Here is a 288,358-nt window from a genome sequence, read left to right as displayed (position 1 = left end):
TGTGGAGATAGATGATTGCAGGTGAGGAGAGGTGAGGTAATTGATGACCTGCACAAGCATAATCAGACTTCATGCCTCTTCATAGGATGCATGTTCACAAATTGGCAATGTTAGCATGACCTGAGGGTGGAGTTTTTAGCCTCTTGACGTCAAAAGGTCACTTATCGGACATCCGCGCGGGCCCAGTTGATGGTTTGGTGGTTTCGATCAGTCTGAAGTGGACAAGGGGTTCTAATTCCTGAAAAACAGCTCAAACAGCCATTACCATGATGACCCAGGCTCCTAGGTTATCTATAGGAACCTAGTGGGGATCAGATAGCATATTGCCTAAACGGCACAGTTAACAATGGGTGGGTAAACAGCTAAAACCTATAACCAGTAATTGCAAAAAGGAGAAAAAACTTTAGTTCCGAGCTACTTAATCATCAATGGCTAACTATTACCTGTTCTGTCTAGGATTGCCTATGGAAAAATACAAATAAACAATGATTAAAAAAAACCTGGAATCTATGAATCAAGAGAAATAACATGCAAGCTACGTAATTATAATTATGCATAGAATAGAGATGTATCACAACTGAAATAGTTCCCTCTGTGTATGTGATTTAGCCACACACATTACTTTGAGAAGTTAAGAGTCACTTTGAGAGCCAGAGTCAAGATCTCTGTCTCTCATGAGTTTGATTTAATAATCAGATCTGTTGTGTTATCTCATCAAGAGAAATAATTCATGGCTGCCCCCTTTTGTCCTGAGAGGGCTCTGATCCTATATTGTCCATGTGAATTGTTGACATTTTATGATCCTCAGCATTCATCCACACACCCCAGGAATTCTAGACTTTTGCAGACATTTTGGTGCTCTATTTCAAAATTCAAAGTTCCCAATTTCTAGATTTTTATGTACCAGAGGCTGGAACACGTAAATCCTTGCATTTTACTGCCAAGCCTACTTTTGTTGGGGATTCTGGTTAAGCCACAGTCTTAAATTATGTTTGTTTTACATGGATATTCTAATTCAGTTAGAACAAAGCAGATAATAGCCATTCAGAACATTTCTGCCTTTGACAGCACCCTTCTAATGAAAGAAGGACGAAGTTTTCTGCCCCTACTATTTCTAATTTTATTTTAATATTAGATTTCTGTGCAATTAATAATATTCTAACTGATAATTTTGTATGAGATTGTAAGCTTGGTAAATCAATATTAGTCATTTTGAATGTTAATAGTATATTGATACACAAAAATTTAGATACTCAATTATTCATAAAGCATTTATTTTCCTCTTACTATGTGGCAGATACGGTACCATGCTAAAAGCTATGGCAAATATACAATCATAATCCTTTCTTGGAAGAGTGTTTAATATGTATAGAGAGTAAATCAGGTAATCAGGTAATTAAAGTAAAATGTGCCAGATGTTAGCATATTTCTAACTATGGGAACACAGAACAAGAACTGATGAGTAGGAAGGAGGAGTCAATGAGATTCCTCTGAATGGATGACTGTTGGTCTGGGTTTTGGAGACTGAATACGAAGTCAGGTCATCACATGCAGGAGGATAGAAGGGCTGTTTGCTGAGAGAAAAGAGCAGGCATGCAAGCAAAGCATGAATGATGATTTTTCAGAAACAGATAAGAGAGTGTACGGAGTGACTGGAAGGCAAAGGATGTGCTGGAGTACAACCAGTCTCTAGTGCGATGCCATTTAGAGACTATTACAGTAGCTCTGGCTCGAGATTTTGATGGGCCCATTTAAGGCAGTGGCAGAGAATTTTTTTAAAAAAGGAGAAAAACAGGAAAGATTCAGTAGGTGCACTAAGTTGATATGAGTGAAAAACAAAGGAAGAAAGAAGGAGGATTTGTAGCAAGAGCAGGCCTCTCGGACTTTGGGTTGAACACCTTGGGTGATGAGATGAGTTGCAGAGGGATTACAGGAAGAAAAGCGGGGGTGTTGAAAGGCAGGCACACCACAATTCCGTCCACTGAATTCCTCCCAGTTCTTTGAACAAACTGAAAGTTTGTATACCTCTGAATCCTTGTCCATGCTATTCCCTCTGTCTGGGATACAGTGTCACCTCTCACCCTTCTTCTCAACACACTTTCACAGGACTTTCAGACGCAGACCAAATATCATCTTCCAAATATTTCACAGGGGGGTAAGCACTTTACTGTTCATATATCTCCCTCTGTTATATGCCTTCTTCACATGCCATCATCATTATTCCTTAGCTTTTCTTCTTCCTCCACTCAAACTGTAAGGCCCTCTAGGGCAGAAGCCACACTCATTCCTTTAAACTCAGCACCTATCACAAAGTAAACACACAAGCATTACTATTTTGTGTTTTTAGTATTTGTTATGCCTTTTCTAAATTAATGTTAATAGTACCAAAATCGATTAGCTTCAAATTACGTTTTATGTCAGTAGAAAAACCTGCATATATCTTAAGAACCAGATATAGGCATGGTTATTCATCTGTGCCTATAAATATTGTCACATTTTTTCTTGTGTGCATATAAGCATACAGTTAGTTTATGTATAAGTACCTTGAATAGCCAGGATAAGAAACTATAATAATTATAATGGTAAGTCCTTTGATGATTCTCCGAGCACCCAAAACATTTGAAGAGACAATTAGTTATTGTTATTGTTGGAAATGCTGTCTGAATTTTTATAATTCTAGTCAGGCAGTGAATCAAGAATCAATGAATGTGTCACTTTCTATCTTCCAGCTTGGTTGCTTTCGTGCTCCATTTTTCCACCAATGTAAAGTGTTAATGCTATTGACTAGTAGTACCTACACAATAAACTCTTTCTCTCCTCTTTATAATAGACCATGGTTTTAAGAGCTAAATTGTAAATCTTTTTGATCTAAACAGTTTTAATTATCTTACTAAAAAAATGTGTGCCCCTTTACTTGATTACATTTCTTAGTTCTCTCTCTAGGAACATGCCATTCTTTTTCTTTACTAAGCTCTGTTTCTTTCAACTACTCTCCAGATTTTCAAACGAATTATTAAAAACCCATAGTGTGCAAAAACTTTTCAATTTCCACTGGGTTCAATGCCAATTAACTCAAATTTTGAAATCCGTCTTAAAGGCTGCATACTATGTCTATGTTAGAACAAACTAATAAGTGAAACGAAAACATCAACAGCTCACATCACAAGCCTGGAGAATTATGGAAAGGGGAACTTTTCCTGAAACACTTATAATCTGAATATGAGCTCTAATGACCATTTTGATTAATTTCCAACAGAGAGGGCTACCTAGGCTGGAGTATTTTCCTACTCCTGCCTGCTCAAAAAAGATTTCTGTGTTTTGAAACAATATAACAATTAGCACTCCTGGCTGCTGCTTCTTGTTGCTCTATTTTTCTAGAAAAGCACTTCTTTTGGTGTTTGATGTTCTTTGATTTTTAGACATTCTGTCAAAAGTATTTCTTAAGAAAAGAAGTCCGTGGATACTGACTTCACTCCCACACTCTCATTTGAAAGCTAACAGAGGGTCTTAGCAGGCTTTCGTTGACTCTCAAGCACCATTACTGCTGAGTACATTAAATAATACCCCCCTTTTTAGTGCATTTTCAATCTGAAAGAGAAACCCTGGATTTTAATGTGTGACGCTCTCTTGTACTGGAGAATTTTCTTTAAAAAAAACCCTCAAAAACTTCAAAATTATAAATGGCTACAAACTGCTTTATCAAGACTGTTTTGAAGCAACCAAGGATTTCGGGGCATAAAACTGCTGGAAATTTCCATTACGAGGCCTGACGTGGCTTCAAGCAGTTTTTTGCCTGTGAAGCAGCACTCAGGGTGCTTAGAGGATTTTAATATGATATGATTTCTTGAGGGATTTCTAGGTAATTATAATTAACCCCAAACCAAATACAAATTTCCCAAAGCGGTTCTATATCATGGTAGGCCTCCCAGATTTAGGCCTGTCCAATCAAGTTACCAGCCTGGATATCCTGGGTATCTCTGACGGCCAGAGCACATCAAGGATGTCATTGTGATAATATCAGGCTTCCCTCCTTAATGAGTGGCTCAAGGATGCTCCCAACACGGAAAGTCATATTCTTGAAAAGCTTCTATTTCTTTTCCCTAGCAATGCCAGTCAGTGAGCATTAACTTACTATTACATAAGAAATTGGGAAATGGACTGCTGATTTTACTTATCTAGGATTAAGAAGGAAAATAACATTTAAGAGCCTATAATGTACCAGAAACCATGTGAAGCACTATATAGTTAATCTTCCCAAGAATCCTAAAATGAAGTTATCATTATTTTCATTTTTCATATGAGGAAATTCCAAATCACAGAAGACAATGTCCTAAATATGATGTTGTTTTCTTTGTACGGTGTTTCATTTCCTAGTTTTGTGTTCATTTTTTTAATACTTTAAATAAAGAGAGATCCTTCAAAGAATTCATGCCTGTTCATGTCACTCATCTATTTACAACCATTTACTAGTTTTCATAAAAGAATGAAAACTAAACCCTTAACACGGTCCTGAGGTTCTTTATACCATCTCTCCAGCCTCTCCAGGGGCCACATTCCTTTCTTCTCTCTAATGTTCCAGATAAAGTCTTCTGCTTCCAGTTCTCCCAGTGTGCTGGCTCCTTCCTATCCTAGGTTGCATACGCTATCCTTTCCATTCAGGAAGATCTCTCGAATCCACTTCACTACCAACTCATCGAGCTAACTTCTGTTCATTCCTTAACATCATTTCTGCAAGACTATTGAAATACATATTTTGGTAGTATGAGGGCACATACTAAATCTTGTTATATATTGCATAACAAGATGCCCTATTATATGACCTCAAAGCATCCTTTATTTTGTCTCCAGAGTATGTATTTCCATTTCAATTAATTAACTTTTCTTAATCACATACTTTCATATCACCTATAACTGCAAGGTCTAAGGGGGCATGGGCTCCCTCTGCTTCATCTACTGCTGTGTCCTCATGACCTAGAACAGTCTTTGGCACATAGTAGGTGCTGAGTGAATTTTTGTTGAATGAATGAATAAAGCACTGTTCTACAGAATTAGCTTACTTATTTCACTTAAAAAAATCTTAGATGAGTTTACTCTGAGTTAACATTTCCAAGGATTTTGTTTTCACTTTTTTTCCATATCATAGAAACATTTAGCTATCTTTCTGAGAAATATGGGAATTCACAGGGTTGTAACAAGTTAAAAAATAAAATAAAAGACTGTTGTTTTCACTTTTGAGGCCGCAGATTGCATTTGCATCTGTATATCGTATTATTGATTATATAATTTAACCTACATTCAACAAAATATCATTTTGCTTCTTGACACTCTCATTTAAAGTACATTTGTTGGTTCTGATAAATATGTACCTTAGAGAGTTATAAAGAACATTTGAGGTTGAGGAAAAAGAAATCCATCTAACAAAAACATAGCCTGACATTCCTTCTACTACTAAGATTTTATAAAATGTAAATAAAAATGAAATACATGTATTTGGGTTTCTATATAAAAAAAGAACAGTATATGTTCTGGTTTTACAATTTCTGTCTTGTGTGACCCCTTTGCAGGATTAAACATTGTTGACAAGTCCTTTCTTGAACCTCTCCTCTCTGGCTTTCCGTGACACCAAGCTTTTCCTCCTAATCATCCTCCTTTTTCTCTTATTTTTCCCCATCACTCTGTTTTCTGGCTTCTCTTCAGCTATTTGTTCCTTAAACAAGCATATATTGAAAGGTCACTATGTATCTGGTGCTGGCTGCATCCTGGAAATACAATGCGGAGGAAGACAAATACAGTCTTTATCCTCCTAAATCTTACTCTCTTTCATCTCACTAAATCCCCGTGAAGGATGTCAACACAATTTTTGCTAACATCCTTATGTTGATAACCCAAAATCTGTATCTGGCCTAGACTGCTCTCCTAAGCTTGAGGATCACATAACCACCTGTGTAATGGGTATAAACCACCTACATGTCTCACAGCGTCTCAGACTCAGCATGTCCAAACTGAACTCGCCATTCTTCTCCTAAAACAAGCTCACACTCTATTTTCTAACTGGATAATGGTGCCTGTCTCACAATCTCCCAAACAAGGAACATGGATTTCATTCTGACTTTCCCTCTCCTTTATTCTTCAAATGCAATTTGTCCTCAAGTCCTATCTGGTTAACTTTTTCCTTATATCCTTTCTCACTGTCACTGTCCTAATTTAAACTCTCATCACCTTTATTCTGGATTACAATATTTATCTCAGAACTGGTCTTCTCTTTTTCATTTCTTTTTATCTCTTGCCCATCTTTCACACTGACACCAAAGTGATATTTCTAAAATTCAAATGCAGCCCGTGCTTAAAACCCATTGATGGCTTCTCATTTGCCGAGCTTCGTAGTATCATGTGTGTCCTGATCTGATCATGAATTGCTCCTTCAGCTTCCCATTCCTTACCTTGCACCTATGATGCCATCATATCATCAAGTTCTCTCAATGAAACATGATATTTTATATTTCTGTACTTTTACAATGCTTTCTCTCCTCTGTCAGAAATACCTTCCCCACCTTGTCCACCAGTCAAACTTCACCACCAGAATTCAGTTCAAATTAGACACCTTTTCTGTGAAGCCTTCCCTGACTTCTTCAGAAAATGCTCTGCCACCACAAATTTTCACAAATGTAGAACATATTATCTTCTACTGCAATTATAAATTTACACATTTGCCACATAATAGATTAGAGTGCTCCTCTGACAAAAATCCCTGCAATGAAAAGTCCACTAAGAAAGCAAAATGGGTATCACTAAACCATATTTATGGTAATTCAAACTAATATTTTATTAACTATTATAAATCAGAAGAGAAGTTGCAGAAAGTGTTTTCACTTTTGGTAAGGAGGGGAAGAGGTCATCCTTGGGTATTACCAGGTGTTAAAGTTTGGTGTTTTGTTTCTGAAATACCACCTACTTCCTGTCTTAGTCTCTGAATGATTACCTCTAATCTCCCTTGGATAGACTTTAGCTTGGGCATTTTATTAAGACCTACTATGTTCTTGACTACACTTCCTTATTGTTCATCTGTATGTTTCTTAACTCCAACCTGGTAACTTGAGTCTGATTCTTGACTGTTGCTTTACTTGACCTTACATTGTAGCAGAGGATACTATTGTTTGGCTACCCCAAATCCATCTTTCTCCCTTCTTTCTTTGAAACAGAACATCGGGGAGCTTATGGAAGTTTCCTCACTGGTACAAGTGGATATCCAGGAAGATTTGTTCCTCCTTCTTCCAATGGAGATATACATGAAAATTTTTATGTATGAGATAATTGTTTCTGTCTGAACCTTTTTTCAAGATTTAATTTTCCGGAAGACATGAATCATTTTCTGTTAATGTTAATCACATTATAGTCTTGGCCATAAAGATGATGATAGCAATAAAGATTGCTTGGCAATAAAGATTCTAAGGGTTCTAAGAATCTTTAACTCCTATCCAAAACTTGCTGTAAATGAATTGTGTGTTGGTTTTCTTGATCAAAAGTTACAACTAGAATATTTTTTTGAAATTGATGTTATTTGCACAGAAAAAAGTCATAGCTAGTAAGTGCTTAATGATTTCCTACAAAAAATGTCATTTTATCTCACTTTGGGAAAAAGGAAAACTGAGAGTCATGCTGAAAACCTTTTGGTTTGGGATTTACTTCTCTTGGAAAATTCATTAGAGGTAATCTTATGCTGGTACATGTGACAGGAACACAAAAATGTGAAGGTTCCTAATATTAATTAAACTTTGTATCCCTAAGCAAGAAAATGATTTGATCCATAAAAAATTAGGCCTGCACTTCTTTGAAAGATCTTAGGGAAAAATGAGAAGTAAGCCTTACCTTCTGATGTAACAGCCTTGGGGAGATGGACCAGTGGGAAGCTGATCTTGCCCTAATGAACAGGAATAAGAGAATACTATAGGAGGACTCAGTTATGAAATAGAATTGCTGCTACCAGTTAATAGCATCTATCTCGTTTGGGTGCCTCTGTAGGCTCAAATCTTCTCCTCTGTAGCCAGTCTAATCCACCTCTAGAGGAAGAGTTCCTGGAACCTGAAAACATCCTGCCCTGGGAAAATAGGATGAGCAGTTTGCTAATGCCACTTCCTTCTTTGTCCAGTGTGCTAATAAATTTGCCTTTTTTCCTTTTTTAAAGCCTCAGTATAGTGTGCTCTCTCCATTCAGAATGTATAGATGGATTAGAGAGAATTAAAACAGGCTGTCCTTAATATCTCAAAATAATTCAGAAGTCTGCAACAATGATGATGAAAATGACAGTGAAATCTGGGATACTGCTTCAATCCCAGGATAACGAAAAAACAGGTGAAAACTCCCAATAAAATTCCTAAATGAAAGGATCCCCAGAAACCCCCATGACCTTTTCAATATATTTCAAGCTCCTTAATGATGCTTATTTATTTATTTTGATTAATCAAATAAATTAGCTTTGAACATCTACCTTGCTGTAAGGGAAATTTAGTTAGTCCCAGTATTGTTTTATTTAAAAGAAAGTATTAAACTAAGATATATATAAAAGGTACCAAATAATAAATAAAAATCTATTATAAAAATTAACTCAGTTACAAAGGAAATTTGATATTAATGGAACTCTCCAAATCTAAGATTTAGTAATTTAGACAAGTATATTATAGACTAGAGATCAAGATACAGTTATAACTACATATAAAACTAAGTTTTATTATATAAATCCATACTAAGTACACTTTATCACAATGTAAAATCAAATCATCCCAATATAAATTTACAACATTAAAAAAGTTATAAAAGAGAGTTACTATGAATTCAGAAAGGATAGACGATCAGTATAAATCTGATGAATTTTTGCAACTTTAAATTGCCTGAGATTATTACTAAAACACTTGAAATCTTCTTTGTAATTCTGCTCTCATTTCTCTAGATCCCCTAAGAGCTGTCAGGTGCACCCTTGGAAACATCATTGCTTTTGTTTTCATCAGTTCACATATTCCTGGCATTTCCCCATTGCTTGTCAAAATAATTAATATCTGGAGCGGAAGAAATAGGTATACTGCATTTTAATAGAAACTTTTTGAGAGAAACATGGTTAAAGGAATAGTCTATTAAAAGTGAGCTTTCTGTCTTTGACCTTTTGTTGCATTGCAAAAACATTTCTGATCTGCTTAAAGAACTATGGACACAGCTGTAATCTCTGTAGAGTTAATGAAGGGTTTATTTTCAACAGAATATCTCGCCAAAGTTTTCAAAGTTTGGATATTAATCAATTTAGGGTCTACCTCACAGTCAATGAGAATAAATATAACAAATCCATTCTACAGATAAGGCTGAATGCTTATGAAAACAAGTGCTTATCACTTTGAATATACAATTTTTGCTTCTTTATCAATAGACATATGTAAGCCAATTGTATATTCTTACCAGCTACAAATAGACTATTGACCACTTCACTGTGTGACCATGGAGTCAAAATAGCTTGGTAAATTAGAAGGTCTAATTCTTTTCACAATCCACTATAAAATACAGTGGCTTACTTTCCCAGGTACAACAACTACTGTACATCTTGCATCCTCCTCTACAGATGCTAAGTGCATTTAGCATTACATCATCCTCCATATAACACAACTGGAATTTTTAGGACCCACTGCCTCTGCTTTTAGTCTATGGTTAGGAACTTTTGTCCTTTTATGTAAAGTCACTATCAAGAGTTACTTAAATCAACACAAGTACACAATGCCATAAAATGGGCAAATGGAATATAGTATTCCAGGAACCAAACACCAAAAGTCCTAGTAAAATGGGGCCGACCCAGTGGCATAGTGGTTAAGTGCATGTGCTCCACTTTGGCGGCCCGGGGTTGGCAGGTTTGGATCCTGGACACACACCAATGCACCGCTTGTCAAGCCATGCTGTGGCGGCGTCCCATATAAAGTAGAGGAAGATGGGCAGGAATGTTAGCCCAGGGCCAATCTTCCTCTACAAAAAGAGGATTGGCAACAGATGTTAGCTCAGGGCCAATCTTCCTCACACACACAAAAAAAGTACTCACAAAATCACAAATATTTGGAAAAAAGAGAATATCTTTTTTTCTCTAAATAATATTATATTTTCTAAAAAATTCAATCTTTTACAAATTGAAAATAATTAAACAATGAAAAGAGTTGCAAATATCACACAGGTTCTTAGAGCATTTCATAACACATACTTTTCTCTATTGGAAGACTCTAACAACATAAAGGCAAAAGAGGTGTTTGATGCATTTAAAAGGTTCCTAATTTTATACAGTCTGTAAGACTTTTGCTTCAAAATTTCAGATAATTGAAAAAAATGTGTTAAAAATAGCTCTTGATTCCAGGAATTCTTAAAAATAATTCATGTACCACTTTTTAAAAAAAAGAAGTAATTAATAAAGTAAAAAAATTATGTTTGTAAAAGTGTCTGGGAGAGCGTCTGACACAGAGCAGACAGGGAAATCAACAGTCTCATTTCTTATCCCTCTTTTACCAAAAGAATGTGGAGAAAATTTTGCAATACACAAGCATAGAGATGTTCAGAAATGCTAAAATCTCGTCTTCAAATAGTAGTTTTCACATCCTGGAATTTTATTCTATTTTTACTTATTACTGACCTTTAAAATCTTAATTGATATTACAGATGGCAATTACATCAAAGCAGATAATAGTTTTATATCCTTTCATGAAAGTCTAAGGTAAACCAACGTAGAATTCAATTTAGCTTTCTTTTTGAAGTATGTAATTTCATACTGCTACACAATATCCCAAATAATAAACCTTCCTCCAGTTGCCTGTTGATGCCCCAAAATTCTTTAACAGAAGACAGACCTTTTATTCCACAATTATAGATTAGGCTTAAATATGCAAATGTAATTTGAAAAGACTAGCAATTTAGCTTCAACTCACCTCAAAGTTAAAGAGACTGATTTGTGAGGCTCTCTGGAAGCCAGTTTTGACAGGCGTGAGAGGAAAAGAGAAGATTAAAGAGTGCAGTAGGGTAAGGAGAGAAGGTGAGGAGTTGAAGGGGAAATGAGTTAATCAAGGGAAAAGTTTGCCTTTTACCAACAGTCTCCTCTTCTGCCTTTCCGTTTTCCTGTCTCTTTCTTTCCCTCTGTCTTAGATCTCAAACACTCCTTTTCTTGTGAGAGTGACAGCCCCGTGCATATTTTCAGGATTGTAAAAGTCAAGAGGCACCAAGCTAGACATTTCTCCATGCATTCTTTTTAGATGTTCTAGATAAAAGAGTTGGTCTAGATTGATGGGATTTAAAAGACTGAAAGAAAAAGAACCATCGCAATCCCCTTATGGTTCTACCTAGACTTGAAATTATAGAAAGTGATACTTCCTCCTTTTCTTTTCTTTTCTTTATTTTTGGTGAGGAAGATTAGCCCTGAGCTAACATCTGTTGCCAATCCTCCTCTTTTTGCTGAGGAGGATTGGCCCTTGGCTAACATCCATGCCCATCTTCCTCTACTTTATATGTGGGACGCCTGCCACAGCATGGCTTGATAAGCCATGTGTAGGTTGACACCCAGGATGCGGGCCTGTGAATCCCCAGCTGCAGAGTTGGAATGTATGAACTTAACTGCTACACCACTGGGTGGGCCCCTCGCCTCCCTTTTTTAAAAGAAGCTTTGCCACTCTAGTAACATGTTTACATTTAGTCTTAATGTATGCAAGTCAGGAAAACTGAATTCACAGGTAGTTTCCAGGGCTATAATATAAATTTTCAAACTTAAAAGCCAATTTCTTTTTATAATTCTTACTCTCTCCCTTTCCCAGTTAAAATAAGACCAAAAAAATTACATCTATTTCTGAGATTTACAAGACGTGGTCGCTATTTTACTCCCTCTCTGAATTCTCTTGCCCTTCTAGAATTCTTGCAGTTTGCTGAAGGTCAGGTTCCATGAATATTTGCTTCTATTGATTAGAATCGAATAACCGGTAGGTGGTAAAGTTGAGTAAAGTTCAGAAAATTGCACGGCAGACACAACAAGACAGAGATGCAAGGTACAATGGATTTGCGGCACAGCATGGGCCTGTGTAATTTAGCGTGACCTTTCTGGTTTTCTATGCGGAAGTGTACTATTCATTAACAATTAGGGGAATTTAGTACGAACTGTGTGAGATTTATTGAATTTGAAGTTTTATATTGAATTTCTTGGCCTGACTGCATAGCAGGTGCAAAGTTTGCTATCAAGAGATATTTGAATTTTTGTTCATAAGAAAATTATCTAGATCATAATTTCTCTTCTGCTCCTTTTCTGCTCTTTTCCTCACTTCCAACACTACCACCATGGGAAGAGCCCACATAAGAATACTTTCCTGAAGATTAAAACTCCTTCAAGGGCATCTTAGAATTTAACATTTATAATGAGAGAATTCTTTCCCTTTGGTCCAAGAAAGATTGCAGTTAAAAATGACTAAATACAAAAGGATGCCAAAAAAAAAAATACATATATAAGAGAAAAGGAATATATGAACATTCAGATTTTTTTCTAGGAAGGAGGATCATATATCTTGTTAATTTATGCTTACAGCATAAAATTTAGTTATACTATATTTATTGTGGATCAATATTTACCCTAGCAACTGTAAATAAAAGTTAATTGCTGGGGCCTGCCAGGTGGCGTAACGGTTAAGTACACAGCTCTCCACTCCTGGCGGCCCAGGTTCGGATCCTGGGCGCGCACTGACGTACCGCTTGCCAGGCCATGCTGTGGCGGCGTCTCACATAAAGTGGAGGAAGATGGGCATGGATGTTAGCCCAGGGCCAGTCTTCCTCAGCAAAAAGAGGAGGACTGGCATGGATGTTAGCTCAGGGCTGATCTTCCTCACAAAAAAAAAAAAAAAGTTGATTGTTTTTTAGGATTCTCTCTCTGTGACTGACCACAGTTCCCTGCCGAATGTCATTAATCTTACTTTAGTTATTCTTTCCAGTGTATATTCTCAAGCTCTTTGGTATTATTACTCTGATTTATAAAGTGACAGAGATTTTACCACCTGAGTTTTGTATACGCCCAAGCATTAATTACAACTATTTTTTAAAATATATGTTTTTTATTTTCTAAAATATATATTTTTTATTTTGAAAAAATTCAAGATTTCTTAAAGAATAATGATTCCTTCCCAAAAAGTGCAAAAGTAGATAGACAGAAATAACTGTGAAGAAGTCATTTGACTGCATTTATCATAAATGTCTCTCTTTTCTATTTTGCAATTGGAAAAAGTCCAAGGCAGTAGGGCTGAACCATTCAGAGAAATACTGTGCTTATTGTGTTTAAAAAGCTTTGAAAGGAGGGAAATAATTTTTCCTTTTCTTGAAGCTTTGGAAGTTGAGCCCAAGAGGACTATGGTTGTGATATGAATTGTGTTGGAAATAAAAGTTTGTACATTGAATTAATCTTTAAAGATGTTTAAATGTTATTATAATTTATTGACAGTGTAAGGGTAGCATATGATAAAAAATTAGATAGCACCTCCACCAAGAAATTGAATGAAAATTTGGATTATAGCTCAGTATTCCATTAGTACTAACTGATCTTTATTTAAAAACTGAAAATTTTCTGTTTTTATTTTTAGTATTAAAGAAAAGAGTAGCAGCATCTACCTTCTTGGAACTCCAGTGTTCTGTTTTGTTTTCATTTAATCTTGCCATTAAGAAATCGAGAACTAATTAGAATTTTGGCGACAGGTGAAGTATGATAATTTTCCCTAGCAGAAATAAAAATGGTCTTTTCCAAGTTCAAATTATTAATATAGTTATTTCAACTGCTCACTCTGCCTTCCATTTGTACGTTGAAATTAAAACGAAAAGAACAATCTTGATTTAGGGAACTCCAGAAATAATTGTATAGATTCCTCAGGCTGTCTCTAAGTTTATACTAAATTTTTTTTTACCAATTCAAGTAAATTATAAGGCAGTTAAGCTGTGAAGTAAGTCAAATTAAGGATTTGGTTTACTTAGATGTTTCTAGATTGATTTGGCTGGCCATGTTGATCAAATAAGTGCTCTTATTTGTTAAAGACAGTGAACAACACAAGGTCACAAGCAGCTCAGGCTGACACTGTCAGAGATTTAAAAAAAAAATGGGGGTCTGACATGGAAATGTTAATTCCTCATTCACCTACCCACACAGCCCTGCCTAAAATAGTTACATCCACTGTCACAGAGCAACAGTCTTCCTTCAGCACTTAGAATAAGTTTTCAAGTCAAGGTGATATTAAGAGTTGAGTTCAGTAGAAAGAGCACTGAACGTGGAGTCATGAGGACTGTGTTTCAGTGTCACCATTAAATAACTCAACGCTCTTAGATAAATGACGACGTCTCTTGACCACGCTTTCTCTCTCAGCTCGAAAATGAGAGGTCCCACTAAATGATTTATAGAGACTCTTGCAGCTCATATTCCTGTGACTTGTTCCAACCATACTCTTTTACCCAATCCATCTTCTGTCATTTGTAAGATCACTGGCCAAGCGATATTAGGGGTAAAACCAAAAGTGAAATAAACTTAATTTTGATTGGAAAACTCAAACTAGAAATTCTATTTCTATCTTATTAACTTATTGTATAATCAAGGCAGAGAGAAACAAAGAGACAGAGAGCAACAGAGACAGATGCAGGCAGAGACAGAGACAGAGGAAATAGAGGCAGCGCTTAAAAAGTTATTTATATATTTCTTCCCCACAATTTTTAGAAATTAAATATCTTCAATGTCTAGCCTGTAAGGATGCTCAAGAGAAAAACCAACATATAAAAGAATTTTTGTAATGGGGTAAAAATTTATAAGATAATTTACAAAAATTATTGAATATAAACTACTCAGATATAACTGAATTTTTATTGCAGATCATGGATCATATATAGTACACATTAGTGTTTTATCTTAATTTTCCAAGAATATGAAACTAAAATGTAGACAATCATAACTTCTTTTATTAGGTACAATATGTTCTTTATTATGTATTCCTGCTAGAGAACTGGCTTTTGAGAAATATTTGGTTATGAGGTTTGGGGACTTAAAGAACTCCATTAATCTAGGTTCATGAGCTGATGAGCAGCGTTCTTACACCATCGTTTCAAAGTAACTTCTTATTGCTAACACTAGTTTTTCCATTACAGTTAGAATTAAAGACTAAGGAAGCTTGTTTGAAGGAAGCTTAATGTGGTTTTTTTACACCCAAAGACTGCTAATTTGCCACTGCAAATATATGACTAAGTACAGCAGTTATTCATCATTTTGACTCAACAACAAAATGAGCATTTGTGGCCATGCTATTAAAAGGCACAGAGAGCATCATGTAATGTCTTTTTCTCCTCTCAGACTTCCAGATACATTAAGATACTAAAGAGACACAGCCTTAGAATATTCAGTGGTCTTTAGAAAACAACTTGGGGGCTGGTCATGGGAGATGATGAATAAGCTATTCATTAAGTCAGTCATGAATATGAAAGGAAATTAGGAGTTGTCTACGTGTAAGTAAATAAGAACATAAACATTGAATCTAAATTGAAAAATATTGAACGATGAAACTATGTAAATGTTTCTCTATTTCTTAGAGTAGCAGAAATCTTTATCCTCTTAAAAAGCTTAAAATAGTTAATGTATGAAAGATTCAAGAAAACTATATCTTTTGTTGTTGTTTTTCTGAATATCTGATCTTTTAAAGAGTGAAATTAACAGGTACTAATTGTCTATTAGATGTCAAATCCTTATGTTGTTTTGGTTGTTGATGTTAAAAAATAAATTAGGCTGAAAAAGGAAAGGAAATAACCTTTACTGAGCATCTAGTGTGAGCCTAGCCCTATGCTAAGTGTTCAAAATTCATCCCATCTAATTTATGTTCATCAAAGGACGATGAGGGAAGATTTGCTCTTTAGATCCATAGGTCAGAGCTCTTACAGTTCATGAGAAACTAAAATGGCTTTGACTGATTATACACACTGAGAGCAACAATAATTTAGAGGCTTTCAGGTTTTTTAATATTCAATTTTTAAAATAACTTTTTATCAGTTTATACAAAGTACATAGCCAGATTGATTGCATTATTAACACTTCATCAGTTGTATCTGACCCATGATTGATTGCATTATTAACACTTCATCAGTTGTATCTGACCCTTGGGCGTGAAACCAATGCATAGTGGCCATGAAAGAGTTAAGAGATAATTAGTAAAGCTGTTGCAGTAGGTAGTCATATGTGTGACAGGGAGGGGGCTAGGGTGGCAACACGGGAATACCTTCCAATTACTTTGGTGAGTGGAGGGGCAAGTATTAACTAGAATTTCTTCTTTTTTGTATTTTTGATGCTCTGGCATCTTGGGGCTTGCTGAATAGGGATTGACTGCCTCTCCCAGGGCTCTGCAGTTCTTAGAGATAGCAAACAACTTGCCAGGAGCACACCTTTCATTTACAGACCAACCAATCCGGAGCCCATACCTCTAACCATCTCCTTTATCTAACTCGCACTCACCAAGCCAGTATTCCTCTTGCCCTAAATCACCCCGGCCTGGAACCAGAAACTTAGGGACCACTAAGACAGCCCAGAGCCTGCCAAAATGATTCAAACCATCCAATCCTATTCAAGCATGCTCAGGTGCTTAACCTGCTTCACCCAGTCCTTCCCGCAAAAACCATAATAGAGGTTCTAACCCATGCTTTCCTCTCGCTCCTTCCGCCTCCTGACCAACCCTGGTGCTTCCCCCAGGAGCCCCAGCATGGCGTGGCATGCCGTCTCCTCTTGGGAACTGTGAGTAACAAACCATCTGAACAATGGCAATCATCTCCTGATTTTTGTCCTCACCAAATCTGAATAAAAATAAAATCCCAGGTACATTTTAAAACAGAGTAATATTCAGATCACAGTCAGTCCTGAAGATGCTTTCTTCCAGCCAAAATGTCAAGGAGTAGGGAGGGAAAAAGCCTTCCCATGCTACCACTGCAGCTCCTTGTAACAGGAGACAGCTGAAGACAGGCCAAGAAATCACAGCGAAGTTCAGAAGAGCTATTCCTGGAGTAACTGAGTAACTAGTTGCAAAGATCTTTGAAAGAATATTGGGCATCTCCATATATTTTTATGCAATTGAGATTGGTGATCTCTAGAGCTGTAGAACTACAGTTAACAAAAACTTTGTACTCAGGACTTAACATGTATAAATTTGAGCATTTACAAAAGAAGACAGAGAATTAGCTGTAATTTGTATAAAAGCCCTGGTGCAGTTAGGCAACAGATAATGCAGAACTCGGAAATACGTCACTGAAGAATATTGAAATTATGAAAGAATGGGGGGGTTCTTTCTGAGATTTGAAGAAAGAAACGCCCCCCTACACCACAGGCCCATTATTCTAATGGGGAGGGTTTGGAAGAAAATACCAGAATCACATTAAATATGAATTGTAGCCATTCTACATAGTTCTCCTTCCTCAGCATAGGGTTAGCCACTTAATTATTCTTTAGTCATAATGAATTTTTTGGTTCTGTTAAAAAATAAGTATCTAAACCAGATGGACCCACTTGACAATTATAGTCATCATACTAATGCCCAGCCTAAACACATCAGGTAGGCATTTACCTTCATCCACACTGCCTTAATAAAGAATTATGCCATCTAGCTACCAGTAATTTTGTTTGGTCCTAGTGAACAGACAACCAAAGAAGCAATCTCTTCATTTTAATTTGTCAAATCACTGGTGAATAAGGGCGGGGTGAAGGCTACCTGGGGAACAAATTAATTGTTTGAATGTATTGACCATTGATTTTATTTACTGACTTGACTAGATCACATATTTATTTGTTCATCCAAGAGCAAATATTGATGAAGCACTACTTTGTGCCAAGCGCTCTGCTACCTTCTAGGTAACAACTGTACACAAACTGAGCATGTTCTTTTGGAGGTGCAAGCCTAGCAGGAAAAAACATTGAAAAAGCAACCTCACAAAAACTTAATCTAGCATTATGATAAGTGCTATAAAGGCAAAGAAAGGGTCTATGAAATTGTGTAGTTAGGACACTGTGGGTAGATATAGCCCAAGTCAAAAATGAACCAATCAGCCATAAAAGTGATTTGATGTCACAGAATATTTTCTTAAAGAATGACTGAATTTTGTATTTCATAAGTATATGCTTTGCCTTTTGGAGATTTTGGTGAGTGAGAAACCCACTCAATCTAACAGTTCTTTTTATCTCTTACTGGTCTTTCTTCATGCCCAACAGAGTTTTGCTGTTTATCTTTTTTCGATTTTTTTATCAAAATCTAATAGCTTGACTTAAGATTTCTCAAGCATTTTATAGGGCAAGAAGATGATATAAATTATTCACTTTGTAAACGTTAAGGAATTCTGCCAATACCAGCAGGAATATGTGTTTTAGGAATTATTTTATGGATCAATAAATATGCTATATCATTCATAATCTATCCATCTAATAATATGTGTTAATATTTCTGTGGTGTGTGTTGAGCTTTTGTTTCTGTTTAGGTAACTAATAATCTTCATAACAACAATAATGATGATAAAGTATCCTATAATTTAATAGTTATTTGGAAGATCTACACGATTATATGCTTTTAACAAAAGGAACATAGACAGTATAAGATTTATAGAGGCTCTACTCTATGATGTGTACTGAGGATCTTCTGATTAAACATAGTTTGATTACTCAAGCTTAAAGATCTTGTCTTTTATACTAGCAAATTACCAATAATTCAATAGTGTGTGTATATATGGGTTTAATAGAATTCTCTACAATCACATTTAGTGTAATGACTTACACAATTGATTTCATTACTTCCATCTTATTTCATTTACGCTTATTAGCTATTTTCAGAATTTTTTCTCTTCTCACAACAACTCTGAAATGTAGCGTTATTATATTCGCTGTCAAATTGAAGGACTCTGCTTTTGATGGGAATGCTTTGGGTTTTTAATCTTTGAGTATGATTTCGCTTTTTCATGTTAAGAAAAAGTTTGCAGGATGTTCCTATTAGGGTTTGAAGTTAAATTTTATCAAATACACTTGGCACTATTATAATAACTACATTTAATTTTTCTTTGCTCTATTGATGAGCAACTCTATTGATGAGTTTCTAATATTGACCATCTGCCTAATCCTGAAATAAAATCTCCTTGGTCATAGCATGGTATACTTTTAATATGCACTGAGTTTTCAACTGCATTATTTTGTTAGTATTTTTACATCTGTAATCATGAGAGAAATTGGTCTTTGGTTTGCTTTTTGTGCTTTCTCAGGTTTGGGTTTCAAATAAGTAGCCCCTGTGGCATCTTCATATAAATTCCTGCTGACCGGCACGGTCCTGTGCAGGGCCCGCAGCCTGGCAAGCAGGATGCAAACTATATATAACATCCTCTTCCACACTTCTCCTTGGCGAGGTGCTCCTGGGCAGTGAACACCTGTACAGCCTTACGTGGTGACCCCAGCATCAAGCTCATATTAGCTTCCTTAAAAGCTTGGCAACTTTTCCACCTTTATCTATGCTCTGAAACAGTTTGTATAGCCTTAGATCCATCTGTTGTTACTTAAGGTTTGAATAAAAAGTGACTGTATAACCATTGGTACATGGTTTTCTTCAAATAATGCTTCTATGACCTTTTATATTTCTTCTTTGACTCAGAGTTTTATTTTAATTTTTATTTTGAACTAATTTTAGACATAGAAAACTTTTAAGAACAGTACAAACTCCCAATATTCATAATCCAGATTCACCACATTTTAATATTTTGTAGAATTTTCCTTATCATTCTATCTAGCTATACCCATATATTTTCTGTACCATTTGAGAGTAGGTTGCATACGTCAAGTCCTTTACCCCTTTAATGCTTCAGTGTGCATTTCCTAATGTATCAGTTGCCCCAAATCTTTATAGCATTTTTTTCTTCTGGTACAGGTTGCAGGCCAGGACCAGGTGTTACAGTTAGAATGTCTTTTCTGTCTTCTTTATTCTTTGTTTTCATGACATTGGCAATTTTTTTTTCTCAGTGAGGAAGATTAACCCTGAGCTAACATCTGTTGCCAATCCTCCTCTTTTTGCTGAGGGAGATTGGCCCTGGGCTAACATCCATGCCCATCTTCCTCTACTTTATATGTGGGACGCCTGCCACAGCGTGGTTTGATAAGTGATGCGTAGGTCCGTGCCCAGGATCCGAACCTGCAAATCCTGGGCCACTGAAGAAGGAGCCTGCGAACTTAACCACTACACCACTAGGCCAGCCCCAACATTGGCAATTTTGAAGAATGTGCCAATCACCTTATAGATCCCTTAATGTGTGTTTTCTGATTTTTCTTCATGATTAGATTTATATTAGACAACTTGCCTAGAGTACTACATGAGTGATACCATGTGCTTCTCAGAGTATCACATCCAGATGCACGTGATACACTTTCTCCTTAATGGAGATGTTAATTTTATCACTTCTTGTCTGTCTTGTTTTCTCCACTGCATAGTTAACTATTTTTCTTTTTTTCTTAGTAAATAATTTATTGGGAGATACTTTGGGACTATGTAAATATATATTCCTCATTAAAATCTCCCACCCACAGAATCTACTTATTATTCTTACCTGAATTACTTTTTATTATTATGGTTGTAAAGTGGTAATGTTTTAAATTCTATCATCCCTTTTATATTTGTTTGCTGACATTCTTCTCTTGTCATTGTCAAGACTTAAAAAAAAGTGGGATCTTTTGTCTGAGCAAGTTGTCAATGTCTCTATACTTGAGTTTCCTTACCTCCAGAATGGTCAAGAATTATATTTCTTAGAGTTTCTGTGAAATTGAAATAAGATAGTGTGTGTAAGTAAATTAACATAATGGCTAATATAAAGTAGCATGCAATCAATGTTAGTCTACCTGATTTATTCTGCCCAAGAGGGTTTCTAATTTATTCACTTTAAAAACCCCTGCCACGTTTAATGTATAATAAATGTTCTAATAAATGATAATGCTCTAATAAAATGATTTCTAGATAAAAATCATTCTGCAAATCATGCAGTTTGATCTCCCTTGAATTAAGCACGTTGTTAATGTGACCATTTTATTGAAACAATGATAGCTTTGTCTGACACTAATCTTTGGATTTTCCTGTATAGTAGATGTGGGGTTTCCAAAATTCTGTAATGCAGCTGTTATTAGAAAAGTCAATATAAGTTCAGTTGCAGTTGGAAATAGATTTTATTATGTTTTATTTTTAGATGGTTCTTTAATTTCTGTCCCCTTTCTAAAGAAAGACTCAATTTCACTGTCCCTGGTATGTATTATTCCTATTCTCTTGCTCAATATTTTCTATTATTTATTTTCCCAAGTGTATAACTCCATTTGTGGTAACCCCTGAGGTCATGGATATCAGAAACAAAAGGACTTAAATAAGTATGTGGAAAATATTGGACTCACAGACCACATTGGTCAGCAAACTACAATAACCCAGTGAGGGGTTGTAAAGGGCACGTATTTTAAAGGTCCCAGGGTCATCGTAGATATCAAAGATCTCTGAGTTCTTTCAATTTGCCTTGGGCCCTTTGCTAACACACCACACAAATCAGTCAACAGTCTTTGAACTTTTGCTTCCCCTCTGGTTTTGTGAATGTGAGCCATGCCAAACCTGGGGAAACCATGTTCCTACCTTACCTATGTGTCCCTATTCCTAAAAGTCACACCTGTTGGGAAATGAGTGAATGCAATGTGTTTTTTTTCCTAGTAAAGAACTATTTTTGGGAGTGATGTTGGCAAAAGGGTAGCATAGGCATTTCTAGCGCTTGTCCCCCCAACGCACACACATCAATCTGAACAACCATCCGTACATGAAAATAAATACCTTCACAAGAGCCAAGAATTCCAGGTAAAGGATTACAGCACCTGGGTAAAGTACAAAAATAAGAAAAGATGCATTGAGGAGAATAGTAATAGAGTCACGTTACCCCCATCACCCATTCCCCAAGCTGGGACAGCCCAGCTGGAAGAAAGACACCCTCCTCCATGGAAAAAACAGAGTGACATGAGTGCTTGACTTCACTGCATACCCCAGAGCTGGCCTGCCCTACCACCAGGCCAACTCCAGTGGCCCTAAGCGGTTTCCTGTAGATTCCGACGAATCCAAGACCCTGGCTCACCCTGGCATCTTCCGGCTCTAGGGGCCCCAGGAGGCTCCCTGTGGCCCCAGGCTCCCAATAAGCCCCCAGAAACCCAGGTTCCCCATGGGGCTGAGCCCAGGCTGACTATTAGGGACCTAGGCTTTCAACCCATCCTAGCACCAGACTTGGTCCCATGGCCCCAGGCCCCTGGCCCACCCTAGCACCAGGCAGACCTAGACTCCACACCAGCTCTCTCAAACCTAGGCTCCGAGCCTGCCACAGCACCAGGCCAGCCCTGACAGACCCAATGCTCAGGCCAGCCCCGTGGCACCAGGCTCCAGGCTTGCCCTAGAACCAGGTCAACTCCCACAGACCGAGACACTAGGCTCACCCCAGTGGTCTCTGGCACGTGGTTGGCCCCTGTTGACCCATGACCCAGGCCCATCCCAGTGAACCCAGGCTCCACAGGTACCCCCTTCAGACACAAGCACCAGGCCTGCCTACCTGCCGACACCAGACCTGCCCACCCAAAAACTCTAGCAGCAAACCCCCTGTAGATACCACCACCCAACCCAACCAGAATCTCTGGACCAGCTGATTTATGAAGGGCTTTAGCTGCTGAAGCCAGTCTGCAAAGAGTGGAATAAGTGCTTACTTCCGCAAATGTACAGTAAAGTTATAGGATAAAAAATCAATACACAATAATCATTTGTGTTGCTATACACTAACAATGAATCATCTGGAAAAGAAATAAAGAAAACAATCCCATTTACAATAGCATCATAAACAACAAAATACTTAAGAATAAATTTAACCAAAGAGGTGAAAGATCTGTACACTGAAAATTATGAGACACTGATGAAAAAAAATTGAAGAAGACACCAATAAATGGAAAAATATCCTGTGTTGATGGACTGGAAAAATTAATATTGTTAAAATGCCCATACTACACAAAGCAGTCTATATATTCAACATAATCTCTATCAAAATTCCAAAAACATTTTTCATGGAAACAGGAAAAATAATCCTAAAATTCATATGGAACCACAAAAGTCCTGAATAGCCAAAGCAATCATGAGAAAGAAGAACGAAGCTGGAGGCAACACACATTGTGATTTCAAACTATATTACAAAGCTATAGTGATCAAAACATTATGGTACTGGCATAAACATAGACACGCAGACCAATAGAAGAGAATCAAGAGCCCAGAAATAGACTCTCAAATGTACAGTTAACTAATATTTGAGAAGGGAGCCAAGAATACTCAATGAGGAAAGGATAGTTTCTTCAATAAATGGTCTTGGGAAAACTGGATGTTCACATGCAAAAGAATGAAACTGGACCCCTATTTTATACCACTTACAAAAATCAACTTGAAATGTAGTAAAGACTTAAATGTAAGACCCAAAACTGTAAAACTACTAGAAGAAAACAGGGAAAACACTCCTTGACATTGGTCTTGGCAATGATGTTTTGGACATGACACCAAAACCGAAAGCAACAAAAGCAAAAATAAACAAATGCGACTACATCAGACTAAAAAGCTTCTGCACAGCAAAAGAAATAACCAGCAACATTAAAAGGCAACCTACTGAAGGGAGAAATATATTCGCCAACCATACATCTAATAAAGAGTTAATATCCAAAATATATAAGAAACTCATACAACTCAATAGCAAAAGAACAAATAATCCAATTTAAAAATAGTCAAAGGACTTAGATGTTTTTCCAAAGAAGACATTTAAATGGCCAACAGGTACATGAAAAGATGATCAACATCACTAATCATCAGGGAAATGCAAATCAAAACCACAGTGAGTTATCACCTCACACCTACTAGAATGGCTATCTGCAAAAAGGCAAGAGACAACAAGTAATGGCGAGACTGTGGAGAAAACGGTACCCTTGTGCACTGCTGGTATGAATGTAAATTAGTATAGCCACTATAAAAAACATTATGGAGGTTGCCCAAAAATATAAAAACAGAACTACCATGTGATCCAGCAATCCCACTTCTGGTTATATATCCGAAGGAAACGACGTCACTATCTGGAAGAGGTATCTGCACCCTCATGTTCATTTCAGCATTAGTCACAATAGCCAAGACATGCAAAAAACCCAATGATGAATGGATAAAGAAAATTTGGTCTATATATATAGTGGAATATTATTCAGTCATAAAAAAGAAGGAAATCCTGCATTTTATGGCAACACAGATGGACCTTGTGGGCATTATGCTAACCGAAAGAAATCAGACAGAGTAAGACAAATACTGTATGTTCTCACTTATATGTAAAACCTAAAAAAGCTAAACTCATAGAAATAAATAAAAAAATAAAATTTACTATCTTAACTATTAAAAAAATAAAAGAAGATAAAATTGCTAAAAATAGGAGAAATATTTCATGCTCAAGTGACCATTTCAGCAGGTCCCTTCCTATGACATCCCATTATAGGAAACATAAAAGAGGCTGCTTCCTATACAGCCATTCTAAAATGTTCTCTCAAAGGACAGCCCCCTACCAATCAGCTTATCAGTTTCCTATCAATCTTCCTATGAACTAACCTGAAAAAAGATACTTTTTCCTTTCAACTGGCTACAATCCATTTATCTCCTTGTTGAATTCATTCTTTCCCAATTTTTCCCACTGAATGTGCCCTCTCCAGCACCATTCCCACCCATATACATCGGTAGCCCCATTCACACCAGGTGATGGTAACTGGAGTTGACGTTGCATAAATAGGGGCTTAGTTTCCTTCCCCTCTTGCGTCACCCTGATCGATGAGACCATCCTCGGCTCATCTACATCAAGTTTACACTTGCTGTGGTCCTGCTTCTATGCAGTCAACCTCACTTGAACCAAGGCACTGGCCTCTGACCTTCTAAAAAAGCTATCTCTGCCTAGAGAGTTCTGCCACTCTGCCTCCCTCCTCAGACTGGACTGGAACCTTGCAGTTCTCTTTCATGCCCAGACCAAACGGTGGTCTTCCATTACCGCTGTGAAATAGGATTTGGAAGCTTTTTTCCTCTCCCAGGAGCCAGCTCTACACCTGACCTTCTAATCATTTATTGTACTCCCTCATCCCTGCTGGTCATAAAGAGGAAAGTGGAACCCAGGGGATGGCAGCAATTTATATCTCAAAATAACATAATTCTTCCCTGTCCAAAAAAAGGACACAGTTCAAGCCTTTCCACAAGTGCAAATTGAAGGAAAAAAAACAAAAATGGAACTAGTTCAGTCCAATGTGTGCGCACATTAAATCTCTTCATCTCTTAGCTGGTGATGGGAAATTCTTAAGTAGACACCAGTTAAGCACATGGGGCTTTGTATTCCAATCAGTTTGCTTAAAAGGATGGTGAGACATTCATCAACACACCCCAAGATAAATAATTCTACAATAATGAAAAAAATACTCTGGTTGCTGAAGTTTCTTCAGTCAGCTTCCTTTACAGCTCCAGGATCCTATGATGCAAATACAAGTGACCCAGCGGCATCCTGTTAAAAATTTTCTGTGGCCTTTGCCCTCATAAGGCAAAGACATTCACTGCCTTTGCACCAAAATATAACAAGCTGTAAGCCAATGTCTCCCTAGGTGGAAGGAACTTTTTGCTCTGTCTCCATCCCTCTAGAGGAATAAGAAGCTCCCACAAAAACCATGGGTGTTTAATAAATGTTTGCTAAAAATAACACTGGTATTTGGAATTCATTATTAGGAACTTGTTCTAATGGATTTCTCAGACTGTTCCTCAGATAAATCCTTGACTACCCCCTGATGAGCCGGAGAAATGCAGCAACTCTTAAATTGCCATGATTAACCTGATTTCTAAGTTGCCAAAATGTTCTATGGTATATATCTTTTCCAACTTGGAAGCTAATAAGCCTTTCCCTGAAAAACACAAGAATGCCACGCATTTTATCACTTTTAACACACGATTATTTATCACATCACTTCTCTTGATTCTCAGGAGTGAGATCTGCATACATAACTCTGGAATAATCTACATAAACTGTAAACTGCTACACAAATGTAAACTATCATCCTCATTGCTAACACCATCATCATCACATTATTCATAACAACCTGTCGTTTTTCTCTTTAGAATCTCCTGCCAATCACCATTTACTCTCCTGTACACAGTCACGGCCCTTCTCGACCCTTTTTGCCTCATGCCTAAATATCACAATGTGTTTATAAACATTTTTTTCTAACTCCATGACCTCCCAGCCCCCAACCCATCACTCTATAGAACCACAAGATTTACCTTGCTAAAAAAAATGCACTCTCCATGTTTCAAAAACTCTAATTCAATTCCATATTCACTTATTGAGAACATACCATGTGCAAACATTCACTATGAGTAAAGCAAAGACGAACAAGACAGGAAAGCAAAAATGTATACACAAATTATTATAGTCCTAGGCAGAACTGATAGATGACAGAGCAGAATTAAAACGCAGTGCTATGGAAATTCAGAGGTGGTAAAGCTTAATTTTGGTTGAATAGTTTTGGAAAAGTTTCATAGAGGTGATGGGATCTGGAGGCAGTTTCAAAGGAAAGGATGAATTCTGAAAGGTAGAGATAGATAAGAAGAGCTATACGAGAAGGAACTACAGGAGGGAGGCCCTCAATCAGAAGAGTATAGGTTGTATATTGCAAACAGCAATTGAACGATAATGCTGAGCATGCAGAGTCTGTGAGAGGCAGTGTCCTCCATGTTCATTTCCATTGTAAATCTGTAGATCACATAGCCTCCTTAGGCCATCCACTATTCAGCACCCAGATTAGAAATAATAAAGGGAGAGTTCAAGAAAATGGAGAAAAAGTTAGGGTTCCTTTACTCTTTTATATCATCTGTTGGATGAAGGTTTTTTTCAATTTTACCAGACCAAAATTTTTACCTTATCTTAAAATGGAGCAAAGCAGTTGCCAAGAGAGAGATCCTCAGTTCTTTTTGAAGAAAGCAAATGATAATTTAGATGACTAGTCAGAAAAATGTTGGGGATAGTTGCCTTCCTTATAAGTTGGATGTCTTGCTGCTCTGTGAGTTTAATCTAATAACCTACCTCTGCTTCTAAGAGTCACAAGCAACCGTGGGCACCTCCAAGCAAGAAACAGGTCACATTCTCTTTGGAGCACTGCCGTTTGCATTTGCATTGTACTGCTCCAACTCTGACACAGATTGTTCCCACTGCCTAATCTCCAGTTGCCGTGCATTTGTGTACTCAAAAACGTGGAATGAAAAATACTCAACAATTTACTTCATTTTGTTCTGTGAGTTTTATTTTGTTTGGCATTCACTGATCATTGTCAATTTTTTGCTCATATCAAAACTCCTGGTATTAGCAGGCATATGACAAGAATTCAAACACAGAACAAATCTTTATTTGAATTAGATGCGTGGCTGTTGAATGAGGACAGGACTGATGTAAAGATGTTGAAATTGGGTACAGAAGAGATAAGAAATTCTGCTCTTGGCACTCCTTGTTATTCAAATGACAGAGGCTGACTTTTGATTAAGGTAAGAAAAATTGTTTAAGTGTTCAACTGTGAACTCCTCATTGTTCTGTATTAAGACAAAACCAATAAAATGTCCAGTTCCTTCTCACCAAAGTGGCTAAGCATATATTCTTTGTTATCATCTTGCTTCTTCTTCTTCAGTTTTCTGCTGCTTCTCTCTGTGTCTCGTGTTGTCCTTACTCACTGGCATCTGCCCATCACACCTGCTACTGTTTCAGGGCTCCTGCTGGAGCTACTTCTTGGTCTTTCCTTATATCAATGCTTGAAAAACTATGTTTAAGTACAAAACCTTTATAAGTTAAATTTACTTACTCTCACATGCTCAAAGGGTTAAATTAATCCTACTCCTCCATTTAGCGCACACTTTCATCACTGGATTGCAAAAGAATCCTCTCTTGATGTATTTATTTAATTATTTCCTTTTATTTCCATTCTAATGTGTTTTGACATCCCTTAATATTAATGTAATCTACAAAGCTATGTATTGTAGTTTGGTGCGTATGAATTTTTTATCTCCACTAATGGTATTGTTCTATAGCTCTCATTGCAGTTCCTGGGCATATAATGATTGCTTGAGAACAAGAATTCTGCAGCCAGATTGGCCAAGTTCAAATCCCAGCACATAACACTTACTGTGTGACATTATGTACCTCGGTTTCTTCATCTGTAAAATGTGGATAATAATAATACACCACAGGGTTGTTATGAGCTCAGAACAGTAATTGGCACATAGTAAATACTACATAAGTGCTACCTATTACTATCAACATTATTGGTATTTTTTACATAATAGTGTTTCATAAGCTCTCTCCATGTTATTATGTATAGCTGGGCTGTTGATCCTAACGCCTGCACCCTATCCCATAGCACATGTGTCCACCACATGTCACTTCTCCATTCTTTCAGCTAAACTGCCTCCAACTCTCCACCATCACGATGCCCCTGGTATATGCCCCTGTGGACCTTTGTAAAAATATCTCTGATACCCAGGAGCAAGATTCCTAGATTATAGGTCATGTGCACATTTAGTCTGAGTAAATACTCTCAGGTTGATCTCAGAATAGCTACCTGCCCCAGATTACAGGCCCACTAGTAACACAGGAGGGTTCATGCATCCTTGCATTCTCAGCAAATTTTCATTATCTGTAGCCAATCTGCTGAGCATAAAGTAATGCTTCATTGTTGCTTCAACTGTATTTCTCTAAATACCAATGAGACTGAACATCTCTTTATATGCCTGATAACTTTTGGGGTACATTTTCTGTGAGTAGCCTCTTCTGGCCTTTGCCTATATTTCATTGTGGTTCTAGATAACATGTCTTGTCAGTTTTAGACCACTGCAAATAATTTTCCCATTCTTATATCTGTCAGTGAATGTTTTTCATAATGCCTATAATTAAAAAGAAATCTTCAATTTTTGTGTAAATTAATTCATTTTTTACTTCATGATTTGTGCTTTTGAGATTATCTCTATGAAGTCTTTCCTCAACATTAGGCGACAAGGGCCGGCCCCATGGCTTAGCGGTTAAGTGCACGCGCTCCGCTGCTGGCAGCCCGGGTTCGGATCCCGGGCGCGCACCGCTTCTCCGGCCATGCTGGGGCCGTGTCCCACATACAGCAACTGGAAGGATGTGCAGCTATGACATACAACTATCTACTGGGGCTTTGGGGGGAAAAAAATAAATAAATAAATAAAAATCTTTAAAAAAACATTAGGCGACAAAAGTAGTCTCCTCCCATTAACTTTGCAGAATTAGTCTACCTGGAGTCCAACTTTGTAGTATTAGGTGGAAATTCAGTTTTATTTTTCCACAGAGTGAGCCAGTTTTTCCAACATTATTTACCAAACAATCTGTCCTTTCTTCATTAATTTGGGATGAGATGATTTCTATGAAACACTTTGCATGGCCAAATGCTGGCGCCTGCTATATAAAGGCTATTATAATGTTCAATTCTGGATGTTTCTCTCTAAGCAGATTACAGAGTTTTTTTGAGTCAGGTGCACAATCAAAGTTTATATGCTTAATCGCCTCATCTCAAATTTATGTGGGCATTTCTTTTACCCAGCTACCATGGGAAAATAAACTCAAAGGAAATATTCATTTCACCTTCCCACTCACTCTCTCTTCCACTTGTTTAAAGGACAGACTTAAACAGGGCCTAGTTTGACCCTGGCTTTGAATTCCATTTCTGAGAAATGGCCCTCAGTGTTTCCTGTGCCAAAATTTGCTTAGAAGCCCGTCTTGAATTTCTATTCTTCTAGCTACTGTTGCCTCTCTTCCTTCTGACTCTCCACCTCACAGGATTTTATTCATTCAACAAATTTTGAACACCTGCTAAGTACTAGTTAAACTGTGTCAACAGTACAGTGAACAACTGTGAACAGTACAGACAGGGTCTCTGATCTTATGGAGCTAACAGTCGGGAAGACATTCATTAAATGAATAACCAAATACGTACATAAATTGCAAACTGTGGTAAGTGCTGAGAAGGAAGTCTATAAGGTACTATGTAAGTATATAATGGGGAGGCAGGGGTCTCATTTAGATTAGAGATTAGGGAAAGCATTTTTGAAGCAGTGGATTTCAAACTGTGAGCTGATGTAGATGTAAGAATTTGCCAGAAACAGTAGAGTGGGAATGAGAGATCCAGGCAGAGGAGCCACATATGATGGCCCTGAAGAGCGAAAGAACTTGATGGTATCCAAGTCTGAGGCCCTGGGAGAGGTCCAGGTGGCTACCAGGAAAGTTTTATATTGTGTTCTGGGGCTGTGGTCGGAGGTAATTGGAATTTGAACCGACTTAATATTTCTAAAATGGAATTCTCACCAAGACCAAGATTCCATGGTGTTTCTAGAAGCACTTGCAGATTAAGTAAATTTTTAAAAGATCTTCTTATATTTTTAGATGTTCCCTATAATAAGAGTCCTAAATCAGAATACAAAGAAGAACAAGACAGATAGTTTTTCCACTTGGGATGTAGAGAGAGACAGGAGAATGTCACTCCCACCCTAACTACAAAGAAAGGCCAGACAATCTTTATTTGAGCCTATCAGAGGGTCAAGATTTCAAAGCAACCGAGTGTACAGAATTCCAAAGTGTGACAAGGTCTTCCAAGGAAAATTGGGAACCACAAACTATTTTGCTCTTTGTAGAGCATGCGAGGAAGAGGCGGCAAACGTAAAAGTGAATAAAAAGGAAACAACTAGACTATTAGTTTTAACAAATCTTAAAGGCTTGCTATAGGCTAGCATGACAATTTAGAATTCCTGGGAGCCAAAGACACAAGGGGAGTCTGCAATACCAACAATTTAACGTTACCTTCTACCAGTTACTCACAAGAAAGACTGGGGGCAGCACAGGAGACCTAGAAGAGCCGTTCTCATGGGCATAGGCATAGAGATAAGCAACCAGCTGTAGAGATAGGTAATTGGCACAAAGCCAGGAGTATCTTAGACTCATCTCATACAAAGTAAAACCCTACCCCATCCCAGACAAATGTTGATAGCCAGTAGAAGAGGGTTAGAAATAAACACCTTGTGGTGTTAGGAAAAGGCCAGAAAGCACACCTACCTCCAAATCCCATGAAAATGACTTCAGTTGCTGGCGGAAGAGTAGAAAACCCACACTCCCCACTCTGCACTGAACCTAAGAAAAACCCATCTGTCACTGGGGGAAGGACAGGAAATGCGCTTATCCTCAGGATCTGAAGCTGACGCAAAGCAGAGGTCTGCTACATTAAGGGAAGAGCAGAAAATTTGTTTGTACCCAAGACTCTTCAAAGACACAAGGCAGAGTTCAGCTGCCATAGAGGGGAAAGTGAGGTATATTAAGAAAACTCACTCCTCAGGCTAGAGATACAAAGCCCTACTCAGGCTGGAGACGAAAAAGGGACGCCCCCTCCACTGCCACTATAAGTAGCCTTGAAGCAAGTGAAAAACACCGGCACTCTACCACTGAGGGAGGTCAAAGAGCTGAGAGCAACCCATCTGTGGTGCAAGCAGGTAAGGCCTGCTAAAAACTGAAGATGGGTCTAAGATGGATGGGTAACATTCAGAACCACCACCACTTTCTCCCCCACCATGTAAATCCATAACTTGCTTTAACAACAAAATGGCAGCAGTCTCCCACTATAAGAAATTGAAGTCAGTGGTGTATTAAAATAACCAGCAATAACAAAATCCATACCCAGTCCAACTACTGAAATTAATTAAACTACCCACACTATTAATAGCCCCATTGGAAAAGAGGTGTGACCATTGCAAGGCATAAACACTATTTACCTTAGTTGCTACTGATCTTTTATACACAATATCAGCAATAAAAAATTATGAGACACAACATATCAGCAAGAAAAATAGATTCATATTCATTGTCAAGAAATCAAGAAGTAAAAATAAACAGACCCAGAGATGCTTCAGATGTTACCACTGTCAGAGAGAGACTTTAAAATGAATATGATTAACATGTTAAAAGATAGATGAAATGGACAAACTCTTGAAAGGAATAGGTAATCCTAATAGTCCTCTCTCTATAGAAGCCCTCTATCTATTAAAGAAACTGAAACTTCTCCCAAGCAAAACTCCAGGCTAAAATGGCTTGACAGATAAAAGATTTAATACTAATTTAGGTAAAACTATTTCATAAAGTAGGAGAGTGGGGAACAGTAGCCAATTCATTTTATTAGGCCAGCCGATTACTATTACCCTGTTACTAAAACCAGAAAAAAGCACTACAAGAAAAGAAAACTACATATAAATATACTTCATGAATATAGATGCAAAAATACTTTTTAAAAGTATTAGTAATAAATCCAGCAACAAATAAAAAGGATAATAGATCACAAAGAACTTTGGTTTATCCTAGGAAAGAAAAGTTGTTTTAACATTGAAAAAAATCTATCAATATATATCACCGTATCAATTACTGAGAATGTACATGACCATCTTTATAGATACAGAAAAAATATTTGACAAAATTCACATCTATTCATAATTAAAATTCTGAGCAAACTAGAATCAGAAAGGAATTTCCTCAACTCTGTAAAGGGCATCTATAAAACAACTACAAACACATATGCAATGGTGAAAGACAGAAGTCTTCTTTCCCCCTAAGATCAGAAACAAAGCAAGGTTATCTGCTCTCATCACTCCTAGCCAATGTTGAACAGCAGTAAGAATTTAAAAAAAAAAGAAAAAGGATAGATTAGAAAGGAAGTAGAGCTGTCTCTCTCCACAGACAGCATGTTTGTTTACATAGTAAATCCCAGGGAATCTACAACAAAGCTGCCAGAACTAATAACTAAATTTAGCAAGGTCACAGGATGCAAGGTAAATATTTTTAAAAAGTTGCATTTTCATATACTAACAACAAACAATTGGAAACTAAAATTTTAAAAACAATATCATTTACACTAGCATCAAAACAACATGAAATAGAGATAATTTCACAAAATATGTGTAATACTTGTACTCTGAAAACTAAAATGCTGCTGAGAAAATTTAAAGACATGAATAAATGGAGAGATATACTATGTTCATAAATTAGAAGACTGACTCTGTTAAGGTGTCAATTCCCCACAAATTGATCTACCAGTTAAACATAATCCCAATCAAAACGCCAGGAAGCTCTTTTGTAGAAATTAATAAGCTAATTCTAAAACTTACACCAAAATGCACAGGAACTACCTAGAATATCCAAAACAATTTTGAAGAATAATAAAGGCCTAAAACTTCTGCATCAAGACCTCATACAAAGTTATAGTAACTAGACTATTGTTTGGTGTAAGGATAGACACAGAGATCAATGAAAGAGAATAGAGAGTTCATAAATAGATCAATGTATATAATCAACTGATTTTCAATAAATGTGCCCAAGTAATTCACTGGGAAAAGGATAGTCTTTTCAATAAACTGTGCTGGAACAATTGGACATCTGTATGTAAATATGAACTTCAACTCATACTTCCTAACAGATATAAAAATTAATCCTAAACAGATCATGGACTTAAATGTGAGAGCTATAACTATAAAACTTCTAGAAAACAACGTAGAAGAAAAGTTTTGTGACCTTAAGGTAGTCAAATATTTCTTTGATAGGACACACAAAGCACAAACCACAAAAGAGAAATGTGACTTCATCAAATTTAATAACTTTTCTTCCTCAAAAGACCCACTAAATAAAGGAAAAAAAAAAAAGAAAACAAGCCATAGATAGAGAAAATATTTACAAAACTCATATGTGATAAAGGACTTATATCTAAAATATCTAAAAAACAAAAACAAAAACAAAAACACAACAGCTGGCCTTGTGGCGTGATGGTTAAGTTCAGCGTGCTCCATTTTGGTGGCCCGGGTCGCAGGTTCAGATCCCAGGTGTAGACATACACCACTTGTCAGCCATGCTCTGGCAGTGACCCACATACAAAATAGAGGAAGACTGGCACAGATGTTAGCCCAGGGCTAATTTTCCTCAACCAAAAAAAGAGGAAGATTGGCAACAAATGTTAGCTCAGGGCAAATCTCCCTCAGCAAAAAACACAAAAAAAACAACAAAAACAAAACTCTTAGAACTCAATAATAACTTTATTTATCTAATTTAATTTTATTTATTTAATTTATCTAATACAAAATATGTAAAAGATCTGTACAGACACTTCACTAAAGAATATATATGAATGGAAAGAAAATAAGCATATGAAAAGATGCATAACCTCATTAGTCATGAGGAAAATAAAAATTAAAAATCTCAATGATATTTCACTGCACATCTACAACAAATGCTAAAATTAAAAAGAGTTATATTACTAAGTGCTGGCAGTAATGCAGAGCGATGGGAACTAATGTATAGTTGATAATATTACAAATTGGTACTGACACTTTAGAAAACAGCTTGGCATTTTCATATAAATTTAATCATACAGTTATCTTAACCCAGCAATCCCTCCTAGTCATTTATCCAAGAGAAATGAAACATATATCCACACAAAGACTTCTGCCCAAATGTTCATAGTAGATTTATTCATAATATCCAAAATCTGGAAATAATCAAATGTCAATTAACTGGGGAAAGGTTAAACAAACTGTGTTACATCAATACAGTGGAATACTCCTCATCAACATTAGGTAAAAACAATTGGTACATACAACGTGGATAAATCTCAAAATCATTATGGTAAGTGAAAGAAGCCAGACTTGAAAGGCTGTGTACTGTATGATATCTTTTATATGATACTCTAAAAAAAAAAAGCAAAACCAAAGTTTAGAAAGTTTATCAGTGTTCCTCAGGGACTGAGGTAGAGAGAAGGTATTGACCACAAAGGGGCATAGTGAACTTTTTGAGGTAATGGCTGTATTCTGTATCTTGATTGTGGTGGTGGTTACATGACTATATATATCTGTCAAAACTTTTTGTAACAGAGAGTTTCATACATACACAAAAGTACAAACACTAGTATAGTACCAATCATCCAGGTTTAACAATTATCAATATTTAGCTAATCCTATTTCATCTATCTCTTCCCGTATTCTTAAAGCATATCTTAAGCATCATATCATTTCACCTAAAAATACTTCAGTATGTATTTCCAAGTGATGAGGACTTTTTAGCATTGTCATACGAAACAAAATTTATGGCAAGTCTTTAATACCATCTAACAGTTAATAAGTTTTGTTTTGCTTTGTTTTTTGAGATGGGGAAATGATAGAATGTTTCCATGGTAATAAGAATAATGCAGTAGAGGCGAAAAATGATGATGTAAGAGAGATAAAACAATATTGTTGGAGCAACATCCTTTTTATTTTTTGCCCTGAGTTAACATCAGATGCCAATCTTTCACTTTTTTTACTGAGGAAGATTGGCCCTGGGCTAACATCCGTGCCCATCTTCCTCTACTTTATATGGGACGTCGCCACAGCATGGCTTGACAAGCGGTGCGTCAGCACGCGCCCAGGATCTGAACCTGCGAACTCCGGGCCACCGAAGCTGAGCGCACGCGCTTCTGCAGAGCATGCGCACTTAACCTCTGCGCCACCAGCCGGCCCCAGGAGCAACATCCTTAAGTAGGCAAGAGAGCCATGGGATCTAGTGCGCAAGTATAGGAATTAGCTTTAGATAAGAACATGGGTAGTTCATCTATGGTGACAGGTGAGAAGGCACAGTGTTTGCTGTGGTGACAGATGCTGGGTTCCTTGACAAATGGGGTGGTAAGAGGGTGTGGAATTTCTCTTCCCTCTGCTTCTATTTTTTAGTGAATAATATTTGAGGTCATTAGCTGAAATGGAGGATGGACTGGATGATGTTGAGAATTTGCAGAGATAAGATAATGTGCCAAATAACAATCCAAGAAAATCAGAGAATAAATAACTAGGAGCATCCACTATGATTTTAAGAGCCCGCATGAAAGTTCTGGTCATAGATTTAAGGTGAGACTCATCAATGTGGTTGGGCATTTTCCTCCCACCACATTCAGTTCCAGGATGGTGAAGCTATCCACAGGATATTAGAGATTTTTGTGGATTAGCTGATTAATCCCAATAGTCAGATAAAACGTATTTTGGATGATGCAGCACTCAATCTGAGTCTAAAAGAATAAGTAGAGGTTGATCAGAAGAAGAAATGTGGTGAAAGGGAGAGTAGGACACACAAAGAGGCATTGAAAATACACAAAGGAAAAGAGGTGAGAAATAAGTGTTTGAGTTTAAGAAAGTATAGCAGTTTGATTTTGCTGAAATTTAAAATGGAAAAGATGAAATGGTAACACATCAAGCTAGAAAGGGATGTCGATAATGGAGAGCTTTTAACAGAGCTTAGTTTTATCCTGTAGGCAATGAAAGGTTAACGACTGGTTTTAAGCAGGGGAGTGAAAAGATTTAGTTGTATAGTTTGGATAAAATATTAAAATAAGATAAAACATATGTAAAGATCTGGAGAAAACAGATACAGAGTCGAGAAACCACAAAATGAGGCATTCGCAGCAGTCCAGGCAAGAAATAATGAGAGTTGAACCAGAGTACTAGAAAGTGGCATGAAATGAGAGGAGTTCAATCAAACAACTACTTAGGAGGTAGAATTAGCAGGATTTAGCATGACATATAGTGGTTGTGGGAAATAAATGCTAAAACTTTTAATTTTTATCTTAAAACAAAAGATAGGCTTTCTTTACATTTAATATGTGGACTAATAATACATGTAAATAATATCTAAATTAACTCATTGGAGTGCCTGCTTAGTATATTTTACTAAGGGCAAAGATCAAAAAAGTTTGGAGACCACTGATTTATTAGATATGGGTAGAAAGTGGGAGGGAAAAGGAATATGAAAGACTGTAGTTTCCGCTTGAGTAACAAAATGTCCTTTTTGTTGTTGTTGTTACCAAATGAGATTGAAAATAACAGATCAGAAGCCAGTTTTAGGGAGGAATGACACTACTGTCATTTAATTTTGCATGTGTGTTGAGGTAACTGAGGAACATCTTGATAGAGCTTTCTATCTGATAGTTGAATAAATGGGTTTAAAACTCACAAACTGAAGATACAGATTTGGAAACAATGTACAATAGTCATTAAAACTCTGAGAGTAGGTACGTGGAAGGTCATTGGGTAGGGGTAATAACAAAATGTTTGGTGGCAGAGATGGTAGTGTTGTTGGTGATGAGTGGTGCACGGACGAAAAGATGCTCACGATGAAAATCAAAAAGAAATACAGATGCGTGAAGAGAATTGGAAAAACTGGATACAGAAAAGTGTAGAATATTTCAAGGAGTATGTGACCAACAGTGTCAATGCAGGAAAAGACCAATGAGAATAAAAAGTGTCAATTGAGTTTTTACAATTGATACATTCACATCCTTTATGAGAGCAGCATTTCAGGAACGTAATTGGTAGCAGAAAGAAAACTAGTTGGTTGAGAAGTAAATAGGAGGAAGAAAGAGGAGAGAGTGAATATAGACTTTTTTTGAGAACTTTGGAAGAGTAGGGGAAGAAAGAGATTAATTTTACATATATCCCCTTCAATTCTTCTTTATCTCCATACCCATAGATCCTCATCATCTTTAACTGAACTATTACAATAATACTGTCTCCTGATAACGAAAGAAATGAAGAAAGAAAAAAGAGAAACAGTATCAGTAATAATAGTAGTAATAACAACTACAATGACGATATTTAAAATTTAATTCCCATTGGGGCAACCCATTTAGATAGGTCCAGTTTTTATTCCACTTTTGTAGATGAACAGAGACTGAAAGTGGTGAAGTTATGTGATCAAAGTCACACAGCTAGCAATGTAGAAATAATTGCTGTGTACCTTGAGATCCAACTACGTGTAACCCAGCGTCTGCTTGGCGCACTCTGCCTCTCAGATCCTCGATAAGATTGGACGGAAAGCCCAGGGGACTTTCCCAGAGCCACCTCTGGCTGTCATTTACTCTGTCTACTGAATTTTTAGTCTTGGTCCTATGTCATGAAGTTGTTCGTTTCTGTCCACTCTGTACTAGTAAAGAGGAGAAACTCAACCCTCTTCTTTAGCTTTCACAAAAAGAAACTCCATGGCAGGTGTGTTGAAAGGACATACTTTACAGAAAGTTTGGCTAAGTGGAGAGCAAGAAGTAATATCACAGCAAAGAGAACAACTATATATTCTGTATCCTTGCTTTTTTTTTCTTTTTTGTGAGGAAGATCAGCCCTGAGCTAACATCCACGCCAATCCTCCTCTTTTTGCTGAGGAAGACTGGCCCTGAGCTAACATTACTGTGCCCATCTTTCTCCACTTTATGTGAGACGCCGCCAAATCATGGCCTGACAAGCGTGCATCGGTGCACACCCAGGATCCGAACCCGGGCCGCCAGCAGCCGAGCCTGTGCACTTAACCGCTACCCCATGGGGCTGGCCCCTCTGTATCCTTGTTTTTTAAAAGTCCTTTGAACAATTCTGCCAGTTCAGGCCTCTCTCCATGTTGCTTGATTCCTCTATCTCTTCTTCTCAAACACATACCCAGAATATGTGTTGATTCCATCCTGGATCTGCTCTGAGCCTCAGTTAAAGCTAAAATCTTCCGGTCGCTTACAAACGAGTCAGAGCACTTTGTCCAAGTTTTGAGAATTATGAGATGCAAAAATTTGAAGGGATGACCCAGCAGGCCCCAGACCACTCTCTAAGTAAAAATTTTATTGACATAATGGACCAATGAATTTTTGTAGGTTTTAAGTCCCATCTCTAGGAATTGCCATCTTCTGTTAACTATTTCCATAGATCTCTATGAATCAAGTCTCTGTGAGTCAGTAAACATACGCGTACCTCTCTGACATTGCCACTACTATCTTGCTTCAGATGGTGAAGTGCTATGACTTGGACTCTATTATTTCAGAATTCTATCATTTCTATTGCTAGGGTTCCATTGAAGGAACCCAGTTCTGTGACACCATCTCCTATCATCAGCTGTGATCTACAGAGGACAGCCACCAGTGAACTTCTCAGTGACGCTGGCTCCTTTCACTAGAACATTTCTTTTTGCTTTGGAAAATGGAGTGGCCTCTGTACTCACATAGTACATCTCTCTAGCATGCTCACTTCTCTGTGTCTTTTGATTTCTTCTTCCATTATCTGCGATGGCAATTCTGTCATTTCCACTTCACTTAGTGTGGACCATTGCCTTCTCCAAGCTTATAAGAGCCAACTTAGCTGCATTTTAGTAGCATTTCCTGGGGTCTTTGACAGTGTTAATTCCTATATCAAAAGAGAGCACTTCCATATCAATAAACTGCCTGATCTAACTTAATGTTCTGTTCTCTCTTGATTTAGTTATCTCCAGAACCCAGTCCCACACATATTCTCCAGACTCTTGCTCGTGCATGTTGGCTAGGTCCTTTCTCTTACATAGTGAGCCCACCATTAGCCTGGTTGAATTATGTGGACACTTGACAAGAGGAGAGATGGAGGAGAACATTTGTTGTCTATATCATATTCAGGAAGCGGTGGAATGCTAGTCTTCAAAATGGAAGAGTAGGCCACTTCTGTATGTTCAGAGAATTCAGGGAATGTGAGGATTTAAGGTTTTCAAGTGTGTAGACGCAGATGTTCCCATCTCAAATCTCAGTATTCCATATCTTCCCAATAAGAGGCTTTACCTTGATATAGCAGACTTGCAGGGTTGAAAAGAAAGTATTCTCTGGAGATCTACTTCCTTTATGATTAAGTCTAGGCCTGATGCTTGGTATGTCCTGTCCTCCATCTGTAGATGTGTTTACTCTTGTGGAGTTTACCATTTACCTTTACTCAACGTGAGCAATAAACCTGGGAATCAGTATTACCCTCAATATCCATACCCCTGAAATCTCAAACTATTGAAATTCCTTTCTCTGATTTAACTTTCTCCTCCTAAAGCCAGATCTATGGATCCTGCTCTAACCTCAACATAATTTAATATTGAGTCTATTATCCCTTCTTAATTTCATTTCCTTCCCTATCCAGTCCAAATCCCATTTCAACTCTTCTCTTACAAACGTTCACAAATCCCATGGCCTTCCCAACTTTCCCAACTTCTCTAATCAACCCTAAAGAACCAAAATATCTTTTCTCCTATTTATTTCCTCTGGATTATTGCACATTGCTGGAGAAAACTCACACTACAGTAGGGATCAGCTACAATAAAATTTTTGATTTTCATCTTCAATAGAGTCCGCAATGTTTTCTACCAATGATTGTACTTACTAATCTCTCATAATTCTCTTTGTCAATGGAGTAAAGATGCTTCAAACCGAATATAACATGATTAAATCCTCATTCTTAATAAGTAATTAAACTTTCTTCCTTGTAAAAACAAAAACAAAAACAAAACAAAACTTGAGTCCATCTGATATTTTCTCCTTCACCTTCAGCTTACCTCCTACACATAGTCTCCAAAATTATCAGTCCTATCTTTCTCAGTAAAAAAAATGTTTCTGTTCTTTTGCACACCAACGTCTCCATCTATGAGTTTTATTTGGGAGTTTTCTAACAATAAAAATAATAATAGCTGTTATCTAATGAATGTTAACCATGTGCCAGTCACTAGGATAAGCACTTTAAATTAATCGTAACATTTAATCTTCACCATAATCCTAAATTATCCTCATTTAATAAGTGACAAAACTGAGGCTTGCCCAAGTTTACACAGCTAATAAAAGATAAATCCAAGTTTCAAACTCTAGTGGTCTAGTACCAGATCACACAAGATTATCATCAACCAATACTGCCTGCTCTCTTGCTTATCCACAATCTATTTCTATTCTCTTGTTCCTGTGGATCTCTAAACATGCTTAAGTATTTTTATCCTAAAACGACTTTTCTTTAGTCTTGATTTCCCTTCAAACCACTACTCTAGCTTCTTCTACTCCTGTATGATCAAGCTTCTTAGAAAAATAAGATAATATACACTTTATGCCTCCACTTTCTCATCTCCAATTCATTCATCAATCCTCTATAGTCTGCCTTATTCTCTCATCACTCTAAGAAAATTACCATCAATCACTTGAATGTAAGACCTGAAGCCATGAAACTTCTAGAAGAAAACGTAGGCAGTATGCTCTTTGACACTGGTTTTAGCAACATATTTTCAAGCACCATGTCCGACCAGGCAAGAGAAACAATAGAAAAAATAAATAAATGGGACTACATCAAACTAAAAAGTTTCTGCACAGCAAAGGAAACCATCAACAAAACGAAAAGACAACCTAACAATTGGGAGAAGATATTTGCAAACCACACATCTGATAAGGGGTTAATCTCCAAAATATATAAAGAACTCATGCATCTCAACAAGAAAAAAACTAACAACCCAATTAAAAAATAGGCAAAAGACCTGAACAGACATTTCTCTAAAGAAGATAGACAGATGGCCAACAAGCACATGAAAAGATGTTCAACATCATTAACTATCAGGGAAATGCAAATCAAAACTACATGAGATATCACCTCACGCCCGTCAGAATGGCTATAATTAACAAGACAGGAAACAACAAGTGTTGGAGAGGATGTGGAAAGAAGGGAACTCTCATACACTGCTGGTGGGAGTGCAAACTGGTGCAGCCACTGTGGAAAACAGTATGGAGATTCCTCAAAAAATTAAGCATAGAACTACCATACGATCCAGCTATTCCACTGTTGGGTATTTATCCAAAGAACGTGCAAACACCAATGCGTAAAGATACACACACCCCTGTGTTCATTGCAGCGTTATTCACAATAGCCAAGACTCAGAAGCAACCTAAGTGCCCATCAGGAGACAAATGGATAAAGGAGACGTGGTATATACACACAATGGAATACTACTCAGCCATAAGAAAGGATGAAATCCAGCCATTTGTGACAATATGGATGGACATTGAGGGTATTATGCAAAGTGAAATAAGTCAGAGGGAGAAGGTCAAATACTGTATGATCTCACTCATTAAGTAATAGATAATAACAACATCAAGCAAACACATAGAGACAGATGTTGGATTGGTGGTTACCAGAGAAGAAGGTGGGGGGAGGAAGGCAAAAGGGATAATTAGGCACATGTATGTGGTGATGGATTGTAATTAGTATTTGGGTGGTGAACATGAGAACATGATGTAATCCATGCAGAAGTAGTATAATGATGTACACCTGAAATTTATACAATGTTATAAACCAATGTTACCGCAATAAACAAAAAATAAAAGATAAATCAACATAAACTAAAAAAAATAAATAAAAATAAAAAATCACTCCCTTGAAAACCAGTAGCATCCTGTCAATCCCATCCTCCTCAACCTCTCTGTGGTGTTTGATTCTTCTCTCATTCTAGAATCTCCTTCTCTTTACTCATGATACCATTCTCTTTGGCTTTCTTCTTACTTCTTAAGTCCCCTACTTCTCAGTCTTATTTATTGCTTTATCTTTTTTGCTGAAATATTGGTCTCCTTGCTCTTCTCCCCCACTATCCCTCCCCTACACACACCCCAATACAAACACTTTAAAGATCTGATAACTGTCCTGAAGAAGCTTATTAACCAATTCACTGAGCAATGCTATACCTAATACTCCAAACACACTTACAGGACTTGTAGTGACCAAATATAAATTACTATACAAAGCATTAATGGTACATTGAGTGTTTGAGGAAGCATATGATATAATAGTCAATTGTTAGGGTAATTCATTAAGGTAGATTTCTCAGAGGAGCTATGTGTCAAAGAAGTTGAGGAAAATGAATTCTCTCTCTCATCTACTTAACTTGGAAAATATTATCATTCATTTTCCCTCATTCTCAAAGAAAGCCAAAGAAAACAATTCAGCAAGCTGCTTTAGTAATCAATCCTGTGTGTTTAATGATCCTTCAGCTATTTTAATTTAGTCATCCATGAAATCATGAAAAAAACGTCTGGTTAAATTCAGATTCATAGTCTTTACCATCACTTCTGTGCATGATCCACATCACAACCAATTAAATGAAATTTGCTCAGCTTTCATCAAATGCTGGAATGGATAGATTTGAAGATGGCTGAATATTCTTTTTATAAATGACTTATTAATATGCTCAAAGACATCCTATGGATTCCATGTGTTTCTTTTTCTTCTCCAGGCCCCACAGCCATAGTGTCATAACCATCCAGAGTTGGTGTCACACAGAGTTGGGTCAAAGTCCTACATGGCCTTTTATGAGCAATACAACCTTCTGTTTATTATTTGAATTAAGTTTTCATTTTTTTATATATATGGTAGGAACAATTATATGCACATACTACAATTAACATATTGTTGTGAGGGGGCCGGCCCCGTGGCTTAGCGGTTAAGTGCGCGCGCTCCGCTGCTGGCGGCCCGGGTTCGGATCCCGGGCGCGCACAGACGCACCGCTTCTCCGGCCATGCTGGGGCCGCGTCCCACATACAGCAACTAGAAGGCTGTGCAACTATGACATACAACTATCTACTGGGGCTTTGGGGGGAAAATAAATAAATAAATAAAATCTTTAAAAAAAAAACATATTGTTGTGAGAATCAATGAGATAATTTGTGTGAAAGAGGCTGACCTAAAGAGGGTACTCACTAAACATTGGTCCTCTCCCTTTCTTCCATTTCCATCACAAATTAAGACTATTTTCTTTTTGCCTGTTTTACTCTTCATTTCTATAACAAATAAAGCATTTAGTTTTCAAAAAGAATTTTTAAATCAGGTTGTTTCCAATTTGTTGGCATTATGAATTGCAGCAATATGCCTTGCACCTCTCTCTAGCATACTGTGTTTGACATTCCCAAGAAAACTTAAATACATATATCTTCTGTTGAAGTCGTTGTGTGCTATCACTGTAAGAGTTATGATAGAAATAATTATAAAGATATGGCCAATCTATCACTATGATGGCTCTGCACACTTTCCTGCTGCTTACTCTCTCCCTTCTATTCTATTTAAAGAAATATTATATGGTTCTTTTTACTATAGAGAAGGTAGTGAAAATTAGAAATCCAAGTAGGGAAACGTGCCAGGAAAATTATGCATGTGGGAATTCAGTGGACACTAAAATCTGAAAAAATATGTGTTGTGGGAGTCCATATAAAATATGGAAAAGACCTTCACAGATAAAATAGTTGTTAACCAAGATATCTCTAAAACCCAGTAAGAATAAGAGGTTGTTATGAAGAAGGCTTAAAATTGGTAGCCATTGAGGAACTCTAACGTAAGTCAAGGTTAATTTAATGATAAACTGTAGTGCTTCTTGGGGAAAAAAAAAATGAGTGTACTTTTTTTTTTTGTCCACTAAAAATGGCCATACAGGATATACTGCAGAAATGGAGATGTCTAGTTTTCTAGAAGAGAAAGAAATGGATTTGAAGGAGATCAATATTGCTTGAAGAGTAGCAGAAACATGTGATTTTTAAAACTAAGTCCATTTAGGATTCATTCCAAAGGTGAAGATAGTGGCAAATGTTAGGAAAAATCTCTATCAGCTATATTTCACATGTCCCTGTAAATGGGGATGGGACCTACATTCTACAAAAAAAAAAAAAAAAAAAAAAAAAGAGTGTAGCTCTATATAGAATAGTACCTTTAAAAATTATAATGAAGGTCTTGTCACTTTACTTTTCAGAGAGCAGCAGTCTTCTAGAATGCACTATATTTTTTTTTCTCTGACCCATTTCATCCCACAGTTTTCAGTTATTGGCTCTAAATGGTACGTCTCCTTCAGCAATTTCTAAATTTTTAAAGTTAAGATTGCTTTGCATTTAAGATGTTTTGGCAAGGACTATAATGAGAATTTTAAATCTGAGCAAAATCTCTTGAAGTTCTAAATGAGGCCATCAAAGAGAACATTCACCAGATGGAACCAGTGATTGATCTAAAGCCTGGAGTCTTGCTTTTAATCTCTTGTTTCCCCGCAAAGAGAAATTTTGCAGACTCTTCTCTCTTCTTAATGACTTAAACTAAAATATATCGTTAAAACAGAGGCACTATACTTTAGGTATATTTACAGAATGGAAGGTAGAAAATCTTGTTCTACATCCCAATCAAGAGACAGGGCACTCTGGAGAGAAGGTGGTGCCCTCCAGTTGGGGTTCTTGTTCTGTTGCTGCTCTTAGATTCATTTTTCACTGCTGGATGGAAGGCAGTCCCCAAAGTTCTCATGGCCCTAGATGATGGCCTGTGTCTGAGCCAGAGATTGCTCACCAAGATCTATGATTTCCTCTGCTTCCTTGAAATATTACTAGACTGCATTTCTTAGCTCCCTTCCTTCTAGGCAGGGCTTCTCCTCACTCTCTCCTTTCCTCATATACCAGCTGAGTATAGAGGATACTCAGAATGTAGAGGAGAGTAGATACACAGCTAGCACAATTCTGGGTATCTGATTCACCCCAGGATGTCAGGCTTTTGTGTGAACAATAAATAAGCTTTCCTTGTGTTAACTAAAATGTTGAGTTTGTTTATTATTGCAGTTAACCTACCCTTTTCACACCATATCTCCTTGAGGATCTCACACAAATATACAATGTGAATTCAATAAAGAGAAAATCGTAGATACAGACAATAGCTGTTTGAGATAATTTCACAAGTAAAATCCCTGTTTGATGTGGGTTTAAATGTTGTTAACATTCCTAGTGAAAACATTGACTAACTCCATCATTAGTGTCTGTGATGGTTAATTTTATGTGTTAACTTGGCTAGGCCACAGTGCCCAGATATTTGGTCAAACATCTGGATGTTGCTGTGAAGGTACTTTTTAAGATGATATTAATATTTAAATCAGTAGACTTTGAGTAATGCAAATTACCCTCCATATGTGGGTGGACCTCATCCAATTAGTTGAAGGCCTTAAGGAAAAAAATAACCGACCGTGAAGAAAAGAAAATTCTGTCATCGGACTGCCTTTGGACTCCATTTGCAGCATCAATTCTTCCCTGGGTCTCTAGTCTGCTGGCCAACCTTACAAATTTTGGACTTGCCAGCCTCTACAGTCATGCGAACCAATTCCTTAAAATTCCTGTCTGTGTGTATGTGTGTGCATGTGTGTGTTTCTGTGTGTCTATTTTAAAATAAAGAAGCAGGTCATAATATAAATCTAGTGTGAAAAACAGTTAACTATTGCCAATTAGCCAATGTCAAGTAAAATGACATCTTAGGTTCATTTTGGAATCAATAGGCTTGTCATAGAAATATGTTTAGATGTTTTTCATGAGTCCTGCTACTGTTTTTTATATCCTAAGTCTATCTCATCTTTTCAGTTACAATTATAAACAACAAATCTTTAGTACATATGGAGAAAAATAAAAATATGTGTATCATCTGTCTGATCCACACATTAGCCTATGAGCAAGCTCAAGACAGAAGTTATGTTTATTGAAGTATCCCCAGCACCTAGATCATGGCCTGTGTCTGAGCCACAGTAACTGTTATAGGAAGGGAAAAAGAGAGGAAAGAGGAATTACAAAACTGAAATCTTTAAATGATATAGAACCTAATACTACCTAGTAGCATGTCTAAGATAACCCAGAGAGAGGAACCTTCCAGAAACAGATCAGCTAATGGAATGAGACCTGGAAAAGTGGAGAAAGCCTCTATGAGCCATTGGGGTAACCAGTGTTGGCAGCGTGCAAAAGGCTGGTTTGATTTTTTGCCTGTGCTTTAGGCCATTCATTCTCAAAACTTTCTTCCTACTCATTATTCCCAGTAATTATTCAATGTTGGTAGAATTTGTTGTGACCAGTCCAGGGTGCATGGCCTCCTGCCAGTCCCCTTTGCTTTCCAACTTCCAACAGCTCTTTCTCTGCTGACTTCAGTGTTACTCCACAGGCTTCCCTGCACTCACTGTTCAATTCTTAAATGTTAATACACATCTCGTTTGGGACACTTGTAAATGCAAAGAGTGTAAATAAATGTACTTCACACAAGTCATTTTAAAAGAGTTTAAAACTTTTTAAAGGCCAACTACATGCAAAATAATCAATAAGAAGAAAAAGGCCATTAATTGTATACTTAAGAATTCAAAAAGGAGTGCAAAGGAGGAAATAAAAGATAAGCAGAAAGAGAAATTCAAGTCCAAGATCTCTTGGCACAACATTTTTCTTCGTCTTTGTGATTGTAAACATTCATTTATAATAAATGGATTCTTTAGTGAACTTCTAGACCCAATTTTCACCCAGCCTTTTTACTGTAATGAAATATCAAGGTGGTAAGATAGATCAGGCCAACTCTTTAACGCCCCTGGCTTCTGCTCCTTTGATTCCATAACTCTAGGGCAGACTTGGAGTTGCCAGTTTGATTGCCTATAAGGTTTCATGGGGGGAAAAATTGAACTGGAACTTCAGCTTCCTTTAGGCTGAATATTACTTTGTAGTGATTTCGTATGTAATCTTACACGTAACTTGAGTAACCATATTCCACAGTTTCCCCCAAAGGGAGTTACTTTTTACTGAGTTGGGCCTAGGTTTCCAAATTCATGTTTTATATAGACATATATTTCCTACTTGATCTCTTATTGGACTTCTGCAGCAGTGAAACCTACTACAATGTGGATTATGTATGTGGGATACATACTTATCTCTGAAGATGACCCAATTGCAAATGTGTCATAAGAGTTGAGCCCTGCATTGTGGAATAAACTAGCATATTGCAGTGCCCTAACTATATGCCACATAGCCACTCTGTGGTACAGACAAATCCTGAGAGAAAATAGGATTGAATCATGGATGATGAGCTGTGAAGACATTACTTTAAGCTAGAAGGCCAAAGCTCTGTGTTTTTGGCTAAGACAGGTGACATCTATCTTATTATATCCTCCATGACTATTTGCAGATATGGGAGGGCAGAACCATTCTGACTACAACTCATCCTCAAAACCAATTTCAAATACAACTGGACAACACCAGCTATAAACATTGACTGATTGGTCTGAATGAAAAAGGTGTGCAATTGGCTCAAAAGGAAAAGAATTTTTCTTGAACAACTGAACTAGATATAACTATAAAGTAATTTTAAAATTTCCACAAAGCACACACTGAAATCAATATCACTGCTTTGCAAGTTATATGTTGCATCACCTAATTCCTATGTAGCATTTAGGATTTTCTAATGCTTACAGAGTACAAAATAATCTGTAGTAGAATCTGATAGATGGAATAATGATCATTTCAAAGTTTAGTCTCTGACAAATATTTTAACATGCAACCTACTCAGCACTGCTTTGGGTTTATAATTATTTTTGTTCTTGAGAATTTTGAAAATAGAATTGTCATGAATTTTTGTTTACATCTGTAATGCAACTAGATTTTAGCTTCTGGAAGGAAATAGTTTCTGGCCTCTGATGACTCCACACGAGTTCAGTCTGTCTCTGTAACACTGACATGCTAAGTTAACAGTGGTTCCTTTGCAAGTTTGTAGCCCCAGACTCCGTGTTTACCTGGCTTCAACTGGACTTCTTACTGCACTCAGCTTTGGGGCACTTGAGAATTTCTCTGCAACTGACATGGCAATGCTGCTCACTCATTACCACACCCTCACTCCTCACCCCCTGTTCCCTGACAACCTGTGAGTAATGAGTGAATCTTCACTGGGTGATTGTTTTATGAAGAGAAAGGAACGATTTACCTGATAATCGTGGTCATCTATCAGACTGTGCATTTTTTCCTAATAAGTGATTTTGCTTTGTTTTGCTTAAAACTTATGCTGAATGTTTCATGAATTGGATGAGTGCTCTCCGGCATCTGTTTATCATGTCAACTAACATTTTCTCATGAAATGAAACCTTGGAAGATGTGAACAGGAAAACTGGGTGTTTAAAAAGGTATATTACCTTTCAGAATGGGGGCTCTCTGTGCCTGAATTATAAGAACATCACCAGAGGTTTCAGAGGGATTTTGCTGTTTTCAAATCTTTTGTTCAAATGATCACATGCTGCTCAGCATATTGTGTGTCATTTGCACACTTCTTGAATCAAAGACCAATTTGTACTTAATGCTTTGAAAGATGGGAAGCACGGGAGCTGAGTACTTATTCAAGTATTCTTTTTTTTTGTGTGTGTGTGTGAGGAAGATTAGCCCTGAGCTAACATCCGTTGCCAATCCTCCTCTTTCTGTTGAGGAAGATTGGCCCTGGGCTAACATCCGTGCCCATCTTCCTCTACTTTATATGTGGGATGCTGCCACAGCATGGCTTGATAAACAGTGCGTAGGTCTGCACCCAAGATCCGAACCTGCGAACTCCGGGCCGCCGAAGTGGAGCGCACAAACTTAACCACTACACCACTGGCCCAGCCCCTTCAAGTATTCTTGATGAGTAACATCTGAAGGTCTGAGCATTAAAATCTCCTATTTAAAAGTCTGGCATCAAACCTTAAGAAACAAGCTAATGTGTCTGAGAATATTAAAAGTATAAAAGAATATTTTCTTCACTGAGTGAGTGCTACTGAGGAAATGGAAGATTAAATAGGAGAATACACAGTAGAAAGTAGGGAATTTTAAATAATTATCTTATAAAATAAGATATAATTTATACATTTCTAAGGAAGCTTTAATACCATAAAAAATCATCTGCATAGTAATTTGCAATATCAAAAATACTTTTAATGATTATCACGTTTAATATATTTTTAAATAATCAGAAATTCAGAATTTTTACTTATTTTAAAAAACATATTCAATCCAAAATATCTTTAACTTTTAGAAGCTTAGTAGGAACAAAATGAAGGAAAATGCATTTCGTTCTTTAGTTCACAAGTACACGAAAATTATATTTGGTAAATCTGTTTTGTTTTTGATGTATAATAATCGTTTTGGCTTCTTTCATTTAAAGAAATATAGCATCTAGTGGCACTCAAGTAAATGTATCGCAATTGAGTTACTGACTAAAATGTGAAGATACCAAGAAAAGAGATAATGTTCTATATAAATTTGTATCACTGGTGCCTAGCAAAGTGTTTGGTATATGTTAGGGATATAACTAACTGTTGCGTGAATGCTTGACAACGGCAGAAAATAGAAATGTACAATGTTTCCACTACCAATGGAACACTGAAAACGATAACTTAAGAATAAGGTTATGACAAGGCTTTGTCCAAAATAGATGAGATTTACAGAAAATGCGGGTCAAACTTAGTACAAATAATAATGGTCACAACTTAAAATTAGACTCTTGCTTTTAGCAAAAATTTTAGAGTTTAGCTTAGAAAATGATAATATATGAAATTTGTATAGTGTTTTATAATTTAGTAAACAACTTCACGTTATCTATTTGCTCCTCTCTCCTGGAATTTGGATATTAATATTTTATTTTATTTAATTGAAGAATAGCAGAGAGAAAGGAAACTACATAAAGAACTCTCATCTTAAGTGTATAAAGAGAATGATTTTTTTTTTTACATGTATATGGTCCTGGGTAACTGCGCCAAAATCAAGATATAAAACACTTCTAGAATCCCACAAGCTTTCCACTATTCTCCATCCATTATCATTGATTAGTTTTGCCTGTTCTTGTAGTTCTTACAGATAGAACCATGGAATAAATGTGTTTTTGTGCCTGACTACTTTCTATCAATATAACATCTATAATGTTATAGCATGTACCAGAGTTGATTATTTTTTATTGCTGCATTTCATTCCATTGTACAAATATACCAATATTTATCCATTCTCCTGTTGATGCTGTTGTTATTAATAGAACTATGAACATTTTGTACATATATTTTTGTTGACATATGCACTCTTTGTCTTTTGTATGTAACTGGGAGTGGAGTTGCTTGGCCATAAGTTACACATATGTGTAGAAGATGCTGAACGTTTTTCTAAAGTGGTTATACAATTTTATACTCCTACCAGCAACATATGTTCCCTTCGCTCCGTTTGCTCCAGCACTTCATGTTGGCAGTCTTTTTTATTTTAACCATCAGGTGGATATGTAGTAGTATTTCATTGTAGACTATCCCCATCTTAAAAATGAGCAATTACATGGCTTACCCATAATTGTATATATAGTAGAAGCTATGACCCCTATCTTGGTTTCTTGATTCTATATTCATTGCTTTGCTTTTTCTATTACACAATGCCAATGTTTTGCCTTCCTTCCTCCCTTTCTTTCTGTCTTTTTTTATCTTTGTAATTTTCATTATGAAAAATTTCAAACACATAGAAAAGTAGAGAGAGTATAAGAAATAGCCATATACTCATAACTTAAATTTAACAACTATTTACACTTTGCCATGTTTAATTTATGTATTTTTTGGCAAAAATTTAAAAGTAATTTTATACATCATGACATTTCACCTCTAAATATTTCATTGTGCACTTCTAGAATATAAGCATATTTTCTTACATAAAATGAAAATGCTTTATCTCAACTAAAACACTTAACAATAAGTTCCTAATATTATCTAACACCCAGTCCTTAATCAAATTTATCCAATTATTACAAGAATATCTTTTACAGCTGTTTTGTTCAAAATAAGATTCAGTCAAGACCACACATTCACTTGCTACAACTCTGTGATACTTTTAAGAATTTAATGCGTTTCATTATTACATTATTATTATTATTAGGAAAAGTATTATATGAAGCCTATATAAAGGTTTTTCTCTTCATAAATCCTTTGTAAAGTCTAAGTATTATAGAACATGGCATAGCTAAACATTCTCTTATGTATCGATTTAACATTTATTAAAACTCTGATGTGTTTAGACACTGAGTACAGTGCAAGACGTGGATACTACATCAAGATACCAAATACTTTATCTTTAAAAAAAAATACCCCAGAGGTGCTCAAATAAAAGAATATGAAAAATGCAAGCGACATTGAGCAAAGAATTGGTAAATTAAAGAACTGATCTTGGTCTTTGTTCTTTAAAAGGATTGCTATTAATTATACAGTCTTTTTCTCACATATAATTTCCATTCTCAGTAGGAATTGATTAACCTTTTATTGTTACTATTATTACTAATGGGTGGAACACCAGATGAGAGAAGTCTGCATCAATTCTGAATAGAAAATCAAATGAAGCACACATACAGTTCTCAGTGCAAAATTGCATTAGATTTTTCTTGTTGCTCCAATTAAAATTTGAGTTTGTTTAAATATTCATGGCATATCTGGAGCAAATATGTGCAGTAAAAGTTTACTGTATTTTTTAGTATCTATTTCAGATAAAAGCTTGGGCCACTGCGTGTGCTGGAAAGAACGGCCCAGATGCTCACAAAATAGCACATGACTGACCAGCTGGTTTGAGACTGCTGTCATTTTTTACCCCCACTAGTCTTAAAACTATTGACTACCATGTATTACTGCTCAGTTACTTCGGGGTTATTTAGATTTGCACAACCCTTACCTTAAAAAGGAAAAAAAAAAAAAAATCAGGGAGTCCTACCTGCTGGATGGATTTCTTCTGAATACGAGAGAAAAATGAAAACTATTTCTTCTTAAGAAGGAATTGCTCTTGGCTCTTTGACCTTGATTACACACCTGCTAACTATCACTGTCAAGTATCACCAATCTCAGTTTCCTCAACATTTTCTCTTTTCTAGAGGCTGTTCCAGAAGCAGAACAAGGGCCAGCTTGCCTACCAGAGGAAGAGAGGGCTCAGCTGAGGGTCATGAGGAGAGTGGCCTTGACTTTCAATAGCTGGTTCAGGACTTGACATGAAAGCGAGGAATGCCAGTCAGACTCATGCTGGAAATGGTTCCAAGAGCTGCAGACAAGTCCCGAAAGCAGTCGTTTTACTTATAAGAATCACTGATTCTCTCCTGGTGTTCAACATGTTGGTGACTACTGTGATTTGTTTGTTTGTTTGTTTGTTTTGAGGGGGAAGGTTGTGAGGACATGACCTTCAGTGGAAATAAAGTCTATACAAAACCAAATGTTTGCTACTAATACCTCTGTATCACAATGAAAATCTAGTTTAAAAACAGAAGCAATTCAATCAAAACATACCACTTCAGAATCAATAGCTTCTGTGAAGCCCGGAACATTTAAATATGTTTGACTCAAATGCTTAACTTTGGTGGGTTGGAAAGCTAATTATACTTCCAACTTGCTCTAATAGAATTCCAAAAAGCAATGTAAAAATATAGTCCACTGAAATCAACACTGGACAGCTATTAGAATATTTTGTCTTGAGGTAACAAAGAATCCAGGCATCATTTGACAGTCTTCTACTCGTCCTTTCCTCCCACTTTTGGGGGTGTGTGGATTACACCGGCAGCAGCAATTGTTGCCCAGATCACAGTCCAATTCTTCCTCTCCAGGAACCGCAAAGTGTAAACGAAGAAGGTACCTCTACAGATAATTTTTCAACCATCTTTCCTTCCGGTCCACGGCGCTCAGCCGGGCAGGACTCCAGGATGCCTGCGCAGTACCCAGGGCAGTTGCGCCTGCACTTCTGTGACTGGTCCTCCCACATTTCCAGTGTCCAGGAATGCTGCCCTTCCAGCATTCAAACTCAGAAAAGTAAAGCAGAGAATGCGCTCCTCAAACACCTGGGCAGGTCGCACTGCCTCCTCCCCTGCTCAGGGGTTCTCATGCATGGTCTCCTGCCTTCCCGCTTGATTTTGCCAGAACTGTGAGTTTTGTTGGGAGCAAAAGGAAGCCGACTCTCCCAAAAGGTTATGAGTAGCTAAACCAGAGGTCTGAGGCATTTATATGGAGAGGGGATCTATTTTTTCCTTTCTTCAGCGTGATAATATTTTTACTTATGAAGTCACTACTATGTCACCCTTAAATTACGGAATATGTGGCAAATACAAGTGCAAAGCTTTTATTTCTTGCCAGAATTTTAAAAATGAGCGCTGGATGATGGATCCTTTGGGAAAATCAACCATAGAGAAACAATAGAGGAAAACAAGGTATCTAGAAATAGGAAAAAAAAACAAAAAAAAAGCCATGAAAAACCTTTAGAGAGATAGAAAGTGGATTCAGCTACTAAGTGTCAGAGTAACCTGACGTGGAGTTTGGCTTGTGGCACAATGAGAAAATAGATGAGAGAAATGTCTTTACTAGAGAAAGCTTTACTTTCACCTCTCCCTGCTGTTAGTTTAGAATCATGCCTACATTCTCATTACAGAAATTAGGGAGAATGATTGTATGTTGATGAAGTTGTCCATGAGAATAATACAAAGGCTCTGCAGAAATTCTATTTGGGTGAGACATTGATTAAAACCACCATTGGAATTGACAGTCTGGGCACTCACTCTTCTCCCCCTCCATCTGTAAAGTCCTGGGGCTCTTAGATTAGAAACTAGAAGGACAACCTCCTCCCAATGTCATTTATTCCAAAGAAAAGCCCTCACCTAAGGAGATGCTTGGTGGAAAGATAAATGGCAAAGATTACCCATTGTCTTGGGGAGCCTAGTGCTTCTGTCCTGAGGCTTCTCACCTCCTTTGTCCTCGATTTCACTAAGGGAGAAGCACATTAGGGTCTGGCCTTTGCACTTCCCCAATACATTTCACCATATACAGAAGCCAATATCTCCAGGTCCCAGGCCAAAATTGTACTGAGTACCATTATCTCAAATATTACAATCTGAAAAACGTACATTATCTGAAATAGAACTAGTAGAACGGATAGACAAAGCATCTTAAATCAGCTTCCTCAGAAGCAGAACATGAGATGAGGATTCTTGTGCAAATTATTCCCGGAAGAAACGGGTAAAAGAGTTAGGGAAGTAACAAGGGTGTGGTATTAGGCAAAGTACTATAGATTGTAGCTTTCAGTCTAATCCTTTAAAAGTTACCAGATCTCAGAGTTCTCCTGACTCAAGGCAAGGTAGCAGGAGCTTTTATACTCACATTATTTATGGGGAAGAAGAGAGGGAGAAGAGACAATTTGCAGCATTTCTGGCTCTGTCTAGGCAATGGACTCCAGTATCTAATAGCAGTCCTCTGAAAAAGAGCTGCGGGTACTGGCTGGAAAAGAAAACCCACCAAGTGCTGGGAGATCTGAGTGGAGCACTAACATTATCCACTTAAATCCACCTCTTGTATCATTCAGATACTCTTGTAGCTCACATTAAGTTTACTTCATCCTGTTATGGATTGAATTATTCAGGATCCAACCACATAGTAATTTGAATAGGGAGAGATAAAGAATTGTTCATTATAATAGGGGAATGGGGTAACAAAGGGTTGGCTAGTAGGAAGCAAAGAGAATTCTAAACAATATAGGAATGCCAAAAAAAAGGATCAGCCATTATCCTCAAGGCTGAGATAGAGCCCGAAGGAAAATCTTGTTTAATATAAATTCGTGAGCATTTAGGAAAGGATAAGGAAGGACTAGACACATTTAGAAAATGTTAAAGTTCTTGCTTTGTTAAAAGAAGTATAAATATTAATTTTTAAATAGGCAAGAAAGTAGAAAAACAAACATAGGAAGAGCTGAATAAATTAAAATAAAAATTTAAGATGAAAAATGTGCAAATATATCATCATTGTCAATTTACATTGATTTAAAGTTAAAAAACTCAGGCTGTCAGACTGTATTAAAAAAAATCTGGCTACATGTTCTTTACAAAAGATACGTCTAAAACATAGAATATGCAAAAGTTGAAAGTTAAAGAAGAGAAAAATGTATATCAGGAACAAACGAACCAAATGATGTTGCTCTACTGACATCAGAAAAAACAACTTTAAAAAAACTTCATCAGGGTCTCTAAATAATACTAAAAGCTTTAATTCACCAAGAAGATTTAAAACTATTCTAAACATGCAGGCATAATATAAAATACTCTCAAAATATATAACGCAAAAATTGAATTATAGGAAGAAATGAACAAATCCACAATCGTGGCAGGTGATTTCAACATAGCCCTAAATCACTGCTATGTCATGAGAAGCTACATAAGGGTATGAAAAATACATTTGTAAACTACTAACAAGCATAATTTGACACACATACACACAGGTGCAGATCACATTCTCTAATGACAAGAAGTAGAGATTAATAACAAAAAGATAATGATACTGGCTAAAGACAAAGTCGACATAAGGGAAGCCACGTTATAGAAAGGAAACCCTATTGTGACTTTGAATGGCCTCTGACAAACTGGCCTGGCTGGATATGCACCCTCCAGGAGATCTAGCTACTGTGTTGATTTTGCGGCTCCTGCCTGTGCACGTGCCTCCCAGCTGCCATGAGATGATGGCTTTGTTCTTTTGGGTTCCTTGGGAATGTGATGACCCCCGGGCAGAGAGTCTGTGCTGACAGCCATCGTCAATGAGGACTGGAGGATCTGGTGTGGCGACTCCCAGTCTGTGGGACCAGAGGGTCAGCATTCCTAGCCCCCTCCCCTGTAGCCCACCGGCCTATATAACTGCTGTAAGATTTGTGCTGCTTTAAGATGTTTTTTTGCAGACATTAGTTGGCCATCTTTCCTCTTGCTAGCAAGCTGTAATAATAAAGTCCTTTTTTTTCCTACCACCTTGCCTCTTGACTATTGGCATGTCTTGCGGAGAGCAGAAGGCCCACGTTGGGTGGTAACAATAAGTAAGTTTTTAAAAATCTCTATATAGTTGAAAGAATATAAAAACTTTTTTAAAAAACTCAGTAACCAGGGGCCAGTCTGGTGGTGCAGCAGTTAAGTGCGCGTCTCCGATTTGGCACCCCGGAGTTCCCAGGTTCAGATCCCGGGCGCGCACCTTTGCACTACTTGACAAGCCATGCTGTGGTGGCGTCCCATATAAAGTAGAGGAAGATGGGCATGGATGTTAGCCCAGGGCCAATCTTTCTTGGCAAAAAAGAGGATTGGCATTGGATGTTAGCTCAGGGCTAATCTTCCTCACAAAACAAAACAAAACAAAAACTCAGTAACCAAACTATCATATTGTAAATTTAAAAATCCCTAGAAGTAAGTGATATGAAATACTAACACACCAAATCTCTAAAGATGCACTGACAGCAGACCTGCAGAGGAAAATTTTAGCCTTAAAAGTACACTTTAACTAAGATATTCTGAAAATTAATAAATTAAGTGCTTCATTTAGAACTTAATAAAATGAAAATAGAATAAATCTAAATAGAACAGAAGGAAAGAAATAATATAGTTAAGAGCAGCATTTTTTTTAATTGAAAATAAAGACACAATGGGGATGATCAATGTGGGAGATAAGATTTGGCCACCGTGAAATATATCTCTTTACCTTGATTATTTTCTGTGACGGACATTTGACTGCCCCCACTAACTGCCTAAAGAATTTGACATAGTAACTCCTTCTTGGAACAGATCTTCTATCTGATGGCTGTAATATAATGTAAAATAGATGTTACAATAGAAAAGCCACCAACAAGCCCATCTTATAGGAAGTTCTGTCTCTCTGGCCACATTCTCCGGATGACCCTGCAAGGAGTTGCCACACAAACATTTACATTTATAAGGGAAATCTCCATTTGTAAAGCTATCTTCCTCTCTGTATTGGGAAGAGGGGGGATGACCTCATTTCTAGAAACTTATCAATGTGGAAAGTGAGGCCTTAAATCTGCATAATAACCTTACTCTTTACTGTGCTTTAGTGGTAATCTCCTGTAACTGACTCCCCCGACCCCCAACATCCTCCTTTGTCTTTAGCTGAACATGGTATTTAAGATGAGAATTTCTGCTATTGTGTTGAGAAACACAGTCCCTGGTTTCTCTCATGTATACATGTTATTAAACTTGGTATTATTTTCTTCTGGTAACCTGTCTTGTTAATTATTTGGCCAGCCAGAAGAACTTTAAGGGAAAGGACAGAGGGGGATTCTCCCTCTTCCCCCACATCAACAAAGTCAAAAGTTGGTTCCTTGAAAAGAGATATATACTACACAGACATCTTGTAAAATCTGGAAAAAAAGAGAAGAGAGAGAAGCACAGATAAATAGCAATTGATTGCAAAAGGGGACATAACTAAAGAAATGAGAGTTTTTTTAAAATAAGAGAAAACTACTAACTTTGTGCCAATACAGTTAAATATTTAATAAAATGGATATTTTCTTAAAAATATAACTTACCAACTTACAAAAGAAACAATAAAAAGCTTGAGTGGTGTTGGGGGAAGAGGGAGAATCTCCCTCTGCCATTTTCCTTAAGGTTCTTATTGCTGGCCAAATAATTAACAAGACAGGTTAGCAGGAGAAAATAATACCAAGTTTAATAACATGTATACATGGGAGAAACTCAGAAATGAGCAACTCGTCCCTCTGTCTAAGCTGCTTGCTTAAGTATTGCAGCTAAAGGCGAGGAGCGTGTTGGGGGTGGGTAGTGGCCTGGGACTTCAGAGGGCAGGAGGACAATTCTTTTTGGGGTCATCTATAGATAATGTGGTCAGGGAGAGACAGAGTTTTTTGATAAAAGAGGCTTGGTGCCTTTGCTATTGTAACCTCTATCCTACATTATCTTTATAGCCATCATGATAGAAGATCTGTTCCAGGAAGGAGCCACCATGTCAAATTCTTTAGGCAGTTAGTAGGGGAGGTCAAATGTCCCTCAGAGAAAACAATCAAGGTAAAGAGATATATTTCAGGGTGGCCAAATCTTGATGTCCCACAGTGGTCCTATAAATATTTTTTAAATTAAAGCAGTCATTAAAAATTTTCCCAGAAAGAAAACACCTGACAGTTTTAGAGGTAATTGTCACCAAATTTTCAGGGAAAAATCATTTCAATTTTGTACATACTTTTGCAAAAACAGATAAAAATAGATACCGTTTCCTTTATTTAATGAATCCAGGATAATCTTAATACAAAATTGAAAAAGCACATTATAAGAAAGAAAAAGTCACGATCAATCTTTCACATAAACATAAATGCAAAATCACAAAGAATATTTTGGCAAACCAAGCCCAGATATTTATTGAAAGAATAATGTGTTATGACCAAGTAGGATTTATTCCAAGTATTCAAGAATGGTTTAGTATTCAAAAGTCAATCAATGTAATTCACCAGATTTTCAGAATTAGAGAAAAAAATCATGTATTTATATCAATTGATGAAAAAGAAGAATTTGAGAAAATTAAACTTACATTCCTGGTTTTGAAAAAACATTGCAAACCAGAGGAAAAATTGAACTTCTTTAATCTGAAAAATGTATCTATAAAATTCTACTGTAAATATTATATAAATAGTGAAAGGTTAAAGGAGTTCCTCTTATGATTTGCAGCAAGACAAGTATCTCCACTATTGCATGTTTTATTCAGCGTTATACTAGATGCTCTACCAGATTGTACTAGACGTCCTAGCTAGAATATCGGAAGAAAATAAATAAAAAGTGTGAAGATTGGAAAGTTAAAAATGAAATTTCAGCTCTAATCATATCAGAGGTGATTGTGTAGAAAGGAAATCCAAAAGACTACAGAGATAAATAACTAGAATAGATTGCTAGATAGACGATTGCATTGCACAAAACATTTCCATTTCTACATACCAGCAGCAAACAAAAATTAAATTTTAAAAAAATATTTCGGGTAGCATAAAAATTTTAAATAACTAGAAATAAGTATATCAAAAGTTGTGTGCAATCTTGATGCATAAAACTACATAAACTATTGAGATTAAAAAAAGAATAAATAAGGGGCCGGCCCCGTGGCCTAGCAGTTAAGTGCACGCTCCAGCTGCTGGCAGCCTGGTTGGGATCCCAGGTGTGCACCGAGGCACTACTTGTCAGGCCATGCTGTGGTGGCGTCCCATAAAAAGTGGAGGAAGATAGGCACAGATGTTAGCCGAGGGCCAGTCTTCCTCAGCAAAAAGAGGAGGATTGGCATGGATGTTAGCTCAGGGCTGATCTTCCTCACAAAAATAAATAAATAAGTAAATAAATCTTAAAGAAATGGAGGAATTTGAAGATTCAAAATTATGAAGATGTCAATTCTCCCCAACTTGATCTATCCATTCAATGCAATGCCAAACAAAACCTTCTCAGATTTTCATTTAGGGGCTAGGATAGGAATTGATAAGTTGATCTTGAAATTTGTGTGTAAATGCAAAGAACTAAAAATATCTAAGAAACTCTTGAAGAACCACCAAGTGAGGTAAAATGAGTTGCACTACTCTTTATCAAGCTTATTAAAGTATAATAATTAGATTAGATTGGGTATTGGTGCGAGAATGAACAAATATACAAGAGGAATCAAATAGGGAGCCCAGGAACAGATCGCAAACATATATAGCACTTGATAAATGACAAAAACGTCACTTTAGAGCAAAATAATTGTATAAATCAATAAAAAGAAGATAGGCAACCCAATTGTAAACATAAAAAGAGCAAGAGACTTTAACAGACATTTTACAAATGAAAATATTCAAACAGCCAGTAAATATATGAAAAGGTTTCCAACCTCAGTAGTAACCAGAGAAATACAAATTAAAACCACAATATAGCATTCCAGTTTTGGAGTAAAATGAAATAAGCACATTCCACCCTGTCTTCCTCAATAAACACAGCTATAAAACCTTGACAGAATGTGTAGAACAGCTGTTTGAAGACACAGAAAATTAAATATCAGAGGAAGAATGCAGAAGAAGACCAAAATTAAAAGTGCCACTGAATTGGCAATAAGTTTGACATTTTGTTCTTTCAACATCCTCTGACCTGAACTCAAAGCACTGGTGACCCCCAAAATGGGCACCAGTCAGAGAATCCCTCTAGTAATGGCTCGAGGAGGTAAAAAAGGAACTTCTAATGCTCAGAGAGAGCACAGCATTCCGTTTGTTTCCTCTTGCATCTCTCCGTTGTCTCGCACCCCAGCCCCTAGGCACTTCCATGGCGATGGTGGTGGTGGTAGCAATGACTGGTAAGGAGAACCCACAGGAAACAAAATTTGATAGTGAGAAACTCTCTCTCCAGTTGGTGAACCCAGGGTTCCAAGGGTTGGGCCAACCCCCATTGCTTTCTTCCTCTCTCTGTCATCCCAACACTTGGCCCTAGATGTGAGCACAGTTGTGAAATTACATAGCAGAGGGGGTAATTAAACCCCAGACTTCTAGCTAGAAGACCAAAAACAGTACTTGACTACCTATTGTAAAAGTAGTAGCAATGTAGTAAAATAAATGACAATATTGTAAAAAGGATGGGAGGAATTGGGAATATACAGTTGTAACATTTTTATACTATATGAAGCAGTATAATATTATTGGAAGGTAGGTTGTGATTAATTAAAGATAAAAGATATATATATTATCACATTATATATAGTTATAGTTATATAGTTATATATGTACATATAACTATGTATAATGTATTGTTACATATATGTAACTAATAAAGTGACAATGGTGGAGATAAAATGAAGCATGAAAAATATTCAATTAACCAAAAGTATTCAGACGATGTGGTAAGTCAGAACAAAACAGAAGATAGAAAAAACTAGCAAGGTGGTAGGTTTTCATCTAATTATATCAATAATTACATTAAATATGAAAGATCTAAACATCAATTGAAAGAAAGATAGGATCAAAAGCAATTGGTCTGAAGACCAATTAAAAGAAAAATTGGATAAAAAAGCAAAACTCACCTACATGCTGTCTACAAGAAACCCACATTAAATGCAAAGACATATACAGGTGAAAAGTGAAATGATAGAATAAGATACATCCTACAAATACTAATCAAAAGGGAGCCGATATATTTATATTAATAAAAGACAAGGTAAACTTGAGAACAAAAAATGTTACTAGGATAAAGTGGGATATTACATACAAATAATGGGGCTAATTCACCAAGAACACTTAAAAACTCTAAATGTGTACGCATCTAAAAACAGAGCTTCAAAATGCATGAAGCAAAAACTGATAGAATTAAAAGCAGAAATAGTCAATCTACAAGTATAGCTGTAGATTTTATCACTCTCCGTAATTTATAGAAAAAGTAGACAGAAAATCAGTTAGTATATAGAAAACCTGAACAAGACTATGACCCAACTTGACCTAATTAATATTTATAGGATACTCCTTCCAGCAAAATCAGAATATATCAGAATCTTAAAGTGTACATGAAACTATCACCAAATAATCCATATATTAGGCCCTAAAAAGGCTTAACAGATTTGAAATGATTGATATCATATAAAAGATATTCTCTGATCATAATGGAATTAAACTGGAAATTAATAACCGTAATATATCTGGAAAATCCCCATATATTTGGAAATTAAATAGCGCACTTCTAATTAACTCAAGGGTCAAAGAGGAAGTCAAAAGAAAATTAGAAAATACTATGTAGTTCTATTTGTTGAGCTAGGTTGTGGTTACATGGAGTTTCCCTTTGTGAAAATTCACACGCTGTACATTTTTTGCACTCTTCTGTATGTGTGTTATATTTCTCAACAAAATGAAATAAAACATAGAATGGACGAAATTCCTAGAAAAATACGATTTAGCAGAATAGAGTCAAGAAGAAATAAAAAGGGAAGTTGGAACAAGACTGAAGCTGCAGTGGGCAGCCTAGTTGGGTAAATTCCCAAGCCCCCACAAAATCAAAGTAAATAAGAAGGAAAAGAAAAAAAATCTACAGACAAAGGCTGCAACAAACTAAATAAGTTATCACCCACCACAGACTCCAAAATACAAGCAGGCACAGCCAAACAGCAACAAGACATGTGTGGTATTGGCAAAGTGCCCCAAAAGAAGCAAAGGTAAAGCAAAAAGACTTAAGAATCCCAGAAACTGAATTGTCAACAGGTCTTCTCGTAAGCAGAGTCCTTGCTCAACATAGGAAGCTCAGCAGGCCAATACAAGAAGAGCAGACAAATCTACAGCAGAGCTCATGGATAAGAGTGAGGGGAACACAAAATTCCCCTGGGGGGATGTGGGCCATGGGAACTTTTGAAATTAGCCAACCAAAGCTCTCCTCCAAGACAAAGCCCTACAAATAGGAGAATTTACTCAGAATCTAAATTGAGCAAGACAGGGACGACTTGGCCAAGAAAAGGCACAGTACAGATAAAAATGGTGAAGGAGTATAGAGGAGACACGTCTCAGGAAGATCCTATTTTTAACACTTCAGAATACCCACAGAAGAGGGAGCTCTAGAGCCATGGAGCTGGGAGCATCTCCTGGCCAACATTTTCCTACTGAGTTCAGGAAAATCCGTCTTATTTATACATGAGCAACACAAAAGTATGGCAGTAAAATCCTAAACAAAGTTATATAACAAAGTTATGTAAAAGTCTCCCTTTTAAGAAGACTAGAAAAATCTTTATTGAACCAAGGCCTTTATTAAGTGGTAACAATTTATTGTGTTATAAGATCATATGACACATGAGAGACTAAGATGATGTGTTGTGTGGAGCTTATTAGCAACCATTGTTCTCAAGTTTTGGCAAAAAAAAATTATACTAATAGAATTACCATAATATACATAAGACTCAGAGAGGTGGAATTTTTGCTTGGTGGTTTCTTGTAGTTAAAATGCATCACTGGGTCAGTAAAATATCTTCAAACATTCAAGGAAATTTTTAGTAATAGCAGAGAAGATAGAAGATGTTTGCACAGTGATGGATGACAGCATAAACCTAGATCTATTAAATTCAGGAGCTTGCATCATTAATGTCAGTAATTATTTCAAGCAGTGACTGCCCAGAGGAGAAGCGGTCTGTGCCACTACAGAAAACAACATAGCAATAGCTTTTGGTCATTGTGCAGATTTACAACTCAACAAAAACTCATTAGTTTGGGCATTTCTGTTCTTTCTTCAAACACCTATGAGTATAATGAAATCGGACTAAATAGCCAAAAGATGTAGGCACATGCTTTTACAAGTGGCCGTTGTAGGTAAGGTTCAGGTTCTGATTGAATAGGAAGCCTTTGACTGTGTTTCCAGCTGGGCCCTAACTGAGTTTCCATATTTTCAGGCTCAAGTTCTGAAATTTTCAGCTTACTTGTTCCTTGCCCTTTAAATTTTGTTGGTTGGTGAATCTTTATTGAAAACAAATTTTTTTTCTGTTAATTTTACAAATATGAGTCTGTCTTGTGTGATTGTAGACACTTATGTAATGCCAAAGAAATTCCTGTCAAAGTAGATGTTTGAGATAATTACATAAGCTCAGACATTAAGAATATATTTAAAATATTTAATATGCTATTAAAAGTATAGCATCAGCAATAACATTTTCAACTGAGGAGGACAGATGATTCCATTAAAAAAATACATGATAAATCCAACGATAAAAATTCTGAAATAAAGACTCACTGTTAAGGTTTTGGTAAATTATTAAATTACTTTTTGTAATTATTTTACTGTTTTACTAATTCCAATTTTTCTTTGACATATTAAAATAAAAACTGATTTCAAATAAAAAACAAAAGCAAAATCTTTTGGCTTAGACTACTGAAGTAACTTCATTTAATCTCCTCACCTCCACTCCTGCCCCTCTCTACACTTGACTACCAGCTGTTCTGTTACAATGTGAGATACCTTCCTGTCATGTTTATCATTCCTCCTTCCAAATCCCATCAAAATAATAGCACATGGGTAAAAAATATATTTAATCCATAACAGCTTTGTGGCTGGATTGGGAATATCAAAAAACCAAAGATCATAAACCAAAGATCAAAAAACCAAATGAATCATGATCTTTGGTCAGAAATGATCTTCCATTTCTGCAAGATGGAAAGAAGAGACTACATTGAGAAATAAGCCAGAGGTGGAGGTAAATCTTAATAGACACAGAGAAAGATCGATCCGACATAAAAGCTAGTCCTGGTACAGTCACTACGTATGGAGGGTAGGTTAGGGAACTGGGGCAGAAATCGATGTTGAGTACTTTCTGAAAATATGGAACATTATACTTAGGGAAAGATAGGCCTCCTGGGTGGGGGACCAGGGAGTAAATGCCTGGTCAGTCTACCTGCTTGGTTCATACGTGTACAAAGTAAAAATCTGCCAGCAGATAAGCTTAATACACATTTGTTGAACAAGTTAATAAATGAATGCAGAAAGATTACTTCTATTATCCACCAGCCATGAAAAAAATCAATGGCTTGAATTGCAATCCTGGAAGCACTCAGCTCCAGACCCACGGTTAGAGAAATTTCAACTACACCCACTCCCCCAATGAGACTGGAAAAATCACAAGGAGAAAATCCCCAGCAACAACATTTTCCAAGGGTTCAAACTGTCTCAACCCTGAATATCAATTCACTATTGCTCCTAACCTTCTACTCCCCAGCCTCAGCCATTACTGCAATAGTAGTTTATGACTCCTCTCCAGTTGTTCCTAATATCCAGTGTTGTAGATGCTACCATCCTTCTCCAACTCATCCCCTGGGAGCTATAACCCCTTCCACCCCAACAGAGAAATTTCTCTCTGTGTGACACTGATTCAATTACCTTAGATAATTGGATATCTTAGTGATGAAACTCTTTTGTTCCACCCAAAGTAGCGCTATTCTTTTCGGAAGTTATGTCACATTCCTCAAAGACCAGGCTGAGGATGTGTTTGTGACACACCCCTGTCTTGCATGTTTAGACTTACTGAATAACAACTACCTTGGGTGCTGAATGGCCACAGGTCCTTGAGAGTCTACTGAAACTTGAGCTTTGTAGAGTGCTCTGCCCTGGTCTTGGTCAAACTTTATTACCCGAGATCCTTAATCCTGATATTTGCACATATGATCCTCAGTTTTAGTCTTTCCTTTATTGTCTCTTCAAACTGCGTAGGGAATCTTACGCACAAAGAACTCTAGTGGCCTGACAAGATGACCCAGATTTCCCGAAATGAATGGTCCTCTAAGGTAAACGAAATAGTCATCATTACCATTGTCTACTCAAGGTGTATACAAGTTTTCCGTTTGAATAGCATGCTAACTATACTATTTTGTTAATCACTAGAACTGTTTTAGCATCACAATTTTTTTTTGCTCTTGGAAAGCAATCATGTATAATATTATGAATATAAATTTATTAGACTGGCTTATTCATCTGAAAATAGTCTGATTTCTTTTTAGGCATATCATGTTATTTTGACCTCAAACCCCTCATTGCCTTGGTTTGCCTCACTTGTCTAACCTCTTTGCCATGTTCCAAAGGTTAACATTTGTCAAGCCACGCTGATCTTCTGATAATTCTCAGTGGTTTAACATTGATCAGTCAAAACAGGAATTTTTACGGCTTAAAAAGTTGCGAGAATTTCTGTGATAGAGAAATTTGAGCCAAAAAATAAGAGATGATGCTGTAAATTTTGCTTCTTGACTTTTTTTATTCCACTGCTAGAGACTCTTTTTTCTTTTTCATCATTTTTTGTTTGTTTGTTTTCCCTTCCAGGCATATCAGAATCCCTGCACCCTCCACCACCGTCATGCTAACAGTCTAGTTTGTATTTTTCCATATTTTTCTTTGTGCTCATATAACAGTTTACATACACACACACACATATACACATACAGGTTTTGTTTAACCAAAAATAGGCTCACACATGTATTTTTGTGTATCTTATTTTTTGCATTCAAGAGTACTTCATGGAAATCCTTCAGGTTAACTGACAGAGCTCAAAGTCATTCGCTTTATTGGTACAATGTGTGGATGTACCATGATTTAGTCAGCCCTTCTATTGGTGGGCGTCTACTTTGTTTCCTGTTTTTCATCGTTAGGAACAATGCTGCCATAAATATCCTTATACCAATGTTTTTCATATGGGTGCCTTTATACATGTGGGAATCAATTCCTAGCAGAGGGATTGCTAGGTCTAAAGGTATATATATGTATTTTTAATTTTAATAGGTGTTGCCAGATTGTTTTCCAACACTGCTTCTCAGCCAACTATACATAAAAGTATTGCTCTAGAGGTTTTCTTTCTTTTAAAGTACAAAATTTTACACTTCTCTCAATAAATTTCAAATGTTCAATATTTTAAAAGGATGAATTATTACCGATAATTAATATTGCTTTCCATTAAACACTGTTCAATACAAATTTTATGAATCAAAGCACTATAGTTTCTCTTAATTCTCCAACTTTATCTGCACTAGCAATTTTGCCATCAAGTGAAAAAAAAAGGAAGTTAAACAGATGGCCTTTCCTACTATTTTCCTGGACACTTAATATCCTTAAAACTCAATTTACTGCCAAAGTTACTGTAATGGTTTCAAATCTTACCTTGCAGCGTTCAAGTAAAGAATTAGCTCCCCTCCCTACCTCTGTGCTAAAAATGGTTTTATTGTTGATTAGAGATTTTGTTTAAACTGAAATTAGGGAGAATGGGAATAAGATGAAACTACATAATAGCATTTCATTTACAATGGATTCTGAATATAAGGGATTCTAATAGGCAGCATTTTTTCACTGTTGTTTATATCCAAAGGCAAAGTGTTTTAAGACAGTCTTTCTCTATTAATACCTGGGTATCATTTTTGAAGTGTCAAATACCCAGTAAGTGCTGGTTAATTACAATAATAGATCAGATTCAAAAAGAGTTCAGACTTGTTTTAGTGATATATCTGTAGGAAAAGAGTACCTCAGGACTACCATATTCTCACGAATTATCTTAAAATAATGTTTTCTTATTTAAACTGAGATATATATGTGTGTGTTTATACAATAAGTTGTTTCCACTCACTGCACAATAAATATATCATCTCCATCAGTATTCCACATTACTTACAACTCTCACCAAGAGTCCTTATAATGAGAAATACAAGGGCAATTCATATTTTAGTGCCTAGTATTGCCACAGCTCTTGCTGTTTTATAATCTCATTTAAGAAGCTTATTTTGAAAATGCCAATGGAATCTAGGAAGGGGATCACCTGAAACTTTGATCGGCCATCTGTGCCTCACTGTGAATTAAGCTTCAGTAAGATGACACAAAATATTAGAACTAAAAGTTAGACTAGGATGATCCCAAGAAGTCATGTTGGTCAGTACCCTTGTTTTACACCGACAGAAATGAGGCCCGTGAACATTCAGGTTAGTTGTTCATGGAACCAAGACTAAAATACCTGCCTATTGACATTCTGTCCTAGTGTTCTTCACTGCACTATGTGATATGATTAAATTTGAAAGGAGATTAAAGTTAGTAAAGCTCTAGACTGTGGAATGTAGAACAGGGGTGTCTTGGAAGGAGAACAGAAAGGATCAAAGCTGTTGGTTCCCTAAGGAAAATTAATGGCAAATGAAGAGGTGGGCAGGAGATAGAGAAGAGGTACTGATTACAGATTTTCTAAGCAACAGCTTCGTCCAGGGCCAGTGCTGCTGCAATATAGCATGTTAAAGCAGCATTAAACCTATTATCTAGACCCTCTCACAAAATAAAAATAGTACGGAAGGTGGCCTTTCAAGGTTACATCCTTAAATCTACTCTCTACAGCTATTTTATAACAGTCAAGAGGATTCTGTATAGTGCTTTATTTTAGCTTTGCTCTCATTAAGGACTATAAACTTAATTACTTAATATTCCTTAAGAAACACAGCTGGAAATAATTACTTGATTAGAAAAATTTACCAGTGTTCATTCTAATTCTTGAATAGATTCTTGTTCTAGAATTGCTAAAAGTTTTATTTGTCCTTTTATTCTGAATGCAAACCTCTTTGCCTTCGTGTCTCTTACAGAATTGCATTTCAAATACTATTTAAGGAGAAACAAAAAAAAAATCCTGCATGAAGTCTTTTTGAAAGATGCTCCTTATTAGCATAAACCACAGCTAAAAAAGTTCTAGAGATGTGTACTATTGGTAAATACTATGACGTATATGGTATATAATAAAAGAATAAGGAAAAGAAAATTTTGTTTTAAAAAAATTGTTTTGAGCATAGCATTTCATTCATAATTGATTAATATATTTATTTAATAAAATTGGTTGAATAGGGGCTGGCCCGTGGCGTATCGGTTAAGTGCGCACGCTCCACTGCTGGCAGCCCAGGTTCGGATCCCGGGCGCGCACCGACGCACCGCTTGGCAGGCCATGCTGTGGCGGTGTCCTACATAAAGTGGTGGGAGATGGGCGTGGATGTTAGCTCAGGGCCAATCTTCCTCAGTAAAAAGAGGAGGATTGGCATGGATGTTAGCTCAGGGTTGATCTTCCTCACACACACACAAAAAAATTGATTGAATAAATAAAAAGTGATTTCTAAGTTAGAAATTGTTTAAAGAGAATTTTAAATAAAGCAAAAGACCTAAAATTAGTTACTGGCATATTTAAAGGTATTTAATTTTCGAGATTAATTACTGCATCATGTTAACTCTTCTGCAGAAAATCAGTATTACTCATAATTACTCTCTCATTACTTATATTACTCTCTCTCTACAGGAGAGAGTCTGAATTATTTGGCCATCAAGCTTATCTTATAGTATTTTCCCTTAAACAAAACTTCCACTCTAGCCAGAGGGGTTTACTCAAACTTCTCGTTGCTCCTGTGGTCTCACTGGGCTCAGGCTGTTCTCAATAGGCCTTCTACCACTCCATCCTGTGTGTTCCCTGTGTGCCTCCCACTGTCTTGCTTTATTCCTGCCCCTTCTGGATGAAAGTCCTGCTCCTCCCATGATCACTCAGCTCAAGGTAATGCCTCCTTCCTCTGAATCTTCCTATCACCAGTTGCTCTTGATACCGCTCAGGATTCACAAAATATGAACTTGCACTCTTGTCTTTTTTGTTGTACAGGTCTTATCACTCTCTGTCATACTATAAGCTCCTTGAAGGTAGAGACTAATTGTCTTACATTTGACGTATTAGAGTAGACTCTCAAATACTCATCAGTTTGCAATTTATTTTGTTCTCAAGTGACCCTACCATATGGAAGGTAAATAAATATAATTTCCATATACAGCAAGTTTATGAATTTAAATATTGATCACTGCTTATATTGTACTATTAATAAAAATAAAGAAAAAGTTTAAAATGATCTACACAATATGATAATTTTGTCCAGGTATAAAGATTACATTTCAGAGCATGAGAAATGTTGGAAAGAAATATACATATCTGAATGTTCAGAGAGATTACACTTGGGTGGTAGAGTTGTCATAAAGATGAAATGTGCATATAGGTACTTTGAAAACAATACTATGCAAAAGTGCAGAGTATTTTTGATAATTTTCCTTGGAGTTATTCTGTCTTTTCAGCGATGATATTTGGCATACTCTGTGTACTCGGCTAGGCCTGTCACTTCTATTTCCTCTGTTTTTTGCTTTTAGCTCTTTGGGTGAGAATTGGGCTTTCTTTAAACCTGGTGAGCCCAAGGCTGAGATACTGCTTAAATAAGCCTGAGCCCTGATTCAGCTTTCTTCCCCAGGATGGGGATGTAGCCTTGATGTGGAGTTTGTAAACATTTCTGCAACCAGAGGAACATGAATAGTTTGAGCAAGCTCTTTCTAAATAATAAGCTCCAAGAATAAAATAATGGTAACAAAAGAAATCGAACTTTTTAAAATTTTACATCTCACTTTGCAGATTTGCTAGCAGATAAGCTTCCCTTGTTATTGACTCAGAGTCCAAGAGAACCTGCACTAGATATGCTGCATCTGCTCCTGTTCGATACGGCCTCCTCACTCCTGATAAATGTCTACCTCCTTGGCTAGATATCTCAGGAACTTAGTCTAACCTTATCTTACCCGGGTATGTGTTAGTGTTGTCCTCCTGCCAATCCTTAGCCCAACTGAAATACTCTTCCATTTGCACAATCAAGTGCCTTTTCTCGTTCCCGTTAATTTTCCGGTCAGCAGTTTTACATTCATTGTATACAATAGCTTGGGAATAATTTTCAGTGTACAAATGACTCTAAGTGTCAAAATGAAGAAAGTAGAATTAGATGATATGTGCTAAAAAATTATCATATAGACTAATATTCAAAATACATTATTGTGATCAGATTTGAGTTCACTGATGAGACTGATACCCCAATAGCTATCTTTAGGTGTCCCGGCCTTCATACAGAAACAAGGCTTCCTTGATTGTACACGCATCTGCTAGTCAAATGGTATCTATTATGTCCACAAAACTGTTTACTAATTGGTAAAAATATTAATGAAGGGTATGATGAAACTATTTTAATTGCATCTGTGCTAAACAGTACACTTTAGATTCTCAATATGAAACCTGACAGGAGATTTTCACGTATTGAGGTGTATGGATTAGCTATTCTGGTTCAAAACTGATTCAGCTTGAACTAAAGAAACCTCACTTATGGCCAATCATACATTGTACATCTGCTTTAACCGCTAAAGTAAAGAATGCATTATACATTATCTCAAAGTAAAAGAATGCACTTTTAAGATAAGAATGCCTACTTCCCCTCCTACAGCCACCAGTATCAGTAACACCTGTATTAGCTCTTCTGAAGATCAATTCCCTTTCCTGGACATCAGGGTCGTGTTGACCTGTTAATTTGCAACTGAATACCTCTTTGAAACTTTGAGGAATATGTATCCTGGGTGTGTTTAATGTATGTTCTTTGTTCTAAAAAGGCATAAAACTGTACTGAAAATGATGCTTCCCCAGAATGCTTTCTTCCTTTGTGGAAACTGCCTTCCTGGGTTATAATCCCCAGCTTGGCTCAAGTAAAGGTCACTTTATCTCTCTTATCTATACAATGGTTATTGGCTATTTTGCCATTACAAATCTAATTAAACACTATGAAATTAAGAACATGCCCATCCAGGCACATCAAAAATTATTCAGAAAGCACAGCAGAAATGGGGGAACTCAAAGAAGCTGACAGGGTATTTAATGCTAAATATGATAATAAACAACCACATGATTTCAGTCACTTAATGCAAGGTTGACTTCTTCCTCAGGTCTCAGTCCATTGTGGGTTGGTAGGGAGCTTTTGCTCTTCGCAAATTCAAGCATCCAGGCTCCGGGAGCACCAGAAAAGAGAAAACAAAGCTGCTCTTTATGCCTTGGACTGCTCACTTCACATTGGTTAAGCTGATTAAATGCCCTGCGTATACTTAGCCCAGGAAGAGGAAACGGATTGGACAACATGAACCAGTCTCTGCTGTACCTATCATACATCCTAATGAATGCTTTTTTTCAATTCTAAATAATTTGATAGTAAGCAAAATATTAATTTGAAAAATTGCTCTGAGGAAAATTAAAAGAAACACATAGGCAATTATGGACATAATACGGAGATCATTTGACCAAAAAAGTTATTTTGGTTTCTATTATCTGCTGATTTCCAATGAAGCCGTAGTTAATTATATTTCATGTTGTGATAGAAAGGATTATATTTTAGAGATGCTCTAAACAAGACGAACTTGAGCATTTTAGGAAAAGGCTAAATATACGTGTTATTCCATAAAGAGCAGCTGCCACATATTCTGATGATAGCAGACCAAAGCTTAAATCCTGGATTAGATGATCAAACTTTAACAGCCAACATTTTAATAACTGTCTTCCCCAATGTATCTCAAATGCACTCTATTAGCAAACATGACAGTCCAATTATTTCCATGGTGCTTAGCATTTCACGGTGGCCTATTGCTAAGAGTAAAATATGGGGTGGAAAATGTGCCAAAGAAGTCAACTGGTTTTAAAAGCTAAAATATTGCTTGTGCTGAAAATTCAGGGTTTATGTGTGGCTAACTGCCCTGACTCTATCTAAACTCATCAGATAAGTAAATACATTCGTACCTACCTAAGTAATAACTCTCTCAATATTCTGCTGAAAAGAAAATGTAGGTAAGTCAATTTTGCTACAAAGAACATGTGAGTAAAATTTTATGTCCCATAAAAGGAAACATTTAGGGGCTGGCCCAGTGGCATAGTGGTTAAGTTCGCATGCTCTGCTTCAGTGGCCCGGGGTTCGCGGGTTCAGATCCTGGGCACAGACCTATGCACTGCTCATCAAGCCATGCTGAGGTGGCGTCCCACATAGAGCAACTAGAAGGATGTACAACTATGACATACCAACTGTCTACTGGGGCTTTGGGGAGAAAAAAGGAAAAAAGGAGGAAGATTGGCAACAGATGTTAGCTCAGGGCCAATCTTCCTCAAAACAAAAAGGAAACATTTGTTTTATTTATCACTAGAGAATATAAAAAAATACAAAATACGTTGATAATCCATTACATATTCATCATTGTCATTAAATCTAGAATATAAAAAAATAAACCTTTCAAAACAGGAAGGAAACGTGGGAAAATTGGATGAACTACAAAAATATGTCTAAACTTGGATGGTATGGGACTTTTATTTCTTTTCTATTTTATAACTAATAAGGAAAATATAAATAGGAAAATATAATCTGTTACTCCTGCAAAAGTCTGAATGAGGGAAAGGATTAGAACTATACCTAACAGAGTATCTGATCCATAGCAGGAATTTAATCAAGATATATTGAGTGACTAAATGAATGAATAAATAATACAGTCAAAAGAGGATTGAACTTCAGGTCAGAAGAGCTAGGTTCCAGGCTGTGCTACACCAATTAGACACACAATAGCAAATAATAGCAGCTATATTTATTGAATGCTTACTAAGGAGTTGTTATAAACACATGCTTTACATCATAATCCTATGAGGTAGGTACTACCATTATGCTCATTTTACCAACAAGTAAACTGAGGCACAAAGGAATTAAATAACTTGATGATGACAGAACTGGGATCTAAATTCAAGCAGTCTGCCTCCTGAGCTCTCATTTTACCACTGCATTATATTTCCCCTCCACATGATCTTGAGACTCCCTCTTCACTTTCTGAGTCACAGCTTCATCATTGGTGAAAGAAAGGTTTTGAATTAGCTTCCTCTGTATTTCCAGGAAGGTTATCCTATCTAAAGTGGATTTGGATTTATATGTATTATTAGTACTCTAAACCAGAGTTAGCAAAGGTTTCCTGGAAAGGGCTAGATAATAAATATTTTAGGTTTTGCAGGCCATATGGTCTATGTCACAAACATTCAACTCTGCCATTGTAGCACAAAAGCAATAGACAATACATAAACAAGTGAACATTGTGTTCCAATAAAACTTTATTTACAAAAACAGGCTGTAATCAGCCCATGTCTAAACTATCTTATATAATAAAGGAATAGTAAGGCTAGATTTAGCAAGAACAAGTTTAGAAATATTCAGCATTATTGTGCTAGGAGAGATCTTGACACATCAGATGTTGAAGTCTTCTGCCTTCAAAATTACATCATTTAGGACATATAACTGTCTGTCTCCCTGATGGTTTTTAGGAAGAGAGACTATACAGATTCAAACACCAAATTGATCTGTCAGTTTTTATAAATACTACAAGATAAGCACACATTTGAACACCTGATTTATTTCAAAAAGGTGTAGTCTGGTTTCTAAATCATTGTTAGATTCCCAGGCTAGGTCACACAAGCCTATCAGATGCATGTTATAGCCAAAATAATGCCCATATGCAATAGTATACTCACACACACACAGAAGAAAAATTCTTACACATACACATTTTAGTTACAACCTTTGCTAAATAGAATTTAGTGAACTATTATTTCTATTAAAAATACATTCTTCAGTAAACAGTGAGTAGAAAACATATTTGTACCAAGAACATAAGTTATTCCTTCCCTGCTATACCTACTAAGAGAGCTGAGGGGGAAATTTGGTCTAATGTCTCAAACTCTGTTCCTTCTGTATTGATGTGATAATTCAAAAATAATTTTGATAGTTCATTCAGCAAAAAGTCTGATACTCTGCTCTGTGCCTAGCACTAGGCTCGAATTTCCGGGAGATTGTAATAAATCCACTTTCCTCTGTCCTTAAGAAGCTTATCCTTAATTTGGGGGAGATGACACTCCTAAAGAAAAGTGTTTACCAATGACACGTTTGTTGAATAATAATGCTGGCATTAAATAACAACGAAAGTTAAAAAGCAATTCAAAACAATAATAGAAGAAATAGCGTATAAGACTATACAATTTTTTACCAGAGGGCTGTTAAGAAACCTTTTGTAATTTAAGAGGAAGGAAAGAATCTTTTGGATTAGAGTGATCCAGTCAAGTTTGGGGGTTAATGGTTGTAAAGTTTTTATATTAAATGTGAAGTGGTATAATATTCCTTGAAGGTAGACTGTGATTACTAAAAATGTATAGCAAAACCTGAAAGCAACACTAACATAAAGAAAAAGAAATACATCTGATAAACCCATGAAGGACATAATAAGGAATCAACTACAACATTCAATTAATCCAAAAGAAGGCAGAATAAGAAAGGGAATAAAAATAGTTGAGACAAATGAAAACCAACAGAAAGACGATAAATGTAAATAGAAAATGTATACCCAAACATATCAATAATTACATGAACTGTAAATGTTGCGAAACATCCTAATTACAAGACATGATTTGCCAGATGTAGGCGGCGGGGGAAGGTAGACTTAATTCTATGTTGCCTACAGTAAAATCACTTTAAATACAAAAATACATAAGGATAACAGTAAAATAATGGAAAAAGATCATGCAAATCCTAAAGAAAAACCAAAACCTGGCATGGCCTCATTAATATTAAACATAGCAGACTTCAGAGCAAAGAATATTACTAGACGTAAACACAGTCATTTCACAAGGATAAAGCAGCCAATTCATCAAAAGGACATAACAATCATAAAAGTTTATACACTTAATGATTGAGCTTCAAAATGTATGAAGGTAAAACTGATAGAACTGAAAGGAGAAACAGACAAATCCACAATTACAGTTAATTTCAGCATTACTCTCACAATTGCTAAAACAAGTAGCCAGAGATATCAGTAAAGACATACAAACAACAGTATCGAACAATTTGATCTAATTAAAATTCACAGACCACTGCACACTAAAACAGCAAAATATATATTTGTTTTAAATGTACATGAAGCATTTACAAGGTAGATAATATTCTGGGACATAAAATAAGTTTCAATAAATTTAAAAGTATTAAAATCATATAAAGAATGTCCTGACCACAATGAGATTACACTAGAAGTCGATAACAGAAGAATACCTGGTAAATCTCAAAATATTTGGAAACTAAATTACACACTTCTAAACAACCCACAGGTAAAACAGAAGTCAAAAGGTAAATTATAAAGTATTTCTAATTAAATGAAAATGTATAAACAACACATCAAAATTTGTGGATGCAGCTAAGGCAGTATGTGTCGGGAATTTTATAGCACTAAACACCTATACCGAAAAAGAAGAAGGGTCTCAAATAAATGATTTTTGAAATCAGAAAAACCAGAGCAAGTGAAACTGAAATTAAGTAGAAGAAAGGAAATAATAAAGTTCCATGTGGAAATCAATGGAATAGAAAACAGAAAAATAGAAAAACATTGATGAAACTAAAAGCTAGTTCTTTGAGAACACCAATAACATTCTTAAACTTCTAGCCAGACTGATCAGGGAAAAAGAAGAGAGACAAAAGAACGATACCAAAAATGAGAGGGGTGATATCACTACAAATTCTACACATACTAAAAAGGGTAACGAGGTACTATTATGAACAACTTGATGCCAATAAATTTGACAATTCGAGGAAACAGACAAATTCCTTGAAAGAAACAGACTACCAAAGCTCACTTAAGAATAGATAATCTGAATACCCATATATCTATTAGAGAAATTGAATTTTTTTGTTAAAAATCTTACCACAAAGAAAATTCCAGGCTTCACTGGGAAATTCTACCAGATATTTAAGGGGAAAAAAATAATACCATTTATACACAAACTTCTAGAAAATAGACGAATATATCTCAATTCATTTTATGAAGCCAGCATTACCTGATGTCAAAGTCAGAAAAAGAAAACTACAGATCATGAACACAGACATAGAAACTACTAACAAAATTTTAACAAATCAAATCTGACAATACGTAAAAATGATAAAATATTATGACAAAGTAGAGTTAATCTTAGGAATGCAAGGTTGATTTAGCATTTGAAAATGTTGGTAAGTCACCATGTTGACAGACCAAAAAAAAAGGAAAACTCTTATTACTTTGATATAAAGCTTTTGACAAAATCATTTTCCAATGGAAATTCTATTCCTGAAACTCTCATCAAAATAGGAATTGAAAGGATCTTTCTCAGTTTGATCAAGGCATCCACAAGTAACCTACAGCTAATATAATTGCTAATGTTGGAACTCTTCTGTTATGATGGATTTGTCAATTTCTCTTTGTAGTGTGCATTCTTTTTTAATAAAGTCAGCTTCATTGAGGTAAAATTTACATACAACATTCACCCATTTTAAGCATACATTTCAAACTAGTTTAAAAAATAGTCATGTAGCCATCACTACAATCATGATATAAATAAATATCCTCTCTGCCTCTATGCAGAAAATCCCCTTTCTTCATCATCCCCCCTCAGTTCCTGGAAACCACTAATATTCTGTCACTACAGATTCGCCTTTTCTAGAATATCATATAAATCAAATCCTACAAAGCATGTATCCTTTTGTGTCTGGCTTATTTTACTTAGTCTAATACTTTCCAGATTCATTGATGATTTTGTGTGCATCTGTAGGTGGCAACTTTTTAATGCTGAGTTGTATTCCACTTTATGGCTAAATCACATTTGTTTATCCACTCACCAGTTGAGGTTGGTGTTGTTTCCAGTTTGGGGGTACTATGAATAAAGCTGTAATTATTATTGATGTATAAGTCTTTGTGTGGACATATATTTTATTTCTTTTGAGGAAATACCTAGAAGGGGTATTGCTGAGTCACGTGGTTAAGTGTGTGTTTAACTTAATTAAAAAAACAAGCCAAACTTCCAAAATTGCTGTTGCACTTTCCATTTCTACAAGAAACGTATGAGTTCCAGTTGCTCTGCCTCCTTGCTAGATTTCGCAACCAGGTATTTTTGTTTTGTGTATTTTAGTTATAGATATTTCAGTGAGTGTGTATCTCCTGTGGTTTTAATTTGCATTTCCCTAATAACTAATGATGATGAGCATGTTCTTTTGTGCTGAGTTGTCATCTGTGTATCTTCTTTGGTGAAGTGTTTGTTCAAATATTTTGCCTATTTTATTATTAGTTTGTTTTCTTATTATTGAGTGGTTAAAAATCTTTTTATAATGTGAATATAAGGTCTTTTGCCAGATATGCTTTGTAAATGTATTCTCCTAGTCTGTGACTTATCCATTATTTGAGACTGTCTTAAAGAGGTTTTTTTCTCCCTTTTAAATTTTGAAGAAGTCTATAAAAATTATAAATTTTTTCTTTTCTGATTTGTGATTTTGCAGTAAGAAATGTTTGCCTTACCAAAGGCTTCAAAAATTAGATATTTTTTAAATTTACAAATAGATATTATGTTAAAATAACAATGTGTACCATTGTCTTAGATTTCTATTTATTTTTGCATCTCAGATTTCCTCTTCTTTCTTTCTAGACTAATCCTTGAAAATTTTAGTTTTAGGTTCATTTTCTCATCTGTTTTTTTTTTTTTTTTGGTGAGGAAGATTTGCCCTGGGCTAACATTTGTTGCCAATCTTCCTGTATTTTTGTATGTGGGACGCCATCATAGCATGGCTTGATGAGTGGTACATAGGTCCATGCTCGAGATCTGAACCCGTGAACCCCAGGCCGCTGAAGCAGAGTGTGTGAACTTAACCACTACGCCACCAGGCTGGCCCCTCATTTTCCCATTTTAAACGCTTTTGATCCCATGCCTCTTCTTTCCTGTACAACAATACTCCTAGAAACGGCAGTTTCCAAAATCTCTCCTCTCAGTGTCATTTAAACCCACTCCAACCAAACTTCTGCCCGCACTACTCCATCAAGACTGCTCTTACCAAGGTCATCAAACCCAGAGGTCAATTCTCACTTGTTATCTTTATAACTGCATTTTCACAGTTTTAAAATTATTCATCTCCCCATCAAGACTGTGGACTCTTTGAGTGGAGGTGCTGTATCTCATTTATCCTATCCTGAATATTAAATATTTCATTATACGTGTAACCCTCGAAACATGTCTGTTTAATGAGTGACCAAAGAAGTTTCTTTCACATCCTGGAATTGAAAAATCAAACTAGAGCACACCATAATTTAATAATCATACATTTAGGTAGAATCCTGTTAGGAAGTTCAGATGCATTTCTGAGACTTGCTTTACCTCCACAGATTCTTTAGATGCTTATATATCACGAGGAGGCACAACTACAAAGATGAAGTTTTGAAAACAGATATTTGAAGATTTATTTACGAGCACTTAAGTTTTTAACAAATTTGTTTACATTGTATCATAAAATATAGTTTATTATAATGAATCCTGTAAAATGTACAAAGTATCCATTCACAGATCAGAAATAAAGTCTGTCTTGAGGACTTATACTTTAAATAATTAAAAACAAAATGGGAAGGCAAGACTGTGCTGAATTTATTTCTATTCTAAAGAGTATTCTTAAAAATTGGTACAAAAATTCACAATGGTAGCTACACGAACTACCATATTTTACATTTTATTTCACCAAACAAATTGCTAGGTCATTGTTCATAGGACATTTATCAAATGAAAATGAAAGCTGCCTGGCTCCAGCTGAAGTCACTTTTCCAAAATGTAATTGTTAGTATCTAGATCTGACTTCAGTTTCCAATCCAAATCACCAATGAATATTATACAATTAAGTTATAGTCCCTTCTCCATTTGTATTTCCAATTACCGTGTAAGAGCTTTTAAAAAGAAATAAAGCTGCAAGTTTCTTAGGACCAATAACAATAACTCAGGAACAGAATGGGAATAAATGGAACCATAAACATGTATTACAAGGTTCTGTGGAACAGCTTTTCAAAATTAAGTTTGAAAGTAGACAAAGCTTGGTGTTTTGTGTCACCTAGGACTCCCTTATTTAACCACATCAGCCAGAGCTACAGTGAGCAATATGTCAAATTAATTTGCTCAATTTTCTTTTCTCAACTTTTTCAATGCCCTTTAGCAACACCATTACTGAGAAGCTATTGTTCGCATTAACAGCATAAAACCTGATTCTGAAGGTTGATATTGCACTAGCCTAAATATCACAAAATTGAAAACTGCATGGTACCAGTTGTTTCATCATACTAAAAGGAAAAATGAGTTTGTGGATGAGCCATTTCTGGTTGAAAAGGAAAAATGCTTCAGGATGGTTTTAATGGCTGATTTATGTTTCAGTATAAGCAATGAGTACAAAAGGACCTCTACCTATAATTTAAAAGACTTGCTGAAGTTGCTGACTGAACAATTAACAATTTAATATGTTTGCATTTTGTCTTTCATATACTAAATGTCACAGTTATGATATATGAAAATAGATCCTCACATACTGTATTAATCTCATTGAAGCAAAGACTTCTATTTAAACAAAATAAAATAGTGTTAGTCATTTAAAATAATTTAGAAATCTCCTTAATGTTTCCAAGTTCACTACAAATCAAATTGATCGCTAAAGCAAATGTATAACAAATGAGAGTCAAATGCTCATCAGGATGAAATAACCAATCTATCTTTTAAATGAACCATGTAGACACTACATTTCACATGAAAAATTATAAATTTATATAGGTATCAAAAGCAATTCTTAGAAAAACAATTATGTCTGAGGACATAGTTTTCCTACCACTTGTCATGATAAATGTCATTTGTTCTCCACATGTAAAATAACCAGTTGTGGTTCTGTCTATTTTCCTTTACACATGTAGACATAAAAAAATGAAGAAAACAGTTGTCTCTTCCTTGTCTCTAAAGACTCTCTCTGGCTAGTCAAACAATTATTTACAAAATTGCTGCTTCTTTCCAAACTCATTGGAAAAAACATTTTAATCACCTGGTGAAGGGGGCGATGTAGGTTGGGACTAGCTGTTAAACATTAAGAAAGTTAAACATATAAGTAAGTTAAATCTAACTCTAAAACAACCTTACAAAATAACAAACATAAAAATGAATTCGCTTCACATGATCAATTGAGCTAATACCTACTTGAATATATTATGTTCAAAAACTCTCAGTATTGGCTTACAATATGTGTATTCACAAAGCATATGTGGTTATGGACACAGATGGAAAATAATCAATCATTGTTTCCTTTAAAAATAAATATGACATAAAATTAAACTGTGCGCTCCATGATCTATGTGTTTTGCACTCTAATGTTCTGCATGTCTCTCAGCAGCACTGGTCGGTAGTTTTGTTCCAAAATTTCCATGTATTCAAAGTAATCACTCACTCGAAACCCATGCAGTGCTTCTTCCTGTCAAAAAATATACAGAGAAATTCATTCACTTGGGTAAAGGCACGTAATTCTAAGTTAATGAATTTTAAATAATTGATGTATCATTTTTTTCAGCTATAGACGGTTTTATGTTGCTAGTAAATGTACAATTGCTTTTTATTTAGTAGGCTGTGTATGTATATGATAGCAAGAAATCATGTCCCAATGAAACAAGGTTGTCTGTTTTCAAAACCAAAAATGCTTTACAGCTAACAAAATAGAAAACAAACTCTTAGATAATGAAATCTTCCTAATAGTTTGGATATAATAGAGTCTTAATTATAGAATGATTATTCACATTTGTAATTAGTAAAGACTCTAAAGCTTATCTATGGAAGGATAGTATCATATTGCAGGGAACACATATTCTATAGCTCTTGTTCATAAAATCATCAGCAGTCTGCAGTTCCTAATGTTGGTACTATGCATGTCTGTATTAATTTCGAATTTAATGGTTAGTATCCCAAATGAGGAACTCGAGAATAAAAACAGTAGGGACATCCATTTAGAATCTTAGAGACTTTCAGGGAATTTTATGATTATTCCTTTTAGCATCTCCAAATACTAGCCATGTAGTACCTACTCTTCAGAGTAAGAAACAAACAAACAAAATTCTGCAGAAGAAAAATTATCCTTGATTCAATGTAATAGTATTATGTTAGGAGTTTTCAAGGTTATAAAAAATTTTGAACAATTCATGCCTTTCTAGAGATTCCAGTTAAAGGCAAAAATTAATAACAAACAAAAGCAATTCAAAAGAACAAACAGTAATATATTATCCTATATCAGATATTGTGTTAGAGACAATCAGTTTATAGATGAGAGACATTAATGTAGGGTAGCTAGGAAAACATCACCCAATTCTCAATAAGAATGGTTGTTTTTAAAGGCCCTAGAGTCACTCGTCACTTACAAGTCAGCAATAGTTCACAGCTTGCAAATAACTTGGGAGAACATTACACTTCTTTTGCCGTGTATCACCTAAAATCTGGGTAGTTTGGGTGAAAAGTTAGTTCGTACTTTAAAAAAATTATTACTACTGATCTACAAGGCTGATATTATAGCTAAAGAAACTAAATGATGCTAAGTTATATACATAACATTACACCATTAAGGCTAGAGCTAATACTTCCCAACATAAAAATTTGTACTCTACTCTTCATTTTAAAATAATTGTGACATTATCTCATCCATTCTTTCATTTCTTTATTCATTAACCTGTTCATTCTCTTACTGTATGTAACGTTCTTGGTTATATGCTGAAGACACAAAGATGAATGAGACAGGTCCTTGTCCTAAAACATTAACAGCTGAGGTATATATCATGTCTCTAGTTTTATGGATAAGCAACTGAATCAAAGGGAAGGTGTTCATCTTATGAATAGCAGAAATACTAGGTCTTTGTAAATTTCTCTCCTATCAAAAATATTTCACTTTGCTCCTTGGGGAAAAAATAGGATCAAAGTAAGACCAATCTTACTGTTCAAGAATTCACTTCAAACAGTTAGTGTTGTCATCATGGAACTATTATGAATTTATCTATTCTCTTCATCTAAATTACCTGTGATTTGGCATTTATCACCTCTTCACAAAAACTACACCTAAGATGGAGAGGAATTATAGTCACGTGTTATTCTAACCAGATAATAAAAACCCAATGCCAGAAAAATTGTTTTAGTATATATTCATGATTTTTAAAAGAATGCTTATTGTTCATTAAATGTGAACTACAACAGGAGATGACAGCATTTGAATAATAGCTCTAATAATTCTTTTCTGGGCAAAAATAAGCAAAATCTATTTTAACATCTTTTAATTATTGTTCCACTTTAATTTAAAAATAAAAACTACCCATGGAGAGCCATAGCTATTACTCAATTTAAATATATTTTTTCCTTAGAATGTAGTTTTTGTAATTATAGCTTCCATTTTGGACATTAATTTTAAAATAAAGAGAAAATACCTTGATAACTATACTGAAGAGACACTCATAAAAATGGCAAATAGAGCTATTCAAGTCTTCTTTCATAAGAGAAAAAATAAATATTCATTTAAAAAGGAATGTTTGTAAATGATGTAGCTCATTATTTAAAATTTATAGGTAATTTTAGCTCCGAATAAAAGTTCAGAATCTCTGAATTCCACTTTCTGTCTTCAAAGTGGAATATTTTTTAATTTATCCTAAATGTTCTCTAATGGCCTTTTTAGTGGATAACTTTTCCCTGTAATTATGACCAGTTAGACTGCCAACTTATCATTTAAGTTATAACAGAGCATTTCCTCAGAATACTGCTTTATTATCATTTCATTTATAGACCTAAGTATTTTGGACTCTGTATAAACATATAAATTCCCTTATTCTTTAAATAGGCAGACATATGTAATTATATAAGGTAACACTATCCCATTTTACATAAACAGTGCACTATTTGTTCTAGAAAAGTTTTTTTTAAGAGGTTACTACTGCAGTGGTTTATGGTTTGGTTAGGAAGTTCATTTTGAGCATATCGCATTTTCTTTTTTGTACCTCATGGCTTTCCAACCAGTGTGCCTTCAATGATTTGCTCTCTTCATTAATTCTGAGTTTCAAATGTTGAATCATCAAAAAGCATTAAATATTACCATTCTAAACCAAAATGTTGCCTGTCTATTTAATATTATATGACATGGCAAATACACAGCTTCCCTCTCTCCTTTGTATATAAAATCCAGTTTCAAACATGTATCTAACTGGTTTCCTTTTACTTTTGAGAACATTTAATTAGAAGGTCCACTGAATTTAGGATTTTTTTTTTTTTTAAAAGGTAACCAGACTAGCCAATGAAAGACAATTTGATATACTAGAAGCATCACAGGATTTGGAGTCAGACCAAAAAAGGGTTCAGACGTTTCTGTGTTAGTTACTAGATGAACGAACCTGGGAAAGTTCAGCGATTCTCTAAAAGCCTCAGCTTCTCATGCATAAAATGCAGACAATAACAGCATCAGGTTGTGCTGTCTGAACTCCTTCCCACGTGCTATAAAGCCTTTGGTGATCTGGCTCCCGTCTCATCTCTTACCATTCTTACTCCCTCACACCTTGTTCTGGCCAGTGGTCATTTCGACACTTTCTAAGTGGGAAAAGCTTATTCGTACCTCCGAGCTTTTGCACTTGCCTTGCTTCTCATTTAGAACAATTTTGTCAGAAGCCTTTGCATTGCTTTTTCCTTTGCTTCATTCAGGTCTCTGCTTACCCCTCAGAGTAGCCTTCACTGGACTCGATCTACATAGCACCTCTGACTTGCTCTCTGACTCCCTTACTATGTTTGATTTCTTTATAATAAGATCTATCAATACTTGAAATATTATATATTTACTCACATATTACTTATCTACCAGTAGAATGTAAAGTCAGTGTGGGCAGGGACATGGCCTGTCTTGTGACTACAGTGCCTGGGACACAGCTGTTTCACAACAGTTGAATAAGTCAATGAGTGAATGGACAATACCTGTAAATCCCTTTCCCCAGTGCCTGGCATTCAAAAAGCACTCAAGGTGTTAGTGGTGGTCATAATAATAATGACAAGAACATGTTTTTATTAACTGATGGTCTCTGAAATGATGGTCTCTGAAAGAAATAGTTTGTTTTTTTTTTTTGCTGAGGGAGACTAGCCCTGAGCTAACATCCTCTATTCTATATGTGGGTCGCCACAACAGCAAGGTGGGATCTGAACCCACAAATCAAGGCCTCCAAAGCGGAGCACACGGAACTTAACCACTACACTACAGGGCCAGCCCTCGAGATAGATTTTCTTGATCACACTGCAATTGACTCCTGTCTCTGCTCTTCATTCAACTCCTTACCAAGAACATAACAGGACGATTCACTTAACATATGAAGATAGTACCGCGTTTTCTTGCAATATCTCAGGAATATGCCTATTATGGAAATCAAGCTATACCTATACTTTCAAACATTATTTGTATCAGTTAAAGTTTTTGAAAATAATTTCCAGCAAAAATGTTTTTAGAGCTACTGCAAGCCCTGTAAATTCGGAATCTGAATTGAAGATAAGGCCTTTTAGGGTGGTAAATAGATAAAAAGCACAAAAAGATTAAGCATGCTAACACGACATGCCTCAGTTTTACGATTTCAGGACCAAATTTAGGTATTTTTTTATATACTCCCTTCTCAAGTATATTTAATTATTAACACATTTGAAAGGTGATAAAAAAAGATATAATAGCTCTTTATAAAATATAGAGGGGAAAAAAGTAACATAAGTCACTTTGGGTTAAATTGGAATAAAGGGTTGATTCTTATTAATAATCACCAGGAGGCATATAAAATAAAAGTTTACCACAACAGGTATAGAACTTACTGTACACTGAGGTCACTTAAAGAATTTGCGTTAATGTTGAATCTCATATAGGAAGTAGCAAATTATATAGTAAGAGTCACGTGAGAGAAGACGTTTTGTGAACACAGCTCTGCTCTTTACCCTTGCTAACATGACCATTTGTGTGTTGTGTCACCTATCATGTGAAAAAGGATCTTCTTTCTGGATCAAACTGGTAGAAACACAACTTGCAAGTACTGTTTCTTCCAGTATGTTCCTCCTGTGGTACTTGGTAAAATCTGAAGTTCCTGGACCAATAGCCCCAAAACTTTCGAATCCCTGGTGTTGGCATTCTGGATTCAAGCTCCAAAGGTAACATTTTTCCATATTGTAAAGATTTTAATCTACTTGAGATTTTATACTAAAATCTGACAACTTAGATTTTACTCATGAAAATTCAGTTTTAGTAGGTCTGGGGAGAAGTGCAGACATATCAATTTTAATAAGCACCCCAATGACCCTTAGGCTCAGGGAAGTTTAGATAGTGTGTGTGGTTCTGGATAGAATACGAAGTTTTTAAATATTTAGGATACAGTATGTGGTTCTTGAAGATTTTAAATCAGCTGAGGGATATATGGACATATGTGATGACTAGAGAGAAGATTCAGTCGTGGCTGGGTAAATCAGGGAACAGGCCTTGACAACATAAGAGAATGTTCCTGACATAGATCTGAAGTATATGCCAGGTATTCCTATGATATAATACAATAAGGTGTTTCAGGGGCTGGAGAAAAAAATGTGAACAAAAGTATATAATCCAGCTATGGAGTCAGGAGAAAACTCTGTTTCCTTTGCTGTGTTCTCTGCACATCTTTTTCTTAAGTAAAGAACAAGAGAAGGATGAGACTGTGACATAGAAACTCAAATAACTGCTAACTTTTTTTTAAGCACTTGTTATGTGCCAGATAATGTTCTGGAGGTTTTTTACAGATGTCATCTCATTTAATTCTTTGAGAACTCTAGGTGATAGTATTATTTTACACCCTATTATACAGATGAGGAAACTGAGGCATAGAGAGGTTAAGCAACGTGCCCAAGGCTTACACAGTCGGAGCGACAGAGCCAGAATTTGAATTCGGGTGGACTCAAATGATGTTAAGGACAATGCAGAAAACATATCTGCAAACCACAGTTGACATAATACTGAACATGTTTTATCTGTTCCCTCAGATGAATTATTTTTAATTATGTATACTTTTGTCTTTTAAAAGCTTAGTATTCAATTGGTTTTTCTCAGTCTGATCTCCATTTCTTACCCTGTCAACATGCTCTGATATCAACAGCTGCAATAGCAACAACAACAAAAATCTCTCTTGACAATTTACTGATTGGGTCGAAATTGATCTGATTTTTTTCGTAATTATAAATTGATTTTGCCATAATATGCAAGATTTAGTTGAAGCATTTTAATTAAGTATTTTGAGCCTTCACAGCCTGATTTTCACTGGAAGGCAATCTTTTCCTAGCCTGACATTTCAGTGAAGTTTGTCCCCAGGTTGAATTCACAAACTAAAACCAAGATCACTGCTGGCCTATTAGCATGCTGGAAAGGAATGCAATACAGCTGGTCGGCGAAAAGAGCGGGTCTTCTGAATTACTATTAAACTAACATTCTCTAAACCTGCTTGCTTGTGTGTGCGTGTGTGTATGCGTGTTGTGTGTGTGTGTGTGTGTGTGAGAGAGAGAGAGAAAGAGATAGAGAGATGGCTCCACCAAAACAAAACAGAATTTTAGACTTTCAAGCTCATTGAGATATTTGAGAGTATTTGTTGGATGATGTTTTTCTCAAAGTTTCATGCCTTCAGATTTTCTGAACCATCATCTGTCACAGATAAAAATGTTCAGGACGCTAAGTCCAAAGACTAAGCCCTTCAGCATACCTTCAGAAGTCGCCTTCTAGCTCAGCACCAATCCATCAATCAGCACACTGTGGGAATGAGGCACTTAGCCGCTCTATTACCCAACCCACATTTTTGTTGTGTCTACAAGGATATTGTGAAAAACTCAGTCAAGACCTGGCTGATATCAATTTATACCCACGGCATTCATCTCATCTAATATTTTAGTGTTTTAATCAAAAAAGGAAAAATAAATCTGTTTTTTTTTTTTTAGTAAACCCGGGCTGTAGTAAACCAAACTACCAGTAGTGTTCACCACCTTCCGGTCTAAGAAATTCCAACTTGTTTTTGTAATATATTGACCACGAAGAATTGTCCAGTGGGGTATCAGAAGTACAGGCAATGAGTATAGACTCTCAATTACCTGATTTAAAATCCTGAGCCTAAACCAAAATGAATACATGTTAAAATGAAAATAAGTTGATATTTTCTCTATACTGCCTGCTTCAGACAAATATTTATTCCTAAAGCAATCCTTCTATCATGTCACTTTCTGTCAATACATGAAACTTAAACCAGGAAAAGAATTGCATATTTTAAATCTTCTGGAACCATCTCATTATATGAAGTTTCTCAGGATAACTGATAGCAGCTGAAAACATGTTTGTGGGTTTTCAATATTTTGGAAACTAATTCAATTGTGCCTAATTATTTAAACTTATTTACAACAGTTAGATACTTGTGCTGTTTTTATATAATGATTCAATATCCTCCTTTTAAAAAAGAGTATTATAAAAGCAGTATGGGCTCATTCTTCAAAAATCTAAAAAAAGCCCAAATAAATATATATAAATATCTACAATAAAAAGTAAAAGTCCCCTGTTCTACTTTATCTCCTCTCTCCTCTCAAAAGCAATCATTATTAAATATGTAGAGTCAGGGAACAACATGTATCTATATAATAATATTATTATGGCTGTTTTATGTAGTTATATGGAGAATTATCGGTAAGTTTTTTTCTCTCTTTGTACAAGTCTGAGATTTCAGATCCGAAAGTATAAAACAATTTCCAAGGTTTAATCCCTGTAAGTATAGTTGAATGAGGAATTTTTAAATCATACATTTATTTCTGACTTGGGGGATCTTCTGAGGGAAGTAGGAATCAAAATCACTTCATTAATCAAAATTTCAGTACTGGTTAATATGTGAATAAGCAAAAATAATGTGTACGTGTTTATATACCTTGCAAACAAGAGATTATAACAGGGCTTAATGGAGTAGTTAGAGGGCTGTATAAATGCATATTTAAATAAACCTCACTGGCATTTATCTCACAAGAAAAATAACTGCCCACCAAGAGAGATCAGTGACCTTGAGACCTACCTGCTGAAAATAAAACAATGGATAAAGTGAAGTCATGGTATTAGAAAGGCATTTTCCCTGATCCCTCACGAATGCAAACGGCAGGAGTAAGAATAAGAAGTAAGGTTAGTTCCAGGATAAGTGCTAAAATTAATTCTTTGCCAACATGTTCTTAGTTTGGATTTATACCAATTCAATTAAAAATTTAGTAATTTAAATAGGACTTAGGTAGTAAAGATAATCTTTTCCCCTCTCATTTAAAAATTCTTTAGTTTTAAATTGATAGCATTATGCCCAGAGCACAACAGAGTTTGGGATGCATTTAAAGAGGTCACCATTTGCAAACTCTATTACAACTTCTCCCTGCAGTAGTGAAGAAAGAGATGAAACTGCAATAATCACCAAAGTTAATCAGACTTAAAGACGATGAAATATAAAGACACCCTTCTGGCGGAAGGAAGATAAGTGACAATCATTTGAAGAATTGAGTAATGTTTGTTATTCAATGTGAATAGAACTAAGTTCATTCATCTTTCTCTTTATATTTATTTACATTCTTTGTTTATTCTATGAACAAATATTTATTGACCACCTACTACGTGACAGGTACTGTTGAGGCACTGAAAATACCTTAGGAAATGAGACAGACAAAATCACAGTCCCTGTGGGGCTTACCATTATACCGGGGAAGATTGACAAAAATCTATATAAAGTAGTTTGAGCTAGTGACAAACACTGTAAGAGATACTAAAGTGGGATAAGAAGTTAGAGAATTACAGGTTAGGGGATATTCAAATACAAGAGTTCAAGAAGATTTCAGACTCTGAAATCCCTATAACTGCTCACCGTAGCTGATGAAAATGTCCGTTACCGAAAAGGAACCCTCATTTTGTCCTAATTCCCATTTGCTTAGCCTTCCCTGTTCTCCAAATTACCTCTTGTAGATCATTTTTCTTTTTCTACCTAAGTTTTCCTTCTTGATGTACAACCATTGTCTTGATATACTTTTTCATTAAGAATGTTTCTAGAATCATAATTCTAGTGATATATGTAGGAAGTTTGAGACCTTTTAAGGTCAGTATTTATGAAATAAAAATGCTTGATAGTTTGCTAATCTTACATGATTAATGACATTTATTTATAGAAAATCATCATGACATGGAAAATAGCTCTGACAAGTATCTAATGGTAAAGAATAAAGATAAACTTAATTTACATAGAAATTATTCGTTGACCTAGCGAAAATCTAGCAAATGACAAATGTTGGTGTATGCATGTAGACGTGCGCCTGTGGGATGGTGAGGGTAGCAGGGGGAGGGAAACATACTTCAAATTCAAGGAAAGATTTTAACTTAAAACAAATAGAGTTGGATTTCCATCGAGGATTGCACACAGGGATGTATTTATATGTATTTCTGAAAGTCCAGAGCTTCAAAAATCACATTGAGAAAGTAAGCAACTACATATCTTGTTTTAACATATTAACTTATATATGGTAGTGACTTTTTAAAAAGAGTGTAATGATAGAAGAATCTTTCATGGAAACCTTTTATAAAAATAGAAGTTTAGAAAATTATAGAATATGAAGGTATAGGAAATTACATTCAATGTTTTGGAAAAGTATCAAATCTCTGTATTAACATAGTAACTTGAACTTTTATTGACCAAATAAGAGATAGGAATATTTAAAAAAATACATTTTTTGGCATAGCATACTGGTTAAAAGCCAAGTTTTGCACCCAGACAGCTTAACTTCATATCCCAGCCCCACCACTCTCTAGCTGTACAATCTCAGGTGACTTACTTAATTCGGTGCCCCAGTTCCCTCATCTCTAAAATGAAGATGAGAATACTACCTACCTCTCAAGGTTGTTTTTAGGATTGGATGAGTGTCTAGAAAAGTGTCTGACATTAAGCACCTCATCAAAGTTAGGTATTAACTCTTAGCAAACATCCCCCCCACACCCATATAAAAATACTTACTTTTAGGAAAACCTGCAGATCTTGAATCTGAGTGTGCTGTAGAATGTCTTGTTGCAGATGTTTGAATATAGCTATACAGATATACACTTGATAATCAGGACCAAGGAAAACACAAGTAGCAATATAATGGCAGATTTCTATCCAGTCTAAATAGTTCCAAAAACACTGAGTTATCCATTGCAGGCAAATCTAGCACAAAAAGGAGTCAGTTCATTAGAAAGCTTATAAAACCATATTTGACTTTTAAAAAGCAGTAACCAATAACTCACACAAAACCAATGAAGAGCTTATTAGCATTTAATCAAAACAGACATTCTGTATACAAGCCTAACAAGGATGCTTCACCTATTTGCTTAATGCCTGAGAAAACTTTTATGGCCTTGGGACTCAAGACTTAGGGGTAACCGATGGTGTTCATACTGCTCATATACCTATTGCTAAATGCCTTTATTCATATTGTCCTCCTCTTACCCATAACACTAGTCTGCTCTCTACAACTAACAAATGCTAAGAGACTATTTTAATTCAAAGATGGAAATTTTTTCTATCCTACCTATAATCACAGATGTATAATTATGCAGGTGACAGATTGCTAAATGTTACATTAATGCAAATGGAATCTTGCTGAATCAGAAAACAATTTAAACCAAACAGAATTATGTAATATAAAAACTGGAAGCTAATGTACAGACTAATTCAAAAATTAGACTTTTACAAAAATCATTTATCTTACTTTTTGAATAACATTTGTTCAGATTATAAAAGCAATACATATCCATTGTGGAAAAAACAGAAAAGTTTAAGGAAAAAAAAACAGTAACAATGACACAGAGATTAACATTGTTAACACTCTGGTACATTAACGTTATTGGTGGAATTCTGTCTCTCTCCAAAAAATATGTCGAAGTCCTAAACCCTAGTACTTGTGAATGTGACATTATTTGGAAATAGGGTCTTTACAGAGGTAATCAAGTTAACATGAGGTCATTAGGGTGGGCCTTATTCCAAAATGACTGGTGTCCTTATATAAACAAAGAGGAAATTTGGACAGAGAGACAGACACAGATGGAGGGAAAATGCTGACAGGTAACACACGGAGAATGGAGGATTGGAGTGATGCGTGTACAAGCCCACACCCATCTGAGGCCACTAAAAGCGAGTAAAGGGCATCAGACTGTTCTTTCCCTAATGCCTTCAGAGGGAACACAGCCTTGCCAACACTTTGATTCTGAAATTCTGGCCTCCACAACTATGAGATGATAAATTTTTGTTTTAAGCTGTCTAGTTCTTAGTCCTTTGATACTGCAGTCCTAAGAAACTAAGACAATTAATTACTTTCCAAAATTCTAATTTTCATTTATGATTTACAGATTACCACTGAGGAAAGATTTCCTTTATTGAACCTCTCTTCTATAGTTTTATGTCTTGGAGGGGTGGAGAGAAGGGAATGGGAACAGATACGGTGGCTTATCTCAATTTGTTACAGAAGATACAGATACACAAATTTTCCTTTTTCGCTCTATTATTTTGTCCTTTTAAAAATATATTATTGAATAGTTTCTAAAATTGGTTTTTATATCCCTGATTCAATTTTATGGGATGCTGATTCCACTTTTAACTGCCTTTAACATGGTATATTCGTTTGCTAGGGCTGCCGTAACAAAGTACCACAGAAATAACAGAAATCTATCTTTTCACAACTCTGAGCAGCGCAAGATCAAGGTGTTGGCAGGGTTGGTTTCTTCTGAGGCCTCTCGCCTTGGCTTATAGACGGCAGTCTTCTCCCTAAGTCTTCACATCATCTTCCCTCTGTACATGTCTGGGTCCAAATTTCTTCTTATAAGGACACCAGCCATATTGGATTAGGGCCCACCCTAATGACCTCATTTTAACTTAATTACCCCTTTAAAGATCCTATGTCCAAATAGTCACATTCTGAGGTACTGGGGGTTAGAACTTCATCATATGAACTTTGGGGGAACACAATTCAGCCCATACCAGATGGTATCACTGAATTCTTGTTTTCCATATATTTTTACTCATGCCAACCACTAATGTGTTGATTTTGGCCATTATGGGTATATCTTTTCATCTCATTTTCTGGTCATATTTCCTGTTTTATCATTGATAATGCCAACTATCATATTTTCTTCTGTTTTTTACTGTAATTCTATTCCTAGGTATAAGATCTTCCTTTACAAATATTATGTTACCCTTCTATTATGTTCCAAAATCTTTTTAGAGACTATGAGTTAAAAATACTGAATTAGAATATATCTATGAATGTCTAATATTTGTCAACTGGCAGGGTATATTTAATTTCCTTTGGTTCCAACTTCACTGTTCACTTGGCACTAACAGGATTCTTCTCCCAGACCTCGACTTAGAGGACAGGTTGGCATACAGAGTTCATTATCAAACTCCACTGCCCACAAAATATCCACATACTGTGCTTCTACTGGACCAGGGAGAAGACACCTCCTGCTCCTACTTGACTAGAAGCAATACTTTCAATTCCCTTCATGTACTGCTGCCAGGGTTCTCTCTGTCTCTGTTCTTTGCTACAGCTATTAACGCCAATCAACGTATGGTCAGGCTGTGTTAACGAAAATAAGAGTCTCTGGTTGAATGAGGGAGAAACAACTGAAGAATGGAAATTAATACAAATGATCCCTGCAGGTTCCATTCAGTTGTCAGTTTCAGGGATGACTAGCAAGTAGACAAGGAGGAAGGGGTCACAGCTTCTGTCCATGTTTTTTCTAGCAGGCCTCACTGTTCTACAGGTTGAACTGTGTGAAATTGCTGATCACGGACTCATTTTGACCTTGAAACCCAGCAACTTCACATGGTTCAAACAAAAATAGCTGAAGTTAAAATGTATGGAGGGAGATACTTATTTATCCTTCCAGTTTTAGCCTCATCGGTTAAAGAAAGTCACCCCAGAATCTGCAATTAATTCTATTATATATAGTTTCTAATGCAGTTGCAATTTTCTGGCATTTACATACATTCAAGCATTGTTTTCTACACATTTACATACATTCAAGCACTGTTTTCTACACATTGTCTATTTTTCCTCCATTAAATGGAGATAATACCTGTCTTTTCCACATATGAGAAATTGAGGAGAGGGAAAGTGAAAGATAACTAAAAGTACTTTGAAAATATATAAAGTGTTAATATAATAATATAAACGTTATTCTATAACAAAGGTACAAATGCTTATTATTCATTTAACAAATATATATCGAATACCTAATATACAACAAGCATTATTATAATTTTTAAGTGAACAAAAGACATTTAGTCCCTACTCTCATAGAACTTACACCTAAAGGGGAGACGTACACTTTTTAAATATATGACCCTCTTCTCTTGGCAGAAATTGTGTTTGCTGTTATTATATGTGCAAGGTACTTCAGAATTATTAAATTGTAATAGAATTCTAAAACACTATTCCCCTGGAAAAGTGCTGAACTATGAGTCAAAATAACTTGAGCAAATAACTTCTCTAACTTTATAAAATGAAATGGTCTGCAAATCAGCTGACAGGCTGGAATTCTAACAAGACAAAGGAAATAGCATGTGTCCAAACAGACATGAACTTTTTTCTTTAACGTTTTTTATTATGGAATTTTAAAAATATATATAAAAGGAAGAAAACAGTACATGAACCAGACCCATCACAGCTTCAGTATTTTCATTGGTTGATATGTCTCAAGTCCAATTTCCTCTACAGGTTCCCTCTCTTTAAAATTTTTAAGATAAAATACACCATAAGTTGCTCTAAGTTTTATCTGTGCTTATTTTAAAGCATTGAAAATCTCAGTTATCAATGGCATCAACATAATTCTTCATTTCATTTGTCACATAAAACAAAAATAATCTCAGAATAACACCACAAGCAATATGATTACTTAAAACAGTAGTGTTGTTGCTGTTCTTTTTGTCTTTAGATGACATATCACGAGGCACATACAGTCAAATACTATGTTTTAAAGTGCTTCTCATGAGGTTATACCACCAAGTGGGTACTTGTAGGTTCATTTGGTTCAATTTGATAAACAGAATTTATTTTGTTTATTTATATTACTATAGAAAATATTTAAATGATCTCAAAGTAAAAATACAAAGCAAAGTATATTCCCTGGCTCTTCAACTCATTCCTTCCCTATCCCTAAAAGCAATCATTTAAAAAAATATGGGACATTCTTTCATGTTTTTAATATAAACACATTTGTACACATACTTGTATCCCCACTCTTTCTTAAATAAATGGTAACATACTAAACACTGTTTTTTTCCCCCACCTTTTTCTCACTTAACAAAAGATCCCATATATCATTCCATGGCAATATACAGAGATATTTTGCACTCATTTTTACAACTGTGCAGCACTCCACTGTGGATAAATCATAATTTATTAAACTAAGCCCCTATTCACAGACACTTGCATTATTTCTAGTCTTTTGATACTATAAACAGTGCTATAAAAATATATTTGTGTGTACGCATTTTCAAATTTATGTCACAGTATATCTCTGGGATAGATTTCTATAAATGAGACTGCTGGATTAAAGTTAAACGTACATGTGATTTTGCTAGAAATTCCCTCTTATAAGTCTTAAAAATAAACTGTATTTTCAAAACCAAGCAGTTGAGTCCTGATATTCCTTGAAAAAAAATATTAGTTGTTTATGAAATGGTTTACAAAGAAAGTGAAACTAATTATGTTTGTTTTTACAGTTAACCAATGTTCTTGAGACCTAATTACACTTTAAAACATTTAAATGGCTTTTAAGGCTTATAGGTAAGAAAAATCACTTGCACAATATGCATCAAAATGTACCATCACCTTCCTAGGAAATTTTGCTCTTCAACCATACTTAAGCTTATGCCAAAGGATATTAACATGCAACATTGAGATAAACGTAATTATTTTATCTGAGGTAAATTATTCTCACGTGTATCTAGATTTAAAAAATAATTTTCAAAGAATTCCATAAGAATTAAGTAAAAAAAAAAGCTTAGTTAGAACAATTACGTATGGATACCTGATTAAGCTAAAATCGGTATGATCTAAATGATCAAGTTTTATGATTCAGAGACACTATTTTTAGAACTCTTCTGGCTTTATTTTATTTGCTCTCACCATAGAAAGATTATTAGTAAAGACAGTAAGCAAACTAATTTCAAAATCAAAAGATGTGGTTTTAAGTGAAGTCCTTGCTATCAGGGTGAACTTCATAAGTCAATTCACTTCACTGATCCTGAATTTCTCCATCTGTCACATGAAGAAGTTAAAATTATAAATGAAATAAGATCTGGAAACATACTTCTTACCCTGCAAAGAGTTGCGGTAAATAAAAGGTACTTTTGTTGCACTTCTAGGCAAGACAATATGTCAGATACTCAAAGGACCTGAAGACAAGTCAGGCACACATACCTTTAAGGAACTTTAACTAGCAAGAGAGGGGGAAAGGACACAAATAACTATCCCACAAAGCAAGATATAGATTTCTACTAGACGAGTGGTATAGAAATAGTATCATGTACTTATAGATGATCCCAAAAGTTTCCATTTGGACAGACGTTCAAAGATAAGTATGTGACAAGTAAAGACGGGGCACAGGGAAGGAGAAGGTATCATTTCAAGTAGCAACGTTAGCCGCATGAGAGGGAAAGCCTGGGACAAACATATTTATGGATATGACTCCAAACAAGGGGCCTTTCTAGTCTTGACATTCTGCTCTGCATTTGTGTGTTTCAAAAAGCACTGAGTCACAAAATATGAGATGCTAAAATCGTTTTCTTTAATCCTGATTTCACAGTTGGGGGAAAAAACAGCAAATGAGAAAAACCAGGAGATTTTTCTAGAGTTTATTCAGAAGATTATCCACGTTAACCCATTTGCTGACACAGTACAATATAATAATCAATGATATGCAAAATGATGACCCCAAGGAATTACAGGAGATAAATCACTAAAGATACACAGTACTTCTTAAGCCAGGAGAGTTAATAAAATACAATAAGGAAAGCTTTTTAACAGAGGATAAAACTGGTCAAAAAGCTAATTAGAACATTTGATTTTCTGTTCATTTAAAAAGAAAGAAGAATGTGTATTCGAATTTCTGTTTTCTTTCCAATCTCAGTTACCCTTCTAATCAAGAAATATATATTTCTAACTACACTTAAACTTTTTTGTATTCTAGTTGAGTTTGTTTTTACTCTAGAGATCTGTGTATTTTATTTAGCAACCTAGCCACAAATCCTTCATTAATCAACCAATCCCTTAGTGTCTATAAATACACAACTTCAAAAAGCACTGTTCCTAATTAGATCAAAATGAACAAGCTTTGAAATACAAAATTTGTATCCAAATAATTACTTAACCACATGCACCTATTTAGTTACTTAAGAGTTGTTTTCATATTTTATAATTAGCAATAAAATGGCAAATAATATCAACCAAGCAATTATGTGTACTTCTTAAGGCACAAAATGATTAGTTCACATAGGAAGCCATTAAAAGGCATTTTCACTTTAGATGATTTAAGAAACATAATAATATTACTGATCAGAAATAATGCTATGTTTTGTTTTTTGTGAGGAAGATTAGCCCTGAGCTAACATCCAAAGCCAATTCTCCTCTTTTTTTTTTGCTGAGGAAGATTGGCCCTGGGCTAACATCCATGCCCACCTTCCTCTACTTTACATGCGATGTCACCATAGCATGGCTTGACAAGTGGTGCATCGGTGCACGCCTGGGATCCAAGCCTGCGAACCCTGGGCTGCTGAAGAGGAGCGTGTGCGCTTAACTGATAGGCCACCAGGCTGACCCCAATGCTGTAGTTTTTATTGGATAAATCTGCTATATGTATGCAGTTTCAAATTGATAAAGATACATCAAATTGATAAAGGGATGACAAATTGATAAAAAAGATACCAAATTGATATAGTGGGGCCCGAGGTACTGCAAGTTTTCCCCACAGTCTTTGGTAGTCCATTTTTAAATTAAAGGATATATGTTAAGAACCAATAAATGATTGGAAGTATTAGACAATATCCATTGTATTAATCAAGCTTAGAATGGCAAAAAGGAACTCTGAGGAACATATTGCTCCCTGGCTTGGATTTTTACAGTAATACAAAGAATGGATTATGGAGCTTATAGTAAATATTTAAGTAACTACTTCTAATCAGAATTAAACATTTGTTATTCAAAATTCCCAAAAATGTTTTAGGTGCATACACAGTAAGAGCTAGAATTAGCTGAGGAAGAGTATTCCCTTCTACTACGTTCAATTTCTTGCTATATTTAGACTCCTTATTAACTTCAGAAAATTTATAACTCAACAAGTGGAGTAACTTGCCACAAGTAAATGCAATAAATGACATAAGTGCTCCTCAAAATAGGTAGAACTACTGTCTAATTAAGAGGAAAAGATTTCTAGTAGGACAAATCCAAAGGAATGCAAGGATAGTTTACTATTAAGAAATCTGTCAATGTCACGTAGACAGACCAAATAAGCCTCAAGATCAAGACAATCTTAACCATACAGGAACCTGACAAAATTCAACAATCTCATTTGATTAAAAGAAAGAAAACAAAATTCAATACTTTACATGGACTAGAAGGATTCTTCTATAGCATGATAAGGAATAATTCTCTCCAATAAATAGTTACTACTTAATGGTGAAATGCTGGATAAATTCCCCATAATTCAAATCTAAAAAAGTAAGCCATTACTATTTAGAATTATTCTGGAAAAATTAGTCCTTTAATAAAAAATGAAGCAGAAATAATGTATGTTAGAAAGTTGGAGGAAAAAAATTAACACAATTCTGGAAAAAAATGTATAAACTAATGAATATAAAAAAGCTAATGACTTTACTAATTAATAACAATAACCAAAGAAAAAATAAAATTGAAAAAGAGATCTCAAGCCACACTAAATAGAAATATCTGTAACATGAAATGTACCACATCTATATGGAAAAAAAACTATAAGACTTTAGTAAAATATAATATAAAGAAAATAAACAGAGGGCCAGCCCCGTGGCTTAGCGGTTAAGTGCGTGTACTCCGATGCTGGCGGCCCGGGTTCGGATCCTGGGCGCGCACCGACGCACCGCTTCTCCGGCCACGCTGAGGCCGCGTCCCACATACAGCAACTAGAAGAATGTGCAACTATGACATACAACTATCTACTGGGGCTTTGGGGGAAAAATAAATAAATAAATAAAAATTATAAAAAAAAAAATAGAAAATAAACAGAAAAACATACTATGTTCCTAGATAGGAAGGTTAAGTAGAGTAAGGACAATTTTCCTCAAAGTAATTTATAGTTTAACATAACAGCAATCTAAATTTCATCCAAATTCAAAAACGTCCATTTTGAACTAGGCAAAATTACCTTAAAGTACACATAAAGGAACCAATAGGTAGAAATAGCTAAATTAACTTTTTCGGGCAAGTTAGAAAGTAGATGATAGGCTTACTCTTATTCAGCATTAAGACATCATATAAAATTACAATAAGTAACATATGATAGTAAAATAAAAATACAATCATAAATTAGTAAATAGTCAATAAATTACAATAGTAAATATGTAAAATATATAACTCAGAAATTGAAGAGATTTAGATAGTGAGGTTTATTTTAAATATGTACTAATCAATAAGAAACACACTAAGACAGGTGGGCAATTAAGAAAATTCAATTTGTTAACTAAGCTATGGAATTATAATCAACTTTGTTAATGTTCAAAACAACCCACGAAATTTTAAAAAGAGAAACAATTTTCACCTATTAATTTAGCGATTAGTTTTGAAAAAGCCAAATATCCAGACCTGAAGAATAGTTACTCTCTTCACTTCTGTTAGAAGAGCAAAATCAAAGCGATTTGATAATGTGTGTCAAGAGTCTTAACACTGTTCATATCTTTTGATTAAGTATTTCTACCTTCTGGGATTCTGACCTAAAGATTTAATTTTATAAACAGAAAAAGCTTTAAGTTCTAAAATGTTAATTTTAACCTGATCATAACACAGCGAAGAAAAAATCCACACCTCCACCAATGAAGGACTGGCTATGCAGAGGGAGGGGGACATCTCTGGCTACTGCATGTGACCACATGCACAACTCCAGGCCCTAGAAAAATCCTTAAACCTTCCCAGATACCGACATCAGAAACAGAGAGCTGGGCTTTCTTGTTGGATAAGACACAGTATCTCACACACCAGACACTCAGTGTTGGTAAGAACTCGCCCTCAGTTACCTCACTTAATCCTTACATTAGCCTTATGAAGCAGATATTATCATCTCCAATAAAAAGCCTACGTGACATAGATTTTCAGAATGTTTTTGCCCTTGAACAGCTGAAACTGAATTTGAAATCTGTGAATGCCAGGGATCTACTATAAAGTAAACCTATATATTGTAATAAATCTAGGGGAAAAAAACCCAAGTTAGTGATTTAAACACAAAGATATGAATACTTACGAAAATGATTAATTTAAATGTATTTCCTAAATTTGAAGAGAACATAATTTTCTTTAAAGACATTGAGATCTGGGAGTTGAAGAATACTACTCCCTTACAAATTACCTGCGATGGTGCAAAACCAGACATGTGAAAGGCTGAAAACACAAGTGGCACCTCCGCCTTCAGTAGCATTTCAATGTAGTGAGCACTGCAAAAATATATCGGATGGATGCCAGATTTTATAGTGTCATTAGGTAGGTACCTCTGCATAAAAGAGAGAAATTGAGAATTAATGAATCTGCAGCTAATTTAAAATAATCAAACAAACTTATCGAAACCTTCTGCTTTGAATTGTTACTTCAAAATTAATGTGGTGGCATAGCAAGTTACTGCAAATATTATAATTATGTAAATTAAAAAGTCAGAATGTTTAACACTGCAGAAAGCATAAATCTCAATAAAGGCAGTATTCCAAGACACAGGAATAAAGTTAGCACTTTGTAATTTTGGCAACTTCAATCCCTGTGGAATGATGGGGACGGGTGTTACATGAAAGAATAAATAAATGTATGAGTGAGTACATGAGTAGTAAATGCTTTACATTTTAATACTAAGGGTACTTCAATATGCTTACCATCCTTGGCTTTGGTCAATGATTGTATAACTTAAAAAGTTTTAGTTTGTCAGCTCTTAGAAATATTTGCCTTGTCTCTTTTTTCTAAGTTAATGTTAACCCAAATCTGAGCTTAAGTTACTAATAAGTGAAATTGGGACCTCCATAAGAAATTCATCTCTAAAACTGGGGGGAAAAAAAGCATAACGCATTTCCAAAGTTCTCAGGCCAACTATATGATATATATATAATTTATATTTACTTTCATATTTTACGTTTATTTATATGTCTATCTATATATTATATATGTGGATATATAGCCACACATATTTATCTACTTGCATTTTTCAGCAATTTCTTCATAAAGTTGGTTATTTTTTCAATTTTGCTCTTAGGTACAATTTATCATCATGAATGCTCTATAATGTTTTGAAGAGTGTTACTATAAATCCAACATCTAACCACAATAACTTTTTTTAACAAAGAATAAAGTTGAAGATGTAATTTTTTGTTAAGAAAACTATGACTAGCAATTATATCCTATAGACTTACAATAAAAATTGATACTCAAATTAGATCTGAAGAATATATTACTAAGAAACTTTCAGAAAGGCATTTTACCTTTACCAAGCAACTCTTATTTTTAAATCTTTTTAATAGAAGAAAGTTAATACTTTTAAATTAAAACAAATCAAACTCACATATAACAATTACATACGAGTTAAAATAAGGAAGATTTCTTTCAAACTTTATTGCTTAGCTGCTTTTAAGGATTTAGGTTTGAGTAATATATGAAAATTTCTGAAATAAGTGAGTTGATTTATCAGTGGTTTTTCTGTGTCATCATAAATGATGATTTACCATTTCACATTGCAGAAATATATATTTATAGAAATATATATTTTATGATAGGTTCTTAGGGAGATACCTTAGAGTACATACACAAAAAATTAATTCTATATATTGATGACTAAAGACATACATAGCATATTAAATGGACATCATGTAGGCAACTTCAGATGGATGTCTAGGAAAAAAGGGAAAAAAACTCTAGCAAGTAGTTAAAATAATAATATGAATTGAGTGAGAATTAGTAAATTAGTATCCTTTATCTTCTTTTGTGAAATATACAATGTGTTTCACTAATGACTATTCGTAGAGTAGAATTAATGAACCTAACAAACATAAATAAAAGCAAAACAAATCAACTTATGCCTATATAATATTTTAATTTTCATGGCAAACTTAGGTAATAGTTTTCTGAATATATGTATAATAGTAGTGTAAGAACTGTATGTATAGGAGATAATTCTTATGCAGTATCTTTTCTACGTTGCATTGAAAACAACATATTTAGAGTGGGCTTGTTAAGAGATAGAGACAATACATTCTCAAAAAAAGAAAAAGCCATTACTATGTAATGGATTCCCAACGATACGGCAAGAGTTTTTCTACTGTTATAGATTATACTCTGGTGGAAGAAATTATGCCATACTTGTTGGTGACACAGCTCCTAACACCAAGCCTTGCATAGAGTAGCTGCTCAACAAATTACTGACTGAATGACAAGACAAGATACTAATGATTGCACATCGTGATCACAGTAAACTCATAATAAAAGTTTTATTAACGGTCTATTCATTGCCATTTCATAACTCTAATTTATAGTAAATGGTGTTCATAAAACCAGATCAATAATGACAGTTCTGAGCCACATACACACAACAAAGAGTCTTCTGAATCAAACTTTCAATTATGTTTGTTATACTTATAGGGGTTTGATGTATTTTGCTTAGTCACAGGTCTCTGAAAGGATGGTAACTCTTAATAAAGATAACTCTAAATAAAATCCACAATACAGGATTAAACAGAACACATGTAGGATAACAGCATTTAATATATCATCTAAGTAACATGTAAACTAAAATATAAACTATGCTAAAATTGTGAAAAAAATTATCAGTAAAAACTTTTGGCTTGAGGTATACTAGAAAGTGGCATAATGTGAAGAAAGAACTTTATACTCTTTCAGAGTATTTTACTTTAATGATTAAAAATGAAAGATATGTGCTTAAAAAAAAATAGTGTTTTTTAGGGTTTTTCTTCCAATATAGTGGAAGTAGTTCTAATGAGTCATTTTACTCCTGATGCTAAGTAACATTAGCTCTATGGTGCCACGGGAATTAAACAGAAAGACTATTAGAAAGAAAAACTCTCCAAACCAATCCAAATTGATCCAACCCAGTCCCATGCAGTCCTCCACTCTGGGGATCTGTGGGCAAAGGATGGCCATGCTTTATGGGCGATGTCGCAAAGATTCTGTACAGCATGTGCATCACGCAGAGGGGTGAAGAGAAAACTCTGAAGATATTTTTTAAAATTTTGATTCCATAATTCTAACACATAAGTCTTTCTCTTCTGGGGGGGAAAAAAAGAACATGGGAAAAATGGAATCTTCAAATATGAATAATATTTAAAGTCACATAGAAGAAAAGGAAGGGGTTTTGACACTAGTCCTCTTTCCTACAAGTGATTGGTCACATGGCTTACTATTGCTAATGCCCGGCAAGTGGGGTATAAGTGTGCCATGACATATGGATGGGTGGAAAATTTATATCTAAATGTATATTCGCATGCTATTAGAATTTTTAACTCTAACCTTTCCATGTTAGGTAATTATTATTTTATGAGGAGTAAGAGAGGACTCTGTGTGTATGAGTACGTGTGTGTGTGTATATATATAAAAAATATATATTCCATGACCTTCCTGTTGAACTATACTAGTTCATCTGAGTATTACTTCAGCCTGATTTATCATCAATGGAGTTTTGTGTGTATGTGAATGTAAAATACTTCACTTTTTATTTCAATTTAATTTGTTCTCCTTTTTCATGTTTTTATTAATAGAGAAGGCATATATGATTGTTACTTTTATTGTAATTATTATTTGAGATTAGGTATTTCTACATGGAAAGAATTGATTTCTTGATCTTTCTTAACCTATCCTTTTGGTAACAGCTTTGATGTTAACAATTAGCCAAACTCTTGATTCTTGATAAAATTCCATAAAGAATGACTGTTTTATCATTTATAAAGATTTTTTTCTTAAGAACGAACAATAATGGAAGATAATAAAATCAATACATTAAAGGGTTCTTCTGCTCTAAATGGCTTCAAAGGATAAATTTTTCAAGATATTTTTATCTCACTTGAGTAGATAGTCATAGTTTATAAAATTTTGAGAACTTCAAATTAATGTTTCATTATTTCCTAAATTGATTATCCTGGGCCAATTTTTTAAACCTTTTTGATGTAATTTGTCTACAACAATTTTAAGAATGCAGAGAATATAATATTTTTTAAATACATTTTTAAAGTAATAAAAGCTAATGTCTCTTACATATTTCTATTTAAATTATTAATTCACACTTGACACATATTTATTGAGTAAATTACTATGGGCCATAGTTTGGGACACATCATTGGACACATCATTTGAACAAACAGAACATGCCGCCCTCATAAAGCCTACATTTCAGTGTATAAATCATTAATAAATACATAAATTAAGCAGCATATTAGGTATTGAGGTATGTTATGGAACAAAAGAAAAAAATGGAACAGGGTAATGAGCTTGGGGGATGTGAGAGTGGGGAACAGGTGGAAGCTTTTTTGAGGCTGATGACAATAACGTGAGATTGAGCTAGTGAAGATGGACAAGTTTGTGCTAATAGCTAAAGCATCACCACAACTGTAGACTTGCTTATTTAACCAATCTGCATAGAAACTGTCAGTGCCATGTTTGAGACCATGGAACAAACAAAATAAGAAAGGGACCACAGTTAAATAATATATTAAGACTATTACTGAATGTGCTAACAAGTCAAGTGTCATACAGAAAACACCAATCCAAAAGATTACTAAACCAAAAACATTTATACCGTGGAGTGGTGACTGTACAAACGTTAGTAACTACACTTAGCTAACTCTGGATAGAGTCCTTGAAGAGGAATCTCAGCAGAATGTTACTTATTTCACAAAGAAACATTAAAACAAACTATGAATATTCAACTTGGTATATTCATACTTGAAAAAAAAATGATACCGTGGAAGGCACTGCATAAGTCTTCATTGATGACACAGCTGCACCAACAGAAAAGTGTCAAGGCTTTAGATCAAAAGCTCGTTCTAAAAACCATGAGTAACGTGTCACTCCATTCCATTCACAGATCTATATTCCATATTAAATGATGCTTCAAAGTGGTAAATGTAATACAATCCAAGCTGCCAGAGTCCTGCCTGATTTCAGTTTTATGGGAAGAAATGCTATTAGAACACAACATCACTGCCGTTGTTAAAAATGTGTTATGAAAAAGTTTACAGAGTCAAAGCAGAAATGCAACTTTATAAAATTATGATCAAAAATAGTTCACTGATGATGTTTGACAGTGTCACAATCTGAACACTAAAGTAAAATAGTTAAGACTAGTAGAATGTAGGTATCATTTTAAAATATTTGACATGAAAATGTGTGATTGGACTCAAAATCCATATTCATTATCAAAAGCAATTTCAACATTTCATTTGTAAGTGAAAGAGTGGAAAATCTAAGATTTTAAAAATATTCATGTACACTTTAACGAATTTTTCAAATTCTGGTTAACAGAAGGAAAATAGTTTCATTGATTGAAGAAAAACTAGAACATACTCTTTTTTATTTGCTTCCACCTGTTCATGTGAACAAATTTCTCATTGTGGTGAAGTAGAAGAGCTGGTAAGTCTTACTCAGGAAATTCATACAGCTATTTCAAGCATAAAATTACAAAATTTCAATATTTAATATATTCATTGAGGCCCGGCCCCGTGGCTTAGCAGCTAAGTGCGCGCGCTCTGCTGCTGGCGGCCCGGGGCGGGCACGCACTGACGCCCCTCTTCTCCGGCCATGCTGCGGCCGCGTCCCACATACAGCAACTAGAAGGATGTGCAACTATGACATACAACTGTCTACTGGGGCTTTGGGGAACAAAGGAGGAGGATTGGCAATAGATGTTAGCTCAGAGCTGGTCTTCCTCAGCAAAAAGAGGAGGATTGGCATGGATGTTAGCTCAGGGCTGATCTTCCTCACACACACACACACAAAAAGAAATATATATATATATTCACTGATGCTTTGCATTTATTATCCTTATCATAAGTATATATGGTAAAAACATGTAACAAATGTTTTCATTTAACTCCGTATATAGTCATGCATCGCTTAACGACGGGGATCCGTTCTGAGAAATGCATTGTTCGGTGGTTTCGCTGCTGTACAAACTTCATAGAGGTACTTACACAAACCTAGATGGTATAGCCTAATACACACCCAGGCTATATGATACTAATCTTATGGGACCACCATCGTATATAGGTCCACTATTGACCGAAACATCATTATGTGGCACAAACTGTAGATACTCTCCAGCCCCCATAACTTATCCTTAGGTGCCACGTGATTCCACTGTCCACGTGCAACATGTCATGGAAAAACTTTGGGAAGCATTAGCACAGCTTATATAGTAGACAGTTTCCCCAAGTTGGAGATCTTAAATGGTATTAAATAAATAAAACAAAGTATAGAAACATTAATATATTGAGGGATGCAATTACCTCTAAACTCTGAGATCTCATGGGAAAAGTAAAATTTTTTAAAACATGCTATAAAACCTTAATCAAAACTTACCATAGACTTCCAAAATCTTAATAAAATGAGGTTTTTTTTCCTCTATAGAATATGATTACAATTTCGACTTAATAAATTATTTTCTTAAATGTAATTTAACTGAGAGATTCTAACAAAGCAACAAATAAAAATATCCATTCCATAGTTCTCTTTTTACCTAATTTTATAGTTTACTAAATGACGAGTTTAAAATTTAATAATGCATCTATTATTATTAATCTTTCACTCAGTTACCATTATTAGGTAGGACACTGAGTATCTGAGAAAATGTCAAATCTAGATCTTCAAAGAGAATCAGTCAAAAAGCATTCAGGTTAGAAAATGAATATAAATGATTACGGAGTCCTCTACAAATAAAATAATAAGATCCCAATTAATTGAAATAGGATTTGGCTTAAAGTTTAAAACATCCCTTTAAAAACAGACTAAAACGTCTTACAGAAATATGTAGTCTTGGCAACCAAAGGAAAGCAGAGGTCAGAAGCCTGGAGAACTGCTGAAGAAATCGGAATGTTTTCTCTTTATTTCCCAACATTATCATGAACAAAGAAGACACAAACCAGTCGTGGCCAGCATAACTCCCCTGCAGGCAGACTGAAAACCACAGTTAAGGAACTTTTACAATATTTTACCTTACAAGACAAAATATAAGAACTCCATAAATATTCATTTCCAGGATCTCTGTCAGGAAAGAGATATTAATGATACTTACTTCTCATTTTGTCTTCAAACAATTTATAAGCTGTTGATGTTTAACTTTATTAGTAAAAAAATTACTTACATAGTAACTATTTTAATGTACTATTTGCTTACATGTCCAGTGAAGGCCAATGGCACTAGAACCGGAGGAAAAACTATCTGCTCTGTGGAAACACATCTGTTCAAGTCATTAACAAAATAGTACTATCCTTTCTCTAGTTCAGGTTATCTGCTAAATTACTAGCATAATCAAGTAGGAAAGTCCACACATTTTTAGAATTCAGTAATGCAAATGGTCTGAATGCTTTTTTTCCTACAAGTTAAACCCTATTTCTGAAAGATAACCAATTCAAATAAAATAGATATTTTATCCTTATTCTAGAGTCATTAAATCTAGAATATTCTTATTCTAGATCCACAACCCTATTTTTCAAACTTTCAATGTCTGAAAATATATTTTAATAACTTTACTCTGTTTAAGAGTCAATGAATAAACTGAATTAATTACTATTCAATAAAATGCATATTTAAATAAAGAATAAAATACTATAAAGATGTATCATAACAAATAAATCACTATTATTAAACTATTATATTATAAATGTGTTAAAGTATCCCATCAAAGAATTATGAAAAATAAATGAGGAAAGGTCAACTACTGCGAATCCACTCCAAAAGGATATGAAGAGAAGCCTTCACAGGCACCTGCTGCTGTTTCAGGAATCTCTCACAGTGCTTTAAGACCAAGGTGAGATCATTCTCTGCACCGTCTTTTAACAGATTGAGGGACTTGCCATACCTACATTAAAAGCCCACAAAACACACAAAACGAAAAACATCAGGCCCTGCTTGCAAATTTATTTTTTGAAATCCATCAAAGTGTGGTCCTCTTGAGATCTCAAGGTTTTAAGTTCTCAAATTTCTACTTTTAGCATAACTATGCTATTCAGAGCACCTAGGAAAGGTTAACACTTGGTATATGTTCCTGATAATTATGACACATTTGGATTAGCAGTATTCATCTGGTAAATACTGATAACTTTAAAGGAAAATGAAACAGTAAGGAGAGAACCAAAGGTAACTACCGCAGATGGGTAGTACAATACAAGCATTTTTTCCTGAACTTAATCTAAAACATGGAATATTGACAGGTTAGATTGACAGAATGTTAAGTTTAGAAGCGACTGTAGAGTTCATCTACCTAGTCCAATGGTCCTAAACAAGGGTGGCACTTCCCCCAGGGGCCACTTTGGAAATTATGGGGATTTTTCAGTTTTTATAGTAACTGGGGGCACTACTGATATTTGGTGAATGAGTGAGGGCCAGGAGGTTAGACGTGGGACAGTCCTGCACAACGACAATTTGCAAATGTCCTGTCTCTTATTTGCATGGATGGAAAAGCTATTTCTAATTATCTGAAACTAATTCTGTTTCATATAAAATCATAAAATATTTTTCCTATATTTTTATTATACACTGAATGCAACCATATGTAAATCAGGGAAAGATGTTACTTTTGTTTTGTATGAAGCCTTACTAAGACTCGTTCACCATTTTGGAAAGTCACTTTGCCAGTGGCAACACTCTGGTAGTATTTGAAGCACCAAAATAAAATCAGTCTCTATTTGTAGCTGCCACAGTCATGATTCTATGTGGGTGCCAGCTATGTCTTATACTATAGTTGTATACAAACATTTCATTATAAATCACTTTCCATTTACTTCTTACCAATAAGATACTATATTGAATTAGAGAAATTTGTGACTAGCCTCTTACATTATCTATAAATTCCATTTTAGAATAGAAATAAGGCATTACAAAATAAAAGGCATGTATGGGTCACAAAGCATAATCAATGAGTTATATGCTCTATGTGGTATAGGTGGGCGAGCTAGAATTACTATCATACTTTTCATTATAATGCTAAGAATTTATAAAAACACTCAGTCTTTTTAGACGGCTTTGACATGTATCTTTTTTATATTTGATTCTGAAGATGACCCTTCAGAATGAGACTGTCAAGATTCCCATTTGATAAGCAAGAAGGGGAGGGGAGGTCCAAGGACTTAGTCCTTAACTCTCAGTCTGCTGTTTCGCTTGGCCATTTCTTCTGAAAATTACAATTTGAGTACTAAACATTCAAACTACTACAATTGCTTTATTCATTTTAACTTCTGCATCTATTCTTAAGGTACTTTTGCACTCATCACCATAGCTTGCCAATTAAAACTAATCATAATTCAGAAAATGGTATGATTGTGCTACCAATGTGCTGATTTTTACAATGTTATTTTTGGAAAAAACCTGATAGTCGCAGAGGCTTAAATACACTGTAATTAGCCTCTGAAATAATAATGAACTGTAACTGATTCACTCACAGAGGTAATTTAATCAGGTGCCAATATCCCCGAAACAAAGTTATTATTTTCTGAGTGATAAACTCTGCATTTAAAATGTACAAAATAGTTGGCTGTTAAATTAAATACTATTAAGCACATATCAGGTAGATAAAACAAATTTAGAAATGCACAGGGGAGATATTTCCCTGTAATATACCTGACAGTCATTTTAATGCCAAGCTGCTGCACAGATGAAAGACTTTCATTCTTCACATTTGCATCAGTAGCTAGAAACAATGGAAAACTGGGTTATAAAAATGTATAAAATTCTGCATAATAATCACATTTTAATTGAAAATTGACGAAAGCAATATTTTTACATATTTTAATGTGAATTCTGAAAACACTGATGAATTTGTTCTTTTAAGAGCTGTCAATTATAGTTTCAAAGAAATTAACAGGAAACTTTTTATAAATAACTTTTCTCCTATAGAAAGCAGTTAAAAGCATATTAAATACAAAACAAAACATTGTAGTTCTGAAGCATTCTGTTTTTACTTGGTTCTCAGAACACAAAAGCTGTTAAACCCAAAATGGTCTAGAATATTGTACTTTCATCAAGCAATGCATATGTAAGATTTTGATTTACAAATATATGTAAGCATGGCTGTGTACTTCTTAAAGATTTAAACATGAGTGTCAGGAAGGAATAAATAGTATTCTACTTATAATGTATAACAATGGACAAGGGTGGAGTGAACAAGTTTCTTCCTGTGGACGGATTTTCTTTATGAAGTAGGAATTGGTGATCATCTACGAAAGTGAAGAAGGGGTTGTACAGTACAGACGACTACAGGGGAGGGTGGAAGTTTGGATTAGTCCTTGAGAACGCTGGATGACCAAGCTAACAGTGAATAGTCAAAAGCATCACTATATAGTATTAAGAGTGTAGCTGATTCTTTCCATCTTTTTGCTGAAGAAACTGTAGTGTGCATATACACACACACACACGCATATGCACACACACACACGTGCAATTAAGGGAACTGTCCAAAATCACATAGTTGTCTAGTGGTAGAGAGGTTAGGGGTTCTGAATTCCATTTCAGTAGTTTTTTTTCCCCTACCATTACACAGTGGTACATCTCATACTATCAATATAATCTACTTAACTCATGGACTCATTCACTCCTTTTTATAAAACCTTTTTGATAAAGTAAGCGTGGAACACCATGCTAGAAGCTATGGGGGATAAAAGATAAATCATACATCATGCCCTAAAAGAACTTCCCATGTAGTGTCAGAGATAAAATTCGTATATAGATAACTCTGATAAAGATGTTTTAAAGTGCTAAGTGGAAAAGGAATGGTACAGATAAAGTGTTAACGTGAATTCAGAAGAGGGAGAGATTAGGAAGAAGTGGCACTTAAACTGAACCTTAAAATATGGGTACACTTGAGATCTGCAGAGAGAGGGAACAACAAATTAAACATCACTGTTATCAAACATCTCCTCTTTGGACCAGCAATAATTCATTTTTCAGCACTCTTAGCGTTAAGGTAACTTACTTCTAGTTTGCCTACGACTTCCATGGTTTTAGCACTGAAAGTCTCCTGCCCCAGGAACTCCTCACAGTCCCAGGCAAACTAGACTGGCTGGTCACCTAACTAGAGTGGCAATTTTCTTAAAGAAGCAAAAATCAACATAAGTACTCAGTTAATCTCTTGATAAGCTACATCTGAGTTTTACTGATTTAGATTGGAACGTAATCTTAGCTATATTGTTATATTTTGCCTATAATGACAGCAGTTAAGCTATAGTTTATATAGCTTAGAATTCCTTGCTATTTATAACTTTTACTGTGCTAATAGATGTCCCTTCTATCCTTAGGGAAGAAGGATACCAGTTCCACACTGCTAGCAACACAGGTTAAGCAAGGGAGACTATTCAATGTCTTCTCCAGATTTTTCAAACTGGAGTGAAGATGGAATTTTCCCTGCTACTAATCACGGGGCTATGAGGTGCCCTAGGTCTCCAGTAGGGAGGAATAAATCCAACATATAAGAAGAGGGAGAGACAGAGAAAGGAGATAGATTGCTAAGAACAGCTTTACCCCATTTATATGAGCCAACAATTTTGTCTCTTTCTGCTTAGACAAAAAAAAGAAAGTTTGATTTGAGTTTCCATCACTTGTTACCCAAAACATATATATCACAAATTATTCTCACTCTCACAAAATAATGGCCAATTTTTAAAACTATTAATTGTCATTCATATCTTCAATATAATTTCTAGTTCTTAGCTATAACAGCACTTTTTTTCAATTCAACCATGATTTAAACACAGCTTTACCAATGTCCACTACAAGACAATCAGGTTAAATTTGTTTAGATAGAGACCAGGAAGTTCTTTTTGTTTCAGAACATGAATCTGTTCCTGGTGATCCTATATTTTATGATTAATATATTTTAGTTCCCAAAGTTTAAATAATGTAAAACTTTAGTGCTGTAGTGTGGGCGACATTGGCTAATTTTGCAAAATTTAAATGGTTTCAATAACACAAACATTCTGACTTTATATATTCCCATAGCCAAGGAATAGACCTACCTCCTATAAACTGTCATAATGTGATATAATGACAAGATTGATTTTTATAAACTATTGCCAGAATAATTTTAAGTTAGATTACAGGATAACACTTAAATTTCTAGTACATACAAAATTGGATTATTAAACATGAGAAATATTTATCTTCATTAATATATAGATCTGTGTGCTTGTAATAATACAAATGTTTCCCTTCAGGAAAATATAATATAGATAGATACCTTAACAGTAGAGGAGGAGTGTGCAGTGGGCCAAGGGTGCTAAGAATGGGTATTCCCGACATCATGTATTCTATAGATCAGAGTGGCTTCTACCAGAAGATACTGACCTCCATATCAGTGAAGAATGGAATAAAAGTTAAGGACCAAGGTGAGAGAAGTTGCTCAAAGGGACTATGACCCTGAACGTTATATGAGGTTCAGGTTCTTAGTTCTTCCTCGTGGAAGGAAAGAGTCCTTCCAGAGTGGTCTAGCTGTCTGGCCTGGGACGAGTCCTTTAACTTTTCCGGGGTTGTGCAAATAATTTCCCAGGTCTATTCCCTCTCTAAAAGCTTATGATTCTGTATCTTCAGAGCAAAAACCTTACTCTGCACCTTTCAACACATAATGGTTCCCAATTATGGCTGTACATCAAAATCATCTGAGGAGAGTTTTATAACAGACCACTCCAGACTATTGATCAAATTGCTGAGGGTGAATGTCCAGTCATTTGTATTTTTAAAGACCTCCACAGCTTATTTCTTGTGCACTGAAGTTGAGATCACACTTAAAGGAATAAAAGTTTAGATACACTTACAATTAGACAATGATACTCTACTACACAAATTTCACTTCAAAGAAGGTAAATCTTCAAAAAGGCTTTTAGATGAGGATATATGGAGGTATTAAGCATACCAAAACAAACATCAAACATCCACCTTAAAAAATCACTAATATGAAATAGACATAGGTAACTTTAGCAGGAATAAAATCCCATTGAAAAAAAAAACAAAACATAAGAAATAGAAAGTTTCCTGAAGCAGGAATGAAGTCAGAAAATGGTTTACGGGTATACATTAAAGGAGAAGCTTCAGCTTAAAACTTGTATTTGATATGGAACATGACAACCTGACAAGTAGAAATGGATCTTGGACTACAAATTTCAGTGAAATAATCTTTTGTTACACACAACCTGAACTAAATATAACTTACGAAGCAGGAATTAAAATCTTCAGAAACAAAACAAAATTGATGGGGCAAAATGAGTAAGTAATATTCAATGATAAAAATAAATGTCTTCAGGGGACTCTGATGCATCACTGGTAACCAGTGACTTATTGAAATGTGTACAATAGTGTGTGAGATACATAATAGGTGCTTAATAAGCACTGGGTGTATGAACAAGTAGATGAATGAATAAATGAATGAACACATCCAATGAACAACAAAAAAAGAAACTGTGCTTTACATACCAAATGAAGCAAAGTGGAGATGGAAACAGACATAGACTTAAAAATATTTTCTGTATATTGAAATCAAGTAACAAATAGATGATATAACTCCCACTCCCTGGAATTACTATGAAAACCATAACAAAATAAGTTGTTGAAAAAAAGTCAACCACACAACGACACCTGTAGCATCATACATACCCTACTTAACAACGCCTAATTCAATCTCAGCATTAATATTAAATTAACTATTTGAAATAACCAATCATTTTAATTAAAATATAATAGAACAAAAGGAGTTGAAAAAATTTACTTAATATTAACTGAAATCACTCACTCTGGTAACGCATTCTGTTCTATCTTTGGTTTGCAAAGCTAGCACATAGAACAGCGGTAGAAGAAATTAAATCTATTCTGCATGGCACTTGGTTAATGATGCGGAAAAAAATAAATTTTCAGAGGAGCAAAGAATTTCTCCACTAGAAGAAAAATCTGTGGTTGGAGAAGCAGTCACTGCTAAGCTGTTTACCCACTCTTCTCAAGCCCTGTGGGGTCTGTTGTCAAGTCAGAGAACTCGCACCATCCACGGAACTCAACTGGTCACACTTTCTCCCACCTCCTTCCTTCCTTTCCCAAAATCAGTCTGCAGGTTCTGTTGCTTCTTTTTAACATGTAGTTGTATCTATCCATTTTATTTAATTCTTCCTAACATAAAATTCAATTCCTTGCGACCAAGCTACTATAAGAGTCACAGTCTCCTAATTGGTATAGTCAGCATTACTTGGGAAAAAGCATTTCTCTTTTTATGTCTTTGATTATGCAATTACCCTTGCCTGCAAGACTCTTCCCCTCTGGCTTTCTTTCAGCTGTAATAGCCCAGGAGGCAGTACTGGTGCCACTCCTCCTGGTCTATTATGGCTGCCTCCTCTTGTCTTCCAAGATGGCACTTGTCAACAGGGATCACTCTTTCCACCGAATACCTGTGGCACTTACAACAATACCTCTCATTTGACAATAACCCAATTCAAATAGCATCCTTAAAAGCCCTAGCACATTGCCTGAAACAAAGCAGCCAGCTGAAAAATGTCAGTTTTCCTTCATTTCCTTATTTTCTATCTTACTATATGCAATTGACTCATTCGTCATTTTAGGTGTATGCCCTATTTCCCCTCCTTGAGGACAGGGTCATTCATACTATATACCTCCTTGCAACTATCAAGCATACTCACAAACATGCTCCATGAATGTAAGATAGAAAAAAGCATATTTGCTGAATACCCAAAGAAAGTATAAAAGGTGCTTAACTGCATATATTAAGTTCAAAACTATTTTAATAGTCAAAAGGTGAAACAATGAAAACTTTCTGATATTTTTTCCAACCGTTTGATGAGCAACATAAAGAGAAGATGAATAAAATTAAAATATCTACTAATCTGAAAGGACTACTTAATTTATTATTTCAAATAAGCAAGTACAGTAGAAAAAAATCCCCAACTCGTTCCACGGAATTGAGCCGACAAAAAGGTAACGTCTGTTAAGATTTGGAAAGATACCTGTATGGATTTACAAACTGCAAATGTGCAGAACTTTGTTTGTTCGTTCCTCTTTCTTTAAGGGGATAAACAGCGAAACTAATTTGATTTTTCTAAATTTGCAAATTTTATAATGGATTGAAATCCCGAGGGAGCTAACAACAGATGGATGATTGTGTTATTCTAATTTCAGCTACCTTAGGGTTTAGCGAGCTGTCATTTTTAAAAATACAATTTCTCATTTCAAGAAACATGAAAAAACATTGAATATATCTATCTAGCATTTGCTTTGATACATCTTTTATATCAAAACATGGTTTTTGTTTATTTAAAGTAAATAGTGTAAAATTTTATAATAGCAAACCATTGTTCCACCAGCCAAAAAAATAAATGATAAAGAATGAGGATATCTAAAGCCATAGAAAAAGACAATACTAGCAACAAGCTTACCATATTATAATAATAAATATTAAGCAATCAATCAACAGGAAGCCACTTTATTTTTGGCTGTACTTTAAAACTCTAGTGGACAGTTGTTCAGCTGAAGTCTTTAAAGAATTTAAATTCACATTCTGCGTTTATCTGCCTACATAACATATTCAACAAAGCCAACATCTGAGATCTCCCTCAGCATAATTTAGAAATACGACAGAGGGCAGTAGAGTGCGTGCACACTGAGAAGTCTTGTTGAATATTTAGATAACGTATACAACATAATGTTAATTTTAGATTATCTACAGAAATATGACCCAACAGAATAATGTGCCAAGGAGAGCTTAGATATTGGAGATTATACCGAAGACTGGAGAGACAGCCACTCCGGCCATGCAAATCTCCATGATGACCACTTCTGACTTATTTCCTCTCTTACTCATAGACTTGATCATTAATCCCTGCATGTTTTTCATATACATTTTTAGGTTCATTCATAAAGTTAGAATTTTCTTCACAAATGGTTTTCTTCAAAATTCTCTTCACAATTTCTGTTTTCTTTCCTCTGTATTTCAGTTTCCTGATTTTAAACGTGATAATTATACCTACTTCAGAGAGGAGTTGTAGGGTTGAATGACATAATGCACATCAAGAGTCTCACATATAACTCACAAGAAGTGCTCAATAGGTATCAATGACCCTTACTTAAACTCCTGCTACATGCCACCTTATATTTTCCTCTCATTTGTTTCACTTTCTTACGTTCTCTTTTCCCTTTCCCAAATCTGCATTAGATGTCACTATGTGTAAATAATTAGGAATATGTTCAGATGTGTATTTGTAAATATCAATATATTTAGAATTGTTGTACAAATGTATTTGAATGAATATAGGTGCTTATGTAACAGTATATTTAATTCAATAAAAATATATCAAACGCTATATTAAAGAAACAAAGGAGTTTGAGATCTAATGGAATGATTTAAACTAGCCATACACAATATAATAAATATCAAAATGTTAGTTTAAAGTGAATGCAATAGAAGCACAGAGGAGGGACTTCTGCTTCAGATAAGAAGGAAGGTGACATTCTAGCTGCAACTTTACAGTTGAGTTGGACATTATCACATGGGCATCAGAGGGAGGGAAAAGTTTACCAAGAAGGAAACGTAGGACCAAAGAGTTAGTGATGTAAATGCATACGATGTGTTTGGGCAGTGGTGGGTAACAGGGCTAGAAAAATAGGCTGGGCCAGACTGGAAGCACTTTTTAAAAATTTTTCTTTTTATGGAGATATGATACACAGTGTCTAACTTGAATAAATAACACATATTTGAATGACGGTTTCTTCAGCAACAGAGAAGTTACGTCATCCTTACGAGGAAGAGTAGCAATATCCATGATGATCTATTACCATGAGCCTGTGGTACCTCCCTGCCTTCTTCACTGTCTCTTCATCTACTGACCCCCAAGTAATGGATATTCACTTTTAACAAATTTCGGTTCTGCACTCTACTTCATCCTTTACACAGGCACTAAAATAATCTTCCTAAAATAGACAAATCAAGTAAAGCTTCTGCTCAGAAATCTTAAATGGTTTACTCTATTGATATTAAAATTAAGATAAACTGATTGACACAGTATATAAAGACCTCCTCCTTCATTCTTTTATCCATTCTGTCTTTTATTTGTCAAACATTTATTGACACTGTTTTTCTAGGCATAGAGGATATGATAGGTAAGACACGGAAGCTACCCCATAGGAGTTTACCGTCACGTGAAGAATTACACATTAAGTCAGAATAGGAGAAAGACATGACAGAGATACGTATTGGCTTTATATACTAAGCTGATGATTTAGTAACTTATATTTCCAGCCTACACCTTTCCCCTAAATTCCAGACTCAAATATCCAGTATATAAGAAGCATATCTACTTAAATGTGTAATAAGCATTTAAAATATTAACTTAAAAGCAAGCTCCTAATCTCCTTTCTCAAATCTATTCCTTTCCCATTCTTCTCCATCTCAGTGTAAAATAATCCCCACTCTTCTAGTGGCTCAGATTAATGACTTAGAGTCTTCTTTGATTCCTCCCTTTCTCTCACACCCCATATTCAATCTCTTACCCAATTCTTTTGGCCCTATCTTCAAAATATACCCAGAATCCACCCATCTCCCCTGACATCCTCATCCAAGCCATTACCATTTTTCATCTGGATCTTTTCAATAGCCTCCCACTGGTCTCCCTGCTTTAGCCTTTTGTCCTCCTTCAGTCTTTTCTCAATACAACAGCCATCAAGATCTTTTAAAAATGTAAATCAGAGCACATCATTCCTATGTTCAAGAACCTGAGATGACTTTCTATTTATTTATTTATTTATTTATTTATTTATTTATTTATTTATTTATTGTTTATTGCAGTAACATTGGTTTATAACGTTGTATAAATTTCAGGTGTACATCATTATACTTCTATTTCTGCATGGATTACATCGTGTTCTTGTGTTCACCACCCAAATACTAATTACAATCCATCACCACACACATGTGCCTAATTATCTCTTTCACCCTGCTCCTCCCCCCTTCCCCCCTGGTAACCACCAATCCAATCTCTGTCTCTATGTGGTTGTTTGTTGTTGTTATTATCTACTAATTAATGAGTGAGATCATACAGTATTTGACCTTCTCCCTCTGACTTATTTCACTTTGCAAAATACCCTCAATGTCCATCCATGTTGTCACAAATGGCTGGATTTCATCGTTTCTTATGGCTGAATAGTGTTCCATTGTGTATATATACTACTTCTCATACACAGCTGGTGGGAGTGCAAACTGGTGCAGCCACTATGGAAAATAATATGGAGATTCCTCAAAAAATTAAGGATAGAACTACCATACGATCCAGCTATTCCACTGCCGGGTATTTACCCAAAGAACGTGAAAACACCAATGTGTAAAGAAACATGCACCCCTGTGTTCATTGCAGTGTTATTCACAATAGCCAAGACTTGGAAGCAACCTAAGTGCCCATCAAGGGACGAATGGATAAAGAAGATGTGGTATATTTACACAATGGAATACTACTCAGCCATAAGAAATGAAATGACTTTCAAAACATATATCTTCCTCTCCTCTCTGACTTCAACACCAACAATTCTTCCCCCTTACTCTATTTCAGCCATACTAGTCTCCTTCCTGGTCATTTGCTGGAATTCTCTTCCCCTGAAAATATCTATATATCTTCCTCCCACTTCCGCTAGTCTGAACACTATTTAATATTATAATCCTCATTCCCAACTAGCACTCCCCAGCCCCTTCCCTGCTATGTATCTCTCATTTGCTATCATACCATTTGACATACTTAATCTTTTACTTACTTATTTATTGTCTGTTTTCCCACCAGACGGTAAACTCTATGAAGGCAAGAATTTTGGTCTTCTGTCACTGCTGTGTTCAAATGCTTAGAAAAGTTCTATTACATAGTAGAGGACAATATCCATTTGCTGTGTAAATGAATGTGTATGGGGGTGGGGAATTGGCAGTGCTAATAGTTAGTGTTCCTGAAAAACAAACATGAAGCATGGAGAGAAAGGGATGATGCTAGAGAGGAAGAAACAGGAAGAATAATGTAAGACCTTGGGTATCACAGTAAGAAGCTTAGGCTTTTACGTAGTGGTCAGTGCTGAGCTAATGGGTAGAGGAATGAGTGGGTCAGATTGGCACTCTGAGAGCAGCATGAAGAACACCTTTAAAAAGAAATCAGACTCCAATTAGAGACACCAGGAAAAGAGGGTGCTCTAATACCCTAGGCAAGAAGTAATAGTGGCCTGAACTAACAGAAAGAAGAGCAGAGATCAATATAAGTAAACTTGAGATACATCAAGAACATAGAATTAACATGGTTTGGTGACTGGAAGGGAAATGTGGACTCACTTGTTGATCATTCCTTGGTTTCTGGCTTAGATAGACAGTAGATGATTGTACTGCCCACCAAAATAGACAATGTAGGAGGAGGGTGAATACCAACATGGTATGATGGGGTGAGGTTGCTGTTGGGCATTTCGAGTTTGAGGATTTCTGTAGCACATCCAAGTGATGTTTACCTATTAAGCAGCTGGAAATATGAGAATGAAGCTTAACAGTAGATCTGTGAGTAGAAGATGTGAATTTAGAAGTCATCAATATATAAGGTAGGTAAAATAGTACGAGCAGATGAGATCATTAGAGGATAGTGGATAAAATCAGAAGAGTGGAAGACGTTGCCTTAAGGAAAAACAACTTTTAACGGTAGACAGGAAAAAAGATCTCAAAAAGGAGTTAGAAAATTATAAGGAAACCCAGACATTTGCACAGAAGAGACTGAAAGATATCTGGAATGTCTACGGCACCAAGTGAGAGATTTTAAGGATGAGAAACCTTGGGCATATTTGTAATCTAATAACACATCTCTATGAAATATTATCTATTTGCACACCGAGGACTTTTCAAAATTCAAAATGTTTAAAATGTACCTGTATATTCCACTGAGGGGAAGTAGCATTCAGATGGGCTTTCCAAGAGATGAAGCACAAATTTTTCAAGTAACTCTACTAAAGCTGTAATAAACAAGAGAATAATTAGGACATTAAAGGTCAAGAATAATACGTGATGATGCATCTCTAAATCACAGACTAGCAGATAAAAGTTATCTGAACTTCTTCACAGTTACGCTCTTAAGGGGTCCAATTCAAAACACATAACATTTTAATATTCATAACAATGTTTCTGATGTAAATTAAATTTTAATAGCTTCACTGAGAACCTATTCAATGTAAAACTGGAAAGCAAGCATGTGTTATCTTTAGATTCTCTAAGGATTACTTCAGAATTTGCTAAATGATTTTAATTCAGAAAGAAAATTATCATTAATTAGGCTATAATATCCTGTCATCATTATACACACATACAGAAAAGAAAGTTACATGAACTCCAAGATCAAGATCAATGCATAGCTCATGTTCCTTTCAAAACCAGGACATTTTATGTGTTTTATTAACTTTCCAACTGATGGTATCTGTTCAAGGCAACCTGATCAAAAGTAAGCTTGCCAGGGATTGTTGGGAGGAAAGTATGATAGGCAGAGTACAGGATTTTTACAGCAGTGAAACTCTTCTGCACGATACTATAATGATGGATACAAGTCATTATACATTTGTCAAAATTCATAGACTGTACAACACCAAGAGTGAACCCTAATGTAAATAATGAACTTTGGATGATGATGATGTGTCAATGCAGGTTCGTCGATTATAACAAGTGTACCAGTCTGGTGGGAGATGTTGATAGTGGAGGAGGTTGTACGTGTGTAGAGACAGGATATATATGGGAACTCTCCGTACTTTCCACTCAATTTTGCTATGAATCTAAAAATGCTCTAAAAAATAAAGTTTTTTAATTTTAAAAAATGTTGAAAAGATGTCTTTCTATCGATGGAATAGTAGAGACTGAGTCATTAAAAAAAAAGTAAGCTTCCTCTGTCTGTCTTAGAAAGGACAAATGATTCTTTTCTGGCCTGGATTGATAATCCCATATAGATAATGCCACAGTGTTTGCATATATTACCTCAAAATGGACATAACTAGGTGGATTAGAATTAATATGAAATCCAGGATTATTTTGCTGGAAAGAAATATTTCTATAGAGTGATATGCTTATACATAGAGTAAGTAAGCTTTAGGCACCTTTTAAAATTGTGCCCTAGTTACATTTAAGATATTGACTATGAACTATATTAACTGAATGGACCCTTTTCCACATCCAAGTGCATTTTAAGCATATAATTCATGAAGGAAAATTATTGTTCAACATGTGAAAAATGTAAAATGAAACAGGAATAACATACTCTTTCCAACAATTGTAGCTCTGACAAGCTACATCTCACAATATTTTAATGGCTTAAGATAAAAATGAAAATTTTTATTCATTGAACTCTATTCATATTCTGATTTCAAATTCAAATAAGACTATTAAAAAGTATGAGAATGCAGTGGTTGAGGATCAGAAAGGACACCAGTATTGTAGACTATTTAAACTTATAGTTGTTTAGACTGGTTCTATCTTCACATGCAGAGGCACAAATTCTCTCACTATAATTAAATCTCATTTTAGTACACCATATGTTTGTTAATGTTATGCATTTAAGTAAAGTGCTTGAGTTAAGGGGAGAAGTCACAGCATACTGCTAAGCAATTCTTTGAATCCTATGCCCGAAATCATGCTTAGCCATCAGGCAGACAGTGAAACACATTTCAGTGAATTGAGAAAATTCTTCATCACCCTCTGTGAAGAAGCTAAACACAATATGATTTGAAACTTATGAGTCACCAGACTAATTGCAGATTTTGCAAAGCACACTATTTTCCAGCATGTACTGATCTTGAAATATGAAATTATGTTATTAGATCAATATATTAGAGGCTTACAGATAAAGTAATTCTGTACTTCATATGCAAAAATGACATCACTGAACTACCTGGAGAAGGTTCTAGACTTCTAGTGATTCCAATATATTCACTTTGCCCAGCTAACCTTATGAACAGCACCACGTATTTCCAAATATTTTGATGGCTAGGCGATAGTCATGGAATAATGCTATAAACTGATTTACATATGGTGTTGAACCTGTGGCTACAATCTCATTGGCTCATCTCTCTAACCCAACGTTAAGTGTAGCTGAACTGCATAATTACTAGAGTGGCTATTTATCTCAGTGTGACCAACCACCTCACTCATCATCAAGTCACTGAAAATTCCATTATCTATAACTCAAGGAAATTAATTCATGTCATGAAACACTTCTTAACTTTAAAAACAAATTAACTCTAGGATATTACTATCCAGAAAGTAAACTATAGAATATAGCTTTGTCTTAGGTGGATTTTTTAATTTTAAATGACAGACCTGAAATTTCTATAAAGGATTTTAAATTATGAGCCTTCTTTTAATTACATTCATTCCTTGGGGTAGGACTATGTCATTAGTAGACTATAAAACCAAAATTTATAATCTTTGTGTATTAAAAGGGGACATGGGTTTTCTGCTGAGGAAAACCTGAAGGCAGATCATTCAGGAATACTTAGCTATTGACTCTGCTTTCTGCCTTGGCATTGTCATCACAACAATAGCTGGTTCCAAAACTGGGTACATGCTAGTGATGGCAATCAGAAAAAGAGAATGTCAGAGGAAGAATATACTTTGATATTCTCCACGGTATTTCATACAAATAAAATCTAAAATTTGGGGGGCAGCATCGAAATGTAAACAAATGGTAGATCAAAAGGAAAGCCTGAATTAAACGCTCAGAGCAAAATAAAAAGAAACTAAAATATAGCCAGAAGTAAATCAGAAATAACAAAAATGCACTTTTTTATGAAGACTTGGCTCGTGTCCTCTTGTTATCTGGAAGTAGTTATGTGGAGCCACCTAACTTGATCGTTGGAGCTCAATTTTGCCCCAACACTGTTCTGCACTAAAAGGAGCCAGAATCCATTGGTCTCTATGTTTAAGAGCAGGAAAAGCGAGTCTGGACAACCTCATTGTTGTGACTAAACCAGGATTCTTTCAGAGGCATACAGAAGAAAAAGTTTAAAAGGACAAAGAGGCCAGAGTAAAGGAAAAGCTCTTAAAGTCCAAGTTGTGATCATTTGGGCATCTGAAGCTTACAGTTGCACAAAATGTATTATAGATAGTTACAAAGTATACCACAGTTTCCAATATTGTCTATCAGACATGTTGTACATGTTATCTAGTGACCAACTCAAATTATATGAATCCTACACCAGAATTCTGGTTATGAACTACGTTATCAATATTAGTGAACAAATATAGGAAGGACAAACTTAGAATATATTTAAAATTATATACTTATTAGGTCACAAATAAAAGATTAATGGGAAATATTGATTAGAAGATAATATGACAAATACAGAGGCTTCTTTTTGTAGGGAGGTGACTCTAGAAAAACAGATGTAAAAAGTTAGGAAATATTGAATATGCACTTGATTATGGAATCTACCGTTTAGGATGGATAGACATCAAGAGGCTAGTTTAGTAAATTCACGAGAAACTAGAGGTCAATCAGATCTACAGAGATCATCTTGACAATAAGAAAAAAAGCAGAACTGTAGAATGATTTCTATTTTAATGAATAAAAAGAGGTAGCCTATGAACATATTTGAAATTCAATCTAGTAGAGTAGAGTGTCTAACTATGTTATCTCTCAATGCTGAATGAAATCAACACATAAAAACGAGGGAAATTAATTAGAGGTTTAGCAAACATGTCCTAGTTAGCTCTATCTTAGGGAAAAGGTCTGGGATATAGTTGAGGATGGGGTGGGGTGAAGCAGAGACACACAGACTAAAAATATGGTCATGAAAAGGAAGAATCTGACTTAACGTTTTAAAAGATTAACTTGAGCCTGTGAGCTTTGGGTCATATAACCTATCACTTCTCCCAGCGACTCATTACAAGTGAGTGTAGGAATATCATGTAATCATACATCCACATTGTCTCACTTGTTCTTATAAACTGAAAGCTTGGAAGGAAAACTCCAGAAATACCAGGAGCCCAAGTCTAAGAAAGTTGGAAATTCTCTTTCCTGGTAGCTGTGTAGATGGCCTGAGTTTAAATCAATTTGGGAAGAGTATTGATGGGTGGTTCTTCCTCTCTCCCCTCCCTGACCATTACCACAAAGGAGAGTAGCTGCCCATAGCGGGGAGCAGAACAGGAAGTCAACAAGTAGGTTCTTAATAAGTCCTTGTCAATTGAATTCCTTTTTGTCTAGTTCCTTTTGGATTCAGACCACATAATTTACAGAGAAATTAAGATTAATTCATTCACTCATAATTATGAAAAAATATTAATGAATGTACACAGTATTTATTATGTATTACAGAACCTTATACAGAGATTTTAGGGAGAAACTGGAGAATAGGCGATGATAATTGAAAAACGTTTCGTTCTTTTAACTGTAGACAGTTAAGACCCGAGTTGAACCAGATTACAGAGCCAGACTGTACATGTGTGTACACATACACACATACATAAAGAAGTATGCCTGCCTCACAAAAGCATAAATTGGTTTAATATTTCTTCATTGAGCTTACCTCTAAAATTAGTTCATCTTAGTTGACAGGAAATAAGTATGTTATGAGATACTGGAGATGTTAAACATTTTATCATAATCTATCTAAACCAGTATTATGCTCACCCGTGTTTTTTCGATAAATGCTGTTTGCCTCTGATGTGCAAAACATTAGGCACTAAAGAGCAGGTGCAAAGAGGTAGTACAGCAAAGTGATACAGAGCATGGATTTTGGTGTCAGGCTGCCTGGGTTCACATCTTGGCTCTGCCACTGTGAACTGGGCTAGTTACCTATCATTTCCAGGTCTCAGTTTCCTTATCCATCAAATGTAGACTATCTTATAAAGTCACTATGAAGAGTAACTGAGTTTTGTGTAAGCCACTACATCATGCCAGGCAGAAGTCTAAATCTATTTTTTAAAGTAGCTTAGGGCCGGCCCCATGGCTTAGAGGTTAAGCACGCGCGCTCTGCTGCTGGCGGCCCAGGTTCAGATCCTGGGCGCGCACCGACGCACTGCTTGTCCGGCCATGCTGAGGCCATGTCCCACATACAGCAACTAGAAGGATGTGCAGCTATGACATACAACTATCTACTGGGGCTTTGGGGGGGAAAAATAAATAAATAAAATTATAATAAAGTAGCTTACAATCTAATGGTGGGCACTGTATCAGCATAATGGATAATTGAGGTCAAGACTCGTGGCAAGTGCCCAAAGATTCCAAATAGAAAACAGTTTTAATGTTACTGTTATACTTGTTTATCGTGTTTCAGAGTCATGGATAATGGCTGAACAGGTGATTTTCTTTGTCTTATCACTTTCCCCATTAGAGAAACTAAGGAACTACATGTTTAACTGAACATTATACCAAGCTGATGATTTCTCAATTTGTTCTGTACCTTCTGGTATGTGTAAAACCCACTGATAATCTATTTTAAATATTCTCCACTGTGCAACCAATGATAAATAAATAATTACAATATTTTATAAACATTTAGGGGTAAAACAGTTTGCTCATTTTACACTAAAATTTTGGAGAATGTTTGATTAAGAAATATATATATTTTTAGATATATATAAATATTTACATTTAGATAAATAGACAAATATTTTAAATATATAAATATGTCATAGATAAATATCACTCTTCTCTGAAAATATAATTTCTCCAACTAACAAAATATAAACTTATTTTTATTTCTCACTTTTAATTTTATAACAAATAATAGAAAAATGAAAAACAAAAAGCATGGCTGATAAAGTACACAATTACTTTTAAGTTATAGATATCAAGGAGGAAAGTCAAGATGGCGGCATAGGCAGACTCTGAACTCGCCTCCTCCCACAGACACAGCCAATTTACAACTACTCATGGAAAAATTACCCCTGAGAGAAAACTGAAAACTGGATAGGAGGAACTCCTGCAAAAGGACAATCCTAATCAAGGTGGAAGAGGCAGAGACTCCATTCTGGAGAGAAAAAACACTGCCTTCACAAGCCGCAGTGCCTCACGGCCACCTGGGAGCAGCCCACAGGTCCACAGCCCTCCCTGGAGGTGTGGGGCCCTGAGCCGGGGAGCGCCTGCGCTGTGGGCATTTTGTGGACCCAGCACAATCAAGACGAGTGGCATAATATCTGACTTTGCTGCTATTAAAACATTGGGGAGTACCCCTAGAAACGCTGCTTCACAAAGAAATTAAAACCGGCTCTTAAAGGGCCCACACGCAAACTCACCCAATTCAGAAAGTGAATTAAAATCAGCAGAAAGAAAGGTGCACAGTGATTTGGTGAAAAGAGACTCACCTGATAGGCCCTGAGTGCATTGTAGTGAGAGGTGAGACCTCTCCAGGGACTGGGACATTGGCGGCGGCCATTGTTGTGGCCTGGTGTGGGCGTGCTGACACAGACGCCATTGCAGTTCTCCCTGGGGCCTGCTAGCCCAGGCTCTGCCCCACCCACTAGAGCACCAATTTAATCCAGCTCAGCCAGGGCAGGCAACCCACCCTAGGGACTGGCCCCACCCAACAACAAGCCCTCGGGCAACTTGTGGGCCTACATAGATTGGTGACTGGATTCTCTGCAGCCTGGCAACTGAGCCCACTTCAGTGGGGCAGGGCGTGCACAAGGAGCAGGTGGAGAGTGTGGGGCAGTGGTGGAGTGTGGGGGGCTCCTGCCATGGAGAGACGGGGTCAGGGCGTGCACACAGGGCAGAACTGTGTTGATTCTGTGTGTGGACCTATGGGCAGCAGGGCTTGTCAGCTGCAAAAGACTTGTGTTTCTCAAAGACCCACATGGGGGTTTGCCCCCCCTTCCAAAGCCTGAAACAATTGGGTGCTCCCATGCCTGAGGCCAGCCCCACCCAGCTGCAATCCTCAGAGAGCTGACAAGAGACCTAAAGGCTGGAGGCTTATAGCATTTGTAAGCCCCTGAGCCTAACAACCTGCCATGCTGGGGGCCTACTCACTTAAAAGAAATACTGCAACACAAATGTGGTATTAGAACTGTGCTGGGGCTCCTCACACCTGATAAAGAGACTGAAGGGCCCACAACAACTATAAGCAGCTGAGCATTACAACAGCTGGCCAGGAGCATGACTCAGCCTCCCTAGGCGCCTACAGGGAGAGCAAACAGGCCACAACAGAAGGACACATATAGTCCACATAGGGGTCACCCCTGGAACATTGAGAACTGAGGCAAGCACACTGCAGGCCTCCTAAGGAATCACTTATATAAGGTCACCTATCCAAGAGCAGGAGATGTAGCTGACCTACCTAATACGTAGACACAAGCACAGGGAAAGAGGCAAAATGAGGAGGCAAAGGGATACATTCCAAGTAAGGGAACAGGACAAAACCCCAGAAAAGGAACTAAGTGAAACAGAAATGAGCAATCTACCCAACAGAGAGTTCAAACAAAGAGTCTTAAGGATGTTCACTGATCTGGGGAGAAGGATAGATGAACTCAGTGAGAATGTCAACAAAGAAATGGAAGATATAAAAAAGAATCAATCAGAAAGGAAGAATACAATACTGGAAATGAAAAATTCACTAGAGGGACTCAAAAGTAGAGTAAGGATACAGAAGAATGGACCTGCGAGCCAGACAAAAGACTAGAAGAAATTACCCAAGCTGAACAGGTAAAAGAGACAAGAATTAAAAAGAATGAGGACAGTCTAAGGGACCTCTGGGACAACATCAAGCGCACTAACATCCATGTTACATATGTCCCGGAAGGAGAAGAGTGAGACAAAGGGGCAGAGAATCTATTTCAAGAAATAATAGATGAAAACTTCCCTAACCTAAGGAAGGAAACAGACATCCAGGTACAGGAAGCACAGAGAGCACCAAATAAGATAAACCCAAAGAGACCCACACCAAGACACATCATAATCAAAATGTCCAGAATTAAACATAAAGAGAGAATCCTAAAAGCCACAAGAGAAAGAAAAGTTACATACAAAGGAAACCCCATAAGGCTATCACCTGACTTCTCAGCAGCAACCTTACAGGCTAGAAGATAATGGCACGATACATTTAAAGTGCTAAAATGAAAAAACTTAAAGCCAAGAACACTCTACCCAGCAAGGTTATCATTCAAAATGGAAGGAGAGATCAAAAATTTCCCAGACAAGCTAAAATTAAAGGAGTTTGTCACCAAGAAAGCAGTGCTACAAGAAATGTTAAAGGGATTGATTTAAGGGGAAAAAAGAAGAGCACAAATAGGAAAAATTATCTATTTCCATGATAAGAGGGTAATGGATACAAATGCACAAAAAAGAGGTTAGATATAATATCAAAAACATAAAATGAGGGAGGAGGGGAGTTAAAGAGTAGAGCTTTCAGACAGAGGTGTAACTAAAGAGACCACCAATTCTGTATAGAAGGAGAAAGGAACAGAGAAGGACTACTAAAACACTGAGAAAATAAAAAGGTAAAAAATGGCAATAAGTACATACTTATCAATAGCTACATTAAATGTCAATGAACTAAATGCTCCAATTAAAAGGCATAGGGTGGCTGATTGGATAAAACAACAAGACCCATATATATGCTGCATACAAGAGACACACTTCAGAACTAAAGACACTCACAAACTGAAAGTGAAGGGATGGAAAAAAATACTCCATGCAAATGGCAATGAAAAGAAAGCTGGGGTAGCAATACTCATATCAGACAAAACAGACTTTAAAACAAAAACTGGAAAAAGAGACAAAGAAGGGCACTACATAATGATCAAGGGAACAATCCAACAAGAGCACATAACACTTGTAAATATCTATGCACCCAATGTAGGTGCACCTAAATATATAAAGCAATTATTAACGGACATAAAAACAGAAATAGACAGTAACACAATAATAGTAGGAGACTTTAACACTCCACTTATACCAATGGATAGATCATCCGAACAGAAGATCAGTAAGGAAACATTGGCCTTAAATGACACACTAGAACAGATGGACCTAGTAGATATATACAGAGCATTCCATCCAAAAACCGAAGAATATACGTTCTTTTCAAATGCGCATGGAACATTCACCAGGATTGATCACATATTAGGCCACAAAACAAGTCTCCATAAATTTGAGAAGATTGAAATAATACCAAGCATCTTTTCTGACCACAACAGTATGAAACTAGAAATCAACTATAGGAAGAAAATCAGAAAAGCCACAAATATGTGGAGATTAAACAAAATGCTACTGAACAAAGATTGGGTCAACGAAGAAATCAAAGGAGAAATCAAAAAATATCTGGAGACAAATGAAAATGAAAATACGACATGCCAGAATTTATGGGATACAGCAAAAGTGGTTCTAAGAGGGAAGTTTATAGCAATACAGGCCTATCTCAACAAGCAAGAAAAATCTCAAATAAACAATCTAACAATGCACCTAAAGAAATTGGAAAAAGAAGAACAAGAAAAGTCCAAAATCAGTAGAAGAAGGGAAATAATAAAAATAAAAACAGAAATAAATGAAATAGAGACTAAAAAAAAAAATAGAAGAAATTAATAAACCAAGAGCTGGTTCTTTGAAAAGATAAACAAAATTGACAAACCTTTAGCTAGACTCATCAAGAAAAACAGAGAGAAGGCACAAATTAGTAAAATCAGAAATGAAAGAGGAGAAATTACAACAGACACCTCAGAAATACAAAAGATTATAAGAGAATACTATGAAAAGCTATATGCCAACCTATTCGACAATCTGGAAGAAATGGATAAATTCTTAGAATCATACAACCTTCCAAAACTGGATCAAAAAGTAGAGAATTTGAATAGACCAATCACCAGTAAGGAGATTGAAACAGTAATCAAAAACCTCCCCAAAAATAAAAGTCCAGGACCAGATGGCTTCCCTGGTGAACTTTACCAAACATTCAAAGAAGACTTACACCTATCTTTCTCAAACTCTTCCAAAAAATTGAGGATGGGGGGAAGATCCCTAACTCATTCCATGAAGCCGACATTACTTTGATACCAAAACCAGACAAGCACAACACAAAAAAGAAAATTACAGGCCAATATCACTGATGAACATCGATGCGAAAATCCTCAGCAAAATACTAGCAAATCGCATACAAGAATACATTAAAAAGATTATACACCATGATCAAGTGGGATTTATTCCAGGTATGCAGGGATGGCTCAACATTCGCAAATCAACCAAAATAATACACCACATTAATAAAATGAAGAATAAAAATCACATGATCATCTCAATAGATGCAGAGAAAGCATTTGACAAGATACAGCATCCATTTATGATAAAAACTCTGAATAAAATGGGTATAGAAGGAAAGTACCTCAACATAATAAAGGCCATATATGACAAACCCAGAGCTAATATCATCCTCAATGGTGAAAAACTGAAAGCTATCCCTCTAAGAACAGGAACCAGACAAGGATGCCCACTCTGACCACTCCTATTTAACATAGTGCTGGAAGTCCTAGCCAGAGCAATCAGGCAAGAAAAAGAAATAAAAGGGATCCAAATTGTAAAGGAAGAAGTGAAACCGTCACTATTTGCAGATGACATGATTTTATATACAGAAAACCCTAAAGAATCCACCAAAAAACTTTTAGAAGTAATAAACAAATACGGTAAAGTTGCAGGATACAAAATCAACATATAATAATCAGTTGCATTTCTATGCAACTAACTATGAAGTAGCAGAATATTAACAATGAAGTAGCAGAAAGAGAAATTAAGAATACAATCCCATTTACAATTGCAACAAAAAGAATAAAATACCTAGGAATAAACTTAACCAAAGAGGTGAAAAATCTGTACACCGAAAACTATAAAACATTGCTGAAAGAAATTGAAGAAGACACAAAGAAATGGAAAGATATTTCGTGCTCTTGCATTGGAAGAATTAACATAGTTAAGATGTCCATACTTCCTAAAGCAATCTATAGATTCAACGCAATCCCTATCAAAGTTCCAACAACATTTTTCACAGAAATAGAACAAAGAATCCTAAAATTTATATGGAACAACAAAAGACTCCGAATAGCTAAAGGAATCCTGAGAAAAAAGAACACAGCTGGAGGTATCACACTCCCTGATTTCAAAATATACTACAAAGCAATAGTAACCAAAACAGCATGGTACTGGCACAAAAACAGACACACAGATCAATGGAATAGAATCAAAAGCCCAGAAATAAACCCACACATCTATGGACAGCTAATCTTCGACAAAGGAGCCAAGAACATACAATGGAGAAAAGAAAGTCTCTTCAACAAATGGTGTTGGGAAAACTGGATAGCCACACGCAACAAAATGAAAGTAGACCCTTACCTTACACCATACACAAAAATTAACTCAAAATGGATTAAAGACTTGAACGTAAGACCTGAAATGATGAAACTTCTAGAAGAAAACATAGGCAGTATGCTCTTTGACCTCGGTCTTAGCAACATATTTTCAACCACCACGTCTGACCAGACAAGAGAAACAATAGAAAAAATAAACAAATGGGACTACATCAAACTAAAAAGCTTCTGCACAGCAAAGGAAACCATCAACAAAATGAAAAGACAACCTAACAATTGGGAGAAGATATTTGCAAACCATACATCTGATAAGGGCTTAATCTCCAAAATATATAAAGAATTCATGCATCTCAACAACAAAAATCTAACAACCCAATTAAAAAATGGGCAAAAGACCTGAACAGACATTTCTCCAAAGAAGATATACAGATGGCCAACAGACACATGAAAAGATGTTCAAAATCATTAACTATCAGGGAAATGCAAATCAAAACTACAATGAGATATCACTTCACGTCTGTCAGAATGGCTATAATTAACAAGACAGGAAACAACAAGTGTTGGAGAGGATGTAGAGAGAAGGGAACTCTCATACACTGCTGGTGGGAGTGCAAACTGGTGCAGCCACTATGGAAAACAGTATGGAGATTCCTCAAAAAATCAAGGATAGAACTACCATATGATCCAGCTATTCCACTGCTGGGTATTTATCCAAAGAACTTGAAAACACCAATTTGTAACGGTACATGCACCCCTGTGTTCATTGCAGCGTTATTCACAATAGCCAAGACTGGGAAGCAACCTAGGTGCCCATCAAGGGACGAATGGATAAAGAAGCTGTGGTATATATACACAATGGAATACTACTCAGCCATAAGAAACGATGAAATCCAGCCATTTGTGACAATATGGATGGACATTGAGGGTATTATGCAAAGTGCAATAAGTCAGAGGGAGAAGGTCAAATACCGTATGATTTCCTTCATTAAGTAGTAGATAATAACAACAATAAACAAACACATAGGGACAGAGATTGGACTGGTGGTTACCAGAGGGGAAGGGGGGAGGGAGGAGGGTGAAAGGGATAATTCGGTGCATGTGTGTGGTGATGGGTTGTAATTAGTATTTTGGTGGTGAACATGATGTAATCTATGCAGAAATAGAAGTATAATGATGTACACCTGAAATTTTTACAATGTTATAAACCAATGTTACTGCAATAAATAAAAAATTTTTTAAAAATGATGATTTTTAGGAAACAAATGCATATATAAACATCTGAACATAAAACAGCTTGTTAGCTGGTTTACAAAACATAGCTGCGGCCGGCCCGGTGGCGCAAGAGGTGAACTGCGCGTGCTCCACTGCGGCGGCCCGGGGTTCGTGGGTTCGGATCCCGGGTGCGCACCGACGCACTGCTTGGCAAGCCAGCTGTGGTGGCGTCCCATATAAAGTGGAGGAAGATGGCCACGGATGTTAGCCCAGGGCCAGTCTTCCTCAGTAAAAAAAGAGGAGGATTGGCAGATGTTAGCACAGGGCTGACCTTCCTCACAAAAAAAATAAATAAAAACATAGCTATTCCCTCAAAACAAAATTTCCTTAGGAGTTAAATTTATTTGGCTGGATGTGGCAGAGTTTCAAAATATCTGTCAATAAAAAGTTCAATAAGGTTGCCAAAATTATAGCAGTCTAGTATATTCAGGTGAAAGCGAGTGAAACCAAGCAACCTGTTACCCAGCCAAAGGTAGATCAGTGTTCCATGTCTGCTTACCAAGACCTCTTAGTTCAAAAAAACCTTAGTAGTTTCTCAGACTTTAATTTTTGTTCTTCAGGATCATAAGTTAATCAGAAGTCAATGGATTTCTGGAATTAGTATTATGTATTCTAGACATGCCAGTACTAATCTTCAGGAAACACAGCTTCTATTAATAAAATTTTCACACAAAAAATCCACAAAAATTAAACAACATACTCACCACCTCCACTGATTAGATCGGGTTTGGCCTTCATCAGTTTGCAAAATTGTCTTCGGCAGTTTTCTATCCACTCAGTTTGTTTATCAGACATTTTAAAGTGTAACAAAAGTTTGCCAAGATCATTGTCTAAGAAGAAAGATAGCATGTTATATTATTATAATAAGACATGCTAGGTACACTGAAAAATAAGTATTACTGTTAAGTGTGTAAACAGTTATAAATTCCAGAAAAAGTATAGAATATATATGGCTTTCAAAGGAAAACAGACATTTTTCTATAATTACATCTTACACCATCAATTGCTTTCTACCACATTTATTAAAAGCTCATAAAAATAGATTATTGATTTATAACCATAATTCTTGAATACTCTTTTTCTTATATGAACATGACTCATTACTGAGTATTTGATTTAATAGACAGTGTGGACCTTAAGAGTTCACTACATAGATTTACATGAACATTATTTATTCTTCATGTACATTCAGGCACAATTTTATTCATTTAAAAGCAGAAAGAAAGCATAAGCGTAGAAAATCGCTAGTCAATCATTTATTTCCTTTCCTTGAAAAAAATTATACTAAAAATGAATGGTACTGAAAGCGTATTTATGGCTAAAATATAACTTTTCTTTGTAAGCAATTTCATGAATACTTGGTGACTTCCATCCAATTTTAATTTTGTTTTTTCGTTTTAATTTTATTCCCATGAGATTTTGTATTGAAAATGTCTATAAATAATATATTAAATGAAGATTTAGGTGTCATTAAAAAAGGATATACAAGTATGTATACATGCAGGCATATATGGTATTTTCTCACACACATAGGTAAAAATTCAAGGGGGAGTAAAAGAAGCAAAGATGTTCTCTTATTTTCCATAAGAGCATGGTGAGGGGGGTAGGTAGTCACATGAATTCATTCCTCTTACCACTTTTCTTGAAAGTGATGTTGGAGATCAAAGGGAACAAGAAACTTTTGAAAATATAGGTTCAAAGGCCTGATTGCTTCTGCCCACAGATGTGGTCTCTGAACACTAATACTACAAAATATCTCCACCTAATCTCTACTTCGGATGATAAATACCACCAGGAAGACACCAGTGGTCAACCTCATGCTAGAAAGGGTTTCAACCAACTCTTCACCTTTTTCTTAAGATGAATAAAATTATAATAAAGTCCTTATTCTTACAGGTTTTAAAAATTAATCTTTCCACCATACCAAGCTATTTTGATTTTATTTTTCCATCTAATCATTGTAAAAATACATTCAATAAATATGTATGGAGTTCCTCTCATGTGGCTATAACAATCAAGACAGATAAGGTCACTTGCCCTCATGAAACTGACATGTCAAAGCAAATGTATGTGTGTTTATGTCTGTATATGTGTGTGTACACACATACACACAGATTATAATAGTGTAATCAAGATATACATATCATTCCTATGATCTAAATTGGTTTTATTTAGCCCTAAATAAGAAGCTTGTATCCTCACAGTCCTCATGGCTATCATATATAAAATTGTATGATTAAACATATAAATAATAACTTAAGTATTTTGTTATTTGACATTTAGGTTACAAAAAACCTCCTCGTATCAAAGCTACAGAAATATTCTTTCATACAAACACATGAGTATTCGAATAAATATAACAAACATACACATACTCACATAAATACACATAAACCAAAAAGAATGTATAATTCTGATATTTAGTACTAATCTAATATATTCTCTTTGAATATTACGGCCAGAATAATCCTGTAACATTTCATAAATAGCCTCTATCAGAAGTAATAACTACAGAAAAATTAAATAGAGTAAATCAAAGGAGAAAATGATTCTTTTTAATAAAAACTCTCAAAATCTTTAATCTAAACTCAAGAAATATCACAGCTGATGATTTTCTTGAAAATTATGTTATTAATAACAAAGTTTTAATGTTAAATGTATCTTGATATAAATTAGGCAAAAGACTTAATTCAACAGCATTAAAATGGAATTTTTAGTTTCCATTTAGAATTTCCCAAGTTATTTCACAAGAACACACCACCTAGTGCCTAATAAGAATCACTAGTGGTACATGATCACAAAGACAAACGCAGTTGTTTTTCATCTTTGTTTCCCTCTCTATGTCATCTTTTCTATCCATGTGTAGCCCTGTCTCTTATAACCATGGATGTCCATGTAGCTCTTTCATAAATTACCTGCTATTTAAAAATCCTATGCTATCCTGCCCCTCTTCCCTCCTGCTCCACACTCTTCCTTTTGCTCTCTTCTCTCCTTTCACATTTGCTATTGTTTCACTTTTTCATCATCTCATTCTAAGGAAAAGAGCACAAGGCACTATGACTGTAAACAGCACTGAAGTAGCAGGTATGCATCTGAATCTATTGGTTGGTGGACTGAAGGGCCCAATGTGGATACCTGGAAATAGGATTTGAGGTAATAAAGAAATGCTGAGCTGGAGACAGAGAGGCTACAAGACTCCTAGAGAGGCAGCTTTGAATCCTTTACATATTTGTGGTTATGGTTTCCCCCAGCCTTCAATGCGAGTGTGAGCTTTTCAATTTGCATTCTTCACAGTTAAAAATATCTAGTGATTTCATATAATGTTAACTGAAAAACACGTATATCTGTGATATTATTGAGTTTGAGGGGAATGATACTTTCTTTATTTCCCCCTCTAAATTTAGGGCCAACTAAGAAGCAGATAGGAACAGATAAATGGAGTTCAAAATATCTGTGTTAGTACCAAAACAGGTAAATTAGGCACCATTTCTTGGATCTGCTGCCACATGGGCTTCCAAATGTCTCCCCTGAACTGAATAAACCTACTCAATCACAAACAATGAGACACAACAAAGTCCTTTCCTGACTGCACTTGTTAGAAAAGGTGTGAATATGACCTAAAGATAGGCTAACTTGAAAGGACAGCCTACAAGTAGGCTAATCCAAGATTTTCCATTCCTTCTCCCAAATTCACCTACTCAACATGCTTCCTACCTAACTTTGTGCAGAATAAGTGAGGAAATCCAGAGAGAGGCCAATAGTGTTACTCCAGCAAAGGCCCTTGGACATGGAGAATGAGGCACAGGGAAATGGAATCTTAGGAATGGGACCATCAGAACACAGTAACTCTAAATTAGTGATTATGTGAGTAGAACAAATATGAATGATACATAGGAATTTAGGGAAACCTCAAATTCTATGTTTATAATCACACAAAAAAATTAAAAAACAAGTTGTACTCTAGTCATGATGGAGGAACTGGGAATAGACTTGCCCTCATGCTGTAAACAACTAGAAAACTGGATAAAATATATCAAATACTGTTTTCAGACATTGGCCAATAGACAGTGCTGGACTGTCACGGCTGAGAAAAGGGAACCTAATGAGGTGAGCTTTACAACTGGTGCAATTTTTTCCATGAAGGCATTTTCAAGATCACTGTGCAGGAAGGGGGATGTCATGGAGGTCTTGCTGAGTTGAAGAGACAGAAGTCAAATAGTAGAGACACCGAGGAGGTTAAAATTTGTGGATCAGAGTATTGGAAAGGAAGAGCAGAGGAAGAACTCCAGACATCTGTATAAGCTGGTTGCAAATTCATCAGCTGTGCAGGTGAAGAGTGAAACTCCACAAGGCTGGGCAACAGAGTATGTACACAGGGCTAGAAGAGTCTAAGTTCCAAACAGAGTGAAGAGTCCCCCTTAATTACCAGGGTATTCCACGGAGGTGCCAGAAAAGTCACACCTTAGTAATAGAGTTAAATTAGCCATAAAGTAAAGGCAATTCTATAACTACTCTAATACAAAAATGAAAGCCTTGAAAGATCAAAGTGATCCACGAGGAACTTGATGGCATGCCAAAAAATGTCCCTATTCTTTAAAGAAAACAAAATCCAGCACCCAACCACGTAAAATTAATAATGTCCAATATTCAATGTAAAAAAAATCATTAACATGAGAAAATGCAAAAATGTGACTCATAACTAGTAGATAAATCAATTAATAGAAAGACTCAGAAAGGACGGAGGTGATACAATTAGCAAAGATTTTAAAGCTGCTATTTTTAAAGATTTAAAGAAAATAAGAATGAAAACGTGGATGTTTAACCAAGTTGTAGTTTATCAATACTGGATTCCCACTCAGTAAAAAGAAACAAGTGAACGGTACATGTAACAAACTGGATGGATCTCAAAACCATCATGCCAAGAGAAAGAAACCAGGCACAAAGAAAGTATCCTATATGATTCTATTTGTATGAAACACTAGAATAGGAAAAACTAATTTGGTTCTCAAAGGGACTAGGTTTTGCCCTGTAGGGGACATTTAAGCAATGTCTACAGACATTTCTGGATGTCACAATGGGAGTAGTGGGTACAAAGAGAGTTCTACTGGTATCTAGTGTATAGAGATCAGGGATGCTGCTAAAAATCCTATAATGCACAGGACAGCACCCTCTGACAACAAGCAATTACCCAGCCCAAAATGTTAATACATAGTTCTGAGGCTGAGAAATCCTAATGTACAGTAATAGAAAAATATCAGTGATTGTTGGCAGCTGGTGGTGGAGAGAAGTTGACTGCAAGGAACAAAAAGGAACTTTTGTGGGTCATGAAAATGTTCTATATTTTGATTTTGGTGGTGGTTATGTGGGCATAGATATTTGTCAAAATTCAAACTGTATTCTTAAAATGGGCATTTTGTTGTATATAAAAATTGGTTATCTACAGATATGTGTATATAAATGTGTGTCTAATTGAAAGTTACTTAAGTGACTAAAAGCTTCTAAGCATACTAGTGTCACTAAAATATGAGCAGTTATGGCTCATAACTTGGTATAAAGTCTATGTTAGAACTCACTAAATTAAAAGTATGAATAAAATGATTCACTTGCAAGAACCCTAATCACTATATTAAAGTGTTTTAAAGTATACGTTTTTAAAATTCTCATTAATGGGTTGGTGGTTACCAGAGGGGAGGAGGGGAGGGAGGAGGGCAAAAGGGATGATTAGGCACATGTGTGTGGTGATGGACTGTAATTAGTATTTGTGTGGTGAACATGATGTAATCAATGCAGAAACAGAAGTATAATGATGTATGCCTGAAATTTATACAACGTTACAAACCAATGTTACTACAATAAAAAATAAATTAAGAATACTTCTACCAAAAAAAAATTCTCATTAATATATCTTCATATGAGATTCTGGTTGCTTTCTGGGTACAATCCAGTCTCCTGTAATGAAACAAATATTCACTTTTTAGGGTTAAATGAAAAAAACAATTTATCTATTTCACCAGGAAGAACCCAGGTCTACATTCTGTATATTGATTGAATAATCCTTTTCTTAACTCACACTTTATTTTTAATAGCAATCATTTTCACATACTTCTAAACATACAGTATTATTTTTTGACATAGTATCATACAATAAATTAGGTTTCAGAATATTGATTATACATCTAGCTATGATGAAGTCATCATGGAGAACTACTATTTTGTTTTCCAAGAAAGGTTTGGTGTATCCAGTAAGTAAGATAGAGAAGGATATGCTCCTGCTCTCAGTGCTCCTTCAACCACTATGATTTATAGGCAACCATGAAAAACTGGGAGAGAAAGTAAAATATCTATTTTAAACTCATTTCTTGCTACCATTGAGGAAAATGGAGAAAAAAAGGAAATATCAAGTTTCATGTTTACAAAATTCACCAATCATAGCTGACAATATTTCATATCTAAACTCCGAAATTCTTTATGGTAAACACTACAGTCTTTTCATACCTGAGGATATTGTGTAATCTGTTTCTCAAAAGATTATTATATAGAAAAAAAATGATTATATTGATTATAAGATTATTATAACATAAAAAAAGAACCTCAATTTCAAGGGGAGGAAAAATGTAAGCTCAATATAAATGCAAAGAAAATCTGCTATTTACACAGAAAACTTTTAGTACTTCTTTCTTAGGATGTCAGTCAGTAATTCTGAATGCCTACTTTACACAGAATATCATAACAGATGCTGCAAAGGAAACAAGATAAACGGAAGATTTCATTAACTAGCAACAGATTCCTAGGCTTAATTTAGACAGTCACCCTTCTATTATCCTGCAGCTTATCTGTGGAATATTTGCTTTCCATTTGTGTTTCTGCTTATCGTCTTCTCTTCTTCCATGTAGGTTAACACAGTCATTTCAGTTAACTCTTATCATAATAAACAAGGGGGGACTTTGGAGTGGTCTCTAAGAAGCAGTTGGAAAGATGCCTAAATTCCCTGTTAGTTCTCTGTACTCTCTAAATTTGAGAGTATCTAGATTCTTATACATGTTTATTTTGTTTGAACAACTCTGTGTTCTTAACACATGACATCTATATTTTATACAGATTATTCCTCATTTTGGAATTATCACTTTTGCTTAGTATGTGATAATTAAGCACTTACTATAGGAGAAATTAGTGACGAGGTCTCAAAAAATGAGGAATTAGTTTTCCCTTATCACCTGCATCTAAACTAGCAGGTAATCTATTTCCCCTGGTTGCTATAGATATGCTTGTTTCAACATGAAAGTAGAAAGTACATGGAAATAAGAAGTTTTACTATTCAAAAGAAAATACTTATTCTGATTTTTAAAATAAGTATCTCAACAGCTGCAGCTCAAGATTTACTCCATTGGAAAGAAACCATAAGCTCACACTCCCAGTCTCCTCAGTTAACAGGATGATGTCAAATACAAGTCATTTACTTTTATCTGCAGAAAATAAATCTTAATTCCAAGGTTAGAAGCAATAAGGAAAGAAAAAAGAAGGAGAAAATGTCTGACTCCACATACATGCCTAGATAAGTATTTGATAAAAGCAAGAATTCATCATCAAAAATATTTACAGATTGACTATATGTGTAAGACAGAAAAGGCTTTTAAAATCAGAACAAATGACAATATCCATCATGTTGTATTACATTTTATATAGTACCACACTATTTTTCAAAGCACTTGCACAGCTTCTCCTAGGGAATTCTATTTTTAGTTGATTGAAGGAGGAGTGGTAATCCTAAATCTTACATAATTTATCAGACTAGCAATGAAGGCAATCAGTCTACTCATTTGTTAATTGGGCAATCTTCATTCTTTCATTAAAATGTGGTTGCCCTTATAGGTCATCTTTTTCTCCCCTTTCTTCTCTTAAAAAGTTTATTTCTCCATACTATGTAGATAGTACTCCGATTTTGAATCTGTACTATTAGGACTGTATAATGGATTGTCATCCCAATTGTAAATTAAAAAGACATGAAGATAATTCACAAGAACACGGGCATGGACTTAATGTCTAAATAGACAGAAACCATCAAAATCTCACCAAGTAGCGTCAGTGAATAAAGAATTAAACTCAGTAAGGACATGAAAATTTATTAAACAAAATCAATACAGATTAATGAGAACTGTCTTGTTAAAATAAGGATATCGTTCCAATGGCAAAATAACAGTATTTGTAGTTGAAAAGGCTAATTTTCAATGTCTTTTAATGCAAACAATTTAAAATAATATCAGCATGTCTTGAGAGCTAGGATAAAATATGTTGGCATCACAAGAATGTAACTACAAAACCCATGAACTTTATTTCTCATTCACTAATCAGCGCATAACTCTGGAGACAGAAAGTACAGTACTCTGGTTCAGCTCCATCTATAATTTAGAAACTTTGTTTCCTTATTGACCACAATACATTGCAATGATTAACTCTTCTATAAACAGTAGTCTACAACTACAAAATGTTCAAAATAAACATATATAATAATACCTATCAAAAAAGGCTTTTCCAACCCCCAACAGATTAGTACATAAATATTGCCAATGGTTTGCATTTTCACTTGTGCTTTTATAAAGTACCAAATCTATGCAAATAATATAGATTTAACACAGTGGCTTAGATTCACAGTCTTCACCTAAGAATGTAATATAGCCCTCACAGCCATTTGATCAACACATAGAACCTAATGATTCAACATATATTTTATACTGATTTCATTCAGAGCTGAAAATTTACAAACTGAAAAGCAAGTTCTACCTGGAATTCACTTCAATTGTGTATGACATCCTCCCTCCTTTTCTCATTTAATTTGTAGAAAGAAACACTACTTCATGTTGAGGCAAAAAAAAAAGATTATATTATAGAGATATTTATATCTCACATATTATGAACTTTAAAATGATGTTTTCTCATACAGGAAAAATGTCATCTAAAAATATCCAATTAAACATATCTGAACAACTTGACTATAAAGATTTTAATATTTTTGGTGCATTCCATTAAAGGGAATGATTATCACCATGGAATTTACTCTCTTTCACAGTATTTGAAAGAGAACGTTTTGTCAGGCAGAAAATCAATTTCCTATCAGATAAGTAGAAATGCAGTACAGGAAGCAGTAAAGTTAAGATACTGAAGCTATAAAAGATTAAATTTGAAGTAATCACAGAATAAAGGCTGCGCATTTTTTTGGTTTTTTTCAATTGTGAAAAAATGAGATGTAATGCTAACAATGCATACCTTTTATGTGCTATAAAAACGTAAAGTACAACTTTGTAAATGATAAAATAACTATAATAAAGGTGTCTACTTCATGAATGACATATACAGAGGTCTAGCTCAAGGAGCTTCTAATTGCAAAGCTATTCATGCTCTAAAAAATGAGTCAGATCAGAGGTTATTCCAGGTGTGAGTAACTAAGTTTCTAAATTTACTTCGGATTAGCATAGAAGGAATTCCTAAAGTCCACTGACAAAGGTTTGGAAGATAGAGTTTAATGATGAGAAAAATAAAGGGAGAAGAAATCTAATATTAATTCATCCATTCATTCAATAATATTATTGCCTACTACCTAAAGCAGACAGCATCTTTATCTCACGGAGGTTACATTCTAGGCCAGCAGACAGTGAACAAATAAGTACAGAAGCACATAGTAAGGTATAAATGCTGTTAGAGAAATAAACAGGGCGCCAGAGAGAGATAAGCAAGGGAAGAAGTATATTTTAGATAAGCTGGAGAGACATCTGAAGAAGTAACATTCAGACAAGCTCAAAAGGTTTAGAAGGAACTACCCATAAGAAGAGTAGGAATTAGTACTCCAGGCAAAGGGAACATCAAGAGGAAAGGGCCAGAGGCATAATCTTAGTGTATTTTAAGATGTGAAAGATGTTACCTAATCGTATGTCTGATAAGGGACTTACATCTAGAATAAAAAGAACTCTTACAACTCAATAATGAAAAGACAAATAACTCAATTAAAAAATGGGCAAAGGATGTGAATAGTCATTTTTCCAAGGGAGACACAAAAATGGCCGATAAGAACATGAAGAAATGCTCAACATTATTAGTCATTAGGGAAATGCAAATCAAAACCACAATGAGGTAACACTTCCTATCTACCAGGATGGCTAGAATCAAAAATCAGATCACAGTAAATGATGATGATGTGGTCAAATCAGAACTCTGTTCATACACTGCTGGTAGAAACGCAAAATGGTGCAGCTGATTTAGAAAACAGTAAGGCAGTTCTTCAAACTATTAAACATAGAATTATCATATAACTCAGCAATTCCACTCTTAACGTATACACTACAGAGAAATGAAAATATGTTCATGCAGAAACTCATATATGAATGATTATAGTAGCATTATTTATAATAGCCAAAAGGTAGAAACCATCCAAGTGTCCATCATTAGACAAACGTATAAATAAATTATGGTATATCCATACAACAGAATATTATTTGACCATAAAAAGGAATGATGTACTTACACATGCTACAACATAGATGAACTTTATGGATGAACCTTGAAAATATTACGCTAAGGGAAAGAAACCAGGCACAAAACACCATAGACCATATTATTCCATTCATATGAAAGTCCAGACTATAGAAATCTCTAGAGACAAAAAGTAAATTAGTGGTTGCTTAGGACTGAGTGAGGGGAAGGGGGGAAGGGGTTACCGGGTTTCTTTTTGAGGTGATGAAAATATTCTAAAACTGTCTGTGGTCATGGTTTCATACACCTGTGAACATACTAAAAACCATTGAATTGTACACTTTAAATGGGTGATTCGTATGATATGTTAATTATATCTCAATAAAACTGTTTTTAAAAAGTAAAAAACAACCCATATGGTTGACACAGAATATGTAGGGTAATTACTATATAAAAAGAAAGGACATGAGATGAAGTGAAGGGCAGGGGAGATGAAAGAATGGGAAAGTAACACATTTGTTTATACAGGTGGCTCATATCAGCTGTCACTCTCTTCACTTCTTAGAAAGCCCCAAGGAGGTAAACTCTCAGGAAGGGCCTCTGGAGGGATGTATGAGTCAAGAGTGACTACTGAGGAGTTCCTAGGAACATGAGAAGTTCACTTGTGTCAGGAGTTACTAACATGCTCGAGGCTTTCAATGAGGGGCCATTGAATTTCTAGGATGAAGACAGGCAATGAAGCGGCCCCGGCTGCCTCTGCCCAGGGGTTGGCGCTGTGCTTCTGCCACTCTATTGGCCCCGTGAGGAGTGCTAGAAACACACATGCAATGACAGAAATAAAACTTACCCTCCACTTTGAAGATACCAGCCCCAACTGGGTAAATACAGATCCAAACGGTTCTTGATAAAGATAGGAATTCCACAGTAGCAAGGCGTATAGGATACAGATACAATCTAGATTGCTGATTATTTTATAATTTAGCCTGAATAAACATTATAAAAATAATAAAAAAATAAAATGAATGTAGGATGCCAGAAAGGCAAGAGGAGCAAATTTCTCATTTTATTGAGATACGTCTCTCTGATGCTTCCGATAACGAGAGTATGCCATCCAATCCCTCAAGCCATTTTTATCTCTCAGTATGGAAGTGCCGGATTTCCCTTCCTCTCTAGAGAAAGGAGTCCCCATCCTGAACACACCAAAGTCAAACATAGTAGAGCAGACTGGCCAATTAGGGGTGAAACGATAAATCCTGGGAGATCTAATTGTAGCTTAGGAAAATAAAAACAAAACAAAGCAAAACAGATTGCTCTCTCACAGTCTTCCTGTTTCACACAGGATGGGCATATGAGTCAGTCTCCAGTAGTTCACCTAACAGCTCCTGACATGCAAACCAGTACTTGCTTTTAACCATTGCCCAACTCTCCCTTTTCCCATTCCCCTTCCTTCTTTCTGATCTTCTGCACAGGTAACAATAAGTGACTGCACTGACTCATTTCTTCCTACTTTATCTAAACTTGCAGATAACAGAGAGATGATATTCTGAGTAGAAGTTATTTCTACCACACGGAAGAGAATTTTTTCACATGTGTAAAATGATTTATATGTGCTCACATTATGTGACATACATATAGGCACATGTACGTACATAAAAGTGTATACTTATACATGCTTATACACTTATGTACATATATACATACATACATAGATAATATTAATCAGTAGCTTTTAAATGGCTTTTACATTTTAATATGGTGACCCTAAAAATGTGCACAAAGAAAAATAACTGACGAGATCATGTCTCAAGATTCTTATTTACAGAGGAAGATAAATCCACTAATAGCTAACACTGATGCCAGTGAGCTAACAAGAGGCAATTTAACAGATGAAGAGATGCTAACTGTAGCAAGGAGGATAAATCTAGAAGCTGGGAGACAAATGAGGAGAATATCATCATGTGCACAAAACTGAAGTGATTTTTCTTCCACAACGGTGAAATGATATCCCAAAATTTCACAGTGCAAATGACGACTAAAATAACACCGATCAGAATCAGTGAATCATTACTTCCAAATCAAAAAAGCAAAATGGCAAGTACATAAACTCTTGCCTTTAAAATAGCTATTTGTGTCTTAAAGTATTACTAGCTTAAACACAGTATTTTTAAAAGTGCACAATGCTTAATTTATTGAACTGTTTAACCAGAAACATTACTTTCAACCTATCTTTATACCTGTTAGAAATGTATTTGACTCCATTTTTCTGAGTTCACAGAAACAGCATCACTGTACTCTCTTAGGTACAATGGAAAGCCAGACATGCTCTGACTTTCTCTCCCATTTTCTGCCATTCTAATACGAGTAGAGGATCAGTGACACATTAGCAATATCAGAATGACATATGCTTGACTCATTTTCAATTCAGAATGTATCTATGTAAAATCTCTTCCTGAGGTACTCCTGGGCTATCTACTGGTGCGTAGGTCATTCTCTCCTGCTTATCAAGAACCACAGAAATGTCAGGACCACTGTTATTAGCAAGTATTAGGTACTGCCGTTAAAAGGAAAATAATAACTTATTCAAACACTTGTGTTTTAGGGACAAACAGAAAGACAATAGAACTTGCTGTCCAATGTGGTGGGAAAATATGGAATTAAATAAAGAGGCTTGAAATTGTACTAAACTACAAAACAGAGCATGTGACAGGAAGGAAGTCACAAATGTGTTGGGCCTGGTAGAGAAGCCATTGGAGAGTTTCAACTAGAGGAGTCATGATCCAACTCACATTTCAACAGCATGACACTGGCTGCGGTGATGAGAACACACTGAACACCTGGTAGGTTACTGCACTAATACAGTGAGAGAGAAGGGTGGTGTATGAGTGAAAGTGGCTTTATTTCAGATATGCAGAGTCAAGAGCATTTGCTGACAGATTAGACATGGGGTATGAAGACAGAGGAGTCAAAGAATGCCTTCAGGTTTATTGCCTAAAGAAGTGGAAGCACAAAGTTGCCATTTCTGAAATGAGGAAGAACACCAAAGGAATGGATTTTGATGGAGTATCAGAAGTTTATCTCAGACTTGTTAAGTTTGATATGCTTATTAACCTTCCCAGCTGAGTGTCAGGTGGTCAGTTAGAGATTGGAGTTAAAGACATAAATCTGAGAGCAATCAGCATATTGCACAGTATTTTAGTCATGAGACTAGATGAGATCCTTCCAAGAGTAAGTACAGCTGGAAAAAAGAAGATAACTGAGAACTGAGCCCTAGGGCACTCCAAAGTTTAGACGTTGGAGAGATGTGAAAGATCCAACAAAGGAGACAAAGAAGAATTTGCCAGAAATGCAGGAGAAAAATAAGATAATGTATTTTCTGAAAGCCAAGTGAAGAAAGTGTTTCAAAACAGAGGGAAGGCTCAAACATGTTAAGTGATAAAGCTAGGCCTAGTAGGATGAGGACTGAGACGTGACCAGTAGATTTAATCATGGTGGAATGGTAGCAGTGAAAGCATGCTTAACTTTCAAGTAGGTTCAAGACAGAATGGAAAGAGAGTAACTGGAATACCAAGATTAGACAATCCTTCACGGAATTTTACCATAGTGAGGGGAAAGTGGGTTCAAAAGAAGATATTTTAAATATGGAAGAATTAACAGCATGCTTGTTGGCTTATGGAAAAGCTACAGTGGAGATCCTCCCCCCAAACCCCAAGAAACAAAACAAAGATAAACAGAGAACTGGTAGAAGCAATATCTTTGAGAAGAAAGAGAATGGAATGTCATGCAGAAATAAATGGAGAAGTTGGTCTTTGTTAACACTGGCAGTTAATTCACAGTAATAATAGAAATTCTAAATTGGCACAGATGCAGCTAGGTGAGTTGATACATATCAGAAGCACATGGAAGCTCTTTTCTGACTGTTGTTATTTGGTCAGTAAAATAGGAAACAGTTATCATCTGACAGGAAGGATGGGGAAGAGGTGAGGAAGCTTTGGTGAGAGAGAAGACTTAAAAATAGTCACTAGGAGACTAGGAAAGTAAATAGACACACTGACTACTGGCATTACGGGCCCACCCAAGCATAACAACCACTCTGCAGTTACCTTCAGGGCTAGACAGAGAAGCTATTATTACTTCCTATTCCAAATCAAAAGAGTAGAACAGAGAGAAATACTATACTCCTCTGAGCACCGATTCCTAGAAATTGATTATATATTTTTCTCTTCTCAGAGAAGTGTCCATTTAATCTTACTTTTTGATTTCTGTCTGCCTTGTTCAGTTTAAAATAAGGCACATTTTTTTATCGAACTATTTTGAAGAAACAAATTATTAAATGTGGCAATCACATAAAACTGATAATGAATGAATTTGTTGTTCAAAAAACTAATAAAGAAATATTTGTTTCCAAGTGAAACTTAGCAAAGATACCAATGCTATACCGTAACCAGGAAGAGAGATCAGGAAAAGGGTGGAGGCATCGAGAAGGGACCATGTCCTATACATCATTGTATCTCCAATACCTAGTAAGGCACCTGAAAATCAGCACTCGAGAAACATGTCAATTAAAGGAATGAGTGGGCAAATAAATGTTGAAGTCTAAAACAAGAATGACAAAACATAAAAACTCTGATTAAAAAGACAGAAAGTAGGATAGGAAAACACGAGAGTAACAGACTGAGAAAGGTCTGAGTTCAATGAGAGATGTGAGCCAGTGGGAAAAGAGTCCAAAATATCATTCTCTTAAGTCTCTTCTTGAAAAGAAGAGACCGCACTCCCATGTCTCTGAAAGCAATAGATTAGGTCACATGAAAGGAAAACACAAAGGCAAAATTTTTAAAGTGCATTATCAAGACAAATATTAAAAATTTTAAAAGCTCCCTCATGCTCCTTCTTTCTCTTTCCCTAACCTCTAGGTAGATAGAAAAAAAAAAAAAGAATTTCTGTTTCTATGCAATTGTGAGATATATAAAGTATATTCAAACACTGAATAGAAACGAAAACAATGTGTACCTTCTTTTGTGTGTGTGAGGAAGATCAGCCCTGAGCTAACATCCGTGCCCATCCTCCTCTTTTTGCTGAGGAAGACCAGCCCTGAGCTAACATCTATTGCCAATTCTCCTTTTTTTTTCCCCTTTTTCTCCCCAAAGCCCCAGTAGATAGTTGTATGTCATAGTTGCACATCCTTCTAGTTGCTGTATGTGGGACGCCGCCTCATCATGGCCGGACAAGCAGTGCGTCGGTGCATGCCCAGGATCCGAACCCGGGTCGCCAGTAGCAGAGCACGCGCACTTAACCGCTAAGCCACAGGGCCGGCCCCAAAAAACAATGTATATCAACTGATGGCTTCTATTAATTGTTTTAAAGCAAATAAATGTAGGGAAAGGTAAATGGCATATGAAGTCTCACATAGAAGAAATTTTTTTTGTTTTTCAACAATCACTCCATAGAATCTAACCTATGTGGAATGAATCTTATATCTGTTATTTCTTTCCAAAGCAAGTTTGATGGTGTTATAAAGATCATGTTGATATAAGATTTAACTTCTCAAATTGATGAATAGTGTGATCATATATCTTCATATTTCATCTTAGAATTCTCTACACTAGAAACTAAATTTTCATTGCTCCTATGATAAAGTCTAAACACCAGAACTTGAGCTACACTGGCCTTATGGCTAAACTTGGCTTACCTGTCTAGGTTTATCTCTGGTGCTCTCATATTCCAAATCTCAGACATCCTTGAACTACTCATAGTTCTGAATATAATTTGCTCCTTCTAGCCTCTCTGCTGTTTACTCTGTCAAAAATGCTCTTCTATTACCCAGAAAACATATACTTATACTTCATGCCTTGCTTTAAACATAATTTTCTTCGGAAGGGTGTCCTGCTTATGTGCTATCCTAGCAGGATACACATTGGGCTATTTAGCTCCTATCACACTGTGCTACCATATAATTATCTAATTCTTTGAATGTATTCTCTAAAAGTTCATGAACTCCTCTAAGTTGGATACTTGAATTTTTATTATATTTATATAACATATATTATATTTATTTTTCAAGTCTTGAGCACAAAGGACTTAAAGTATGGCACACAGATACTAAAAAATATTACTCTGTTCAATAAAGTTCTATGTGTCAAGAATTCATTCACCAAAAATAATTAATTCTTTTTTAAACCAAAATAAGCTTTTAATAAAAACTATTCAGCATCATACAAATATTAATTTACTAAGAAATGTGAAAAAATAAAAACTTACATAGAAATAGGCATAAATGTGTCCATGTATGCAAGCCGAATGAAAAATTGTATTAATCTCCCTTCATAATACATTCTTTTTTCAAATTATAACAACAAAAGAATTAAAATAACATAGCATTTGATGGTAAATATTTTACCTTGTTTTAGATCAGCATTTCTTGTAACTTCTGACAGATAGCAGTTTGGTACAGGATATGATGAAAACATTGGCCAAGGATATGGATCATCACCCTAAAAAAGCAGTAAGACAGATGACTTTAGGAAGTAGTTTAAAATATTATTGAATTTTAAGGCTTTCTGAAGTATCATAAATTTAAATTGGCTTTTTTTCCATAAATTCTAGAGTTGTAGTCTCACTAACCAAAAGCTATGATACTACAATTCAGTGCTCTGATAATAACTATAATGAAATGTAATAGAAACAACATTAAATAAGCACCGAAGACAAATGTATGGTAACTTGTTACCAGTCCTAGCTACTAGGACTGGTAATGATGGCATTAATATTTTTTTTTTTATGAAAGGAAAATTATAGTCTTCAAAAGAAACCTGTATCTCCTAAGTCGCTCACAAAACTGTTTCTCTCATGCTGTAAATCATTTCTATCTCATCTTTCTCAGAGTGACAGTCAAAGCAAAGATGTACTTAACACCAGCAATAAAAAACTATCCTTTAATAGAACATCAAACTTTATGAATACTGATGGAGGAGAGGTACTCAATATTGCCAATTAAATACAAACATAATATAATCATATAGTAAAAATTAGGTATCATGAAAGAGAAAGATAACAAAAATAAAAAATTCAAAGAAACAAGAAAAATGACGACCTTTTAATAAAACAGTGCCCTACTCTACAACAGAAACTCTCACTCATGACCCCTTGCCATGAAGAATATTATGTTCGTTTGCACGTGTTTACTTGCATCTTAAAGTTTTTCTAATAACAAAAGTTCAACTCTGTGATGTAGACATTTGGAGCTGTTGTTAATGTCATCTGAGTTGGCTACCTTGCTTCAAAATATGTCAGAAAACATTCCCCCTTCCTCTTCACCTCACTCACCTTCTCTAGTATCCTTAGAGGCAAAATCCGTTCCATTGGCCCACCGATAAGATTTATTCTAACAAGAACGTGATTTCTTTCTACCGATAAGCCATCAATTATAAAATCCCTAAAAAATAAATATACCAATTTTGTTATCTCCTTAATTGAATATGATTTAATTTTAAAATCAAGTCAGTGGAATGTAAAGAAAAAAGGCAGAAAAATTTCTATAGAAAAGTCTGGAAAATAGGTTATCAATGTATCACTTAAAAAGGGCTAAATACACTTTTTATCTTATGGTTTTCTCTAAAAGAGAGCAAAGAAATGATGCAGATACAATTGACATGAGATGAATGAGATTAATAAATGAACATTTCCTTGACAAATAGTACTGCATTTAAAGAAATGGGATTAAGACATGCATTATTTCCATAATGCCTTTATCACATGTTTTAGCCAAGGTTCCCTTAAGTGCTAGACCAGTGCCTTAAATTCAAAATCTAAACGTTGCTTTTGAGCAGACTCCACACTTGCTGCAGCTGTTAATACTACCCTTCTATATCAAATCGAGAGTATCCAGTAATGTGTCTGGTCTTTCATAATTTTCCAAGACCTAGCCAGGATCGAGGCACATTTTTTTTTTAAATTATAGACACGAAAACAATGCCAGCTATTGAGTGTGTATTCAATAAATGCCAGCCAAAGAGGTGATGGCAAGTGTGATATGTTAATAGAAAAAAATTATCAAGATACTATCACAACCTCGTTTTGCAATAATCAGAATTTATGACTATGAACTATCATAATTAAGAGAATGGAGTAAAGAGCACCTCTACAAGGGGCACAAAAATCAAACATTTTCTTTAATGGGTCATCTTATACATGCAGCCTGAATTTAAAGGTGATACAACTTCATGAAACCATTAATAAAGTTAGGGCTTAACTAAAAACAAAAACCTAACTTAAACAAAAACTTAGAAAGCAATACTCTGCAAGCCCCCTCCAAGAACTTCTATCACCATTTTTCTGTGACATTTATGCTTTAATTGCTTTTTACTCTGTTATTTAAATCTATTGAATTCAGATAGTGGAGAAACATTAAATAAACTATACAGAAAATTACTGTCTTAACAGAGCATCTTTAAAGAAACTTGTTATTATTACCATGTCTTAATAGGGTTTTTTGTTTGTTTGTTTTCACCTGTGGCTCTCAGAAGTCTCTAAGATATTTTCTTCTTGAGCATTTAGTAGCATTTCAGATACTCGATACCGGGCCTCTAGCAGGAGCAGAGTGTCTAGATCACAGCATACCACACTTAATAACCTATATAAAGAAGAACAATAAAAGCAGACTTTGTAAAATCTATCGTAGAAGTTTAGAAACTTTCTTGGTGTCTCAAATATCCACACATGAAAATACAAATTTTATAAGAAAGATCATGTAGTTATTTCAAATATATTTTTAATCATTTTGAATAGTAATTCACTTCAAAAGTTTTTCTTATTGAAATATTATTTAACTACCATGGGTAATTTCTAACCTAGATTTTCAAAAATTCTCTAAATCCAGGAATAGCAAATTTTCTTCTCAACTGCTACTTAAATTAAAAATTAATTAGGGTACATTAGCAATTCTATAAAAACTGCAAATTGGTACCATGTTTTATTCAGCACTTAATTACAGAAAAAATGACAGAATCAATTTACTACCAATTCAAGAAATGTTCATTAGGTGAAAGGTCAATCGCTAACTTTATAATCATCAGATAAAGCTGAGAACATCTAAACACACTGATCCATCTTAACATTACCAAAAGAGAGACAAGTATAAGTTATGTGGCTCCTATTGTGATGCAAGAGGATGTACACTGCACCATCGATGATATTCTCACCAGGAAAATTGAACCTGCAACCAATCCTAGATATCTCACTATCAGTTCACAGGAAATACAAGGATCAGAGAAATATGTTAAAAGACGCCACAAGGAGGAACCAATCAAATCCAGAACTTGGAGAATCCTACACATTATTACATATATTATTTCTTTAGGAAAAAAAACTGCATTAAAAAAGAGGGAATAGAGGAAGTTATAAATTAAAGGAAAAACATCAAGTAAATGTGAAGATTTTGTTCTGATCATGCTTCAAGCAAAAACTGTAAAAGTGCAAAAAGTTTTTGAGTCTCACAGGAAAATATGGGATAGGTACTAGATGAGATCAAGGAAATAGTGTTAATTTTGTTAGATGCAGCAATGGCACAGTGGTAATGCTTTTTTTTTAGGTCCCTACCTGTTAGAGATACATACTGAATTATTCACAGGCAAAATGGCATTATAGCTGGAATTTGCTTTAAAGTACTTAAGAAAAAATTTATACAGGAGGGGGCAAGAGATGAAACAAGATTGGAAAATATTGATAATTGATGAGTGATGGGTACACGGAAGGTTCATTATGCTACTGCTCGTTCTACTTTTTTATATGTTTACAAATTCTATGACAAAAAAGTATATAAAAAAGATAATGTGAAGGAGACACTGGGTGCCTATGGTAGATTGAGTGGTTAGGGAAGTTTTCACTGAAAGGTGGCATTTAGGGAAACAGAAGATCCAAGAAGAAACCAACCTTCTGATTACACATCTACTGATTTATCTTAGAGATACATTCAAACATAAGCACAATGGCCTACATACAAAGATGTTTCACAGTGGTAATAATAGCAAAAAAATTTTTTCCAGTGTCCATCCATAGAAAGAGGTTTAAATGTTTGCAGTACATTTTTATAGTGGTATACCATGCAGATGTTACAACAGAGCAGTTATATATGTGTTGATACAGAACTATCTCCAAGGTATGTTAAGTGAAAAAGGAGAAGCACAAAATGTTGTGTACAGTGGTAGTATTTCAATAAAAATGGAGAAACATTTAAATATACACACAAATATGTATTTGTTTTTACGTAGATCTCTCTCCAAGGACAAAAAAGAAATTGGTAAGAACTGTTAGCTCTGCGGGGGAGGATCTGAGACACTGGAAGGGAACAGACTTCTCATTGTATATCTTTTATAGTTTCTGAATTTTGGTGCAATTACATGTTTTACCTACTCAATAGCATCCATAAAAAGAGAGAAAAAATGTTTGGTGGATGCCTTTAAGAGTCAAAAATGGTAATTCAATATCACTCCCTAGAATCTTGTTAAAATAAGCAAATGCATATTAAACTAAGGAAAAAATCTACTATTACCAATTTAGACAAATATTCTATACTTAGTTTATAAAAGTAAAAACATTTTTGCTAGATAAAGTGCAATGGAACCAAAATGAAAGAATACTTACACTACCATCTTAAAATCAGTTGTTTAAGTTAGCATTTCCCCTTTCTCATCCTAGAAATAATCCCAAGGATCGAGGGGAGAGGCAAATACCATATCATAAAAACTTTTAGCCACAAAATGAGTTGAAGGGCAGTCAAAATAGGGCAAATACTGCTAGAGGGGAAAAGAAATTGAGAAAGGATGTCATGGCTGCCCACGATGTGGAAAAAAAGCAAAATAAATTTTTCAAAAGAAAAGAAAAAGAATAAATTTCTAAGTAAAAACAGCAAATTTTTCAAAAATGAGTATACAGTCATGTGCTACATAATGATGTTTCGGTCAATGACAATGGTGGTCCCATATGATTAGTACTATAGAGCCTAGGTATGTAGTAGGCTATACCATTTAAGTTTGTGCAAGTCCATTCTATGATGTTCGCCCGATGGCAAATTGCCTAATCACGCATTTTCAGAACGTATCCCCATTGTTAAGCAACACATGACTATACTCAGATGAAAAACCTAATCCTCTGTCTGCAATAGTGGAAATGGAATACACAGGAGAGCAGCAGGAGGATTCTCGGTTCTACTATAAGTCTTGCAGTAGAAGGAGTATGGTGGAACAAGGAGTCACAGTCAAATCAATTATTAATTATTGGTTATAGGTTACAGAGACAATTATTAATAAATAAAACTGACTAGCTTCACAGTAAGGTCAGCAGAGACAACACGAAGAGGGGACAAAAACACTCCCTCAAGACAACTTGGGCCCATTGAAAGATTCTAGCTACCCAGGAACATGACCCTAATTTCTCTTCAACATGAGCCTCCTACAAATAGCTGATAACATAAAAAATCCACATCCCTCCAAAAAGAAATACCACAGGATGCATACAAAGGTGCTCCAAGAAAATGGAGGAAAATAACAGGATGAACAGATGGCAAACATACACACACACACACACACACACACACACACACACACACAGAGTTGCCTTTAAGCACTTGAAAACTATGACCAAATAATTTTCCATGAATTAAAAGAGTTATACAAATGTACCAAATCAACACGTTGTACAACTTACACAATGTTATATGTCAATTATATCTCAACAAAAAAAAAGTTTATTAAAGCAATGGTCTCCATTAAGCTCTCTGCACAAAATAGAGCTGGATGAGCACAGGAAGAAACAGTAAATCAACCAGAAAAGATAAAACATGAGCTGGCAGAGCTAAGGAAAGAAGCAGAAGAATAAAACTGTCATCAAAATTAAAGCACAACTGGAAACAGTAAAAAAAAAAAAAAAAAAGAGCAGATTTGCTAAAAGCACAATAAATGGTATAGGGAAAAGAATGAAACTGGAAAATATAATGGAAATAAAGAGTTTGAATTATTGATTTCTTGAAGAGAAAACAGAAATAACCCAACAGGATACACTTTTAAAGATGTTAGTCAACAAATTCTGAGGGAACAGCAGCCATGATTTAAGTATGTAAAGTGTACAGCATATCCCAGGGTAAACTGAACCAAAAGAGTCAACGCTGAGACAGAGCCTAGTAAAGCTATTAGACTTAAATAAAAAGAAGGAACCACTGGGGTATCCAAGGAAAAAGATCAAGTCACTAAGGGGAGGAAATCAGGCTGTCCTCAGACATACCCACAGCAAGATTCAATACCAGCAGAACAATTGAACAACACTGGGAGGAGAGCTAACACCATCAGATATTAAAACACAGTACAAAGCTGTAATAATTTTAAAAGTATAGTAATGACACAGGAATAAACAAAAGAAAATCCAGACATAGACTCAAACATATAGTGGAATTTAAAATTATGTCAAAAGCAGAGAGAATTTCCTGATTGACTGAATATGTGGAGACAAAAGAAGAAAGATGTCAAGAATGACTCTAGACGTTTTGTTAGAAAACTAGGAAGGATCAAGTTGTCACCAACTAAGTAATAAAGCTTTAAATTATGAAGGGAGAACCTAGTGACCTTTCTACTTTCCGTGGGCTACTAAATCAGCGACCAGGTAATGAAAATGATGCTCAGTGTCCTCTAGTTTATGATTTGAAAGAAGGGGTTTATGGGATCTAGATGGATATTGAGATGACTCAAGGTGAACTGAAGCAACTCGGAAAACAAATCCGCGCCTGGACCGAATTCTCCTCATCAGAGAATGAGTAAATAGAAACTTTACCAAATGATGTAAGCCTTTTAAAGATCTTACAAGTACTAGGAATAACATAAAGCTTAGCAAATTTGATCCAGCAGTAAATTAAAAGAATAGCTTCCGGTGACCAAGTACAGTTCATTCCAGGAAGAAAAGCATGGTTTATTATTAAAACATCTCCTGATGTAATTCATGACATCAATATATAATAGAAAAGAGCCATATAATCATCTGACCAGATGCTTAAAAGCTACTTGATTTAAGATTCAACATCCCCTCTCTATTCCCTGTCCTCCAAAAAATTCTAAGTAAATTAAAGAAAGGTTACTTTTAAAATTTGATTTAAAAAACAAATTTATCTCAATGCAAGAGCTAAAAGCATAAACAGGAAAAGCATTCTCATTAAGGACATGAGGAAAGCAAAACTGTCCATTATTTAACATTGTTAAGTTTAAGTCAATGCAAAAACGATGAGAAAAAAATAGCCATGCTATCTAAAAAGAGATAATAATGTTCATTATTAGAATATGATAAAACTGTTTATTTAGAAACTACTCCCCATGACATAAAATTCAATTTACTTAATCTTAAGAAATATTGGTTGAATACCTACTAAGTGCCTACCACTGTTTTAAGTGCTAAGAATACATCACTGAACACACATGCACAAAAGTCCCAGTCTTTATGGAACGCAAAATACCAGAGGAGAGGAACAGACAATGAACAAAATAAAAAATCAAAAAACAAAACAAAACAGAGCATGGAGACAACTAAAGCAGGGAAGTGAATAAGGAAATCTAACAAGGGGGCAGTGGAGATGGATCACCGTATGCAATTTTAAATCAGGTGGTTAGGAAAGACCTCACCAAGAAGATGACACTTCACTAAACACCTAAAAGAAAAGAGGAAGCAAGACATGGAGCTCTCCGGGGGTAAAGTGTTCCGGGCAGAGCAAACAACTTCAGCAAAGGACCTAAGGTGAGAGCATGTCTGGCATGCGTGAAGAACAGTCAGGGGGCCAATGTAGCTGAAGTGGAATAAGCAAGAGAGAAGTATTAGGAGATGAGGTCAAAGTAATGTTAGGGGTCCAGATCACACAGGACTCTGTAAGGCCATTATGATAACTCCGGATTTTTCTTTAATGACATGAGAAACCACTGAAGTATGGTTTCATCCTGATGATATGAAAAATCTTATGAGTACAGGATTCAGTTGATCTTATTTGTGCTTTAATGGGATCACTCTGGCTGAAATTAGGCAGGGGCAGAAGTAGAGATACCAGTTTTAAAAAAGCTATAGCAATAATTTAGATGAAGTAGTGGCTTTAAACAGGGTATTGCCAGTAGAGGATCTGTTGATTGAAAGAATGACTCTGTGTTGGATAGACTTTTAGGGTGACCCCCACAATCCCCAGCCTCCTGGTACTCCTGCCCTTGTGTGATTCCCTTCCCTTGAATGTAGGCAAGACCTGTGACTTGCCTCTAATCAGAGTATGTTAAAGGTGATAGGATGGAAATGATTACCTGTATGTGATTACATGATTACATTACACAAGACTCTGTGCCCTTCTTGCTAGAGTCTCTCTCCTCTCCTGGCTTGGAAGAAGCAAGCAGCCATGTTGGGGAAAACCACGTGGCAAGGAACTATAGATGGCCTCTAGAAGTTGAGTGCAGCGCCTCAACTGACAACCTGCAAGGGCCTTTAGTCTCGAGGCAGCAAAAAAACAAGACACTGAGCCCTAAAACCATGAAGAACTATATTCTGCCAACAAGCTCTGTGAGTTTGGAAACAGATCTTTCCCTAATTGAGCTTCAAATGAGACCACAGCCCCAGCCCACACTGTGTCACACTCGACTGTAGCCTTGTGAGACTGTGAACCAAGGACCTAGCTAAGGTGTACCTAGACAGAAACTGAGAAAATAAATGTGTGTTGTTTTAAGCCACAAAGTCTGTGGTAGTTTGTTACATACCAATAGAAAAATAATAGAAACTCCAAGGTTTACACCTAAGCAACTAAAAGTATGATGTTGCCATTTAGTTGACCTGGAGACAACAACTAGAAACTAGGAGGAAAAAATTCATATATATATATGAATATGAGAATTACGTAGGGTGACCAGTAACAAAATACAAAAAAGAGTTTACTTATAACATACCAGTAATAACCAATTAAAACATTAACATGGAAGAAGAAATCTCATTAATACCAAAAAATATAACATAGAAGATAACAATAAGAAACACACAGGACCTATATGAAGACAGCTATACTGTAATATTGGAGAATGTAAAAAATTTCAAGAGAGACACAGCATCTACCTGGATGAGAATACTAAATGTTATAAAGATGTGCAGTCTTCTCCAATTCAGTGATGATTTAATTTAAATATACATTATGCAATGATTTCATCAAAAATTTAAAATTTTTATAAGGCTTAACAAAATGCCTCCACTAATAACTTCAAAGAAACTTTTTTTAAAAAGAGAAAAATGAAATGAATGAATAAGTTGCATACCTACACAATCTCAGACATTTATCTCTATTTATCAGGTGCTTACCATGTTCTAAATTTGGGAGAAGAGTAACATATTCGGTCTCACAATAACTCTGTGAGGAAGGTATAGTTACTGTCCCCATTTCACATATGAGAAAAGAGAGGCACAGAGAGGTTAAGAATCTTGCCTAAGGGGCCGGCCCCGTGGCTTAGCGGTTGAGTCCGCGCGCTCTGCTGCTGGCGGCCAGGGTTCGGATCCCGGGCGCGCACCGCTGCTCCGGCCATGCTGGGGCCACGTCCCACACACAGCAACTAGAGGGATGTGCAGCTATGACATGCAACTATCTACTGGGGCTTTGGGGGGAAAATAAATAAATAAATAAAATCTTAAAAAAAAAAAAGAATCTTGCCTAAGACTGCTGTGGCAACATGGATCCAGAGTCCACGCTCTGAAGCACTGGCTGACACTGCCATATACTGTCGCACATACTGGGGAACGTAATGTAAGGCTACCAAAATTAAATTCACAAAAGATATATAAGACCTCTAGGGAAAAAACAACATTTTAATTAGAGTAATTAAAGCACACTTAAATTAACTGGAGATATATACCATGTTTACGGATTGAAAAACTCAGTAGAGTAAAGATGTCAGTTCACTCACTATTGATCTATAGATTCAATCCAATAATAATTAAACCCCAGTGGGCTGGTGTGTGTGACAAGCTGATTCTAAAATTTATATGGAAAGAAAAGGACTAAAAGTAGCCAAGATATTTTTGAAAAAGAACAAAGTGGGAAGAATCACTCTATCAGTTATTGTAACTTATTACAAAGCTACAGTAATTAAAACAATGTGATATTTGTACAAGGATGAACAAATATCCAACTGAACAGAACAGGAGTTCAGAAACAGACCTTTACATATTCATTTAGCTGTTTTTAACACATTAAAGAATTATTTACGTATGTATACAAAGAGATATGAAGCTAATGTTCTACATATAATAGAGTTGTTTATAATAGCCAAAACTGAAAAACTGGAAATAACCCAAATGTCCACTACCAGCATAATATATCAACAAAACACGGTATATTTATACCATGGAATAATATACAGTGATGAAAATAAACTAACTGAAATACATGCAACATTAATCTTAGAAACATAATGCCACACAGAAAAGGTAAGATGTGACAGAATATGCAGTCTATGCCACCATTAATATAAAGCTCAAAGAGCAGCAAGATTAAAATATATTGTTTAGGAATATATGACTAGCCAGTAAAAATATAAAGTAAACCAAAGAAGTAAATACCATAAAAGTCAGAATAGTAAGTTTTCTTTGTTTACTTGATTGAGATTATGTGGACATTTATTTTACAACTGTTTGTTAAGCTGTATGTTTATATTTTATGCAATATTCACGTTTTTAATAGTTCATAAAAAAAATAAGCGTTATGCTAGGGTGAGTAATGGTAAAAAGTATAACATTATACCCGTAAGTATAAACTTGTATGCAACAAATGAACAAATTCTGAATACTAATAAAAGAATGCATACTTTAATGATTATGCATAAAGATTCTTGTAAGACTCAGTAACAACTAATGCCATTTACTACTTAATTATGTAACCATCGAATAAACAGATTTTAATGGCTCATTAATTATACCAGCATATTTGTATAAGCTAGCAGCTAGAATAAACATGGAAGCAAAAACCACTTGAGTAAGGCACTTATTTTTTAGCCTAATCATAATATTATGGCTAGGTTTACCAAGTGAATAGAAGTGTGCAGATTATTTTATATCCACTAATCTATAAAAATGACCATAAGAACATGTCTCAAAACTTACATATTATCAGGCTTATAAGCAACAAATTGTGAAGTTTAATTTCTGTTGGCCTCAATCCAAAGTTATGAAAAAAACTCCTGATTATTTCACGTATAAAACAAGCTGATTATATCAAGAAGTATTCCAAAGAAAGTCAACAATTATCTAAGGTGTATCCAAATTCATAGGTAAACTCGATAAAAGTTTTAATGGTACATTTTCAGTTTTTTTATGGGCAGAGATAAAATATTAAAAGAATAATTTAAGTTTATAGAAAGATATCAATAGTAAGTTACATAGGCAAATTTCAGAAGTGTTTGTGTGTATGTTATGTGTCTTTCTCTCTCAAGATACAGTCAGAAGTAGATTGACTTTCCCAACCCCAGACACAAACCTTCTTAGGTGAGGCCTTATTAGGTTATTTTTATCAAAATAAGAGCAGTTTCTGTACACCAAAAGACAGTAATCAGAGATCTTAGCTGTCGTTTATTCCCTATTCCATACACTGTTAAGTAGTGTGCAAACATTGCCCACACTATTATAGTCTTATGGCTCCCAGGAGCCCAGTGCAGCACCCCAAGGATATCGTGCTGCTGTTTGAAGGTGGTGAAGACATAAAAGTTTGTTTGCTCACAGCAAAGCTTTTGGAGTCATGATAGATGACTATTTAATGGTGGGAGGGATCCGGGCCCCTTTAGTAACTCTGTGAAAGCATTTGCATATCTGTGGTGATATTCAGTCAAATCTATGGCCTCAGTTGAGTCAGGTTTATCAATGACATCCAATAAGACCTGCCTCACCTCACTTCCAGCACTGAAGGCTAAGTCCCTATCTCTATTAGACATTTCATGCTACACACAAGCATAATCTCTAGACATAACTTTCACCAAAACCTTACCATCATTAGATTTTCTCTTCCCTTGTCGCAATAAGCAAATTAAACCTTCTGTGAAGCAACACAGACAACCCTAAAACATATTACTTAAATAAAATGTTCACAATTTATAAACTGCATTTGAAAAAAAAAAAATTAGCACAAGATATTGATGAGAGTCTCAGGATTTTCTCAACAGTCTTGTCACAATAGTGGAAAGCCAGTCATGTTTTTATTATTGATATCAAAACCCTCTGAAATATTAAATACAGACTCTGAGCCTCAGTGAACAAACTTCCCATATACATCGGAAGTTGCAAGAATTGCTCAGTCTGCCCAGTGTTCTCATCTTTCCCTAAGCCTTAGTGTATCTATTTATTATATGTAACAAAAGACATCATCAAGATAAAGTCTCTTTACAAGGGTGAATTAACAAAGCCTCTATAACTGGTAAGATACTGCTGATGTGAATACCACAAGCAGTCTGCTTTCACCCGACATGGACAATAATACACCTTTATCACTTTATCAAAACTTAGTCCAAGACAGCCTTGATTGTCCTACTATCCCTCAGGTCATCATAAAAAACTACTCTACTTATAACATAATGCTAACTGGACCTAGGCAGGCAGGAAGTAGCTGGTACTCTAGATGTTTTAGTAAAACACATGTGTGCCAGAGAGTGAGACATTTCATTGCCATCTCAGTGAAGTTTCTGAGTTCTAGTGGTCTAGAATGTCAAGATATCATATATAACATGCACGATACATTAGTAAATCTTATACATACTATTTACCACCAAGACAGTGAGATAATGCATGATTTTAGCCTCTTTGAATTTTGGAAACAACATCTACCTTATTTGGGTGTGCTGCTCTGAACTACTCATCAAGGAACCCATAACTCTATCAACTTTGCGTGACCCAGGGGCTAGACTAAGATCTAAAACTCAAGCAGGCTCCAAGTCAAGATAATCTATCACTTGAGCCTTTAATCCAGCAGATTTAATGTTGGTCAAAGTTTTAGTGGTTATTAGATCCTTTATGGAGCTTCTGGCAAGGTGCAATACAAGATTCACAAAAGGGCTCCTAAGATTTTGGAGTAAATCCATGTTCTCTTTGTTAAGTAAATATTCTTGTTTTATTATCATTTGATAAACATAATCTCTAGCCTCCGCCATCATGGCCAGTTTGTTCATAAGCCCATTTGAGTAAGCACTAGGGTAGCTGAGTAAAGAGGCTGACCTATCAACCAGAGGGATTATTTTCCCTCCTTTGGAGGAGGAGGGATTCCTTTCAAGAGCATTCACAAGAATCAAAAATATTCTTTCAAACTGGATATATTCTCAGAGGACCACATATATACCTTTTCCACCAATCTTCTTAAACCAATCCTCTAGTCTTTTTCACTCTGAGCCCCTGACCATCCAGCCCAACCATTCACCAGGTTCCATAAGTCTATAAAATCAGTATTTTGAATCATATCTCCTTCTAAACACAGTAAATAAGTAGATATGGTACTTCAAGATTTTCCCTCTTTGAAAAGCTATAAAGCTATAGTAGTCCAACTCTAGCAGGTGATAGCATATCACACAGTATCATCTATGAACTCGATTTAATTTTTTCTTCTCCCTTGGCCACCTAGATAAAGTTTCCCATGAGCCATAGGTATGTATTGTGAATGTGTGAGCCACATGTTCATATATTGTGTCCTCTGGGACAGTTTAATCTTCTTACAAATGATACTTGCTCTTGATAGTGGAGTTCTGTGTACATATAAGTTTATGTTTATGTTTTGGAAAATCATATAATGCAAAATACCAGATTGGTAGCTAAATTTACATAGGGAGCATCCATGATTTAAACAACATGAATTCCCTGATCACAGATGATCTGGCTACAGTTACCACTGATGCCCAAATTGCCATAGGTAGAGACCAACACTGGACTCAAGACATAGCATATAACCTGAGAGACCAACCAGCTACCTGGTGGCAGCCTAATTACATTAAATGCCTTCTTACTCCAGGTATGAAATTTGACCTCCATGACCACTATGCTTCTCTACCAAACACTTCTCACCAATTGTGTACTTACTGATGCCTTATTAAAGGTCACAGTATCCATAAAACACCACTTCTGACCAAGAAACTAATTTAACAACAAAAGTAAAGCATCAAGCAAACATCCACAATATTCACTGGGTCTTATAATGTCCCAGAAGTAGCTAATCTTAGATATCGGTGGAATGGCATGTTGAAAACTCACTATGACATCACGTAGGACACAATACCTTGCAATACTGAGGTGCTGTCCTATAAGATACTCTGAGCCAGCAACCAATGTATGGGGCTATTTCTCTTACAACTATAACATGGATCTAGGAGCTAAGGGATGGAAGTGGAAATGATAATTTTCTTTGGTTTTCTGACCTCTCAATTCCTTGAGGTGGGGCATGCGGGGAATGGTGGTTTTCAGATCTCATTCCAAAAGAGAATATTTCTCTATTTCTACCAGAATGGAAAATAAACTTTCCTCTAACCTTTTGAGGCTCCTCAAACCCCTGGACTAATAAGCAAAATAAGGTAACTCTGTAAGTTGAAAGGATTGACAATCATCATCAAGAAAAAGAAAACTTTGCTGTGCAATAGAGGCAGAGGAAAGTAAAGTCTAGCATCCAGGGAATACTCTGTAGCCCCTCCTGATACTGGCATATCTAGCAGTAAAAGTTAATGGAATACTAATGCAACCCAATACAGAGAGCACCACTAATGGCTCAAGAACCACAGAATGAAGCTTGGGTTGCCTCACTAGATAACAGATCCTAACCAGCTCAGGCTGGTTGAGAATCAAGGAAAAATAGAATGGGTAGTAGGGGAAAGAAGTTATAAATAATCAACTAAATCCTCATGTCCACTTGTAGAGACAAGGACTATACTAGCTAACCAAATTTTCAACTTTGCTCTGTTAAGCAAACATTTATACATTAACCAATTTCCTTTTTCTTCCATCTCTTTCCCCTGCTATTTTACATAGGGTGTTGACTTGTAATTTAGTCTGCAGGTTAAAGGATGTGAATAAGTGATTGTAAGTGAACCGACAAAGAATGAAAGTCACCTAGAGATTTATGCTAACACTGAAGAGACTCTAGATCTCCCTGCTAGGGAAGAGAGTAAGAGCATTTTTGTTCGTGGGAGGGAAATTATACTGTGCTAGTGAAAGAATGTTATTGCGATCGCTGTTTGGAGCTTTAATGTGCTGAACTTTAAATGACTCAAAATATTTAAAGTGCTTAAAATAATATCTGGCATGCAGTAAGCACTGTTGTAAGCATTTGACATTATTATTATTATTAGTTATTATATTTTTATGGGAACAATCTTGAGATACATTACTGCTAGGTATATAGAAAAAAACTAAGCAAATGGAAAAGTGATGCCTTATTAATGCTGAGAAAAATAAATTTGAAGAGGAAAGGAAATAGGATTATAATATATCTCTTGAATTCTCAGAGAATAACACAACTTTTTTCACCACAGTACTCCTCCTCTCAGCTGCACTTGTCTCTGATTCACGATTTCCTGAAGGTAAACCTCCAATGTTCTACCAAAGTAGGGGAAGAATAGTCACCCAAGCTGAGTGGGGTAGGAGTGGAGGGAATGTGAGGGCATACCTGAATCTTATAATTTGAACTAATCCTATCATCTTATACTTTCACCTAACCCTCCACTTTCATCTCCATTCTCAGTGGTGCCTCTAATTCCTAGTACTTCAAGAATCTTCTGATACATAAAAAGCTGCTACTGGGCCTCCCCCACTGTCAGCGTGGGTTTTAGTTTTCCCTGGCCTACTAAATCAGTTACAACTTATCCATCTGTTTTGTAGTTCCCAAAATTATATTGTGGAAGTTTTCATCCCATATCTGTCTCAAAAACTTCCTCCCACAATCCTTTCTTACTGAGAAAGTATCTCCAGGAAATAAGGGAGTAACCAAGAAACAGAAAATTGGATCCCAGGTAAAAGAGGATCCAACTCAGAAGAGAAACAAAGGCAATTCCCAAGATGATGATGAAGAGAAATCCCAGGGAGGCTGAGACATAGGGCCAAAAGATCCTCCAGTACAAAATGAAACCAAAGTATGTGATACAAGAAAAAATGATAATAGATTACCCAAAGTCTTTTAGCTTATTGAGAGTTTATGCTTTCACAAGTATGAATAGCACATGGTCCCTGCCCTCAAGAATGTGAAAACCTTGAAATTATAAAATATAATTGGAAAGAATGATTGTAAGGCATTTATGTTGTAAAGCAGTATAATGTATAGGTCAGGCATCACATTCTCTGAAACCAGGCTATCTGGATTCAATAACCAGCTTCCCTAATCATTAGCGGTGTCACCTTAAGCAAATGGGCTTAACTTCTCTGTGGCTCAGATGAGTCATTTGTGAAAATGGAGATAAGAAGAGTACCTATTTCATAGGGTTATTCTGAAATTAGACTTAAATGTAAAACTAAGACCAGTACCTGGGACATAACGAGCACTGTGCAAGTGTTATGCAGCAGCAGACGTAGCAGTGTATTTTTTAGGATAGTCTAGGTATACATTAGCAGATACACAGAAAATGGAGCAAATGGAAAAAATCACGCAATTATTAACTTCAGGAAAAATAAAGTAGGAAAAAGGAAATATAGTCATAGCAGACTACTTGGCCCATAAATGAATAATATTTATATAGCTATAATAAGGTAAACTTTCAATGGTGATTTAATCAAGATTGTGATAAATCTATACAGCAGAGAGAGAGGGAGGGCAGAGGAAATCTAAATCCTAAGGTTCTAAATCTCTGAAGACAAAAGATAAAATCTGAAGTTTAAAAATCAAGACATGGTTGTAGTATAAGCATGTTATTTAAAAATCTGGAGATGAATACTAAGAAACAATTCAAGGAGCTGAAAGGGGCAGCCTCTGAGCAGTGGGACTTGGGAGTGGGGAAGGATGGGCAGAGGAGTCCTCTTCATTCTTAAAAGCTTTCCCATACTATTTGGTTTTTTAACTACGTACACTTATTACTCTAATAAAAATAAATAGAAAATAGTGTTTGGTAGATGTCACACAGACCACAAACTAATATCTTCTCTAGCTGTTCTGCCAAAAAAGATAAATACAGACTCCGTGCTGAAGTGGAAAGTAAATTTAAGGCACAGAACCTGGACTTGCACTCAGTCCTTTGCTTTTGCTCAAATACATAAAACAAAAACAAGTATTATTTGTTTTCTAAGCTCTAAATTGTCTTTTTAAAAAGAATTCTTTTTACCTTATTAAATTTTATCTCTAATGTAATGAAACTGAATCAATATGATTTAATTTTTGTCATAAAAATATTTTGGGTAAAGAAGTTACATAAAAATTTAAATGCCAATTTGATAGACCAAATGAGTTTATCTTGTTTGTGTGAGAAACCTGAAATAAAATTCTTCCTGGCTAAAGGGTTTAGGCTTAACCACAGGAAACTGACATTATTGACCTACAAAAATGGAAGTGTTCTGAGGGGGGCAAAAATTAAAGTATACTCAGTCAGAATGTCAGGGCAAAAAAACATTAAGGAGAGTCACCAGACTCCTAAGACTTGCAGGATTTCTTGCTAAACATTAAGACTCTACTTGGTTACTGCTCTTAATAGATAACAATGTATTGTTATATACACATTAAGAATATAACATTGGGGTCTGCTGGTGACATAGTGGTTAAGTTCACTCGCTCCGCTGAGGCAGCCCAGGGTTCGCAGGTTCAGATCCCGGGCGTGCACCGATGCACTGCTCGTCAAGCCATGCTGTGGCGGTGTCCCATATAAAGTAGAAGAAGATGGGCATGGATGTTAGTCCAGGGCCAATCTTCCTCAGCAAAAAGAGGAGGATTGGCAATGGATGTTAGGTCAGGGCTAATCTTCCTCACACACACACAAAAGAATATAACATTAATATTAATTTTATATTGACCCTATAAGTTTTATGGTATAGTTATATGTTTTATAATTATTATAAAATATAGATATACTAATAGAAGACTTCTTATGCATTGGAAAAAAACGCTCTTAATATGTTTCATTCTATAACCCCAAATAACTTGCAGACATCCAATTTATCACCATAACACTACACACAGCTGCATAAATTGTTGATGCTCTCCAGGAGACATTAATATAGCTTTGCATATGCACCAATAAGCATAACTAGCATAACCTAGTTATAGTCAAAAGAACAGTCTGTGGCCAGATTGTTTTTATCAATGTGGTCAGGATATGAGGCACAGCAGCTCACACCAACCACGCTGTGGGCCCTCTGTGAGGTTCCCTGTTAGTGCTAACTTGAGGAGATCCCACTATGCTCTATGGGAACCAGGATGCTAAGAGCTCTGCAGCTGAGCCTTAGGCCCAACTATCAACAAGAAAGATACAGACATTATTTTGCCTCAGATGCAAAGGGAGCCTCCCAGTCTAGTGCAGAAATGGGCATTGTGTATCATTGAAAAGCTAGATTTTGAAAAACCATATGATACAATGTCTCTTTCCCCTAGTGTCCCCTGCCCTTACTCCTAAATGATTTAAGAATTGCAAAGTCATGATGTCAAGGTCTATCCTTTCTTATCTGTAAACCTTAGGACCAAAAATTTAGAATTTTTATACATTTAATAAGAAAATATAATGCATGCAGAGTCTGGAGCAATGCCTCATAATCAAGCACATTAATATTTCTTCGGCAAAAGATACTGATATTCAAATTAGGCAGGCTAAATAAAGACTATAAAGAGTTTCACATCATTTCAGGTAAGATTACATATGGACAGAAAATAGGTTTGTAAAACTATTTTAGCTTTTAAAATTTTTTTCTGAATTTTAGAATTTCATATCAGAGACTGTGGCACTTGAGGTAGGGTAATGCCAAGTTAATATCCATTATAACACTTATAAGTTTAAAAGAGTTCATGTTTTGTTTTGTTTTGTTTTTGTGCGGAAGATCAGCCCTGGGCTAACATCTGCCAATCCTCTTCTTTTTGCTGAGGGAGACTGGCCCTGGTCTAACATCCATGCCCATCTTCCTCTAAGAGTTCATGTTTTTAATGCATGGTATATAGAAATTTTAAAAATCAAACCAAACATCTCTGAATTTCAATTCACTTCTGGAAATAAAAATCAGTGTCTCCTTAATGTGAATGTTTATTTGAACTACTTGAAGGAATAAAACAAGCTCTGAAATTTGGGACTAATCTTTTCACTTGTTTTGGAGTGTATTTTGAATATGGTGGATCCCCCAGGAGTTTGCTAATAACTCAGATCAAATCTCACCACCAGCAGAATGAAAATTCTGTTATTAACTACTACATACTTCGTATGTCACTTTTTAAGCATTATCATGATATTATGAACGTGAGCAGGGGGCACTTGTCCAGGGCACCCAGAATGGTTCTGTGCAGCTTAGTCTTGGCGTTCATCTCCACATGAAGGAATTCCAAGCATGCTCTTGGTTCGCCTCATGCTTGCAGTCAGTCACAAGCCCCTTCTCTTTACCCTGCCACTTTTTCCTAGCATTTCTTCCTCGAATACACTGAATCAACACATTTCTACTAACATTCTAAATACTTCCATGTATGCATCACCATAAATTCCATACACAGGAAAGGTGGAGCTATATTATGGAGCTCCTGGAAAGCCACATAAAGGAGTCTGGAATTGCCAGTTATTTAAAATGGGAAGGTGGAGAGCTTTACAAGGATGTGCTTCTTTATTGCATTAATTACTTCCCTTTTTTTTTCATTATCTTAATATTCGATCCCTTACCAGGTAGTGAGGTTAAAGAGAATGAGCACCACATCTTATTCGTTCATCATTACATCCCCCACATCTAGCACAGAGCATAATAAGTGCTCAGTAAATACTGGCTGAGTAAATAGAGAAGAGTAAGCTAAAAAATTATAAATCTTATTCTGTAGTCATATATAAAAAGTACTGCATATTTTATGTCACTACACCAAGAAACCCAGATTAACTTAATCTCCCTCCTGGGTAGAGAGGAAAATAGGGTCTCTGACTCATGAAGGCAGGTTAGAGAATGGCAGTAAAACACTCTGCTAACACAGGTGGATAGAAGGAAGGTGGAAGGCCAATGAGAGTATTAATGTCCTCATCTTTCATAGTAGAGAGTTGATCAGTACCGTCTAAAAGTGAAATATAATGCTCAAATCACTTGAAATGTTTTACATAATCTTTTCTCTTAACCTTAGAGGAATCTCTGGGGAAATAATAATCCCAGGAGTGAAAAAAGTTATTTGAGATTCAGCAATTCTTTCTGTGTCACCAGGGTTTCTTTCTCTTTTCTATAAAATTCAGTTCAAATTTAAAATGGAAACTATATTATGATTCCACTTTTATAAAAGAATTTATTTCTATCTATCTATTCTTCTGTCTGTATATGCATAGAAAGATGTCTAGAATGATTTCCCTCAATGTTAACAATGTTACTTTCAGAATGAGGAGGGATTTTACTTAATTTATTATATTTAGTTTCCTGCATTGGTTAGTTTCTTTATAATAAAGATAAATTGTTTGAAAAGCAAAGAAAAAAAGTTAAGATGACTCAAGATTGAGCAACTGAATAGATGGTTGGGCCACTTAATGAAATGGAAACAAAAGACTTAATTTGTTTTTATGGGAGTAGATCCAAGACTTTAGTTTTAGACATGTTAAGTTTGTGATGTCTGAGTAACGTAGGAATTGAAAGTTAAGAGGGAGTTGTATATATGAGTCTGGTAGCTCAGAATAGTGATTTAGGCTGGGATATAAATTGGGGCATCCATTGGCATATAGACAAAGGCAAAGGTATAAGTGGATGAACTAGGGGCAGAGTATACAGAAAAAAAGTGGGCCCAAGACCAAGTCCTGAGTATTACAACATTCAGAGGTTGCTTAAAGAATGTAAAAGAGGAGAAACATCAGCCATAGGAGTGTGTGGTGTCACAGAAGTGAAGAGAACTTTTACACAGAAAGAAACAGTCCACTATATCAAACGCTACTGATAGTTACAGTAAGATGAGAATTAAAAAAAGAAGAATCCTCTAGATTCGCCAGCACAGAAGGTACACGTGACCTTGAGAAGGGCAGGATGTGCAGTTCTGACAGAGTTATAGAGTCAATGTCAAATCGAAGTGGGCTGAGGAGTAAGCAGAGATGAGCAAGTGGGGACAGTCTGCATTTTGCTGTGGTGAGAGGCAGAGAATCAGGACAGCGGCTGTAGAGAGATGTGAGGTCAAGGGAAGTTTCTTTTAGAGTGTGTTTTGTTTGTTTATTTGTATGATGGGACATGTGAAGGCATGTCTGCACGCTGATACCAATAGTAGAAAAGAATACGTTGGAAGTGGAAACAAGGAGGATAGGAGGGCTAGTCAAAAGAGCAACCTTCTCATATATTAGTCATTTATAATATAAGATTTGTAAGTAGGTCTCGGCAAATAAAAATTCAGAAATTTAAATAGAATGTCACGCTGTTGAAAAGTGAAAAATCCACATTTCATTAGGTCCTATATTAGCCTCATTGAAGTGCTTTGGTAAATTTAAATACGTTGTATCAAACTTAACTCATATGCTACTCTTAGATTTTTGAAGCAGAGAAAAAATAAAGTGAATGGAACAGCAAAGCTAAATGTAGAAGCGAAACACATTAATGAGATGATCTACTGAAGAGAATGGTGCAATGATGGTACAATTAGAAACAAACAAAAACACTGTGGGAGTGAAAGAAAAAGATACACGTAAGAATTCAAAACACACAGAAGCATAAGATTTATATAATACAAAGCTATGATCTAAATTATCACCATTGGACCTCAATGACCAATGCTAGACTGAAATTAGCAGAAAAATGGAAGTAAATTATCTAACTTCAAATGTGTGACTTAAAAATACAACTGAATTAAATATTACTATGAGAATGAACTTCAAAACACAATGAAATAAATTTCTTGTCAAAGAAAAACTTGTTAAAAGGTAAATAAAATAAAACACAAACTTTTCCTCAGAAAGTGATTTTGTCATTCTCCTTGTCTGAATGCTGATGTTGTAAACATAGCAAATTACTTGGCGGCATGTGGGAGACTACTGGGATGCTGAAAAAATGAAGACAAAATTTATTTCCCAGTAAGATACAAAAACAGTATAGAGCAAGTAGATATAAAGAAACACTTGAAGTACCACTACTATGACATCTCTTACTAACATTTTTACGTTTTACGCTTGCTATGTACCAGGCACTGTTATATGCCCTTTTAATTTTTCACATGTAATTCTCGCAATAACTCTGAGGAAAATAATGTAATTATCCTCCATTTTACAGATGGGTAATTGACATGCCACATCATACAACTAGTAAAGAGCAGGGACTCTGACCCCAGAGTCCCTAACCACTACATTTGCTAACCACTACATTTCACGACTCTACTATATGTATGAACAAGGGGATGGCAAATTTTCTAGCGTAGGACAGAATGACTCCATTTGGATATTATGAGAAAACGTACACTATGCAAATTTATGTTTTATTCCCAGGAGCATTTTACTTCCTAGATTGCTTTTTACATGACTTAAAATCCTATTGTTAAATTTTTTGCCAGAAGAACACTAGAGAAAAATACTCTTCTACAAAAGAAAACATACAGAAAAAAAGAAATTCACTCAATGTATCAATAACAAGAGGCCAAAATCTATATTCTATAACTACAAAACTCAGAAATGTACTTGCTATGCAAAAGGAGGATCTACTGAATGGATTTTTCCTCGTATTCCTCATCACTGTTTGCTAGATGATGTAGCTGATGCTATACACGGAAAGTTAAAATTTAATGTGCAAATACATTTTGAGATAAAGGGGACACTATTCAGAGTTATAACAGCTGCAGCATTTTTCCACCTTCTTTGAACTAGAAAGTCCAAAAATGAAGCTCAGCAACTAATGAATGGTAAAAAAAAAAAAAAAGTTTGAGTCTAAGATCTACAATATATAACACCACCAGAGAAGGCAAATTTTAGAAAAGTAATTGCTTTATTTCTTAGGTAGAACATTCTTGCTGACCCCCTCCCCTCAAGCCTAAAAAAGTTACTTTGCTAGTAGAGAGGGGGTGAAAAAATCCCAACCCCATGAAAATGGGAATTTTCTTTAATTCAGCTGCTTTTATAATTTTATTTATTTTTCCCCCCAAAGCCCCAGTAGATAATTGTACGTCATAGCTGCACATCTTCTAGTTGCTGTACGTGGGACACGACCTCAGCGTGGCCGCAGAAGCTGTGCATCGGTGCACGCCCGGGATCTGAACCCGGGCCGCCAGCAGCGGAGCGCGCCCACTTAACCGCTAAGCCACGGGGCCGGCCCAATTCAGCTGCTTTTAAAAGTAGTAATTTATAGATAGGGAAGCAAGTTATATGTCTAAATAGGACGATACGATTAAGAATTTTGAGTCTCTGTAGCCCAAACACCTCTACCTATTTCCCTGCATTTGAACATGCTAAACAAAATGTTAAAGAATAGAAACTCAACCAGAAAGATTTAAACGTTGGGAAAACTGAAGTCAAAGAGTAATGATTAACATCAAGTAGCAAAATCTGGGCCTCAAGACAATTCATTCATTTCTAGGCCTCTTCCAAGACTATATTATGGCAGAAGACCAACCAAACACGGACCCAAGGGAACTCCGGTTGACTATGGAGTAAACTGACTAGTCTGCAAAACGCCTCTAGTAAACCCAGCAAAAGCGGAAGATACTATAATAATACAGAAACTAAATGTAGACAAGGGCCATAATATAAAAACCCAATGGCTATCATTTATTTTATTTTGTCTGTAATGTTACAGGAAGACAAATTACCTTTAAACATACTTTAAAAATTAGCTTATTTAAATACTTTTTGAACGTATAAACATATGCTTCACTGTTTTTGCAACATAGAAAAGATATCTCAAGTAAAATTTAGCACCTTACCTCAGACCAAAGATGTGTGATTGTTCATAGTTGAATAAAGAACGAATCTTAGCTTCAGAATTAAGAATTATAAGTCTATCAATAAGATCCTGAAAAAGAAAGACTTAGAGTGAGACTATGCTTGACTGACACCATGTAAAGAAAACCAAATCAACAAAGATTTATTTAGATTTGTCGTTCTCAAATTTGGCTTTACATTTGAATCATCTAGGGAGCTGTAAAAAAAAAAAAAAAGAAAGAAAATTACTAATGCCTGAGTCTCACTCCCAGAGATTTTGAATTAATTGGTCTGGGTATGGCCTGGGCATTAACATTTGTAAAAGTTCCTGAAATGAATCATCTAATGTTTAGCCCAAGGGGAGAATCACTAATTTATACTCCACTTTGGTCCTTCATGAGCAGCTTATGCAGCCAGTTAAATACTGATGAAACTGCTAAAAAATGTAAACTACTTTGAAAGACAAATATGAAATCTATGAATGTGAAGCATGAACAGTGGATATGAATAGTTTTATCTAGTCACTATTTGAGATTTTCTTAATAAATATTCTCTGTTCACATAAATCAGTGGTTTCCAACCCTAGCTGAACATCGGAATCATCTAGGGAACTTTAAAAAATGTATATATATAGAGAGATATATGTCCAGGCTCTATCCCAGAACAGTTAAGTCACTATCCCTGGAGATACGATTCTGGCATCAATATCCTTTTAAAAGCTCCCTAAGTTGTTGCAATGTGCAGCCAGGCTTAAAAATCACGATGCAAGGGCAGAGAAAACCTAATGACTTAGGTGCCACCAGTTACGCCAAGCACTGACAATTTAAGCCCGCCACACAAATTTGAGCACTCTCTAAAAGCTTTTCTTTCTAAAACGCCCTGCTTTTGTGTATATCTTTGGGTTCAGGACTAAGAAATTTATTCATAGACTAACACTGGTCTCTCTCATTGCTCATTTTCCTGACCAAGAGACTTGCTACCCTCCAGTGAGGTTAAATTCAAGATATTTCTATGGATAGGGCAAAATAAGGAAGGTTTGGCTAGGGAGTCAAGTCACATAACGTTTGCTGAGGTCTATGTGGATGATAGCACAAACGTCCTACCATCAAATAAGTAAGAGGCAGTGGAATGAGGAAGGAGGAGGAAATAATGGATCTCTCAAAATCACATTTGAAAAATACTTATCAAAACAGTATAAACTGGGTTTTGCATGAACGTGCCTAGTAAAAGTTTATACCAAACACTTAGGAGTGCATTTACTATTCTATAGATATCTTGTAAAAATGTGTGACTAGTACTAGCATAAGAGTTTACAGTCAGCAAATATTAAATAAACTGCCTAGCAATGAAAAATAAAAAGATTGGTATCTTAAAATCATCTGCCATCGTTGTCTGCTTCTTAGCTGGGCACTCCTTGTTTCAAGGATTATGACAGAACATGAGGTGAGCAACTCATTCATATTCCCAGCTTCACATTCATATTCTCAATGATTGTCCCACTGCTCACTCCCTCTCTCTCTTTCCTAATTTCTCCACTCTGACAGTCTTGATTTAGCTACAGTGACAGAGCCACACAGCTCTCCTCGACTTGCCTAGGCACCTGGATACTCTTAAGTAGTCTTTGCAATAGACATATGGATAAACTTGTTTGCTATATAGTTCTTCAAATAGGTAGATACCTTTGCTGCTTAATATCATAATTTTTAAGAAATGATCTATTATTATCACTGTTTTTACCATAGTTATTCTTCACAGATTAATCTAGAATTGATTATACATCATTAGCTTTCTCTTACCTGAGAGGAGAGAGACTGTCAATTAGTTCTACGCATGGTAGTTTCTGAAAGAATTACTATAGATTTCTCTTCATCAGTAGGATACAAGCATAGGTGACTGAATTTCCACAGCTATCTGAATATAATACTAAGCTCAGACTATTTGATAGCTGGTGACACCTCACGACTCTAAAGTTTTAGCTCTGAACCTAAATACTAGATACTGTAAGAATAAAAGAAACAGAGAACGTATCACGAACAAGCTTAATGGAAGAGTAGATTGCAGCGATCTATCAATGATTGCAATTTGGGAGAACATATGTTATGGTAAGTAATTTCTTCTTCAAAGAGGATTACATTGATGGATCACCATTTAGGAAAGAAAACGAAACTCCCAGGAAGCCTGCTTTACAGAGAACTTCAGTTTCTAAGCACTACAATGTGTGTCAATAAGTCAATCAGTTTCCTGAGTCAAGCAGCAGCTTCCCAGCAACAATCTAGTACAAGCAGAGCTTGGGACTCACAAAAAGGTGTCTGAAACCCTGTCTTTTTAAAGGATGCTGTCCAGCTTGAGAATATGATCAATAACCTGGTAGGCCAGAATGAGACCAAGACTGGAAAAACAAAGGAATATCCATACTATAAAAATAGATACATTTAGCTCAGAGCCGGTCTTCCTCAGCAAACAGAGGAGGAGTAGCATGGGTGTTAGCTCAGGGCTGATCTTCCTCACAAAAAAGAAATAGATACATGTTTGAGTGCCTATTCTGTTTACAATTGCCCCAATGGCCGTGTTGTGCTATCTGACCCCTTTTACTTAAGAAAGGGCCAAGTGAAAGGTGAAGGATAGGTCAATCAGAATGCAAACATTCTTGTACCTGCACTACTAGGAGTGGCTTGTGATTGGTTAGCCCATGAACATTCATAAAGAAAACTCAGCCTGTTAAGATCCTTCCTTGGGATTTTTCAGAGTGGGGAGAGTCTTAGTCCACTCAGGCTGCTATAACAGAATACTATAGACTGGGTGGCTTACAAACAACAGAAATTTTATTTCTCACAGTTCTAGAGGCCGGGCAGTTCAAGATCAAGGCGCCAGAAGATTTTGTGTCTGATTAGGATTCACTTTCTAGTTCATACATGGTCAAGTTTTTGCTGTGTCCTCACATGGCAGAAGGGACGAAGGATTTCTCTGGGGTCTCTTTTTATAAGGCACTGATCACCTCCTAAAAGCCCCACCTCCAAACATCACATTGGGGATTAGGTTTCAACACATGAATTTGAGGGGTATACAAACATTCAGTCTATAGCAGGGAGGTAGAAGAAAAGGCCATCTCCTGTTTGGTGGTGTAGTGAGTTAAATGGTGACGCCTGCCAAAAGATATGTCTACATCCTAGTCCCTAGAACCTATGATTGTTACTCTCTTTGGAAAAAGGGTCTTTGCAGAGGTAATTAAATTAAGGGCCCTGAGATAAGATCATCCTGGATTATTCAAGTGAGCCCTAAATCTAATGATGTGTCCTTATAAGAGAAAGGTAAAGGGAGACTTAAGACAGAAAAGAGGAGAAGGCCATGTGAAGACAAATGCAGAAACCGGGGTTATGCAGCAACAAGCCATGAAATGCCTGGAACCACCAGAAGCTGGACGAGGCAAGAAAGGATTCTCCCCTGGAGCCTTTGGACAGAATGTGGCCCTGCTGATACCTTGATTTCACACATTCCAGAACTGTAAGAGAATAAATTTTTGCTGTTTTAAGCCACCTACTTTGTGGTAATTTGTTGTGGCAGCCTTAGGAAACTACTACAAGGGGAGATGGTGAAGATGTCAATATAGAGTAGCAGTCCCGTGCCCTCTCCTATAGAGAACATCATTTGGAGAAGAAGAAAATACCAATTATAATTATAGCAAACAATTATATAGCACTTATTATCTGCCAAGCAATGACTTAAACTTTTATATTTCATTTAATTCTCACAACAACCCTGAGATAAGAACATTACTATCCTCTTGTAACAGGAGAGAAAACTAAGGTCTAACTTATCCAAGGTCACACGGCTTGTAAGAGGCAGAAACAGGAATCTAATCCAGGCAGTGTAGCTTCAGAATACAAGCTCTTAACCACTATGCTAAACTTTTAACCACTATATTATGCATGCCTTTCAATAAAGCCAAGACGGAGAGCAAGAGCAATAATAGGAAAAGACTGGGGAGTGGGGGGTGGGAATAACACATGCGCGCGCACACACACACACATGTGGACCTGACTGTATTCAAAGTTCTATTTCTATTTGTCCCTTTTTTCTTTTTTTAGCAGCTGTGGCATACTAAAGTCCACAAACATCTTATTTAGCAAATATTGACCATCTACTATGTGCCAGGCATTACACTAAGTACTGCAAACATAAATTCTCAAGGTTGAAAAAGAACTTAAAGATCACATATTCCAACAATCCAATAGGTTCCTGGATCTGATTTACAATATCTCCACCAAGAATAACTCAGGATGAGGAACTCACAGATTCCCAAGGCAGTCCATTCCACTTTTAGTCATCTCTGACTCGAGTTTTCCCTTGGATTAATTCATAATTCATACTCATGAGGGAACCATAATCAGCCACCACCTCTTGCTAAGAACACAAATTACTCCCGTCCCTTGTACTGGCATCCAAGTGTCTTAGCTTTCTCTTATCCTGTGACTCAGAAAAAGTTGTAGCTGTTTTTTAGACCCAGAAGTTGTAAGTCAATAAATTTCCTTATGTAAATCTATAAATTTCCTCTTTTGCCGAAACTGATTCGAATTGAGTTTCTTCTATAACCAAAGGGATCCTACCTAAATACATCACTTATATAACCGAAAGTTAAGTGACAGAAACCAAAAAGCAATAGAAATTGTACGTGTTAGAGGGAAAGAATATTTTGTGTCATTCACCTTTAATTTACTAAAGTACAACTTAAGGGTTGTTTGCAGGCCCTAGAGTTTTGGTAGATGCTCAATACAAACCATGAAAAGTCAAGGTCTAATATCCCTGAAACATAAAGAATTCCTTAAAATTGAGAAGAAAAAGAACATAAAAAAATAACAAAAATAAACTGAAAGACCATTAAGAGAAGAAAAAAAGCCAATGGCCATTAAACATATGAAAAGATGTTCTGTTCTAATGAGAAAAATATAAAGTAACACTTCTCTCCTGTCAGACAAATATCTAAACCTCTGATCACATAGTCTTCTTACTGAGCCTGCCAGGAAACAGGCACTAGAATATCTTATTGATAGGAATGCAGAAGAATTACTCTTTGTGGATGGAAATCTAGCAATATACACCAAAATTATGTATGAATTTACCTTTCAACCGAGTGATCCCACTTCTAGAAATCTAGTCCAAAGATACTGCGGCAGGCAGAGTTCTAAGATGGCCCCAACACCCTCAGGCCTTAAACACTAAAGCAGGTACTGCTGTGAAGAGATTTCTGCAGATGTAATTAAAGTCCTTAATTAGTTGATTTTAAAAGAGATTATCAAGGAGGCCCTGATCCCATCACATGAGCCACTTACAAGCAAAGAATTTTCTCTGCTGGTCACAGCAGAAGTCAGAGAGATTTAGAGCATGAGAGGGACATGACACGAGGGAGGTTCAACATTGTTGAAACAGAGAAAGCCACAGGACAAAGCCTTGAGAGCAGCCCCTGGCTGACAGCCAGCAGGAAACCAGGCACTTCAGTCCTGCAACTGCAAGAAACTGAATTCTGCCAAAAGTAAGAATGCATTTGGAAATGGATTTTTTCCCCAGAGCCTCCAGACAAGCACTTAGCCTGGCTGACACCTTGATTTTGGCCTTGTAATACTCTGAGCAGAAAACCCAGGCAAATAGTACTGGACTTCTGACCTGCAAAACTGTGAGCTTATAAATGGGCTTGGCTTTAATTTGCTAAGTTTGTAGCAATTTGTCATTCAGCAATAGAAAAAAAAATATATAGACACACTGGTAAATATGTATAAACCAAAGCTATTAATTTTGGCATAATTTATAATAGCAAAAAACTTAAAGAATCCAAGTGTCCACCAATAAACAAATGGATAAATAAACTCCAACCAGCATGTCCACACAATAGAGTACTACGCAACTGTAAAAAAGGATGAAGAAGAGCTCTATATACTGCTATGGAGTAATCTCAAGGTATAGAATTAAAAAAAATGCAAAGGGCAGGACAGTGTTTATATCATACTACCTTTGCTTAAGAAATCTTGGGGGAAAGAAAATGTATATACACTTTTTAAAGGGACAATAGAAGGATAAATGAAAAACTAACAAAAATTGTTAGCTACAGAGCAGTGCTACAGAATAGAACTTTCCGCGATGAAGGAAATGTCCTCTAGCTGAACTATCTAATGTGGTAGCCACTAAGCCACATATGGCTAGTGGGCACTTAAACTTGAAATGTTGATAGTACTTAAAGTATATGAAATTCCAACTTTAATTACAATTAATTTAAATTGTAACCAGGCAGAGTAGACATTTACTTAATTCAAGCGACTTTTAAACACAATATTTTGATTGTACATACCTGGTGGCATATATTCTAAGGACAAAACTAACTGAAAAGAAATGTCAATATGCATTCACTAATCTTATTTTATTTTGAAACTATTATATGTACACTGTATGATAAACCAAATAAGTAATTTTGTTCATGTCATTAGGAACCAAGCTTTTCAGTAAAAGAAAAGAAATAACTAAAAACAAGTAAGAAAAATTATCAATATGGGGTCATGATTAATTTTTCTCCTTAAAAAAAACCCACAAAACTTATTCCCCTTGGCTGTCTACTGAAAGGACTAGAAATAGTGACAATCCTAGACAATGAAACATTCCTAGTGCCCAGGTTGTAGTTTCAAATACCACTTCCTACTAAAAGGAGCAAGGACTCTGAAGACGGCTCATTCCAGGCCTGAGTGAAAAAATGGATACAATGGAGACTGGAAGATCTTACGAGAAAGCAAGAAGGAAAATATCAAACACTAATAAGTACATGTCAAAAGGACTCAGTACCCAAAGAAGGAACATCTTAATCATCAAAAGCAATAATGAGTGCCTTGGTTTGAAACATAGACACGTAAAAGCTAGAAGTTCACAATGATAATAATAATAAAATACCCCTTTTGGAGATTATTAGAACACCAATTCATTACTATGAAAATTTATAAATAGAGAGTGTCAAGCCATTCCTGAAAGAACTGTATTTCAGGGTTTGCTTTATTAAATAATTCCAGTTAAATAAAAAACGACAGAACTACAATCACCATTTTATAGCTCCTAAAAAACAATGAATCAATGCAACCCAGAGCAAATAACCCAGGTGCTCTAATAAATCAATAGCATGGAAACAAAAAAGAGACGGAGAACTGTTTTAGAATAAGAGAAACTTAAAAGACATAATGACTGAACACAACATGTGAGCCTTGTTTGGATCATGACTTGACCAACTGCAAAAAAAGACATCTTTGAGACAACAAAGGAAACTTCTATATAGACTACATAATAGATAATATTAAAAGATTATAGCTAATATTTTAGATACGACAAAGCCACAATGGTTTACAGGGTGCTAATTCAAACCAAAAAACTCCAAAAAAGTCCTTATCGGTTAGAGATGCATACTAAATTACTTACAGATAAACTGACATTATGCCCAAAATATGCATTATAATCCCCACCCCCCACCCCTCAAAAAAAAAGCAAGAGTAAAGGAGAGGAAACTGGGAATATAGTGGGGGAACAGATGGAAGAAGACGGACAGAAGGTTGATAAAAGCTGAAGTTTAGTGATGGGTATATGGGAGTTCACTATACTCTTTTTTTAATGTGAATTTGAAAATGTCCACAAAAGAAAGTAAAGAAAGCCCACCCATACGTGCCTGTGTGCACTCAAATACACACAAACACACACACACACACGTCTCCTCAGTATAACTTCCTAGGGTTTCTGCCATTGGACTCCCAGAGAAAATAAAAAGCTATTGAACTAAATCCTTTTGAATAAAGCCTAAGAAGGATCTAACTCATTAAAAGTCTAGCCAATAAGAAGAAATAAAACCAGGTTACTGAGAACCTACTATGCTCATAGTAGCAAAAACAAACCAAAAAAACCCAACTTGCTAGACTTTCAAGGCAAAAGACAAAATACAGTTCCTCTCCTCATGGATCTTACAGTCTATTAGGAGAGACAAATAAATCCAAAAATAATTATAAAATAATTGACATATGCTTTATTCATGGGCAAGGTACTATGAAAATACATTAAGAGGAATCCGCTAGAAAGGTGGCCAGAGAGGAAGGGCAGAGAAGATGCCACAGAAGGAGTAAAGCATGAATAAGTCCTAAAGAATGAGGAGGTGCTATCTAGCCAAAAAGCAAGGTTATGTACCTTCCAGACTCCAGAGAAAGAAAGAAACTTGTCCAAAGCCTCTGGAGCTTGTAGAGTGGAAAGTGAGAAGAGAAAAAGAGGCTGTGAGAAACAAGGAGAAGCTGCATGCCATGCAAAGGAATATGGAATACACATGGAGGCAGTCAAGACTTTAGACAACAGAATGACTGCATCTGGTTTTCACTTTTAAAGGGCCACTCTGAGGATAAATTAATGTGAGGATAAATTATAGGTTGAGACTGGAAGAAAAAGAGCAGTTAGGATCTCACTGAAGTAGTCTAGACAAGAAACAAGGGTCTGAGCTAAGGTGGTCTTAACAGGAATAGAAAAAGTACACAAGATCATGTTATTACAAAGGTAAAAATCTGTAAGTGGTGATTAATTGCATCTAGAGAAGAGGAGTCAACAATGACTTCCAGGTTTCCAGCTTATTCAACTGCATGGATGACGGTGCCATATGCTGAGATAGCAAAATAGGAAATGGAATTGATTTAAGATAGAGAAAACATTTTACAGTCACGCATCACTTAACAATTAATTAACGTTCTGAGAAATGCATCTTTAGGCAAATTTGTCGTGTGAAAATCATAGACTGTGCTTACACAAACCTAGATGGCATAGCCTACTACACACCTAGGATCTCTGGTACTAATCTTATGGGACCACTGTCATATATGTGGTCCATCATTGACCAAAACATTGCTTCGTAGCCCATGACTGTATTCAGTTCTAGACATGGTAAGACTAAGATGCCTATGAGTTTTCCAGATGTTCATTATCTGGTAGAAATCTGGCAGTCAAGTGAGTGATATAGGTCAGAGAGTTGTCAGTACAACTGAAGCCATGGAATTGGATGAGATCAATCTGGAGGACATAAGACAGCCAGAGAAATCCACAAAGACTATGCAGGAGAGACCAGAGAAGCTGGAAGAGAACCAAAAGTAGTGCCATCGTCATAGAAGAGAGTGACAATAAGGAGGAGCAGATCGACGGTGCCAAATGCTGCAAGGTAGTAAATTAAATTAAAGGAAGGGGGAGGTTCCATTGGATTAGGGAATTATATATTTAGTGATGACTTTTGGCAGAACAATTTCAGTTAGGTAATCGAGCAAGACATCAGATTACAGTGGCTTCCAGAGTTGACAGAAGAGAAAGCAGAGACTTCAAGTATAGGCAATTGTTTCCGGAAGCTTTTCAGGGGGGAAACAAAGAAGAAAACAGCAGGATGGTAGCTAAAAGAAGACATAGGTCAAGGGAATTGTTATTTGTTTGTTATAATAAGAGAGTTTATACAGGTTTAAATTATGATAGGAAGCAGTGATTCTTTTACAGAAGAATGTGACGTCATTGGGAGAGGTGGAATAACAAAACTGTTTGCAGTTAAGTGTTTTAAGACTAAATAGAAGACAAATTCTTCCCTAAGTGGAAAGATATCTTTGAATATGCACTGTAGATACCATGAACACTTAAGAGAACAAACATCCAAGCCATTGTTCTAGATTAAATAATGCAACTCATGTGTACTTGTTTCCCATAATTGACTTCGATAAAGGCAATAATATTAAGAATATTCTCAAAAACCATTCACTGGCCATCTACTATGTGTTAGATGCTAAGGATGACTAAGATATCCTACTTGCTCTCAGGCACTCACAGTGCAGTAGGGAAGACAGGCACATAAATGGCTAGTTATAAAACTACTTCAGTGCCAAGATACAAGTAAGCACAAGACAAAATAGGAACACTTCAAGGAAAAGACTATAAATTGAAAGTTTATTGATAAGAGCACCTATCTTTATATTTCATTCATACAAATTATCAAAAATTTCCCAAAGTAGAAAAAGTGTAAAAAATTAAAATGTTTGGGGTTAATAAGAATTAAAGGTATTCAAAAGGGCAAAACCATGTAAAAAAACAGTAACACACAGGACAAAGTGACCAGAAAATAAAAAGTAATGATTAATAACAGAATTTTAGTATTAATAAAATAATTCTTTACTAACACATATTTATATGTGTTTAATTCATAAACTTACCCAAAGTTGAGGAATTAACCATCTCTGATGAAAACAAGTTACTCCTCTGGCAGTATGAATATGAAATAAATCTCAAATTAAATAAATATGTATATACTGCCCTCATGGGGCAGTAATATGTAGTTCATTAAAATATCAGCAGAAAAGGTTTTAGACTCCTTGGATACAGGTTATTCCTAATTATCCTAGCTAATGAAAGAGCAGCATTGGCGTGACTAATAACGTAAGTCATCTAAAAATCATTCACACACATACTTCTATTTATGCCAAATCTCTTTGCTGGTTGGGGAGCGTTAACTGTGTATTCCAACAGGTGTTCTGACTGTTAGGTGGCCTGGATCAAAGATTCCATTCACAGATAATTCAGAAACTGATATTCCAAGGATAAATAAATCGAGTCAGCCTTTAAATGCCATTAAATCTTGTTCCTTTTTTCCCTGTCAAATTGCATTTTTACTACAAATCTCAAAAAGTAGCATTTATAAAAGGGAAAAACTAAAAGAAAATGACTTACAATGACACACGTTGGGACTTCACGAAGAGAATATTCTGCTTTATTAGGAAGATCTTGATTGCCTACCAGCTCATAAACAGCAGGATAAGATAACAAGTTCACCAGTGCTAGAAAAGACTGGGGGGGTGGGAAAGAAAACAGTCATTTAAATGGATCAATTTTTCCAACTACATCCACGGAAGAGCCATTAATGTAAGATTTTATAGCAGTATGACCGCTAGGGTTAATTTTTTAAATTAACTTAATCCACATAAATGTGGAAACATACATATATGATAAGTACAAAATAGTTGACATCAACAATCTATGTGCAGACACACATAATAACAATTGTAACAGAACATACATGAGAGCTGGAAAATATTTTAACATATCATGTATCCCCTGAAAAGTTTGATTCTGAGAAAAAGATGAAATGATCCATCTTTCTCGTTTGCATTGTTTTATTTGACGTGTAAGAAAACATAAAAGAGGGCTGGCCCCGTGGCTTAGCGGTTAAGTGTGCGTGCTCCGCTGCTGGCAGCCCGGGTTCGGATCCCGGGCGCGCACCGACGGACCACTTCTCCGGCCATGCTGAGGCCGCGTCCCACATACAGCAACTAGAAGGATGTGCAGCTATGACATACAACTATCTACTGGGGCTTTGGGGGGAAAAATAAATAAATAAAATCTTTAAAAAAAAAGAAAACATAAAAGAATAATATGTAGGGGCTCTGGAGCAAGATAAATTCTATATATTCTTGCACTCAGGTCACAAGGCTAACTTTACCTTTTAACTGCATTTATTGGAAATCCAACTAACCTAATTATAGTTAATTTTTAAAAGCCATGCTTTTCTTACCAAAACCAGCTCCTTTTCTGGTGCAATTTTACCAAGTTAATCTCCCCATGAAATTTTTAAGCTCCTACTCTCATTCCATCTTACTAAAAGCAACCTGAATGTTTTTCTCAGGTACATTTCATTCTTTGGATCCCCTGCGCAGAAGCTTGCAGTGGTTGTCCGTCACCACACATCAAAGCTCCTCAGCGGGACTTTCAACGCACTTTACTAATTGACACTTTTGTTCTCTTCACAGTCTCAAAAGTCTCTTTTCCCACTTTTCCTCAGCATGAAGTCACCACTTCAGTCAATCAAATCTGCCTGTGGTCTCCTTCAAGTGACTGCCACACGTACGAACCTTTCTTATCCTACTAACACGCTCCTCCTTACTCATCCCTACTGCATCCTCCCACTAATTCATCCCTACTAACATCCCTCCCACTTACTCATTATCCCACTTCATAAGCTTTTAAAAGTTTGCCACACAGGGAGTGACGTCAGCATCATGGCGGAGTGAGCTTTCCCGTGAATTCTTCCCCCACAAGATACAACAAAAGCAACAGCCACAGACCAACAACGGAATCCCAGACAGTGAAAAGCTAGAGCGGAGGGATCCACACTGCCGCACAACTGAGAGCCGAACCTGCTGGGCCCCCGGAGGAAATGGGGAGAGGTAAGGAGAACTCTGCTCCCTCCCCATCAGATCAGCGATCCGGTCCTCGCGGCTCCCAGAGAGGGGGGAGGGGCGGCCCTCGGCGGGAAACTGTAGCTCTTCGGGCTCTCTCAGCCAGTGGGAAACTCCCGCACAGAGGGCTCAGAGGAGCCACAGGGCTACCATCAACATCTGAGCAACCCAGAGAGCGGATAAAGAGGGGCAAATGAGAAGCCTCCCACGTCAGGGACCCAGAGGGCAAAAGAGAGAGCTCCCCCCTCCCCGCAACCCGGAGTCTGCAGCTCGACCAGATCTAGCGATCCGAGGCAGACCTGAACAAACTGGACTGGACCCGTGGATCGCAGTGGGGAAAAAAAACAAAACAAAACAAAACAAAACTGCGGATCGCAGAAGAAAAACTGGGGCAGAGCACAGGGGGCTTAGACTACACAGCCCTTTACCACCAGACAGTGGCGGCAGGTGGAAATTGCAACCAGAGACTTCCAGGATGAGGAAAATCAAAACCAACACAGGAACCACACTGCAAAAATATATGAAATCACCAGACCAGAAACAAAATGACAAGCACCCAGAAATCAACCCCGAAGACACAGAAATCCATAAACTAAATGACAGAGATTTCAAAATAGCTATCATAAAAACACTCAACGAAATACGAGACAACACAGACAAACAATTAAATGAGATTAGGAGTTTCTTCACAAAAGAGATTGAAATCATAAAGAAAAACCTGTCAGTGCTGATGGAGATGAAGAACACAATGGAGGAGATAAAGGAGAATCTGGAATCTTTAAAGAACAGAGCTGACAATATGGAGGAAAGAATTAGTACTTTAGAGGATAGGAATACAGATATACTCCAGATGGAAGAAGAGAGAGAACTAAGACTAAAAAGAAATGAAGAAAGACTCCGAGAAATATCGGACTCTATTAGAAAATGTAACATAAGAATTATAGGTATTCCTGAGGGAGAGGAGAGGGAAAGAGGAACAGAGAGCCTATTCAAGGAAATAATAGCTGAAAATTTCCCAAATCTGGGGAAGGAGCAGGAAATACCAGTAAGCGAAGCCAACAGGACGCCTATATATATTAACAGACAAAGGCCTTCACCACGACACCTAGTGGTAAGGCTAGCCAGGGTCAACGACAAAGAAACAATATTAAGGGCAGCTAGACAAAAACAAAAAATAACGTACAAAGGAACTCCCATTAGGCTCTCAGCGGATTTCTCAACAGAAACTTTTCAGGCTAGAAGAGACTGGAATGATATATTCAAAATACTAAAAGACAAAAACTTTCAGCCAAGAATAGTCTATCCAGCAAAAATATCCTTCAAATATGATGGAGAAATAGTAACTCTCCCAGATAAACAAAAGCTAAAGGAGTTCATGGCCACGAGACCCCCACTACAAGAAATACTCAAGAAGGCCCTCAGGCCTGAAAACAAGAAGAGAAAGGGAACACAAAGCTTGGAGTAAGGAGAAAAGTAGGTAGACAAAATCAGAGAAATAGTGGATCTTTACCGGAATAGGTTAGCAACCACTTAAATACTAAACTCAAAGATCAAAGGAAGAAATTCACCAAAAATAAATTTAACCTCATCACTGTAAACACACAGCCACAACACAAGATAGAATAAGGTATAACAAGAGCAACTTAGAAGGGGAAGAGGAAAGTGACTGAATTGACTTAGTATAAGGAAATAGGAGGCTATCAGATAATGGACTATCTCATACAGAAGATTTTTTGCCCAAACCTCAAGGTAACCACTAAACAAATAATCAAATTAAAACCACATATGATAAACAAAGAGAAAACTAGAAGAATCATAAGACAGAACAACCAAACTGAATTGGCAGTCCAAAACAAATGGGACAAGAAACAAAGGAAATGCAAAAGAACAAGAAAATAAGTGACAAAACAGCAACATTCAGCCCTCATATTTCAATAATTACCCTAAATGTAAATGGATTGAACTCTCCAATCAAAAGATACAGAGTGGCAGGATGGATTAAAAAGCAAGACCCAACAATATGCTGCCTTCAGGAAACACATCTTGGCACTAAAGACAAGCACAGGCTCAGAGTGAAAGGATGGAAGACAATACTCCAAGCTAATGGCAAACAAAAGAAAGCAGGTGTTGCCATACTCATATCAGACAAAGTAGACTTCAAGATAAAACAGGTTAAGAAAGACAAAGAAGGGAAATATATAATGATAAAAGGGACACTCCATCAAGAAGACATATCACTTATAAATATATATGCACCAAACATAGGAGCACCAATGTACATAAAACAACTATTAACAAACCTAAAAGGAGAAATCAACAACAACACAATAATAGTAGGGGATCTTAACACCCCACTTACAGCAATGGATAGATCATCCAGACAAAAAGTTAATAAAGAAATATTAGACTTAAATGAAAAACTGGACGAGATGGACCTAGTAGACATATACAGAGCACTCCACCCAAAAACAGCTGACTACACATTCTTCTCAAGCGCGCATGGAACATTCTCTAGGATAGACCATATGTTGGGAAACAAAGCAAGCCTCAATAAATTTAAGAAGATTGAAATCATAACAAGCATCTTTTCAGACCATAAGGCTATGAAACTGGAAATGAACCAGGAAAAAAAAACTGGGAAAGTGACAAAAATGTGGAGATTAAACAACATGCTACTGAACAACCAATGGATCATTGATGAAATTAAAGGAGAAATCAAAAACTATCTGGAAACAAACGAAAATGATAACATGCCATATCAAACCATATGGGATGCAGCAAAAGCGGTCCTGAGAGGGAAACTCATAGCGATACAAGCCCACCTTAACAAACAAGAAAAAGCTCTAATAGGCAACCTTAAATTACACCTAACAGAACTAGAAAAAGAAGAACAAACAAAGCCCAAAGCCAGCAGAAGGAGAGAAATAATAAAAATCAGAGCAGAAATAAATGATATTGAGACCAAAAAAACAGTAGAAAGGATTAATGAAACAAAGAGTTGGTTCTTCGAGAAGATAAACAAAATAGACAAACCCTTAGCCAGGCTAACTAAGAAAAAAAGAGAAAAGGCTCAAGTAAATAAAATTAGAAATGAAAGAGGAGAAATTACAACGGATACCATGGAAATACAGAGGATTATAAGAGAATACTATGAGAAATTATATGCCAACAAATTGGACAATCTAGAAGAAATGGATAAATTCTTAGACTTATACAACCTCCCAAAATTGAACCAAGAAGAAATGGAGAATCTGAATAGACCAATCACAAGTAAAGAGATTGAAATAGTAATCAAAAACCTCCCAAAAAATAAAAGTCCAGGACCAGATGGCTTCTCCAGTGAATTTTACCAAACATTCAAAGAAGATTTAATACCCATCCTCCTCAAACTATTCCAAAAAATAGAGGAAGATGGAACACTTCCTGAATCATTCTATGAGGCCAACATCACCCTGATACCAAAACCAGACAAAGACAATACAAAGAAAGAAAATTACAGGCCAATATCGCTGATGAACAATTGATGCAAAAATCCTCAACAAAATATTGGCAAACCGAATACAATAATATATTAAAAAGATCATACACCATGATCAAGTGGGATTTATACCAGAGACACAGGGATGGTTCAACATCCGCAAATCAATCAACGTGATACATCACATCAACAAAACAAAGAATAAAAACCACATGATCGTCTCAATAGACGCAGAGAAGGCATTTGACAAGATACAACATCCATTTATGATAAAAACTCTCAATAAAATGGGAATAGAAGGAAAGTACCTCAACATAATAAAGGCCATATATGACAAACCCACAGCTAACATCATACTTAACGGGGAAAGACTGAAAGCCATTCCTCTGAGAACAGGAACGAGGCAGGGCTGCCCACTCTCACCACTCCTGTTCAACATAGTACTGGAGGTTTTGGCCAGAGCAATTAGGCAAGAAAAAGGAACAAAAGGAATCCAAATAGGTAGCGAAGAAGTGAAACTCTCACTATTTGCAGATGACATGATTGTATATATAGAAAACCCTAAAGAATCTGTTGGAAAACTGTTAGAAACAATCAACAACTACAGCAAAGTTGCAGGGTACAAAATCAATCTACAAAAATCAGTTGCATTTCTATATGCTAATAATGAACTAACAGAAAGAGAGCTCAAAAAGATAATACCATTTACAATTGCATCAAAAAGAATAAAATACCTAGGAATAAATCTTACCAAGGAGCTGAAGGACCTATACAATGAGAACTACAAGACATTATTGAGGGAAATCCACGATGACATAAAGAAATGGAAAGATATCCCATGCACGTGGATTGGAAGAATAAACATAGTTAAAATGTCTATATTACCTAAAGCAATCTACAGATTCAATGCAATCCCAATCAGAATCCCAATGACATTCTTCACAGAAATAGAAAAAAGAATACTAAAATTTATATGGGGCAACAAAAGACCCCGAATAGCTAAAGAAATCCTAAAGAAAAAGAACAAAGCAGGAGGCATCACAATTCCTGACTTCAAAACATACTACAAAGCAATAGTAATCAAAACAGCATGGTACTGGTACAAAAACAGACACACAGATCAATGGAACAGAATTGAAAGCCCAGAAATAAAACCACACATATACGGACAGCTAATTTTCGACAAAGGTGCTAAGAACATGCAATGGAGAAAGGAAAGTCTCTTCAATAAATGGTGTTGGGAAAACTGGACAGCCACATGCAAAAGAATGAAAGTGGACCATGTGCTATCGCCATTCACAAAAATTAACTCAAAATGGATCAAAGACCTGAAGGTGAGACCTGAAACTATAAAACTCATAGAAGAAAATATAGGCAACACACTATTTGACATTGGGTTTAAAGGAATCTTTTCGGATGACATGCCTACCCAGACTAGGGAAACTAAAGAAAAAATAAACAAGTGGGACTTTATCAGATTAAAGAGCTTTTATAAGACAAATGAAACCAGAATCAAGATGAACAAACAACCAACCAGCTGGGAGAGAATATTTGCAAAACATACATCTGACAAGGGGTTGATCTCCATAATATATAAAGAACTCACACAATTGAACAACAAAAAAACAAACAACCCGATCAAAAAATGGGCAGAGGAAATGAACAGACACTTCTCCAAGGAAGATATACAGATGGCCAATAGGCACATGAAAAGATGCTCAACATCACTAATCATCAGGGAAATGCAAATCAAAACAACACTAAGATACCACCTCACACCCGTTAGAATGGCTATAATCACCAAGACAAAAAACAACAAATGTTGGAGAGGATGTGGAGAAACAGGAACCCTCATACACAGCTGGTGGGAATGCAAATTGGTGCAGCCTCTATGGAAAACGGTATGGAGATTCCTCAAAGAATTAAAAATAGAGATGCCCTATGATCCAGCCATCCCACTACTGGGAATCTATCCAACGCACCTGAAATCAACAATCCAAAGAGGCTTATGCACCCCTATGTTCATTGCAGCATTATTCACCATAGCCAAGAAGTGGAAGCAACCTAAGTGTCCCTCGACTGACGATTGGATTAAGAAAATGTGGTATATATATACAATGGAATACTACTCAGCCATAAAAAAAGACAAAATCGTCCCATTTGCAACAACATGGATGGGCCTGGAGCGTATTATGTTAAGTGAAATAAGCCAGAAAGAGAAAGACAAACACTGTATGATCTCACTCATATGTGGAATATAAACCAACACATGGACAGAGAAAACTGGACTGTGGTTACCCGGGAAGTGGGGGTGGGGGGTGGGCACAAGGGGTGAAGGGAGTCATATATGGGGTGATGGACAAACAAAAATGTACAACCCAAAATTTCACAATGTTAGAAACCATTAAAACATCAATAAAAAAAAAAAAAAAAAAGTTTGCCACACAACATTTTTTCTAGAAGGTTTTCCAATTAACTCTACCCATCTCTAGAAGCCTTATATTTTGCTGATATTTATATGTTGGGTTTGTACTGTATTAATTGCACTTATTTGTAACTATTAAGTTTTCTGCTGGTCATTTACAATTTTCCATTAAACTCAGAGAATTTGAGAATCAAACAAAATGAGAATTTTCACTAAAATTAGAACAGTAAGAAAATTATAAAGAACAGTTAATTCAATCTCTCATTGAATACATGAGAAAACTTGAGAGAAGTGAAGTGACTTGGCCAAAGACACAATCAGAATGTTGGTAGCAGAACTAATTTATGTTTTCTTCTTTCCAGGCTAAGACTATTCATTACAAATCACAATATTCCTCCACAGTCGTGGCTATCCAACAGAACATTCTGTGGTGATGATGTCATGTAATGTGAACTGTGCAATATGATAGTCACTAGCTACATTTGGCTATTAAGCACTTAAGATATGATGAATGTAATTGAGAGGCTGAATTGTTAACTTTAGTTTTAATTTAAATTTACATAGCTATATGGGGCTATTTTCTATCATATTGCAAAGCACAGCTATAGAGAGAGGGAAGAGGGAAGAGGGGACTGCACTGAGAGTAACTTTGTTAATGTACCTCATTTTATATTGAAGCCACGTTATTGTTTTCTACAATTTAAAATAAAATAAAAGAAAATCCCCAAAGAAAACAGAATCCCTAGGGAATAATATTTAGGATTACTAAGAATGTTTAGGCACTAGGCACTAAGAATGTTTACTCCTATGAGTTATTTCTAGATCTTTCAGTACACAGTTTAGAAGAATGTACAATTTTTTTAAAAGAAGAGTTAATCAGTTTATACTGACATTTCTAATTCAAAGTCAAAGAAGTTGAATAAAATTCCTGTAACCTTAAATTTGAATTAGAAATATCTTGTAGGGATTAAGAATATTATGCCACTTTATATAAAATGTAAGAACCTTGTAATCATATAGATTTGTATACCATTATACTGTTTGCTTGTCCTGTACGGTATAGCTGTCATATATATTACCTCTAACGATAAAATAATCTCACTATGTCATAGCTTTCTTTTAAAGAGTCTCATGTATTTACAAGAAATTCAGAGAAAAATAGGCTTTTATACTCACTCACCTATTTGCAATTTCCTCTTTTAATCCTAAAAACCCAAATACCCATTTGGTATCATTTTCCTTCAATCTGAAGAAATTCTTTTAGTATTATTTGAAATGCAGGTTTGTTGTAAAATATTTTCTTAGCCTTTATTTTAAAATTTCACTTTTATTCTTGAAGAATATTTTTGCTGGATATAGAAATCTAGTTTGACTTTAGTTTTCCGCTTACAGCACATTAAAGATGCCCCATTGTCTTCTGGCTTCCACTGTTTCTAACGAGATATGAGCAAACTCATCTGCTGTTCCCCTGTAGGTAATGTATGATTTTCTACAGCTTCTTTCAAGATTTCCTCTTTCTCTTTCACTTTTAGCAGTTTGTATGTCTATAATGAGCCTTACTGTTGTTTCTTTTGTATTGTAATTGTTTGAATATCCTTCTTTGGGATTCATTTAGTTTCTTGATCTATAAATTTACATCTTTCAAGAAATTTGGAAATTTTCAGCTATTATGTATGCAAATATTTTTCTGTCCAATTCTCTCTCTTCTATTTCTGGTACTCCAATCACATATATGTTAAACCTTTTGATAAGGTCTAACAGATCACCAAAGTGTTTCCTAATTTTTTTTCTCTCTGCTCTTCAGATTGTATAATTTCCATTGATCTATTCCAAGTTCATTGACTATTTATTTTTCATCTTTAAATCTTCTGTTAAGCCCATCTAGAAAATTATTTCAGATAATATTTTAGTTCTAGAATTTCTGATTCTTTTATAGCTTCTATTTCTCTACTATAACTTCTAATTTGTTCATCATTACAAGCATATTTACCTTTACGTTCTCTTTTAATAACTGCTTTAAAATCCTTGACAAATAATTCCAACATCATTTCACAGTCAATCTCTATTATTTGCCTTTTTCTGGAGTTTGAATCACATTTCCCTTATTTTTCATATGTCTAGTAACTTCGGATTGTATTTCATACATTGTGAAGGATATATTGTAGAGATGCTGGATTCTTTTATATGCCCCAAAGAGTGCTGATTTTAGTTAAGCAGTTAACGTGGCTGAACTCAAACTCTAAACTCTGACCCCTGTGGTAGGAGCATCTAGTATCTCTGTTAAGTTCAAGTGCATAGTTCAGGGGATAGTCACATATTTATACAAAATATATACAGAGGTAAGTACCCCCTAGGTACCTCTCTCTTTTGATTCTCCAGCTGCTGTGTAGCCCTAAACCTTGACTTGCAAGCTTGTTGAGTATGGATTTCTATCTCTGGAGCACCAACTGGTACTTGCCCTCAGGCAAAAATTTGTTCAATCTGGAATTTCAAGTAGTACAATTCTCTTCATCTACATATTGAATCCCCTCTATTTTTTTGCCTACGTTTAGCCATTCCAGTACCTTTAACCAGTTGATTTTTAAGTTATTTTTTCTGACTTTGTAAGTGTTTTCTACTGGCGTGAACCATTCCACCATTACAGAAAGCAGAACTACTGATTTTTTTTTTTTTGATAATTTTGTAACACCTTTTGAATAAAAATTTCCCAGGCTACCATAAAGCCAAGTCAGGAATCATCATTTCATTTTAGTGAAATTTGGAGAACATAGTAAATATATAAAAGCCATTGAATTGTAATAGAACATTGTGTGGGTGCTTCAGAAATTTTTTTGCCATATTACTCTAAATGACAGCATCTTCTCTCTGCCCACCCCTCCTTCAAATAATCCTGACAATCTTCTATTAGATTCATGACCCAAGGGCAAAAAGCATCCTTACTTTTTTTGTGTTAGTTGGCTGGTTTTTGTTTCAGGGTTTTTTTTTGTTTTTTTTATAACATGGCTGGTGTATATTACATTTTATTAAGGGATAAAAATTATAGTAAAAATAATGTGAAATAAAAAATCCTTGTAAAACATAATTCCTAGGGAACACTGGTATTTCTATCATTCACTAAATTTATTTTGAAAACAAAAAAATTCAGAAATGAAAAAAATGAGGGAAAAGAAAAACTTAGGAAAGGCTGCTGGTTGTAACTGAATATAGATAAAGTCTGGATGAAGTAATTTCTGAGAGACATACATAAAATCTGTACATTAGTAGATAATCAAGTCAACCCTTACCTTTTGACAGCTTCGGTCAATAGGATCCACAGGAGTAGATCTGGGATGAGTCACTCGAACATCATCTCTTCCACATTCCAGATTGGCCCATAATTCAGTTATAAGTGCATTAATAAACCCTAAGAAGAATTATTTTACATCATATTTGTATATTTACATCACACTATCTTTCTAGATTATGGAAGAAAGATATAATTATGCCTCTGACAAGACTGGTCCACACTGATAAAAGACAGACGCTTGTATTTTGTATAAGAAATAACCTCTAACCTTGGTAGAAATTATATTTGCTACTGTTAATATACCTTTATGATACTTCATTATCATAAAACTATAATGACTAAATTCTGAAAGACTATTTCCCTCGAGGACTGAGTTTGGAGTCCCAGCATTTATCTTTTGGTCAATAACTTCTCTGAGCAGGTTTTTCTGAAAAATAAGGTATACACCTTACTCTGCAAATGAGCTAACAGTGAAAGGCAGCCCGAAAGGTGGTGTGTGTGTGTGTGTGTGTGTGTGTGTGTGTGTGTAGAAGGAGGTATCAAGAGGCAGGGTAGGCATCTAAAGAGTATAGTGTGTTCCCTTATTCTAATATAACTATTATTTTTTGTAATTTCATATGCTTAGAACAATTCTCCACTTCACACAACTTTTGGCTCAATTCAGTCTTTAGATTCTTACGAGTCAGATACTATATATCTAAATGAAAATGATTAGTAAGCCTTACCATTAAATTCCTTTATGAAGAATCAAATCATATGAAAAAATGTAAAAGAATATCTAATCATAAAATCAGTAAGTTCATAATAACTACATTAGAGCAGAAAGAGTCCTCTGGTATAACAGAAAAAATATAGGCTCTGAAATCAAGAATATCAGAGTTCAAATGAAAAATCAGCCAGCTTATTAGTTGTACATTCTTAGACAAATCTCTTGACTTCTTAGAGCATCAGTTCCTCCATTTGAAAACTGAAATAACAGTGCTACATTCAAGGGTTGTCATGAAGTATAAATGGGATGATGTGTAGAGTTCCTAATATAGCACCCAAGACGTCATAGGAACTCAAGCAGTGTTAGTCTTCCTTCCTTTGTCCTGTGACCCTCTCATGAAAAGTTTGATACTATGAAACTCAAACTTAATGACTTGACCAACAGGGAAATCAGGTTAAATCTAGTCTCCAATGCTTCCATTAACGTGCCCTGACTACTACAATAAATTAAATTTTACTCTAAGTAGAAGAAAAAATAAATCATTCAGCTTAGGACAACTACTGGCAAGAAATATGTTTCTTAATACAAGTAGTCCAAATTAGTTGAGCCAAAAATGTTTAAGATACAACATAAAAAAATATTTTCATTTAAGAAGACAATCAATAGTGATGATGATTCAGCAACTATGAGCTTTGAAAAATATAATCATAGCATCTCTATTAGAGATTACATCTTGTCTCTGGTTCAGAGTTCAGATAACCTTAAGATATGATATAATAAATTTCCAGTGTTTAAACTTCTTAAAAATCCAACCCATATTAGACAATACATGCCGACTGCAAAGACAGTGGTGAAAGCTAAGTGGTGAGAGGGAGCTTTCAGGAAAGGAAGAAGAGGAAAGGAAACAAGGAAATGGCAGGTATGTGTGATAATCATTATGATTGTAAATTCTGATGCACATATTAGCCACTGACACTGAGTATTAAGAAATCCTATCAGTCACAACTGCACCAAGAGAGAGGTTGATATCCTTTCATTTATAAGGTGAGGAAGGCTTCTTAAAGTATCAAGTATTTCTCAGTTTGGTTCATTATGTGCCACTGTTCTGAGGAAAGAAGAAAGTTGTATGTATCTTCACAGGAAAAAAAAATTCCCAGTGGGATATCATGGAATAGAAAAGATAAAAAGAAAACCCCATATCTTTCTTCTGTCTAAGGCCTAACTTTAGAAAAAGAACTTTCAAGTAAATATCCTTATATTTATTTAATCATGTCAGCTAAATTTCCCATTGGCTTGCTCATTTTATGTAAAATAATTATAATTCTAATTAAAAGAAAAAAACTTACCTGAACTTTGTAGAGCTACTGCGCCTGCTGCTGTTGATGCTACTTGTGTAACCAAAACTCCATAGCCAAACTTTTTATGCCTGCTGATCTAACAACATACATAAGGAATGACACTGAGAAGCAGGAAAACATAGCATGCGAATATTTTATTTACATGTTACACACACAGTTGCTGATTTTTTTTATTAGTATACTGGATATTCTTTCAAGTAAAGATAACAAGAGCAGCAAAAACAAACTCAGAAACTATAATTATCATGAGTTAACACTAATGTAATATTTTTAACAATCTTATTTCAGATCTATTCTGGTGCCAGCCCTAAAACTAAGTTGCTTTTTGACCTTGAACAAGTCACTTATCTCTCTAGGTCTAAGTCTCTTCATACATAAAATAAGGGTCTTTGACCAGATGAAGAGTAAGATTCCTTCCAACTCTAAATTCTATTTAGTATTTTATTCTTTAGGTTAGTTCTTCAATAAATTTCCTCATTAATAAATCTGTACTGATTGCCAATTTAACTGGCCTTTTAAATAATGAAACGACTTTAAAAAGAACAATGGTATCCTCTTAAAAATGACAATAAGTTATAGAGGAAATGTGATTTTTTCTTCCTAAGGAAGGGAGTTTTATTTATATAAATATATATATACACACACACACACACACACACACACACAAACACATACACATACACAGCATCTTCATCATTAATATACAAGTTTGTAAACAATGTTGTAGAAAATATTAAATAAATAATTTGCTATTTCACAAAGAAAGTATCATACATGCACTCATGGTAAAGTACAGAAGTGAATCTCTCTCTTAGCAGAAATCAGAACAAGGAAATAACAAAGACATTCTACGATGCTCCTCCTTTTCAGACTTTGGCTAAGATCAGGTTGGCTTATAAATGGTTAACTTCCAAACAGAGCTAACCATTCAGAACTTATATTTTTTCAATGTTTCATTAAAAGGATCTGTTTTAATCAAATTTTAAAATGTAACCTGTACATTCAGTTTTAAGGGCAAAAAAAGTAGAGATGAATTAGGGAAAGAATTAGGGTTTACTTCTTCAATGTTCTGCTGCTCATGTCTTTATATTTGCCTTCTTTTTCCATTTTTATTACTCATATTTTCCATTTTCCTTAATTTATCATCCATTAGTTCTGCAGTTAGATGACACAGAAGTACAGCAAGATAAATGTCTATCCTTTTCCCACTTGCCTTCCTCCATAACAACTGAGAAAACACCTTACTCATCAATCAATCACCCCCATTGACCCTGCTGATTTAGATATGAGTAGCCATAAGGGCTTACCAAATTTACGCTAACTTTCAGAGAAGTCTGGGTCTCCATTTTCTCTTCAGCATAATTAAGGAAATGGCCTACTTGCTTTATTAAAAGATAACTGAGAATCTAAACTTTCAGACAATGTCTTGAACAGCCTAAAGCATCATTAAAGAACTGTACTAAATTATAGGGCTGTAAGTTACTGAGGTTCAGGGAACAATATCTTCTATAATTACCACCAGTGTGGTACAAAGGAAGACTAGATTGTTATAAAATGTATGAATAGGAAAAATGTACTCCTAGGTGTATTATCACAAGAGTAAAAGCTGTGTCTGCATAGTCTCAAGCATCTAATGAGAAATAAAAACATCTTTGAATTGCTTGAATATTTTCAAAAATAGAACCCAAATGGTTAAGCAGTACACAAGGAGAGATTCAAACTCACCAGCAGAGCAAATTAAAACAACACAATTTCATTTATGTAAACTTAGAAAGTCTGAAAAACTTCTCTTTTTCCTATAGTCTGAATGTTCATGTTCCCCCAAAATTCACTTTGAAATCCTAACCCCCAAAGGTGATGGTAGTAAGCAGGGCCTTTGCGAGGTCATTAGGTCACGAAGGTGGAGAGTCCTCATGAACGGGATTAGTGCTCTTATAACAAGATCCCAGAGAGCTCCCTGGTCCCTTCTGCCATGTGAGGATACGATGAAAAGTCCGTGAACCGGAAGCGGGCCCTCACCTGACCACGCTGGCATCTTGATCTTGGACTTCCAGCCTCCAGAACTGTGAGCAATAAATTTCTACTTATAAGCCACTCAGTCTGTGGTATTTTGTTATAATAGACCAAATGGATGAAGACAATATTCTACAAGAAGTGTACATATCCAAGGGTATTACACATATCAAATACATTGGTATGGAAGCCTGGGGAAGGGGGACACATACAAGGTGAAATGAAACTGCACACCAGGAAGGACAGGGAATAAAATTAATCAACAGAGAAAACTTCCACGGACAGATGAGGACAGGATGCCACGAACCGAGACATATAAATAACTCAATCCTCTCTACTCGAGGTCCATTTACATAAAAACAAAAACGCACATCTGCACATACAAACCTAGTATCATAAACTCATGAACTAATGTTTAGATGTTCTATTTATGAAGGGATGGTCAGGGCCATCCCTCAAGTACTACTTATTCTTCATAGGCAAAAGCAACTCTAAAACATTAATTATTTGGTTTTTTATAGGCTTAAACAAAAGCAGGAAATTAGAATTGAAGAGTAAGGAAGAACAAATAAGATTATATTCACAATCAGGCAACCTAATAACATCAAGAAACAACAGCTGCTGAGACAAAGAAAACACTTTTAAAAGCATACTATGATCCTAGGAAGCCCAGAAGTCTAGGGATATTTACTATGACAGTAAAAAGCTGAATATTCCTCAACGACCCTTGTCTGAGAAAAGGCTAAATTGTATTGTAAGTTTTATTTAACAGCAGCAAGAATAAAATCTGTCTACAAATATTTTTGTTTCTTTTAAAATATGAGGCCTAAACTTCCACTGACATGTACATTTAGACCCAATAGGTTTTTTCCTGGAGTTTCACCCAGTTTTATTATATCCAGATGTTTGACATCATATTTATAGAAACATCTGGCTGATTAACTGAATTTTTCGATTCCATCTGGTTGTTTGCCATCCTGTAAACATAGCCACAGACACCGACATCAACTCTCAAATGCTTTCTGGAAAAAAATATCAAGTTAAATATTACAATGCTATATGGCTTTTTAATTGAGATTTAATAACCTCTTCATGCACAGAAAACAGAATGATGTTCATAATGGCTTTTACAGCAACAAAAACTCCTTTTGCCTGTGGCAGATGGAAATTCATACCTGTAATTTTTTTGCATATTGGTTGAACATAAATGTCACACATTCATTGATGGCACCTGTTCTTTGAAGAAGTAGTAGTCCTTTGGGGGTTGCAGCAAAATTTAGTAAACCATCTAACAAATTCTCTTCCCAAGCCAAACTGAAACAGGTAAAAGAAAGGTATGAATTTCTTTATTATACTCAAAACTGAAAAGAAAATATTTCAGCTTAATGCTAGTTAAATTTACAGCGTGCACATTGGTTGCTAAGTACTCAATAAATGTTTAAAAATAGGATAAAAAGTATGGTTTCCTTATAGTGAGTTCTCTTATTCTTGTATCTTCTATCCCGATAATTTTCCTTCACTGAATGAATCAAACAGTAACCGCATACGTCAACATTTTTATTACACCTCAGTTCTCTCATCCATGCCTTAATTTCATTGTTTTCCCCTTATAATTCTGCTGTGCCTGGATTCCCCAAGCCCCAACTCACCATTATTTCTACACTTCCTTTCCGTTATAGAGTATTTTGTCTTCAGACTTTATAAAGCATATCAGGCATATATTTTCACAGGTTTTTAATTTAACTTTTGGAGAATGACATTTTTTTCTCAGAACACTTCTAAAAGGAAGGCCAGTAACATTCTCCAGAGAAAAAACTTCAAACATTCAGAAGACACACAGTTAATAGAAGAGTCAGGGCTAGAAATGTGGAAACGCAGGAATGGATATGAGCACTTCATTCGGGAAGTACCAGAAGTAAGAGAAAGAAACTGTGGATATTAAAATAGGTCAAAATCAAATGTTTACACACAGTGAAACTGTGAGTATGGAAAAGTATGCCCTTTTCCCCCCTATGGAAGGTTCAGAAGTCTGCTTTAGAACTGATTATAAGAGAGATTTGAAATCCAGGACTTTTATGATCAAAAAAGAAATGATCATTATATGTTTTGACACATATTCCTCTGTGTCAGTCACACTGCAATGACCAAAAGATATAACCATGTCCAAATACAAAATAAATATCACCATGGATAAAGAGAACAGAAGCACAAAGAAGTGAATGAGACTCTAGTTTTGAGGCAAATGCAGGCAATGGAAACCACATTTGGCTCCAATAGGATATACAAGAATAAAAGAGTTATGTACGGGACGCAAGACCAGTGCTAGGCTCACTGCTTAAGACGTATGATCGAGTAAGATTAGTAAAAAGAATATGTAAATAAAATTAAAATTTATAATTTATATATGTAAAGAAAATATTATAATAAACAAAATACATTGATATATATACATATAAATAAACTGCCTAAAACTGGGCCTTTTGACGAGCCATAGCCTAGGGAGAAAGGAGGATACAGATAAAGCCTCATTTCTAGAGATGAGCAGATGACCAATTCATTGTCTAGTTTTTAATTATATCTATAGTATCCCCACCATTGCTGACAGGAGCCTCAAAATGCCAATACTATATTTATTTAAAACATGGAGGTAAAAAATAAAAACCATAAAACTGCTGTACAGAGAGGAATGAAATGAACATAGAGATAGAAATTGGGAGAAATAAAGGAGGGAGGGAGGGAGAGATGAAAGTAGGGAAGGAAAAAAAGACATTTAAAAGTGGACTGGCAAACTTCAAAAGATACCTAAAGCTAAGAGCCAGCAGAATCAACATTCACAAATGAATCCATTCCAGCTGAATTTTCAGAAATAATGACTTTAAAATAATTTTATTTATGACGCTTAAAGGAAAGTTTTAAAAAACTTTCATAAAACTGTGAAGCCAAAAGCAGAAATGAAATGAAAACAGGTAGATTTTTTAAAAAGAGCCATTGGAAATCCTGGAAATATAAAAACATAGCCACTTAAAGCAGATGGGATAAATTCTAGGCCAGTCAAAGAATTATTGAATTACATGGTAGATAAATAAGAAATAAATGTTTGAGAAAACAGATGAGACATAGAACATAGACTGAAAGGTCTCAACATACATCTAATAGAAGCTCCAAGAGGAGAGAATGGAAGAAATATTTGAAAAGATAACACTGAAAATTTTCTAGATTTGAGAAAAGGCACCAGTTGAGACTATAGATCCAAAGTACCAAGCAGGATCAACTTAAATCACACAGAAACAGCAAACATCTAAAAAAAGAAATTAAAAGCTATGAGAGAGAAAAGATATGGCCTATAAAAGAAAGGTGATTATACTAACAGAGTTATCAGTTACTACCTATTCCACAAGACAATGGAGTAATAGCTTCAAATACTAATGAGAAGTATTTGTCTATCAAAACTTTTATACCCAGATAAACTACCATTTGAGAGAGAGTGAGAAAGAGAGACAGAAGGGGTGTGTGTGTGTGTGTGTGCACGTGTGTGTGTATGAGAAAGAGAGAAAGAGAAAAAGGAGGGGAAGAGAGGGAAGGAAGGAATATGGCCACACACACATAAGCATGCTGGTGGGGGGTAGGGCAGTGGGGGGAGGGGTGGTTTGTGTGGGTTGAAGGGAGAATAGCCATTTTTAGACATAGAAAGATATGGATGGTTTACCACCCTTAAACTCTTAAAGAATAATTAAAGGATAACTATTTTGGGAAATTTAAAAATATACTTCATTAGGAAAAAAAGTGAGCCTATCAGAAAGAACGGGTTACAAGTTTCAACAAATGACATAAAAAACAGTAACCATGTCAACAAATGTAATATCTGTGAGAAGAAATGTTAAGTGATCAAAATGATAAATCCAAAATTCTAGATAACTATAACATTAATAGTTATGGAGTGTTTAGAGGATCAATGACTGGTAAAAGTGTGCTAAAACCCGTGCTGCTTTTCAAAACATGATATGAATACCCAATTACTTTATACTTTCTTAGGAAAAACGTACAGTTAAATATATATTCAGAACTTAGGAATAACCACTTAAAAAAACATAAACTTGACTAATAAAATCAAAACCAAGGGAAAAATAGGAATAAAAAATTTTATTGATCTAAGATAAGATAAAGGAGAAAAGCAAATTCTATTCTATTTGAATGTAAACAGAAAATACAAAATAAGAACAATAAGCCCCTAATATATCAGTATTGCAAAAATGTAAAAAACTTAAACTCACCTAACGAAAAAATAAAGACTGTCAGATTGGATAAAAATACAAAATTTACTACTCCAAATGGTAAAAAATAAAGGGATGAAAAAAAATACTACGTGTTAACAGATAAAACTGATTGGTTGACCCAATCTCCATCTACAACTCCTTTTTCACCAACTCCCATCCAGTGAGAGGTGGCCATATGAAATTCAACAAGATGTTCACAAAAAAAATGTAATGAGAGAGATTCCTTTCCTGAACAAAAGAGAAGGCACCATGAAAAGAAATCATTTGGCTCTACCACCTTTTTCCTCTGAGAAGGCAGCTGTGAGGTATAGAGGTCTGCTAACCATTGTGCAACCTTGAGGGCAAAAAGCAAACAATGATGATGCAGAACAAGGAAAAAGGAGGCTGGGTCTCAAACAGCATGAACAATCAATGCCTGGACAGTCTACCATGATACTTCTTGTTAAATGAGAAAAAGAAAGCCTCACTGAGTTATCTGCAAATATGTTCTTAACTAATATACTATGCAAATACTAACTAAAGCAAAGTAGATTTACCAGTATTAATACCACAAAATATAAAATTTAAAGCAAAGTAAAACAGTAATAATATGAGACACTATATTTAATATTAAAAGGAAAAAATTACCAAGAAATAACAGTGAATGTTTATGTTCCTAATAGCATAAAAAGCAAATTTATTGTTAGTGCCATCAAATCGATTCAGACTCCTAGCGACTGTGTGTACAGCAGAGCAGAACCCTGCCCGATCTTTTTGTACCATCCTCTCATCTTCCAGCGCTATATCAGACAATGCTTTGCTGCTATTAATAGAGTTTTCATGGCCAATTTTTTCCGGAGGTGGGTGGCCTTCCTAGTCTGCTTTAGTCTGGAAGCTCCACTGAAACCTCCCCCATGCGTGACTCTGTTGGTATTTGAAGTTCCAGTAGCATAGCTTCCAGCATCACAGAAGTACACAGCTGCCACAGTATGACAACCGACACACAGATGGGTGGGGTGGGGTGGTTCCCTGCCTGGGGAACAAACCCGGGCCATGGTACAGAGAGCACCAAATCTCCACACTAGACCATCAGAGAATATAAATACATAAAACAAATCTCCAGAATTACAAAGAGAAATGGACAAATCTACTTTTATAGTGAATGATTATACATCAAGCAGGCAAAATATTGGTGGAGTTTTTGAAAATTTGAATAACAATATCTGCTTCCAACGAAGAACACAGAATCGTCTTTCCAAGCAAAGACAACTTTTCGTTTTAAGTGACCCTGTACTATATCACAAAATCTCAACCAACCTAAAAGGATAGATATCATGCAATCTATGTTCTCTGAAAAGAATATAAATTGATTAGAAGTCAATAGTAAAATAAGACAGTAGTAAAAACAACTGTTTGGAAACTTAAAAATGTATTCCAAATATTTCATGGATTAAAGAAACAAATAATGCTCATCTCATACCAACTTTTCAATTAATGTAAAAGAGCAAAAGATACTCAACTCTTACTATGAGATAATTTAATTTTGACGACAAAAATGAAATCAACAATTCTATCTTATCAAAAATTCTATTAAATCTTTTCTAAGACATTAATATCAGATGTTGAGGGAACCTCATTTTCCCCTGGCATCAAGTTTCCACGTGGAGCACATTCCCCGTTTAAAACTGTTTGCTTTTCTCCACCTACTCATTTCTTCTTCCCCATGGAAGAAGAAGGGACTCAGGAGATTTGGAGGATGACCTAAGCATGCTGGGCTAAGCAATGCCTCTCCCCCAGTCCACTTCCTCTTTGCAATCCAGCTACCTGTAGGAAGCACACACTCTGCTCTGTTCTACTATGTAGCTAAGTTTGATCTCTGCAAGCTCTGCCTTTGAGGGAAGCCTCTGGCTGTTCAAGGCTGGTTGTGATGGAAGGGTAAATCTGTCTAATTCTTCACGTCAATCCTAGGGAGCCTATGTTATTCAGTGCTTTGATTTGCTTGACTTCTTTATCTCTTAATTGGTTCACAACTCAGGAGGGAAAGGGTGGCATATAATTTATTAGTTCCTTCACACTCTAACATCAGAATCTAAACATATTACCAACAGTAAAACGTGTGTCAAATACATTCATTATGTTCCCTCTCACTTTTAGCCTATTGACCACACTATTTCTCCCACCTGGAATAATGTTTTTTCCCTTTTTAGACAGTTGATACCCATGTATTCATTTTAACTTAGTTTAATGACAACTTCTGGAAAGATTTCCCCCACAAGTCAGCTCCAATGGACTCTGCATGACCCTTGTCATATAAATTTAGCATACTGTTTCCACATTGTGCTTACTTATTTGTATTCTACACTACACAATAAGCTCTCTAAGGTGTACGGGTATCCTCAGGACTCAGCAAAGCATTTGGTCCAATAAATAGCAGAATGAATGAGGAGAAAATGAATGCATGAATGAAAATGAAAAACGACAGACAAATCATAGAAGATCTCAAAGAAAACATCTAAAAACTATCTCAAAAATGAACTGCAGAAATGTTTGTTCTCAACCCTTCATGCAAAAAAAAAAAAAAAGGCAGTTGATTTAAGTTTGACAACTATTTCAGAAAAAAATTATAGCTCATTTTAGAGAATTAACTATTTGTTGAACCATTATACTGTTAAGGAAATGCAAAAGGCTTTTTGTTTGACTGGCTGTTTGGTTTCGTTTGTTTTTTTAAGTTGAAACTACGGGTACCTAAAAAGAAATTTTGTTTTTTTAATTTCTCTTAACTGAAAATATCACTTAAAGTTCTCTCTAATTACCTTTTTGGACTATGCCAACACTCAATTAAGAAGAGACTCTAGGAACATTTGTCACTAGATCTTAATTTAAAAAATACACATATTTTCCCCATTAATCTGACTCCATATCTTATTGATATTTGTGAAGAAACATGGAGACATCTAAATTAAAAATTGTTAGAAATACTGATTTAAATAATTTTCCAATGCCAAAATCTAATTAAAATGCACTCCCACACATTTTGAAAAGTCATAATTTAAATATAAATGGACTTCATTGGCATTTGAAAACATTTTCCTTCTAGTGAACTCCCTAGTTAGCTTTCCAATTTTAGTATTTGGTAATGCTCCAAGTTTTCTGGAAACACTACAACATGTCAAGTTTCCTAATCCAAAATGTAAATAGAGGATGAAGCAAGTAAAATATTGCTCGATTTTTTTTAAAGGTATAAGTATTATATGATCTCTAATGTTCCTCCTAGGTATAATTTTCATTGATCCTATATGTATATATTTACCTTCCCGTAAAATCATTTTGCTACAGTATTCTATTACATTCTCATTTTAAAATTATTTCAGCAAACCTAAAAAAAACAGATGAGCTTAAATCAATTGTACTTACATGTTTTGGAATTCCTGGCTTACCGAAGAAACAGAATCTGAACCCACTACCGGAGTAGGAATTCTTTCTGATAGCAAACTTGTCTAAAATATAATAGATTAATTTACATTATATATATATATATTTTTACTGAGAGCATTACTCATAAGATCTCATGCTACATTTTTATATTTTATTCTTAATGTAATTAAATTACCTTCAAAATTTAAATTATTTGGTTCTTAAATATCATGCAAAGTGTTTCATAAATAAAGCATATAAATGGGGAAAAAAGACTTAGTCCACTAATATATACTATATTTGACTATTGCTACATTATGATCTCCAGTGTCCATAACAAAAACCCAGATCTCTGTAAAAATTGCTCACATTCAAGTTTAAACTTCCAAAGAAGTATGTCAGTCTACACAAAGATAATTTATCTAAAGTCTCTTCTACCAGAAGACAAGACTTGATAGCACCCAGTTAGATCCTAGAACTTTCTCCTTCTGGGAAAGGTGGTACTGAAGTCATCTTGTGCCAAATTAGAAACCATTATGTCCCCTAGAGTACTGCGATGCTAAGAAGTCATACTTGCTCCAGTAAAATATTTTAACTGCAGTATGATACTACAATAGTGACCATATTTGAAATAAAGATTTGCAGGGAGGAAAAAAGAAACTTAAGAATGCTTACCTTCTTCCATGCCTTTGCTATAGATTCATGCAAACTATAAGGAATTAACACCTGCAAGCCTTCACAGGTACCATATATTTGACGACACACAGAAATGAAAGCTCCTTTAACCATGGGCAACATTTCCGATCCAGAAAAAATAGAAATATCTTCATCTAGAAGTTTTTTCGAAAACTGGGCAATTATATGTGCACCTGTTGGACTAAAAGATGAAAGTTAAAAGTGATTCCAAGGTTATAAATCATGATTTCATAAAGCACTACCAAAAAGGCTGGCCTTACCACAAACTCATCACTTGGTTGGCTTCCTTTTTGTCCTCCTCTAGCTTTTCTCTAACATGTCAATATTCCTGATCCCACCCATGTGCAGATGTCTAATAATGAGAGTAGTTTCAGTAGAAAAGAGGAAAGAATATATGGACTAAAAAAACAACAAAACTATACATTTAAAAGGTTATAGACACCATGGGTCTAGGGCCATACATAACTTCACTTGATTCTAGAGTGAAAACATAAATCTGAGTTCTCCATTCCTAGCACTTGTTACACACTCCCCATTCCATTAACAGGACTTAGCTCTCCTATCTCAAAGGCTGGGACACACTAATAGTAATAATAATAATAGATAAGAAAGGACATAGTCAATGTTTATAATGTGCCAGGCACTGTTGTAAGTATTTTAAATGTATTAACTCATTTAGTCCTTACAATAAACCTATGAAGGCATATTATTCTTCAATTTTTACAGATGAGAAAATACAGTTAAGGCTTACAGAAGATAAATGACTTGAACAATATCACATAGCTAACAGGAGGTGGAGCCAGCACTCAAACCCAAGCCATCTGGCTCCAGCACAGCACACTTTTCATTTTGGCTTTAAAAAAAAACAAAACAAAAATAGCAGGCAGTAGGGGCCAGCCGCATGACACAGCGCTTAAGTGGGCGCTCGCCGCTGCTGGCGGCCTGGGTTCGGATCCTGGGCGCGCACCGACGCACCACTTGTCAGGTCATGCTGTGGCAGCGTCCCACATAAAGTGGAGGAAGATGGGCACAGATGTTAGCGCAGGGCCTGTCTTCCTTACCAAAAAGAGAAGGATCGGCATGGATGTTAGCTCAGGGCTGATCTTCCTCACACACACACACACACACAAAAAATAGCAGGCACTAGATAGCATAGGGTACTGACTCTCCACGTACCCCTCACCCATCTTCAACAATTACGACATTTTGCCCGTCTTGTTCTATCTATTCCCTGACCTCCCCCTCCCCCTCTACTGGAGCATAATATGATAAATCCCAGACATCATGTTATTTTATCCAGTGTACATCTCTAACTGATAAAGGTTTCTATGTTACATGCTAATACCCCATCTAACAAAATTCATTACAGTTTCTTATTATCATCTGATAGCCCATTTCAAAATTCTCCGGGTTCTCTGAAGGTTGTCTTTTTACAATAGGTTTATTCAAATCAGAATTCAAACAAGGCCCATAGACTGCATTAGGCTGTTGTGGTTATTTAGGCCCATAAAGTGCATATTTAGGGCCCTCTTTTCCTTTTCCACACAGCATTGATTTGTTGGAAAAACAGAGTTTCTCCCAATGATTCGTCCCATCCATTCTTTATTTGGATAATTGCTTCACCACGGTGTCATTTAATGTGTTCCTTTAGTTTCCCATATGTCCTATAAAGTGATAATTAGATCTAGAGACAATTAGATTTAAGTTCAATTTCTGTTTTTTCTTGGCAAAATATCTTCAGAGGTGGTTGCTGCTGTATACCTCCTATTGAATCATATCATGAGGAGCGTAGCTGGTTGACCCAATTTTAGTGGTGCTAAAAACCAGTTGGTCAGGTGGTATCAGCCTGAAGTTTCCATACGAAGTCCTCTCCACCAGGCTTCCACCTAAAGGTTTTAGCATCAATTCATGATCATTTCCTAAATCCACTATTTCTTTAGGGGTTACCAAATGGTGATTTTCTAATTATTTATTTTGTGTTTATTAGCTAAAATTTTTCTAGGAAGAACTTTTTCCTCAGTAACTTCATAGTTATATTAAAAAAGTAGTTGTACAGGAAAGGTTAGAAAAAATGCTTGAATCTTTTTTTATCAATTTGCAGAGTAATGAGTTGGTGCCCTCCCAACATCAATAGGTAATCGACAAGGTTTTTTTTTTTTTTTTAATTTTAGTATCTTTTTAAAATCATGTATTTTTATATATTTTATATGTACTTCAATTCATCACAGTCATTATTTTCTTGGTCCTCAAATTGCCCACGTTAAACTAGTAGGAGGATCCTTCCGGTAGCTTAGAGGTACTTTTGACACTATCCCATTAGTCTTAGATAACTTCCTTACTGTCTAGAATGGTAAAATATCCCAGCATCACCCTGCACACTTCCTAGCCAAACCCAGAAACAGCTATTTCTTCAAGGATCCCTGCCTCTTCTTGGAGAGAAATAAGATATTATGAGACCACAATCTGGGTGCCAGTTCATTGTTAAGGGGTTGTCATTACTTCTAGGCCTTTCCAGTGCAATTTTTTAAGAAAAATAAGTTTATATTTACATATCCATTATGAATTTGAAATTCAAGTCTAATTTCTTTAATTTTATACTTTTATTTTTTCCTCATGTTAAAATCTTAGCTCTTTATGATGCTAATTGTTATTTGCTTCATCTCAGAATATGTGCATAATAGTTCCAAAATATATTGAATGCAGTTTAAGATTACTTTGATCATTTTTTTTGACCTTAGAATATATCGCACTGTAAATGTTCAATCAATTTAGGTCATTTGAAGTAATTCTTTTCTCTGCATGGGTATGTCACTAACATGACTATTTGGTGGTTAAATTCATTTCTTTCCATTAATTTGATTTGTTTTAAATTTGGCTTTTTTTTATTTAACTTTATTTTACATTTAGTATGTAAAACAGCTACATCGTTCCAAAGTCAAATCTAGGTACAACCAAGGTATAAACCCAGATGTCTCAATCCATATCTCCCTATCCACATTTTTTTCTCCCTTCCTCTAAAACTATTTGCCTTATTTTTCATTTTATCCTTTCATCATTCCCTTTTGAAAAATATAAACAAATATGATTTATTCATATTACCTTCTACTACGTAATAGGTAGCATTCTATAAACATTCTTCTGTGTTTTGTTTGTTTTTTCATTTAGTATCTCCTGAATATAACTCCATCACGGTACATAAAAAAGTCCTCATTCCCTTTTTACAGCTGCTAAGTGGTCCTTTGTGTGAACATAATTTAATCAATTAGCCTCTTGTTATTGGACACTTGAGAATATTCCGGTCTTTTGCTAATATAATTAATCAGAAACTCTTAACTACTACACAGTGAGGATTCAGAAGAAATTCTTTCTGACACTTTATGTCTTATTTGTTTAATTTCAATGTGAAGGAGACTTTCTTTAAAAAAAAAGAGACTAGAAATCACAAAGACAATGATGGGGAAAAACCTGACTACATACAATTAAATGATGTCTATAGAGCAGGAAAAAAACTTAAATTGGGAAGTGATGGACAATAAAAAGAAACCTTAGAATTCATGACAAAGAGTATTCCTAATTTTAAAAAAGAATTGTTATATATAGATAAGAAAAAGACTTTCAGTTAAATATGGCAGATTGAACACATACATTCACATCTGCTTCCTCCTAAAATACTAAGATGCAAAAGTAAACAGAATTTTCAGAAGGCTTTTATAGTCATCTAGAACAAGAAGAAAAGAAAGGATAGTGTGTCACTTTGTGATAGTAACAAAGTTTTGGAACCTAGAAAGCAGAACAACAAGGAGTAATGCAGGACCTGGAAAAACCAAATCATTGGGCAGTGTAGAAAACAGAATCAACACAATTATTTCATAGAACCTCTGAAAAAACTGAAGTTGGTAACACCAAATATCTCTGGAGTTGGGGGTAAAAGTGGAATTGAAAACAAAACGGTTGCCTGAAAGTCAGTTTAAGAATGAGTTTGACCTCCAGATTCCCTTCCACATTCTATGCGGCCCCTTCCTCTTGGAAGGTAGGCAGAGATCAAGAATGCAGAGGGTCCCACAGGGTTAAATCAAAGTTTATATCGTAAAGCTTGAGACCCATCACCTTTTCCACCCACTTGTCTTCTCTTGCTAGGCTTACACTCTCTTCAGACAGCTAAGAGCCTTCTCTATGGAATCTGACCAGAACAAAAAAGACTAAAATTACTGACATTAGAGGTTCCCCAACAACACCATGGCAAGCTTCCCCTACAGCAAAGGCCACAAGTGACAAGTCCCACTTTCCTGAAGTTTTCAAGCAGCTTTTTACTGACTTTTAAATATTTGAAGAAATCTCTAATTTAAAGAGAGACTAAGGCCACAAATACAAAAATCAATTTGAAAGGAAAAAAGAAAATGAGAAATGAAAACTTCATTACCTTCATAGAGGTAAAAGAACTTATACTCATGAAACAAGAATAGGATGCTAGAGCAAGAATGTGCCCTTCTAAAAAAAAATAATACAACTTAAGAAATGAAAACCTCAATTTTCAATACAAGAGCTGAAAAATAAAGATGAGGAAATTTCCTAGAGAGTAAAAAAAAAAAAAAAGAAAGAAAGGAGGCATAGAAAGTAGAACAAAGTCCAAATCCAAATAAAAAGAGTTTAAGAGAAAAAATAAAGAATTCAACTATTTTCCCTAAATTGAAAGACATAAATCTTCAGATTAAAAATGTCCATCAAGTAGATAAAAGTAGAACTTAATCAAGAAACATAAAATTCGAGAACAGTAATAGCCAAGAGAACATTGAAAAGCTTCCAGAAAGAGGAGAAAAAAATAAAGCCACCCCATAATGATGATAAAGGTTGCTACCAGAATAAAAGCTATGTATCAGACCTAAGCAGCAACCAGTCCTGAACAATATAGGCCAGAAAGCTAAAAAAAAGTCTTTAATAAAATTAAATTGATAGAATTTGTTTAGTATTTGAATATACTGAAAGAAGACTTAATTATTTACAAAAGACCATGCTGATGATTTAGCAATGCAGTGAAAGTTAAGTACATTAACAATTATGCCAACAAAGAAAAGAAAGAAAATTATTAACTCCAGAGAAAACAAGTTGTAAAAGGAAAGAAAGTAATCACATGGCTGGGCTGCAAAGATTGTTCATAAAGTGGATACAGTATGACTCTAACCAAGGCTATTGTTCACCATATATCACACTGATGGCGGGTGGAGGGGGCCAGGTGTGTATATTTGGTAGAGGATGAGGAAAGAGAGATAAATCATAATAAATCGATGTATAATGCCTTAAACTAAAAATCAAGAAGTATTATAAGCAAATGGTTTAATGATATAGAAGTCAACTCTAAAGGAAACATCTAAAGCAGTTGAAAGTAGTTGCCTCTGGAGAACAAGGAAGAAACTGCTGCATTTTACAAGAAGCCTTGCAAGTTTACTGTGTATCTATATAACTCTGAGACGATGAAAAAAAGCAAACTAAAAAACGGACAAATGATATGGAAAGGATCATTACTATCAGGAAATGGAAATAGCCAATAACCATATCTCCATATGATGAGATGCTAAAACTCAACAAGAGTCAGGTCAATATGGATCAAAACAAGATCTTTCACCCATTAGGTTGCCGAAACATTGTCGAACTTATTATGTGATCCTGACAAGACTAGGAAAAGGGCACTCTTCATGCTTCTCATACACTGCCAGCAAGAAGGTAAAATCCTACAACCCTGGAAAATAATCTGGCAGTATCTATGAAATGTAAAATATACATGTCCCTCTGACCCAGCAATACTATTTTAGGACTATCTACTGAAATTTTAAAAAGCTAGTATATAAGATACTTATGAAGAACACATAAAATCTTTTACTTTTCCTATTACTAATTGACCTAATAGATAAGTTGTCTAAAATAATAGTTGCAAAAAAGTATTTGGTGATTATAGTTTAAGGAAAAGTGAAATGAATGACGGCAATGTTATGAGACACAAGAGGGAGGAACTGGGAATAATGTTATAAGGTTCTTGCACTACCCGTTAAGTGGTGTAGTGTTATTTGAAAGAGGACTTAATGCCAGTAATTACAACTAATTCGGTTGTAAATATTACAAACTTAAGGGCAACCACTAAAAAGAGTGAAAAAGAGAAGTATAATTGGTATGCTAAGAGAAAAGAAAAAAATGGAATCATATAAAATGCTCAATTAAAACCAGAGAAGGAGGATGCAGGTATCCACACACATCTGCCTCCCACTGCTCCTGAGAACCCAGTAAAATAACAGTACAGTTGCACAAAAGGGAAACCCTTGAATAGTGGTAAGAATGGGAAGAGAGAGAGGTTTTAAAGATTTCTGGGAGAAGGGCAGACAGGGAAAGAGCAGCTCCAGATGACACAGGCAGAGAATCCCATGGTGTAAATGCCCTGCTTGGGCCACAGAGGAGGAGAGCCCACGGCAGGGTTTTGGGCTCAGAGTGGGCAAGGGCAGTGGGGCCCACAGTAGGGAGGGGTCTGTGACCTGCCACTGCCCCAACTCACACTCACCTCAGGAGCATGAGCAGTTTTATCCCAGGGCAAAACTCTGAAAAAATATTTAGGGCAAGTGAAGGCTTCTCCAGAGGCAGAAGTGAGCACCCAAAATAAAACCTTTCTTTATTCTGGCATCTGGAACGTCCTCAATATGATAGAAAACTCTCGGCAATTCACTTGTTCTCAGAGAAAATCTGCCCATCAAGTCGCCACACTGGTCCACACAGAGCTGCCAATCAGAATCTTGTTCAGCAAAGGCCTAGCTGGAAACTCTCCAACTTATAAAAAATTAAATGGAGGAGCCCTCATCTACATCTATTTTTTCTTAAATGTTGACAGAACCAGCAACGTGAAAAGATCAAATTACACAGAAAAGCTGATCAGAGAGGAAAGAGGAAAACTCTGGAAATAGAAGAGAACAGCTAACTAGTGGGCTCAGAGAGATTTGGAAAGATTTCACAGCCATTAAGTAAGAACAGAGAACCAAGAAAGCCAATTACTCATGGCAGATTATCTCAGAGCCCTCCCCGCAAGAGCCCTCCCCTCAAGTCCCAGATAAACAGGGATCAAGAAATAAAGAGATGTAAACCCACAATTAAAAAAAACGAGAAGAAACAAGAATAGCCAAAAGATGTCAGCAGTGACTTAAAAGATGGAAAGCAGCAGCAAGACACGTGATAACTGAGGAGCAGCCCAGAAGTGGCGCTGCAGAACTCAGCAGCAGCAAAGCACAGCCCAAGCCCAGAGGTCTGAGGCACCAGGGCAGCCAAGGGCAGGAGGAAAGTGGGGCTGAAAACAGCAGGAGTGGTCTAAGGTCTCCCAGCCTATAGCCCCTTCCCCATCCAGGAAGAAGACTGGAAGTTTACTTTCTAGAGTGGTGAATACCATTGCCACTAGCCACACTTAGTTTTTTTTTAATTTAAATCAAATAAAATGTACAACTCAGTTCGGTCTCCCTAGCCATATTTCAAGTGCTCAACAGCAACAAGTAGCTAGTGGCAACCTTACTGAACAGTGCAGATCTAGAACATTCCATCATTGCATAAAGCTGTACTGGATGGAGCTGTTCTGGAGAGGGTAAGCCTGAGAAGCTCGGAGCTGGAAGCCAGGTGCAGCTGAGGACAGCCATGTGGTGCCAGACTAGACAGGGAGCCAGAGACGCTGGAGTCAGCATTCTGGACCAGGAGGACCCCTCCCACACTGGGTCACAGGATCTGGAAACCAGGCATGTACTCACCAAATCCAGCCCATTTGACAAGTTTGAAAAATACCAAACCACGGAAGGACAAGAGCTCTTAGAAAATAAAAATGATTGTCAAAATAAATTCAAGAACATCCTCTATGTGCAAAACAAAGAGACTGAAAAGCAGAACTACGAGGGAAAAGCTAAGGGACCCAGAGGATCACTCATGGAAATTCAATACCCAATTCACAGGTGCACCAGAAAGAGAATGCAGAAGCCGAGAAAGGATCCAACATACAACAGAAGCAAAGTCCTCTGTGTCAGAAGATGCAAGTCTTCAGCCTAAAATTGCCCAGCTAATGCCTATGAAAAGAAAAAAAGGCCTAGAGCAAGTCACACCCTCATGAAACATCAGGTCCTAGAAACTTTCAGAGGCAAAAAAAGCTCCCGAAAAAGAAGAAACTCAGACATCGGACTTGACAATGGCGGAGGCAGGAAGACAATGTAATCACGTCTTCAGTCTCCACCCTGCCAAGCTACCAACCAAATATGAAAATATTTACTCTGCCTGAGACAGGTGGGAGTTCAGAAAGCTTACCTTCTACAAAACTTGTCAGGTTTTTGAAGAAACCATCATGCACAGCACCCAGCCCACTGTTTATAAGGCATGTGCGTGCACACTAAAAGCTAACCCTTAAGTTACCATGTGTAAGATGCTGTTTAAAGTTTCAACAGCACTGGGAGGCAGGTAGTGTTGATTGTCCCTAATTCACCGGTGAGCAAACTCAGGCATGGAGAAGTGTAATGACTGCGTGGTGGAGCTGGGATGTGAACCCAAGTGGTCTGAACCAGAGCTCAAGAGCCTAACCTCACTCCACACTGCCTCTCAACTTAGTCACTATTGCTACCTTCCTCCTTCCTGTTCATTGCCAGGAGTATGTGTTACATTCGTAAGCAGAAAAAAGAAAAAAATTTTAATCAGTGTGAAATAGGTCAAAAATAAAGAAAATAATAAGAAAAAAAGAAGTCACCCTCTTTATACTAAATTAAAGTTAAGGAAATCCAAGCCTCAAAGTCTCCCTCTATATAATAGAGATGACCACAGAGGCCTCCTCCTTAGCTGCTGTGAGATTAAACAGCGAGCCATGCAAAGACCTTTGTTCTGTGTGACTATTATCAGAAAGATAAAATGTTCCCAGATGTAAACAGAGTAAAACACACATATGATGGAAAAAATAAATAAATAACAGAAGGCAGAAAAAGAGTGGAAACAAAAAAGGGAAAGAATGAGGGCAACAAATAGAAAACAGTAACAAATATGGTAGATATTAATCCAACTATATTTACTCTAAATGTCAACAATCTAAATATATCAATTATAAGAGAGACTATCAGAGTAGATTAAAAAAACAAGATCCAAGTTTATGTTGTCTACAGAAGCCCACTTTAAATATAAGGACAAAGATAGATTAAAAGTAAAGGGATGGAGAAAGACACATCATGCTGATAACCAAAAGAAGGCTGGAGTAGCTATATTAATTTCAGGCAGAGCAGACTTCACAGCAAGAAAAATCATCAAAGAAGGGTATTACATAATAAAGGGGTCAATTTTCCAAGAAGACATAACAATCCTTAGTGCGTAAGTGCCTCACAGCATCAAAATACGTGAAGCAAAAACTGATAGAACTGAAAGGAGAAATAGATATAAATTGACTAATATAGTGGGAGATTAACACCCCTCTGTCAGTAATTGACAGATCCAGAATGAAGATAGTCAGGAACGACATAGCTGAACTAAACAACACCATCAACCAACTGGATATAATTTACATCTATAGAATACTTCACCCAACAACACTGGAATACACATTTCTCTCAAACTCACACAGACCATTCACTAAGATAGACCATATTCTGGGCCATAAAATACACCTTATATTGAAAAGAATATAAATCATACAAAAAATGCTATCAGATCCATAAATAAAACATAGGTCCAAAATAGTCTCCTGAGAAGTGTAAAACTATTTTGAACTAAATGAAAATGAAAATACAACTTATCAAAATTTGTGGGATGCAGCCAAAGAAGTGCTTAAAGGGAAATTTATAGCATTGAATGCGTATATTAGAAAGAAGACAGACCTAAAAATCAATCATCTAAGCTTCCACCATAGAAAACTAGAAAAAGTACAAACTAATTTCAAAGAAAGCAGAAAATAAAAACTAGAACAGAAATCAGTGAAATGAGAAACAAGAAATCAATAGAGAGGAAAAAAAACTAATCTTTTTAAAAGATCAATAAAATTGATAAGCCTCTAGCCAGGTTAAAGGAAAACAAGACACAAGTTATTAATACTATCAGAAATGAAAAAGGGCTCATCACTACTGATCCCATGGACATTAAAAGGGTAATAAATGAATATTATGAACAATCTATGCCCACAAATTTGCTAACTGGACCAATTCCTTAAAAGATACAATCTGCCAAAACTCAGGCAAGAGGAAATAAACCATCTGAATAAGCCCATATCCATTAAAGAAATTGAGTCAATTATTATCAGTTTGCCAAAATAGGCCCAAATAGGTTCACTGGTGAATTCTACCAAACATTTAAGGAAGACATTGCACCAATTCTCTACAATCTCTTCAAGAAGACAGAAGCAGAAGGAATACTTCTAACTCATTATGAGGCCAGCCAAAGATAACACGAAAAATACAGACTGATATCTCTCATGAATATATATGCAAAAATCCTCAACAAATATTAACAAATCAAATCCAACAATGCATAAGAGAATTATATACCACAACCAAGTGAGATTTATTCTAGGTATGCAAGTATGGTTCAATACTCAAAAATCAATTAATGTAATCCATCACAACAACAGGATAAAGAAAAGAACACTTATTGCGGTATAATTTATGGACGCAAAATCCTACACACAACATGATATCCATTAACAGGAGAAAAGTCTGAATAACTTATGGTAAAGTCAAGTCAAAAAGTATATGGAGCTATTAAAAATGATGTCTCATTCTGTATTCACCCAGGAAAATGCTCACGGTTACACATAAAAAGAAAATTGCAGAGTAATATATATGATACCATTTTTGTAAATCAGAAATAAAAATTCTGTGAATATGAATATATGTTTCATGCATTGTTATAAGTGCAGAGAAGGTCTAGAAGCAGAATCAAAATGTTACCAATGGTTAAGCCAGGAGATGGAACTGAGTAAGGATAGAGAAAGTAGTTAGCTTTTCCTTTGTGCATCTTTGTACGGTTTTACTTGAAAAGATCACGTGTGGCTTAAGAAGTTAGAAAAAGAAAAGTCTGAGGGAGCAAAAAGATCCCATCTAGAGTGAATCCTCCTATTCTTATTTTGAAATTATAGACATCAAGGCCTACTCTGCCTGCATAGTCCGTAATGTTGGTCACTCCTTCAACTTTCTGAAGATCATCTGATATGTCATTAGGGGATGGTCAGGAAACCTAACTATATCTAGAATAATTATCCAGATTTTCATTATTAACATATAGCATGACATCTTGGAAACTTTGAATCAGACTGAGAGAATATAGTAGTCCCCCCTGATCCACGGTTTTGCCTTCTGTGGTTTCAGTTACCTATAGTCAACCTCGGTCTGAAAATATTAAGTGAAAAATTCCAGAAATAAACATATTTTAGAGTGTTGCACCATTCTGCATAGCGTGACAATATCTCTTGCTGTTCCACTCCATCCCACGCGGGACATGAATCATCCCTTTGTCCAGTGTATCCACGCTGTATACCACCCATTAGTCACTCAGTTGTCTTGGTTATCAGATACTGTCACTGTATCGCAGTGCTTATAGTCAAGTAACCCTTATTTTACTTAATAATGGCCCCAAAGCACCATTAGTCTCCTACTGAGCCTAATTTATAAGTTAAACTTTATCATAGGTATGTATGTATAGGAAAAAATATAGTACATGTAAGGTTCAGTACTATCCGTGGTTTCAGGTATCCACTGGGAGTCTTGGAACGTATCCCCCGCAGATAAGGGGGGACTACTGTATGCTAAAAATTCCACAAATTATTTAAAATATAGATACATACCTTTTTTCTTCAGAAGAGTTCATAATTTCTCCATAAAGAAGTAAGTTAAGTCCTTCTTCTACAGATGCAATTCTTGCCAAAATATCAGCTATATGAATCAAAGCTGTTTCAGAGTAATTTGGAACAGCCTATACATTAAAAATATAACAATTTTATGACATGCTAACATATCACAGACTAAAATTCTAGGGTGGCAGTGCAGTCTAATAAAGTTATATTATCACAACAAAATGAAAGTTAGTGATTGTTTGGTTGTTAAATAATATGTCTGCATTAAACGTGTCATTAGATTATATTGTTACCAGCACGGTTGGTGAGGCAAATACATACAGAATTTTTACCCAAACCAGTTATTTTTTATTAAGACAGCTGGGAGAATTGCTGCTTCTATTGCAGTTTTATATAAGTTCTGGTTGACAAATGGAGTAGCTCCTCTATTTCCACTTTGCCCTTTACTTCTCACTCACTGGGTTCTTGTAAACCCAATCTAATTTTATTACACATGGTACCTAACACACCACCATCCTTTCTAAGGGATACCATCCCTTCCTACAACTGAACAGGTCATGAGTTGTAGGTCTGACTAAAGACAGCCAATTCATGGCCAACCAATAGCCAATGATGTCACCTATTGAGAGAACATAGGCTAAACCAATCATATTTCCTTACTTTTGATTTTAAATGGAAGTACTAAAAATATCTTTGCTAGTGTATAGCAAATTAGTACAAAGAAAATACTAAAAACTAGAGAGTCATGTTAATGCTGTAGCCCATCTAGAAGCCTAAGTTTACTAAAGTCCCTGCTTTTTTTCTGGGGCCTATTTATTTACCTGTACCTGCATGGATGCCAACGCACATATTCTCGATAATAAATTTGAATATCTATACATTGCAACCAATACATTCTAATAAATTCAGTGGGTTAGCTTAACTAATAATGAGTCAGATATACTCACCTGAAGAATTCCTAATTATATTAGACATTATAATATTAGACAGAATATTACTTTCATGCTAAATATCATTCTTAAAACAACTTCTCTGCCTAGAATACTTTCCTTCCTTCATACATACACACACAATTTTTTTTTAACTTTCTGCTCCTCATTTTCAATATTTTTATTTAATAGTCTGCCTTTCCTATTAGAGTAGGCTCCTTAAAAGCAATGAACATCTCAGTCACTTCTATATTTCAAGTACCCAGCAGAGATGATGATATAGTTGTGGCTCAATGGGTGAGGTTGAATGTCTTAAGTTACATACTGAATGTCTATTACGTGCCAGAGGGCTGTTCCTTACTCTCAAGAATAATTCCAGCATAATATAGCTACATTACACAAGTACATAACATGGGAATATAGAAAAAGAAACATCTAACTTTGCTAGGGAGAATTGGGAGAAAATTTCAGAGATAAACTATGGTCTGAAGAGAGGAATTTTTCATGTAGACCAAGTTTAAGACTTTCCAGGGTGAAGGAAAAGTATGCAAATATAGGGAAATATCAAACTTGTTTAGAAAATGCAAATGATCTGTTATAACTGGAATATATAGGGGAGAAAACAGGTAGGACACAAGAAAACAGAAAACTTGGCAAAAATCTAGTTTAAAAGTTTGAAATCTAGCAAGCAACAAGCAGGAAAGTATTGTTACAGCCTTAGTGGCAATACAGAGGATAGGCTAGAAAGGTGAAAGACTGGAAAAAAAACCAAGGAAATTATTCAATATTCCAAGCAAGGAATTATCAGGGCTTAAACGAAAGCAGTAGTAGTGGGGATTAAGAGAAATACATGGATTTTAGAGATACATAGGAAAACAAATCTATAGGTCTTCATTACAAATTGCATGAAGAGAATGAGGAAGCAGTCTAGATTTACAGCAGTCCTACTCAGCACACGGGGAAATGAGAGCAAGCTTGAGGAAGTGGGGCAGTGGCGGAAAAATACTACTGTTCTGAAAATGTTGAGTTTGACTTGCTCATGGAATAACTCGAAAAGGCGGTCAGCAGGCAGCTCAAGACAAATCTGAAGCTGAAGAGCTCTAAATTGAGAAGTTAACTCTACATCTCACCCACGGGACTGGAAGAGACCATCCAGGAAAAGTGTACTGAGAGAAAAGAAAGTGAACCAGGTCCTGAATCACTGAAGACAGTAGGGACCCGGAAGGGGAGCCCTCAGAGGTTACAGAATGGTTAGAAATGGAGGGGAAAAAAATAGAGTGATTTTAGAAAAGCCAAGTAAAAACTTCAGAAGTTGTCTACTGCGTTTAACAATCAGGTAAATAATGGTCTGAAAATCGGTCACTAGTTAGATGTTTAGAAGTTATGGATAACAGCAATTAAAGCAGCATTCGTGATGTGATGGAGGCAAGACCATAATGCTATGATTTGAAAAATGACTAGGAAGAGAGGGAGCTAAGACAACAATGGCAGCCTTCCATAATTAAAAGTTTATCATTAAAAAGATCAGATGTTAGGTGGTAGCTAAAAATGTGCATTGGACAATCAAGAGCTCCTCCCATCCCAGCTATGAGACAGACTGAGACACATTTACGGGTACAGGAAAGATGACAAAAGAAAATAAAAAGTTGCAGATACATGAAAGCAAAGTACAAATAATAACTAGAGTACAAAATCCAAGAGCACATTTCTCAAGCTCTAGCATATGGTCTATATTTCACAATACTATTTATATTATGGCATTCTATTATATTAAGCTGCATTATAAATTCTGTTTCTTTTCTGCTTATTTTGTTTTCCCAAGGTTGACTGTACGATCATCAAAATAATTTATTATATCCCCTTAATTTCCCAGAATTCCATACTTTGTACCACATTGATGTAAAAGCTTAATGTTTTCTGAATGAGCAATGAATAATGAATATAAGTATGGTAAGCAGTTGCCCAGTGCACCGAGGGGTGGGCGTAGGAAGGAGAGGAAACCAATAAAAACACTACAAAACACAGACATGGAAAGGCAAAAACCTTTAGCCTACTGACAAGCTTTCAGTCATTCCCCAGAAGCCTAAGTCATAGAAGTGGAGGGATACACTAGATAGACGGCAGTACCAGTAGTGGTGCCAACTTGGCCACCTGTTCAATGTCTGACCTTGAGCAGATCACTCCTTTCAGCCTCAGTTGTGAGGATTAAATTATATAATGTAAGGAAATATATTGTATAAACTGTAAAGAGACATACATATGTTCAGAATTGGGATGTCTATAAGCTTTTTTCCTAAAGTAATACTAGCTCTTCTTCATATAAAACAGAGCTGGCTCTTCAGAAAAATAATCATATCTCCAAAGGCTATAAAATTGTCATTAAAACAAATAACAAAACAGTCACAAGATTTATTGGATTTGCAAGAAAAACAGCTTAATAGAACAATGATTCTCAGTCTTTACAATCGGCAGGTCTAAGCCTGACCAGAAAAAATTTTACCGTGTTATATGTACTTTTTCCCCTACCTTATGACTAATCAATCAACTGATTGCATAAACTATGATTTAATAAATAAAAATCTGTCAGCATAAAATACATTCACATGTGGAAGATGGTATAATAGTTCAAATATATCAAATTTAGAAATAAAGTCCCATTGAATATTCACTAACACCCAATCAAGAGACTTTTTTTCTAGCAAATACCAACCTTAGTTCCTTTGATTAAACTATGAATAGGCTGTAGAAGTGCCTCAATCACAGTGTTGTTATATAAGCATTCAATCGCACATTCTTTTTGATCACAGAGTATCCGTAGAACTTCAGTCACCATACTTGCAGGGGAGTAATTCTCTGATAAACAAAAAGTAGTTCTAAAATTTAAAACTTTAAACATTAAGTACTTAATATGTCTTTTATTTATAGGTTAGCTATTGCTGTTCCAAAAAGTTCAACATCAAGGTTAAATAGTTTAAAAAAATCACACAATTCAATGCCTAAAGGATGATGTATTACCAAACTATAACCTGAAGCTTAAGTGGTTATCCATTAGCTTAACATATCTTCAAGCTAATAAGAAGTGAATAAATAACAAATATGAATGGCAAAGACAGCAACATACGATGTTTGACATTAAATCATTGCTTGACAGTGAGGATGAGGTTTGAAGCAAACTTACAACTTTTCTCCAGCAAACACTTACTTGTATCCCTTATTCTTTTTCTTAATGACTTATTCTTTTTCTTAAAAAATGTATTCAGGTGTTGAGCCAGGTAGAAAATTAGAGTCATTAAGACAAAATGGCCAAAAAGAAGGCAGAGAAGAAGAGAAACTTTTTGGAAACTACTATACTCCTTGCGTTACCATAAAACCAGCGAAATGAATGAGTATTTTTAAAATTTTCTTTTAAAATATATATAGGAAAACACAAATACACATAAATATAACACAGGGAATAGCCACTAAAATAAGTATGATATTTGTAGTTTTATAAATTAATGTATTTTCAGATTATTTGATCTCCTACTATACTCACAAAATAGTGTTTTGTGTGAAGAAACTAAGGAACTAAAAGTTAGCTGTGTAAGGCTGCCCTAGTAGGATACAATACTAAAGTAACACCAAAGTTCTTAATTTATATTACAATATTCTATACTCTACGAACACACTGACTTCAAGTTAATACTTGACAAAAAGAAAACACAAAAGGAAAGGTAAGTGATTTTTTTCAACCAGCTCCAGATGAGAAACCCTGTTTGCAATGAGAGATACTACTGATGAGCATATGGTCATTCGTTCATCCAATTAGCTACTATTTTTGAGGGCCTACTATGTGCCAGTCACTGTGCTAGGCACTGTAGATAGAAGTAAGACAGACCACAAAACAGTTCACTAGATGGTAAACCAAGACATTAACAAGTAATTATAACAAAGAAGGAAAATTTTTATCTTAAAGTAAGCACAATCTGTTGTAGGAACATATAGCAGGGGGACTTAACCTAGTACTTTATACATGTAAATGCTGTAAAGGTAGAAAGAAGTCAGAGAGCCATTGTTGGGAGGAATAAGCTATTATAATTGCACAGACAAAACCTACCAGTTGATAGATGTATTATAGCACTAATATACGGCCCAAACTATTTTTTTCTTTGATTCACTTGAGTCCCTCTCAGAATCTGTGCCAGCATTTCTAGAGTAACTTCCAGGTTTAGAATACTGTGAGTCTATAGATTATGGAGATATTTTGTTATTAAAGTGTTTTACTTTGGAAACTTTCATTGATATTAAAAGAAAAAAAATGTTATCCTTTAAATGTTAATATTTTAAAATACTTTTTATAAGCCAGTCAATAGCTAAAGACTAAAAGGCATTTTACTGGAAAATATGCAGTTTTTTTTCTTTATCCTTTCATAAGAGAAGATCCTGAAGTTCTGGATATGAGCTGAAATAAGCAAGCTGATCAAAACAGCCAGGAAAGTATAAAGGATAAAAAATAGCAAGAAAGAACACATTAGTACCTATCAATCAAACTTCCCTTAATATCATTTCTTAAGAGCATCTTGATCTCAATAAAGAACAACATTAATATTCTCAGCAAGATTGATTCTAAATAAAAATGTAGTAGATTAGGAACATCTTAAAACATCAATGAACAAAATTAAATTTCATGGCTTACTTCCAGGACCAATGTAATTTGTTATGAATAATACTGCATCTTATGAAACCTCCTTACTAAACTAGGTCAGTCACTCAAAACATCTAGATGATAGAAAATACCTAAAAATATTTAAATATTCTATTTCTCTATTTAAAATAGAAGCAGAATTACCTAAATGTGCTGCTGATGTCATCCTTGGACAACTTGGTGAGTAATAGATAAGCTGGGTAAACAGAACCAGAAGATCTGTAAGGGATATAGAATCTTCAAAAAGGAAAAAGGAAAAAAGATTATTTTCTAGCACACTCTTACAACTTAGAAAAATTTCACTGAGACTCCATCCTCCTATTCTGAGTTTTCACAGAGACTATGGCATAATCAGGGAGATAAGACAGAAGGCTCCAGAAGAACAAATTAGGCATGGCAAGGTAAAAGACGGCAAGGCCCGTGATACAGCGGGTGCTATGTGAAGGTACAGTTTTACCATTTATTTTGAACCAGTCACTTAATATAAATCCACCATAGGAAGATCTGTGAATCTGATCAGGACTGTTTAAGTTTATTCAATTAGTAGCAATAAAATTCAGCTTAATGTGTTGGTTCAGCTGACTTATCTATATAGCACTGTAGAACAGGGGTCAGCAAACTTTTTTTGGACCAAATAGTAAACACTTTAGGTTTGTGGCCAAACAACTTCTGTCACAAATACTCAATTCTGATGTAGCGCTAAGGCAGCCACGGACAATACGCAAATGAACGTGTGGCTGTTTTCCAATAAGACTTTTTGTGCATCAAAATTTGAATTTTATATAGTTCGTGTGTCACAAAATATTCTTCTTTTAATTTTTCCAATAATTTAAGAATATAAAAACTATTCTTAGCTCACAAGCCATACAGAACAGTAGACCCAATCTGGCCCATGGGCTATAGTTTAGCAACCCCTGCTGTAGACTCTTCACATCAAGATGCTTGTGAAAGCACACGTGAAACTTAAGGTAAACGTTCACCTGTGCTAATACAGTAGAAGAGATCTCTCAACTATGCATTTTGAGATGATCTGTGACATTTGATAGGCCAAGATGTACATGTTAGATGTCAATATAAAGTGCTAAATTACAGATGATAGACATAAACTTCAGTGGAATATCTTCAATAACATCACAAGTATATATTCATCTTTCTATTTCTGTAAAGTTCAACAACATCCTGTAAAATGGCAGCTTTTTTCTTGAAAGTCAGTGCTCTCCTGAGTATGCATTATGCCTGAATTACGCTATCATGGGAAATACAAGAGAAGTAAATAAAACAGTTTCTTTTCTCAAGGAGCTCACAATCAGCCTAACTGAGGAGAAAAGATTTAAGTAAAATAACCAGAAAACAGTAGAAAAAAAGTATTCAAAATGAAGATACTCCATAACAGGATTGGCAAACTATAGTCATTATGGCATAATTTTGTAAGGCTTGCAAGCTAAGAATTTTTTTTTTTACATTTTTAAAAGGTGTGTCAAATGTGTCAGGGGTCCCCAAAACCATGCCAAGATTGAATGACTCACTAGGAGGACTCACAGGATTCAATGTATAGTTGTACTCCCAGCTATGATTTATGGTAACAAAAGGATACAAAGCAAAACCAAAGGGAGAAACTGCACAGGGTGAAGCCGAAGCAAACCAGATAACGAGTATCCAAGGGTCCTCTCCCAGTGCAGCCACGAAGATTATACTCAATTCTTCCAGCAACCAGCTGTGACAACGTGTGAAACGTTGTGTACCGAGGAAACTCATTAGAGACTCAGTTTTTATTGAGGGCTGACACGTAAGCATCTAGCACACACCAGGATTCCAGACTCCCAGAAGGAAAGCGGGTACTCAGCATAAATCACACTGTGTGCACAAACAGTTTAGGCACAGTGAGCCAGTCTCATCAGTTCTGGGAATACTGAGAAATCCAAGTTCCCAGGTGCCAGCCAAGGTCCAACCTTGCAAGCAGGTCTTTCTAGGGATAGCAGTCTCAGGTCTGCTGTGATAACTCTTTTTTGCACATGAGCACATACACATACACAGGCACACACACACACACACACACACACACACATAATATGCAACAGAGATAGTATGTGGCCCACAAAACCCAAAATACTTACTATCTGGCACTTTACAGAAAAAGTTTGTTGATCTCTCTATACTGTATTTCTAGTACAGACTTAAAGATTTTTTGTGTGTGTGTGAGGAAGATCAGCCCTGAGCTAACATCCATGCCAATCCTCCTCTTTTTGCTGAGGAAGACTGGCCCTGGGCTAACATCTGTGCCCACCTTCCTCCACTTTATATGGGATGCTGCCACAGCATGGCATGACAAGCGGTGCATCGGTGCGCACCCGGGATCCGGGCCCCAGGCCACCGCAGCGGAGCGCGTGCACTTAACTGATACGCCACAGGGCAGGCCACCTACACTTAAAGTTTTAAGGCAGGTAAGGGAGATAACTAACGGCACGTGCTGAAGTTTGAGGGGAAAACTTTAAAAATGAGACTTAGGGTAACAATAACATAGTAACATACCAAATGGTACAGCATTTTGCGGTTATAAAACAGTATTCTCAAACCTCATCTCTATGATCATCACAAAATTCTATGAGCCCAGCATCACTGATACCATTATCCTTTTTTACAGGTAAAGAAACTGAAATAACGGTTAAATGATTTGCCCAAAAAGTTACAGCTAGTTTATAGGAGAACCAGAACTTAAATGAGGTCTTCTAGTTCTCAATCCAGAACTGGATCCTTCAGTCTAGGATTTTGAAAGGCAGAGAGAAATAAGGAAAGCATGAAAGGCTGGATGAATAGAAATAGTAGGAAAAAGTGCATACTAAAAAAGAAAAAAAGGTAACACTTCAAGGTGTAAAAGCCACCAAGAGACTAAAAGGTATGCCACTAAGTACCCTAGAAGGGACATGCAAAATCTCCAAATTTTAATAATCTGTAGCATATAAATGTTACCATATCTGAACATATTCATCTCTCCTAATTACTCTTACCTTTTCTATTCTTCAGCTTTATAGGAAATAGTTTTCTTCCTTGTGTGTAGATCAATAATCTTCCTAAAAGGCACAGTGAGTGAATGAAATAAATATATTGTAATTCTTGTCCTGAGTAGTAGAAAGTTTTCTGTTTGTTCCCTTAAAGAAAAGCAAACAATTACATTTATTTTAATGCCATTGTATTTTATAGTACCTGTCTTCATTCCCTTCTTGAACGTTAAACAAGGTTGCTGTCTATAATGGAAACACTTGCTGTAAATTAAAAAAAAAAATTATTATTATTATTATTTTTACTGTTTCCTAAGATCCTATAACAGCTAAATCTCTGGGGGAAAGCATTCATTACAAAATTTAACAAACCAGAAAAGTGTAACATGCATACAGTGTTCATTCTAAAACAAATACCATAAGATTGTCAGTTATCTGTCATCAAGAGGGACTTCAAGAGTAAGTCAAGGGAGGGAGAAAGGCAATAGAAAACATTAGTCGCTGTTTAATTCTATCAATTAAAAGTCAATACTACAAAAGAACATATTTATAACTATGTTAGCAAATCAAATTAGAATCTCTAATATATAGACACCTTTCAATATATGTAATTCATTCACTCATTCATCTGTACATTCAAGATCTACTGAGTACCTGTTTTACACAAGACCCTGAACTATTTGCTGGTATCAAAAACCAATAAAAAGCATGAAACTGGGCTTCCAATCCACAGTATGGCAAATAGTCTGGTATGACCAGGGCAGGGGGAGAACAAGCAGGAGAGACAAGAGGCTGCAGGGCAGCAGGGGCAGATCACAGAGGCCTTAGCTGCAGAAGGAATGTGGGCTTTATTGTGGATGTAATTGGGATGACACAGGGTTTTAAGCAGGAAAGTAATGGTCAAATATGCACATGGAAAACTGATGACAGCGTAAAAGGTAGATGGAAGAAGGTCAAGGCATGAAATAAGACTTATTAAAAAAATCATGAGGGCCGGCCCCGTGGCTTAGCAGTTGAGTGCACGCGCTCCGCTGCTGGCAACCCGGGGTTCAGATCCCGGGCGCGCACCGACGCACCGCTTCTCCGGCCATGCTGAGGCCGCGTCCCACATGCAGCAACTAGAAGGATGTGCAGCTATGACATACAACTATCTACTGGGGCTTTGGGGTAAAAATAAATAAATAAATAAAATTATTAAAAAAAAAATCATGAACAAAAGCATCAGCCAACAGAACGGAGAAGAGTAGACAGATAAAAATAAATGTTTAAGGAAATGAAATCAATATGCCTTAGACAGGATTACATGTGGACCAAAGAATAAGAAAATTCCTAAGTTTCTAACTCATATATCTATATACATAGTAGTTTTTTCTATTTAAGTAATTCTAAAGGAAAAAACAAAAAACAGGTCTAGAAAAAGAAAGTGATTTCAGTTCTTGATATTTTAATATTGAAGTACCTAAGTAGCAACCAGATCTATACGCCAAGTATGATATGAGTACATGGGTATAGAATTCAGGAAAGAGGTATGAACTTAAACATTTCAGAGTCACCATATCCATATAAATATATAATATTTGAAACCATCAGAGTGAATGAGCTTCCCCAATAGAGAACACGTAGACTAAGGTGAGAGAAGAGCAAAGGGCAAAACCTTTCTGAGTACAAACATATAAAGAAAAGAGCCTTTCAAGTGACTAAGGAAAATTTATTAGACAAGAATGAGGAAACATAAGAAAGAATGGTACCAAGAAGAAGAAGAAAGGGTCAGAGGCAACTCCTATAAAATGAGGACAAGAAAGAGTGCAAGTTGATAAGGGAAAGGTCATGGAGCAGTAGAGATAGAAGACTCATTTCTGTGGTTGAAAAGTGAAGAGGAGGTAAAGAAATAGGGCCTAGGGGTACGTAGATACTTAGATGAGCTTTTCTCTGAAGGGAAGCAGAGAAGTAAGGTATATATGAACTTGCTCAGTTTTTCATAGGAAAGATACATGAGTAGGTTTAGAGGATGCAGGGGAAGGTACCGACAGAAAGGGAGACCCAATAACAAGTGGAGCAATGTCCTGGTTCCAAAACAAAAAACAGCAGATGAGAACAGAATCAAGAACAGACAAACAGATCAATCTGGAACAGAAGGATACCCCCTCACTGTAGCCTAGAGAATGGGGATATTGATAAGGGCATACAAACATGCATTCGTATGCAAAGACACAGGAAAATTTGCAGAATTCATATCTGGAAAGTTCCATTTATTCTCAGTCAAGTAGGATGCGAGGTCTCCTCTTGGGAGAAAAGTGGGCAGGGTCAGGGCAGAGGGCTTAATGAAACTGGTGAGGGCTTGCAATAGATGGAACATTGGAGAAAGAACAGCTAAGAGGATTCCAAAGCAACACAAAAAGAGTAGCTAATGTTAGAGAAATACATATGTGCGCTATCGATTTACATCACAGACGCTCTCTGCTCAGTTTCCTGAGGACCAGAGAAGATGGAAGACTGAAACGATCTAAAGCTGAGGAACTGCAGGCAGAAAACTGAAAGAGAAAAGAGCAAGAATTCTGAAAGAAATGTCAAAAGAACACAGTGAAGTCCCCCGAGGTCTTCACTAGATGGGGAAGAAACCAAAGCCATGAAGAGCTGGCAGAGCGGTAGGGCAAAAAAAAGCTAGATATAAGGTTTTAACATTAGAAATTAGAAAAATCTATGAACTTACAAATGACATAACTTACACAAACGTATGAATCCTTTTCCTTTTCTTTCTCTTGAAGAATAGTTCTGGTTTCTGTACTGTCTCCTCCACTACAAAATTTGCCTTTTGAAACCTGTTATTGGTCTTTGACCATTTTTCTTGCTTGAGTTAGATAAAGAATTTACCCAGGGATAAAGAAAATTATAGGATATCTTCATATTCTCAAAGAACTTACTATTTGGTTAGAGAAGTAACATAAAATAACAGAATGATAAAAGATATCAAATTCACATGGAAAGTTGTGTGATGTAAGCAAAAGAGCAATAAAAATTCAGAATAGGCAGAGAAGACTTCTTGAAAAATTTAAAATAAAGTTTATTCTTTCACAACAAGTAAGATATATATTGGTATAGGGGATTATAGATAGGGGCAGTAGGAGTAGGAATAACAAAGGTCGATAGGCATTGGTATGCAGAAGAACCTAAGAGAAGAGTCACTTTAATCAATAACTAGACATGAGACTGGACAAAGAGAATAGGGCCAGATCATGAATCATCTAGGATATTTTAGCTCAGACTGAGGATAAGCAGAGAGGAATCACAAGGTGGGGAGGGGTGTCCAATAATAAAACAGTACTTTATAAAAATTTTCCTCCAACTAAAATGTATAAACGACTGATACACTAGAAGGGGAAAGAATGAACAGCACACTATTGCAGTGTAACAGACCAGGACATATACCCTTGTACAAACTGAAGCATTGCACATGGTAAGAATCAGTATAATGATACAGTAATTTCAAATGTAGATCTGTTACAAAAAATCATCATTATGTTGTATCTTAAACTTGTGGAAAATATTTTCTACATTAGCAAAAGTAACCTAATTTACCACACTATTAACAAATATTTTAAAATAAGCTATTACTAAGCTATTTTTATTAATAAAATTTACCATTTTTGAAAGTATGTAATGGAAAATAATACTTACCACAAGGCTTTGAATGTCCCAAAATCTTATCGGCTTTCATGGTCTCACACAATTCAAAGTACTGAACACACTGCTGAACTGCTGCAGTTATCTATTAAAATAATAACTTATTAATTCCAGAAGTTCACAGCCCACAAGTCCATGTATTAAAAGAAGTTTGTCAAGGCCATAAAAATAGGCTGGGAAAACATTTAAGAAAAACATTTAGAATAGTACCTTTCCAGGCCACTGACGTTCAGTCTCCCTGGTAACACTATAACTATGGCATCATTCTGGGAAACACTAAAAATATTTGTGGACCAACAAACATTGCTATGATGTTGGTGTCAAAAGTCGATAAGAGACACGTACTTTACATTTTATAGTGAAAATGCAAAAACTCTGGCCATGACTTTAAAAACTCTTGCCAACATCCCCAGTTCCCTTGCCTTAGAGTCTTTTCTTCCTACCTAGCCAGCAATATAGGAACTGGATCAAGCCTTCATTACCATCCCAGATACCAGAATTGCTGAAACCTGAAAGAAAAATCTCATAATTCAAACAGTCACAATAAAAAACGATCTCCAACTTCTACTGTACCCAGTGACTCTCCAATGAGTCTCCATTCTACCTCCTTCCCCATTCTCCACAAGCAGAGATTTCAAGTCTTCTCCCCCTTCCTCTGCACACACTTACTTCCCGTAGATACCCTCTCATTCTAATTCTCAAATAAAATAGAAGCCACCAGTGAGATAAGGAGTGATAATTGCTAGATTTATTAATAAGGAGGTTTTTGGTGACCTTGAAAAGATCAGTTTCAGGCAAGTTTGGGGAATAAAATCAGACTACAGTGAAAAGGAATAGAACTGAAAAAGTAAAGGCAGCCAGTGTAATTCTCATTTTCAGGAAGTCTGGCTGTGAAGAAGAGAGAAAAATAGAGCAAAACATAGACTTAGAGTCAAGAATGAATTCTTTTTCAGGTTGGAAGGACATGGTCATGCTTAAATGTTATTGGAGGAAGCCAGGAGAGAGGAAGAGTTTGACTATGCAGGAGGGAAAGATGACAGTTGACAGAAAAACACGTGTCCAAGAGCAGGAGCAGCCAGGACCTAAGTGGAAGGAAGGATTAAGCTTTAGACAGGAAAAAAAGAGGAAGGGTGTGTGGATAGAGGCAAGTTCATAATTGTGGTGTCAAGGAATTGATGGAGTTCCCAGTCTCATTCATTCTTATGGCCTCCGTTTCATGCAGAAAAGAGTTAACATGGCAGGACTTCTGTTATTGGAAAGGCCTGCTTACAAGGTTGGGCCTTGACTAGCATCTGGGAACTTGGATTTCAGGAGAATTCCCACCATTTCAAGAACTGAGAAGAGGGGTTCGCTGGACCTAAACTGTACAAACAATGTGGATTATGCTGAACATCTGCTTTCCTTCTGCGAGTGTGGAATACTGGTATATGCTACCCAGAGGGTGCCTAAGTGATCAACCCCCAATTAAAAAAAGGGAGGGGGTCACTGAGTCTCTAATAAGCTTCCCTAGTAGATAACATTTCATATGACCTGTCACAATTTGATGCTGGAGGAATTAAGTGAAGTCTTGTGTGACTCCAGTGGGAAAAAGACTTGGAAGCTTATGCGTGGTACCCTCCAGACTTCACCCAATGCGCCTTTCCCTAGGCCAATTTTGCTTTGTATCCTTTCTCTGCAAGGAATCATAGCTGGGAGCACAACTATATGCTGAGTCTTCTGAGTCCTCTCAGCCAGTCATCAAATCTGGGGACCCCCCCTTCATATCTATATGTCTTATCTAAATCAAACTTTAGAGATCCAGATCAATAATATGCAACTGCCTCCTGGAAATCTGGATCTCAAACTTTCTATGACCAAATCTACCAAAATCTAAAGGCATTACCTTTCCCAACTTTCCTATTTTCTTACTCCTATGTTACTGATCTCAATGAATGACATTAGGCACTCAACTGAGTAAGTCCTCACCCACCCCCCCATTCAAAAAGCCAAGTCCTCTAAATTCCACATCCTAAATACGGTACTCCTAAATATGGTACTTCGGGCCGGCCCCGTGACTTAGCGGTTAAGTGCACGTGCTCCGCTACTGGCGGCCCGGGGTTCGGATCCCGGTGAGCACCTACGTACCGCTTGTCCGGCTGTGCTGTGGCCGCGTCCCACATACAGCAACTAGAAGGATGTGCAACTATGACATACAACTATCTACTGGGGCCTTGGGGAGAAAAAGGGAAAAAAAAAGGAGGAGGATTGGCAATAGATGTTAGCTCAGGGCTGGTCTTCCTCAGCAAAAAAAGAGGAGGATTGACATGGATGTTAGCTCAGGGCTGATCTTCTTTACAAAAAAAAAAATATGGTACTCCTACCATTCCAAATCTGATACTCACCATAAATCTGGTAAATTTATCCCATTTCACACCATCATATGCTTAATTCATGCTTCCATCATCTTTTGCTTGGATTACTGCAAAGCCTCTTAATCTTTTTGTTTCAATGCTCCTCTCCTATCTCCACCTAGCACCTTCAACCCAGTTTCCAAATTTTCCAAAGCCTTAATATGATCATATTACTTCGGTACTTAAAAACTCTCAGTGGCTCACCACACTTCCAGAATAAAGGCCAATCTCCTAAATTTTATATATTATAAAAACTCTTTATGCTCTGATATTAGTCTTATTCCTCTTATCCTCCAGATGCCCCACTCCCCAGCTACACACACATACACAAACACATAGAGATATACATCTACCTGCGTAAAAACCAGTCACCAAAAGCCAATTCAACATATCACCAGTCAAATGACTAATTCATCAAAAGCAAATTCACTAAAAAATCTCACCAATCTATCAACACATACCAGTTAAATTTGAAACACACTCAAAACCGACATTTACAACAAACTCAACGTTTTTATTTGCAAAAGGGAAGGGGTTGAAGAGTTCCCTTAAATAGGTCTTTTCTACTTGTTGGAATTATGCCCTGCCCCATGCATGAATGAAACAAACTGAAGTTAACTGACACAGGCTCAATTTAAAGCACCCAAGAACTTTTCAAAAAACATCATCCACTTAATATTAGCTTTCAGGGAACTGATCTTCAGGAAGTTTCCCTAATACCAATTCACATTTCTCTTAGCAATCTATGCCCAGTCATATAAAATATATGCATTTTCCAAATGTACTATGTCTTTTCCAATCCGAGCCTTTAAACATGCTAGTCCACTGCCCTGAAATATTTTCCTGCCACTATCTTAACCACACCCCCTCTCTTTTCCAGGATAATACCTATTTAAGAATAAAAATTCCCCACAATCCACAGACAAGAGTAATTGTTCTATAGAAAATAAACACCAGAACCAGATTTAAATCTACTTAATAAATAAATGACAAATCTGTATAACTATAGGTATCCAGCAGAGCAAGTTTAAAACCTTATAAATCAATATATGTCAACAGATCTCAATGAACATACTTCTGAAAACCAATCAACAATCAGCGTTGGCCCCCTTGCTACTGAAAATCAGCCAATAACAACAGACCCACTCCAGGAAATATCTGTAAAAGCCAGTCAGTCTGTAACAATCTCACCTGAGTTGCCATCCTTCTACAGTTGGCATGAATTCACTCTCATCTCTGAAAACCTATCAATCCCTGAGTTCCAAGCTTTCCCCAACCCTATACGATTAACAATCTGTTTTGTCTAACGTAAGTAAGCAATAAATTCAGCTTTATGCATTGTTTCAGATAAGTGGTCTTAATCCTTGACAATCCTGGAGCTTCCAAGAAGATTACTTTGAAGACTCCCTTGGCAGCATTCCACGGGATCCTCAGACAAACAAGAGTGTCCACTGGGCCCCTCTGAGTCCCAAACTCTAATATTCCTTCAGATCTGCCACTGCATTAGTCTGTCTCAACAACAATCTGAGCTCTGACTTGCTACGTTGAGCTCTCATTGCTAAATTTATTTTGTTATCATTAAAATTTGTAATGAAACAGGTCTTTGTACAAAGTAGCCTTTTGTTTTAGAGTGGCATCATTTGGTAAATATGTTTGCTGTTAACCTGCTTATTCTTCTGTGCTTTTTTTAGCTTTTCTTGCCTTTTATAGGGAGTCTTAATTCCTGTTTTGTTTTGGTTTATCTTGCATCTAGTGAGTATATAAAGGAGTGTTCCATAGGAAACAGGAGGAGGCACAGTCTAAGTCTCTAATCCAGTCCCTCCAGTCCTAGCCAGCCCCGAGATTACTGGCTACCAGTAACAAATTCACACAAAGGCAACTGGTCAAATTGCCTGGGTACTCCTACAAAAATTACATGAGGACACTCCTCAACTTGTCAATTCATGAAAGAGGGGAGTCAATGATTGTCATGTCATTGATCATACATCCCCTCCTAGCTTCCCCTTGGTCAGAACCTGACACACTATTCATAAACACACATTTTTGTCCAAAAGCGTAGTGATCTGTTTCATGTTTGTCTTGAGTTTGTCTAAGCTGCATCTCCCTCATGATAGAGCTCCTACCTCCTAAATGAACTTACTCTTACAATCCTAATTCTTGCACATACCTTGGTAAACAGCAACAACAACAAAATAACTTAATGATTGCGTTATGGAGATCTTTTGACATGACAAAATAAATATACCTAAGAAAAGCTCTAATGAATTAGGAGACAAAAGAGCAAAGAATAATCAGCTTCTTTAACTGAGAACTCAAAACACTATCTCCAAGACAATCTGTCTCAAAGACTCTTTAGTTCACTTCCATTCAAACCTTCAGAAACCCATCCTCCCTGCACTCATCTCTAACCAGCTTTATCTTCACCACCCACATACACTCATTTCTGTTCCTTCTACTCCTTCCCCTTGATTCTTAAATGTGTTACCTTTTATTTGAGAAGAGGTAACAATCACGTGAAAAGGTACAATCTCAGGAGACGAACAATTACATTATATAATAAACTCTTTAAATTGCAGGAACAGAACGTAGATCTATAGCAAGTAAATTTAAACACTAGTTTAAAGAGTCAAGTTGAGGTAATAAAGAATGATTTTCCTAAACCTCAAGAAGATAGACAAATTTGCTATAAAATCCAGGATTTTGATACTTATTCTCCTGCAGTATCAAATATATACCAGCCAGTTCACTTAATTGTTAACCACTAAGACAGGAAAGAAAAAAAACGTTAAAAAATAGTATGGCGGGAAAAACCAGCGGAGAATTTAAATAACTTATCTGTCAATATGTTTTAAAATGACTTTGATAGGGCAAGAAAATAGGAAATGCACTACATAAAACCATATCAAAAGCCATTCTCTTAAAAGTAGATTGGGCAAAGATTCAAATTGTTAAAAATGAAAGGTTAAATATTTATGCTGAGAGCCAAAATGTTTTTCAACTAGGTCACGACTTTGCAATGCTATGGAAACAAAGCTCTCAACTTCCTCAGATATCTCTTTAAAAAATTGACAGCACCTACATAATTATTTGTTGCCTAATGCTACCTACCGAAAATGTCATAAATGTCACAGACAGAATTGCACAGAATAGCCACTAACTACATATTCATTTTAAACTAAAGAAAATTAAAAATTGCTTCTCAGTTTCCCTAATCACATCTCAAATTTTCAGTGGAAACATATAGCTAGTGGCTACCCTACTGGACAATGCAGACATTCTATTGTTGCAGAAACTGTCATCAGACAGCACTGATGAGAAGCTAGAGGAAATGCCTTAACAGGTCATAGTGTTAAACAGGCTGCTATGACTAAAGTCCTTATGCAGGGATCTCTTATAGAACAAAAGACAAACCCACGGAGTGGTCCAAAGTTCCCACCATAGATGCACAAAATCCGATCCTCAAATTCTGAAAAGAAAATGGGGACAAATAGATCTTGCATCCATTTCTCCCAGTGTTTCTTCTCAAAAGTTGGGCCAAGTTTACTTTTAAAAAATATATACCATAAATAATCTTTTGATATTTTGTAAATTTAGAAAAGCTTTAAGAGAAAATGAGGTTTAAGTTGAAACTCATGCAAGTTTGACCAGTTATGTACACGAAATAAAATATTGGACCAAGTTGACAAAATACTGATGTTGTTTATAATAAAGTCAATATTTGCAGGCTAAAAACTGATTGTAGTATAACTAGCTTTTCAACTGAGGAACAGATTTTAAGAATTAATCTATAAGAAACATATTTGAAATACTTTCACTGGGGCCTCTGTGATAGCAACACTGAGTTCTTATTTGTATGTCAAACTATGAGGGAAAAAAGTCCTTCTGTTCTTTGTTTTGTCCCCTTTCTCTATTCTAACAAGATCAGTCCATGCTCATATGGCAACAACAATCATCTAAGATAGAAATGGGATAGAAATGAAATGTGGAAAGACTTTATTCCAATTCAGTTTCTCTAAAGATTTTTAAGCACCTATTACCTCTACAAATAAATTCCCATCCTATCATTCAATATCCCTCTCTTCTCTTTCCGAAGCTCAATTCTCTTACACAAAACAATTATTGTTCTCCTTTCATTTTATGCTGTATTGCACTCACCCAAAAATGCACAATTCCAGGAATCTTTGCCTTCACCTGAATTCTAAACTCAAGAGTCTATCTAACTACATAAACCATATTTATCAGCTCAAAGTCATATTAGTATTTTTAAATATTTTAATAAACTTCATGTTTTTCATGTTTGTCTATTATTTATTAGACTTGCTGATTTCTTTTCAATTTTTCAGTTCTACTAATAGCAATAGTAGAAATTTTTTTCTACTTACATATTGTTCTATTAATAGCAATAAATGTAGAAAATTTTGCAAAGATATTTTACAGTATTAGTTTATATTTGGTGTAACTTGAATCAATTTTTGCAAATGCAAAAGCATTTACCATTCTGAGTTTTTTCATGCAACTTTCAGTCTAAAGCTTGGGTATATTTTATAGAACCAACTCCCTTACAAATACCTGATCTGAATTAAATTATACGATAATAATTAGAAATATGGCTTCTCACAAACTAGCTTGTTAGCAGCCCAATTTACTATGTAGTTACATATTTTCCAATTGTTATCCTGACCGTATTTTAAGTTCCTGCTTTTCTTTTTTTATATTTCACAGAATGGTAGTTAAAAGTCACATAAACAGAGGATTGCTTCATTATCCAATATTAATTATCAATCAACTTTGCACATTTCAAGTTATTACATCATATATCTTTCTGTGATATTATTACTCAACATAAGAACAGAAATGCAGACTTACCAGAGACTTATATTTCTTTTCAAGAAGTCTTAGTACTGCAGTTCGGCTATAATATGCATGCTAAAATTTGGAGAAAAATGGTATTAATATTCAATCTATATCATTCAAAGTCTATTTTTCCTGCATCATTCCAATATCATAAATTACACAATAACTTAGTTTTAAATTATAGTAATCAGTGCAAAACAGGTTTTTCTATGTACAATGGATTTTGAGCATAGCAATCACAAGAATGCAAATTATATCAAAAAACTGGATCATTCATTGACAGACCAGTAGAAGAACATTCTATCCCTCAACTGTGTCCAGGTTCTACGCTAAGCTATTTTAAAAGCACCACCAAAAGACATGTTTCTGACTACCAGTATATGACAGAGTCTAAAGGACAGATACAAAAATGGGGGCAGAGGGGGGATGATAACCCTCAAAATGAGGAGACTGTACTGTCTACATATGTAGAAATCTGCCAAGGTTGAAATGCTCTAAAGGGACAGTATTTTAATCATTCTCTGCCAATCATATTCTTAAAATGATTCATAGTGCCAAAAAAAAACTTTAATTCTCTCCTTATAGCTAAATATAGATGAGATTAAAATGAGCTTTTTATGCATTGTACAAAGCAAGGGGAAAATATACGTAAATATTACTTAAATTATGTTAGATATCATTAGTGTTGAATGTAATTTCTTCATTTTACTTAAGAATAAAAATTATTAAACAGAATAGTATTCAGTAAAAACTATCAGAATTCTGGGAAAGAGAGTTTAATTAAATGGAGATCTGCTTAACTGAGAGTTAATGAAAACCCTGTATGTTTTAACACTTGTAGCTTCAAATGTTTTTAAAAACGATTAATCCTTTTCTCAGCTTTAGTAAGAGAAATATGTTGATATACAATATGTTCTGAAAAGAATTCCTCATAGTGCATCCTGTAGACCAGTCACCAACTATAGCTTTCAGGCCAAATTCAGCTGCCACCTAACTTGGTATACACAGTTTCACTGGAACACAGTCATGTCCATTCATTTATACATTATCTATGGATGCTTTGGGGCTACAACAGAGAGTTGAGTAGTTGCAAGAGAGACAGTACAGCCCACAAAGCCAAAAATATTTACTGTCCGGCACTTTACATAAAAAGTTTGCCAACCTCTGCCTTAGATGAGTGTAGAAGAATGTGATAAATTTTCATTAATACTACAACACACTTGGGGAGCTGATTTTTTAATCATTTTCTATTGGTTAGATTAGTTTTCCTGTGATCTGCCTCATACTCTTAAGAATCAAATATTGACAATAAAAATGTTAAGTGAAAAAAGTTAATTAATTATAAACAGTTAGTAAAATATAATTTTCATTAAAAAAGACCTAAACAGATAAATTTTAAAGCATACATAATAAATATAACTACACAAAACAAAATCGTAATAATTGTTATCCCTGTGTTATAGAATTAGAGAAATTTAATTTTGTTTATGCTTTTACTTATTTTGCATATTTTCTATAGTAATAGTGTAATTTGATAATCAAGAAAAAATTAAGAAAAAGATCAAATGTCACATGTGAGGAATAAAGAGCTCAAGTTAAATTAATTAAATTGAGTAAACATTTATTAAACACATACCATATAGGTCAAGTAAGGGCTAAGCACTGAACAGAATTCTGTTTTGGTTAACTGCAGTTTAGATAACAAAAGGCAAAAAAAGCCATCAGCCAGATAATGTCCAAATTGTGCAGAGAAGTAAATGAACATGTTGTATTTTGCGTGGCAAGTCATGGCCCCAGTGCCTCCCTTATCCACTACGATAAATACATAGTGTCCAGTAGACAGGTTGAGAGGGACAAAGATGTGAGAACACAAGCCAACACAGCTACTAGTACTGCCAGACACAGACCACTCTTATTGCATAGCAGATGAACAGAGAACAGCATGAGGACCTCTTTACTCTTAACATTAGTTTTGTTACCTCCCAAGGGCGGGTCTTCTGCTCGCCCCAAGACATGCCAATAGTCAAGAGGCAAAGTGATAGGAAAGAAAGGACTTTTTATTACAGCTTGCTAGCAAGAGGGAAGATGGCCAACTCATGTCTCAAAGAACCATCTTACAGAACAAAGATTATAGGCCAGTCATATAGGGGGATGGTCTGTGTGTGGGGGCATCCATCTGTTCTTAGTGACTGGTAGTCTTTGGTTTTACTGGATATGCATTGGAGACCGGAGCAATGCCCTATACCCTGATCTTTTAGTTGTCTTTGATGATGGCTATCAGCATAGACTCTCTGTTTGGGGGGTCATCACATTCCTAACGAACCCAAGAGAACAAAGCTATCAACTTATCGCAGCTGGGAGGCATATGCACAAGCAGGGGTTGTAAAATTTACAGAGCAGTTAGATCTCCTGGAGGGTGCTTATCCACCTGGGTCAGTTAGTCTGAGATCATTCAAAGTTACAATAGGGTTTCTTTTCTACAATATGGCTTCCCTCATGTCAACCTTGTCTTGAGCCAGTATCAGTTTCAGTTCCAGGACATGGCGAGCTGCATAGGAAATCAGGCATTAAAAAAATTCAGGTATTAAATACATTTTCCAAACTGCAGGTTCAGGAGGAGGCAAATGAAGGGATATTTTCAGCCTTATCTCCTAAGCCAGAGACAAATGTGCATTCAACCCTTATGTTCTACTAATCTGCTTAAAAAATCTGAAGGTTTTGGGGCCGGCCCGGTGGCGCAAGCGGTTAAGTGCGCGCGCTCCGCTGCGGCGGCCCGGGGTTCGCTGGTTCGGATCCCGGGCGTGCACCGACGCACTGCTTGGTAAGCCATGCTGTGGCGGCGTCCCATATAAAGTGGAGGAAGATAGGCACAGATGTTAGCCCAGGGCCGTCTTCCTCAGCAAAAAAAGAGGAGAATTGGCGGATGTTAGCTCAGGGCTGATCTCCTCACAAAAAAAAAAAAAAAAAAAAAAAAATCTGAAGGTTTTAAACTAAAGAAGACCAGATTTTGGCTAGGTCATTCAATTTAATAGATGTAATGGTAATAAAATTACCATTTACAATCCTATCCTGGCTCTGTTACTTGCCAGCTAAATAAGCTTGAGCAAGTTGCATAACTTCTCTATGCCTCACTTGCTACATCAGTAAAATAGGGCAATAATACCACCTATCTCATAGACTGTTATAAGAATTAAATGAGTTAACACATGTAAAAGCAATTAGAACTCTTAACACACAGTAAACACTCAAAAATTAGTGTTTACAATGCACTTTGAAACAACATAGCAATGCACTAAAAGGTATAAAAAACATACTCCATTTTTCCTTACCATCCACTTTTTGAACCACACAGCCTTGGTATCAACCAACGCAAGAAAGTAGATTGGGTCCAAAATCTTTTGTAAGACAAGATGGCGTTGATCATGTTTAGCTGATAATAAGGACAAAGTACTTTCCACAATTTCTTCCATATACCTTAAAGTTTGGGAAAGAAGTGATTTTAGAAAAAACAAATGCTAAAATATATAAATATATATATGTAATACTGGTGATATATTTTATATTTATGGAATGATAAAGTGATAATCTTTAGAAACAACTGTTTTTTTATATTTCAATAAACGGCAGAGGTGCGATTCACACTAATTTCTTCTGCTTTAAAAACATGTTCTTTCTACTTCAACACTGGCTCTACAAATTTAATTCTCCTTTTTATTTTATTTATTTTTTTTTTTGCCTTTTTATTTTATTTTATTTATTTATTTATTTATTTATTATTATTTTTTTAATTTTTTGTTTATTGCAGTAACATTGGTTTATAACATTGTAAAAATTTCAGGTGTACATCATTGTACTTCTATTTCTGCATAGATTACATCATGTTCACCACCAAAATACTAATTACAACCCATCACCACACACATGTACCGAATTATCCCTTTCACCCTCCTCCCTCCCCCCTTCCCCTCTGCTAACCACCAATCCAATCTCTGTCCCTATGTGTTTGTTTATTGTTGTTATTATCTACTACTTAATGAAGGAAATCATACGGTATTTGACCTTCTCCCTCTGACTTATTTCACTTTGCATTATACCCTCAATGTCCATCCATGTTGTCACAAATGCCTGGATTTCATCATTTCTTATGGCTGAGTAGTATTCCATTGTGTATATATACCACAGCTTCTTTATCCATTCGTCCCTTGATGGACACTTAGGTTGCTTCCAAGTCTTGGCTATTGTGAATAATGCTGCAATGAACACAGGGGTGCATGTACCTTTGCAAATTGGTGTTTTCAAGTTCTTTGAATAAATACCCAACAGTGGAATAGCTGGATCATATGGCAGTTCTATCCTTGATTTTTTGAGGAATCTCCATACTGTTTTCCATAGTGGCTGCACCAGTTTGCACTCCCACCAGCAGTGTATGAGAGTTCCCTTCTCCCCACATCCTCTCCAACACATGTTGTTTCCTGTCTTGTTAATTATAGCCATTCTGACGGGCGTGAGGTGATATCTCGTTGTAGTTTTGATTTGCATTTCCCTGATAGTTAGTGATTTTGAACATCTTTTCATGTGTCTGTTGGCCATCTGTATATCTTCTTTGGAGAAATGTCTGTTCAGGTCTTTCGCCCATTTTTTAATTGGGTTGTTAGTTTTTTTGTTGTTGAGATGCATGAGTTCTTTATATATTTTGGAGATTAAGCCCTTATCAGGTGTATGGTTTGCAAATATCTTCCAATTGTTAGGTTGTCTTTTCGTTTTGTTGATGGTTTCCTTTGCTGTGCAGAAGCTTTTTAGTTTGATGTAGTCCCATTTGTTTATTTTTTCTATTGTTTCTTGCCCGGTCAGATGTGGTGTTTGAAAAGATGTTGCTAAGACCGATGTCCAAGAGCGTACTGCCTATGTTTTCTTCTAGAAGTTTCACAGTTTCAGGTCTTACATTCAAGTCTTTAATCCATTTGGAGTTAATTTTTGTGTATGGTGTAAGGTAAGGGTCTACTTTCATTTTTTTGCATATGGCTATCCAGTTTTCCTAACACCATTTGTTGAAGAGACTTTCTTTTCCCCATTGTATGTTCTTGGCTCCTTTGTCAAAGATTAGCTGTCCATAGATGTGTGGGTTTATTTCTGGGCTTTTGATTCTATTCCATTGATCTGTGTGTCTGTTTTTGTGCCAGTACCATGCTGTTTTGGTTACTATAGCTTTGTAGTATATTTTGAAACCAGGGAGTGTGATACCTCCAGCTTTGTTCTTTTTTCTCAGGATCCCTTTAGCTATTCGGGGTCTTTTGTTGTTCCATATAAATTTTAGGATTCTTTGTTCTATTTCTGTGAAAAATGTTGTTGGAACTTTGATAGGGATTGCATTGAATCTATAGATGGCTTTAGGAAGTATGGACATCTTAACTATGTTAATTCTTCCAATCCAAGAGCACAGAATATCTTTCCATTTCTTTGTGTCTTCTTCAATTTCTTTCAGAAATGTTTTATAGTTTTCGGTGTACAGATCTTTCACCTCTTTGGTTAAGTTTATTCCTAGGTATTTTATTCTTTTTGTTGCAATTGTAAATGGGATGGTATTCTTAATTTCTCTTTCTGCTACTTCGTTGTTAGTGTACAGAAATGCAACTGATTTTTGTATGTTGATTTTGTATCCTGCAACTTTACCATTAATTCTCCTTTTTAGATTCACAGTTGCTCTTACAACCTTATGAAAAAACTTTTAGAACCGAAAGGAAAAAATTTAAAGAACATTTAAGGAACTTGTCCAAAGTTCCAAAAACCAATGAAAGAATCTGAGGCTACCACACCCTCCTTTTACCTTGTTGTGAGAAATAAATGGTGGAAAACGGTACCTGCGTAGAGCCATTCACATAGCTAAGGTCAAAACATGAAAAGCTAAAAAATAAACGTTAATCCCTTCCCAATCATGTAAATCAATTAAGACTGTCTCCACTCTTGGTATTTGAAATGCAGGTGGGCCAATAACACTTCTATATTTTATGATGGCATAAATTACGGGACTTACTTCTCAGGGTGACGAATCCAGAAAGATGGAACCTCTTTCTGATAATCATTTAGGAGACGAACCTACAAAGCAGTGCATAACAGTTCTCAAAAAATTAGAATTCTTAAATATAAAACTATTTAAATAAAAATAAAAGCATATTATAGCAAATGAATACCTTTTTAAGTAAGCGAATCACATTAGGATTAGTTATGTCTATACCAGTTGAAAGAGTAGGAATATGATTTTCTCTAGAAAGAAAGTATAACTCTAAATATTTAGCTGAAAAGAAAAAGTAAAAAATAAGATTATTATACCATTCATATACAGTACTTTCTGAAAAAAGTGATTTCTTATCCATTTTTCTTAAGTACAAATAAAAGAAAAAACATTTAAAAAAATGATTTAATAAACATACCCAAGCTTATATAAATTTCCTTGGTCATAAGTAATGGTGAAAGTGTAAATGTCTGTGCATAGAATTTTAAAATCCGGTCCTATGGAAATGAAACAACAAGATTTAAGTCCAAGATTCTTATAAAAATAGCGTAGAGATGAAAAAGAATCATTTCTCACATAGTGAAAAGCTTAGAAAATGAACATAAAATAAAGCATTCAGAAACTTGAGTACGAATGTACCTATAAAAACATCACATTCTTGTGTTTGTGAGCAAAAACTAATAGTAAATCTAAGACAGCAGTATACTGTTATAAAATCTGGTAACAGTAGATACAGACATGGAGAAGGTGAGGTTTGATAGAGGAAGGTACAATGTAAAGGCGTCAAACAAGGAAACAATAGGAATACTAAAGGTGAAAAAAAAAAAAACCACTCCTTTCCAAATCCAACCTTTTTTTTTTCTTTAATTGCTTACATTGGTAGTTTCAGTAATTAGACATTTAGGACTCATAATTTTGCCTATTCCCAAGAAAAAGATTATATCTTTTCAAAATTTTACATTATTAACACTTAAAGTAGAAACTATCACAAGATAAATGAATTAGAGGAGACAATACATATAGTTAGAACAGTACTTGGGACTAGTAGGTCCTTAGAAATGATACCTATTACTATTATTTTAATGATACCAACTTTAATATTGTGATGAAATTAATCCTAACGGTGAAATTCAACTTCCCATTAAATAAAAACAACCTAAAAGTCCCTCAAATGTTCTACTCTGTGGGAAAAAACTAATAATCTTGCCTATTTCAAATATTAGGATAATACACATAAAAAATGGTTACCCAAATGACTAAAAATATCTTCTAATAATCCCAAGAGATTCCTACTGAACACAGGATATTAAATACTTCAGGGAGTCTATTTTTACAGCTGCAGCAGTTGATAAGTATCTGTCACACTTTCAAACAGTACAGGCTTCACTCAGTTACATGTAAGAGTCCTTGTGAGTAGGAAATGAGGAAGCAGAATCAAACTCAAGAACGTGGATCAAGCATAAATTCAAAATGAAAAGAACGCCATGCCTTCTTTTCTACTCAAAAATGTTCTATTAGCATTTCCTCTCTATACAACTTCTTGCAATTTTATTAAGTTAAGATTGATAGACTCTTGCTGCACAATAATCTATAACAGTTAAATAAAGCCACTTATATTGACCCATTGCATCTTTACTAAGTTTATAAAGTTATATAATTTTTCAAATAATGAAAGGAAACCTATTAGACTACTATTTTGTCTTTGTTAAGTAAGGGAAAAATACAGGGAAATTTACAATTGTATTTCCTGTTAGAGAGCCTTGAAATGTTAAAGGTGACCCTGAAATATTTTTCCCCTTTGAAGTTGTTGGAATGTGGAGTTTTTACAGAAGTCTGCATCACCCTCTGGTGTTAGTAAGGTTGAACTGCATCCAGGTATTAGGTAATTATAAACACCTTTTCCCCCTTATAAAAATAAAAAACCACCTGTGTTTCCAAGCCATTCATTGATGGAAATGTGCGATTTTAAACAGACAAATGTATTGAGATTTTTGTTTATAATTGTTTACTGTCTATCTCCTCTACTAGAATGTAAGTTCTATGAAGGCAAAGACTTCTGTCTTACTCACTGTGTTCCCTGCATCTAAACTAGAATAATGCACACGTTGTAGATATTCAATGCACGCTTGTTGAACAGTTAGCAAAATTTACCTCTTGTACTAATGTCTTAAATAATTCTGTATAAAACACCTTATCAATTTTAAAGCCAAATTTTCCTTCATTAACATACCAATTATGAAGAAAAAGATAGACCTTCTAAAAAACCTAATTTGTATTTAAACGTGATACAGGGATGCAGTCAGGATTTTTTTTTAAATTCACATCATAGATGTTATCGATAGAATTACTGCACTTTTTAATATAATCTTTTCATCATATAATAAGTGTTCCTGAGAAGTCAAATGCAAATCATTTTTTACATAAAATCACTTTCTCTACTGACTTCACAATTTTACAATTTTTGGAATTTTCTATATTTTGTTTCTGATTCATCTCAATTATTTTCTAAACTCTTAGCTTTAGTTTTCTAACTTCTCTTTTTAAGCAGTTAAGCAATCTCTAAATAAACACTTAAATGCATAAGGGAAATGCTTATGAACTTTAGAATAAACTCTAACCATGTTAGCTCAGATTTTCATATATCATGAATTCTTTCAAAAACACTTTAAATATTCTTTTAAAATATATTTCTTAATTCAAAAACAATGCCACAAATACTTGGATATTGCTTCACAAGATAAACAAAATGCACAAGGTAACATAGTCTACTATTATTTGGCAATGACTATGATATCGATCATACTTTGAGTCTAATTGTGAAACAAATTGATTCCATTAAAGAAAATCTTGATAATTCAAAAGCTGGAATTGAAATTTCATGAATATTTGAGCTACTATTAAAGAAAACCATCATATTCCATTTGTTTCTGGAATAGTGGGAAAACAATTTATTTTTAATATTTCTGTAAGCGTTTCCTTACACTAAACACGGGATCAGGATCTGAAAGACACACTGTCAGTTTCTCACAGAGAGTGGTCCAGTTTTCACAGTTCAGTACATCAGATGGTGGAGCTGAACATAACATTTGCAAGGCTTCATATCTGACCTGTAATTTGTTAAAAGAAGATTTTTATTAATACCCAGCCACTAGAATACCAAGTCTCCAAATATTTAAGAAACAATGAAAGGCAGAGTCTGGATAATTGTTTTCAAGAGCCAACTGATGAGAATCAGATGCCCTTTTATGAAACAATTCTTGAGAACTCATTTTTTAAACTAAGTGTTAAGCAGAGAAAAAAATAGATTGTTATTTTATGTAAAGCAAAAATTAAAACACCAAGAGTGTTAGGAGATTCCAGGTCACACGTCTAAGTGGAAAAGGAGGAAGGATGGTGCCTGAATTTGAATCACCGGGGCAAGGTTTTCCAGGGTCCTTCTCCCACACTTTCCCTACTTGAGTACACCCCACTGGTGGTCCCACAGTGTGAGGGCTTTAATTTTAAAATGCTGCCTAGATATGCCCCTAGTGAAGCATTCCCATTTCAGGAAATATGAACAATTCTCACAAAACAATTAATTTGAACTTGTTTTTGCTGCTACACCATATTTTCTTCGAACCACTGAAGTAGGGGAAAAAAGTCATTCAGCAGTATCATGCAAAAGAGAACTTCTGTATTTTCACAGAAAGCTTACTTTTGAGTTATTCTTCTCAAAATCCAATCAGAATTCATTCAAGACAGTATGACCCAAGAGACAGCAGTGGGGAACAGCTCTGCTCCAACTATGAAGGGAGCAAAGCTTCCCCCCACCCACTCTCCAACTAATGACAAACAACACAGGGATTCCAACCTGTTCCCCAAAATCTGGTTCCCCAGCTGAAATAACTGAAGCTTATTAAATAAGTTTATTAAGTAATAAGTGATATTAAAAGAAAGAAAGGTAAAGAGTCAGAGATAAGAGCTAAGATCTCAGGGAAACCAGACACTCTGAATCAGGGTGTCAAGTTTTAGGTGAAAAAGAAAGAATACACATGTATTTAAAAGTATCTATAAATCCATATAAAAGAACTCCTAAATACCGCTTTAATTGTGATAGGGATTAGGGGGACTATGGAGAAAGTTTAAAAATATTAATTTTTCCTTTTCAGTTAATTTTTAGGATAAAATCCCATTAAGAATTTACTACTTGCAAAAGAAGAATAAAGGTTTCTGAACAAGTACAGATTTCCAAAGGATCCACCTGAACTGAAGACAATAATATTGTCATATAAAAGTAAAGTCCCATTTCCAATATCTTTTGCAATGTTATCTTTACTAAGAACCTAAAAATAAATCAGACCACAAAATGCGGAGAGGAAAAAAATTCTTCTCTGATATTTTAGAAAATCAGTGGGAGTATATCATAATTATTCATCTAGTTGGAAATGAAAAATTGAAGAAAAACAATTTCAAAAATTGAGACCAAAGGGCAAGATATACACAAGTCTTAGGTACTTCAAAAATCCTATCATATTTTCTATTTCAGACTGACTTTGAAAGAAGACTTCATAAACAGTAATTTATACAATCTTTTAAAATATAAACAGACACAATTCAATAAAATTGCTTCTTTAAAATTCTTTTTCTAGGGGCCGGCTGAGTGGCGTAGCTGTTAAGTGCGGGCACTCCGCTGTGGTGGCCTGGGGTTCACCGGTTCGGATCCTGGGCGCACACAGACCCACCACTTGTCAAGCCATGTTGTGGCAGAGCCCCATATAAAGTAGAGGAAGATGGGCATGGATGTTAGCCCAGGGCCAGTCTTCCTCAGCAAAAAAAGAGGAGGATTGGCAGATGTTAGCTCAGGGCTGATCTTCCTCACAAAAAAAAAAAAAATCTTTTTCTAATAAATGGACATATGTATCGAAGTTGCTCACATTTTCCAGAAATAGAGCATTAAATGAAGATTTCCTTTTTCTTCAAAGAAATCACTAAAATATTACATACAAAGCAACAGTGAAGGAACAGTTTGGAGGACAACTGCTCATAACTTCATCACTTCAAAATGGAAACTAGAAATAAAAATTTCCTCTTAGAAACCATGACAAGTCTTGAAGGAGAGCCTCCCTTACTCTGTGACCTTTCATTTCAAGACTGGGAAGTCTAGGAGAGATGTCAGTCTAGGATTGCCATAATAATAAAGGCCTATCTTTAAGATAAATAGTCCAGCTGCTACTGGTCATAATCCAATATATTATAAATACATGTTTATATCTGACTGAACTTGACAGCTATCCTTTAAACTTACCTCTTTAGGTTGCCCAGGATCCAACTGGTCTAAAATCAATTGTAATTTTCCTTGACAAAATTTGTAGCTCTGTAACACAATTGACAGAACATTCATTTATTGGGTAGACTTCTAGAAGTATTGCTATAAATGATTTCTTAATATAAGTCCGAGCACAAAATGCATTCTGAACAAGAAAAGGGGCTGACCTATTTTGATTTGGCAGCAAATTTAGAATTTTTGTTTCCCAAGGCATTTAAATGGAAACTGAATGTCCCAGTAGAACAGTGTACCTTCATGTATATGAAAACTGTTATTATTTGCTAAGCAATTGCATTAGAACACTACAAGACTCAAAAGTTGTAAAGCCAAAATGTTTTGTACCCAGAAATGTGAGCTGTATGAAACAGAAAGATAAAACAAACAAGAAAGCACTAATAGTATCCCAGGCATAGCTATAATGTTGCTTGAGATTTTTTCTTCCTTTTCTTTCCTGTCCTTTTCCTTAGCCTTTCTCCATGCCTCCTCTTTGGTGAAAAATTCCATGAAGTAAAAACTTCCATCTAGAAAAAAGTTTGTAGTAGATACATAAGCTATTTTGGAAAAGGAAAGGGTCTTTTTCTGGCCAAAGGCAATTTAATTATGAATAATACCTAAAGTAATCATCTAATAATAACCAATATAGCAATAATAATAGTTGCCATTTATTATCTATTATGTAACAATCCCTATACTATCTCAATTCACAATGGCTCTATGAAATATGAGAAATATGAAAACCAAGAGGTTAAATAACTTCTCCAAGTCACCCAGCTGTTAGACCTCAGATTCCATCCACATTAGAGCCTCTTCTCTTCACCATCTATACCCTCTCCTGACATGTTCTCATCCAGCCCTTTAAGTATATCATGATGACTCAAATTTGTCACTTCACCACCAAAGTTACATATATAATTACCCTCTCAACATTTCCACTTGGATGTCTAATCAGCATGTTAAACTTGTCCAAAACAGAATCCGTGATTATTTCAAACGTGCTCCTCCCTCAAACTCGCCCATCTTGGTAAATGACACTACCATCCATTCAGATTTTGACTTAGGTCAAAAGTAGGAGTCAATTTTGATGCCTCACTTTCCCTCATTTCCTACATACAATAGCATTAAGTCCTGCAAGACAACTTAAGTTTCACATATCTTAGCTCCAACTACCCACTACCCTTTCTCTGCTAAAACCGCAGGCCAAGGGGCTATCAACTCTAGTCTAGACTACTTCACCTATCCTAACTGGTCTCTCTGCTGCTACTCTTATTCCATCCTGCTTCACCTCACCATCCATTCTCCGGTCATAGTCAGACGGAGCTTCTCAAAACTATAAATCACATCCCTTCATCTCCCTTCCTTCAGCCCCGCAAAAGACTTCCCACTTTACTCAGAATAAAATAGAAAAGTTTTACTTCATGATCTGGTCCCTGCTTCTCTCTCTAACCCTCTCTCACACATTCTTCCCTCTGCTGCCCAGGCTTCAGTCACACTGGCCTTTTTTCCATCCCTGGAAGATGCCATGTTCACTCCAGCCTAAGAAGCTTTGCCATTGCCATTCCTCCTGTGTGGCAATGCTCCTCCTCCAGAGATTTGCGTGGCTGCCCTCTCATCACTGAGACTTTGCTCTTTTCCACTACAGTATCCTCAGTACCTGAAACAGTGTTTGACACAGAGTAGGCACTCAAGATACATTTGTTTAATACAAGACTGACTCCAAAGCCAGTCTTTGCACCATGTTACACTGTCCCTAACAATACAGGGCACATAGAGCCACTCCATAACAAATCCAAAATAGCCTGATATTTCATATTGTCGAACATAAATTTTTTTAAAAAGCCTTAAAGGTGTCCTGAGTTTTACTCCTTTCTAAAAATATACAGTTCAACTGCTGAAAAGTCTGTACATGCTACTTTTTAAAATTAAAAGTACTATATATTAAATAATAGAGCTTTAATTTTGAGTTTTCATTATAGTGAAGTTAACATACTAAAATTTATGAATGATAACTACTAACAGTAAATGTAAGTAATATTTGAATGTTTCTGTCTTGTAGGCATCATTGTAAGAATTAAGTGGGAAAATAATTGTAAAATCTTTTGTTTCATCATTATTAAAATTTAAAAATTTGAAGTAAATTTCATGTTTCTCAGGAAATTTTCTATGAGAAAATATAAGCTGACTCCACCTACCAACTGCCTATTCAAGATCGAGCAATCTAAAAATATGTCATTTTTTCCATAGATTTCCATTGTAATTCAGCTTCTTTTCCAATAGAGAAGCATGTTCTACAGCCCTAATAAATGGGGAGCCAGACATTGAACGTTCCCAACTACGGGGAGTTCATGTTTGGTGAGATAACCAATATTGTGTCAAATAGCAGTCAATAAAAAAGGTAATACTTTGTTCTTAACAAGACTCATTTGCTTCAATGCTCCCCATGACTAAGAATTCATTTTCTAGTCTCCTTACGTACAATACCCCAGGAAGCAACCCTTACTCTCTGAAAATGTCTTTGCCTTTCATTTCACAAAAATGATCAAGGCTAATCAACATGGTGATCCCTCAACTTCCCTCCTCCTCCCCTCAATATTATTCTGTGGTGAACTGTTAACCACCAAATCCAAAGATCTTTTCTTAGTCTCATCTTCTTTGACTTCCTTCTAGCTTTCATTACAGCTAACTAACCATCACGCCTGTCTTGAAATTCATCCCCTCTTAAGTTCCTACCCAGTGCACTATGGTTTGGTACCTGCTTTTCTGACCCTCCCTTTTGTTTCTACTGGCCCTCTGAAAATGTGTTTCCTAAGGTTTCACCTATTTAGACGGCTTCAGTAGTAACACCTCTGCACAGATGACACGCACTGTGTTATCCGCAACCTTTCTACCAAATGAATCCCTCATTTTCAACTGCTTGTTACACCACTAGGGAATCCTACTAATATCTCAAATTCAACATACCTTAAAAAAAAAAACAGAACTCACCTTAGTTTTCTCCACACCTGAACTTCCTCCCTAATCCCAGGCACGGCTAACGACAGCATCATCTTCAAGCCACCTCGGCTTGAGACCACAGCCGCATTTAATCCTACAAAGCCTCCTCAGTTCAGGCCCCTCACTTCCTTCTTCAACCACAATGACAGCCTTCTAACTTATCTCCCTACCTCCACTTTCTCCCCATCTCATGCCCTTCTGCATACAACTGTCAGGTCAATCTCCCTGACACATGCTTCTCTCTTCAAAAACCTAAAATGATTTCCCTTAACTTACAAAATACAATCCAACTCAGCTTTTGAATGCAGTCATTTACTCCTCAAACATTTATCTGGCATCTACTACGTGTCAGACAGCTGCTTTGTACCAGGCACAATGATGTTATAGCAAGAAACTACAAATAATGATTAAGACATAATCCTTGCCCTTATGCCACAATCTAGCCTTAATCCACCCTTCCAATTTACTCCCCAGAAACTCTTGTTCTAACCCTTCACATAAACTACTTACACGATTCCAAATATGACAACATAGTCTTTGTTGATTCAGAGCTTTTGTCTATTCCCTTGTCTGAAATACTTCCCTCTATAGCTCTTTGATATTCTTAGGTATAAGCTCTCCTCTTTGGAATTCCCATGATACATTATGTCTACCTTACAATTGTTATTTATGTACATATCCTATCCCTTTACTATCTCAAGTAAGCTTCTTGAAGAAATAATGCATATCTGAATCATCTTTGCAGTTCTGCAATGCCTGAGACAAGATATTGCACATAGCATATGCCCATTATATACCTGTTGGATGAATATACATCCAAAGAGTTGAAGTCCCTCAATTCTACCATGTTTGCCTTTTCTCCCAGGTTATAATGTATATTAGAAAAGCATAGCCTTTAAGAGTCACTTGAGTCGAGTACCTTTATTAATCTACTTACTACCCTATAAGATTCCTTTAATTATCTTCTTAAACATAGTACAAACTACTTTTTAAAAATGTTATTTAAGCAATAATTTGAATTACCCTAGAAATCAGAATGAGTCTAATACCTGTCTTAAACATTGCCTATATTGAAGGTCTCTTTTTGTGTTATTGTGTATCAGTGGATGAACAAGAATTGCCATAACAACTAATTATAAGAGCTTATTTAACTAGAGTATGTAGATAATGTGTTCCATTGAATACAGATTTGTTAGCTGTTCTAAACATTTCTCAGATTGAAAATTCTTAAGGAGGGGAGCAGTGTCTGCCAACTTGATTTGTAAAGCAACACAAGATAGATCTGTTGGTGATATCAATCCAGATAAATACTTCCAAAAGGAAAGTTCTTTTAAAACATATTTACATATGTGAAGTATAAACTAAGCAAATAATTTCTGAGCAAAGTCTAAGCTGAAAAGAGCAAGAAATAGAATAGGTTGACAGTCTAAGATGTATTTGGTCCTCTAAGTCTGATCATATGAATCCTAATCAAAGGTATTAAATGCTAAAATAAGATTTGGATACACTTCTGTCAGAGGCAATTTACCTAAAGAATGCAATCCTAAGATGCACTCTATAATTTTTTCTTCCACAGAGATATCATACTCAATTACTTTATTACAACATATACTAAAGAATATTCACATTATTCAATGACCACACTTTAAATTAGAGAAAAGAAAATCAAACGACCCTCAAAATTAATTTACCATAAAATTCTATATTTTAAATGTTTGGTTTATAAATGGTATAAACAATTGAAATATAACCAGTCAAAGAAAGACAACTATTACTATTATTCAAACAATATGGCTACAGAAAATAAGAGAAACACATAAATATTCAACTTAATGATACTTCAGGCTTTAATATGTCTAACTGTACAATGATTTCTTTCCTATTCTTAAAAGAAAAAGGAAAGAAAAGAAACACCACTCAATGATGATGACAACGATAACAGTAAACACTTATATAAATGCTTAGTATGTGCCAAATATTGTTCAAAATGCTTTACATACATTAAATCATTAAATCCACAAAGCAACCCCAAAAGGTAGATTCTGTTACTATCTCCACTATAGCAGATAAGAAAACTGAGGCATTGAGAGAGGTTAAGGAGCCAAGGTCCACAGCTCATCAAAGGCAGAGCCAGAGTTTATTTCAGACTGGTTTGATTCCAAGATTCAGAATGAATTAGCTTCATGTAGAATAGCATTTTCAAATTTGAGTGCATCTAAAACTTTTTTTTTTTAAAGATTTTATTTATTTATTTTTCCCCCAAAGCCCCAGTAGATAGCTGTATGTCATAGTTGCACATCCTTCTAGTTGCTGTATGTGGGACGCGGCCTCAGCATGGCCGGAGGAGCGGTGCGTCGGTGCGTGCCCGGGATCCGAATCCGGGCCGCCGGCAGCGGAGTGCGCGCACTTAACCGCTAAGCCACGGGGCCGGCCCCATCTAAAACTTTTTAAAGGATGCACCCACCCTTCATTAAGCCCTAAATACAGAACAAAGTTACTAATTCAAAACAAAAACAAAGTTTCAGAAACATTTTCAAATAATAAACTCAGTTTTTCTTAATTTCTTAGATGTTTTCATCATATTTTAACAACTTCTATACTTTACTTTAAAAGTGATACCATGGAGAGGTAATGACAAAAATCTACTAATATTTTAAAGTATAAAGAAACTTTAGGTATTCATAAAGAAGAATATTAGCACTGTTAATCAAAGAAATCAGTTTTTCTGGTTTTAAACTGTCTCAAGAGATTACTATTAAACAAGCAAGCAAAAAAAAAATCTCGCACCCGCACCTACCCAGTTCTTCTCCCAAACAATCCACCTGTCTCAGGTCTAACTCTAGGCAGCTGCACTATTAATACTCCTATGTTCATGTTTTCTAATCTCAGCTACCTTTCCCTTTCACTTCTACATTTTGAAGATTTTAAAAAATCTTTAAACCTATCTTTCTCTGCTTATAAGACAAATAATAAGAATAATCAAAATCTTATGAATTGAGGGTATCTGCAGATGGGGGAACTTCTGAAGTAGAGTTTGGCCCGTGGTTATCCTAGTGTTCTGGCTGACATTGCTGAAAGAGAGGTGAGAGTCTTGTAATCCCTCAGTAGTAATATGAAATCTTCAAAAGTAGAATTCCTCACCAAAAAAGAGCATTGTAAAAGCTTTGAAGATCTTAGGCGAGGCGGGAAAATGGGTTAAACTCAAGATACTCTGATTAAGATTTGAGTCGTCAGGGCAACACATAAATTCGGGGGGTTGAAAGCACACACCCTGAGAGACAGGGGAAAGGCCACGCACCCAATACAGGAAGAAAGCTGCTCAAAGAAATCCTTACTGGAGGAATTCAAAGCCCAGCAACAGATAGACTTTAGATTGTTCCCAGAATGTTCCCAAGAGGTACTTCAAACACAAAGTTGAAGGTACAGTATCTTCTTTTCAGGAATTAAAATACAGGAAAGACAAACCCTGGCCTTTGTGTGGAGGGTGGAGAAGACAGGTGACTGGTGAGGACAGTAGCACTCTATTAGTTTCCTATGGCTGCTGTAATAAACTACCATAAACTTAGTGACTTAAAACAACACAAATTTATTATCTTACAGTTCTGGAGGTCAGAAGTCTGAATGCATTGGCAGGGTTTTGCTTCTTCTGGAGGCTCTAGGGGAGAATCCATTTCCTTGCCTTTTCCAGCTTCTAGAGACCACCTGCGATTCCTTGGCTCATGGGCTTCCCTCCACCTTCAAAGCCAACAATCACATCACTTGACCTCGACTTCAGGCTGCCCAGCACCTTCTCCGACTGAACCTCCCGAGTCTCTCTTATACAGACCCTTGTGACAACATTTGGCTCACGCGGATAATTCAGGATACTTTCGTCATCTGAAGATCCTTAATTTAATCACATTAACAAAGTCTCTTGGACCATGTGAGGTACCAGGTTCACAGGTTCTGGCCATTAAGACATAGATAGCTTCAAGGGGGCCATTATTCTGCCTACCATAGGTACCAAAAGATGGATTTCAAGGAGAGGTTGCCTTGAAAGCAAAGAAACAGTAAATGCATTAAATAGGTTCATGTCACACAAGAGCAATAGGTGACTGATATTCTAAACTCACCTTCTCCGTTTAAAGTGCACACCATGGGTTTGTCTTGGAACATAATAAAAGTTGGCAGACTATAACACAGCATAATGCCTGTGCTGTACTACACTGAACGCTGTCAAAAAAGAGGGAGACAGGGCCGGCCCTGTGGCTTGGTGGTTAAGTGCGCGCGCTGCGATGCTGGTGGCCCGGGTTCGGATCCCGAGTGCGCATCGAGGCACCACTTCTCCGTTCATCCTGAGGCCGAGTCCCACATACAGCAACTAGAAGGATGTGCAGCTACGACACACAACTATCCAATGGGGCTTTGGGGGGAAAAAATAAAATAAATAAAATCTTTAAAAAAAAAAAAAAAGAGGAAGACAGAAAAACTGCAAGAGGAAAGGATATGAATTTTGAAAGCATAATATAATTAGAGGTAATCCTCTAATCTCCTAGCAGTAGAAAATAGTTAGAAACCCAGAGAAGCTCAGTTAGAAACCATAAGGGACCACAGCTGAGAAATTTTCCATTTGAGTATGTCTCTGAATGACATCCATTTCAGAACACCCTTCAAGAGACAGCAACAATGAAAGCTAACATGTATGGAGCAGCGGCAACTGTTCTAAGGACCTCATATACATTAACTCAGTTAATCTTCTCAACAGCCCGATGAGGTACGTGGTAATATCATTCCCGTCTTACAAATGAAAGACACTACAGCACAGGGAAGTAAAGACATTTGTCCAAGGTCACAGAGCCAGTAAGTGGTGAAACCAGATTTGAACCCAAGAAGGCTCCAAGTACTGTAGCACAGAATAAAGAGAAGAGACTTCGGAGGGAGAGAGACCAGGCTTAAATTCACAGTGCACTCCTAACTAGCAATACAAGTTTGGGTAAATTACTTACCTATTATTGCAAGCCTCACTTTGCTTCTGTAAAGTGGGCTAGTAACACCTATAATGAATATAAAGCCAAGCAGAGGAACCAATATATGGCAGAAGTCTCAATAACAGATAGCTAGTATTATTATTTCTATCTTTCAGCACTGTTTTGCAGAGACTTTTTCCAGGTTTAATCACAATACCAAATCCTTTCAGTGCTCTGCTCACAACTACAGTAAAAAGCAATCTCTCAACTTTATTTTTAATATCCTCAAACTTACACTAATAGTCTCCATGGACAGCAAGGTCCAAAGTTTTTCAATAATGGATCAGAAATCATATATAATCAGGTTGCAACTTTGTAAATAATGATAATGAAATAAAGCTTATTCTATTCACAAAATAAGCGTTCTACTAGTATCAAAATAGCAACATCAAAATTGTTTATTCAATCTTATTCATAAAACGATTCAGACAGATTTTTTTAAGCCCAGAGCAAGTAACTTATCAATTTTGAAGGCATCATTAACAACATCAGTATTTAATAGAATGAATGACTGATATATTTTCAAAGACCCTTTCAATTCTGAACATACTAATACTAATTCAGCCTCTCTTTGGTGAGTTACATGTGAGAGAGTCTCTTTTCACTAAACAAAAGCATATCCAAACATCCCCTAGAGCTGGGCCACACTGAAAGAGCTTTAGGGATAATTCTGGCATTCACACGCTTCTTTCCAAAAGTCCAGGGATCCCACGCCTTGTTGGTGGGCATAGTTCACTTTCAACTCAGTTAGTCTCTTCCGAAATAAAGTCATACTCCCAAGGCAGGCACTTGAAAATGCAGATACACCCTGTGGACATCCCAAAGGAAGCCATATAAACTTAAAGCGTGATCCTTCCCCAAAATCAAAACAAAACAAAATTAAAAAATAAGAATATCCTCTGAAAGTATGATCCTATTTCTACCAAAGCTTTGAATTTCTTCAAAAATCTATGATTCTATGAGTGGAAATAATTTAGCATTTGGCGTTAGCAACGTAACTGCCAGCTACTCAATCAATCCTATTTAGATCTGAATACTTAGAACAAATTAACAATGCTCCATTTTTTTTCTCTTGTGGTGCAATTTCAATATATACAGATGGTTCATCAAATAAGTAAGAAAGTAAAATCTTTTGAGCCCCAGAGTCCTAAAGTTGGGGGTTTTTTGCCTTTTAATTCCAGAAAGACCTTGATCTGAAAACATAGTTCAGTAAGCTATTGAATAAGTCATCTGATTGCAATAAACTAAAACCTCAGCTTCTTTCAAAGTGTCCATCAACAAGGAATGAATAAGGGCTACACACGAAGAAAATTCACTATTTTGTCGCCTCCTCTGTCACATCAGGTAATCAACTTGACTTGTAAAATTCAAAACTCAGCACAATATCTCCTGCTAAACGATGCAATGGTAGCAGAGCATCTTTTAAGTTCTACTTTGACTGCTTCCAAAGCAGTTTTTCCTTCAAAAATGCGGCCTCAACTGTGACCAAATACACAGTTTTTTCATGTTTCACCCAACTCCTCAAATCTCTTTTTGGTATAAGGTTAGGATCTATGTATAGTTACGTCCTTGTGTTAGAGCTAATTAGATGAGATGTTGCACTAAAAATATCAGGTAGGATTCACACAAAGGTCAAACAGACTACATTTGGCCTGAAAGTTTCTGTGTGGAAGTTCATGGTGCATGCACTTTTGTCCTCTACTAGGACTAAGCTAGCCATTGGCCTATCTTTCTCTTAGCTCTGCTTTAGCCAAATGACAAGGATTCCAATAACCTGGAAAGAGAAAATGTAAAACCTCAAATCTCTTGACATCAAAAAAAGGGCTTAATGTTTTAAATGTTAATGTGTTAAAACTAACAATTTGCAGCAACCTTCATCTCCAGAAGATAACTAAGGGAAATGTTTTATCTCCCTATCTCATCTATAATGTAGTTAAACTTTGATTATTAAGGACTAATTGGGAATAAGATGTTTTATTTATCTAAAGCTTAAAAAAATTTCTTTCAAGTGTTACTATTTTTTTAAATCAGAAATCCAATAGTTTATTTCCTTCCCTCATTAAGAATTGTCTCACATATAATGTAATCATTCACTGAACATACAATTCTAGAAGAGGTTATCTCATGGATTAAATCTTTAATATTAAGTTATTTTATTGTTTATATTTCTTCTGAATCTTAAAACTAGAAAACAGAAAAAAATCTAGCTAATAAAGCACGTATTGAAGCTAGTCATTATTAAACACTATTTCAAGACATGAATGCAAAACTAAACAACACACCTGATTGAATGATGAGTCACTGTCAGAGCAATTGTCTGTGCAGTAGCTACTGCTTTTCTCCTTTTGCATTTTTTTCTGCCTTTCTTGACTTCGCATCTCATCTTCTTCAAACTTGTTAATCATAGATTCCACCACTACCATCATGATGTTCTTCAGGGAATGCACCATTTCTTTGTATCTTTAAATTCAAAGCAGTCTTAGTAAGAGAAAGACTATTAGAACAAATTAAAACATTCAACTAAATTAAACTATCTGATTATTTTTTCTGTAAAGTCCTTTAAGAATGCAATTCTAAAGAAAAAAAAATCTGTCAGCTTTTCTTAAAGAACAAAGGGCACAACAGAATTTACACAACAGGAATAAAAGTTAATAGGAAATCCAAAATGTGTGTTATTTCCCAGGATTTTTCATCTGGCTACATGGACCAAGGTAGTAAAATTAACAGAATCTAAGGCAAGATGTTCCAATGTCATAGATTCCAGTAATTAGCAACCAAGTCAACTGTTAATATCATACTACCAAAACACAGCCTGTTTACATGTCACTTTTATTCCTTGTTTTATTTGTATCTCGTTCTCTACCCTCCTTTCCTCTCTTTTCTTTCCTTCCCTTCTCCCCTGCTTATATTTTATATCTATAGGCATACGTAGCCAAAACTGAGAGCTAAATAACAGCTAAGCTGTTAGTGGGTCCTTTCAAACAGAGGCTAGAGAACGCATTGTCAGGGATGTTAGGAAAGAGATTCCTAAAATTGCTAGGAGTTTGAACTGGATAACTTCTAAGATTCCTTTCAGTTCTATGGGTCTAAGAATCTCAAAAAGAACTTATAATAAATTTCTCCTTTTCTTCTGTGCAAACTCCCAAGCATCCATATTAATATTAGATTGAGATCCCCAAAAACCCAAGAAACAGAATTTTAGAGCTAGATGGAACCATAAAAATAATCTAGTCTACCCTTTATTTTACAAATGAGGAATGTGACCTTGACCACTGAAATTTCTATATTTAAAACAAAAGGGCATAGAGATTTAAATAAACGTGGAAAATAAAGTACTAAATTTGGATTCAGAAAACTTGGATTAGAATCCTAATTACCCACTAGCTTTGTCGTCATAAATGTCTCATTTTCCTCAACTATAAAATGAGATAAAAAGAATACAATCTGGCTAACCTATTTCACATGACTGTAGCAAGAAATAAATGAGAATATATACCTCAAAGTTCTTTGTAAATATAAAGCATGATACATATTTTTATTGTTTATCATTATAATAATGGAAATACATTAGGAAAATAAGCACAGAAACTTTCTTTATATTTCAAGTTAATGGTCACTGTAACTGCACAAATCAAAGGAAGAATAGGTAAGGTACTCTCTCTCACAAAAGCAATAAAATCATGCTGGTAGATTTGGCTAGAAATAGTAGATGGAGATTTTAAAGTTTAAAGAAATTTTAAAATATATTTTAAATTACATATTATATAAATTATATATCATTAAATATATGTAATTTATATATATAATTTTCAACATATTAAATATTTAATCATATTATCTAACAATATATAATTTATATAATATACAACTATAAATAAATTTAATATAATACGTATAGTTATATACATGTATATATATATATTTTTTTTATTGATATTTTAATGGTTTCTAACATTGTGAAATTTTGGGTTGTACATTTTTGTTTGTCCATCACCCCATATATGACTCCCTTCACCCCTTGTGCCCACCCCCCACCCCCACTTCCCGGGTAACCACAGTCCAGTTTTCTCTGTCCATGTGTTGGTTTATATTCCACATATGAGTGAGATCATACAGTGTTTGTCTTTCTCTTTCTGGCTTATTTCACTTAACATAATACGCTCCAGGCCCATCCATGTTGTTGCAAATGAGACGATTTTGTCTTTTTTTATGGCTGAGTAGTATTGCATTGTATATATATACCACATTTTCTTAATCCAATCGTCAGTCGAGGGACACTTAGGTTGCTTCCACTTCTTGGCTATGGTGAATAATGCTGCAATGAACATAGGGGTGCATAAGCCTCTTTGTATTGTTGATTTCAGGTGCGTTGGATAGATTCCCAGTAGTGGGATGGCTGGATCATAGGGCATCTCTATTTTTAATTCTTTGAGGAATCTCCATACCGTTTTCCATAGAGGCTGCACCAATTTGCATTCCCACCAGCTGTGTATGAGGGTTCCTGTTTCTCCACATCCTCTCCAACATTTGTTGTTTTTTGTCTTGGTGATTATAGCCATTCTAACGGGCGTGAGGTGGTATCTTAGTGTTGTTTTGATTTGCATTTCCCTGATGATTAGTGATGTTGAGCATCTTTTCATGTGCCTATTGGCCATCTGTATATCTTCCTTGGAGAAGTGTCTGTTCATTTCCTCTGCCCATTTTTTGATCGGGTTGTTTGTTTTTTTGTTGTTCAATTGTGTGAGTTCTTTATATATTATGGAGATCAACCCCTTGTCAGATGTATGTTTTGCAAATATTCTCTCCCAGCTGGTTGGTTGTTTGTTCATCTTGATTCTGGTTTCATTTGTCTTATAAAAGCTCTTTAGTCTGATAAAGTCCCACTTGTTTATTTTTTCTTTAGTTTCCCTAGTCTGGGTAGGCATGTCATCCGAAAAGATTCCTTTAAACCCAATGTCAAATAGTGTGTTGCCTATATTTTCTTCTATGAGTTTTATAGTTTCAGGTCTCACCTTCAGGTCTTTGATCCATTTTGAGTTAATTTTTGTGAATGGCGATAGCACATGGTCCACTTTCATTCTTTTGCATGTGGCTGTCCAGTTTTCCCAACACCATTTATTGAAGAGACTTTCCTTTCTCCATTGCATGTCCTTAGCACCTTTGTCGAAAATTAGCTGTCCGTATATGTGTGGTTTTATTTCTGGGCTTTCAATTCTGTTCCATTGATCTGTGTGTCTGTTTTTGTACCAGTACCATGCTGTTTTGATTACTATTGCTTTGTAGTATGTTTTGAAGTCAGGAATTGTGATGCCTCCTGCTTTGTTCTTTTTCTTTAGGATTTCTTTAGCTATTCGGGGTCTTTTGTTGCCCCATATAAATTTTAGTATTCTTTTTTCTATTTCTGTGAAGAATGTCATTGGGATTCTGATTGGGATTGCATTGAATCTGTAGATTGCTTTAGGTAATATAGACATTTTAACTATGTTTATTCTTCCAATCCACGTGCATGGGATATCTTTCCATTTCTTTATGTCATCGTAGATTTCCCTCAATAATGTATTGTAGTTCTCATTGTATAGGTCCTTCACCTCCTTGGTAAGATTTATTCCTAGGTATTTTATTCTTTTTGATGCAATTGTAAATGGTATTATCTTTTTGAGCTCTCTTTCTGTTAGTTCATTATTAGCATATAGAAATGCAACTGATTTTTGTAGATTGATTTTGTACCCTGCAACCTTGCTGTAGTTGTTGATTGTTTCTAACAGTTTTCCAACAGATTCTTTAGGGTTTTCTATATATACAATCATGTCATCTGCAAATAGTGAGAGTTTCACTTCTTCGTTACCTATTTGGATTCCTTTTATTCCTTTTTCTTGCCTAATTGCTCTGGCCAAAACCTCCAGTACTATGTTGAACAGGAGTGGTGAGAGTGGGCAGCCCTGCCTCGTTCCTGTTCTCAGAGGAATGGCTTTCAGTCTTTCCCCGTTGAGAATGATGTTAGCTGTGGGTTTGTCATATATGGCCTTTATTATGTTGAGGTACTTTCCTTCTATTCCCATTTTATTGAGAGTTTTTATCATAAATGGATGTTGTATCTTGTCAAATGCCTTCTCTGCATCTATTGAGACGATCATGTGGTTTTTATTCTTTGTTTTGTTGATGTTATGTATCACGTTGATTGATTTGCGGATGTTGAACCATCCCTGCGTCTCTGGTATAAATCCCACTTGATCATGGTGTATGATCTTTTTAATATATTGTTGTATTCGGTTTGCCAATATTTTGTTGAGGATTTTTGCATCAATGTTCATCAGCGATATTGGCCTGTAATTTTCTTTCTTTGTATTGTCTTTGTCTGGTTTCGGTATCAGGGCGATGTTGGCCTCATAGAATGATTCAGGAAGTGTTCCATCTTCCTCTATTTTTTGGAATAGTTTGAGGAGGATGGGTATTAAATCTTCTTTGAATGTTTGGTAAAATTCACTGGAGAAGCCATCTGGTCCTGGACTTTTATTTTTTGGGAGGTTTTTGATTACTATTTCAATCTCTTTACTTGTGATTGGTCTATTCAGATTCTCCATTTCTTCTTGGTTCAATTTTGGGAGGTTGTATAAGTCTAAGAATTTATCCATTTCTTCTAGATTGTCCAATTTGTTGGCATATATATATAAAGCCTCAGAAATTATGAGACTATATAAAAATATTGAAACAACATTGAAATCAGGAACAATACAAGGGGAAATACATACAGAAAAGAACTGCTACGGAGTTGAGAAAGAGTCCAGGGAAGATCCAAGTTGAAAGTAAAGGGATATAAAGAGCAAGAAGGAATCCTAGACACTCATCAGACTAATTGACAAAGTACATACAGGATAACTGAGCCAGAAGGGCCAGCTTCCTCCTCTACACTTTCTGAGCAGCAAGAAACGGCACTATAGCAATGCCCTGGTAGCAGTCAATAGCTATCCACCAAAAGCTGCTGTCTCCTTCCACAGTAACTGGACTATAGCTGGGCATAGGACTAAACCACACTCCCCAGACCCCTTTGCAGTTAGGCACAGCCATGTGAACAATATAAAGTCCTGTCCCCTTAAAGCTTACAATATGGTGATTTAATGAAGGAATATAAAAGTCAATCTTAGTGATTTACAGAGTAAGAGTAAGGGTAATTAAAAGTCATAAAAAAAATCTATAAGTTTCATTTTACATGTTTCCTCTAGAAAACATGAATTTTTGAAACCACTGACATGAATTCTTCTGCAAGAAATATCGGCAAACTGGCCACAGGAAGAATAAGAATGATAATTTTTAAAATTAAAACAAAAAGAAACTAGAGAGCTACACCAACAAGATCAAAAATTAAATGAAGAACTTAATAGTAGCCATTGCAGTTTTGAAAAAGCCATGGAAAACCAGATATAGGATAGAATACGGACTCCACTGAGAAGATTCTTTCATACTCCAAGAAATCAAAATAAGAAAAAGCTCTAACAGGTAGTAAATAAAAACCACATCAATTAACAAAGAAAATGCACATGGTAAGTACTTCACTTATATAAGAGTCATATATGATAGCTTCCACAATCGAACTCTTCCATGGCAAACCTCAAAATAAATATCAAAATGTTTAATTAGGAAAGTAATTTGTAATTATTACAGTAAAAATGTTGTTGATTCATGTACTGTTGCCACATTAGCCCTAAGTAATTTCTGATGAATCATAAAAGAAATAAAAATTAGAAGAAAATAATACTCTGTACAATTTAAAATCTTTCACCCATGATTCACAAAGTGGAAGGCAAACACTCATTAAGACATTTAAAATCTTTGTGAGGTAATGATTACTGTATTAATTTTACACATGGATAAACTGAAACACAAGAAAATTAAATGGTTTACCCAGAGATAAAAAGTAATTTCCTAACAGTCTCATATAAAACTTTGCTCTTAGCATTAAAATGCTTTCATTTTCTGACTAATAAAGTGTTTTAGTACTCTTTTTAGAATAAGTTTAATAATACTACAAAAAATAGACTACTAGGAATTACAATATTATCCAAAGACGGAGATGACTCGTTTGTTTGTTTTTTTCTCCAAATCAACAAATAAGAAATCTTGATCTCTATGGCTTTTATTTAATATATATTAGTGGTTTGAACTTGGTAAATTTATTTATAGCTGTACATTGTCACTTTGTTCAACAATATATTTATTCAAATAGTACAATCAGTTGTCACAAAGGGAAAGAAGTCCCGTCCAAAGTCACAAAGAAATGTTTGACTATTTAAAAATAAGTCAAATTTAATCCTTTAAAATTTGAAATATTTAAAATATTATAGGCTCAGGTATATATTCCAAGTTTTCTAATACTGGAAAAATGAGCTATATTCTAAGCTTCAATGCCCACCTTCAAACTGCAGTAGGAAGCAACCAGGATGGCCCAGCATGGAAAGAACCCAGATGCCAAAGGCACCCAGAGAATCACATACATCCAAGTCCAGAGACTAAAATTAACAAAGCAAATGTCATGTGTCCAAATCATCACCAAAAATAAATTTGTGGGATCCAAATTAAAAATATTTTACTGTGCATAAAAATTATGTAAAATTTTTATAAGACTAAAAAAATCATTGCCATCTAGCTTCAGAAAGCAATTTTTTTCCTTTTTTTTTTTTTTTTTTGGTGAGTAAGATTGGCCCTGAGCTAACATTTGCTGCCAATCTTCCTCTTTTCGTTTGAGGAAGATTTGCCCTGAGCTAACATTGGTGCCCATCTTCCTCTATTTTGTATGTGTGATACCGCCACAGCCTGGCTTGATGAGCGGTATGTAGGTCTGTGCCAGGGAACCTAACCCACAAACCCTGGGCCACTGAAGTGGAGCACGTGAACTTAACCACTATGCCACCAGACTGGCCCCCAGAAAACAATTTTTAACATCAGATTACACTAATTTGCTAGCTCCCCTAAGAATTAGAAGCTAAAAATTAGAGCTACACTAAGAAGCATGAATTACAGAGACTCTAGAAACCTACTCTACTTGCCCATCCCACCTTTTATAGCCCTAAAGTCTCCTGCTGTGTCACACTTCATGCTGGGGGAAAAAAAACAGACCTTCAAACATCAATCATATGGCAAGGATTGAAAGATAATTAAAATGAGGAATCTCCAAGTAGCTGAGCTTAAATATGAGAAGGAAACTTCAAACCTTCTTTCATCTCAGTTACTACTATATATTAAAATTTTTTTTTGGTAAAGAAGATCAGCCCCAAGCTAACATCTGTTGCCAACCCTATTTTTGCTGAGGAAGATTAGCCCTGAACTAATATCTGTGCCCATCTTCCTGTATTTTGTACACGGGATGCCGCCACAGCATGGCTTGATGAGCAGTGCGTAGGTCTGTGCCCGGGATCCGAACCTGCGAACCCTGGGCCACGAACTTAACCACTACGCCACTGAGCCAGCCCCATTAAATTGTTTTTTGAGTGAGAGTTAGGCATTTTGTCATGTTGTTCCACTCTCAAGAACCCAGAGTGGCTCCCTAATATCTATAGTATCCACTCGGTTTCCCTTCACCTGGCCAACTTTTAGCCTCATGACCTCTTTAGTCAAAAAACAAGGTTTTTGAGGCATCTATATTGTTCCCCATCTTCTGTCAGGATAGAAAGGCAGGCAAACAATGAAAAATATACATGGAGAGCATTTATAAAAGGTTGAAGGTCAGATACATATATACAACACAGTTCCTGCCCTTAGGAATCTATAGTGGATTAGCAGGGAGTCAAGAACACAAGCAACCATACAAAGAACAATATGAGAATTCTTACAGGGCAATATACACCAAAAAGTGCCCCCAAAAGGGAACTAAGAGACAGACAGCCTCCACACTGGACTCCCGTATCCAACAACTGTACCACTCGGGACAAGTCACTTAATTGGCTTCTCTGGGTCTGTAAAATGAGGGGCTTAGAACAAATGATTTCTAAGGTATTTTCCAGCACCGATATCTTAAAGTTCTGTGGAGTTTAATTTGATAAAAACTGTGCTCCTAAGTGACCAACTTACCTTTTTTAGTCTTCCATGACTACTGTGAGACTAGGTTGAACGACACTTGTGAGAGAGTTTATTTATCATCCCCAGTATCCATCCTCCTCCTCTTCCATGTAGTATTAGGTTAAAACCCCTCCCCAAAGTTATCACTGTGGGCCCATGGTCATCAGCTAGGTATTGTCTCCACTGTAGATAAGTATGGGTATATGACCAAGTTTTAGCCAATAAAAAGTGAGTCGATAAAGAACCTTGCCCTCCACTCTCCTTTTGCTTGGCCAGGTTGAAACAGTTATGGAGTTAGTGGGGCTGCTCTAACTATGCAGTTGAAGGTAATACCCAAGGACAGGGTTTGGCAAAATGTGTACTCTGGACCTAAACTAACCTATCACGGGTTTTTGTAAACAAAGTTTTCTTGGAACATATGCGTGCTCTTTCATTTACATATTGCCTATGGCTATTTTCATACTACAACAGTTTGCTAAGCCTAAAATACTTATTGTATAGCCCTTTACAGAAAAAGTTTGCTAGCCCGTGCCCTAGGATGTGATGGAATAATAAAATAAAAGGAATCTGGGATCCCTGGATGAACTCATTGGGCAGATCCACCTACCCACCCTGCTCTCACGTACTTGTGAACTGTTATGTAAGAGAAAAAAAATTGCCTTCTTTGAGCCTCTATATTTTGGTGTCTATTTGTTATAGCTGTTTAATGTGTATTCTAACTAATACTCTTCCTCTATATTTCCATGTGATCTTTTGCCTATATCACAGCACTTACCATACTGTATTGAAACTATTTCAAGTATCTTTTTCAGTGTAAGATCAATTCCCAAAAACACTACAGATTATTGGAAGGTAGGAGGCACCCTATTCATCTGTTTAGCCCCAAGATCTAACATTTAATGTACAGTAGTTACTTATTAAATATATCATTAGTATACAAGGAGGGAGAAGAAAAGAGAAAATAATTTATTGCTAAAGTCAGAATTATCAAACATTGATAATATAAAATTGATTATATTGGCAAGAGACAAAGTCATTAATGCAACTAACAAATACCTATCAAGTACCCAAGATGTACCAGGCATTTCTGAGGCACTAAGGACACAGAAATAGACTAAAAAAATGATAAAAATAAGCAAACACATACATTATCCTTTATTAATCAGGGACAAAAAGAGCTAAGAAGAAAAATAAAGCAAGCTAAGGGAGAGAAAGTAACAGGGAAAGGCTACTGTTTTATATAGAGAGGTCAGGGAAGGCCTCTCTGATAAGGAGACATTCAACTGAGATCTAAAAAGAAGTGAAGGAGTATCAGGAACAAGGCGAGGATGTCCCCTCTCACCACTGCTTTTCAACATCCTACTGGAAGTCCTAGCTAATGCAATAAGACAAGAAAAGGTAGTAAAAGGTAAACAAATTAGGAAAGAAGAAATAAAACTGTCTTTGTTCACAAATGACATAATCTTCTATACAGAAAATCTGAAAAAACTGACAAAAAAACTCCTAGAACTAATAAATGATTATAGCAAGGTTGCAGGATACAAAGTTGATTGATACCTAAGTCAATCACTTTCCTATATACTAGCAATGAACAAGTATAATTTGGAATTAAAAACATAATACCATTTACATTAGCACCAAAAACAATGAAAATTTTAGGTATAAATCTAACAAAATATATATAAGATCTATATAAGGAAAACTATAAAACTCTGTTGAAAGAAATCAAAGAACTAAATAAATGGAGAGATATTCCATGTTCATGGATTAGAAAGACCTAATATTGTCAAGATGTCAGTTCTTCTCAATTGGATCTATAAGTTCAGTGCAAACCCAATCAAAATCCCAGGAAGTTATTTTGTAGATATCAACAAACTGATTCTACAGTTTATAAGAAGAGGCAAAAAATGAGAATAGCCAACACAATATTGAAGGAGAAGAACAAAGTTAGAGAACTGATACTACCTGACTTCAAGACTTACTATAAAGCTACACTAATCAAGAAAGTACGGTATTGGCAAAAGAATAGACAAATAGATCCATGGAACAGAATAGAGAACCCAGAAATACCCTTAAATATAGTTAACTGATCTTTGACAAACGAGCAAAGGCAATACAATGGAACAAAGATAGTCTTCTCAATAAATGGTGCTGGAACAACGGGACATACACATGCAAAAAAATGAATCTAGACACACACCTTATACCCTTCACAAAAATTAACTCAGAATGGGTCAGAGACCTAAATATAAAACACAATATCTATATCATCTGAGAAGATAATATGCGAGAAAATCTAGATGACCTTGGGTTTGATGATGACTTTTTAGATACAACACCAAAGGTATAATCCATGAAGTAAATAATTGATAAGCTGGACTTCATTAAAATTAAAAATTTCTGCTCTGTGAAAGACACTGTCAAGAGAATGAAAAGACAAGACAGAAACTGGGAGGAAATATTTGCAAAGACATATCTGATAAGGGACTGTTATCTAAAATATACAAAAAAACTCTTAAAACTCAACAAGAAAACAACTTGATTAAAAAATGGGCCAAAAACCTCAACAGACACCTCACCAAAGAAGATATACAGATGACAAATAAGCATATGAAAAGATGCTCCTCATCATATGTCATCAGGGAAATGCAAACTAAAAGAACAATGAGATATCACTACACATCTCTTAGAATGGCCAAAATCTGGAACAGTGACAACAACAAATGCTGACAAGTAAGTGGAGCCACAAGAACTTTCATATATTGTTGGTGGGAATGCAAAATGGTACAGTGACTTTGGAAGACAATTTGACAGTTTCTTACAAAACTAAACATACCCTTACCATATGATCCAGCAATCATACTTCTTAGTATTTACCCAAAGGAGTTGAAAACATAAGTCCACACAAAAACCTGCACATGAAGTTTATAGCAGTTTAATTTATGTGACAAAACTTGGAAGCAACTGAGATGCTTGGTATATCCAAACAATGGAATATTCCTCAGCACTGAAAAGAAATGAGCTATCAAGCCATGAAAAGACTTGAAGGAAACTTAAATGCATTGTATTAAGTGAAAGAAGCCAATCTGAAAGGCTACATACTGTATGATTCCAACTATATGATATTCTGGAAAAGACAAAAATACAGACACAGTAAAAGGATCAGTGGTTGCCAGAGGCTGGGAGAGGGAAGGATGAATAAGCAGAGCACAGAGGATTTTTAGGGCAGTGAAACTACTCTGCATGATACTATAATGGTGGATATATGTCACTGTAAATTTGTCCAAACCCAGAGAATGCACAACACCAAGAGTAAGCCCTAATATAAAGTATGAACTCTGAGTAATAATGATGTGTCAATGTTGGTTCCTCAGTTGAAACAAACATATTACTCTGGTGGAGAATGTTGATAATGGGGAAGTCCACCTACGTGTAGGAGCAGAAGGTATATGGGAAATCTCTATATCTTCTGCTCAATTTTGCTGTGAACCTAAATTGCTCTAAAAATAGTTATTTAAAAAAGTGAAGGAGAAAATCAAGCAAATATTTAGGGAAAAGGCACTCTAGGTAACAGAAGCAACATGAGTGCAAATCCCTGAGGGAGGGCTTTGCCTGGTGTGATTGAGAAAGCACAAGACCAGTGTGGCTAGAGCAGTGTGAGAGGGAATATGATAAGAAATGAGGTAGGAGAGGAGCAGAAGGCTCATGGTGGGCCTGCTAGGCTACAGAAGGATCTCTGGATTTTACTTTGAATGAGATGAGAAGCCTTCAGAGAGTGTTGAGTGGAAGAGTGGCACCACCTGACTCACTGTTTTAAACAATCATTCTAGCTGCTATGAAGGAAACAGACTGTGGGGAGCATGAGTTAGGGGTGCTTTCAAGGAACCCTGTTGAGAGAAAATTTACTTTAAAATATTACTGTGGGCATACTCACTCTTTAGATTCCTGAGTTCTTTTAGTAACTTGCTGCACAACTGTGTCATAGCCAGATTCCTCACCCTGATTCTGATCAGATGTCCATTTTTCCATTTCTTCTTCAATCATAGACCCCAAAGTGTTGCATATATGCTGTCTAAGGTATTTCACAAATTCATAGCTGAAACAAATATTTAAAAGAATAAATGCAGTAAATGTCATGAACTCACTTATTAACCATACCCCTAAAAAATGTTAGCACAGAAAGATATGTAACATATTCAGACTTCTTACCTTAAGCTGGAATTAAATTATTTATTCAGCCCAAATCGTCAAGCTAATCTAGAATTTTGTTGGGTTTTTTGTGGGATACTAGTCAAAGATCATTATTTAAAGATGACAGGGAGTCAGAAGTAAATTTTGGGATCAACCCAACCTTTAATGGATTAGGAGTCTTTTCATATTTCTTTTTTATGCTTCTATCTTTAACGTGTGATGGTTAACGGTGGGGAAAGCAGTTGTTAAAGATTTTCATAATTATTCAAGCTGATGAGGAAAACCGGACTAGAATAATAGTAATTATGACAGAATAAATAGGAAAAGGTTAAGCTCCATCATCAGAAGAGTTTTTGTGTACATTTTGAAAGTGGTAACTGACCTAAATTTCACCTAATCAGCTCTTGTCTGACTATGTTTACAGAGAGAAGTATCTCAGACATTTCAATCCATTGTACATTTGTCTTCATACTGTTAAGTTAATGTTAACATTAAAATTAGTTCGCAAATTCAGACAATACAGCAAATATGAGAAGGCAAGAGTTCCAAAAGTGGATAATTATTTTATGAACATGTTTACTGAAAATAAAGAGCAATGATTATAATTTATATCATGGTTTGGAAAAGTTAAAGTTTTTGTGGTCTCTGACATGACAAAGATAATTTAGGATGGGCCATTTTTGTAAATGCCACTATGTTCAAGAATTTCAGTTTGAATATATTGCTGTATAACAGTCTTGCATATATGCAGTACAGAAGATCAAGGTAAGCCTAAATAATTTTCTTCCCATAATTATGAGTCCATTGTGGTATCCAGCATATGATCTTCAGTCCAATATTTATTAAATGATTGAATATCCTCTACAGAACAGCCACCTTACCCAGGTAGTCAAAGGATTTCATTTTTAATTTTAACTGCTTTTGATTGGGATTTCCTGCCCTGCCCATTTCTCTGTAACTCCTAACACGCTGCTTCCTGGAATCCCCACGGCTGCTTCAGTAGTGTAAGTGGCAGGCCTGCCATAGACAGTGCAGGCCTCAAAAGTCAGGTAGAGATATGTGACATAAAGCCATGTGGTATTATAACAAAAGTACAGGCTAAGAGTCAAAAAGACCTGCGTGCGACCTCTACTATTCTAGTTGTGCGACCCTGGGCAAGTCTCAGGTTTCTCATCTGTAACTTGGCAATGATCATGTATACTTCATCCCACTATTTTAAATTAAGTAGGCAATAGACAAGAAACTTAAACTTTATAATTGTAAACTGTAAGATTAAAAAGAAAGAGTGCAGGGGCCGGCCCGGTGGCGCAAGCGGTTGGGTGCGCGCGCTCCGCTGCGGCGGCCCGGGGTTCGCTGGTTCGGATCCCGGGCGCGCACCGACGCACTGCTTGGTAAGCCATGCTGTGGCGGCGTCCCATGTAAAGTGGAGGAAGATGGGCACCGATGTTAGCCCAGGGCCGTCTTCCTCAGCAAAAAAAGAGGAGGATTGGCGGATGTTAGCTCAGGGCTGATCTCCTCACAAAAAATAAAAAATAAAATAAATAAAAATAAAAAAAATAAAAAAAAAAAAGAAAGAGTGCAGCAAATGTATTCTCCACTCCCATAGCTTCAACTTCAAATTCAATACAAACAGGTGATTTCTTTAGCTCTTTCTTTTGCCAAAACATCTCTCCAGAATGCCAGACCTGTATGTAACTGCCTGATGGACAAGGCTACTTTATGTCCTTTCACCATATCAGTCAGCATAACCAAAACCAAATCTATCATGCTACCCACCCATTACAAACCACTTTCTCTCCTAACATATTTCTTTGTTAATGGTACCATCCTTCAACCAGATACCTGTGTATAGCCTCGGCTTTAACTACAATCTTCTCCATTATAGCTCTTATCTAATTAAGTAACAAATTCTATAATTCTATAAATTCTTCCTCCACAACTTCTCTTTCCCTTCCCACTGCCACCAGATTAATGTTCACATCTTTGTAACCTTTAGCTAAACAATTGCAAGAGCCATCTTAGGTCATCCTATAAATCAGCGGTTCTCAAACTATAATATAGATCAGAATCACCTGAAGGGCTTGTTAAAACACAGATTGCTGGACCCCACTCTCAGAGCTTTGATTCAGTAGGCATACAGTGGGGCCAAGAATCTGCGTTTCTAACAAGTTCCCAGGTGAGGCTGATGCTGATGCCAATGCCGATGCCAAGGCTGCCGGTCCCAGGACCGTAATTTGAGAACCACTGATCTAGACAGATTCTGTATTCAGACAGCTTTTAAACTAGCCTAAGGTTCTTAGAATCCGATCAGCAGATTCCTACTCAAACAAGCAGTATTAACTCAAAATATTAGTGAATAAACGTACATTTAGTTGCTTTGTATACAAATATTTAAAATATGTAGGAATCACTTTATGATCCTCTGTATTAACTGACTTTTTTGATTAAAAGACCAAGCATCAACGCAATAACAGAATAAGCAGGTCCTGCCTTAGTTTTAGGAATCACGTAGAATTAGTTTTTAATTGTCTCCCCCACTGATTAGCTGTGTAACGTTGCCCAAATTACATATCCTCTCTAGGCTTCAGTTTTTTCCACCTATAAAATGGGGACAGCATTTCTCTTGGAAATCATTATAAATAGTCTAGATAATATATGCCCTGCACCTAACACAGAGCCTGGCATAAATTTAACAATCACTAAGTGGCAGCTATTATTACTATCATTATTATTAAATTTAAGAGACACTTTGCCATTGACATTTAAAACCCTCTGAGATCCCAATTTATCCTACCAGATTTACGTCTCATCACTACGCTTTACATACGCCCAGCACTCTCCATGGTTTCTTTTCCCAACACCTTTGATGATATTATTTCACCTATTTAGTGCTTTACCACCACCTCTCCTTAAGTAGGATCATCTTTTACAACCTAAAATGCTACCTCATGATATAGCCTTTCCTGGTTCCCCAAAACTTGACATTCTTTCTCTCCCAAGCCCCAATAGCACTTTGCCCCTCCCTAATAGCACTTAAAATATTCTGTCTTCTGGGTAGTCAAGTGACCTGCTTTATCTTCTGCTTGGCTCCTGATCACATCTAAACCCAGATTTTTATATTCTTTATATCCTTGAGAACAGGACAAATGCACTTATCAGCGTATCATCTTCAATACCCTGTACAATACTTGTTGGACTGAAATATAGCATTGGGGAAGGGTTTATCTCTTCCTTTCCTACAATGTCAGTGGCTGTCAGTCTGAACTTGCTTATCCTTTTTACATATTTGTTTTAGCGGTTAGCTCCTTGTTCATTAAATGCCTATTAATAATTTCAGGTAGCATTATGCTATAACTAACCTCCCATACATGGTCTCTCATTCTCCCTACATTCCCCTCTGTAAAGAAAAAAGAAGGGATAAAAGGAAAGAAAGGGCAGAGCAAAAAGAACTCCCCTCTTCCCAACTACCCACCACATTTCTGGCACTAACATTATTTTTCAGGACTCCCAGACTGAGACCACAGAATACTCTTTACCTTCTCCATCTTCTGCACCCCACGCCCACCCACTCTATCATCTCCATCCAGTCACCAACACTTGTTAACATCTCCTACACATCCCTTGGCTTCATCACTTCCTTTTCTTCATTTCCGTCAATCAGTGCAAAACCACATCACCTCAGGCAGAGACTACAGCAGCAGCTTGTTTTCCTACCTTCACTCTCTTCCCTCTCATGTTTACCCTGAACGCTGCAGTCATATTGGTCCTCAAAAATCACTGATTTACTTCTGCGTTAGAGACATTTTACTCATACCAATACCTCACAGCACATCACGTACGAGTCTCAATAAATATTTGTTGTATCTAAAACTAATTACTGGCTGCCTATTATCTTTAAAATACAACTTCCTTGGCCTGGAATTTAAATAGCTAATCAATCAAGGCCCTTTATCACGGCATCTCCATTTAAATGAGGTCACACTCAATATTCTGGACAAACCACCAACCATGCTTATTCATATATAACCAAGGATGGACTTTTAAATGACTACCATGTGCTAGACTCTGTGCTAAGCATTTTATTGTTTCATTTACAATATGAGACAGATAAAATAGATGAGGACATAGATTGAAAAGTTAAAGAGCCTTGTCCAATTCACAAGCTACTAATTCAGGTCCACCTTACTCCAAAATCCATGTCATTCCCACAACCCCACGCTCCCCCAGAGATGTAAAACTTCCAAAAATGTTCAAGTAATAAAAGAGATGTTCTGTATTAGTGGTAAATTGAGATTGAGAAGGGAAATAAATACATGTAATACTCATATTTTTACCAAGTTGTATACTATTTAAATTTCTTTCATTTAGGTAGGTAAATCTATTGAATTTTATTTTCTCAAAATTATAATTAGCATATTAAATTTAAAAATATAATTTACTTCAAAATTTATTTTAAGTTATTCATTGAATTTACTTTTAAATGTTTAATATTTATACTCGATGTTTAGCTAGCAACTTCTAAGTTTAGTAGGTATCTATTAAGAACAGGAGAAAAGGAAGACAAAGTTATTTTGTAAACTTAATGTCTTGCAATATTTGATCAAAACAACAAACACTAATTTTTAGAAATACTCCAAACAAAACCCAAACTTACTGAATCATATGTATAGAAAACAGCCCCTAATCATCATCTAAGCAGTTTTTGCTTCTTCTGGTAATTCATCATTGCCTTATATTACTTAAAGATCTTCCCTTATACAAGCCAACTTCTCATCCCTTTTAAATCTTAACTTTTTTTCTGGTTTGTATATTTCTAATTATAAACCAAATCTTTGCATATTCTATACAAAATAGTGAAAACTTACACAGGCAAAAAGAAGAACTCAAAGATTAAGGTTTCAAGAGAATCCTTCAAAGATATTCTTCATTTTTTAACATTTGACAGTCCCTATACTGCCTCCACACACACAGCTGGCTCTGAGATATAGTTGGCAGATGTGCATAATGAGATCTGAAGACCCAAAAAAGATGTGTGTTCTCCACAACTACCTTATTTCTGTGTTAACATTTTCAGAATTAACATATTCTACCTGTGCTGGAAAGACTAAGAATATAATATTATAGGAATAATACATCTTTGACTGTCATGGACTACAATAAATATGACTTCTATTGATTTATATTTTAACTGAAATTTATTAATATTCATTGTTCTTTTTTAAATTTTCTAATAACAGAGTTTGTTATAGTTTTTTAAAGGATATGATATATACAATGAATAAACAGATTTAAAATTTTTATACTTTTAGAAATCTATGGATCAGTTTACTTCAGGTTTAAGTTCTAAATCTTACACTGATCAATCTTGCAACCTTAGACAAAACATCTGACCTTGCTAAATTTCAGTTTCCTACTACTTAGTGGAGATGATAATTCTAATATGAAAACTATTGTTTATTATATATACTATTTTTTTTATATCTTGACACTTTTATCACCAAATATACTATACATATATATGACTAACCTTATCTGTTACCTTAAAAGTAATTTAGTGAGAAAAAAATTTGGTTTCAATGACACTATTACCAAATGAATGCAAAACACCTGCTTCCAAATATTCCTCCAAGAGGGACATTAAAACCTAAGAGGACAGTTCTTTGCTACTAAAGAAAAATGTGACTTCACCACATTTCAGAAGCAGCTCAATTAAAATACACAACAATGTGCCTGATCATTTTGCTCTACCACTGATGAATATGAAATTTTTCACAGTCACATAGGAAAATTTTATGAAGTTGAGTAAAAGAACATTCACTTTTTTCCATTCTTTTTTCTCCAGCTTTATTACCTAGATTTTGCACGAAAATTTAATGATTTTTTCCATGATGAATTTCTGACATGTTTAAAATGTTTATATCAAAATATACACAGATATAGAGATTACTATTACAACATAAGGACATAAAAAACTCTAGTACAAGTTTCTTAGCTATTTAAACAAGCAAGAACTTTTTCAAGCATGTATAGAAAAATTTATCAGTGATGATATGTTTTAAAGATATTTTATTAGTGTAAGTTATGAATTATAACGCTGATATGTAGAATTCTTAAAACAGATATTTCAGAATCATAGGAGTTATTATATAACAAACTTAACTTTATATAGCATATTAGTATATAAAAGGCTACATAAAAGAAAATGAGCATTTTACATCACCAACAATCTTTCAGGTCAAAGAATAAACTTCCGAGTCATGATAAACAGTTACTAGAAATGTATTCATTAATTATGGAAACGCATACCATTCTTAGCAATTTCTCTATACAGGGATAGCACTTAGCATAATGGACGTTTCCCTGAAGTTACCACTTACACACACTAGAGTTCACTAATTTAAAAAGTCACTGGTAGATTCTTCTGTAAAACAAAGAATAAACCCAATTCAATACATATTATTGTGTAACTTCTGTATCAAACCAAAAACATATCAGATTAGAGGGCTAAAAACATGAGACCCTGTGTTAGAGACTATTACAATCATTAGGGTTGGTTAAGTATTTAAAAAAAAAACAAACTATAATATAATTCTCATTGAAATGCAAGTTAAGTATGCTCTAACTCTGGTTCTCAACCCTGGTTGCATATTAGAATCACCTAGAGAGCTCTTTCAAAAACACCAAGGCCCCACCCTTATCCCTCCTCCTCTGCCAAGCCCCTTAGGAAATTTTGATTTATTTATGGTAAGGCCCATCATCAGTATTTTTTTAAACAGCCCTCAACTGATTCTAGTGTAGCCAAGATTGAACACTAAGGCTGTTGGTTTTATAAAGGGCCAGTCTAAGTGTAAAAATTTACATAACACATACATACATAATGAAAGCAATGTCCTCTTCCCTACCGGTCTCTCTCAGGCCTCAAATCCTTGCTGCCACTTTTCAAAGAAAAAGGGGAAAGCTTGCATGTTTTAGAGAATGTGTACAGTTTCAGGTAGAAAAATAGAAGAAGCTACGGAAAGCAGAGAAAGTCTAGGGCAGCCGCCCTGTGGGGCAAATCCCCAGATAGGGCTGTACTGCCTCCACTATGGTTCCTCCCTAAATGACTGCATTTTCCCCCAAGTGAATTTATTATACCACTTGCAATTCCATCATTTATGGACTCAATCATTTTAAAAACCATCTTCTTACAAAAATGCCAATAGCCTAGAGACACCAGTTTCGCCTATAAGTCTGTTTAGTAAGATTATTTTTCTTGCTAATACCAGGACAACATCATGTGGATTTAAGGAACCAATATTCTGATAGTGGAGATGGAATGAGAGATAATTCTGAAGTATGAAACACTTTGGGAGGCAATATATACCTAAGTGACTTAAGAACATTTAGTGTTCAAGGAGAGTTAGGTCAGCGAAAAAAAGACGTGAAAATATGAGTACCTGGATTAAATGACCTTTAAGATCTCATTCAACTCAGAGATTGTAAGATTCTATAAAAATACCAAAGACAAGCATCTCTTCCTCTTTTCCTCTCCTACATAAGGAGTACTTCCTCCTAAGACACAGACCTCAGGCTAGTGAAGCTAATACATGAATTTTACTATCTATATTTTAAGACTACAAATTAATTTTAGGATTATAAATCTTACTTTTAACATCACAAACTAGTTATAATTTGATTGTGCCTGGGTTTTTTTAGGTAGGCCACAAGTAAATCTCTTTAATAAATAGTAAATATTAACTATGCAAGTTAATCAGCAGGCATTTAATCTAACTAATGAACTGTTGAAAAAGAGTAAATTACATTATTAAAACAGTTATTAGACTGCTGAAAAGAACCACAATGATCCAACTTTAACTTGAAAAGCATTTAAAAATTGACACAGGTAAAGCAATCCTTACAGGCAAATGTGTAGCCTTAAACGTTTACATTTAAAAAAAGAAGAAAAGCTGCAAATTAATGAGCTAAGCACTCATCACAAAAGTTTTAAAGGTTTTCCAGGAAGAAAAAAAAGCAAATAGCAGAAATTAAAGAACCATAAAATAAACAAATAATAGAAAGGAAAAACAAAGCTAATAGCTGGTTTCTTGAAAAGACTAATAAAATTAATAAACCTCTAGGAAAACAGATAAAGAACAAAAGAGGGACAACACAAATAAAAATCAAGAATAAAAAGGGGGACATAACTACAGATACTGGAAATATTAAAAAGGTAATAGGATATTAATGAAAAACTTACAAATAATTTGAAAATCTCGCGGAAATGGACAAATTCTCAGAATATGATCCTAGCAAAAACTCAGTAATTTACAAATATTTTAAACAACTGTTTGCATGTGAAATAAAAACCAGAAATGAAACCCTATATTTAATGCTTCATGTAGATTTGTGTGAAGTCAATCAGTATTACGTGAGTATACAAAACATTAATGACCAAATGAATGAATCTGAGAAAGCTACAGTTTTTCTATATGTCACTGTTTAAGTAATAAATCAACAACTAACCAATAAAAGCTAGTCTCTGGTATCTCCAAAATAAAGAGTATCATCATCCAATATCAGCTATTAATAGTGCATTCAATTAAGAAATAAACAAGAAGATTATGGAAATACAAATCATATGTATAACCAGAAATAATAATTAAATTAGAAACTCTATATTATTGAATTCCTTCCACACGTTTTAAAACTCCCTTGAGAATCTGGTGAAACCTGTAAATGCTCTCCCCATAAAACTGCAAGTGAACTCAAACTTTTTCATAGAATATTAAAGGGCTCAAGGACTCTCTGATGCCCATGTATGAAATGGATAAGAGTTCTAGACAAATAGAACTTCATGGCACCCAACAGTCAGTCAAGGTAACATAACAAGAAAAAACTTAAATGTCCTCTACGTAAGATCAAAATAAAGGCAACCACGGAATTAAAAATACCACTACTACTACTAATAAACTGAGGCACTTGGAGGTAAACTTTTCAATGGAGAGGCTTAATTTAAATTATATGAATCAAATCCAAAAAAAAATACAGGTCTCTAAGGAAACATATCCTTGAAGATTTACCTCAAATGGTGCCTCTCTCATTAAACTTCCTATCTCTACTGCTCCCAAACCAAGAGCACTCTGTACCTCTTCTACAGCACTTACATTCCTGATAGGTGTCACAGACATTTGAATATGTGCCTTATCCCTTTATAGGAACTTAGGCTATTCCACTGGAAGTTAATAATCTCACTTCACTATTCCTGCAGTGCTCAGAATGGATAACTGTTGCAGCCACTGAAATATTACATCAGCAAAGGGAACAGGGATCTCGGGAACTCAATGCTTTTAGGTATAGTGACAGGAATCCTTTGAAATAACAGAACTAATCTTAAATGAATAACAATAATTTACAATTAATGTTATTAGTTTGCCCAGAAGAAAAAATAAAGAATTAGGATTATGGTGGTTGTGTCAGTAAAAACACAAGGGAGGCAGAAGCTTTGTAAAGTAAGTAAAGAATAAAAATCAATTAGGCGTTTGGGTAAATAAATGAAAAAATGAATCTCCAACTTGGGCGCTATTTTAACAATAAACAAATGAACTTTCTTTATCTAACTGCACTTTGACCTTTTCTGGATCAGCTGGTTTGTCTGCTTAACACATGAAAAGCAATTTTACTTGTGAAAATTTTCATCAGTTTCCTCCAGATGTAAGAGGATCTCCTCGGCGCACTCCAGGGAGGGAGCACCCCTGATTTTCTCCTTCACGCTCTGGAACAGCTGCCTCAGCATCTCCTGCAGCGTCGCCTCATCGTCGCCGGAGAAACGGGCCATCCTCTGTCGGAATCAAATACCCAAGCCCATTACTACGGGTCCGAGCAAACGCGGCGCACTGCGCACGCGTGCCCCCCCCCACCCTCCCCACCCCCCGGCCCGCGCACAGCGCCGTTCCCCGGGAGACCGCGGCCAGCGCTGGGGGCGGACCCGCGGCTGCCCGCGCGTCCTTCAGGACAATAAGTCACCTTACTTTGACAAAGCAGGGTCCGCGAGGTCCGGCCTTTGGTACTCGTCGTTGCCTGCCGTCGGTACCAACAGAGCTCAATGTCCCTCGACTAACAGCAAAAAAGAGATCCTGGAAGGCTCTGACGGGTGGGCCCGACGGCGGGACGTCAGCGCTACGCGTGACGCCAGCACGTTGACGTGTCGTCCTGGGCGGGAGGGATTGCGGCTTGGCGACCGGTCCAGGCTCCTAGAGGAAGGTACAGGTGCGCCAGCTCCCCACAGCCTCGGGGTTGTAGGTGAGAGGGAAAAAAGTACGGAGAGAAGGGGGTCAATAAAAGAAAGATAGAAGTGAAACTGAAAATAGCCTGAAAAGTTTTCATTGAGTGAATAGTATTAAAATGTTGCAGTGCTGTTTTCCTCTATCAGCTAACATCTATTGACTCCTACCCTTTACCAAGCACCTTGCTAGGAACTATGAAGAGGACACCCTCATAATCTAACAGAAACAAAAAGAAATCAGCGATTGCAACGCAGTGCATTTAAGTTTTGTGCTAGAGAAATGCACCAGGTGGGTGCTGTGGAGACCCAGAATCACCTTTTAACCCGAAAGAAGATTCAAAGAAAGAAGCAAAGACAACAAATTGGACACTCAAAGGATAGGGACCTGCGAGAGTGTAGCATTTTCCGGTGCTTGAGTTGGTAGAGGTAGGAGGAGGAGGTGAGGGCACTAGAGAAGTAAATGGGACACATCTGAAAGAGTCATATTTGGCACGTTTAAGGGATTAGACATTTATCCTGCTAGTAGTAGGATACAACTGGATTCCAGAGAGACACTATGAGATATAGCATATAAAGACCACTCTACAGGAAGCTGCAATGGATAATCATTGTCCCTCATCCGGTTTGCAGTCTAATAATTCCCCAGACCATGGTCATGTCCAAGCTGCAGGGAGCCAACCCAGAAGAGTATTAGGATCAGATCCTGGTGTCTACAGAATAGTTGATCCCAAGCCACTGATGAGTGGTTCAATGTCAGTAAATTCTCGCTTAACCAGCCTTATATTTTACTCCCCTGGTCCAACAACATCTGGTACACTTCACCTGTCGGCCAGGATCAATGACTCCTTTAATCTCTATGCAGTTACTCTCAGGAGTAAAAGTATGATATATCTTTTCTAGCTCCGGCAGCATGTTTTTTGGTAAAATGTATGCTTGGTTTTGATTTTCTCACTATTACATTAAGGAAAAAACATACTAACAGAGTAGGCATACTTGTAGCTTTATTTGTGGGCGAAGCTATAAAATCCAATATGTATATGTGCGTGTATCTGTGTGTGCATGCATGTGCACGTGCACAGAATCACCAACAATGTGACAGCTGCATTTTCAGACTAACACAGATTAGTCTGTATTGCCAGACTGTATTGTAGAGTTGTATTGCCAACTCAAACACCAGGATTAATACAGCCATTAGTGATGTGATTTTCTGAAATGGTAAACTCTTATTGATAAAATTCAGAACAAAATAAAATATGCTTTTCTTGATTTACATAGCTTTTGTATCCCTGGAAAATTCAGTGTATTAAAACTCTGCCAAATATTATTTTTATATAAATGGAATTATTCCTAGACTAAGATACTTATCAAGAGCTTTTTCATCTACATGAATGTCCAGCAGGACCACTGAAAGTCATAAAGGAACCAGAACAATTATTTTATGTGGGAAATTGTCCTGTGTGTATTTCAAGATGTTCGGTGTTCCTAGCTTACACTACAAATGCCAGCAAATGCCAGCAAATCATTGTGATGACAAAGTGTTCCCACATTTCTAAATGCCTTCTAGGGGTTGGGGGCAATTTGAACCGCACAGATGGAGAACCACTGTTCTAAAGGATAGACCTTAGGAAGAAGAAAAATAACCTTCATAACTGAGATGCAAGAAGGAAAGACAGCCAAAAAGGGGGTAAAGGATTTAAGTAAATCTCAATAAATAATGTCTGCATAAAACAATGATCTGTAATATTCTAATTTTTGAAAGTAAAAATGCATTGTACTGAAATACTGTAAACAAACATGCATAAGTAGGAAGTGGAATGATAAGTTGAAGTATTCTGCGATCCTTGTATTTTTCTACAGGGAGTTTAAGATATTAAACTTGGTTAGGTAGGTGTGGTAAAATCTCAAATGTAATCACTAGAAGATTGGAAATAGAGAATTTAAATTCAAAAACTGGATGAGGCCGGCCCGGTGGCTTAGTGGTTAAGTTCACGTGGTGTGTTTTGGTGGCCCGAGTTCGCAGGTTTGGATCCCGGGAGCGGACTGATGCATTGCTTGTCAAGCCATGCTGTGGAGGAGTTCCATATAAAGTAGAGGAAGATGGGCAAGGATGTTAGCCCTTCCTCAGCAAAAAGAGGAAGATTGGCAACCGATGTTAGCTTGGGGCTAGTCTTCCTCGCAATAGAAAAAAAAATGGAGGGAAAATATGTAAGAATAGAAAAACAAAAAGCCCCAATAAATTCAAAAAACGGTCAAGAAAGAAAACAGAAACATAAGAAAAATAGGAAAAATGTACAAAAATAAATGATAGAAAAAGTCCAAAACACTGATAAATTTAAATGACTCAACCCTACACTTAAAAGAACTGTCAGATTGGATTTTAAAATAACAAACCATATGCTATTTATCGAAACCTTAAAAACATAGAAAAATTAGAACTAAAAAGGTAGAGAAAGATAAATCAGGTGAATATTATCCAAAAGAAAGCTGTTGAAGCTATATTCATGTCAGCAAAAATAAAATTTAAGAAAAAGGATGTTAGGGATATAGCCTGTCACTTCATAATTTTAAAAAATTGTATAATTCAACAGGAAGATATAATAATTTCGAACTTTAAGGAAGCAAAATTCTTAATCTCTCCAAAAGTCTTTAATATTTTCCAAAGAAGGTTTCTGCACATGTCCTTACAAAATATCTTTAAATAAGATGCACTTCAGGGAGCCGGCCTGGTGGCACAGTGGTTAAGTTTGGTGCTCTCCGCTTCGGCGGCCTGGGGTTCATGGGTTTGGATCCCAGGCACGGACCTACGCCAGTCATCAAGCCACACTGTGGTGGCAACCCACATACAAAATAGAGGAAGATTGGCACAGATGTTAGCTCAGGGCCAATTTTCCTCAAGCAAAAAATAATAATAATAGTTAATAGATAAAATGTATAAATGTCGGTGAGGAAGAATAAAACAATGTTATAAAAAAAAGATGCACTTCAAAGTTGAATATCTAAGATCTATGTTTTTTAGGTTTACTTTTTCAGTCTGCAAGAAACAAGTAGTAAAAATACAGTTGCCTCAGCAATTACGCAGTTAGCATTTATGAAGACTTGAAATATTATTTATCATTGTTAAAGATACAAAAGCCTCTCGATATCCAAAAACTTGTAGCATCCAATTACCTTGTTGTTAATACTGTAATAGCCCTACCATTTTCATGACCCAGTTTGTCTCTTCATTATCTCTGCTTCTACTGATCCTCTTTTCTGTCAGTGCCTCCTGCATTCAAAACTCCCTAAGACTCTGTAGAGGATGCCATGGTACACAGGCCAGATTTCCCTTCAAGACCAAGCACTCATTCCCCCAGCTCCTGGAGTGTTGGCTGCTGACATTTCACAGCTGAGTCCCTCTTCAGGCATTGCCCTGGAAGCAGGAAGCGGCCGTGCACAAAGTTATGCTCCCTCCCTGAGGGAGGCCCATGACTGATGACTGGTCAATGTGGTATCTAATGGGCCATCCTTCTTGCCTCAACTGGAACAACTCTATCCTTATTCCTAATTGTGCTTCCCACCCTTCTACTAGATGTTATTCCCAAGAGTACACACCAATAAATCTGCTGCATACAAATCTTACATTCTCAGAGTCTGTTGCCAAGGGAATGCTATTTGCTGCAGAATCTGACTTGGTCAATTAAATGTTATCCCATTATCCAATACATGGTGTTCCTAATAGAATGAGTTTCCCATGATGGCATAAACTGCTGATCTTTCTTATGTCTGTTCTGTACATGTTAGACTTTTGCCAAGGCACTGATTTTTGTTCCAAACAGATATGGCCACAGTAGCTGGGGCAATTACCTTAAACATGGTTTTTATGTGTTTGCTTTAATTAAAAACAAAAACTAGGCTGAGCATAGAAGGTGCTTGAGCCTCGTGGACTTGCAGTGAGATAACACATGTAAGAGACTAACAAAGACCTTGAATTTGGGGAAAGTGTTCAGTCACTATTGAATATTATTATCATTGTTGCCCCTTTCTACAACTGTGAATTGAATATTTTCATAGAACTTGGCCAGGTCCAATTTTATGATCTAATAAGATAGTAAAAGCATGTCAAATTTTCAAAGTGTTGAAATTGGCTTTTTTCCCCTCTAGCTATAAATCAGAGTGAAATTAGGGTATAAACCTCCAACATCCTTAATTAAAGCCTTTTTTATCTTTGAGATCCCCCGTTTTAGAATGGTCTTTGTTTTTTCCCAGAGGGATATTATCATCAGATTTGAAAACCAAAGACTTACTGATGAAAAATACCTCTAAAAGTCTGATATAGAGTTTGACCATTTACCTAAAATATAAGTGCTTGGCATCAAGGGTTTGCTCCAATGTCTGGAAAAAGAATTTTCATTAGTGTCGGTATCTATCTTTCCTTATCTACAGAGTTCATTTACTAATTCTACCTAACTTGGCCTAAGGAATTTTTCAAATTGGCCTCTAAGCTATTGTCCTATCCCTGTCTTATCAATTCTGCTTTTAACAAGATGCCAGCAAGACAAGAATCTCACTCTTCTGAAAGTAAGGTTATAATACATTCACCTCCATCAAGCATAACTGAATCTTGCTTTTGAAGACTTGACTTTAACACAGTTTTTAAGTACTTTACCCAGCTCTATGATTTGAGGGCATATTACCAGCCCACAACCAGAAGTCTTTTATGTAAGAATTGTAGATAAGCTATTCCAAGTCTTATTCCTATAAACATATGACATTTGCTCCCTCATTAAACTACATGATACCTGTTAATAGAGTAACATGCAGTCATTTTCAGACTGAGGCCCGAACTTCAAAGTTCACTTATATTTTATGTTAGTTTGTGTTACAATATAAGCCACTGTAAAGGAAAGAGAAGGGCAAAAAATAGTAGCTTAAGCAAGAGAAGAAGTTTATTTACCTTTTATGTAGGGATCCAGATGTAGTCAGTCCCAAGAAAAAGCATAAAATATCTACCTTCCAAATTGTGCAAGTGTAGTTAATTTACAGAACTTAATTCATATCCAGAACACTAGCTTCAAGGCAGTCTAAAAATGTCACTGATAGTACTACAGCCTTTACAGAACAGGAGGGCACAGGAGAAGGAGTGGGGATTTGAAGATGAGAGAGCCAGTGTACAGTACCCACCACTGTGGCAAACAGCACCATATATTCTAGAAAAGAAATTGATCATCCATAGACACAGCTGAGTGAGAACTCAATTTAAACTCCCACGACTGGCTGACTGGCTGAATATTTTTGTACTTATTCAACTAACCAGATTCTACCTACAAGTCACAAGCTTTCACCTTTAACATTGATCTCTCATCTTCTCACATACCTATAACTACTTATTTTTAAAAATTATTTTAGGCTATACTAAACAGATACCCAATTTATATAATTTATTTGGTTAGTCATAATATTTCTTTGCTTTTACTTGGTTTTGGTGGTTGGCATATAATTTCAAATTCATAGACATGTTTAAAACCAAGAAATGTTAAGCTAATAGAATAAAAATGAGGTCATCCAGTTCTGCTGTAGGGATACCATTCTGTCAATAAAAGTATTTCTTTGAGATAAACATATGATCCTGAGAGAAAGAAAGAATGAAATTCAAAGCCAAACAAAATGCAACTTATTACTACATAGCACTATTTATAGTTTTATATCACCAGTAATAATGAAGAGCTATTCCATACTTCTAAGGTGCTTTTTGTTATACTAAACACTATTTGAAATAATTCAAACAACCCTTAGTTGGTGTGTTTATATAGTGTAACTGAAAGCTCAAACCAGAATAGTTATAAAACGATATAAATTGGCACCCAACTTGACACTAGTAATAAATTTCAAGGTGTATTCATTCCCTAATTAGCCCGAGTGTTCAGTTGGGAAACAGGTTTAAGGAATCATTGTGTAGTTAATTTTCAAAAACATAGGGTTGTCTAGATTATTAGAGGCCAAGGTTATACATTATATCACAAGTATAAAACTTTATCCTGCAAACA

At 35.8% G+C, this 288,358-nt stretch overlaps 1 protein-coding gene across 1 annotated transcript; it reads right to left on the bottom strand.

The window, feature by feature from the left end:
* Positions 1-79,211: 79,211 nt before the first annotated feature.
* Positions 79,212-282,205, bottom strand: TBC1D32 (TBC1 domain family member 32). Its single transcript, XM_058566374.1, has 34 exons — positions 282,082-282,205; positions 281,734-281,891; positions 271,818-271,979; positions 260,116-260,293; positions 249,816-249,884; positions 247,513-247,638; positions 244,950-245,028; positions 244,710-244,813; positions 244,553-244,614; positions 241,851-241,995; positions 238,534-238,593; positions 231,272-231,362; positions 227,606-227,746; positions 224,745-224,837; positions 222,627-222,769; positions 218,979-219,106; positions 207,146-207,347; positions 206,471-206,553; positions 199,979-200,117; positions 196,779-196,866; positions 194,722-194,840; positions 184,030-184,146; positions 173,286-173,374; positions 151,776-151,898; positions 150,593-150,701; positions 149,667-149,760; positions 133,516-133,641; positions 120,145-120,228; positions 109,849-109,918; positions 107,976-108,091; positions 107,033-107,187; positions 100,382-100,522; positions 90,768-90,956; positions 79,212-81,184 (listed from the first exon to the last, which is right to left on the bottom strand). The coding sequence occupies exons 2-34, from the start codon at positions 281,886-281,888 to the stop codon at positions 81,065-81,067; spliced, it is 3,900 nt and encodes a 1,299-aa protein (XP_058422357.1). The 5' UTR covers positions 281,889-281,891; positions 282,082-282,205; the 3' UTR covers positions 79,212-81,064.
* Between the last annotated feature and the right edge of the window lie 6,153 nt (positions 282,206-288,358).

The sequence above is a fragment of the Diceros bicornis genome, chromosome 23 (genome assembly GCF_020826845.1).
Source record: "Diceros bicornis minor isolate mBicDic1 chromosome 23, mDicBic1.mat.cur, whole genome shotgun sequence".
NCBI lineage: Eukaryota > Metazoa > Chordata > Mammalia > Perissodactyla > Rhinocerotidae > Diceros > Diceros bicornis.
This window is presented reverse-complemented; position numbering and strand designations above follow the sequence as displayed.

Excerpts from the sequence above, each read along its gene's own strand:
- TBC1D32 (XM_058566374.1), bottom strand. The coding sequence starts at position 281,888 with ATGGCCCGTTTCTCCGGCGACGATGAGGCGACGCTGCAGGAGATGCTG. Across the intron at positions 227,747-231,271 it reads GGGACATTCAAAGCCTTGTG|GGAACAAACAGAAAACTTTC; the intron begins GTAAGTATTATT and ends CTTTTCTTTAAG. Across the intron at positions 108,092-109,848 it reads GGCATTAAAATGACTGTCAG|GTATGGCAAGTCCCTCAATC; the intron begins GTATATTACAGG and ends CTTTTAATGTAG.